The sequence below is a fragment of the Periplaneta americana genome, chromosome 2 (genome assembly GCF_040183065.1).
Source record: "Periplaneta americana isolate PAMFEO1 chromosome 2, P.americana_PAMFEO1_priV1, whole genome shotgun sequence".
NCBI lineage: Eukaryota > Metazoa > Arthropoda > Insecta > Blattodea > Blattidae > Periplaneta > Periplaneta americana.
In genome coordinates this window covers 108,531,832-108,793,861 of record NC_091118.1, presented here as the reverse complement: position 1 = coordinate 108,793,861, position 262,030 = coordinate 108,531,832, and the positions used below count along the sequence as shown (strand labels likewise).

Sequence of the window (262,030 nt, the reverse complement as noted above, 5' to 3'; positions counted from 1 at the left end):
TGTAATTTGTGTTTGAGTCTAATGTTTTCATTTTTTGTTATTTGGCATATTTTCAAAAACAGTGTATGTACAGAGTTGTTCAGAAGTTTGGTATCATATAGGGACCTTTGTTTTCTACTGGCTTTGGAACAGGAACCAATAGTGCATTCACCAGTGCCAATCTTCGGCTTTAGGTTATTAGAATTAATTATGTACATATATCCAGACTTGGTAGCAAGATACTGAACTCGATTGCAGTTGACCAACATGAACTATCCATGAACATAGTTACCAGTGGTGAAAGCACTTTCCCCCCCCCCCCCGCCAAGTTTGAATGAATAAAACTTTGTATTAATATAATGCTGCATATTAGCATTGGTGGACGTGGGTTACTACTCAAAAGTTGTGTTCTACTTGGTGTCCTGTTTTTGCTGCCGAAGTTTTGGCCAAACCCCTTTTTAGTCATCCTCTCTTCTTGAGACTTATCTCTCCTCCTCTCCTCTTCTCCATTTGCCAGAAACTCCTAAGTGCTAATATAAAAGGCAGCATCGGCAAGTTAATAATGAAAAATATTAAAAGGCCAAGGCCAAAGGGAGTGAGATATCGAGGCAAATTCTGTTACTGATATATTATTTATAACTTTATTTACAGAAAAACAATACCAGTATATCAATACCGAAATAAAGCTGCTGGCTTGTGTATGGAGTGGGAAAGAAATATTTTACCCTATCACAGAGCAGTTTTTTGTGAGGCTGTCTGCTATGTACATTTGCGATAAAATTGAATTAAATGACTGGGTTCAATCATAGCAGTGCCTTACAATTAAAGCTAAACATCCCCGAAAATGCTAGTATGTCTTTTTGTTATGTTTCTCTTATTTTGTATTGAAACTATGATAATTTATTTAGAATCTAAACAACATAGTAACAATGAATTAATATTAAAAAATGTAATAAACAAAGTTAAAAGAAAGGACTTGAAAATTAAAGTAAAAAAAAGGGGTGTTAGTAAATATTTTTCAAAAACTAAGTTCTATAACTTAAGTAGCCAATTGCGTTGTAAAAAAGAGATACTAGTATTGAAAAAGAACCTTAATTTCTGAACCAAAACGTTTACTACTAATTAAAAAATATTGTAGATCAGAAAATGAAATGAAAATTTAAACTGTAAGTACTAAAATTAAACTTATCTTTATGTTATTTCAAAGTATTTTATTAATACTATAAATATTGTAATATTAAACCAAATAAACATTTGCAGTATTATATATTAAAGACTAAAACTATTACATTTTATTTAGTATCTCCTCATCTCTGAAACCTTGTAGAAGGACTTACATAATTTAATTACTTCCTCTACCGCTTGTATGAGCACTTTTTTCTTCAACTGTTTTGATTATATCATCAAGATTCGTGAATAGTTTGTGAATTACATCCATTGCTTAATAAATTCTTGAAATAAATAATTTATTATCACATTATACTATAGTAATTAATACCATTTTTTTTTTTTTCCAGACATGAGAGGATACATCAAATCTATCTATACTTCGTATTGTAATGTCTGACAGGAGAAGTAAACATTACCGACAGTGGAGGAGAGAATTGCTACTCAACCAATGGCAGAGGTCTCATTCCATTTTAACTTGAAATTGGGTAGGGGTAAAATGCTTCAGACTGCCCTATTTCAAGTCGAGTGTGGAATGAGACCTCTGCCATTGGTTGAAGAGCAATTATACTTCTCTCCTCCTCTGCCGACAATGTTTACATTTCCTTTCAGACATTATGGGACGATGTATAGGTTAATAGGCTCTTTCTTGAAACATTTATTTGTGAATATTCGAAAAAAAAATGCCTGGATGCATTCTAGAAATTATTTTGTTATGAAAATAGTCCTTTGCATAAACAACATGAAGATATATGGAGATTATAAAATATCACATATCTCAGAAAGGGCTTATAAAATTTGTAACATCTCTCACATGGTATATTATTATTATTATTATTATTATTATTATTATTATTATTATTATTATTATTATTATTATTATTATTATTATTATTATTATTATTAGCTCTATACATAGGTGGGAATGCACAGGGACATTACAGAAAGATACAGTATTTTAAAATGAAAATGCCTTTCTATTCATAGCACCTACATGAATGATTTTGGTGTCGTACAACATCATAGGAGTCCACACCTGTGGAGTAACGGTTAGCACGTCTAGCCGCGAAACCAGGTGGCCCGGGTTCGATTCCCGGTCGGGACAAGTTAGCTGGTTGAGGTTTTTTTCCGGGGTTTTCCCTCAACCCAATATGAGCAAATGCTGGGTAACTCTCGGTGTTGGATCCCGGACTCATTTCACCGGCATTATCACCTTATCTCATTCAGACGCTAAATAACCTAGATGTTGATAAAGCGTCGTAAAATAACCTATAAAAAAAGAAACATCATAGGCGTAGGAGTTTTGACTCATATCAGTATGTGATCCTTCTGCATCCAACACCCTTCACAAACATGTATACTTCGTGACAAAACATTATGGCTTTCTTTCCTGGAAGGAAGGTTATAAATACTCACCCTGACCCCTGCATTATTTTTGTAAGCATTTCCACTGTGGACGACATCCCCTTCTTATAGCACTCATATACTGTACATTGAAGTAAATTGCAAGTGAAATCTTCAGTGAGGATGTAATGGAGTGGTATGAGGGAAGGCTGTCATGTTCTGTCACCAACTATATCAAATTTGTTTATTACCAGAACTAGTGTTTCTTCACAGATGCTGTTCACAGCAGCCATAATAGCATTTTTCAGTTCTTCATTTATTGTGAGTTATTCCTGTATATGTTGTCCTTTAGGAGACCCGAGAGACAACCACAGGAATTTAGATTCAGTGGTTACAATGACTAGAATCATCCACGTCCATAAAATTGTTCATAATAATGACAGAAGAGTATTCTGTAATGAAAGTGTTCATTTAGATAATTAAGGACATTAAATTTTTGGGCTGGCCCCATCTTGTTGGAAAAATATAATTCCAGCAGATGAAATAGTGCACCATACTCTGTATTCCTTTTAGAATATGTGAAAACACCTCAATGATTGAATGTGGATTCCCAGACTCCAGGTACACATGTTCTGTTTATTAATGTAAATGTTTAGATGGAAATTAGTCTCATCAGAGAACTAAATGTGATTGGTTGCTGCAGGATTCTCCTCCAGATATTAAATTGAAATTAGCCTCATCAGGTAACCAAATGTGGTTGATTGTTGCAGGATTCTTCTACAGAAATTGACTGAATGATTTCCAAAAGGCAACACGTCTTTGTTTATTACCTCCAGTTAGTGCTTGCCTAAATTGAACATTTGTAAGTCTTTTCAGGATTATTTTAAGCTGGATGATTGATGATTGTTTTAAATAACTATTACAGCAGACCTTTTACAGATTTTGCAGTACAACAATTAAGTGCTTGCTGTAAGTGTGCGTTGTTTCCAGGAATTCTAATGAACTTTGGTCTGCTAACACCATCTTTTCTGTTGTTTAAGACAAAACCTGTTTCTTCAAATTTCTTCAGCAATCTTCTCATTTAATTAATTGTTGATCATTGTGGAACTTCCCTGCACTGAATCTCACTCTAAACTGATGTTGTACCACAATACTGTCAGATTGGTAAAAACGTTTCATAGTTTACGCCATTTTGTTTAATAGCAATTGTTGAATGTGCTGCTAAGTTTGCATGTTACACACAAAAAACTTCCAAGTTTATGGCGTTGCATAATACAACCACCATTCATTTATGTGTAATGTATAGAAAGATATTTTTGTTTTAAAAATTAGAGCAAATGGATTATGTAATCTTGTAAGGAAAATTTATATACCATAGATATTTTATGAATTTGTGGAATTTCATGAAAGGCACAATTCATGAGATGATAGCAGTAATGATTTTATAGTACTGGTATATAAGAGGTTTATCATGATACCAGTAATAAGTAGAGCCTGGTTGTTTAGGCATTTATAATATTTAAAATAACCAGACAAAAATGGCAATTAAAACATGAAAAAAGGCTCTTTAAATCTAGAAAAGGCACAATAGGTACACATAAAAGATAAAAAAAAATACACGAAAAAAATGCTAAGAAAAGAGATAATATATTTTGTCACTTAATTTGTACGATATTCATGCAATTTAATGGTTTTCTTTGCACATTACCGCGAGGTACATATTTAGAATTTCTGATGTTAAATTCTGTCTTCTATCAGATAGAACAGTTTTCATCACAGAAAAAAAAATCATTCTACTTCAACTAACTGGGGCTTATTATAGTGTGTCACAACTGTAGTACTATTACCTTTCATTTTGACAGATTTTAGTTCCTGTAATCCAATATTTAGAGACAATACAGTTTGCACTTTTCACTAATAGCATTTGGCTGGGTGGGAGGAGTTTTTAAGCACACTAGTAATTTCATTAATATAATGAAATTAAGTTCTGTAAAGGATACCTGTGGGATAGTTAACATTAAACTTGTGTATGAGGAGGATAAGTTGAAGGCAAATAAAATGTTGGTTGTTAAAATAACTTAAAATTGCAGATAAATACTCTTTCAATTTCTTTTTAAATGATGAAAGGGGCAAAAATAGACAGCAATAGCCGCCAATAGCTTAAATAAACAAAATAATGATTGGCCCTATCACTCCTAAATACCTATAAATGCATTTACATCTATATAACTTTGAGATATGTCAACCCAGTAGTATTGTTGATTCTATCAGTAGATGTTTTCTTAGAACGGTGACTGATGAGGAGGAGAATACTTGTCGTATGAGTTGTATGAAAATGAAAACTTATAGTATCATACTACTATACCACGTGGAGTGAAAACTTTAGATACTTATCACATGGCTTATAACATCTCTTGCAGTCCAGTCACAGCACGTTGGAATACTGGCACTGCCAGCTCCTCTTATTGGCTACCACCCATATTCAAGTCAGTTTTGAAGTGAATGAGATATACAGTAACACCAGTAGTGGCAACAGGTCGACTATATTACCAACTACAAAGTTCACATCCATTAAAAACATTACTATGAATATAGAAAACTCTAACAGGGATAAATCATAACTTCTTGACAAAATTAGGACAAATTGGCATCCTGAAATGCCTCCAGAAAAATCTGGGATAGGAGGACTAAATTTGGGGCTCCTGGAAAAATTGGGATGGATGGTCAGTCACCCTGTGTTATGCAAGGAGATGCTGGAAATGTTTACCTTCATTTTTCACACATTTCTTGCATATTAACATGAGCATGTAAGAGAACCAAGCTTCATCTGGGGAAAAAAAAATGAGATTGGGACCAATTTTTCCATCATGTACTTTATTTAAAATCCATTCACAAAATCTACTCCTGAGTCTGGATCACCCAGTTTAAATTCAATGCTTTACATGTAAGGAACAGGAATTTACATTACTTTCTTTAAAGAGAGTTTCAGTATTATACTTACCAAATACAGTTTATCTCAGGTGACATAGAATTTATACCTGTAATCTATAGACTTTTTTTAACTTATGAAATAGAAATAGCTGCATTGAAAAGATTTTATAACTATCTTTTGCATTTTATCAGAATTTATACCTGTAATCTATGGACTTTTTTTTAAAACTTACCTGAAATAGAAATAACTGCATTGAAATGATTTTATAACTATCTTCTGCATTTTGTCAGAAATTTTAAGTGCACTTTCTTTGACACAGTTAACACAACACTATTCAGTGGCTAATTTTCTATGAAAACTTCACAGAAAAATTAATTTCTTAATTATTACTTATATATAGATGGGAGGGGGTTGAAATTTGGCATGTTACCTATGTGATAGGGAAAAGAATGAAAGAGAGTTTGTTTCATGATTAATATTATACAAATCTACTGACACAGAAGTTCTTCTCAGACTAAAACCTATATTCCTCATCTATACTCATTCCTCTATATAGTCATGGCACAGGACAGGTCTTGCCTCCTGTACTATACCCACTTATACAAGAATTACGATTAAGAAACTTTTTTTTTTCTAGAAGTGATGATATCTCATTCTTGATTAGTGTATAGACTCTTTTAGTTGGTGATCTGGAGCTCAATCTTTCTCAGGAGAGAATGTACTGGCACACCCAAAATTTCTGGGTTTGGTGTTGGGTAAAACAATGAAGGAGCAGGTCCCTTTGGCTGTAGAACACTAAGTTTGAACTTTCTAGATTTAAGGTCCTTTGCAAGAATGCAGGCGACCTGCCTTAAAGTTTGAGACGTGTTGCTATTGATTATGGCAATTGTAACAAAAACCAGATTCAATGAGACGCCACTCTTCTATGGAAGCATCCTGTTTGAAAACTGTTTTTATTCTTGTTTTAATGCTGAAAGAGTAGGGCTTATTCACAGCTTGAAATTGTGACATAGGTATAAGAGAATGCAGTTTATGAGTTCCTAAGATAGTTTTAGAGACACCGAACCATGATAATAATCTATTGTACTTTCTCTTTCCTTATATTCTCCATTACACAAAATTTAAAATGGATAGCAGGAATATTTTTACTTTTTGTAAAATCGTAATGTTGTCTGGGTGATATGACTTGGTTTTCATATGGCTTTTGTAAGCTTGGTTGTCATTGACAGTATCTCCAAGCCAGTGGCGGTGCATTCTATGCGTTCAATGGTTCAGAGAATCTCCAGAAAAAATAATTTAATTATTTAAATAAATTTATTTATAATTTACACTATCATTCTTTGTTTTTTGCTCAACTTTAATAAGTTTACTTGTGACTTGATTTATTTTTGTCATATGAAAACTTATGAATTGCAGAGATCGAATGAATACATGCTTACGAGGTTCAATTTTTCCTCTGAACCTCGCCGAGGCAGCTTCTGGACTTGCGTGCAGGGTGAAAGGTAAGGGGGGAATGCTGCAGGGGAAACATGTGCATGCACTGGCACTGAGCACAGCTGTCCAGTGACGTAATAGTAAGAAAGCCAACACACTATGGCAGAAATGTAAGAATAGTCGTTCTTGGTGTTTTGTCTTAATATATATTCATCTGTGAGTGTGACCAGTGTTCGTTTCTAAAGATAATGAATAGTGTTCAATATCTTTTACAAACAAATTTTTCAGTTTTAATCTTGGAAGATAAGTGTAAAATAAAGAAGCTTGGAAGGCTGTTATCTCAACTCGATTTAAAGCAAGCACAAACAACCCAAAGTAAGACATTTTGCAGGGCTTGTAATGTAAAAATATATGAAAAAAACAGCTGGATTTGCGGTTGTGAACCTACAAATAACTTATTTTGTTTCCTGTGCCTACTATTTGCTAAGGGTAAAGATACGAGCTGGACATGCACTGGTGTGTCAGGTTCAAGCCATTTGACACAAAATTAAGAAGCAAGAGAATTGTTCGTAAGAATGCTTGCCTAGATTTATCAGTCCTTGGAAGAACAGAAATTAGGTAATAGGTTAGCTCAGCTTTCAGACAGAATATTGAAATTAGGCAATAGGTTAGCTCAGTTTTCAGGCTGAATATTGAAAGACAGAATGATAACATAAAGAAAAATCGCTATATTCTTTAAAGAATTGTAGTATTTTTTTTTAATTTTTCATAAATTAGATATTGTCATTTTAGGCACGAACCATCACTGCCCCAAGCCTATCACAAGCACATCACCATAAATTGTGTTGTGAAAACTTTTCCGGTTTTTATATGGCGCAGCACTGCCTGCCATTGGAAAAGTATAAAATAATTTTCATATCTGGGAAGAGAAGTGTTCGGGGCAGAAAAAGATATCAAATGATAGACGACATTGAGATATATGGCTCATATGAGGAGACAAAGAGGAAGGCAGAAAATAGGAAAGACTGGATAATGCTGGGTTTGTAATGAAAGACCTGCCTTTGGGCAGAATACTATGAATGAATGAATTTGGAAATTTTTCTTTTAATATTGAGATCCATTTTAACTGAAAGATGGCTAAGGACACTATATTGTGCTCTAAACAATCTGAAATGAAGACATAGTTGAGCTGTTTGGTTTCATTGCACTCATTGTAGTACACAACAAAAGAATGCACTGTGGCTTGGCTGCTAGTCCAGTGATAGGACTGTACTTCATCCTGAAGCACAAATTAATAATTTTCAGCAAAATCGCTAGTTATGAGTAGGCCCTGTGTTTTTATGTAATATCGAAGTTCGAAATATGTACATAAAAATGTAGTAAATACCGGGAAAATATGTAATTTAAAATCACTGTTTATTAATGCATTAAATTCACAAAAATATGTACTCATTCATTTTATTGTGACATGACTCGAAACCATAAAATTATTTTAAATACCTCCATATTTTACGAGAAATTGATCGTAGATAATTTACATAAATATAAGATATTTTCTAATTTTGACTGTATAGTTTCTTATTAAACTATCAAATTAACTGCATAATCAAAATACTTCAAATATTAAAATGTTGTATACTGTAATTCGCGGATTGTATTATAAAATTCATTGTTGTACCTAATTTCTTGTTGCCTTCATGCCCTGAAAGAAAAAAAAAAAGAAAAATTACTAAATATACTGGTAGTTAATATGGAATACGTCTTTAAATCCCATATTAAGTAAAAGTCCCTCAGTACTGTAAAATGGAGGGAATAGGGACAAATTTTTACTAATTTTTATTTCTTTGTGTCAAGGATTAAATACCTATAATAATGAGTGTTTATTTATTCACTCAATATGAATGAAAACATAAACACTCTTACCGGTATTATTATGTTTACTCTTTGTCACAAAGAAATAAAAAATAGTAAAAATTCGTTCCTATTCACCACATTTTTTAGCGTGATGTGCAGTGTGTCATCAAATATTTCTCCAAATTTTTCATTGTGATGGTTTGGCACTGACCCAATAAAATTTTCGTGTAGGCTGAGAAGAATCGCTCAACATTGCAGGAAGTCACCAGTGCATAATTAAAAAAATAATACTTGCTCAAAATATCTTCCGGAAGTTCTTGTTTTCCACTGATGATCTTGCAAACAGATAGTAAACTTGAATAACCTGGATTTCGTTCCAAGATTGCATGAAGTTTATTAGAAACTCTGATGCCGATTTGTCCTGCCATGGCACTACTAAGTTTCAGTTTAGCATTCTCCACAATTTCATAATTTCCATGGATTCTTGAAGTGGAAGGTCAATGATCTCTAGTTTTGTAATACTCTCTGCAATCCAAGTAAAATTGTTCTGAATGGGTATCGGTTCACTGAGGCACTCTGAGAATCTCCTCATAAGTACTGATGCTGCCAACTCTGGTGAAAATGAATCTACATTTGACTTAACAGCTTCAAAATGTTCATTGTAGAAACTAACAGCTTGAAGCCAAATGCCCCATTATGTTAAGATAGGCTCAGGTGACAAGGCTACATGCGACAGATGTTCTTTAACCCTCATTGGAGCTTTCACAAATACTTTTTTTTTGTTAACGCTATTAAATTGTTTATGTTCGTAAAATTGCATCTCACTTCTTCAGCAACATGTTGTAGTGCATGCACTAAACACGTGAAATGAACAGTGCAAGGGTAAAAAACTTTCAATGTTTTAGTGGCTTTCAGCATATAGGCCGCAGTATCTGAATACACAACAAGTACTTTATCTGCTTGTATGCCTTCAGACCACAAAACTTTTAGCCATCATTAACAAATCGTGCAATTGTTACATGGTTAATTTGTTAAAGGATTCTCGAACTAATTAAGGTGTGGCTTAGAAGGGGTTTCTGGATACAGTTTCCCAACAATAAGGTTTTCTATGTAGCATCCTAAGGCATCTTGTCATTTCATCAACTGCAATCCAGATGTAGGAGTTCTGAATATCACTTCAAATACATGTTAATGTATCCTGTGTATCAAGATAATTCTTTCAAAGCATAGACTCGTCTGGAATTGATCTATTGAAATACTTTTCAAGAAATGAACGATATTCCGGCACCTGAAGTTTGCTTCATGGAATGTTTGCAGCTATCATTGCCTGCGTATATCTTTAAAAAAAACTCACCTTTTGAACCTGACTGTCCCATTTGAGTTAAGAGTACCTGTTTGGAAGACACACAATATTTACTGTTTATATGCAATGCACTGCGTAAATGTTGATCAAGTTGTGACTTCATGGAACACCCTATAGTTTTGTTACACCCTTGTCACTTTACCACTTGTAAAATATTCGTCAATACTCGACCACTATCTAGTTTTGACGCAAGACTAGATGCAGTTCGAGCCATTTTTCAACAAGTTTACTTCACATATCAGACTGAACACCACTAATGTACGGTACACTAGTCAGTCATTACAATTTAAATGGTCAGTTGAAATGGGAGAATGCAGACTGTAAAGTCTTTGCCATTTCCAGCCCATTGTATAGCTTGCAAATACAACTTGCCTGTGCCACAATCTATGCTTCTTCTTGAGCCTTAAGATTTCTTAGAAAAATATTTTTGTATTGCACACATAATGGTATTTTGACTTATCTGACACCCGACCCAAACCCAACCCATCGCTAATAGCCTACTTTCAATTTGTAACAAAGTTAAATGACCGGCGCACCTGACCATCCCAGATTCTGAGAAAGCATTAGTGCAAATGTATAGAGTTGAGATACTCTGGACTACTGTGTTTTACAGACAAAGGGTTGGTATCCCCAGTTTTATGTTTATTTTTATTTTTAAAAGAACTATTCTTTTAAGCCAGCTTAGCAATTTAAGTATTTTATATAGTTGTGGACAGAACATAACGACATCAGTCTATGCCCTCTCTCTTTACGTTAAGATTTATCTCGGAAGTATATATGAAAGAAAATTCAATATTCAATTCAATAAAACGAATTTAATAAAAAAAAATAAAAAATGAAAACTTCATTATTGCCTAGATATGTACAAAAATGTTACATTCTTTACATAATATGTAAAGTATGTAATATTACTAAGAATATGTAAAATGAAACTCAACTATAACCATATCAGAACCACAAATTGTCGACATTTTAAATTTTCAGTAGTCTACAAATAAAGGAATGCAATACCGGTATGTAATTACATAAGAATCCAGGCTCTAGTTATGAGAACTTCTCCATTAAGTAAGTTATTTCTTATATATGTATAAAACTGTTTCTGTTGATTTGCTATGAAAGCATGAGTCTTCAGTTTCAGTAGTACTTCATAGAATTCGTCAATAAACTCATCACTGTTCTTAATGACAGTTTTTAGTATACATATGTCTATTTCAGTCCACTTTGTGTACGTTATCTGGTCAGTCACTTCATCATCAAATTTGTTTATTGGTCCATGTTTAAGTTCACTTACTCCAGGGCAATATTAGCACTCATTCATGTAGCATTCAACTGTTGAGGGATTGCACATGATGTTAGCTAGACATGGTTCATAACCTTTAAGTGGTTCACTGTTGTTTAGGTGGTTTTAAACCTAGTGGCTGGTACTGTTTGCTTCCTAAGACACTGCATCTATAAAGTCTGTCCACTCTTAGTTTGAGTCCTGATGTAAACATTAACCACGTGTCAGTGACCACAAAACATTCTACTCACAGACAAGTAGTACACAGTCTAAATCCACGTATAAATGGAAAACTAACTTATTGGTCTAGTGTGTACATGTCTGGTAAAAAATATGGAACACTCAGCACTAATTTTAAAAATTATGCTTTGATGTATATTTTCCATCGCGCATATCCATGTTGTCTTTCGACAGATAAAAACAAAATTAAATACTGTTATTGAAAAAAAAAGTAGGCTACTTAATAAATTGAACAAACTGAATTGAAAATGTACCCTCGCAAAACAGGTTCACCTAAGAATACATTGTTATAAATCAGTACACTTAACATTACTTTTCTGAAGAATAGATTTCTTGTGATAATATTGTTTGTTTTTAAGTATTGAGTAATTATAACACAATCCTCAATAAGCATTGATTTTTACTATATTTATATGCAACTTGTTTCTTCTCTCATGAGTACATGCAGGAGAATAATCTTTCAACATTTGAATTTGTGCCAGGAATGCGGCCTGGATGACACAGTCGGTAGGCTATAGTCCTGACCTTCTGTGTTCGAGGTTGCAGGTTCGATCCCAGCCCAGGTTGATGGCATTTAAGCATACTTAAATGTCAGTAGATTTACTAGCTTGTAAAAGAACTCTTGCGGGACAAAAGTCCGGCACACTGGTGATGCTGATATGACCTCGGCAGTTGCAAGCATTGGAAGGCAAACATCTCGCGGATCTTCTCTAAATTTATTTCCCCCATCGCTGTCAACTGTTGGTTTTATCACATGTATTTATATGATAAAGAACAGTATCACTTGAAGGAGCAGTTAAACGCAAACTAGCAAGGCTACAATAGGCTTGAAGTGAATTGAAAATTGTGTAAAATACTAATCAAAACCAAAAATTGGATTGACTTACTCTTTTTTTTATATAAACAGTAATAATACTGTATTCTGTTTAATGTAAGCAGTCATAGTAGAAACATTCTTTCCATTGTAATATTAAAGAATTTTGATATACAATAGAGCTTCGATTACATCAATTATTCGTTCCACAAAGTTGTGATAATTATGGAAATGATAATCGTCCATGTTATACCGACATTTTTTTCTCAGAGTAAAACGCAGTCATATTTGGTATAAAAATCTTCCTGTTAGATTGTAACTTTGATCAAATCAATGTATTACAATATAATGGGCCATAAGAATAAAACTGAAGGATTTCCTTCGAAGCAAGAGTTTGAAGTATAAGGATGTGCTCCGAAGCAAGAGGTTGAAGTATAAGCATATGCTTCGAATTGTAAGAATAACCTCTACCTTATCCTTCGACCTTATGCTTCTAAGACAGGAGCATGTGCTCACGAATGTTGTTGTGTCGTTTCATGTTGCAGTACTGTGTATTTGTCGGCGCTCTTTGTCAGCTGAGTGCGGGTGTTCGGTTTCATAAAGAAATGCGATAAGCAGCAATGGTAGGCATCCCAATGACAAAGCAAGTTTCCTTCTGATGCTAATAAACCACACTCATTTCAATCACAGTCCCGCACCGTGGCGACGTGGTCTAAGGTATCTTGCCTAGGACTCGCGTTACGGAATGCACGCTGGTTCGAGTCCTCGTGAGGGAAGAAATTTTCTCATAAAATTTCGGCCAGTGTATGGGTCCGGTACCCACCCAGCATCGTGATGCACTTGGGGAGCTACGATAGGTAGCGAAAATCCGGTTTCGCAAACCAGTTATGACGGCTGGGGGGATCATCGTGCTAACCACACGATACCTCCATTCTGGTTGGATGATCGTCCACCTCTACTTCGGCATGTGAACGTGAGGCCAGCAGCCGGCTGGTCGGTCTTGGCCCTTCAGGGCTGTTAAGCCATGGATTTACTTTTACTTTACATTTCAATCACAACTGAATAAGGATACCACGTGATTAAAACTGCATCTTCCGATTCAGACAGCGGTAGTTTTGTGCCCCTTGAAAGTACAATTATATTTTTAGCTACACATCCTGGAATATTAGAAAAAAGTGACTAGTTCCAGAAGTGGAAAGGAAAAAAAAAGAGGTAGCATTTCAGAAAATGATAAAAATTATTGTAAGAAAATTCGGCATACTAATAAATTCCTCTTAACATGCGTCTTTGAAGTACCCATAACAGCATTATTAAATATTATAATTAAGCCTACTATAAGAAATACTGATAGTTAATTAAAGTTTCTACGTTAATCTGTGTGCATCAATAAAATACGAGTAGTAAAATTAAACCAATGCAGTGACGTGAATGTATTTGAAGTCCTTCAAGTGGCAGGTTCCTCTTGCCCTTCAGTATTTTTATCTTCATTTAAATCCTATATATTGTCTGTAAAGTCATAATTATGATCATATAGGTACTTCGCTAGCTTACATTGTGCAACACAAAGCAACAAACAATATGACTGTTGGGATGTTTGAGGCAGCATTGTACAGGCGTATTGTAGAATGGGAAACCTGCTTCATAGTTGGCCAAAGGAACGTTCTGTTATAAATAACTGTCTCTTTATTTAAAAATCCGATTTCGATATGATACCATGAGCCATGGTTCGAAGCCGTCACTCAATAGGACAAGTATTTTTAAATCCACTGAACACATCACGAACTGATGAATTTTTCCTTATTCTACAGTCAAGAACGGACCCTGGCCAACTGCAACACTAGTAAAGCATTCTTTTGCTTTGCATGTAGCTTGCAACATACTCCTAATTTTATCACTCGGAAAATTTAATTTCTATAACCATTCAGGTTTGTATCTTGTAATGATGGTGACAACTTGAGCCATTTGTTCGCTTTTTCCGTTATATTTAAATACATTAATAATAGTTTTACTCATAGTTGTCCAATGTATACCCATCTCTTCTGCAATACCGGAGCTCCAAGCCCTTCCTATATCAGCATCGGAAACCCGTACTACTCCCAAGAATTCACTCTAACCTATTTTTACTATTGCAGATAATAGATGAAATGGAATATTGCAGGGAAACGGGAGTATCCCGAGAAAACTCTTTGCAACGTCTGATTTGTCTACCACAAATTCCAACACGACATGGCCGAGGATCGAATCCGGGCCTCCGGGATTGTAGACAGCACGCTAGCACTTGGGCCCCTCCTCTTATCTCCTGTGTTTCCTCGAGAAAATGTGATGTAATCCATTGGATATTTTCTTCATTAAGTGTATATAAACTATTATACTGCTACCTAACAGTACACCAACGTAATTTGTAGTATTTTTCACGACGTAATGCGACCGGTAATTCAACCAGATCAGTAAACTACAGAGATGAGTCTGCTCCTGACCAGACTTCACTTTTTAGAAGGATATGCTTCGGAATCGAAGAATATGCTTCACTTTATTCATACATTTTTTCTAATTCTGAAGCAAAAGGTTGTGCTCCAAGCAAATGCTTCTTCCTGTGAAGCAAGTGCTCTTTTCCTATTGCGTCATCAAGAGCAGAAGGTTTTGCTCTGCATTTTATTATTAAAATCTGAAGCACATCCTTCAAAATAGTAGAGTAAAAGGATATGCTCAACTTTATTCTTACGGCCCGATATCTCTTAATGTCGCAATGATTTAGTTTATTTAAAAAATTATTAAATCTATTACATAAGAAACAGAAAGGCTTAAAGAATTCTGTAAAACTCAGTAACCACTGAATGATGGGATGCCATGTTTGTTTACCGATTTTCATATTGAAATTAATAGCAGACATGCTCTTAGTTCTCTATGTTACAAGAATAGAATGTTGTGACCAACATATAGGGAATTATAAGTGTGAACACCGCATTGATACCTTTGATGTAGTAGTGCCTTATTTCAGTGACCTTCAAACTGGTTCTAGCTGCATCAGCGGGAGGTTCTGCCTTTTTTCCCTAGAGTTGGCGCTGATATCGCACCAGCATTCGACAGCAGAAATGCTTTTCAGCAGACTTGCCAGCAAATCAGGATTGCTGTTCCTCCGTTCGCAAGTGCTCAATTACATTGACCTCTGGCATTTGAAAGTGGAATTACAGTATATGCTAATGGAGCACATGCGCGCAGAGAAACAGATAAGGGAAATTCACTCAGTGCCCATTCTTTATAATTCCTTTTCGCTGTTGTGACCATTTATAGAAACAAAAAGCTCATAACCAAACAAAATATTTACATTGCAATGACTGCATGCAACAAAAATAAAATGCAGTAAACATGATTGAAAACTGTATTTATATCAATAAATGTACCAAAAGCCATTCCACTTATAATAATTCTTTAGAGATGCATATGTTAAAATAATAATCTATGTACACTACATGAGAGAAAGTTAACTGGAAGACGAAGAGGGTTCCTCATGGTCTCGACAAATTTCCAGCTGAAATTCATTTAGTAAATGATGATTGTAGTTTTGAAATGGATGGATGGGGTTCTGAACTGGCTAGATTATCTTATTCTTTTTTAATAACTATCAAGATTTCATTGTTTCATAACCTGCTTTCTTTGATTGGGCACAAGACAGGATGAGATTGTACGATTGTTAGTCATCCAGTAGGAATATAGATTGTAACTAAACAGTACACCTTGTTATAGGGCAGCTATCCCTTTCCGGATTCTCTCTCTCATGATCCGACAAAAATAACAGTTATTAGAATTTCGACTATAATCGAATTTTATGGTCTTCAAATACCGAATGATGATTAGTAGAAATAATAGTAGTCGAAGCTAACAATAATTATTATTGAAGCTCCACTGCAAATTGTTGAAGTTTTGAGAAATGGATTACAGTTTATGTTGTCTACTTTGCAATGTGAAGGTTTAATGTACAATTTGTTTTGAACGAGAGAGAAAAATCCAATAAAAGGAGAGCTGCCCATCACTGGGTAACTATAAAGATTCAGCCAACTGATATAATCTTGGAATATACCGTACGTATTTTGTTTGAGATTCAGTTAAAACTTATTTGTAGTAGAAATTATGATTTATTTAACAAACATTTTCACTCCTTTGAACACCTTCAGTCTTGAATATATATATGAGAATACATTCTACAATAGTATGTACATACAATTAAAATACAATAAAACACTTACATACCGGTAGTGGTCAAGTGTTAAAATATTTGTACAGAAAATTACATAATTATGTTACATATCTTTAAAAATCAAATAATCTTGGAAGATAATTTGCAATAAAAAATAAGAACGGAATTAACTATCCAGAAAAAAAGGAGAAAGGGCTGTTACTTATATAATAGGATAATAAACAACTTTAACAAAATCTTTACAGCTCTGTTACAAAAAAAAAAAAAAACATTAAGTGATGATTATGTAAAATGTGTAGTGAGTCATGCAAAAGTTGCAACCCTTTTTCTTTTAGACCATTAACATTTAATCCAAACATTTTACAAACTGACACACTAAAGTTAATAATTGTACCACGAGCACCAAATAGAAAACTTGTGACTTCCCAGCTGTTAATATCCTTTGTGTAATTACAGCAAGGTTAGTAGTGCTGTTTCTTCTCCATATCTACTTCGTTCACTTGGTTTGCAGGTCTTTAGAAATGTACAGTTGGATCAATGGTGTAACCAGTAAGTGTTACAGGTGATAAAATATATAGCTTTTGTTTTTTAGATTTAATATTTTAATTAAAAAAGGTCATTAGGAAACAGTGGATCCCTTCACATTATAATATACATGGAAATGAAATAGCAGATGCCCTGGCAAAAAAGAGATATAACAATAATACAGGAACAAAGTCAACCATTTTCTTTTCATTTTATAAAACAAATAATCCACAATAAATTTCATCTAATCCAGAAGAAAGAAATAGGGACAAAATTAAAGACAAATCATGGGAAATTATATTAAGAAATTCCATAAGAACCACGAAAATCTTCTGTCAGTTTGTGACAGGCCATGACTGTTTGTCAAGCCATTTACACAGAATAGGAATATTCAATACACTTTTCTGTTTCCTATGCTTTGTTGTTTAGTCAACTGTCGGAAGACAGGTCTGAACCTCACAAGTGATACCAAGGAGGCACCACTTATGAACCAATTAGGCCAGGAGATAATGGGGTAGGATGACCAATGGAACATCTTAAAATATGTGCAACTGTAGAGAAAGAAGATACCTTGGTGCAAAAGTATTGGAGTGTAAGAAGACACACAAACACACACACATACATATACAAACACATGAAATGCCAATAGAATTAGTCAGGAGATTCCAGGAGCCACAAAAATCTTATACCATACACTCTTTGAATGAGTTTCTGAATATGAAGAAAATCAAAATCATTTAGGTGCTAGAAGAGTGAGCATTATCTAAACATCACTTTCTTTAGCTTGGGTACAAAAAAAATTAATAAATAAAAAATCTTACACAATCAAATGTTTTGCAGTGTTGTAATATATTTTTGTATTACTCTGTATGGAAAAGTAAAATTACTGTATTTATAAGGGTGGTAAAATACCTCCGGACCTACTTGTGTTTAAAGGATTAAAATTATGCAGATTTTTCAGATACTGTCAACTTATTGAGAGAAATTGCTGCCAGTCTGCATCAAGCTAAGCAGCCCAGTTGGTCATGTAACATTCTCCTGTTCAGAAGATGGTTTTCATAATTTAAATTCCTTAACACGTTATTTTCATAAAATTTACTCTGTCACACGTTAAAAGTGTTAAAATTGTTAAAAAGGTATTTACCTTCGACAGACGGCCCGTTTCGACGCTATTTGTCGTCGTCTTCAGTGTCTCTTGAACCACTGCTGATTTTGGCTCTGCGATGTGCAGTTGTCGATGGTAGGGGTGGGGGTGTGTTGCTCCTATGGTGGGGGTTGGTTGTCTGTATGCTATGACGTACTATGACGTCAAACAATGTGTGCGTATTGAACTGTAGTTGCGTATTAAGTATATATTGTGGGTGTGCTATTGTATTCTTATATATTTCGTATTGTTCTAGGATGTTTAACTGTGAACTTTTTGGTGTGATGTGTAAAATTTCCATATCTGTTTCTATATTATTGTAGTCATGATTATTGTCGATAATGTGATCTGCATAATTTGATGTAATGTAAGGTTTGGTTATAGCTTTAATATGTTCGTTGTATCTTATATGAAAGGATCTTCCTGTCTGTCCTATGTAAAAATGTGGGCAACTATTGCATTTTAATTTGTAAACTCCAGTTGAATTATATATATTTGAATGTTAGGTATGATGTGAGTGTTTTGATTTATTGTATTTTTGACTATTGTTTGATATTTTGTTGTTGGATCTGCACTGTAATAATGAATGTTCAAGACATGAATGATAAAATTAACACATTTTTTCACGAAAATAACATCACAGAAATAAAAACAGATCCAACAACAAAATATCAAACAATAGTCAAAAATACAATAAATCAAAACACTCACATCATACCTAACAACAAAAAACAACAATTGAAACAAATTAAACCTCACGCACCTAAACTAAATGCAGTACCAAAAATTCACAAACAAAATATACCAATCAGGCCTCTTATTAACTACAAGAATGCACCAGCATACAAATTAGCGAAATATATAGACAACATTATAAGAAATAGTATACAATTTGAAAACCCAACAACAATAATCAACACCATAGACTTAATTAACAAAATAAAACACAAACACATTCCACACAATACAACATTAGCATCATTTGACATCATAAATCTATATACAAACATACCAGTAACAGAAACACTAGAAATACTAAGGAAAATGCTTATCAAAAATAACATACCACAGACTCACATTAACGAAATTATACACATCACAGGAATTATTACTAAACAAAATTATTTCACACATAACAATAAATACTATACACAAACTGAAGGATTACCAATGGGTTCACCTATATCAAGTATATTAGCTGAAATCGTTATTCACAACATAGAACAAACACACATACTAAATACCGACAACAACAAACACGCAGAGAAAATAATGTACTGGCATCGATATCTAGATGACATAATAGTCTTATATAATGGAAACAAAAGACAAATAGAAAACCTACATCAACAACTCAACAAAATACACCCCAAATTAAAGTATACAGTAGAAATGGAACATAAGCAAGCTATAAACTTCTTAGACATCACCATAACCAAAACAAATAACAGACACGAATTCAAAATATACAGGAAACCCACTACAACCACAACACATATACACAATTCATCAAATCATCCCATACAACATAAACATGCAGCTTTCCGTACAATGACACACACAGATTAATTAATATACCAATGAACAATGACAACTACACTGAAGAATTAAACACAATAAAATATATAGCACAAGACAATGGATACAACCCTAACATAATAGACACACTAATAAAAAAGGCAAAACAAAAACAGACCAAACCAACACAAACAGCACACGAGAATAAATACATAACATTAACATATCACAATACCAATACCCACAAAATTGCAACTTCATTCAGAAAACTAAAGTACAAAATTGCATACAAAACAAATAATACAACACAAAAATACTTAAATAACCACACTAAACATTCAAATATATATAATTCAACTGGAGTTTACAAATTAAAATGCAATAGTTGCCCACATTTTTACATAGGACAGACAGGAAGATCCTTTCATATAAGATACAACGAACATATTAAAGCTATAACCAAACCTTACATTACATCAAATTATGCAGATCACATTATCGACAATAATCATGACTACAATAATATAGAAACAGATATGGAAATTTTACACATCACACCAAAAAGTTCACAGTTAAACATCCTAGAACAATACGAAATATATAAGAATACAATAGCACACCCACAATATATACTTAATACGCAACTACAGTTCAATATGCACACATTGTTTGACGTCATAGTACGTCATAGCATACAGACAACCAACCCCCACCATAGGAGCAACACACCCCCACCCCTACCATCGACAACTGCACATCGCAGAGCCAAAATCAGCAGTGGTTCAAGAGACACTGAAGACGACGACAAATAGCGTCGAAACGGGCTGTCTGTCGAAGGTAAATACCTTTTTAACAATTTTAACACTTTTAACGTGTGACAGAGTAAATTTTATGTTTTTAACAAAGTGTTAACGAGAACTTTAATCAGTGACGTTATTTTCATTGATATATTTTTTTAAATACAAAATCGTATAATATTAACAAGATAAACATTTGTATGTAAGTGTATATGCGTTCATGTGAGAATGTAGATCATGTTCATTTTCAATTATAACTAAATCATTTATCGGAAAAACATTTTAATGTCTATGCCAAAAATTAATTCAACAAACATTTTAAAATATATTGCATGGTAGTAATTTTACATGGGTAGATATAGTAATATTCCAGTGTACATAATTAGAAAATTAAGAAAGGAAGTTATTTTGAAATATATATTATTTAATACCACAACATGTGTTATTTTATCATTCATAATGTCTATCATCATCATTAAATATAATTGTTTCTACAAAGAGACAGATTTTAAACAGTTAAATAGGAAAAAGAAGAGCCATTGTAAATAAACAAGGAAAGTACAGTATATATAAACATAGAAAGAATATAAATGAAAATCAAAGAAATGTCCTCCATCAAGTTTTGTGTTTGTCTTAGATTTAATTCTCTGGCAATATATCAAATTTACAATTGAAAATGAATGTTTATCAGACCATCAAGCCTTAATGGATCTGTCTTTAAGCAGAATTATTTCAAAAGACAGTAACGAGAATATTGGCAAATTGATATTCTGTAAGCATACTTAAGAACTAGTACTTTCACGAAGATAAATTACTTCATAATTGTACAATTACATTTTCGTCCTTAATATGTCATCTTCAGCAGTCAAATGATTATCATCCTTGTTATAGAGCCAAGTTGATGACTGCAGATTTAAATAGGAGTGATGGATTTCTGAGAACGATAAAAATTTCTTGGTATAATTTCTTTGATTGACAAATAACTCTTGAAAGTCCGTGTTGTAGATTTATGGCATCACATAAAAGAGACCTGTCTCTGAATAAGAGCATTTGTGACATTAGTTACCACAATTTCTCATCAGAATTCAACTGTGCTAGACATTATCCTCGCTTATTATCTTAACATCCAGGGTAATAAATGTTGCGTTACAAGTATCTTCAATTAGAAAATTAGAATTCTCTGCATTGCCAGACTAGGCCTTTATAGGTCTCGTTGACTACATTTGAGATAGCAACTAATCACCCCACATAATACCCATATTTAAGTAAAAATCCATGGCTCATTACGTTGTGCTAGTTTCTAAGTGTTGAATACATCGGATGTGTACAAAGTTATGCTCTATTTCTATTCGTTAAAACATACCCTGTGTACAATGATTAGTGTTGTTGTTATTTTGTGAAGCTTTTGTTGAGTGCGAGTAGAATAATTGTGTTATGGTTATGATTATGGTTCGTTTCAGATAACCATGGTGTTTATTTATTTTAGTAGGTTATTTTACGACGCTTTATCAACATCTTAGGTTATTTAGCGTCTGAATGAGATGAAGATGATAATGCCAGTGAAATGAGTCCGGGGTCCAACACCGAAAGTTACCCAGCATTTGCTCATATTGGGTTGAGGGAAAACCCCGGAAAAAACCTCAACCAGGTAACTTGCCCCAATCGGGAATCGAACCCGGGCCACCTGGTTTCGCGGCTAGACGCGCTAACCGTTACTCCACAGGTGTGGACACCATGGTGTTGAAACAAATAAATAGTAAATAAATAAATACTACTTCTTGCATTCAAAATTGGGCATAACGTTTTACACATTCGGTATATGGAATAGAGGTTCAACAAGCAGTGGTAAATTATACATTGAATCACACCTTAGTTACTGTACTAATAGTCGAGATTTTTTAAATCTTTTACTCTTGAATAACAATTATTATAATTAAAATGTGGTCAAATGTTATTGTTCAGAGAGAATAAAGTTATGAAAACAATTTATAGCAGATAGTTACCCTTGTTTTTGGAGAGAGATATGTGTATTTTTAATCTCTCTATGAATCAGAGTGAAAATTATAGTTTTTATGACGTGATAGTAATTTCTTTTCTCTTTCACCAACGGTATTCTTGAAATGCTTCTGGCTTTGACAGTTAGAAGCATTTAGTTTCAGCATATTGGAGTAGTGTCATTCAGCCGATTCGCATCTGTTACGTGAACAGCTTGTTAAATTTATCGCAGTTTGTAAAACCAGTTATTAAATGTTTTAAGTTAAAAAATTAGCTTATTCATAGAAAGAAAGAACGTTAGTTTAAACTAAATTCTCTAGCTTTTTAATAATGCAAAATTAAATGACAATACAGCTCGAAGCAATCATATTTATTATCATATTGTTTCCCGTTCACATATGGAGACAGTTAAGAGCAATGTAGGAATATGATATGCCTGCAACCTTGAAACCCATCTCCGATTACTTCGGCAATTGTCTTCTCTTTTCCCAATCAATGCTAATATTGTATACTCAACAATGAAACGTAGTATTCAGAAACATAATTTAAAAAAATAAATAGACTTTCAACTATAAAATAAACTATTAATCACTTCACGTTAATATGATACTTCTTTTTTTCTCTTTTTAATATTTCTATAATTTTTATTCCACTTAAATTAAATAAATTATTTTTTCCATAAGAGCATTGACAATAGTAAATGCGTTATTGGTCATTGGGCAGTAGAATGTTTTTTAGTGGATTATTTTACGATGCTTTATCAACTGTTGTGCTTATCTAGCATCTGAATAATATGAAGGTAATAATGCCAGCGAAATGAGTCCAGAGTCCAGTGCCGAAAGTTACCCAGCATTTGCTCATAATGGGTTGAGGGAAAAACCTCAACCAGGTAACTTGTCCCAACCTGAATTTGAACCTAGGCCTGCTTGTTTCACGTTCAGGCATTCTAACCGTTACTCTACAGCAGTGAACACCAGATAGCATTTGGAAAATAGATGATACAATGGTTGATGTTTCCGAAAGTGAAAAGTTAAACTGGTAAATGTTAGTACATCACCGCTACTTCGTAACAATGCCATATTGTATTTTTGGCCCAGAGAAAAATACTCATCTTTTACGAATACACTCACCTCTGCCACTTCATAGCAATGCTGTAGGCCTATTGTAATTTTGGTCTAGTTTGTAGCCATAATGAGTATTTTTGTAGAAGAGTATTTTCCCTGGACCAAAAGTACAAGGCGATGTTGCTACAAAGTGGTGGTGATGTGCTCTACATTTAATATTAAATAAACTTCATGTAACAGTAGAGGGTATAAGTGCATGTGCAGATGTATCTTCGGACGTTTCAAATAATATATCGTTGTAGGCAGATATTCAAAGCTAGTTAGTTGGGTTTGTGAATATTTTGTACTCTCCTTCTTTGTGGTGTGAGTCAGCATTTGCGAGTTTTTAAATTACTCTACACATAATTCTGCATTAACATGTTGAACTGCAGTTTTTCTTTATTTGTAGCAGGTTATTATTACTCTACGTTATTTAATAATTTTTTTTATATTAAAATTATGAAATTTGCGGTAATTAGCAGAGAGAACTGGTTGTTAAAAATTATAATGACACTACTCGCATATTGCAGCAAAATGAGTTCAAACATTACTTGCAATTCATAATGAAAAGCAGAAAAATTGATTCTTAAAGGTCACATCACTGACTAACCCAATAAAACATGTGCCAGAAATAAGAGAGTTAAAGTTTTATTAGAAACTGAGCAATTTTCAAAAGTTGGGAGAAATTAAATTTATTTCATTAGATGCTGCAGTGTTTCAAAGTATCCATTATAATAATTCCTCCCGTCTCATAAAATTACATGATTTTTACTCCGTATTTCACAGCCCACCTGTCGTATTTTGTTGTTCATAAGCGTTGTATCATAGTAAACGATATGACATGCTGCTGTTAAAATATTGATGTAGCTGTTGGAATAAGATTGGTAGATTTTAGTTATTGAAGTACAAATTGAATAAATAAATTATGTCAGTAAATCTGAATCCTACTTGAACCAGTTACACAATATGAGATTTAAAATTGCTTATATTTATATTTCTGTAAGTGTAATCACTCTGCATTAGAAAATTTAATGTTTTAAAGTAATTTTTCAGTTTTATTCATTATTGTGTTGTGTGCACTGAGGAGTGGGTGTTGTAATAAACGATTTGGATTGGACCTCAAAGACAATATTTTAATACTGTAATAAATTAGTACCTAGTAAATAATATTACATATGATACCATTTTGTGACGTTATGAGCTTCAGTGCCCTTATTATATAGTTTAAAAAGAGAAATAGTACAGTAATTAGGTTTCCACATCTTTATGCAGACATCAAAGAAGACTTCAATGCTGTAGGAATATCACATAAACTTAACGTATTAACTCTTAGGCTTCCAGCTACAACAGTTTCATCCAGTGTGAATGTAGTGATTAACTCATGGTTTCTACTCTACACTGAGAAATAAATTCCTATACAGATGGTTACTAGCCGAATAATTAAAAGAAACCACCTGTCAAACATGTTAACAGAGTTTTCTGGATAAACTATTAAGTTATCTAAGAATATTTTATTGTGTAAAATTAATTAATGAAACTTCATTCCAAACTTCCCTCATACTTTTGTTAATATACATTAAGTTACATGTTCAGGGCAAAAATAATAATAAACCAGTGAGTTAACCAAACCAATCAGTTTTAAGAGAAATGGTTAGCAGAAATAGTACAGTAAATGACACACAGGACTTATGTTGTATTATTTGACTTATATGGTTATCCTATGAGAACATCAATGTGGCATTTCATTACATAGACAAAATGAATATCACTTATCACCAGATGTCACTGATATTAATTGTAGCTACATAGCAAATACACCCATTTCATTCATACTCGAAAATACAGACAGTTCCTATGCAGGCTGGTCCCAGCCAGTAATGCTCCGTTGGTTTAATGACAGTAGTGCAGAGCACCCGTCCTGGGGAATCTAAGTGGTAAAGAGTGCAATAGGACAGGTCTGCTTAGTACAGCATGTACGGACTGCTGTATGCCATGTATGACCAGGTGCCACTCGCCAACAGATTTTGTTACGTAGAGGTTGGAGTGGGACCGATCTGCATAGGAACTCTGTGTGTGTCACTTGAGGAGCAATCTATCCTGGATTCTCTTCCAGTTGAAGATAAGCGTTTAGGGCACAAAATTCACAAGTATTGGCATGAAAGTGGCCTGGTGAGATTATATGCCTTTCGATTGAATTGACTAAATAAAGTCACCAGCAGATATTTCTGCCCAGTGCACCTGTCATAATCCAGTTTTTTGACCAGCGTTGCCCACATGAATTTGTAAGAGTCAGTTCATGTGGTGGCAGCACTCTGCACCAGAACAGCAGTGCAGAATTTATATTTCGTAATTTTAATATATGCTTGCATTTCACTTTGAAGCATTCTAAACATGTCTCACTCACTATGTACAAAGTAAACAGACGACTTGTACAAGTACATATTATTTATAATAGTTGTAAGATAGTAAACTGAATTGATCATTTGTAATTAGTGGAATTATTTGTGTATTTCATATTTTCATAACCAAAAAAATGTATAATGAGAAAGAAAATGTGTTTTCATACAAACCAAAACTGTATACTGTTTGAGCCAATTTTGAAGGCTACAGTTATGTGTAAACACTTCACTGTACGATACAATAATTTAAAAAATAAAAACTCATGAATAAAACATGGTCCTACATATTAAATTTGTTTAATTTCTTTTCACGCAGAATACGTCTTGAGTATGGGCTTCCATTCCGGGAGCTGTGATAAAACAAAAATTGGCAGAATGTCAAGTGTTTACTGTAAGACAACTATAAGCCACAGCCAAATGTAAATGTTATTAGTAGTTAGGCCATGAACCATTGCAACTTATGAGATCACGCACAAAGACGCTCCCTCCCCTTACTATGGGCGTGAGAGTGCCAAAGTTGCATATAAAATTAGCCATCCTGCACAGCCTTTCAGTAATACATCTTGGCATCGTGAGCAGCTACAGATCTGTGCGACCCACTTGATTTATAACTGCTAGTTCATCTACAACGTTATCAGGTTGAAATTTCAAATAGGTTTGCTGCTTTAGCAACTTCCGACGAAGATGAGAAAGAGTTAGATGTTAATAGCGTGTGGGACAATATCCGAGATAATATCAAAATTGCAGCAGAGCAGAGCATAGGTTGTCATGAAACTAAGAAAAAGAAACCATGGTTTGATGAAGATTGTTCCATTGCAGTAGATAGAAGGAAACAGGCAAAATTGAAATTCTTACAGGATCCAATTGAGGAGAATAGAGATAATTATTTCAATGAAAGACGGTAAGCAAGTCGTACACTTAGGAATAAAAAGAGAGATTACTTGAAGGAAAAACTGAATGAGGTAGAAACAAATAGTAAGAATAAAAACATTCGAGATTTATATAAGGGTATAAAGGAATTTAAAAATGGATATCAGGCAAGGGTAAACGTAATCAAGGATGAGAATGATGACTTGCTTGCAGACTCTCATTCAATCCTTAACCGATGGAAAAACTATTTTGGGCAGCTATTAAATATACATAGGCCAAGTAGAAATGATCAGGACGAAATTGAAATACAAACTGCTGAGCCATTTATACCGGAACCCACACTTTCTGAAGTCGAAATTGCGATAGAAAATCTGAAAAAGTACAAGTCTCCAGGTATTGATCAAATTCCAGCAGAATTAATACAAGAGGGTGGAAGCGTATTATCTAACGAAACTTATAAACTTGTACTTGCAATTTGGGAAAAGGAAATTGTACCAGAACAATGGAAGGAGTCCATAATCGTACCTATTTTTAAGAAGGGGGACAAGACTAACTGTAGTAACTTTCGAGGAATATCACATTTGTTGACGTTGTACAAAATTTTGTCGAATATCTTTTTGAGAAGATTAACTCCATATGTAGATGAAGTTATTGGGGATCATCAGTGTGGTTTTAGGCGTAATAGATCGACTATTCATCAGATTTTTTATCTTCGACAGATATTGGAGAAAAAATGGGAGTGTAAGAGTACAGTACATCAGTTATTCATAGATTTCAAAAAGGCGTATGACTCGGTTAAGAGAGAAGTTTTATATAATATTCTTATTGAATTTGGTATTCCCAAGAAACTAGTTCGATTAATTAAAATGTGTCTTAGTGAAACTTACAGAAGAGTCCGTATAGGCCAGTTTCTATCTGATGCTTTTCCAATTCACTGCGGGCTAAAGCAGGGAGATGCACTATCACCTTTACTTTTTAACTTCGCTCTAGAATATGCATTAGGAAAGTTCAGGATAATACAGAGGGTTTGGAATTGAGGGTCGTTATCACAAAAGTCATTATCTACAAAATCTTGTTTTTTTCAAGAGAGCTCTTTTCTAAAATACACAACTGTAGATACCGAGTTTTGAAAAATCTCTTTTATTTGAAGATCAATTTACTGATATACTTACCAACTTTAGCTTAATTCTGATAGCAACATTGGATTCTCCTGACCCAAAAACATAAGGATACGCTAAAACCTCAAAATCTAAAAAAATGTAGATAACGAGTTTTGTGAAAATGCCCCTCGATTGAACGGGATACATCAGCTTCTTGTCTATGTGGATGACGTGAATATGTTAGGAGAAAATCCACAAACGATAAGGGAAAACGCGGAAATTCTACTTGAAGCAAGTAAAGAGATAGGGTTGGAAGTAATCTCGAAAAGACTAAGTATATGATTGTGTCGCGTGATCAGAATATTGTACGAAATGGAAATATAAAAGTTGGAGATTTATCCTTCGAAAAGGTGGAAAAATTCAAATATCTTGGAGCAACAGTAACAAATATAAATGACACTCGGGAGGAAATTAAACGCAGAATAAATATGGGAAATGCCTATTATTATTCGGTTGAGAAGCTTCTGTCATCTAGTCTGCTGTCAAAAAATCTGAAAGTTAGAATTTATAAAACAGTTATATTACCGGTTGTTCTATATGGCTGTGAAACTTGGACTCTCACTTTGAGAGAGGAACAGAGATTGAGAGTTTTTGAGAATAAGGTTCTTAGGAAAATATTTGGGGCTAAGAGGGATGAAGTTACAGGAGAATGGAGAAAATTACACAATGCAGAGCTGCACGCATTGCATCCTTCACCTGACATAATTAGGAACATTAAATCCAGACGTTTGAGATGGGCAGGGCATGTAGCACATATGGGCGAATCCAGAAATGCATATAGAGTGTTCGTTCGGAGGCCAGAGGGGAAAAGACCTTTGGGGAGGCCGAAACGTAGATGGGAGGATAATATTAAACTGGATTTGAGGGAGGTGGGATATGATGGTGGAGACTGGACTAATCTTGCTCAGGATAGGGACCAATGGCGGGCTTATGTGAGGGCGGCAATGAACCTCCAGGTTCCTTAATAGCCAGTAAGTAAGTTCTTCTGCAATGTTAAAGTGATAATAGACACGTACAATCTAATTTGAGTGAACCATAATGAAAAATTTGTTGTGAGCTGGGACCAATTTTGGAATATCATTTCATATAAAGAGAAAATATATTTCATGACCTTAATTAATTACTTCCCTTTATCATAGATCCATACTCTCCATTTGTAAACCAAAACAAAAATAAAACATTCAAATCAGTACAATTATAGTTTCATTTCCAAAATTAGGTGACGTATTCTACGTACTGGTATATTCCTGATACAGCACAGAATTTTTTAACATGACATAATGCAAACCAACTGAATCCTAAGCTAATGTAGGAGGCCTTAAAGTAATATTGACGTCTGTTCTTATCCATTAATTAATTTGGTGTTTTTATTTGATGGTTTTCTTGAATAATTCTTGCCATTAGTAACGTGAAGTGTTTTAATATTTGAGCCGTTCAGAGCAGAAGTGGTGTAAGTCAAAAATGGGTGATCGGGGTTAAAGTAAACATTCTGTAAAATACAGCGCAAAGTAGCATTTAATATTCAATTTATTTAAACTGTTAATAGTCAGTGGATAGCACGAAGGACATATTAATTGCTACTTTGCACTGTATTTTTCAGAATTTTTACTTTAAATTTCATTACCCAATTTTGACTTACACCACTTCTGCTCTGAACAGCTCATTTGTGTGACATATGGATCGTTGTTTTACTGTTTCACTATTTTTAAATTTAACTGTTCCATTTCTTTCTAGTGTTCAGTGGTTATTGTTGTTTGTGAAGGTTATTCATTAACAGGTGAAGATCTGATGTGACATATTGACGGAAAGATTGTTGGTGAAAAATTGAGAATTTTGCGTTGCTTCTTGCACGTTAAAAAGTTTAATATTCTTATGATTAATTGATTCGAAAGAGTGCTAATTCAGACATTGATATTAAGATATGTTTCAAATGAATGAGGACTCATTTTGCCACATGATAAACGATGCAACTGTTTTGAAATATTCTTGCAGATCCAAAGTGAGTTTTGTTTTAATTGTTTGAAATTTTTACTTTACTTAATTTTATATTTGCTCATATAGGGTACCGTACTATATGAGATTTACAGTTCATACTTATCAGTATTTTTAATCTTTAATCCTCTTCGTGTAGATTCTTCAGAAATATGTCTGCTAAGCGAATATTCTCAAGTGAAACTATTTGTGGTTTTGTATAAAATTAATTAACGAAACATGATTCCAACTTTTCCATATGAACGGTAGAGGGAAAGAACGAGCTTTGTCCACTTTTTCAAAATAGAGTTATGCATGTTATGTGGAGCAGGATTCCATGTATTTCAATTCTACGAATGAAAACAGTATAATAATGTGAACAGTCCAAGTGCTATGACAGAGTTGAGATTGGGCATACAAGTAAAAGAGTAGGCCTATGCTAAAGACAGACTTAAGTTGCTCTCCTGAACAATTTGCTAAAATAGATATAGCTCGTCCTTTCCCTTTACCTTCATATATTTGTGCTAATATAAATAAGTAGATCACATTCTTAAATACAATAGTCCATATTCGATTCTTAGATCTTCACATGATGTCATTTCGGTAAATAGTTACAAAAACTGTGGATCATTGCCACGAGACTATGAGAAATTACTCGGCCAATGGACCATATGTTGGTACTTAATTGTTACCGGTATTATAGGCCTATATAATTATGATAATGAAATTAAAACTAACATTTTAAGTAAATCACAGTCTTTATAAATAATTACTACCATTTCATTGTCACCTTTAAAAACTTTCTTGCTTTGGAAAAAAAATTCATAGAAGAAATAGGAAACGATTACTTCACAGTTAAGAAAATCATTATAGTTCATAGTAGAATATGGCACTCTATACAATTCATGGAGTTAGTAAAATACATAATCTAGGCTGTAATCTGTAAGTTATAAGGTACTGGTAACAATCTCATTTATACACTATATATACCAGTAACAATTGTAATAGTGCGACTCTTATCTGCAGCACCCTAGGAAATAGGAAATATGAGTAAAGATACTGTACTTATTAAAATACAGTTTGCAGAGACAAAAATGCTAAACAGTGTCATGAAGCATTACAGGAAGCTTCCCATGGGGAAGTACTACCACATCATACTGTTGCTAAGTGGACGAGTTCATTTCTGATTCCGAATGAAATATTTCACCGATATTTTAACTGTACCCTTACAATTGAAAGAGTCCACACTTGTGAAATAACGGTCAGCGCATCTGGCCGCGAAACCAGGTGGCCCGGGTTCGAATCCCGGTCGGGGCAAGTTACCTGGTTGAGGTTTTTTCCGGGGTTTTTCCCTCAACCCAATACGATCAAATACTGGGTAACTTTCGGTGCTGGACCCCGGACTCATTTCACCGGCATTATCACCTTCATTTCATTCAGACGCTAAATAACCTAGATGTTGATACAGCGTCGTAAAATAACCTAATAAAATAAAAATAAATAAATACAATTGAAAGACATCTAAAAATTCCGAAAACTGGTTATCTGCTAGTGACAATTTGCATGTGAACTAGCTGTAATTTGCATTACTGGAGGAGGTCCATTGCTGGACGTGTGTACAACTATCGAAAGAAGTTCGAATTGCTACTTTTACAATCCTTTACATCCTTAAAAAAAAAATAAACATGAGAAGAATCTGTGTTCATTGGTTTTCATTCAACCTGTTGCTATCAACCTAAGGTGAAGAGACAGTCGAGCGAGTGGCAGCACTCAGGATCCCAAAGGCAAAAAAAAAAAAAAAAAATGTAAACAAAAACAGAACTTATTTGAAGTTATGTTAATTGTTGTTTACGATTATGAAGATCTATTAATTACTCATTCTGTTTAAATTGGAATACCAGTAGGCCTACCATCCCATTGTGCTTTATGATGGTGCATCATGTGTCTGCCCAAGTTGTTAATTTACTTAACACGTGGAAGTTGGAAATTCTAGAACATCCTTCATATATGAGTCCCTACGACTGCGACCTTATCCCTAAGATGAAAGAACCACGGAGAGGGGTAGGCTTTAGAAATAGACAGGCCATTATAAGAGCTGTAGACCAGTCAATTGGAATCTTAGAGCAAAGTGACTCTGTAGATGGCATCTGTTACCTTCCAGAAGTATGGCGACAGGTAGTACGTGATATTGAAGGTTACTTTCAACAACTGTATATATGTCAATTATTGTGAATAAATAAGTTTTCGCCACTAAGTTTCGAAGACGTGTGTGTGTGTGTGTGTGTGTGTGTGTGCGTGTGTGTGTGTGTGTGTGTGTGTGTGTTGCAATCGTGGATAAAAATCGAGGTAGCCCATGGCAAAAATGCACGCCAATGTCACTTGAAGCTTGTGCCAATGATGCACTACCATATCGGATGGTTGCAAGATGGGTTTCTGCATTTCGTATGGGTTGGAATGATATGACACATGTAGCTCGCACAGGTCGCCCATTCATTTGTGATGAACAAGTGGAGTTAGTGCGAGGTCTCCTTGCTGTTGACCATCGCTGGGCTGTACGAGAATTATCCATCGAGGTTGAGCTCAGTCATCAAACTGTGTGGCACATCATGAAGAAAAACGTCCACATGAGAAAAATTGGAGCACACTGGATTCCTCATAACCTGACATCAGCACAGAAGTGTCACCAATATGCAATGGCTCAACTCCACTTACAGAGATACCACAACGAAGAGGATGTATTCCTGCAATGTATTAACACATTGGTGATTATATTGTAACTTTTTAAACTAGACAACAATGTAACTTTATTGTCACAACAATAAAACTCTTCACTCTCTACAATTTAACTTCACTCCCGTCAACAATGGGATCTGCTCTCCGCACAGCAACACAGTGTTCGTTATTGCACTCCACAAACGACAAATACAATATACTTGGACTATTACGAACAACAATGAACTGTTAATCTTAACTAATATTTACAAAGCACTATTTACAAATCAGAACTGTCAGTTCTCAGTTCACAGTTCTTCTAGCTCAGTCACTCGAGTTCACAGTATCTCGAACCACAGACCTTCAGAGACAGTCCACTGTACTCGAACTCAGGTCCCTCCAACTGCGGTCCACTGCTCTCGAACTCAGGTCCCTCCAACTGCGGTCCACTGCACTCGAACTCAGGCCTTCGGATGCTGACACAGTTGCGGACGCTCACTCAAGTCGAACTCCGGTACACAAGACTGGCTGGCTTGCTCTGTTCACTGCCTTACTGACTGAACTAATCATGAATCACACACACTGTCCGAGTTCCCTCGCGTTTCTTCTTTTATAACCACAGCGACGTAGCCTGGAAAGTTCGAATTCGCGATTTTTCCACTTCGACGGACTTCTCGGCCTCTCTAGGCAAGCAGAAGATGCGCGCGCAAACTCCCTCGCCGCGTAGGCCCTTTCCCCTCTCTTCTCTCTGCCGCGCGCCGTCCCTCAGTGCTCCGTGGAGCCCGCGCGATCTGCTCTCTTGCGGGACGCTGGTCGTGAGTTCGAATCTCATGTCACTGTCACAATATTGAAGGGATGTAAATGTATTTTCCATGCAATTCAATAATATTTTCGTACTGTCTATATTGCCTCTACTTTATTTACAACCCTAATATAATAAATATATAGGATATGCTATATATTTGGATTGAGCTATAACTATCCACTGTAATTAATGTAAGTGCGTATGACACTGGTATATCATACACTTCTACATATGGAGAATGGAGACTGCACACGGGTTGTGCCTCTCCTAAGGAAGTGCAGATGATATCTGAGCAGCATCAGAGTGGTAGGGAATAAGCGCTTGTGAAAGCTTCCAGCTTCTATTCTGACCAAGGACCAGTTATTCGCAAGTTTCATGGTGTGTTCTTCCTATTGTGTCAAACACAATAATTGTCATAATTTTTTTGTCTATTTACAATTAGAGTCCAGAATTTTACATTATATCTGTTTCAATGTTAATTGTTCCAGTTTTAAGAAGAATATGATAAGAAGTGTTAAATATTTTCAAGATATCGGTGTTTGATTGTTAACACTTGCAGAGAAGATTGAAATTTAAATTTTATGCCGCAAAAACTCCCGATTTAGTTATTTCTGAGACAACATCGCAGAAATTACACATTCTGGGTAATTTTATCCTGCTGTAAATTTTATTCTAAGCATAAGTGATTAAAGTAAACTTTAACATGTTTAACAGTGTGGACAAAATATGTTAAATGAAATTACCATTAACATGTTCAATCAACATGTTAGGATGTTAACTCTACACAGTTTAACATTTAACATGCTTTAAATATTTATATCAGTGGAGAGTGGCTTTACGGTGCATGCATATCTGTGTTTTTTTTTAAGCGCGAGAAAGCGCGATCTTTTTATCCTCTCAGCGCGATCTCTTGTTTGGACGTTTAGAGTTCAGCGTTTATCGAGGAAATCATTGATCCAACTCTTTCGTTTTCTTTTATGAGCACAAGAAATTATGTTAGCAGCATCAACAACAGGTGCAGAATAATACATAGTTTTAAAAAATATATATTTTAGATTGTTGAGCCTTGTGGCATTCAACATTGCATAAATAATAATTGCATTCGCCGGTGCACGAAAATAGGCATCGTTTAAACATTTATTTGCCTATGATCTAAACAAGCTTTAAATCATGCAATATTCAGTATTCACATTAATTCTTTATTTTAGTTGGGATTGGGAAATGCTAAAAAATAACAACAAATGGAATATTCCTAAAGGAAACTGAAAAAGTTAGACATCAGTTTTTCTTCCCGGAATGTGCGAAATTTCCCTCCATCTGACATCACTTAATGTCTTCCTTTCCGTTCAACACAAAGACGGTGAAACAAGAATCACATAATGATAATTGCTTGAAAGAATCCCTGAATATATGTCTAAATTTTGTTAAATCATGCACTTCCAATCGTTTCTCTGAGAAGTTTCTGTGACAATTCTGTTTGACAGAAGTAATAGTTAATACGTAATTTATTACTACAAACTTCCCTTATTAAAGGGTTGCCACAATGACAGTTAAGCTAATTGCTCCAATGTTCATGAATTTAAACGCATTAGTTTAGTCGGTTTCCATAATGTAAGTATACATATCCGTGTGGTATAAATTGTTATTGTATTTGATAAATTTAAATGGCTCAATTTCTTTAACAAATAGACAATTCTTCCTCAAATGTTGGTCAATAGGTATTTTTGTACCATTGGCAAAATTGATCCAGATTGGCAACCATGTCAAGAGCGTGAAGCGGTATAAATTTGCAGGAATCTTGTCTTAGTTGGTTTTGAGTGTTTCAGGGCTTGTTTGTATATTGTTTCTGTTTCAGTAAGGTAAGTTTAATTTACAACATATTTCTCTCGTTGTATGAAATATAGATGTTTAAAAATATTACCAATCATATGAAAATCAGTTTATAAGTTCGTACTAAGATTGCGTTTGTACCATTTTCTTTGTGTTACAACCTAACACAGCTGGCAGGACCTTTTGTAACGTGCAAGGTATAGCCACGATCATACTTTATTCTGAGTATGGTTTTTCATTTTAGATGCTATGTGAAAGATTAGTGAAATTTTAATTGCAGAAACAGCATAGCTAATGACATCGTTTCTCGGTTAACTTTAATTTGAGCACGTGAGATTTTGTTGCATACCGACATGTAGGCGAATGGAAAAATTAATTACTATATGAATTATTGTGTGAAATATAAAATAATATAAATTAACATAAATTAACGTTCTAATGAATTGTTTTTCTTTGCCTAAATATTTTTAAAAAGTTACTGAAATCTAACGAATGAAACCTTTTGCAGATGATTGGATTACTGTATAGTGCGATGCGGAACTTCTTTGTATTGATATTCTTTTGTCTCATGTTTGAGTTTTACGACGTTTATGATAAAGAACAACGTTTGCTTTACTTTTTTGTGATGTGTTTTATATGAATCTTCTGGCGTTGGCAATAGCGTTACGATATTGTGTTGTTGGTAATAACCTAGATCATATTGATCTAGGGTGGTAATTAGGCCTACGTTATTTTTGTAATTGTGTGGTTTGTGATTCTTGAGAGGTGTTTGTAGGGTTGCCAATTCTCCCTATTTCCCGGGATCTCCCGTAATTGGGCCAATATTTTAACATTCTCCCCGGCTCCCGTATTTGACTGCTCTTAGAACGATTTACTCATTTTTATGTCACGGAAAGAGCTTTGTTTCAAACTTTTAATTTTACCGCTCTATTATACTAATTTGAAATACAATGTAAAGAATGCAGAAGGAATGGTTTCTGAAGATATCTGTTATGTTTGGTTGTTCTAGGGATGCATTAAAATGTGCAGTGTCTATAGAAGGTAATGCTAACCAGAAATGGATGTCCGTGTTTACCACTTTAAAATCAAATGTCAATCCAAATTAATAGGTTTTGTTCTAAGCATACCTGGTAGTAATGCGCATACAGAGAGAGTGTTTTCTCTCATGAACAATAAATGGACAGATATTCGAAATAGAAGCAGTACAAATCTCATAAAAGGAGAAATACAAATTGCAGTCAACTTAAAATATTCCTGCAGAGAATTTTTACAATGTATAAAATATGATGAAGCCAAACCTGTAACAAAATACAATTCGGTTTAACTTATTTGGAATAAGGGTTTTCTGTAATAAATCTAGCGTCATTACTTATTGATTTCATGTATAACATTCTGTCACTTCATCTCCGGTTTTTCTTGAAAATAGTTGGCCGACCCTAGGTGTTTGTAACAACGTTTTGGTATTCATTGGTGAATTGCTATACCTTATAATCAGGCAACATTAAAAACATAGCGCTTCTGTTCTCGAGTCGCGCATGTCGTCATTGTTCTACACAACATAATCCCCACTCCAGTCTAACCGGTAGGAGCATTTGTTTTCTGCGCACTTCGAAACTTATGTTGCCTGGCTATGATTTTATGTAATTTCACAGGAGAACTAGACTAAAGGAGACACCGTTTGGGACATCCCTAATACTTCCCACAGAATAACATAGAACTATTCACCTGTTGTACGTAGTAATGGATATATTGCCGTCATAATGGCATATAGTTTAAGTACTGTGTACCTACGTACTGTTAGTGACTGGTAAATCCGACCCTAGAACTTGGAGAAGTTAGGGGTGAAAATTGCTCCCCACCCACCACACTCTTCAGTAGAGAGAGTTTGTCAGTCAGTTTATGGTTGTCAGGTGGTCGGGTCCTCAGTCTTGCCTGCCTGTGTGTTGTATGTATTGAAAACATTTGGTCTGGTGATCTTTCGCTTTCGCGTTCTGTAATATATTACTAGCTCTTTAGTTTAGTTTTTTTTATAACAATTTAGTTTAGTTAGTGTGTTCTTCTTTATAATTGTTTCAAGTTTTTAGTTATAATAAATGTCGTCTTGGACTTACTCATTCAGTGGTAACATCCGACTCCCTCTGCCTAGTTTGAAAGCGGGAACCTGATATCAATGCCAAGCCTGATTTGACAATTACTGATGATGACGCGTAATGAACTTCTTCGTTACTTTAGCCCTTTGTCCATTTCTTAATGATTCGAGGGAGTCTCGCTATCCTTCGGCAGGTCTTTGTACACAACTTCTTTCTTTGTCTTGTTTTATCTCCGCCTTAACCGACTCAACAAGCCAGCGAGATGTAGGAGATGACATATCTCTCACAATACAGGACCATCGTGGAGACGTTACAGGACAAGTGCAAGACCTACCGAGTCCTGTGGCATAGAGATAAATTTCACCCCATGTCAGGAATGGAATCACGGACTGCTTAGCTGGGAAGCATACGCTGTCGTAACTGTGGATCCTACACTTCTTTCTTGTGAAAATTTATTGCTAGCTATTTTCACAATGCTGCTTCTTAAAAGTTTTATTTTATTTTAATTTTACAGCAAAGTGCTGGCTGCCACTTTATCTTAGTTTGCAGTTAGCTTATCGAAACAATTTTGAAATTACTGATGAGCAGGGAACGGATTTATATGGACTAAAAATATATGAAATATGTAAATATATATGTAGTTATTTTTACCAAAATATGGAATTAAATATGGATTTTTACCAAAATATGGAATTAAATATGGACTTAAAATTATAAAAAAATGACTATGTACGTTAAATATTGGTACATTTTAATCAAACTAAACAAAAAATATAATGGACGTACCTTATCTTCCAATGTAGTTTCAACAAAACACAATTTTTATTGTCTGTTACCATAACAATAGGTTACAAACATTTCTTTCAAGTGCTGAAAAGTGAATCTTCTTCTATTGTCTCTGAGGATAGATTTATACTGACTAAAAGAGCGTTCGACGTCACAAGAAGTAACTGGTACATAATTCAATTTCACAATGTCTGCTGGGGATAACTCCAAGTTAATCTTCACTGTTGATTCACCACTCATCACAGCAACAACCTTTTGTAGTTCTTCATATCCAGGGTTTTTTGAAAGTACAGTGTCCACCTTAGCTCTTACTGCATCTGCAACTTTACCTCTACCACGATTCAGTTGTTCCACAGTACTATTTATAATTTCAAAACTTTCAGATAGTGAAAGGTGCATATTTTGGAGACTTTTGAGCGTTTTTATGATGCATGAAAATGTATGCTGAATGTGAGCTAAGTCATTCTTCACACTTATGTCACAGGTAACTGTTTTCGCAGTATCAATTGAGACTGCATCTTCAGAGTCCAATGCAAGGAGAACATTGTTAATAGAGTCTATATGTTCGGCATAATATTCAACTGCTTCTAGCCATGTACCCCATCTAGTTAAAATTGGCTTTGGTGGCAATGGAATTTCAGGGTACATTTCTTTCAACCACGTTAACTCTACTGGGAGCTTTGAGAAATACTTTTTTCACTGATGAAATCAACAAATCTACTTTAGGGAAATTGTCTCTGACCACTTCTGCCACACGATGAAATGCATGCGCCACACAAGTAAAATGAGTCAATTTAGGATATACAACAGATAATGCTTGTCCAGCTTTGACCATATAAGGGGCAGCATCGCTAATAAAGAATAACACATTATCGTACATAATACCCTTTGGCCACAGGATACCCATAGCTTCGTTGAACAGTTTAACTATAGTTTTGTTATTGCACTTTTCTAGAACATCACAATGTAAAAGAATTCGTTCAGAATATTGTTCACTTAACAAACCGATAACTACATTACCAACAAGTCTACCTTCTTTGTCGGGAGTCTCATCAATGGAAACCCAAATTGAACTATCTTTAATTTCATCTCTTATCTTCTGTATTGTCTCATCGTAGATGGATGGAGCATACGTCTTCCTAAGTGTTGACTCATCCGGGATTGTATGTTGAGTATATTTTTCAAGGAATTCCCTGAAGACCTTATTCTTTAGTTTGTAGAGAGGAATATCAGCAGAGATGAGAGAACGGCACAGGTCGATGTTAAACTCAGATCTTACATTCGATGTTGTTGGTTGTGTTAAAAACAATTGTCTCTGCTTGGAATTTAGTTGTTTGTTGGCCTGATGTTTACTAGTTGTAATGTGTTGTTGCACCAGGAACTTTTGTGTAGATGATACTGCACACTGACACAAATTACAAAATAATATTTTATTGTCAGTTGATAAACCATCTTCTTTAAATTCTGAAATGTAACTTGTTAGTTTTGATTTTAAATTGACTGAATGACGTACTTTTGGCATATTTACCGTCTTTATAGTATGATTTACAAAACTGAACCTATGTGTACTCTGACTGGCATTTAACTGTTGAGCTGCACAACTGAAGTCTGTTAAAAATTTTAAATTAAATTAATACAGTTTTGTAACTTACTTTCCCATTGTTGATAGGACTGCTAATTTTCAAATAACTCTGATGTTAAAGGGATTACTGAACATGTGTTTAAATCTCTATTGTTGAAATGTATTTTTAAAAGTTAATGGAATTTTGTTTTGTTTTATTGTTAAACCTAATATAATATGGACTGTTTTATATGAAATATGGAAAATATATGGAAATTAACGAAAATATGTACTAAACTCTAAAATATGGAAAAATATGGAAAATAAAAGTAGGATTTTTCAACCCTACACATTGTGAAACATAAAGATAATGCAAAATATAAATTATATTAGCTTTATAAGTAAATATGTATTTACATATAAATCCTTTCCCTGCTGATGAGTGTGATTAAATCGTAATTTATTATAGAAGTATGTTAATTCATTTACAGCTGTTGAAAGGATTGCGACTGGATTGGCATAACATTTTCCCGTTAATAATTAAACTACATCATAGCGAACTAGTATTTACTATTTAGCTGTAGTTATAATCATTTTCAGAATACCCTCAGATCGCTTTAATGTGTATTTGCTATTTGATATATTACATTTAGGACACTGCAGTCCAAGTTTCCAATAATGTTTTAATTACCATCCGTCACAAATATTTGATGAAGAGTTAATTTCGGCGAACTAATGTATGTAGTAATTTACCAAGGGTCTTAGAAATCATTTCAAACTTATTTCCCTTCTGATTTTGTTGTCAGAAATAAGCAATGTGAATTCGTCCATTCTTGCAATAAGTCATTTCGGTTAATGTTTGAATTTCGGCATTTCTCGTGTGATTTAACTAAGTGTGTCCAACCGTTCGTATAGGGCTGTATTTTTAAAGAGCGCACTTTTTTTGTAACAGAAAATAACCAAGTAAAATGAAATAGTAAATAAAATATTTGAAAGATTAATGTGTTCAGTTAACGGGATGGCTGTTATCAAATACAGCTAAAACGATTTCTGAGGCTAATATAATTGAGGCAACACCATAATGATTCACCGGTGAGTAAAATGTTTTCTTTATCAATAGTAGCAGTAGCAGGGCAGTCCCTTCTCTACCCTCTTTGTCACGTGTTTGTTGACAGCGTGCAGACTGTTAGAAGTGGGGTGGGTGAAATTCGTTACAGGGCTGGATTTACCAGTCACCAACAATAAGTTTGGTCGAGAGGTCCAAGTGCAATGGATGGTGGGTGTTTAGGGGCAGGGGCCGTATGAGCAAGAAAGCAGTTTTCAGTGCCATTGGAGGTACAAATTTGTGGACAATGATGTTTGGGGGCCTGGACCGCACTAATAAAGCATTTTTAGTGGAAATAGAGATCATTGTTGAAGCAGGGTTGTCAGATGTCCCGATTTTCACATAAACATCCTGTGTCCCACTTCGAATTGAGGCAGAACCCAAAAAGTCCCACCTTTAGAAAGTTAACAACACTTGTATAATTTTGTCATTACCTAGTCACTATTTTCGTCTTAATAATTACATTAAACTTAAATTAATATATGAAACAATGCAGAAAGGTACTTTATTTTAAAGAGTAGTGTAAGTAAAGAAGCAGATAATGTAATTAAGGCGGAACTTACTTTATATATCGCTGTGTCAAGCATCCTGACAATTGCCAGCTGATTGTGTAGGATAATAATTTCAAGATTCTAAGATAGTCAATAAATAATTTACAGCTGTGAGAGAAGAAAGCTGACAAAAATAGTTAAAAATGTGTTACGCCTATGGCTATCTTCAGTAGTAATGATACTGTACTTCAGGATGTCAAAAGTGAAAAAAAAAAAATGTTTGGCTTTCAAAGAGGAGTATTGTGAACGAAATTCCTCCATGGAAATGGGTGATTCCAGAACATAGCATACAAATTCCAGGAAATCATTCCAAAAATGATCCTCCAAATATTCTTAAGTTAGGTGCCATGGAACTACTCTGCAGCACATATAAGGATCATCTTCAAATTTATACAGATGGATCTGTAAACCCTAATAATGGGACATCAGGAGCAGGATATTATATTCCAAAATATCAAGAAAGTTATTTCATACCATGTTCATCCTCCTCCAGTCTTGACACTGAATTACTAGCTATTGATACTGCTCTTCAGTGTGTTACTTAAATTTCTGAAAAATCTATTTGCATACTTACCAACTCCAAGGGGGCTATATTTAATATAATTAAATATGTACCAAACCTATATGCACATAGAATTATTCCAATTCAGAAACAACTAAGTAAACTAAAAGAACTCCAAAAGGAAATAACATTTCAGTGGATACCTAGTCATTGTGGTATACCTGGAAACGAGAAAATCGATAATATTGCAAAACAAGCAACATATTTGCAACCAAGACCTCTTCAAGTGATATCTCTATCCAGTCCTTTGCTTCAGTCAAGTTTCATTTTACAAACCTATGGATCAACAAGCAATCGGTTTGGAAGTAAATCCCGAAAAGACGAAGTATATGATTATGTCTCGTGACCAGAATATTGTACGAAATGGAAATATAAAAATTGGAGATTTATCCTTCGAAGAGGTGGAAAAATTCAAATACCTTGGAGCAACAGTAACAAATATAAATGATACTCGGGAGGAAATTAAACGCAGAATAAATATGGGAAATGCGTGTTATTATTCGGTTGAGAAGCTCTTATCATCCAGTCTGCTGTCCAAAAATCTGTAAGTTAGAATTTATAAAACAGTTATATTACCTGTTCTTCTGTATGGTTGTGAAACTTGGACTCTCACTCTGAGAGAGGAACATAGGTTAAGGGTGTTTGAGAATAAGGTGCTTAGGAAAATATTTGGGCCTAAGCGGGATGAAGCTACAGGAGAATGGAGAAAGTTACACAACACAGAACTGCACGCATTGTATTCTTCACCTAACATAATTAGGAACTTAAAATCCAGATGTTTGAGATGGGCAGGGCATGTAGCACGTATGGGCGAATCCAGAAATGCATATAGAGTGTTAGTTGGGAGACCGGAGGGAAAAAGACCTTTAGGGAGGCCGAGACGTAGATGGGAGGATAATATTAAAATGGATTTGAGGGAGGTGGGGTGTGATGATAGAGACTGGATTAATCTTGCACAGGATAGGAACCGATGGCGGGCTTATGTGAGGGCGGCAATGAACCTTCGGGTTCCTTAAAAGCCATTTGTAAGTAAGTAAGTATGGATCAACAATTGGCTCTCTTCTGACAAAAGGAAAAATTTTACAATCTGTACAAAAGAAACCAAATGACCTGGAAATGTACAAAAACTTTCCCAGACATGTTCAAACACTTTTAACAAGAGCCAGATCAGGTCACATTGTCACACAATTGAAGGGCTCAGAGCCAAAGGCGACCAACTCACAATTTTGTATTGTTCATTAGTAAGCATTTTTTCAAAACTATACATTGTTGTTATAGATTCATGCTATAGTTTTGTATTTATTCAATGTAGACCAATTAAATTGTGAAACCAATCATTTTTTGTCAGGATCTTCTTAATTTCATCCCTTATTTACTCATTTTGTAATTGTTGGTTAGGCACCTTTGGCTCTGAGCCCTTCAATTGTACCTACACCAGTTTCACATTTCTGATAATCCTACTTGTCTGTGGTGTAATAATCATGAAGAAGATCTGGAACACATTCTTCTATACTGTCCATCCATAAACCACAAAAGAAGTAAATTAAAATCATCAGTACCAGTTGCGGAAGACACAGCCCTGCAGTATATATTGACTACATCCCAACTCTGGCTACTAACAACAGGCATCTATAATGAACACTGATCAAAATACCCCTCATTTCTCGTGAAGAACAACTGAATAGACTATAGTGGACTTTATGTTGTCAGCAAACAGCTGATACATTAATGAGATTGATTGAAAGAGGAGTATTAAAATGTTCCCTTTACTGTTAGAATACTTTACCACTAAGCAAGAAGTAGAAACAAAATTATTGTGTTTTTATAATTTAGGCTATACTGTGAAGATACTGAAGCTATAGATATCTGTCCATTATAAATAAAAAATATAGTAACTTATGTTTTACAAACAGTTGATGTTATTATGCTGATAAGACTTCATTGAGTTTTGGGAAGAACAAAAATGCTTACATTGGTTTGAAGGAACATTATAAAAACATAGTTGCTGTTGGTTGCCCATAACATTTGATCGATAATTGTGTCAGACATTGTTGTAATGCTTTTAAATGCAAAATAAAGTACATTGTAATTAAACCACATAATGAGTTTAGTAGATCAAGAGTCATTCTACAGTAAGTGATCACTTTGCAGTGAAAAAAAAAAAAATTCATATTATAATTGCTTGTTATATGTTACTTGAAAGTTTATTTCATGTAGTTTGAAGATATGTGAATCATAACAGCTGTTTTCTTTTGGTTCACCACATTTTTCATGATTAATTGTTTTTCAAAGTCACAAGTAATAGAATTTCGCATAATGGTTGTAGGGTATAGAATAATATAAAATGTATTGAAACCAGTAAACACTATTAGAAATTATCTTTTATATTTGGCAATAGGGTGTCCTGTAACTAACATTAAAAAAAAAAAATTAATGGCAGACGAAACAGACAGTATAGATTGGGTGAATCACAGAGTGACCGCAGATTGCAACCGGTATTAGCGCCGCGGGGGAGTGCAGCGATATCAAGAAAGTTATTTGTATACTGGTGTGTATTAGTGGACTCAGTGTCATCATATAACACTCTATACAAGGTAAAATATAGCGGGCAGACAATAGGAAAACTCCATATTTTGCAAATGACGCGCTTCGCCAAGGAGATCGTAAAATGGAAGCCGCAGTAGATATGCCAAGTAAAGACAAACCGATGGACACTACTACTCCATGCGGAGACTGTAGGAAACCCGTGACCGAAGCCAATGCAGCAGTCGAGCGCGACGGATCCTGCAAAAGATGGTACCACAAAGATTGTGCAGGGGTCAGTGCAGGAGACTACGCTACTCTCAACAAGCCTAGCAGTTCACTATTATGGTTATGCCGAGACTGTAAGGGCGACTTCATCATGCTGAAAAACGGGAAAGAAGAGCTAAAGGCAATATGGGAGGAAATTAAAAGCCTGAAAGCCACAAGCAAACTGACAGTAGCGGAAGAAATAAGAAAAGCTCTACCACGACCTGAGCAGAGACCCACAAGGAAAGATACAAGGACAACAGTTACCGTTGAAAACGCTGATGCAGATCAAGAGAAGAAACGGAATAAGGGATCAGCCCCTGAACCACCCAGCGACGAGACAAACATCCAGATGCCCATTGAACAAACGACGTTGTTAGAGCCCAGAAGCCAGGAGAATAATATCCAAGATAACGAAAATATTCTCAGGAACGCCCCACCCAGAATGAATGGCGGGGAAGCCGCCGAGGAAGAAAATGCAGACAGAGAAGGAACCTGGTCTGAGGTAGTCAGGTGTGGCTGCCCTCAGAGACTGAATATCAGAGGATCAAAACAAGTACAAGACACAAATCTTAAAGTGGCAGACAAGCTAGCATGTTATATGTAGGCAGCCTACATCCAATGATAGGAAAGGAATGCCTCATAAGATATCTGCAAGACAACTGGATCACCAGCGACATTTCGTGCGACCAGTTAAACACCAGAGGAACGAACAAGGCTTTCAGAGTGGGAATTAATTTCAGCCACCTGACCAGACTAAACCATCCTGAATTCTAGCCAGAAGGATTCCTAGTAAGACGGTATTTTTTTCAATGCTCAGGAAATGCAGTTCTCATCCCCACAAATGGAGTTCACCAGAGCGAAACACGTTGATAAAGGAAAGGATAGCGCACAGCAACAAAAAGGAGCTCTGAGAACACTACTATGGAATGCAGAGGGAATTAGAAACGCAATACAAATGACGCCAGACATATGTTCCAGCCATATGATGCAGTGGTCCTAACGGAAACCTTTTTAACAAAGGAATGGCATATTGAGAACTTCTACTCTGTTCACTCTTTTGCTGCACAAGGCGTGCGTGGAAGACCGGAAATTCTTTTCACGGTTGAGGAAAACCTTTAAGAAATACAATTGTGTAATCAACCCAAGCGGGAATCGAACCCATGCTTGAGCGCAGTTCCGCGGATCAGCAGGCAAACGCGCTACCACCTGAACCACGCCGATGGTTTCTGGTAGGTTAAAGATCACTGTTGAATAATGTGAAGTCAAATCATTTTGTACTTTCCTTTCATCAAAAATAATAGCATATCGTGCGACTACTAGGAAAGGGATTCAGCAAGCTATTTATGACATTCAAGTGAAAGCAAAACGAAACTTCTTTGAAATGCCAACTTACTATGGACAACAACGTTTTCATTCATCTGCACCTTCATTTGATGTCTTTTTTCCCAAATGGGTTATCCTAGACAACTTACTCAATTATTCCCTCAACTTTTCTATGCTTCAGCTTCCGAACCACCACAACGTTCTCCGACTCAAGAGTCTTCTCAAGCTGATCTTTCAATGACAAAACCTCCAATCCCACTCTTACTACACTACATCCTGTCACTTTCGGATTTGAATCAAACTTTCTTGGCTCTCCTCAACATCATCCAGTTAAAACTACGTCCCCAGAATGTTCATCACATTAGCTACTCCGACAGTCAAAACCAGCACGATTAATGTCTTCTGTTTTTTTTTTCTTATTATTTTTAATGAATTGAATAACAATTTTTGTAGTATTTGTTGTATATATTTTACATTCCCATGTTTTATTTTAAAATAATTTTCTTTGGCTAATTTAAAATACTCGTTTCGACTGTAGGCTACACTTCAATTAAAAATATAATTTGGCAATCAAACTTTGATTCTCGAAAAAGAAAATGTTTGTAGTTTTATTGTACGTGTTTCTTTATTAGAATGTGACTTCAAAATATTATTGATTTTTCTTGATGTGATATTTCGAATTTTTAACTGTAATTCTCTCATTGTTTCATTATTTGTATTGCAATTAAAATATCCACATTAAAGAAGCACATTATGTTGGTACTATGATTTAACTCATCTTGATATTTTCCTTTAATGCACTGACAATTGCTGGGCAAACTTCTGGGACTATTTCTCCGATAATCTGTTTTGAAATTCGCAAAAAGTATTGATGGCTTGTAAACGAAACCCCTGTCACCAAGAATTGTAAAGTCAGTGCGAACCTGGAATATTGACATATACAATCAACCAAAATTAGTGTTTTACATGCATTGTTAATTATACAATAACATTATTTAAAGGAAGAATTGAGTTTAGTACAATAAATACCGTCCTATCTTGACTTCAGCTTGGTTGTCACACATTGGTGGCTGATTTTTTAGTTTGGCCGAATTTTTATCAATAATTCGTCAAAATTGGTGGAAATCAGCCAAGTAGTTGTCATAGTTTTTATACCGGCCGCTGATTTCTTGAAAGCACTTAACAAATTATTCCCTAGCCGCTTCTTGTAATACAGCTCCGTAGATCTAGGTTTCTTTCTGTTGGAAATGTATCCTATTACTATCAACACGCAAATAGAAGTTAGCAAAGCTTCCTCGTTTTCCATGGTCGTGCATCGTGCTAGGTAGAATGGATCTAGGAAGGTGTTCGAGGCTTGCGCGCTGCTCAGAATGGTTCATATCGTGTGCACCGCTTGGTCGAGAGTGCACAATTTCCTCTGCTCATAACATGTAATGCTGCATTACTGCCGCAGCGCATCCGTGTATTCCCAGCCTTATATCAACATTTATTGGTCCTGTGACTAATGCTGCATTTTATTATTGTTTATTCAGTAAATAATAATATTCCATTAAATTGATATGGAATTAGTAGCAGGTTTTTTGAGATGTATAAAAAAAAACAGGACATGAATATTTTTATTAGTTTTGGATACATAACATTCTGAATGTCCTGTGACTGACATAACCCTTACTGAAAAAGTTTTTTAGAATGGCTTGATATGGAATGGATTGAAATTATCCGTCATGTGCTCACATGGTGACTACCTTTGGTTCCAGAAAATGAAAGTTGCTAAGGAATTTTGGAGCTGTAAAGTCTTATTTGCTGTTACAGGAGAATCCACTTAAAATGTTATAGACAGTTTTTGAAATGAACTTGCTCCTTGTTAGCTAGGGTTTCTTGTAAATGTTGAGAGTAATGCTTCAGCAAGCAAATTTAAAACTGCAGTCAGAAAACTGCCTAATTGTAAAGCCATTTTCTGTATTACATGATTTGAGAAATAGCTTTATGAATTGTACTATTGCAGGCTCAGTTATTCCCAAATCTTGTAATGATCTGCTGTTAACAGTTCATGGAGAAAGCAAATTCTATAATGTTTTCATTACAATGACAATTTTGATAGCTGTATTGGTTTTTTAACTTCATATAAGGAATACTATTTGTTCTCACTTTTTTTTTGTTCAATCATGACATATCAACTCTGCCCACACTCATATTACTCACAAAGAATGAATGTAAGTATTTATGCTGGAAAAATAATGTCCCTCCTTGGTAAATCTAAAATCTGGCAACCCTGATTGAAGAAGGTCGTATTTTGACACAGTTAAGAGTTGTGTTTTACATTTTTAAAATGAGGATGCATTTGCTCGTGTTGTCTTATGTGGACAATATGGCGGCGATACATCCATTCATTACTATGTACAACAGGTTAATAGTTATAGGTTATTCTGTGGAAAATATTGGGCGAAACTAGCACTTACTGATTTTTTAAGTGAAAATGGTTGAATTTGTAAGGAATTTTTTATGGAGATGCAGTTGGTATTATATGCAAGGTATAACAAAAGCCTAAACTAAACAAACCTAACCTGTCACAGATTCGTATATGCAACATGTATAAGCAGAATGAAGGGAACTACGTCAGCACTAGTTTAGCCAAGTAATTGAGTGCCGGAAAGTAAAACAACATGTTTGATATTCTGTAGGCCTACTATTTGTAGTATGGAATTGTCAAAGAAGAAATGGTGCCTCCTTTGATCTAATTCTTCTGTAGAATTACTTCTGATGCTTCTGTGTTATTTTACAGGGTGTCGAATGCTCATTACTAGTGAAGACTCCAGCAACAGTTATTGAATTTTATCGAATAAAATGCTACTGGTACTAACTGTTTCTGTTGCTACCACTAATAATAATAGTAATAATAATAATAATAATAATAATAATAATAATAATAATAATAATAATGAAGAAAATATTGAATAAGAAAATCGCCTAAAATTGCAAATTCTTCGCTGCATAATAATTCTCAATTTTTGCAATGGAAAATTGTAAATAGCTGAATTATACACTGTATATGTATACTATGTGTGTGTGTGTGTGTGTGTGTGTCTATATATATATATATATATATATATATATATATAGACACACACACACACACACTACAGCTTATGTTGTATTAGAAGCTTTTTTTAATCAGATGTTCTGTAAGTAATAATAATCTTCTGTTGAGATAGTGGTGTTTGTTTTTCAGGATTTGCTCATCATGTCTCGTAGGTCGTCACTTTTACAGCAGGAGTGTTCAAATTGGGACCCTATGATGGAAGATTTTTATGATCCTAATTTCAATTGCTACAGTCATGGTCCAGGCTCGAGATTGGACCGTCAGTTACAACCATGCTATTCCAGGTAGGTGCTAATGTGGTTCAATATTGAAAGAATGTGGGGTGTGCTTCCATACACGGACAATGGCGAAATGGCGCAAAAAATGCATAGATATTACATGATATTTATTATTTCTACTATCAATTTTATATCTACATTACGTACATTTTCATTAACACACAACTTTGAGACTGAACCACTGTCCTTCACTTCTGTAGTCCATAGCCTTAGCTGTTATGCTACACAAACACGAACCAGATGCTTTAAAGTTATACAAAAGGTGAACTCAATTGCAAAACTCACATACTATGTAAGCAAGTCTTAACAGCAATGTTTCATGCATCACAATGCAAACAGCAGGCAAAACAATTCTCATTCATCAAAGAAATACATCTCCGAGGAACGTAACCTACTCTCATATGTATCTAAAATATGCACAAACCTAACCTTTCACTAATACACATCCTTAATAAACCTCTAACCTTTAACTCACACACACCCCTAATAAACCTCTCACCTTTCATTCACTCACTCTTAGACTAGATGGCATTTTGGAAGGCGGTCAGCTACTGTATGCACCATAGCATTTCTGGTATGTGACGCCACAAGCTTGTACAGTAGAACCAATCGGAATCAGTCTATATCAAGTACTTCCTGAGTTTGTTTGTTCACGTGTGAGTGTATCAACACATTGAATAAGTGAAACTAACATTTACTGCATGTGCTCATGAAGTATGATGTGGCAATGTTGTACACTGCCTTGCTCTCTCTCTCTGTCTCTCTCGGCACAAACACTAGCAGACTACCGCCTTCCACTAATACACACCTTTAACACTAGAATGTCTGATGGGACATTTTTGTCCCATTCCAAAATTTAAGCACTACTCCCTCTTCTAATTATTTTCGAAGGAAGTTGAGGGTTTTTGACTTTTAATATTTCTTGATGTAGTCCATTTTGAAAAAAAAAAAATTGTTGCTCTGAATAGTTTCTGAAAAAAAAAAAAAGAAATATCTCAAAAGGCCAATGGGATATTTTTGTTCCACATAGAAATTTGGTGCTATTGGTTATTATACATTATAGTGGTCGTCATTTTTGTTTGTTACTCGTAGAAAGAACATGATTAGTAAGTTGTATGTGAAGAATAAGACTGTAGCAGAGCAAAGCATGGCGTGACATGGCACTGTGTTGAGAGATGGTGGTGGGGCAAAGGGATCATTTTGGATCATTTTGGCATATCGGAGTTGTCTTGCAACAACTGGATTCGAGTAAAACCAAGCTTTTACGGTGAGCTTCAGCAGAAGTCGAACAAAAGGCTGAACTATTGCATTTGCAAGCTGGCAAAGGACTTTGCAGCTCGTCCTTTCCCAGATCATTCAGTGCTTCTAAAGTAGGTTACTGCAGCCTGGTTTGTCATCACAGCCTTACAACAAAGAAGCAAATTCAGTGTCGGCACAGAAGTTCAGGCTCTTGACGGGATGAATTGGGAAGTAGGTAGTCTCTACTAATGTTGTAACAGCAGAATGCTTTCCGGGACAGTACTGGTCCTTCTCCATAAGCAAAAAGGCATGTTATCATTGAACTTGTCTTCACTGCTTGGTGTTTCTTTCTTGATGAATATATTCTCAAGCATATTCAGAAATGCATAGAAAGAGATGCGCATAAGGTATCGAAAGATGACGATTGGTTCTTGCCTTTAGAAGACCTCAATGCATTTCTGGATATTTTGTATGTAAGGAGTGTCACTGAATCCAAAGAAATAGAAGTGAATCTTTTATAGTCAGAAAATGAGGTGTCCCATTCTGCAATTGGTTCAAAGAAATAATGAGATCCTTGAGGTTTGTTTTGAAGTCAACTTGCTCGGAGCAATTGAAACATGACAAGTTTGCTCTCATGACAGAAGTATGGGACAGATTCATAGCAAACTGTCAAAGCCTATACATTTCTGTAGATGAACAGTTGTTCCCGTCAAAATGTAAGTGTCCATTCATTCAGTTCATGGCTTCCAACCATGACAAATATGGACAGAAATATTGGATGACCATCGATAAAAATCCAAAATAAATGCCGAATGCCTTCCCTTACCTTGGCAAAAATGAAACTCGTCCTAGTGCTGGAAATCTTAGTGACTTTGTAGTGAAGAATCTTGCGTGATCATTCCTAGAGAGGAAGAAATATTACTTGCGACAACTTCTTTATCTCACTTGCAGTAGCACAACATTTGAAAGGAAACTGAACGAGCTTGGTTGGGACAATCAACAAAGTGCAAAGGGAAGTAGCAGAGTGCAGGAAGAAAAGTCTAGAGCAACTCGAGAAGACTGGGACTTTAAAAAAGAATAATGATACACCTCTCACATTGCATCAGAGAAAGCCAAATAAGAATGTCATAATTTTGAGCTCCACATCCAGGTGTACAAAGTTAAAGCCTGATACTGTGAAGTGTTACTATGGAACATAATAAGGGGAATGCACCTGCCACTACACGGAAACATTAGAAGTAGGTAGTCCCCATCGCCATCAGGTACAAAAATTCCGTAATAAAGTTGAAAGTTCTTATAAATGTGCATTGTGACAAAGCAGTCTGCAAAAAATGTGTTGCTGTTGTTTCTTATGTTTGTGCATCCTGTAATTCTCAATCTACTGATGAAGATATATAGGTACCTGCAAGGACTGTACTTCTGTGTGAAAAATAATGTAAATTAGGCTAAAGTATGTCATTTGTATCATTCATTTACTTTTCAGCATGTGTTTACTTACCTAGTAAGTTTCAACATGTCATGTAAACTTTTAACCTGATTATACTTGATTGATGTCATCAAGAAGTCATAGTTCTTCAAGATGTATATCAAAATATACACCAAACATCTACATAAGATATTTCGTATTATGTACGAGATTTACGTGAAAAATTTCTTTTATGTTATTTTACATGAAAATATATCGTAACAGTAACTTTCTGATACAACTGTACTTGATGTTCAACATTTAGAAAAATGTTATTTGATGATCATAGAGTCTTTTTCATGCAAAAGATCCATTTCTTACATAAAAAAGATCAGTTTCTGGCCCAAGACACATCTGATTACCAATGGGACATTTTTGTTCTGGTGGCCTTATTAGGGTGTTCGCAAAGTCCGGGCATTCTATTGTTAATAAACCCTAACCTTGCACTAATATAAAATGACAATAAACCCCTAAATTTCGAGTAATATATAACAACAATAATTAAACATCTAAAATTCTAGTAAACTGCTAAACTTCTAATAACATATAACCTCAATAAACCCATTAAATTCCTATAATATAATGTCAGTAAGCCTAAACCTCTAAATTTCCAACAATATTCAACTTCACTCAACCCCCTCACACCTCTGATTGAGGGTCTGGCTGATATGTTAGGCATTACATTTCACGTGATAGTGTGGTAGGAAGAACAATATTGTCTGATTAGTGTAATATGTAACTAGTCAGCAATGTATGCAATGGAGGGGGGAAGGAACTGGCCACCCTACTCCATTATCTCCTGGCTTAATTGCCTCATGAATGATTACTTATTTTGGTGTCACTTGTGAGATTCAAATCTGTCTTTAGACATTTGACTAAACAACAAACAACTCGACCCCTAAATTTTCACTACAAATGCTCATTCAGTTCCTAATCTTAGGGCCTGCAGCAATATACATGTTCACTAATATCCGTCTAGAAAATAACTTAGCGTCATAAGTCTATGTTACCAGAACTGCAAAGATGATGACAAAGTGATGTCATCAGACACACTATTCACTTTGTTTACACAGTTCTACATGACCAACAGACAACACCAAGCAATGTAATTACAAAAGATGTCAACAAAAGCTTGAAAGATATGTAAACTAATATCACGCAATAAGATACAAAATCATTGGATGACTACACGACATATGCACATGGCATGAAACACTGAAAATGCCTAATAATATTCGCGACACAAAAATGGTGTCCCACTTAGCCATCATATTTGATAACTTCAGTAACATAACGTAACCTAGTGCAATATTACAATATAGCACATGAAAACCACTTTATCCACGTAAAGAAAATATGTTTATCAATATTAACTATTAAATGAATACAAAATGTGAATTTGCCATTCATATATGGAAGTTAGTAACAGACATTCAAATTGCAAAGATATAATAATTGACCCTAATAATATATTTATTTTATTACATTGAATAGAACACTGTCATTTACATAATTTAAATTTAATTTACTCCTGGCATTTCTCTTGCAACTCAGCTGCTTTTAACAATTTTTCATCCTCTTTTGCAAGGGCACAAATAGCCATAGTAGCTGATGCATCCTTTTTAAACCCCACTAACTCATCTTCTTTTGCAAATTGGTGAAAATGTTCACAAGCGAAAGATAAATTCAGTACAATTTGTAGTTTTGCTTTGATAAACTCAGGATGACTCCTGTTAACAATTATCCATTTATTCTTCATTAGTGTAAAACCCTTCCTATAAAGGTATTACAAGTTGGAAGGCTACTACAGACCTTAATAATGACTTTATTTATGATTGAAACACTTCCATGATAAACTTTAGAAAAAAATAAGGCCCCTTACCAAACATCACTTTCTTGATAATGATTAATTTCTAATAAAACAACCATAATCTTATAAAACTCCTTACATAGTTCATCAAGGTTTGCAAATTCTTACAGTCTCAATATATCAACTTGATTTTCAGACATAGAATAATCTAATTCTTGGTTCTGTGAAAAGCTGTGTAACTTTCAGTATTGATTATTTTCTGTAGAATTGTAGCATTTTTTAAGATAATGCATCATATAGGCATAAAACTCACAAACAACTATTAAAAAGGAACATTGTCATCTATGTAATGTCATTGTAATTGCAATATTCCAGGACTTTCAAAACAAGATTGTTTTGATGTGTGTGGATTAAATAAAGAAGAAATAGTCTTACAGGCAAAAGAAAAACGTAAACCATAAACTATATGGAAAAAAAAACGTAAAGCTTATGGAGAAAAAGTAAGACCTGTAAGACCTGGCAACCCTACCTGGGACTGAACACAGAACATTTTATTAGCAGGCTAACATGCTATTCATTAAGCTATGAAGGAGATACAGAATACATCAGTATAACATTGAAGTTGGCATAATTATACTGATATTATCTCTTAATACCTATTTTTCGATCAGCAAGCATTTACACATGTAAATACAGCATCTCAGCATTCTAAATTTTGCTTATGATGCATGTTCTTATATACCACAACATTAGGATTAGTTTAAATTATATTATTGCGATTTATATGCATGTTGAATTTATGCTGATAACTGTACCATTTGATGGTCAATTAAAAAAAAAAACACAGCGAGCTGCTTCCCCCCCCCCCCCCCCCCATGAGTATACAGATACAGAAACAAAATTTGGGCCACCTGAATTTTACAAGTTCCAATTAAACATACTGCCCATGCTCAGTAAATGTACATAACTGTAAAAAAGAAAAATGTTATACTCTCCTACCCCCCCCCCCCCCCACACAAAAAAAAAAAGTAACTGATTTTAATCCTAGTTGGGACAAGTTACCTGGTTGAGGTTTTTTCCGCGGTTTTCCCTCAACCCAATAAGAGCAAATGCTGAATAACTTCCGGCATTGGACCCCGGACTCATTTTTTTGACATCACTTTCATCTCATTCAGACATAGTATAACCATTGCAGTTGAAAAAGCATCGTGAAATAAACAATTAAAGAAAAAAGAAAACTATATCATTGTTTACTCTGTCATTATTGTTACTGAAAAAAAACAATACTATACAGTTTAAATGATTATAATAATTGTCACTCTTACACACTTTTAATCATATTGGTATTCATTCCTGGTATGATCTTGTAACGTAAATGCATAATTTAGAGGTCTGTAATTTTCCTTGCTGAGATTATGAAGGGATGCACAGTGACAGCAGAGTTAATAGCTTCATCTTATTCAAAACATTAGCTAATTAGCTACAAAGTAGTTTTTGAACAGCGACAATCAATCAATAGTTGCAAGAAATGAGATCCAGAGTCTGAGGGTATGCCAAAACCTCCCAGTTTCAGGACAATCAGATGTTGCATGTCATGATGTAATGTGATATTTCATTGTTATTATAGCATTGGCAAAGGGAGCTTTTGATAGAAAAAGGAGCATCTTCTGCAGACCTCTGGAAAAAGAACTAAGGAAGAGACTAGTGAAGTGTGACTTGTATGGGACAGAAACACGACAAAGTGAAGAGAAGCAAATGGAAACATTTGAAATGTGGGGAAAATCTTAAAGACCAGATCATAGAAGCTCCGCCCACCATCCCCTCCACTTTTCCCCTACTAGTTCACCAGACACTAGCGGGAAAGAGTGGAAGTATGAGTTTGGGTGGGGTGATAGCTAGTGGACAAAAGTGGAACAAAGTGCTATCTACTAAGCAAAATTAGAACTCTGTCTTATCTCCCTGCCAATCTCGCCCCACTCTCTCTCTCTCTCTCTCTCTCTCTCTCTCTCTCTCCCAGGCACCACCTCTCTCTTTTTTTCTTATTTCTTTCGCTCAGGCTAGGATTTGATCTTCCAAACTTACCAACGAAATGCACGCAAGCTGTTGGTAACGTGCTTTACACCACTCAGCTACCAGGCGACTTGCTGAAAGAGGGGAAAATGGATCTACTTATGTTCAATGGGGACTAACATAATGTATTGTAGAAAATACTGTAATGTCTTCCCAAATCACATGGCGAGTCCTGATTAAAGCAGACAAGGCTCTGGTGACTTGTGTGTGGAATACAATCGAAATGTGGGTCTCTGACAGTGTTGCGTTCACAAGTGAGTGTTGTGTTATGCCAAATACGTGAGTGTGAAATGCACATTTGGCTTCACACACATTTTATTTTGGTTTGTTGTGTTTTGTGTTATGCTAAATACGTGAATGTCGAATGCACATTTTATTTGGTTTGTTGTGTGTTGTGTCGAATGCATTTTTCATTATGGTTGGCTAGGGAATGAGCCACCGGGGTGGGGATAGATAGAGAGAGCAGCTGCCATGTGGTGAGTGTGCAGAAAGAGCGTGGATAACTTCTCCTACTGCCGATCTGTTCTCTAAGATTTATCCAAAATGTGAATATGTGGAAGAATGGAATGTGTGAAATGAGAAGACAGAATAAAAAATGAAGCTGTGTTGGAAAGAGTTGGTGAAGAAAGAATGATGCTGAAACTGATCAGGAAGAGAAAAAGGAATTGATTGGGTCACTGGCTGAGAAGAAACTGCCTATTGAAGGATGCACTGGGAGGTGAAAGACCTGCCATTTGGCAAAACACCGTGTATGTATAATGCAGATTGACACTGTGATGCAAAATTCTGGTTGTTTGCAGTGAAGGGCAGATCATACTTCTAAAAGAAAATGATAGAGCACAAGCCCATTTCGATTGGAAAACCATGATGTGTATGATTTTAAATGCACTCTGGCTGTGCCATACAATTTTCATTCTTAGCAAATTTGGTGCATGTTATTCTGCATTTTATCTTCTCAATTTAAGAATGAAGTGAATAAACGCACATTTCATCAGCAGTTAAAATGTGATTTAGGAAAACATTTCCTTCTTTTTGCAATACTGCAGTTCAGTTTTGGCAAGAACACATGCTATATGTTGATTATTCGAATTCTTTTATTAAGATGTTCCATCATGTAATTGAACCGAAGCTCCCACACCTTCCATAACCTGTTAATGAAAATCTGTGTGCGTTTTCAAAGTAAAACTAGACATTTTGTTCCATTTCTCACGTTTGTATGCATGGAAGTGGCTTGCAATCTTTTTCTGCCCCTAACTACAGTAAAATAAAAGCTATTGATATGTGATTTGCTGCAAATATTAAAATAAATACAGTGATAACATTATAGTATAATGCAGTTCATTAAAAATACTAAAGTATATAGATTCTAAAATGTGTTCATATTCTTAGTTTAATTGCAGACACGTTTGATTTTTTTTGTGGAGGGGGGGGGGAGTGAAAGGATAGTTTTAAGCACATTTCCTTTATACAATGTAGTGGTATCATAAGAGACAATATTGAAGATCATTGATCATTGTTTCTAGAATGCCATATTTGTCATCACAATTACCGTATTTCATCGAATAAGCTTAATTGTCACATTTTTTAGTTTTTTTTTTTTTTTTTTTTTTTTAATAGGCTATATGGTGCGAACAATATACTGTATGTCAAGATGTGAAGAATAAAATTGTAATGATTGGTTGCATCAACTTTCAGTGCTCAGTTTCCATGTAACAGGGGATTGTGCTAGCAAACAGGACCAAGTTTGCACTATTCAAAGTGAAAGGGGAAGGAGGGACACTGGAACCGTAACATGAATAATACCTTTAAAAATTACTGTGGTGTTGTTGAATTAAAAACACTTAATTTTTAATTGAAAACATTTATGATATTGTTGAATCACATGTACTGATACTACATCTGGTACACTGAAGTCTATGTTATCAGACTACTGGACCAGTCCGCAGAAAGATGATTGGTCTAGGCCTAAAAAAAGTATTTGAACACTTGTAAACAACTACTACTCACAACCAACAATTGTACTGAACTGAAGGCATTTATGGCTAATTATTGGCTTGGTGTTAATATTTCGAACACCCTGTCCATTCACTTTCGTCAGTGGCCACTACTGTTTCTCGCACATTCGACCTTGGGCATAACGGTGCTTTATGTTGCAGTGGAGGTTGAGTGAGATATGGTCCACTTTGTAATATGTCCTCTCTACGAAAATGTGCAGCCTTTAGAAATGTCCACATAGAAAATTCGTCCATGCCATAAAAATGTCCTTACCTGAAAAAGTCCACTGTCAGCAAGTCCTCTTCTTAAAAATGTCCACAAATAAATTCGTCCATTTCCCTAAAATGTCCGACAAGGAAAACTGCAAGGAAAGTGCCGAGAAATTGATTGTAATTTCAGTTATGCTATACATAATACATATGTAATACAAAAGATACATCTTTTGTTTATCTTGAGGGTCACTATATAATTTTAGATGGTATGATGTCACTCTAGAATATCGAAAAATTTCATTCCTATCTTTGTAATCTTGCTAATTACAGACATTGTTGAAAATTCTCGTTTGATTATTGATATAGACCTACCGTTAATTTACTGGCCGCTTAATATTTGTATGCCCACCAAGAACCTGGGTTACTAAATGTTGTATTTCCCATTGCTGTTGTTGCAAATGGCTAATGAATTGCCAAATGTTCACGTGATGTGCCACGACAAGTCTTTGGAATTGAGAGTGGAATCCTTCAACAACATTATTCGTACGCTGTCTGCCATTAATTACTAATTCATAGATGTTCCATTTCTCAGGAGAAAATATATGGGGAACTGCTCACTTTCGTCTTCTTGCCAGATGACCAGTAATATATTATGTAAATTCAATGTAAGATGCTAAGTCCAAGATATCGTCCATAAATCATTCATTCAATCCCAAACAAATTGCAAGTCATTTAGCGGAATAAATGGCAGTCCCATAATTTCCTGTATTTGGTTTCTTACTTCAGGATTCTCAATATCCAAATATTATGCCCTCAGATCCCTGTTGACTACATTTCTCCATATTGCTTGATTGAAGTGGAAAAGACACTCACTCACTACTGCCTGAGGGAATGCCAGTCAACAAGCATTCAGTGCTGTAGCAACGAAACACCACAGTCTAGTATATACAGTCGCGAAGCTTGGGGTGATTTTTTGCATTTCTCGCGATAGTTGCTAGCCGCTTGGAGCGCTGTGTGTACTAGGAACAATAGACTGTGTCACTGCCATCATGATCTAATACAGGCCGTAAGGCAGACCATGTGACTCTCTTAACCCGATCACGAAGGGCGGCATTTCAACCATATAAATTAATTGGAATGCATAAAAAGTAACATATATTTCTCTAAAATGTAGTGTAATTGCATTAATAAAATTTAAAACAATGATTAGGAGACACTTCAGACATAATTCCTTGTGAGTTAAGGTGTAATATTATTTTTGGTGTGAAAATTACGTTGTTTGTATGTGTAATAGACCTACCTGCCTTTATTTCGTTTAATTATTGCGAAATTATTGTACATTCATTTATGCACGATTCAATAATTTTCAGTTGCACCGCACGGATATTTAGATATGTTGAAATTATAGGTTATGTTTACTGTCCCAGTTGCCCCTTTCTGTCTAATTTTAGTGGTCTCCAATGCCCTGCCATTAGAGCGCCTGACCGGAGAACAGGAAGTCGCAGGTTCGATTCCTGCTCGAGGTTGTGAAATTTTTCTTTCATACCATGGCATGATTGTGACTATAATAGTATTTAATTTATTATAGGTTATGTTTACTATTACTTATATTCCTAAATTCACAATTATACATTATAATTAAGCATAATGTCATGTATGATACTCCACACATTCAATTTGTCTGTATTTTAATACTACAATTGAGTATTGAATTATTGCATTTATCTACTAGCTAAGAGACGAAGTAACAATCGTACGTACACTAATTTCATAAGAGTGGTATGATAAATTTTCTGTCTTTATCAAGGAAGGTAGATGTGCTATATTAAAATCACAATATAAATTCTTTTTTATTAAACCTCAAAATAGCTTCCATTCTAAACTTAAAATGTTGATGCGAAAAGATTATGTTAACATGTAAAATTCTCTTCACATTAAAATAATACAGTTTTGTAATTATTTCTGCAACAGAAAACCCGAACATATATTACGGCCTGGTCTAGATCGAAAAGGCATTGACTGTGCTGTATATCGCATTGTTGTGAAAAGTTGTGTAAACTGTGAAATGTTCGTTATCGGTTGTAATAACTGTAAATGGCTAAAATACAATAATTTGAGTAATAATATGGGACAAGGAGACGTTTGTAGCACTATAAATTCTAAGAAAAAGAGGTCAGAGTTATCCTTCCGAAAGATCCAGGAAGGTGAGTTTATAAAATATAATATATACTTTATGAAAATAATATATAAACCTTATGTATTTCGTATTTAAATAGTGGAAGGAAGGTGTTAATTTTTCAAAAGAACACGATATAAAAGTACAATACATTTTATGGTCTGCTAGGGAAAGAGTCTGTGATGAGGCGATAGTAGCGATCCTGGTGGCTAGCAACTATCTATGGATGCATATTTCAGCTGTCTATGTTTGCATAGTTAGTAAGTATTGAGCTTCGCAACTGTATATACTAAACTGTGGAAACACTATTGTTATTCCCAACAGATCATTACAGTTAGTAACTCATCTCTGTTGAACAACTTTGTATCTTGGACTTTTTTGTATTGACCTTTCGTATGATGGGCTTTATAAAATGGTGGGCCACATAGATGTTGGGCTTTTTCACTCCATGGACAAATTGTATGTAGGACTTTAAATGTTGGACTATTTAGTTTGTGGACATTTTTTTTGTGGACCTTTTGTACTTATGGACCTTATAATCTGGAAGGGCAGTGGCGACACATTTTAAAATAATATTTTTAAGGATTCGACCATTATGCTAGCCACTGGCATAGCTCAGTTGGCTAAGATGCTTGCCTGTCAATCCAGAGTTGCTTTTGGATGCGGGTTCGATCCCCATTTGAGCTGATTACCTAGTTGGGTTTTTTCCGAGGTTTTCGCCAACCGTAAGGTGAATGTCAGGTAATTTATGGTGAATCCTCTGCCTCGTCTTGCTATCACCAATCCCATCAATGCTAAATAACCTAGTAATTGATATAATGTCGTTAATAACATAGTAAAAAAACAATATGCGATGAAATACAGTATTATGAGATGTGTGAAAATGCAATCTTGTTGATTTTATATATCATATGAAATTTTTTTTATGGATTGTATGTGACGTATAACATAAGTTTTTAAAAATTGTAAGGTAATGTTAATTTTTCTCTTAATTTTCAGAGTGGATCATGAGAACCCTTACAAATTACATATAAGGAATATCCCTGGACAGTTGTCAGAGGTAAGGGAATGTTTTAATATAAATAAAGTTAGATTTGGTTGAAATTATGATTTTGCACATTTCGTATTGGAATGTTTTCTATAGGACAAACCTTAGGGGATCTTTGAGAATAGGTGTGTATGTATATGCTTATATGCATGTTTGTGTGTACACATGTCCAGTCCATTCACAGAGAATAAAAACTGTCTTAAAAATGAAGAGTAATTTTTTCAGATTATAAAATCTGTGGCGAATCCTTTGTCAGACAGAACAGTCAATTTTATTTAGAAATCCGTGAAATTGGTTTCATATTTTTTGGAGAAAATTAGCTTTTAAATATATAACTTGCCATTGCAAATTTCGTAGTGATATGGGTAAAGTTGGACATTTTTACTAGTACGTATGAGTCAAATCAGTTGAAGCAAGTTTTCATATCTTAACATAATGTTATTGTCTAAAGTTTATATGCAATTCTGGGGAGAGGGGAGGTTGGCTTATACATTTTGTGTAGTATGGTTTGTGAATTAAGAAATTAAAATTGTTGATGATTCTGCAACGTTGAAAGGTTTTACTACACTATCGTATGTATAGTAGGTTATTTAGTCAGATGCATTTTTTGCCTCTTTTATAACTTTTGTTAAAATTTTGCAGTTCATAGAGTACAGGGCTATATTTATGAATCTAGTCCACTCATGCTGTGTTTTACAGCTCAGACATGTACTTATCGCTTCCTAAAACTTGTATGAAGTCTTATGTTATCTTAACTTATAGAAGAAGGTGGAAATGTCATCCTCCTCAGCTAAATAGACGAACACAAAAACACACACACATACACGCGCGTGCACGACAACACGCACACGTGCTCGCGCGCGCGCGCGCGCGCACACACACACACACACACACACATACATAGAGGCAGTTTCGAAAATATGTTTCGCAGGTCAGTTATGTCCAAGATCTTTATTGAGGAAATCAATAGACAATAGAATAGAAAGAGACATCTCTCATCTGCTTCTCCTCGCAGTTTATGTGAACATTGAGACACTTATACCTCTTTATGAGTTTTAAAAACCTGTTCTCATATATATCCACATCCTGAGCCCGGACAAATGCAGTAATAGCACGTTCCATTTCGTCCTTGCTGCTGTAATGGTGTCCAGACAGCTCCCTCTTCAAGACTGGGAACAAGCAGAAGTCTCCGAGCACAACATTGGGACTGTCAGGGGGATATCCATGCTTTCCAACCAGACCTCTCCATAACAGCTGCTGTTGCTGCCGCCGAGTGGGGTCTTTCATGGTCATGAAGAAGCACAACACTCAGCAACGGAAGTCCTGGTCTTTTTCGTTGAATGGCAGTTACAACTGCTCAGTGTATTGCAGTATCATTGGGCACTCGCTGTCCCTTCACGAAGAAAGTTGAGCAAAAGAACTCCCTTTGCATCCCAAAAGACAGTCATGTGACTTTGTCAGCAGACATGGTTATTTTGAACTTCTCCTTGATTGGGGTCTTGGAATTCTTGCATTTCATGGAGGGATGCTTTGTCTTCAGAGTGTGGTGGTGCTCCCAACTCTCGTCCCCTGTCATAATGAGGAACAAAAATTGTCTTCCTGTTCATAACTAAGGAGATGTGGAAGACTGACGCCCATTCTTTGAGACATGTGATAGGGAGTCGAGACACCCATCGTACTCCCACTTTGCGTAGTCAAGGATTTCCCTCATGATGTGGTGCACTCGGGCATATCTGATATTCAGTGCTAAGGCAACATCACACATGGTGACCTGCCAGTTCGACAAAGTGTGAACCATGGAATGGAAGCATTCAAGATCTCCAGTCAAGAAGATGTTCAAAATGTCCCCGTCTGCTGGCAAGGTCATGTTGACTAACTTTTGGGACACAAAGGGAGTTCTTTTGCTCGACTTCCTTCATGAAGGGACAGTGAATGCCCAACGATACTCCATGACAATGCAAGACCCTACACGGTGGCAGCAACAGCAGCTCTTCTGGCGAGGTTCAGTTGGAAAACCATGGATCATCCCTCCTACAGTTCCAACTTGTACCCAGTGACTTCCACATGTTCCAAGCCTTGAAGGGGGAGCTGTTTGGACACCATTACAGCAATGACGACAAAGTGAAATATGCTGTTACCACATTTCTGTCCGACATTCATCTCTGTAATCGATATCCCTGGGTGTCCAGGCTGCTGTTCATCTGCCACACTCACGCCCATCACGGAACTGCTGACACCATCACCAAACCATTTGCTCCGATGTCATGTCCGAACCATACACCTCAACAAGTCACATATCGATTTCCATACCACTTGTGTCACGTGCCCATTCATAGTGACCAACTGCCCTAATTCGACCAGTTCTGTAACACATCTCTCAGCTATTGTGATGCAAGCTCTAATGGTGTGGACACACACTCCGCACAAGTCCCTTGCTTCAGTCTACTCCTGCGCATGTGCGGTATGGTACGGATGCTTATGATCACATGACTTGCAGCGACACAAACGAATGTCCCTGAACTGTAGACAGTACAATTTCCTCCTGTGTACCTTAATTCCGAAGGAACTTATTACGCAAAAACTTATTTTCGAAACTGAGTTGTTTTGCGCTGTGTGTGTGTGTGTGTGTGTGTGTGTGTGTGTGTGTGTGTGTGTGCGCGTGCGTGCGTGCGTGCGTGCGTGCGTGCGTGCGTGCGTGCGTGCGTGCGTGCGTGTCGTTAGAGTGAGAAATAACAATTTGAAATAGATTGAAACACCTAATATACGAAGTAATGTCAAGAAGATGCGAGGAGGCTTATATGAGGTGTTCGTGTTAAACTTTGTTTTAATAACCACGTGTCTTTGATTCTGCACAGAATAATATTAATGTAATATTACAAATTATTTTAATTTTCATATTATACAGTGAAGTCTCAGTGGATCGGTGGCTAATAAAAGACACTAAAAATGAGTTCTACAAATACAGAAACCAGTCGATCACCTTGTCATGTATCACACCCCAGCAGTGGTAATTTAAAAACAGGTGAATCATCCAAAAAACGAAAATATGATAAATCATATTTTACTCTTGGATGTACTTAATACAGACACTAAAATTGCTCCAGACACTCTTTGTGTGCTATGTAACAAAGTGTTAAGTAACAGTTCTTTATTGCCTGCAAAACTGCGTAGACATTTGGAAATAAATCATTCCAAATGTAAGAACAAGAATGTACATTTTTTTCAGTGTAAACTGGAAGAGTTAAAAACAGTGTCAGAATAAGTTTGTGAAAAGTCGAAAACTGACAATGAAAATGCTACATAGGCTTCATACTGGATAAGTTACCGCATAGCACTAGCAGGGGAAGCTCATAATAATGCAAGAACTTTAATTTGAGAGTTTGCTTGATGTGACACAGACACTACTTTAAAACAGAGATTTAGCGGACTTCAATTTTCGTCCATCTCCAACTTGAAAGAAATATGTGAGACAAGGAAACCACCATTCTTCACATTAGCAATTTGAATGTATTTTTTTTATAATTATACATGTAATTACTGAAAAAATTACACACAGTTCATAAATACTACTGCAGTTTATGAACTCATGGCTATGCATGGTAATTTAATGTAGTTGTAGACATATTGTGGATGTTAAATACGCACAGAATATAAATATGGAGGCATATTATATTTATATCTATATTAATCTAGTGATTAAATTAAATTAGTTTAATCTAATTTTTTATTTGAGGATCTGTGAATCTTTTTTTTTTTTAAGTTGAAAGGAATCTGCGTTCAGAAAAGTTTGGGAACCACTGCTCTAGAGTAAACTGTAACCATGTTCGCAAATGAATGTAATTGTTGTGAAACTGTCAGGAAGCAGGTATAAACATGAATTGTTGGGCAACTGGATCGAAAGCAGAGTTGAACTATGGGAGTGACATGAGCAGTACCTAGGTGAGGCATAAACAGTGCATGAGCATACAATGTTTATAAATAAAGCTCTGTAGTTAAGAGTATGAGGATCATTACTGTTTTCACTTATTAAATATAGATTCCTTTCAGTAATACATGAAATTTTAATTCCCCGAATTGCTTTTGGATTTTTCAGAACCTGAATTGGAAAACATGATACTGAATGCTTTTTCCCCACAATTTCATTTTGTAGACGAATGTAAATGAGTAATAGATTCAGCATTTACAATCCCTTTATAATATACACTGATTATTGTGGAAATTGCATCACCAAGAAGGATACATGTGACTGAAATGAAATTGATACCACAGATCAGGTACATGACAATACACAAATGATTAGAATTAGAATTACAGAACTGTACCTGATCTGTTACCATGAGATTTCAGTATAGTGTGAAGCCTCCATGCGCTGCAGTCAGAGCCTCTAAGCATCATGGCATGGAATCAAAGAGTGCCTGGATATGTTCCTGGGGAATCTCCATGCAGTTTGTATGTGAATCCACAAAGCTTCAAGAGTGGGTGTTGGATGACTATGACGAACAAGTTGCTGACCTACCATATCCCTGACATGTTCGATGGGCAACATGTCTGGTGAACTTGCAGTCCAGTGAAGCAGTGATATCCGTTGTTCTTCAAAGAAGGCGTACATAATCCTCGCCACATGTGGCCTGCTGAAATATGACATGTGGAGTTGCCTGAAGGAGGGGCAGTACCTCGGGCTCTAAAACCTCCCTATTGTAGCAGTTGCTGTTCAGATTGCCCTGAATACATAGGAGACGAGATCGCATATTGTATCTAATGGTGCTCCAAACCATCACACTAGGCGTTTGTCCGCTTTGCTGCTCAATAATGCAGGCTCTCAGATTGTGTTCACTACGGTAGCATCTAACACGTATGCGGCCATCATTGTAGAACAAGTTGAAGCAGGACTCATCCTAAAACACTACATTTTGCCACTGCACGCCAGTGATGGTGTTCACGTGCCCATTGCAGTCTGAGATGGTGGTTTCTGGACAATGGAAGCCAACACAACAGCATGCGAGCCATTAGTCCTGCCGTCAAATGACGGCGGTGAACCGTTGACGCAGACAGATCAACACCTGTTGCAGTACCTCAGACATTGACTCAACAATGTGGGTGAAACTACAGTCCGTCATGGCCATGTGGACAAGATGGCAGTCATCCCGTGCTGTGGTCACATTACGTGGTTCAGTACCTGCTTGTCTCTGTGTACGACCCTCTTCTATCCACTGGTTCCACACACGCATCACTGTTGTAGCAGCATACTCTGTATGAGCCGAAATGTCATGGTATCACAAACCTGCTTCCCGGAGACCAACCATTCTGCCCCGTTCTCACTCACGTGCTGATATTGTGCCCTTCCACATCGACGAGGCATATCTACATTAGCTTTCACGTTTCCACTTCGTTTGGAAGCTCTGCACTCACTGAGCAGGGCATAACACTGACTTTTCTGTGACACAAGAGACGTTACTGTTGGGCCTATGTGTACGCCATCTCTCTGGAAATGTAATCAATTATTGGTGCTACACTGTTCTACACATCTCCCAAGTTTGGAGTTGTTCGGTGCCATTCTTTCTGGGTGTTGCACTTTGCACAAACAGTAGTGTATACAGAATCTTGGAATTTTTCAGTGACATTTCACACACGCAGGTTTTGTGTATCATAATCGGAAAGGCTATTGATTAAAAATTCTGTTGTATAGTAATTTTATGTCTATAAAAATATCTGTGGCTATACTACTTACAGAGTAGCTTGTACTCTGGTTGGGAAACTTATTGTGTAATAACTGAAGTTCAAGTTTCAAGAAGTGAATTTAATTTACTCACAGAGACTTTCTGCTGCTAAACACATAGGGCAAGGGGATCTGTCTTCTTTTCAGTAATTAGCAGTATCAAAAATTACTGCAAAAGAAAAGGTTTTAACGATAAAAAATTTGGAGTTATTTACTTGTTTAACAAATTTACATCACAATGCTAGCATATGGAACTTCTCATATAGGAGATTGCTGCTTTAATATATCATATACAGCAAGAAATTTTAAAGAAAAAAAATCACTGATTGGTGTGATAATTTTTATTTTTCAAGTATTCTAATATTCTCCCTACTACAGTTCTTACGATTTTAGAAGGCATATTGGCCAGAATAGGTGGAGCTTGTCCGTGATGACTGACATGACAGGAGTGTGACATGCATATGCATTAATTGTATATTCGACATGTAACAAATTCTCTTTGTCTTTCTCTTTATCCCACTAGCAGTTTGGCAATTGTGCAGTAATATTACATGATTATTGGCTGAATTCATGTGCCTTCTAAAAGCATATGCTGTACAATACAGTAGTAACAGCATCAGTATGGAATTTCAGCTTCCAATTTAGACTTATGTATGTTCAGTTATTTCATTGCTGTTGAAAGTTTTGGAGTTGAGTGTGTGAAGTTATTTGTGGTTCTCTTTTCAGACTGGCATTAGGAATATATTTCTGACTTTTGGGAAACCTCTTGAAATTTACAGACATCCTCCTGGTAGTGGCCCAGGTTGGGCGTTTGTGTCTTATGCAACTCACAGGTAATAAAAAAATAATTCTTACCACCGTTCTCATTCTGTCATTTTGTAGACAGGGATAATAGACTATTTAGCATGTAATCTATGATCTGTTTATATGCCCGAAGGTATCAATTCTTTATTTTTGTAATGTTCGTCCTACACAATGATACTGAAAACATACTGGCTGTAAGTTGAAATCACTAAACTGTATATTGCGAGTCACTACACTTACATTTCTATGCAACTTCATATACAAGTGAACCATTTACTAGGGGTGTGATTTTTTGGTAGTAAGGATTATGGGAGTATAAGGGTACAGTACATCAGTTATTCATAGATTTCAAAAAGGCATATGACTCGGTTAAGAGGGAAGTATTATATGATAGTCTTATTGAATTTGGTATTCCCAAGAAACTAGTTCGATTAATTAAAATGTGTCTCAGTGAAACATACAGCAGAGTCCGTATAGGTCAGTTTCTATCTGATGCTTTTCCAATTCACTGCGGGCTAAAGCAGGAAGATGCACTATCACCTTTACTTTTTAACTTCGCTTTAGAATATGCTATTAGGAAAGTTCAGGATAACAGGCAGGGTTTGGAGTTGAACGGGTTACATCAGCTTCTTGTCTATGTGGATGACGTGAATATGTTAGGAGAAAATCCACAAACAATTAGGGAAAACACGGAAATTTTACTTGAAGCAGGTAAAGCGATCGGTTTGGAAGTAAATCCCGAAAAGACAAAGTATATGATTATGTCTTGTGACCAGAATATTGTACGAAATGGAAATATAAAAATTTGAGATTTATCCTTCGAAGGAGTGGAAAAATTCAAATATCTTGGAGCAACAGTAACAAATATAAATGACACTCGGGAGGAAATTAAACACAGAATAAATATGGGAAATGCGTGTTATTATTCGGTTGAGAAGCTTTTATCATCTAGTCTGCTGTCAGAAAATCGGAAAGTTAGAATTTATAAAACAGTTATATTACCGGTTATTCTGTATGGTTGTGAAACTTGGACTCTCACTCTGAGAGAGGAACATAGGTTAAGGGTGTTTGAGAATAAGGTGCTTAGGAAAATATTTGGGGCTAAGCGGGATGGAGTTACAGGAGAATGGAGAAAGTTACACAACGCAGAACTGCACGCATTGTATTCTTCACCTGACATAATTAGGAACATGAAATCCAGATGTTTGAGATGGGTAGGGCATGTAGCACGTATGGGCGAATCAAGAAATGCATATAGAGCGTTAGTTGGGAGACCGGAGGGAAAAAGACCTTTGGGGAGGCCGAGACATAGATGGGAGGATAATATTAAACTGGATTTGAGGGAGGTGGGATATCATGATAGAGACTGGATTAATCTTGCACAGGATAGGGATCGATGGCGGGCTTATGTGAGGGCGGCAATGAACCTTCGGGTTCCTTAAAAGCCATTTGTAAGTAAGTAAGTAATTATTATGTGATATGTGTTAAAAACTTAATTTTATGCATGGGAAATTCAAATCTCTTAATGAAAGTCCAAAATTAAGTGAAATATATCCACGAATTTTTGCGAAATTGATAGAAATCATGAAATTACATCATAATGACGATATGTTCAACAAAAAACAAATTTTTATGGAGAATTCCCAAATAGAACATGAAAATTTTCTTGGTAATAAAATATACCTGAAGATTTCTACGTATTTTTTCATTCAGTATTGCATGCTTTTTACATCTGGCAATGACGTACACATTATTTAGGAACTACTTCCCGAGAGCAGTGCAAGCAGACAATGGTCATTTGGCTTTGCCGCAACAACTGCCTTCATGAGATCACATCCTCACAGTCGAATGAAATTGAATTATGGATTTAATTAATGATGCAAACAATTTTCTGATACGTAAAGATTATTATTTTTGATCTTACAGAATACATCTATTATGGCAACAATTAATATTATTATTATATTATTATTATTATTATTATTATTATTATTATTATTATTATTATTATTATATTAATTGTTCTGTATGGTTGTGAATCTTGGATTTTCACTTTGAGAGAGGAACAGAGTTAAGGGTGTTTGAGAATAAGATACTTAGAAAAATATTTGGGGCTAAGAGGGATGAAGTTACAGGAGAATGGAGAAAGTTACACAACGCAGAACTGCACGCATTGTATTCTTCACCTGACATAATTAGGAACATTAAAGCCAGACGTTTGAGATAGGCAGAGCATGTAGCATGTATGGGGGAATCCAGAAATGCATATAGAGTGTTAGTTGGGAGGCCGGAGGGAATAAGACCTTTGAGGAGGCAGAGTTGTAGATGGGAGGATAATATTAAAATGGATTTGATGGTAGGGACTGGATTAATCTTGCTTAGGATAGGGACCGATGACGGGCTTATGTGAGAGCAGCAACGAACCTCCGGATTTCTTAAAAGCCATAAGTAAGTAAGTATTATATTATTAATAATATTAATTTTCTGTTAGTTTCAAATGGATTATTTCAATAATAATTTAAAAAATGTTGCTTTATTAAGTTTATTTAGGGTGCGAAATATGCGCAAAATTGTATGTGTTTTTTACGAAATATTCACGAAATTAAACCATTTTAATTATCTAAATCAGGGTAAAATAATCCCCATAAAATCACACTCCTATATGGCCAGCTATGTTAATAGCTTTTGAGACTCATTGCAAAGTGATCTTTGATTGAAACATTATGAATGAACAAAACTTTAATGGAAATGGAGAAACACCCGTGTTTGTATAATTACGAGCTACCTCAGCATTCTAGGATATATATATACACACATACACAGTTTCTACAGAAATTATACAGGGTGGAAATGAAATAACCCCGTAAATTGAAGGGAACGTATAGAGTACATAGAAACAAATAAAAGTAAAATATGTTTTGTGATTAAATGCACAGTTAAGTAGGAAATTAAACTCAAAGGTTCAGATGTCTGACAACACCACCGCTAACTCTGGAGCCCATGATTACAACAGCCTGCTATTACACTGTATCATGGACATGCTGACAATGCAATAAATGTGACTGGATTGACGCATTTCTCTGCATAAAGCCTTTGAGCTGTATGGAAACTACATCTTGTGATGCCATAAATTAATAGCATATTGAGATATTACGTGTTCGTAAATTTTGGCATTACATACCTATTACACATCCACACTAAATATCAACAATTGATATGAAGTCTACCAAGACACTAGCACACTCTGTACCGTTTCTTCTCCTCATACTTGTGCAAGGTAAACTTCTTCCCCATTCCCTCCCTCTCTGATTGCAATCTCTTCACACTTTATACTAAATTCATATGTGTGGTTTTTTAAATCGAGTTCTCTTCATCCTTGAAATATTCTGTTGACAGTATCACATTTACATCAGGCACCCAACCAACATAGCACATATGTCATCAGTATTTTACCAAAGATATTGATCTTGCAGCTTCTTCTAGATTTAAAAGCATGTTTCGTGATAAAATGCTGTTTTATACTGACTGAGAAATCTAAACAATTGTAATTTCACCAAATAATAACATGGATTATTATCAGAGTTAAAATGAAATCATTAGCAAGATAACTTAATGCACTGAGTACAACATTGCACAGAACAGTCTGGTATACATATTGGTAATAGGGGAGTTATGGTGAACTATCCTTTGACAAGGGAGATACCTCAAAAGAGAAAAGAAAATACTGTTCTGAATAGAATTAATATCAGGGATTACAAATGGATAATAAAGTTCTTAGAAACATATTTTTGGAAAGTACGAGGAAAACGAATGAGGGGAAGTAAGTTAAAAGAAATGCAAAATAAATTTTTTAAATTTGTCTTAAAAAAAAGTAAGTAGCCCTACCTATGTGTTAGGGTGGGACGAAAAAGCAACATTTTTAAAATTCATATCGTAATAGTATGCAGAAGTTGCCTTTTTATACAAATATGTTACCCATAAAATTTGGAAGGTGTATGATAATTCTTTCTGGTGTCCCAATGCATGTGAAATTTTGCCTTTTCTCTTAAAAAACTCCAAAAAAAGGAAATAACATTTCAATGGATACGTAGTCATTGTGGTATACCTGGAAACGAGGAAGTGTATAATATTGCAAAACAGGCAACATATTATTGCGACGAAGACCTGTTCAAGTGATATCTCTATCCAGTGCTTTTGCTTCAGTAAAGTCTCATTTTATAAACCTATGGATCAACAATTGGCTCTCTTCTGACAAAGGAAAAATTTTACAATCTGTACAAAAGAAACCAAATGACCTGGAAATGTACAAAAACTTGCCCAGACATGTTCAACATTTTTAACACGAGCCAGAACAGGTCACATTGTCACACAATTATACCTACACTGATTTCACATTTCTGATAATCCCACTTGTCTGTGGTGCAATAAATCTGGAACACATTCTTCTATACTGTCCATCCATAAACCACAAAAGAAGTAAATTAAAATCATCAGTATGAGTTGCAGAAGACATAGACCTGCAGTATATATTGACTACACCCCAACTCTGGCTACTAGCAACAGGCATCTATAATGAACACCGATCAAAATATCCTTCATTTCTCGCGAAAAACAACTGAATAGACTACAGTGGACTATAGTGGATTTCATGTTGTCAGCAAACAGCTGAATATATTAAGATTGATTGATTCAAAATACGAAAATATGAAGATACATTCCTGCGCTTGTGATCATGTATAAGTGTTCTTGTTCTTTTTTCATTTGTATGTCGAGCACCTGTTTCAATATCACGTGTTTTAAAGTGGCTTGAAGTGATTTATATAATAAATTAGATTGGACTTCATTAGCTTAAAATATGATTGTACATCACCACCATTTGGAATAAAGGTAAAGACTAGATACTATGCAAAATGTATTCTTTTTGATGCTACTGAAGAAATAAGTAACAGAGTTCTACCCACTTGTGAAGATTTGATGGAATAATTTTATTTGAAATGTCATTCGAAAATGAAAACAATAGGCGAAATAGGTGAAATAATTCCTTCAAAGTTGATTGGGTAATGGAATAAAGCTTCAGTTCCTAGAATATCTTATAAGACAATTGTGAAATTATCCTGATACTGTTATGTTAAGTTCAGAAATCTCCTAAAACCTTCCAAAGTTCGGATTAACGAGAACAGATATAAACTAAAATTTAAATATTCCAAGAAGATGCCAGAAAATGCTATTTGATTGTCTTCTTTTGCAAGATGGGGTAACATTCAATTCAAAAGTTCGTCAAAGGCCTCTTCATTCATTCTTAAGTAATTCTTAAAATCCTCCGGGTTATTCTCTCTTGTTTCTCTCAGTAGAGGAATGTGACAATACTGATCTCTTTCAGCTAGCAATTCTTCCGTCATAAACGTCATTTTTTTTTTTTGTATTACTATGACCAGAATTAATTAAATCTAGCATCTGTAGCTCAATGGGTGCAAAAATTTAGATAGGTTAAATGCAAACAAATCGCAAGCTAAAATAAGTGGATGCCAACAAGCATTAAATAAAATAGACCTGACCTGAATCGAACACGAATAGAAATAATACCTCAGTTACATACAGCCAAAGAATAACAAATTTAGGGATATACATTTATATGCAAATTTAGCTTTTAGAAGTCAAGTGAACTACAGTACATATTATGTAAGGAAGTTTTTTCTATAATTCATTCCCTCAAACACTTGTCTAATGTGCTGCCTCTTAGCCTCTCATTGGAAACCTTAGTCATGCCCGATTTCGATTACTGTATTTTTCTATTCACGAACCTACACTTAAAGAAAGAAGACTTCAATTCCCTCTTATTACTATTTAAAATCATCCACATCTCCATACCTACTTACCTACATCTCGTTTTGTTTATCTTTCACTACCTCGAACCCAGAACATGTACTGTTAGTGACTGGTAAATCCGACCCTAGAACTTGGAGAAGTTAGGGGTGAAAATTGCTCCCCATCCACCACACGCTTCAGTAGTGAGAGTCTGTCAGACTGTTTATGGCTGTCAGGTGGTCGGGTCCTCAGTCTTGCCTGCCTGCCTGCCTGTGTGTTGTACGTATTGAAAACATTTGGTCTGGTGATCTTTCGCTTTCGCTTTCGCGTTCTGTAATATATTACTAGCTCTTTAGTTTATTTTTTGTTAAAACAATTTACAATTTAGTTTAGTTAGTGTGTTCTTCTTTATAAAAAAAAAAGGTAAAGGTATCCCCGTAACATGCCATGAAGGCACTTGGGGGGCATGGAGGTAGAGCCCGATGCTTTCCATGACCTCGACACTAGAATGAGGTGGTGTGGTCGGCACCACGCTCTGACCGCCTTTTACCCCCGGGAAAGACCCGGTACTAAATTTTATAGGAGGCTGAGTGAGCCTCGGGGCCGTTCTGAAAGTTTGGCAACGAGAAAAAATCCTGTCACCACCTGGGATCGAACCCCGGACCTTCCAGTCCGTAGCCAGCTGCTCTACCAACTGAGCTACCCGGCCGCCGTTCTTCTTTATAATTGTTTCAATTTTAGTTATAATAAATGTCGTCTTGAACTTACTCATTCGGTGTTAACATCCGACTCCCTCTGCCTAGTTTGAAAGCGGGAACCTGATTTCAATGCCAAGTCTGATTTGATAATTACTGATGGTGACGCGTAATGAACTTCTTCGTTACTTCAGCCCTTTGTCCATTTCTTAATGATTCGAGGGAGTCTCGCTATCCTTCGGCAGGTCTTCGTACACAACTTCTTTCCTTGTCTTGTTTTATCTCCGCCTTAACCGACTCAACAAGCCAACGAGATGAAGGGGAAGACATATCTCAGGACCAACATAGCATCTCTCACAAAACAGGACCATCGTGGAGAAGTTACAGGACACGTGCAAGACCTACCGAGTCCTGTGGCATAGAGATAAACTTCACCCCACGTCAGGAATGGTACCACGGACTGCCTAGCTGGGAAGCACACGCTGTCGTAACTACGGATCGTACACTTCTTTCTTGTGAACATTTATTGCTAGCTATTTTCACAACGCGACTTCTTAAAAGTATTATTTTATTCTAATTTTACAGCAAAGTGCTGGCTGGCACTTTCTCTTAATTTGCAGTTAGTTTATCCAAACAATTTTGAAATTACTGATGAGTGTGATTAACTCGCAATTTATTATAGAAGTATGTTAATTCATTTACAGCTGTTGAAAGGATTGCGACTGGATTGGCATAACGTTTTCCCGTTACTAATTAAACTACATCATAGCGAACTAGTATTTACTATTTAGCTGTAGTTATAGTCATTTTCAGAATACCCTCGGATCGCTTTAATGTGTATTTGCTATTCGAAATATTATATTTAGGACACTGCAGTCCAAGTTTCCAATAATGTTTTAATTACCATCCGTCACAAATGTTTGATGAAGTAGTTAATTTCGGCGAACTAATGTACGCACTAATTTACCAAGGGTCTTAGAAATCTTTTCAAACTTATTTCCCTTCTGATTTTGTTTGTTTGTTTGTTTGTTGTCAGAAATATACAATGTGAATTCGTCCGTTCTTGCAATATGTCATTTCGGTTAATGTTTGAATTTCGGTATTTCTCGTGTGATTTAACTAAGTGTATCCAACCGTTCGTATAGGACTGTATTTTTAAACAGCGCCCTTTTTTTGTAACAGAAAATAACCAAGTAATATGTAATAGTAAGTTAAATATTTGAACAGGTTAATGTGTTCAGTTAATGGGATGGCTGTTATCAAATACAGCTAAAACGGTTTCTGAGGATAATATAATTGAGGCAACAGCATTATGATTCACCGGTGAGTTAAATGTTTTCTTTATCAATAGTAGCGGTAGCAGGGCAGTCCCTTCTCTACCCCCTACCACTATTTGTCACGTGTTTGTTGACAGCGTGCGGACTGTTAGAAGTGGAGTGGGTGAAATTCGTTACAGGGCCGGATTTACCAGTCACCAACTATACCTTCTCTCTATTCCTCTGCACAGAACATCCTTCTACTTGATATCTTTCAGTATATCACTTCCATCGATCTGGAATTCTCACCTTGACCATGTCAGAGATTATCGAATAATATCAAAATTGGAGTGTAAATTAAAGAATCACATTCTTCTCAAAGGAATTGCTTGCTAGACACCTGTGGGCTTGTGCAACTTCATGTTAAGACATAATCCATAATCTTATAACTATCCTATTAAGACAGTGTCAGTTTTACTCTTAACATGTAATCTATTTATTATTATTATTATTATTATTATTATTATTATTATTATTATTATTATCATCATTATTATTATAATCATCATCATTGCTATTTCCCCTTTCTCTCTTCTCTTTTTCTTCTATCAATTTCCTTTTGAGGCTGTTGATCCTCTATTGGGCCTTCATGTAATTTACATTATTTACTATCACTATTTGTATTTGTTTTTATTCATGTGTTTTACCTGGCAGAATGAAAAAAAAAGGCCCTATCACCTTAATCCTGTCAGATTAAATAAAAAGAGTTCCCATAACAGCACTAGTAATTACACATTTTCTCCTTTTCTCTAAGCCATATAATTATATTTCAGTGTTATGGCTTCACCTATACTCATTCAAAATATTGAAGTCTCCAAAGGAAAGGCAAAATCACGTTGAAAATTTGTACTTGACAATGTGCCATTCCAGATGACGTGCCAAATGTCAGTTTTTTTTACCACACACTTGGAAACGGAATGCATTGCACTATCAAGTGTTACATCCCCTAGTGACTGATTTATTTTGTATGGGCAAAGACAGTTTTTTTTCTATGCGCTGTTTTTTTCGTATGTGCCAACCATGCCATTTCAACATGTCATTATTTTACAGAGGAAAGAATGGGTACAATGCAATTCAGAAGATGGTTGAAAACTTGTGACATTAGAAAATGTTTATTTCCTGGGTTTTATGTTTGCTAATGCTGAAATTTATCAAGTTCATTGTATAAATATTCCATCACAACTGCTTGAGGAATGTCGAAGTGAAGATGATTTTTATTTTTTTCAGTACTGTGACAGGTGAAAGACTAAAACAGCACTATTAGCTGCAAAGCTACAGCCATAGTCTTTTAAATTGCAAAGTAATGTGTTCTGATTAAATTTCTGTAGCCTCATTGCATGATGGATGTTCCGGAAAGGAGCTTTCCTGCAACATGACACTGCTCGTCTCACTTTGGAAAAATGAAGAGACTGGGAGGGAAGATTTTTCTCTACCTTCCTACAGTTCTGATTCTGCACTCTCCAATTACCATCTCTTTTTGTAAAGTGCCATATGTGAGGCATATACTAAAAGGACAAAGAGGCAATCCAGAAAGTAGTGTCTTTATTAATTTATTTATTTCAAGATTTGAACATACAGGATAACTTAATTACAATGTTCACTTATAACTACAATATGAATTATTTAATACAAAAATTACAAATATGTATTTGTAAAGTTATGGGTAAAAAGACAATCTAATGATACAAATATAAGAAACAAAAATATAGAAGACATACAGGAACAGAAGTTGAAACAACAAGGTAAAAATGAAGTGAATATAAATCTTTGGGTGTATAGGATGAAGTTCTTCTGAAATAATGTATTGAGACTTACAGAAAAAAGGAAAATATGTAAAAAGTTACTGTTGAGATGTATGTCCAAAAGTCCATGCTCCATATCTTAAAAGATGCATGTATTCATGCACTATCATATGACAAAACATGCACAAATGAAGCGAAAAAAAATTAAAAATATGTACTATCGAAATTGAGTTTTGGGACAAAATGAGGTGGAATTCAAAGTCTTTTGCATTTTTACATGACCATAACCCCATCGGGAATCGAACCCACGATCTTGCGACTTTGCAGCATAATGCCTTAACCACGACACTACTGCACACCCTAAAATACACAAGTACTTACGTCTTTATTACAAACTACATCACTGCTAGTCTTCAGAAATTCCTTTCTCTCAATCCATTTAGAAACGAGATCTCTTCCTGCAGTTCTAACAAGAGCCATAACAACACTTCACAATTCGACAGAAATGCCTGCTATATTGCAGTTTTCAATATTTTTACCTCAGGCCTGTGATGAGTGAGATTGTTGAAAATGTCAATATAACGGAAGAGGACTATTTTTTTTCTCTAGTGGTGGGCCCATAGGCAAGCATTGCAGCCTTAGGCTTATTGAGCAACCTCCTTATGCTGGAATGTTTGTTGAAGTCCATTTAGGATCACCTTCAAACGCATGATTCACTGCATGGTGTCATTGTATTGATTCAGCCACAGCATCCAGTTTTGACTGTAGACCACACCTCTCTTGCCTCTGATGTTCTGCAGTCTCCTCAGATTGATGGAATCTGTTCGCAATTCATGTGCCTGAATCTGATGCATCATTGATCAGAAGGCCATGTTGCTGTCGATTCCACTCATTAAGAATCCATCTATCCGAGGGAGCTACACTGCCCCGATCTAACCGCAGTTTCATTATTGAAGCCCTGTCAACCTGTAACTATTAAAGATGATCAATGAAATGATAGTAACGGAGGCGAAATGAGTTCGAGGTCCAATGCCGAAAGTTACCCAGCAATTATTCTTCTAGTGGTTGAGGGAAAACCTCAGAAAAACCCCAACCAATTAACTTGCCTCAACCAGGGTTTGAACCCGGGCCTACTCGTTTCACAGTCAGGCAGGCTGTTACTCCACAGCAGTGGACTATGGAAGAAGGCTTAACGGAAAGCTCAGTGATGCTACTGTAGTTGTCAGGTAGGATGCCACGAAATAAGAGCTTTCTTTATTTAGTTTTTTCTTAATACATATATAATGAAGTAGCATTCATAAAAGGCACTATTAGGCTAGTTAACATAATATAGGCACTAGACCCAGAAAAAAAGACATAATATGCAATATAAAATTCTAAATATATGCTGTAATTCTAAAATCTTCAAAATATGCATTATGCTTGAATTTACTCCCAGAAAATCCCAAAACATGCAAACCTGTGCAGAAAAAATGCAGTCATTTGGACTCGATAAGTCATAAAGCGAATATTTACAAAGTTTGAGAAGTGTAAGCAATTGCATGGAAATCTAGACTCTACACATTACTTTCAGTATAGTTGGCATAAATAGTAAACCACTGAAACATATTTTTATTATTATTATTATTTTTACTACAACTACTGCTGTTGCTTTTTTTATTGTTATTAATATAGTCGTCTTTACAAGCTGAAAAGACTTTTTGCTGCAGAAGAAATAGTATTATGTCAGGTTCTCTATCCAACACATTTTTACAATTAGTTTTGTTTTATTTTTACATTCTACTGTTTATATTAGTGGCAAACTGTTGGCTGGATGGCTAGAGATTCAACTGAAATTGTTTCTATTCCCAGCAGAATTGCAAGTGGAATTTGCTGTTGGCAAAGTGTTGGACAGATTTTTGTGCAGTACTGATATTTTCATTTCTCCTGTCAACATTTCACATTTCTGTATTATCATATTGTAAAATAGGTCGTATCCATGGTTCATTACAGATACAAATGATCCACAGTTTCAACATATTATTCCTAAAGATAATTTGAGGTTAAATCAAGAAAGAAACGTAGCTGTTCATGGAGAAGAAAAATGTTTATTTTTGGGTTTACAGGGAAGCAGAGCTTGCTATCCGAAATCTGAACAATACACCACCATTTTACTTCAAAGTCCAGTTTGCACGCAGTCCAGCAGAGAAGGAACGCTTGCGTCTAGAAAAGGAGAATGATGAACTCCTAATGAGAGTTCTGGAATCAGAACCGTATCCTGTACATTCTGACAGGGTTCCTATTCTTCCTTTCAACAGGTAATAAATATTGATTGTGAATCGAAGCGTTGAGTTCAAAAAGGGGAGTAGTCTGTCAGTAATCATTTTGAGACGACAAAAAAATTTATAAATTGTATAATTTTGCAGTAGACTGTTTTTATTGCACATTCGAGTTTTTATGTTATGTACATATTCAGAAAACATTTTTGAATTTGAGAAAATTTAACATTTATGAAAAAAAGTTTAAAAAGTGCAAACAAGTCCCCTTTTTGCACTGAATAGGAAGGTCCTATTTGTAATAAGTATACAATATTAAAATTATATATTTAATCTCTTAATGCACTAATACACTGAAGCAAACATTACTGAACAAAATTACAATCATTACACTAGTTTTCAAATGGGTATTACAAGCAGATTTGAAATCAGTGTTCCATACTTCACTTTCTGAATCTTGCTGTGTTTGTTGTTTCCCTTTATCAGAAAATCTCTCGGTAATTATTTTGAAATAATCCTGGTGTTCTAAGAGAATTATTTCAAGCATTTTAGCAACATACTGGCCTTCTCAGTTTTTATTGGTACTAAATCAAAGTAGGCTGAGGCACATTTGACATAATAGGATGCCTACTATGTTTTTACAAGTGAGAAATCGTATGTAAATAGGCCACTGCAATGAGGAGGTAATGTTACACATTGTAATGCTGCTCAGAAATCAAATGTTGTATATGATGTCACTGTCCATTTATTCCCTTTCATTGTAACTGATTTCTTTGAAAAAGGAATCAAAATGATTAAAAAAAAAAACTTTGAGGGATACCTTAGGAGTGCTCGGCAACGTTTCCACCAAGCAACAAACAGTTTCATGTAAGAAAAAGGTCGACAAGTCCCCTTTTCAAATGTAACGTGGCAATTTTTCCATATGTCAACAAGTGTCATTTATCCATTAAATAATGCAGAGTGCACTTGTAAATACCGCACTCTCAGAAGTCCCATTCTTGAACTTGGTGCTTCAGTTCATACAGTGGAACGTTTGATTGTCGCATTTGTGTCCTTCCTAAGTTGATTAGTAAGAATGCTGTCTTGTTTCTGTATGTCTTGAGTTTTTCAGGAAAACTTTTAAGGTGTATGCAGAATTGGAACAAATGAGGCCTTTACCGTATGTACTTGTGAAGAATGTATTAACAGAAATGCGCTAATACGCGATGTTGTCTCCTCGTGTCTGCTCGCGACTGTTGCACTGCATCTGATTCTGTGTGTGCATCACATCATAAGAAATCAATGAGAGACAAATACCATCAGACGAAATGTCGCATCGCGCCGTGTCTGATTCTGTGTGCACCGGGCCTTAGGCATGTTGTACTGGTGTTATACTGCACTTTATGTAAAGTTACCTTTCAAGGTTCGAAGTTTTGACAAGAATTAATGTACAGATTTTGAAGTATGAGTATATTATACTATATGGTATAATTTTTTTTTTCGTCAGGGGAATTGGACGAGGTCGTGGGGTTCCTTTGTCACGTCCATTGATGGTAAATGCTTACCACCCAGGCCAATTTCAGCATCTTGGTGAAATAGACGTTGATGAAGATGATGATGAAGACATGGGTTATTACTCACACCATGTTCCTGGAATATATGAAGACACCAATAGGTAAACAAACATTAAGTAAAATATATTAAAACCTCTGTTAAAGACCACTTCTTTTAAGTGACTGTCCCTTACTGACCAGTTTTTCTAGGAGCCAACATTAAAATCCATATCAATGCAATTCGTATTTCTTAAGATTATGTTCTCTCCAGCTACCAACTACCAGCTACTTTTAACTCCTTTTAGTGACTAAAATTGTATTACCATTTATGGAAAGAATAGATAATATTTTTGATATGCTGAAGGATAGTTTGGAAAGCAGAATAGACAAAAAAAGCAAGTGTAACTAAACAATAAATCATTGACAGTTATATCATAAGAATTTAGAGCACAGTTTTTATAAAATGGGACACACATATTGAGGTGTTTAACCTTCATTGGTATAAGTGTATGAACAATGCAGGTTACACAGTAGCTGGTTGCGAGTGGTACTGATACAAATCTCAACTTCTCGCTTTCCCTCTCTTCCTTTCCCCTCTCCTTGAACCGAACACACTAACAGAACATTTGTATAAGAAATGATGTTTGTCTCCATGTTCTTGTTGCATCAATCACTTTCACCATTTTTTTTTTTTACCCAAGTACAGTACTTAATAATTGTCTCTGCATCATTTTGATTCTGTGGCAACAGTGAACATAGCTAACATTACCTGTTTAGAAACTAGGCTAAAAGCAATATAGGTTAATAGTAATTTTGTGTTTAATAGAATAAGTAAGAAGATATGTTCACAGGACTATGTTGACACAAATATGTTGCAGTAATACCTTCACAGTATTTGTGTGAAATGTGTGCATTAGTAACTATTGAAACTTAAATAAAAATTCTTTATGTTGAACTGTTGAGTTTTAGAATTGCCTCTTTATTATTATTATTATTATTATTATTATTATTATTATTATTATTAATTTTTTTCCACTAACATGGTTGATTCTTTGCTAATGCTGACGTTATTTCTTCCACTTGCTATCTTGCATCTCGTAGTTTAACTTAATGATCTTTATGTCTGTATATGAAGAAGTATACGGCATATCCAGTGAGGGCAGTAATCGAAGAATCGACATACTTGCATTTAAACCTCCTCTCTTGAAGGTTACATCATAGACCTTACTGTGAGATTCGAATCACTTGAACATCAGTCAGAAGAAGTACATAAGGAAAAAAGGAATATATATGAACCTTCCATCAGTTTTTATAAGGACAAATACCATTTGGAATCCATTGTCATTATGGGATTAATGATAGGAACCCTTGGGACCATACCCCTGTTCCTAGTCAACTTCTGTAAATCTTTTTTTTTTTTTTTATAAATTATTTGATTAACAATATTTTCACCGTTACAATTACACATATAAAAATTAAATATAAACATTTACATAGAGATAAAAAAATTTTACAGGAGAAAAAGTTCGTCCAAAGGGCTGGACTCTGGAAGAGTACCCAAAACGCTCATTGCATTTCCGCGTTGAATAGCAATACTTAAGCGTTGACGCAAATAAGTAGTGCAGTGGTGATCACCAGTAATGGAGATCAAAATTTGACTGATTTGAGATACCAAAACTTCAGCGTCATGACTTCAAGGACCGAAGGTCTCCACAGCAAATGGGACAAAGATATAATTGTCTAAAAGATGAGCATATTTATTGATTTTCTTCTTAACGGCTAATTCAGCAGCAGATGCTGCACGTCTGGAGGTATTTGGTAAGTGAGATGGAGCTAGAGTGTCAACGCAAGTGGAGTCCCAAATTAAAGATTTTCCTCTAGACCATGGAATTAAGGTCAGACCATCGGGTCATTTACCATCTGCGCGACTAATACCTGGTGGTTCCAAAAGAGACGGGATGCCACAAGAAGTCAGAGATCTTTTAATGATATCATTGAGTGATGTATGTCTGGGAATGCGACCCTTGCTCCTCGCAGAGCTGAGTGCATGATGACCGTAAATATCAGCAATTCCCCCGCAAATACATTGGTGTGGCTGGCAGAGTTTACAACCAAGGCGTAAAGCTATTGCGATTTTAAAGAATGTACTATCTATTAGGGTGCCGATGTGAGGAGAAGGTAATGCATGTAACCAAGCTCCAGACTCACTCTCTTGAAGAGCTAGGAGACGTGCAATGTCTTGTTCGGATATGAAAGAAGAAAGGAGTGTATCTAAAATTTTTTGGGAAAAGATAACGTCCCACTGTTTTTGAAATTCAGGATGGGCAGGAGGATGAGTGGTTTGTGAGGAAGTATACCAACTTGTCAGAGCATCACACACATGGCAGATTTCAGCTGCATCACTATGAAGGAAAGAGCGATTTGATGCAACGGAAAACTCCAAAGGCAGAAAAAGAAAAGCAGGTATACAAATGTCAGAAAGTTTCCGAATGCCCACACCACCAAATTGAATTGGGAGAGAGGCTTGAGTCCAACTAGTATCGGTAAAACTTATATTGAGGATCATTTCCAAACTGGATCGAAAAAGAGCATCAGCTTTATGTAGGAAAGTTGGAAGAAGCCATGAAGGAGTAGTACGCATAAAGTAAGTCATCTTAGGGATTAGAAAACAATTTTTAAGGAGGTAATAAGAAATATGAGGATGTATTAGTTTTAAACGATCGATGAAATATTGCAAAGAAATTAGTTTTTCTTCAGTGATGTGATTGGCAGCTTCCAAAAAGACGGGAGATCCAAGAATCGTTAAAGTGGATTTTGACATTAGTAAAATACCCGGAGCAAGTTTTTGAAAAGAAGAGAAAACAGTTTGATTAAACTTAGAACAAAAATAAATTTCACATTTATCAGGATTAAGTTCTAACTCTATAGTTGAACCGAATTGAATGATTTTATTAAGATCTTGCAAAACATCTGAAGGGGCTCCACTTAAGCAACCATCATCTAAGTAAAAAAGGTTGAGTTCACTAATAAGTTCTTTAATAAGGGGATGAATTGTTAGACTAAAAAGTAAAGGGCCGGCTGGATCCCCTTGTTGGCAACCTGATTGAGACATAATTGTATCAGAACCAAAAAATAAAGTAGAAGGGTGTCTGTATGATTGCCAGAAATAGGGGAAAAGTTGTGAAATTTTAAGTTTGACAGCTTGCAACATGGTATCTCTTTCAATACAATTGAAGGCATTTCTGAAATCTAACTTAAGAACGATTTTATCAGAGTGAGAATTGGCAGAAATGAATGAGCGCAATGAGTGAATAATACTTTCACAGCCCTGAGGTGAACCGAAGCCAAATTGATTCGGTCTAAAATATGCACTAATTTCTTCTTTGACACTAACACAAGCTATTTTGGATACCAATCTTCGGAAAGTGTTTCCAATGGCAATAGGTCTGATGCCACCATCCTTCTTATTGATCGCAATAAGGAAAGCTCCGTAAAATACAGGACAAATCCCAGGATCTAAGTCGCCATGTAACAGAAAATTGCAAAGGTGGGTTAATGTAGAAAGAAGCCGTTTACCGGAATCACCTGCAGATACAGAAACCAGATCCTTAAGGTGTTGAGGTCGTAAACCATCGATACCAGCCGCGGAACCTTGTGGAAAGCTATGTAGAGATTTCAAGACGTCTTCGCTGGTGACTGATAGGCTGGGTGCTGTAGGATCAGGAAGGTCAGGGAAGGAGGAAGGTCTAGAAGGAGATGGGTGTTTAGATTTTAAAACATCATATGTAGCAGTTGTTGGATCTGCAACTCCCATATCCGAAGATAAGCGAATAGCGCCACGGATATCTCCTTCCGAAACTTTCTGTTCTACACGACGGATGTGATTAGAAGGAGAATCACCTTTATATGAACGATTCCTGACATGAGGAGGATTGGATGGGAAGTTTGTCACATTGGCTTTGATTTTAGATATTAGAGATTTATTACCAGAACGATCAGGAACTTGAAGAGCTAAATATGCGAAAAGAAATAAATCATGCCAGGAGGTAGTAGTATTGTGCAATAAACAAAAATCAATTTGTTGACTTAAGCGACTGGCAGCTGAAGATCTAGCACCTTTAGGTATTCGGCGTAATACATTAACATTTTTCTTGTAGGTACTTAGTTTAGAGAAAAAATCATCTATAGAATTAGGTGTAGAAGGTGGAATAAAAGATTGAGAATGAACTCGAGAACAATGAATCTTCAATCCTCTAGCAAGATTTGAAAATCTTGGAATCTGTAGAAGGACAAATAGGGCATGAAAAGAATCCTTCCGTAATATTATTGGAAGAATGACTTGAATCGATCAAAACATGACAATTATTGACAGAAATGTCAGACGATATTGTTGGATTATGATTCATGACATCGGGCAATGTGAAGATTGATACCCCGTTGAGAAAAAGATTTGCCACATGCCTTACATAGAGCTGTTGAAACCAGGCAAGGAGTTGAAGTGGTAGAGGAAGAGCAATCTTTTGGCCTGCATAAAGATATTTTAAGAGATCTAACAATAGCAACACTCAAAGGATCAGTAGCTATTTTCAGGCATCATACATATTGACCATGACTTTAATTCGCTTCTTCTTGTCGTTACTTTGTTTATTATCATGTGTTTCAATCTAATTCAAATTGTTATTTTTCACTCAAACAACAATATATCACTAAGCATTTACTCTATTTATTGTATTATGGTACTCTTTGTCAATGGCAACCTGTAGTGGTTACAGTAAGAAATAAATACATATACATACTTACCTACTTACAAATGGCTTTTAAGGAACCCGAAGGTTCATTGCCGCCCTCACATAAGCCCGCCATCGGTCCCTATCCTGTGCAAGATTAAGCCAGTCTCTATCATCATATCCCACCTCCCTCAAATCCATTTTAATATTATCCTCCCATCTACGTCTCGGCCTCCCTAAAGGTCTTTTTCCCTCCGGTCTCCCAACTAACACTCTATATGCATTTCTGGATTCGCCCATACGTGCTACATGCCCTGCCCATCTCAAACGTCTGGATTTCAAGTTCCTAATTATGTCAGGTGAAGAATACAATGCGTGCAGTTCTGTGTTGTGTAACTTTCTCCATTCTCCTGTAACTTCATCCCGCTTAGCCCCAAATATTTTCCTAAGCACCTTATTCTCAAACACCCTTAACCTATGTTCCTCTCTCAGAGTGAGAGTCCAAGTTTAACAGCCATATAGAAGAACCGGTAATATAACTGTTTTATAAATTCTAACTTTCAGATTTTTGGACAGCAGACTGGATGATAAGAGCTTCTCAACCAAATAATAACACGCATTTCCCATATTTATTCTGCGTTTAATTTCCTCCCGAGTGTCATTTATATTTGTTACTGTTGCTCCAAGATATTTGAATTTTTCCACCTCTTCGAAGGATAAATCTCCAATATTTATATTTCCATTTCGTACAATATTCCCGTCACGAGACATAATCATATACTTTGTCTTTTCGGGATTTACTTCCAAACCGATCGCTTTACTTGCTTCAAGTAAAATTTCCGTGTTTTCCCTAACCGTTTGTGTATTTTCTCCTAACATATTCACGTCATCTGCATAGACAAGAAGCTGATGTAGCCCGTCCAATTCCAAACCCTGCCTGTTATCCTGAACTTTCCTAATAGCATATTCTAAAGCGAAGTTAAAAAGTAAAGGTGATAGTGCATCTCCCTGCTTTAGCCCGCAGTGAATTGGAAAAGCATCAGATAGAAACTGACCTATACGGACTCTGCTGTATGTTTCACTGAGACACATTTTAATTAATCGAACTAGTTTCTTGGGAATACCAAATTCAATAAGAATATCATATAATACTTCCCTCTTAACCGAGTCATAAGCCTTTTTGAAATCTATGAATAACTGATGTACTGTACCCTTATACTCCCATTTTTTCTCCATTATCTGCCGAATACAAAAAATCTGATCAATAGTCGATCTATTACGCCGAAAACCGCACTGATGATCCCCAATAATTTCATCTACGTACGGAGTTAATCTCCTCAAAAGAATATTGGACAAAATTTTGTACGACGTCAACAAAAGTGATATTCCTCGAAAGTTACCACAGTTGGTTTTGTCCCCCTTTTTAAAAATAGGTACAATTATGGACTCCTTCCATTGTTCTGGTACAATTTCCTTTTCCCAAATAGCAAGTACAAGTTTATAAATTTCGCTATATAATGCACTTCCACCCTCTTGTATTAATTCTGCTGGAATTTGATCGATACCTGGAGACTTGTACTTTTTCAGATTTTCTATCGCAATTTCGACTTCTGAAAGCGTGGGTTCGGGTATAAATGGCTCAGCAGTTTGTATTTCAATTTCGTCCCGATCATTTCTATTTGGCCTATGTACATTTAGTAGTTGCGCAAAATAGTTTTTCCATCTGTTTAGGATTGATGGAGAGTCTGCAAGCAAGTCACCATTCTCATCCTTGATCACGTTTACCCTTGGCTGATATCCGTTCTTAAATTCCTTTATACCCTTATATAAATCTCGAATATTTTTATTCTTACTATTTGTTTCTACCTCATTCAGTTTTTCCTTCAAGTAACCTCTCTTTTTATTCCTAAGTGTACGACTTGCTTCCCGTCTTTCATTGAAATAATTATCTCTCTTCTCCTCAACTGGATCCTGTAAGAATTTCAATTTTGCCTGTTTCCTTCTTTCTACTACCATGCAACAATCTTCATCAAACCACGGTTTCTTTTTCTTAGTTTCATAATAACCTATGCTCTGCTCAGCTGCAATTTTGATACTATCTCTGATATTTTCCCACACGCTATTAACATCTAATTCTTTCTCAACTTCGTCGGAACTTTCTAAAGTGGCAAACCTATTCGAAATTTCGACCTGATAATTTTGCTTAGCTTCCTCGTCCTTTAATTTCAAAATATTGAATTTAGTAATATTAACTTGTTGCTCTACTCGCTTGGCTACTGATAATCTTTCTCTTAATTCTCCAATCACCAAATAATGGTCAGAATTACAGTCTGCACCCCTGAAAGTTCGAATATCTACTATACTAGTATGTCTCCGTTTATCTATCAAGATGTGATCTATTTGGTTGTGTGTCAATCCATCTGGAGAAGTCCAAGTATATTTATGTATATCCTTATGGGGGAATGTTGTACTTTTGACAATTAAATTTTTCGATGTGGCAAAGTTGACTAATCTAACTCCATTGTCACTACTAATTGCGTGTAGGCTCTCTTTTCCAATAGTTGGTCTAAAAATATCCTCCCGTCCTACTTTAGCGTTGAAATCCCCCAATAAAATTTTCATATGATATCTAGGGAACTGATCAAAAGTATGTTCCAATTCCTCATAGAAGCTATCCTTTATATAGTCGTCTTTCTCTTCTGTAGGTTTATTGTCATTAAGCAAAAACATCCCAAGTGGTTGATGGCCCTTCACATTCCTGTATTTAGGGACTCACCATCACTATTTAAACTATCCGGTTTTGAAAATTACATTTCTACCCTAACTTAACACATTTCCAACCCTATCTATTCTAACAACCACCCTCCAAATTCCTCTAATATCTGACTATTCCCCTACATCCTAAAGTAGCTTTCTATTCTCCACTGTACGTATAACAATCACTACAAGATTCACTCACTATTATTGTTCTTGGTCCATTTTCAGTTCCATTCAATCATTTACTCTTGTTTCAAGACATCATACCACACTCACACCACACTCACACCACACTTGTTCACGTAACACTAAACTAACTGGTTCTCAAAATTACATTCCTACATCTAACTTCATACATTTCCAACCCTACCTATTCCATCGACCACCCTTCAAATTCCTGTAATATCTGACTAACTGATACTATTCTCCTTTATACATAATAATAACAGTCACCACAATAAGATTCACTCACTGTTTTGTTCTTTGTTCATTTCAATTCTATTAAATTTTTACTATTGTTTCAATACACACCACACTTGTCTATGTAGCAAACCTTCATTGTACACTCCTAATAGTCCGTTAACCTTGACCCTTCCCTTTTTCTCTTGAACCCTTCACACCAATTTCTTAAATCGTAATGTTTCTTCTTTTTCAGCTCCTTCACTCGTTAATGTAATATATGATTTTTCTCCTATCAAAGTCCGGGTTTTTTTTTTTAGTCAACTCATTCTGGAAAAGTGTACTTGTTCAGTGATTAAATTTCTGTCCAGGATGTCAGTTTTATGCCTGTCTTCATGTATTCCATCACATATTTTTCTTCAATTAGTTTCATTAATTTTAATTTGGCTGAATAGAATGATGATATATCAGAAAGTAATTTTCTTTTATAAATTGTTTGATAAAATTTCATATATTTAAAAAACTGTTCGCTTGATGGAATGTTTGCAAATATTGCTTGTATGACTGGCTAGAATTACAGAGTGTGACTACTTTGTTGGAAATAAAATTGTAGAGGAATTGTTTCAAGGTAAAATTACTAGAAATTACTTCCAGTTCACCATAAAAATGAATTGAGTTTGATCCAAGAGATATGACGTAAAATAGTCAAATATTTCTATATGAACAATTCCAGAGCATTTTTCTTAGATCCACAGACAAAAACATAACACGCATAATTTAACATTGATAGATTGAGAGTTCTGCATTTATTCAGAATAATTAGTTCCATTTAATGAATACACATTTTACTTAAATTTCTCTGCGATATTTTGAAAGGTACTTTGTATCATTCTTTTTGCAACTTAGATTCTTTGCAAGTGATGAACATGCATGTCATTTCAACATTTTGTGTGCATTTCGTCTATTATAATTTTCTTGTGCTGTTTTAAACATGGTTTTAAGAATCAGAAATAAATTGTTTAATGTTTTATAATATTAGTTCTATAAATAAAAATAAATTCACAAATGTATCTTTTTATGTTCATTTTTTTCATGCAGGATGGTAATGCAAGGATTAAATCTGACAGTGAACTCAGCTGCTGGCAAACGTCGGGTCTCCATGGGTCGTGGCTACTATCCAGTAAAGTAATGTCTTTTCTTAATTTATTTATTTTTCGTAATATATTTAGTGTTCCATGAATTATCAGTCTCATTTATTAAATACTACTTAAGTCGGATGTTTGTAAGTGGTTTCTTCATATTCCATTGTGTTTCAGAATGTAATTTTTGCATTTGGTAATGGGGTAATTCCATGTGATTAATGTTACGTGTTGAGAGCAATTAGATTTAAATAAAATAATAATCTGTTGTACTTTATTTGATTTATACAACGATTTTTTGAGGAAGTAATGCCTACCTATGGTGCATATTACGAAAGGAATTACGAACTTTTGCCAAGTCATACACTATATGTTTTTAGAAAAATAGTTAGTTTGACTAACATTACTTCACAAACGAAGTCATGGACTTTGTAAGCATCTGAAATTAGCTCATATTCTCCTCTGATGGAAAGTATAACTAGAAACTTATTTTACAGCATAATAGCTTCTACAAGCATGATATATGTCCAAAAAACAGATTTTTACAAAAAATTCAAATTATTATTGACAAACTATGTGACTAACATTACACATCGAACTGAACTATGAACTATCATATTGATGTAGGTACATTCGTATTTTTCTCTAATCTACTTTTTTTTTTTATATTTCTCTCTTAAAATATTATTTAACACACAAGACTTACAGAATTAAATATCTTCAAAGTCGAAATTTCCAAGGACATTCTCAACAGCTGTTACTCTGATTTTTCTTTTTATCTGTGACAAAGAGTAAAATATTCTGTCCTCAATATTGGGCTTTTTTCAATATTTTCCTGGAGGTACTAAGTTTTTCACTTCAATTTCTTCAAAATCTTTATCTGTCACTTCTCCTGGGTATAATGTGCCATCAAATTAGACCTGTACCCTGCCATCATATAAAATGTTAATTGAACTTGGTAATATATTTGCACCATTTGGATGTGAAGTTTTACGTTTAATATCAAAACTAACAAAATGGCCATCGTCAGTTTTGAGGCAATGGAACCTTCTTCATGCTTGGAAGTGGCTGGGCAGAATTCCTGACATCTTTCACATTGAGCAAATCATTTCGTGATGAAGGATGGATAAAACAGAGTATTTCTGCACAGAAATATCATATGTACTTCGGTACATCATAATAATATAAATCATTTCGTCTTTCAGGGTCCAATTTAGACAACACATTTGCTGAAACTTTAGTACTTGCCAGATTGCATGCCTGGTAGAATATTTTTACATTATGCAAAATGCATTTTCTCTTTTGTACCTGTCTTCATACAGTGAAATGCCGTTATGAATGCTGCAGTTACGAATTTTTTAGTCCTAGCCATTTTGTCTTAATTTACATGTTAAAAATGTTGAGTTTAAAGAATGCATAAGTAATGAACTATTCAGTTTAACGTAACAATAATTCATCCCACTACAAACAAAATGTTGTTTTGACGAAATTAGGTCTAATAAGCAGTTAAAAGGTTGCTTAAAATAAACGAGTTATCGCTAGGCATTGGTCATTCTTGGTTTCAGTGAGTTTTCTGAATGCACTTCCTTAGACGCGATTATGGTTTGAATTTATATTTAAATGAAACTGTTTAATAAAATCGAACTTTCGAAGACAGTTTGTTCCTAAACATTGTTGAGAGAAGTAGTAAAGAAGCAGATATGGCAGAAAAAAAGACAAGAAAGCAGTTTTTGCAGATGAGAAGAGAAAAATCATTGAAGAAGTAGACAGAGGAGAGAAGAAAAGCAAAGTTGCAAGAAAATATGACATGTGCATCGACACTTTCGACATTTCTCAAGGACAGAGTAAAAATTGAGAAAAGTATTGAATCTGACTTCATTGGACCTCAGAGAAAGAAGATAAGAAGTGCCGCCAATGAAAAAGTGGACAGTGCTGTGGCGCTGTTTATAAGTGGTTTATTCTTTATTACATAGAATAAATCAAACTGTTAAAATAATACGTATTACTGTATCTATCTCAGATCTAATATTTCAAGTGATCGATTCAGAACCCAAATTTTTGGACCTAACAAGGCTATGATGAATAAGTATTCTGTTGTCGAATATGCATAATTATCGTTAGGCCTATTGTACTGATTCTTATTGAAGTTGCAATATAATTATGGATGTACAGTATAACCTAACCCAGGTACAGTATATGTTATTCCATAATATGGGACACAATTTGTAGGCAAATTTGATCAATTTTCGGTTTAACGAAATTTCACTATAACAAAAGTAATTACAGTACCCCCTCGAGTTTGTTGTACTGGCATTTCACTGTACTAGACATTTTAATGCTCTGCCTATACTTCGGCAGGGCACTTACCATGTGATGTGAAATAGTTCCATGTAATTTTAACTCCATGCTTATCTTGCAGAATGGGTAAAGGTGCTCCCATATACTTACTCTTAAACTCTGCAGAGGGTCTGTCAGACCATATCTAAACCTGTGTGAAGCGGCTGGAAGATCCTAATAAAAATGTAGGCATAACCTAAATATTATATAATAGTTTCCTCAGTGTGCTCTGAGTAGTCTAAAGCAGTGGTCCCCAGCTCAGAGCACTGTGTTGTCATCAAGCTTTGCCCGCTTGCCCTCTCGGCAAGGGAAAGTTGTAACAGGGCACACGTTCAGTGGCGGGAGCACAATATGAATTTACTGCATAGGTTTATGTCTGTTTTCTGATGCAGAAAGTTACAGGCTAAATAGAAATAACTAAATAAACCATCTTAAGCAATTTGAAAAAACATTGTATCTTATTTTGAACCAAGTTAGAAGTTAATAAGTTTATAATTACTTTCAGATATGTAATATACATTTCATGTTAATTATTCGGGCAACACATGGCAATTACTGTAAATGTCTAAACTGCTTCTGTTAGGAAAAATGTTGAACAAAACACATAAAAACACTAGGAATAGTCTAGTAATGCAGAAATCAACTCCATTCAGTTAGCACTGATTTTTCGGGATTTGTTTAATTCTCTTTTCCCTCAGCAATTTCTCAACATTTGGAACTATACTTTTTATAGTGCATAATCTGAGAGCACATTTTAAGTTGGCTTCCATAGCATACTTGTTTATCTTCATCATAGGAAAAAATTACTGTTCGCACAGATATGTGGAACCGAACATGCATGTGTACAATCGGGGAAATCTAACACATGGAAAGTTCATATAAAAGTCAGGTAAACTTCTTATGATACAGGCTTTTTTTTTTCTTCGTGAACGATGTTTCTTCCCTCAGTTCAAAGAACCTACCCAATAATTTGCCACGACATAGTCACCGCACTTTACTATATAATATGACAGATCGCGATACTCACTATTGCATTTGTCAAGAAAGACTTAAATTGATGATGAGTGAGAACTTTCGATCTAATTGTGTTGGTGATTTTCCAACTGGGTTACTTCCATAACACCAACCCTGGAAGGAGTACCATTGGTTGCAAAGGATACAAGTTTATTCCAAGGAAGTTCAAAATAATTTCTATGGTCTCTATATGAAAATATCTGAACCAGTAGTAGTAGTATTCTTTATGAGAATAATATATAACAGCTCTCCTTAATCTTAAGGTTTTCAATAATGCCTCTTACAAAAATCACCAGTTTGGGAGTATCACTAACATAAGTATTTTTATCTATTGCCAAAGAATAACAAATGAAAGATTGACAAATAATTACTAGTTGCACCTGAACATCCTCGGCTAGACCTCGGATGGGACGCATCATGGTGGAAGGATGCAAACTGATAGATTCAAACTCCTACACTTGTTGTGAGAAAAGTTCTTCAGTTGTAACTAAACATTCTTCGAAAAAATTTCGATCTTTAGAAGGTTTCCAATATCTTACTATTACAAGTGAAATTTTATAACCGAGTTGCACAGCTGACACTAACATTGTGATCTTAAACAGCTTCTATCTCATTTCCCTTCAATTGTTGAATTAATGCTGCATGTTCTTCACTTCGTAACTGCCATAGTCGTTACTGTGAGTTGTATAATGTATCTGTAAGTTGTATTTCTTCAGTGTAGCCTATGTTTTGAAGTGTTTTCTTCGTCTTACATCTCTTTATATACATAATCATAGTTTACTCTCTGAGATTTTGTGATATCACTGCACAGGAACAATGAAGGGCATGATGAAATAGTGAATGATAGTGTAAAGTACAAAATTTAGAATTTTTAATATAATTATTATCTCCTGGGGCCCGTTTCACAATCCTTACAAATTACAAATTAACAATTTACAAATAACAAGTAAAAGATTACAAATGCTTGTAATTGTATTTCACAATGCTATCTTATTAGTTTGTAAAGTTTGACGAACTTGACAAAATCAGCTAAAGAAATTTACAAATACGCGTTATTGGTTACACAATATCGCCAACGACAGTTTACAGAAATCGCTAAGGAGAGAGCTAAAGTCGCTGTATTTTTACTACTATCAATACATATGTTTATATTTTGTATTAAAAATAGATTATTCTAAGCTTGCTGATTCATATTTCACCAACAGAAAATATCAAGTATTGTTAAAGAAAATTAAAAGTATTTAGATTTTTATATATTGGCGACCATGGAATTTCATGTGATGTGATTGGTCGAGTATACCAATACGTCTGTTACTTAAATGACCAAAGTTAGCACCAAATTCAGTCAAATAATTAAATAACAGATTTATTCCACGTACAAATATGCAATTGATAAAATAATTAAGATGTCTAACTACAAACTCAGGTTCATTTTTGGTGTTGATCCATGAGTATTTATTAATGTTGCATCCATAACCTCACAAACATTAGTGGTCCCCGCAGCACCATAAAATTCTGTGCTATAGTAAATAACATTTTGGTGATCAAAAATCTGCCCCGAATTTAACTCTTAACATCATCTACCCTGTGGGCATCTTTGCACACTGACATTTTAGAAATTCCGTGCTTATCTGCTAACGCACAGAACTGACAGCTACTATACAACCAATGCAAATCAATACAATTCTTGCTTTGAGGTTAGGGCATCACTTTTCCCTTTTGGATGTTGGATACGATGTCCCATATCTTGTAGGAGATATTCCAGCGAAACGGAACTCGAAACGACTTCAGAATACCGCATAAGTAGTGTCGTTATTGCATTATTGAATTATTTATTTTTGGTGCAGGGAACTTCTTTTTAAGTGCGAGTATTTATTAAATACAGTCTTCGTATATAAATACTTCCGTGGTATTCTGAAGTATAGTGCGGGACTCATTCGAAACCTTTCATTAAATTCATACAATGATACGAACGTGTTATTAATTCTTGGCTGGAGAATTTTACATATACATCTTCGTTTGATTAGGCCTAAATTTAATATCTTCGTCTGAATCATTAGAACTCCTTAATAACATCAAAACTGCATTAGTTTAATTCTTAATATTATCCATTTACTCAAAAATCAATTTCTTTATTGTATTTATTCATAATTTGTTGCAATATCAAACTTTACACATCTCAGAGGTATTGTAGAAAATGTGCTAATTTTACAAGTAAAGTTTACACGTTTGTAAAATTACCCTTCATTGTGAAACAGAATACTTGTAAAGTGAGCAAAATTTAATTTGTAAAGATTTGATTTCCTTTCTAAAGTTCAACATTACAAACAAAGATTGTGAAACAGAAGTTTACAATTTACAAGCAAAGTGTACAATTTACAAAGCTTGTAAACATTGTGAAACAGGCCCCTGGTCTATTATGTGTGCATTTCGAACTGGCGGCTCAGGGTGAAGTAATGGACTGCATTTGCCACGTGTGCTTACCCCCTTCCTTGACCATTCTTCTCAATTAAATTAGTAACTGGGATAGCTGGAATTACCGTCCTTCAGTTCACAGTTTTCAGTTCAGTGACTCGTGCATGGTTTGTACTTTTGTATGTTTGTACGCAACTTGAGCTGCCAGTTTGAAATGCACAGATAATAGTTGCCTCATAGGTGGTGCCTTGTTAGTATCACTTGTGAGGTTCAAACCTGTCTCCGGACAGTTGATTAAACAACCCCACAAATGCTCAGCAGTATGGCTGCTCCTTATGATATTCCATCATCCACAACAAGGTGGACCAGAGGTCCGTTCCAGTCACACAAGGTTATATCCCTTCATCTTCTTCTAGAATGCCCCACATTACACTTCCCAAATGATCTGTAAAACATCACTTGTTTTGTCAATCGTTCTGAATACATTCATAAAATGTGATCTTTCCATTTTTTCTTTCTGTCACTAAATTAAAAAATATTTAATTCTTCCCTTATTGTGAAGTTAACTTCATCTCATTGTGTGTATCCAGCTACCGCTCTTAGACATCTCATTTCTGTCGAATTGTCTAAGGGAAGGTCACCCTAAAATCAAACCCGTCCTGCAGTGAGGAGGTTATGTGAAGGACTGGTAATTCCTCCACTTAGAAAAATTTAAAATACTCAAAGTACACACAAGATTAATTGGTATTTCTGTCCTGTAATCTAATTCAGTTCATGTTGCAGCATTGCCGTTTTCACCTTTGTGGTAGTTGTGGTATTGCTGTCTCAGGGTAAGGATGGCACATACATATTGTCTTAAACAAATTCCTACAGGACAAGAAATCCAAGAGAGTTAAGTCCGTTGATAGAGCAAGTCAGATGAGATGATATTGAAAAGAAGGAGAAAAGAAAGAGGAGATAAAGATGATATTGAAAAGAAGGAGAAAAGAAAGAGATAAAAAAAAGGTAAAAGGAAAAAAAAATGAGAAGGAAGAAAAGGAGAAAGGAATAGAAGAAGTTGGTCACTTCTTGCTTCGCCTTCTTGATCACCTGTCTTAACTTTCTTGAATTTTTTCGTATGGGGATTTGTTGAAGACACTGTGTATTGCCTCAAGACTTGCAGAAATTGCGAGACCACATTACCACAGCTATCTCAGAGGTGGACATGACAATGTTGCAATGTGTGTGGACTGAATTAGATTACGGGGTAGACATTTGTCATATCCTGAAGGGTGCCATATTGAGTATTTGTGAGGTATGTTACAAAATTCTGAACTCTTTTCTTTACATTGCCATTCACTATTTTACTCTGCTTAATCATTGCTGTGCAGTGTTATCACAAAATCCCAGAGTAAACTATGACTCATTCTGTAGTATTTACATGGTGTTCAGAGAAAAAATAACATAATGAAGTAATAATATAATTATTGTGTTCTTTAGGATATCTGCAATTGTCCTTAGATATCTTCAATGTAGATTTTGGAATTCTTCCACACTTTCATTCACATAGACTGATAGTTGTATTGGTAATACTTTGAATAACATAACATCTGACTTTCATATTCATCATCATCACTTTCCCTACAGCCTGAGGTGGGCCTTGGGATCTTAACAATTCTTCTCCATGTTTCTCGCGCTTGTACTTTCCTTCTCCAATTCAGATTTCCGATCCTTACCAAACCTTCCGTCACTTCGTCAAACCATCTAAGTCTCTGTCTTCCTCGTTTTCTGAACCACCCTGCTTCATTCAATAAAAGTTTTTTTTGAGTGTTTCTCTTTCATCCATCCTCATAACATGTCCCAGCTATCTTATTCTTGAGCATTTTATGGTGATAATTTTATCATGGTCTAAAAGCATTTCATATATTTCGTAATTATATCTCCTTCTCCAGTTACCTCTATCATTAACTGGGGCATAAATTCGTGTAAGTAGCTTTCTTTCAAAAGATGAAAGAAAATTTTCATCAGATTTTAAGACCTTTCAGGTGCAGTAAAATCTGTTTTAAATGGAAATTTGTCTTTAACAGAAATACTTTACAGCCCCATGATTTTATAGCTGAAATACATGTAAAATTCTCTGGATTAAATGGAAACTGTCTAATCCGGAAACAGAAATCAAAATACAGTACAATAATGAATAAATTGACCTCTCCACTCAGAATTGAGAGAACAGTTAAAAAATGTACAACTAAGTATATGCTGTCATTTAAGAAAAATGTGTTTCTGACACACTCTGTATATACGAGGTTATACATTTTTTAAATGAGAAGTGTTGAATCAAAGGAGCACAGTCCATCCACAGAATAAATGCTATTTGAAATGAATTTCCCCTATTTCTGTAGCAATAAATCGACCTGTGAAATCCGTTTCTTTCAGAAAATGTTCCTTCACAATCTGAAGAAGCTCTTTCTCAAAGAAACAGATTTTACAGGTCGATTTACTGTTACAGAAATAGAGGGAAACCGTTTCAAATAGTGTTTATTCTGTGGATGGACTGAGCTCCTTTTGATTTAATGCTCCTCAAATTATGTGCAAAATATTAAGTGATACGCATCTGATAAATATAGCATTTAACACTTTTCAGAAACATTCACATTATAAAATTATTAGCAATATTCCATACTTATTGTTCACTCTGTATAAGTAAACTTCAACATGAAAACATAGGTCAGGAGTTGCAGAAATTTTGGCCCTAGAAATTGTTCATCAGTCTGTAATGCAAGACATGCTATTAATGCACTAAAAATGTAATGTGAAGCATTTAAGAAAATATAATTATAGTATTTTGATGGGAAATTTTCATTGGATATTTATTCCTTGCATGTCTTAGGATGATGGAGAGAGATCCTGAATCTGTGATCTACAATCCTCTTGTGACCCGTATGTGGTGGGGGAGGTGTGTAAGTGTAGATGTACAGCCTTAAGACACAAAAAATGACCGCTCTCCTGTAGTGTGAATTTGTCTTAAGTCCACTTCGAACAGCACCTGGTTCATATGACTAGGGAAAGGATGTTTATTTTGCACCTAATTTACTCCTTGATTATATCTTAGTCGTAACACTTGACCTATAAACAGACAGAAAGAGCAACACACAAACAAACAAAACAAAGGAAAACAGAGCAGTGTTGTGCATAAGAAATTCACGTGTAAACCTAAGCTCTCACAGAATCAACGGAAGTCTTTCGAAGGGGACTTAGCATATAGCAAGCCAAGTCATTTTTTTTCGTCTAAGACTTTACAGTTGTGTAATTGCATGTTTAGTTATTGTTTTTGGTGTGTTTATGCTTCTCTTGATTTGATATTCTGAATTTCTGAGATGCATTAGTGATGATTTATGTATTTAAAAGGGAAGGAAGGAATGGTGAATTTACCTCATTGTTGATGAAATTTTAAAACCAGACCTTTCAAAGATTGGATCTGACTTCACCTTCATGAGGAAGAGTAATTGTACTTATCGGGACTGTAAAAATTGTTCTGTCAGTCAGGGTCAGTAAAATGAATTTGTCATTTGTAATATCACTGAGTATAATTTTTCTTTCCTTTCTGTTTTATCATCATATAAAGATAACCATTTAAAAGTTGTTCCATAACTTTTATTATCGATAGAGGAGTCTTACTTTAAACTTCTTTTCCTTAGTGTTTTCTTGAATCTAAGAGGGGGAGTCAAATGAAAACCGTAAATAATTTTATTTTTAATTTAATTTATTAAACAAAAGTGAAACACAAGGTGTAATTTTTCGACATAGTCTCTTTAATGTTCAACAAGGGTCGTCCAGTGCATTGGAAGTGTACGGATTTTTCTGAAAAAACAAAAAAAAAAAAAAAAAAAAAAAAAAAAACACACAAAAAATATTGTGGTGATATGCACAGCCACTCATGCACCGCCTAGTGCATCTCTTATCAGAACTAAAAGTCTTTCCTCCTATAGTCTCTTGCAACATGATAATGCTCGGCCTCATACTGCCCTTGCAACAGTTGCAACCATCAATGACCTTCACTTTGATACTCTTCCACATCCGCCATACTCACCAGACCTCACCCTGAGTGATTACCACATATTTGAACCACTCAAAGAGACGATAGGAGGAAAGACTTTTCGTTCTGATGAAGAGATGCACTAGGTAGTGCATGAATGGCTGTGCATATGACCACAAGATTTTTTTTTTTTCAGGCCACAATATCCAATGCAGAGAGTTTCCTTGATTGTACCAGAGAAGTGATAAAATGTTAGTCTTCTTTTGGTCAGCAGAAGATGCGAATTCTTCATTTGCAGTGTTGGATGTAAGATGGGAAAATGCCTAATCTACTCCTAAATTGCATAGTCTTATTCTTTTGCCACCATCAGAGAAGGTGTGCTTAAAGTTATGACATCTAGTAAAGGAGAAAATTCAGTGGTTATATTGGACCTTCATCCCTGAAAATGTCCTGATGAAATGTTATGTAACTCAATTGCATCTCACAATCTTTCATCAGTAGAGCACGGATTTGCATGCAAATGCATGTTTTTTATGTAAGCTTATTACACTTCTCAAAGTTTACAAATATTCGTTTTATGATTTTTCTGTTCCAATTAACCGTACTTACCCCATGCATGTTTGTATGTTTTGGCCTTTTTTGGGATTAAATTCATGTATAATGCGTATTTTGAAGATTTTAGATTTATTAGCACATATTTGGCCTTCTATGTTGCACATTATGTTCTTTTTTCTGGATTTAGTGTGTATTGCAAAATAATGTCTTATATGAATGTTGCTTTGTAGAATCTGGTATTTCCACCGTACTCATCTATTGAGAACAAAAGAAATCAACAGGCAGTATGGTTTCGTGGCATTACATCTGACAACCTAGTCTTTGGATTTTCCACTAATTCTTCCCTTTGTTACACTGGAATTTCCTACTCCCAAGTCTCACTCGTTATAAGCCCTAGGTCAAATTATTGAAAGAAAGGAAAGTAGAAGCAGCATGCTTGCAAACTGCAATTTTGTATACTTTTATGTCGAATTGTGAAGTGTTGCTATAGCTCCCGTTAGAACTGCAAGAAGAGATCTTGTGTCAAAATGGATTCGTAGTTTCATATAGTGTTCTGCCCAAGGGCAGGTCTTTCACTGAAAACCCAGCTTCTCCAATCTTCTCTATTTTCTGCCTTCCTCTTTGTCTCCTCATATGATCCATATATCTTAATGTCTTCTATCATCTGATATCTTCTTCTGCCCCAAACTCTTCTCCCATTCACTATTCCATCCAGTACATCTTTCAGTAGGCAGTTTCTTCTCAGCCAGTGACCCAACCAATTCCTTTTCCTCTTCCTGATGAGTTTCAGGATCATTCTTTCTTCACCCACTCTTTCCAATAGCTTCATTTCTTATTCTGTCAGTCCATTTCATATGTTTCATTCTTCTCCATATCCACATTTCAAATGCTTCTATTCGCTTCTCTTCACTTCATCGTAATGTTCAAGTTTCTGCTCCATACAATGCCACACTCCATACAAAGCACTGAGGGAAAGAAATTTCTGAAGACAGACAGTGATGTAGTTTATTGTGATTTTGTAATAAAGACGTAAGTACTTATGTATTTTGGGATGCACGGTAGCATTGTAACGCTGTAAAGTTGAAAGGTCACACGTTCGATTCTCGATGGGATCATGGTCATGCGGAAATGTAAAAGACTTACAATTCGACCTCACTTTGTTCCCAATTTGCTCACTTAAGTATGCAGCTGTCACTTCTTGTGACGTAGAAAGATCATTTTCTGTGTCCAGGAATGTGCTTGAGATAAACACATGAGCTTAATTGAAGAAAATTTTGAGAAATCAGTTGTAATATGTTGTTTCAAAATAAAATATAAATGTAACATCATGTAGAACTCAATTTTGATAGTGCATATTTTTACTGTTTTCACTTCATTGTGCGTATTTTGTCACATGATAGTGTATGAATTGTATGCATGTTTTAAGATTTGATAGTGCATCGAAATCTGGGCTCTATTCATCAGCTATGCAATCAGTAAGTGCAGGTCAATTTGTGTTAGTAAGTTTGATGTTGATGGAAAGACTCAGAATATTAAGAGCGGGTACTGTGCTGGAAGTACTGAAAATTGATATGAAAGGTGAATATATGATGGTTAAATATATAGGCTACGTCCAAATGGCAAGTGTTGGGTCTGGTCAGAAAAAAAAAAATTGTTCTAGAGTAGATTTATCAGTGATCAGTCGAAAAGTGAGAGCTTCAAATTCCTAAAACAACAGGGCGCAATTTCTGTTTTCATTATAAATAATTTATAATACTGTGATTATGTATCCCATCTCCTTTGGAATATGGCCTAATGTATTTGGTTTTAATCTGGCAATAGAATTTTAAAAATTCTAGTTACTGTGATTAGATAAACCTAAAATGCCGAATCTGTTAAATAATGAGAGTTCATTAGTATATATTGTTAAAGTTATAAAGTAATTGTGTTTGGGATATGTATCTTGTAATTATAGAATGTTTGTATATATATCCTGTATGATACTCTGATACTCTAATTCAGAGTAATTCAGGTTTACAACACTTTACAATTATGATGTTGCTGTATACTTGTCTCATTTTGTCATAGCTGTAACACTTCCAACATTTTGAAAAAAAAAAATATCACTATGCCAGAAGGTGTGAAAACAAAACACTAATTACAGAGCCCTTTTTGGAATAGATGGTTTAATGATATAAAAATTAATTAAGGATTTCAGTTACTAAGATGAACAGAAATATGTCCTTAAAGACAAACAACTCAATTAGTGCAGGTGATTTTTATCACATTCGTAACAAAATGAAAAATCTTTTTTGTCATCTTTGATAAATGTACTGAAGCTGAAACTTTCCAACATGAAAGAGTTTAAAAACCCACATGAAAGAGTATAAAGACCATTACTGCTTTAAAATTATACAATATCCTGTGACAATCTGGTAAAGTTCCAAACTAATTTATATGTATTAAAAAACCTGTATTTTATCACACCCGTAACAATGGAATGTCTCATGTAAGACCTCAATTTTATCAATTTCCTCACATTTAGTAGGTTACTTCCATTTGTTTTTGTATCTAGCACTGATAAAGAATATCAGTATTTTAATTTAGTCTATATCTGTTTCACTTTTTTTATACTGTTCAGCTACACAAATAGTATATAGTTGCACTACTTCTGCAGATATATCATCCACAATAGTCTCATGTTCATGGCTTAGTGCTTAGTTCATCTTCATTGTGGATACGAAAGTTTAATATGATTGACTTCTTGGATATACATTATTACACATTTAACGTACAAAGTAATGTACAATAAGTTCTTTTATAAACCAGTGACAGCCATGTAAGTTATATAATATACATCTGCATACATACTTTTTACAATCGAGAATTCATAGACTGTGTTCACTTGTCGTAGTCACCATTCAAACATTTTTCTTTCCTTCTCTTTCTCCTTGACGTATTTGATGAAGTTTTACACTTTTTCTGTTGTGTCCATATATATACCGTTACGGCATTTTGTTGCCTTGAAGCTATCAGGAAACAGTGTTTTAGTGGTGGTTCTGTATTACTGCTCTTGGGCGTTAGGTCATAAATGCACTTGGAGTCACATGAACCAATGAGTGTGCCACATTGTTGGCGGGAGAACACTTGTATTACTCTGTTTGTATAAAGCGTTAGACTGCTATGAAAAAGTTGTTGTTTTCTAATGCCAGACGTTTGACAATAAATTCATTTGACCTCTTGCACTCCAATATTTTTCAAAGATATTATCATGACCAGCCACTGAAGCACAGATTTTGAGATGTTCCGAATCCATTTCTTGGTTTGAGTTGCACAATGGGCAGTTAGAGGACTGATATATTCCAATTCTATGCAAGTGTTTGGCCAAACAATCATGGCCTGTTGCCAATCTAAATGCAGCTACAGACGATTTTCGTGGTAAATCGGGAATTAACTGTGGATTTTCATGCAGAAAGTTCCATTTTTCCCCCTGAGATTGTGTTATCAAATTTTGTTTGTTGAAGTCTAAGTATGTAGATTTAATAAATCTTTTCACAGAGTAATACGTAGATTTAGTAACAGGTCTGTAAGTAGCAGTGCTGCCCTTCTTTGCTAAAGCATCCACATTCTTGTTTCCCAGGATTCCACAATGGGAGCTATGAAAAAGTGCAACAGTAGGAATTAGGAGCAAAGGTTAACTATTCGTGATTTGATTATGTTTTACAACTTGTGCCCAGCAGCATCAGGAGAATCACTGCTGATTTTAGTAGTTTCTGAAGATTTTAAAATCTTTTCCACCACATTTATTTTCTTAGCTTTGCATCTCACAGTACTAGTCTGGTATCTTTTTCAGCTCGTAATATTGGCTTTACAGGAATGCTGGTTGTGCATAGGGATAACATTTTGCTTTGAAGGTTCTAATTCTGCATATAATTTTTTTCTCCCATTTTAGTGAAAGACCCGTAAATGGACAAGTTGATGTTGTGATTAAGAAGTACAACGAAGAAGAGAACACTAAATTGATGACGAACTTGGAGAAGTATTATGAGAGAGAGAAAAATGTAAGTTCATTATATATAGAGAATAGTTTAGTGTCTTGATATGCAAAGTGATTTAATAAGGTTTAAAAATACAAATAAGTATATATTGATTGTGATTGCAATAAATATACATCCCACAGGGTGCATAATGTTAGTGAAGTGAAATTAAAATCATTTAAGAATGTCGAGTGTCAGTTCTTGTGTCACTACCTTGAAATCATTTGGCTTTTAATGGTTTTTTTTGTAATGTTGAGGGTTATCTTTCTTGTAATAGTCTTAAAGCTTGTTCCATGAAATCTCTTTTTTTTCTCTCTTCTCTTTGGATCCCTTCTTCTCAAAGAATGATTTTTTTTGTGTCAATATAATCTTACTACTGTAGATACCGTACTGTACAAGGAATATTTTAAAGAAAGCTTAATTTTGAAGTCTTCGTTTAAAAATGCAGGAATAAAAATATGCTGAAAACTGAATACTTTATTGCTCTCTGAAGCATTTTAGAGAGTCCACCTAAACCAATATAATTAGTAAAAATGAGAATATTTGTTATTCAGGCTTATTCAGAGAAATGAAATGTCTAGCAGTACAGTGAAATAGCAACAGCACTTAAGCAATTCTTTTGAAGAAAGAAAAGGAAAGAAAAAGCTTCACAATTACTCAGTATAGAACTGCTAAATGTTACCTTGGCTATGATTTTTGTGTGGTTACTTCTTTTATTAGGTGAAAAGCCGTGGTGAGCCTTAAATATAGTACGTAGTGAAGTATTGAGATAAGGGGATGTGAAACATTACTCCATTGGAATGAGAGTTTTTTATATAAAAATATTATATGGTTCTGATATACATTGAAGAAGAATAATAAGAATAGTATAATTTAATGCGTAGTGTTATATAATAGAGTGAACAGTTTTGAACAAAATTCTGCTAATGTTATTTATCTTGTCTGCAAGTGCCTGCACAGGTGGGGATTTTATCAGTCACTGGGTTAGAGTACTGTCACTTATTTTTTCTTATGTATTGTGTTACTGTGTAATTTTGAAGGATAATTACAGGTCACAATTATCTGGCCAAATATCTGAAGAGACTCGTCCTGTGCAACAGTCAGGATGAATGGACGAAGAATACTCGATATCCTGCCCTGCTGTTGCTTTAGAAATTTGCTTAGTTTCAAAGTAAAGTCGAACTTCTGTAGCTTGAATTTTCGATATCTCAAGACAATTTTAATTTACTGACAGCATCGTATAATTTTTGTTATGTTATTCGAATTTTTCCATATCTCAAAGGATATTTCATGCCCAGCCATCAAACATTTATCTTTAATGCAAATTTTGGGTGAAAATGTTCAATAATAATAATAATAATAATAATAATAATAATAATAATAATGTATAATACAACGAAAGGTATGAAGTACTGTTACTTTAACGAGCATTGTAATTAGGCTCTACTTCTTTTTTTAATGCAAACATCCTCAAGAAGTAAACATTATCATTGTTTCTGTATTGTAAACTGAGGATAGATCTTAGTCTTTTTCTCCCCTCCCCCACAGGGATCACAACCAAAGACGTTTTATAGTTTATACACAACTAATTCTACTTCTCTTTTGATGCAGTTAGACAAGACTACAGTAACTGCAATATACACAATGGGGTCAACCATTGTAGTGCGACGGGAAAGGATGTTAAGATATCCTCAGTATTATTACTTTCTAGAGTAATTTACTTTGAAATTTAGCGTTGGAGTTTGTCTGTGCTAATAAAAATATAAAGTCGTCAATCAGAAAAGCAGAAATACATTCTATAGACATCTTTGAAATTCCCCTGTTCGAAAAAATACAGCAGATCATATGCTTATTGCTTTCACTTATGTTCAGATAAGCTTTACTGAACAATACTCGAACCTTAAGGAAAAATTTGGCTACTTTAGGTCTAGTACCTGCAACTGTAGGATTGTAGGTATGGTAGGTAATAAATAAGAAATTATAATATTTAGGATTAGTCCAGTCCATTTGAAGTGAAAAAAAAAAATTGTGATGCAAACATTAAATTTATTAGTTGCACAGTACTAGTAATGATGGTATTGGGACATATCTGCAGTTAATTACAGCATGCTATTATATCATTGTGCAGTAATGATAATTGAGGCTTTTATGGCGTATTTTCTATATCTTGAATTTTCGAGAACTCGAAGCATTATGCATTTCCCAAAGCATTTCTAGATATCGAAGTTCGACTTACTGGAAAGCTCATCTGCTAATGGCTTTATCGCTAAATGAAGTGCATTAGAAACCAACCATAGTGCTACCATAATCAACTCATTAAGTTTAAAGGTGATGTAAAGAGAGAATTCTAGGTGACATAGTTCCAAGTTGTGCTTCTTTTTCTTCATTAATTCCTTATGCTGCTAAGAATTAAGGTGCAAAATTAACTGAGTCTGGGGTTAAACTGCAGACAGGCATCTTAAAGTAAATACTGTGATTTTATGATTACCAATGTTCGTTTACATACACACAGTGAAATTAATGTAGCCAATTTTTCTTTCTTCCAAACTTAGCATTACACCTGTCTGCTTCATTTCTGAGTGCAGTGCCACAGGTAGAGCCATAACTGTCAAGTCAGTAGCTAAATTAAGCAGCTGTATTGAATTACTGCATACGGAATATAAAATGTTATAAACTCACAAAATCTTTTTATTTGAATTCATGCTACAAGAGTATTTGAAGCATATTTAGAATATAAATTTCTTAACCCTATTTGTTTTGGAATTAGGAATCCCATAGGATTTCTCTTAAATATAGAATTGTTCCTTTAACTGAGGCATGTGTGGCAACCCTGCTGTGTGTAAACAGAAATAGGAATATATTTCTGAGGCCATTCAGACTATTGCAATTGGGAGGATGTCAGCAACTATCTGAATAGTACAGTGTGATCGAGAAGTCTCTCCGCAGTACTTGTATAGTCGAGAATCCACTAGGCAGAGAATTCAAGTGTATTTGGTAGAGAATTCAAGTGGCAGCACTAGCTGCTAAGCATATGATGGACTGGGAGTGTGAAATTGTCAAACCGGAATGAATGGGGGAGTGCCAACTTCAGACAGGGTTGTATTCTAGGGTTACTAGAACTAATAGAGCTGTGGAGGGACTTTTCAATTGCACTGTATTATGAATGATGATAGCCTGCTTTTAATTTTGAGAAGACATTATTCACACCTTTTCTCGATACACCCTCAAAAGCACAATTTGTGTTATCAGCACACAAGGCAACTACTTTTTCTTTTATGTATAGATTTTTCAAACATTCTGTTAGGAATATACAGATTATGAGTGCTGTTTCACCAGACAATGATTTGAAGTTTAATAATTTAACAGTAATTCCCTCAGCAGGAATAAAACATGTCACCAGTATAGGAAGTATTATAATGTCTAAGATTTGAAAGTGTCTGTCATTATCGAGACGGAATTAGCCTTTTGTAAATCACATTCTAATTGAAAAACCGCAAATGGACTTATGTTTAGCAAGATCGCCTTTTTTCTTTGGTATAACCTCATGTAAATTTAGGTTCAAGAACACATTGCGTAAGTTTCGGAGTACAATATAAAGATCTAGAGGACTGATTATGTTGCAGTGTGTGGTAAACAAATGAGCTCAGTGACTGCTAATTTAATTCCTTTGTCACTAAAAGAATTGACTTTGAAAAAAATGTAACTGCGGGACAGGATGCTCTCACATGTACAGCACTTTTAATGTTTCTCACTACCTAAATGATGCATAATAACAGAATGACCACCATGATAATGTTAAATGAGGAGGAGTAAATATTGCAATGAACATCCAAAACAACATCAAATCCGAGATTTTTTTAAATAAAAGGTTCTCTCTCTCTAGCTTAGAGTTAAAAACACATTTTCATTTCAGTGGTGGCATGGCTTTTATGTCACGATATTATTTCTAACTTCACACAAAACTATGGAAATCTACACTGTCCACTGTCCATTGTCTGGAGTTTTTATTTTAAACAAGTGCTTAACACCACCAAATAGAAAGTTCAGTTCACACCTGTGGAGTAACAGTTAGTGTGTCTGACCGTGAAACCAGGTGGCCAGGGTTCGAATCCCAGTCTGTGCAAGTTACTTGGTGGAGGTTTTTTCCAGGGTTTTCCCTCAACCCAGTATGAACAAATGCTGGATAACTATCGATGATGAAAAGCTATGTAACTTTCTATGTTGATTATTTTCTTTAAAATTGAGTATTTTTTTAAGATAATGCAGCAAACTGGCATAAAACTCACAAAAAAAATTAAGCCTAACTATTAAAGAGAACATTGTCATTTGTGTAGTGTCATTGTAATTGCAATATTGCATGGCTTTCAGAATAAGATCCTTTGATGCGTGTGGATGGAATAAAAAAAGGAAGAAACAGTCTTATGGGCAAAAGAAAAATGTAAGCCATAAAATATAAGGAAAAAACGTAAAGCTTAAGGGAAAAACATAAATACATATCTGCTAGTCAAGCTAATCTCTGCGCTACTCATGACAAACTCTAAAATAGCTTTATGTAGAGTGAAGGATACTCATATCCATAATCACACTTCATACACATGCTCTTGTCTCACTGTATTTTGACTCTGAATAGGTTTTTCCAATTTCCTTTCATTGCTGCTGTTTAGAGGATCACTGAACTTTTTATGTGCTATTTTATTGTTGATGTGCAATCATTTTTTCTCTGTCTAGACAATTCTCAAGTCATTAGTCACTGCAGTTATAGAAGTAAATTACACAATATATGGAGACATTGTGATATAGTCACATTTGTTATCTTTTGCCTCTCAGAATATAGTAATTATAAGATATGTATATTTTTTTAGGAGTAAGTAGTTACAGTGATCAAACTGTGTACCCTTGTACCTTTCCACCCTAACCAAGGGTCTTAGAATCATTAAAAAAAAAAAAAAAAAAAAAAAAATGTAATACATGTTCCCCATTGCTGTGTGGAAATGTCCACAGTGAGAAGATGGAAACTTAATACTTTCGCATTATACATTTTATGCAGTAACAAAAAAAAAAAAAAAAACTTCTATTGCGACCATATCTTTTACCCACTGTGCTCTCTTCTTATAAAATGACTGTTCTAGTATTAAAATTTAATTTAATTTGGAGAAAAATAGAATATTGTAAATTTTGTCATTAGACTTAACACAATACAAAGAAATGATAACGACATTGGACTTTGTCACAATTTGAAATAATATAATTGTTGTTACAGTTGCCATTTAGTTTTATTAGTATATTCCTTAGAACTGTATCATCTCTTGTGCTAACAACGCCATATCAGAAAATCTTATGCAATTTAATCTTCTTCCTTCTACTATCAGCCCTCCCATGTTCACTAAATCTTTCATGTAGATGTTCAACAGGGTAGGTGACAAAGGGCGTCCTTATCATACTCCTGTCCCTATTACACTTCCCTCTGACATTTCTTCTCTTAGGGTGTAAAATAGTTATATTTCCGTGAAAAAATATCGCCAATGCTCAGTGTAGTACTATATTTTAACATTCGAAAGAAATTTTGTCTCAAAAAGTAGTACTTGCCAGTCATGTTGAAATGGATAGATTATAATACTTTCCTGATATGATTTGGATAAATATTTATTTTATTTTGTGGTCATATTGTTCTAGGGTTTCTATGAGTATGGTGAGAAAGTGGATACTTCAGATGTATCAGGAAACTGTCTGTGCTGTGGGAAGATGACAACCCATTGTTGTCAGCGTTGTTTTGGATGGTACTGTACCCGAGAATGCCAAGTGAAAGATTGGCCTCTTCACAAATCAAATTGCATTCCATTGCCGTAAGTAGGAATTGACAAGATGGTTCTAGCATGTGTTTTTTTTTTATGTGTTAGAGAATGGTACACTATATGAGTGTTATTTGCCATCCTGCACGTGTCAGCATCACAAACCTTTCACAGTGTCGACATTTGTATAGAGCTGCCAGTCAGTTCTGAGCTTCTGAGCATGTGAGACAATATTTCTCAGCAATATTTAGAAACCATGTTGATTGTTAATTATGCTGATTGTAAAGGTGCAATCTGTTGTTCGGTTTTTGAATGTTAAAAATAAAAAGCACTTTGCTGAAATTCGTCAGATTATTGAAGTGTACAGGGAAAATGTAATGAACAAGATGTTATTTATTCAAAGGAAGAAGAACAAATTTCCTTGATAAAATGTCCAAATTGTCTTTGTTTTCACCTGTCGTCACTGAGCATTTGAACACATTGAGGTGCACCCATTCTGGAAAATAAGCACAATCTTTCGACTATTAATGAGTTTCATGAGGCTTTCCCTTATGTCTCTGTTGCTTATGACATGGCCAGTGTTCACCTTCACTGTGTAAAGGTCTTTCGAGTTGGGTCCCTAGAATGCTCCCACCAGAAAACATACAAAAGGAATGGCTGCATCTCTGGTATTTCTGGAGTGCTACTGTAGAAGGAGACAAATTCTTGGACTGCATAGTAACAGCAAATGAGACATGAGTGTCTCACTATACATCTTAAAGTGAGCAGTGGCGAAGCATAACAAAAATGTATGGGTAGATGCAAAATATCTAAATCATTCTGAAAACAATATCTCTTCCCGTAAAGCATAAGTGTCTGACTGGATTAAATAGTTCTGGATATGTGCTTTTAAAAACAGAAATGCTTCCAAGTTGGTCTTTCATGGAAGGCTTCTTCTATTGCCATTAAGTGTAGGGTTTATAAATAACTTGCTGTATTTACTTATTGATTTTTGGGCTTTTTTGATTTGCTGTAAAGGCTAATTTATTCTTGCAGTCTAAGGTGTCTTGCTACATCAACAGTGTGACCTGTTATTTATCCATTGTGTCACATTTTCATTATGTCTAACAGCTTCTAAGCAAGGTGTTTCTGCCAGTGTTCAATTGTTTCTTTTCGACATTTGGAACGTTCCTGCATTTTTAATGTTTTTCTCCCTGCATGCTTTATAGCTTTTACTTCAACATTTTTTATTGCAGAAATACCAGTACGAATCCAAGGTTCTTCACCTGCTCAGAACCATATAGCCACATATATTTAGAGTACCAAGTACATTAACATTTTGTAGTCATATTTCCGCCTTTCTGAAACAAATTTGACGACTGTCTCTTTATTTTAGATGTAAGTTCAGCTTCTTCTCAATGTTAAAGACAACAAAGAATTGCTTTTAAGGAAACTAACAAAATGAAAAGTCACATTTTTCACGATAATCACCTGATAATTTCCGTATGTGATAGAGATTGTTAAAAATTGCAACACGAAAAACAACACACTGAAAGGAAACACTTGTATCGCTGCAGTGTACAATCCGGGATAAACATTTCTAGCCATCTGTGAGTGGCTGTGTTATGTTCTGTGTGAGGGAAGAAGGGGTTTTGCATGTGCAAGTTTTTAAAGTGCAGCAAGAATGGGTACGCTGGTGCAGCTACGAGAGACTGAAGCAGACGAGAGAGACAAATTGTGTTCTGTCTACCCCACATGCAATATCCACCGTGGCTGCAGAAAACACATTTCTGAGGTGCCTAAAATAGATTACGCAGAACTTCATTAACTTTATCAGAAGTTAGAAGAAATTGTTTTAGAAATTCAAAAAGATCATATAAGAAAATTATTCAATGCAGTGGCACTTGACTGGAGTCATTGGCCGTATATAAGAAAATTATAATAGATACATGTAGTAACTTATGGGTAGACTATGTCTATCCTGTCTCCCCTGATGCTCCACCACTGACCACCTGCAAAACCAAAATAGTTGAGATCATCTTTACTGAATTTCATGCCAACACACTTTTGGGACTGGATAGTTGCTCTCTTGGTTAATTTCTTGCTTCAAGAAGAAACTGTCATGCTGATAGATATTGTAAACTCTTGACAAACCTACAGTGCAGTATCAGGAACCAATTGCAGGGCCTGCTCCATGACAACATGCATCCTCATTTTACTCGAAAAGCTGAGTTTTCAGCAGAAGTTTGTGTGGAATAACCTCAATCATCTTTCCTATAGGCCAGACTCTCTGACTTTCATGGTTTTACAAAATTGGAGCTACTGTTGGTTCAAGGGACTGGAAGTAGACTACTTCAAACTCATCTTCCGATCATCAAAATGCTTGGAATGAAACAGACGTAACAAGACAATTCTTACTTAAAAATGTTTCTTGTATTTCTGACTTTCTGTTATGTCTCCACTTTTAGGTTTGTTTCTGGAAAGGAAATAAGTCTTATAAGATAACAGTGCTAAGATAAAAAGTGAAAGTGAAACTAAAGAAATGGTAGATGAATATAGATTGTATTATGCCGTTTAGTGTCAGACTCAAATATTCTGGTATTTGGGGTGTGTTTCTTATACAGCACTAGTGAGCAGGAACAGTGCAGTGTTGCTACATATGGACAATTGTCTCGTCACTTGTAAAACTCAATCATATAGCATGTTCGCTTGGGAAAGTTTTTTGTAATAGGGATTCTGCTTGTGATTAGGGTGAAGGGAAATATTTTTCTGAATATTAAGGAACAAAAATCACATTTATATATAAAGTGGTTCACATTTTATGGTTTGTTACTATCATATACTTGGATCTTCATAGGATGTGTTTTATGTCTCACCAGTGTATATTTTATATTACAAAATGACTGACATGTCAGTTCATGCAGAGGTGTCAAGCGCAGACATATTTATTGTACCTTCTGAGAAGGAGTCTGGAGATCTTCTGCATACAGAACCACATGCAGACATATGCTTAAAGGAGATAACCTTGTTACTGTTGCACCTTATTTAAAGACTAGAAATGCCCTTTCTTGACAAGCCTGGTCTAGTCTCAGACTTTGTTGACTGGTTTCGATTCCAGACTCTGCCCTCTGGTTTTAGTGTCTGGAAAGGAGTGCCACCAGTCTCAAGTGTTGCTTTATATACTCCTTGAATGTCTTAATCTCTGACAGCACACACACACACACACACACGCACGCACGTGCGGATTATTAATTCTTTGTGTCTTATAGGTAGCTTGAAATAGATTTCTTGCATGACATTTGATTCATTGCATTTATGGTGACTTAATCCCATGTAGATTGAGTGATATAAACACAACAGGGTATCGACTAGGAGACCTTTTTAGGAACTATGATTATCAACTCTAAACATAGTGCCTATTCGATAACATAACATAGAGAAGTTAGAAACCTGTGAAGTAAGAATAACAGTCAAATTGCTATCTGTGTTGTGCATATCTGCTCTTAAAAAGTGGACGTGTTTTGTATCAGTGAGCCACTACAATCAATTAATTTGCAATATTAATGTTTTTCTTTGACTTTGTGCCCTTGTTAGTCCAGCTAAGTCACTCAGCAAATTTAGCACTGTGGAAGTGATAGATCTAGACATAATAGGATAGCTTGAAAAATGATGTATAATGTTTATATTTCTTAAGAAAATAAGAGTATGAAGAAAATTTAAAAAAAATGTTACTCTTATGAGTACCAAAAACTAACCTCTGAGTTGTGTTCAGTAAGTAGTGTATCAGGTTTGCAGGCAGAGAAATTGCAAAGACGTTCATCTTGCATAAAAGAGATACACTATAAATGTAACTAAAAGAGTGACAAATCAGACAACTTTCATAAAAATTTTCTGCAATACACCAATTTAATTTGTAAAATTTGACAAGCTTCACAAAATCAGCAAAAGAAATTTACAAACTCGATAATAAATTACGCAATGTCACCATTGATTAAAGTTCACAAAAAATTGCTAAGGATTAGAGCTTAAGTTAGTTTCTTGTTTTTTTTTTTTTTACCATTATTGTTGGATATGTTTATACCTTAAAATATATTATATAAGCTTTCTAAACAAATTTCAACATTAGAAAATATAAAATATTCTCAAGAAACTTTTAAAAATCTTCATAGGCTTACTTCGCTATATTGGTGACCAGGGGCGGCTTTCGAAGAGGGGCGATAATTTTAAGTTGTAAATTTTCACTTGTCTCACTTTTGTTTCACTGTATGTTACTTTCACGTAAATCTTTGTCTTCTATATCTATCATTTGCTATTCATATTTTCACATGCTAAAGTTAAAGTCACATAAAATGAAGTTCACTGATGTACGGTTTTTACGTTAATAAACTCAAGTCGTCTGACATGTTTGATTACAATTGTGGTATGATGTCGATCCCCGTGTCCCAGTAAAGCCATGCATATCTGTAAACAGTATTAATATTATTATTGATTAAGTGTATGAAGTTTTTAATCTATTGCATAAGCGTTGTAATGGTTTGTTAAACTTACGGTCGAACTGGTTGATGTATTGTGTTCTCGATGGCTGCGTGGTGTGTACTGGAATACGGTTCTTGCAACAAAAGTGAGACTAGTGAAAATTTACAATTTAAAATTATCGCCCCATTTAACATCGTAACACACCAGATCACGAAAGTGAACCAAAGTGAAATAATAACAACCAATGTGTATTTTAAACAAGTGTTTTAAATAATCGTATTTTAGACATTGATTTTAGATTTAAAAGAGTATTAGTGTTATTAGTTAATAGTATATCAGATATTACAATAGAAACCATGAACAATTATATTATGCACACATACATACTACGGAAGTTCACAATACACACGCCAATTGGCTAGGTTTTTTAATCACTATTATGTACATACATCTGATGATGATACAAATAAGTATCGAAAACGTTAATGTGATAGACTAATTCATGTAAAAAATTCATAACTGTATAAAAGATAAGCATAGGTGGTTAATTAAAAACTTATGATACATTATATCATAGTAGCTTATCGGAAAATAAAAACAAAAATTGAATTATGTGTATAATGATACACCAGCTATAGTCATGATGTCACAACTCCAGGTAGTTCATTGAGTTTCTTCCTTAGAGCTTCACTCAGTAGCGTTTCGTACGGTGAAGCAACTAGTGTCTTATTATTTTATATATAAGTTTGTGTGCTATTCTATCGGAAATGCCTCACTGTCGTGTTTTTGGGTGTTGAAATATTACAAACACAGATATTCATATATTTTCTAATCATTAAAGATCACTGATTAAATTGAAAGTGTGGGTGAATTGAATAAATCGACGTAATTTCGAACCCACCTGGAATTCCGTCGTTTGTTCTGAATACTTCACTCCAGAAGATTTTGAAATTACGTCCCGGCTTAGAAATGAACTTCTGCGTACAAAACAAGTAGACTGGTTTTAAAAAATGTGCAATCCCTTCTTTGAAATTGAAACCGGATGAAATTAATGGACATTTTCAGAGTCAGAGATAAACTGGTGCAAATGTAAGGAAGAAGATTATAAAACAAGCAATAGACGTGTCATTTACAACTTCATGCTGCGAATTTTGTGAGACAGTGAATGAAGAAGCAGGGACCAGTGATATCCAAGAACAAACAAGTGATGATGCCAATTTAAACACACATACAAATTGCAAGGAATTAGGTGTGCAGTATGGGCTGGGGAGTGAAATTTTCAGGGGTCTTTCAAACTGAAAGAGAGGAAGTAAATGATATGGATGTGTCCTTTTGTGAAACAACTAGTAGCAGTTAGGATGAGTGCACTGAGAGAAGCAGTTTTACCAAAATATAACAATTTAAAAATAGACAGGAGTGCTATATTTTTTTATAATGTGGGAATGATTACTCTCTCTGTTCGCCTTTTGTCCAATAACAATTTCTATGTGTATATTGATACAAATTTGTCAGTTAAAACTTTGAATTTGCTTTTAAAAAATGCAGTTTGTAATAGATTTTTGAAATTGATTACTTTTTTCTGATCGAGTTGTCACTAACATTGAAACAATTATAAATGGCCAATAATATGTTTATTGGAGATAAAGTTATTAAAACCTAATAAAAGGAATGAACAATTGGTAAAAAAAAAAAAAAAAAGTAAAAATTAAGATAATTTTTTTATGTTCTGAGTTTTGGTTGCAAAATATAATAAATAGTGGTGAATTTTTTAAAAATTAAAAACAATTTCTAATTAATCAAAATACTAACTTCCCTTCTATCAGCAGTTTGAAAGTTTCTGTACTTGTCAGGGTTGAGGTATTCGCGACGAATTTCTTTTATTACATTATGAAGGTATGAATTTTCTGTTTTCTCTTCCGAGGGGATTCCAAGAATTAATCCAGTAAACAAACTGTAAGCTACATAGCGTATGTTCCTGTTATTTACCTCCCGTAACTCTTCCCTTTCAAAATTAGACTCCATCCTCACCATCATAACAGTAGAAGTATTCAACATGTCTCTGTTTAATACAACAGCGTGAAATGCATTATGAAATGTACTCATAATACACTCAGCACTTTCCTGTATGTATCTTACCATTGCACTTTCACAGCAACAGAAACACTCTTGATGAGTTGCTGAAGAAACACATTCACCACAGAAACACCAGTCCGTGGTTCCTAGCCGGTTTGTATTCTCACTGCTTTCTTCCCGTATTCTTACAATTTCACCTTTCCTGGGCTCAAATTGATATGGCCTGATTCCAGCCATGATTCGCGGAAATAGCTATTTCATATAAGACACGACACCAGACCTCAGAAACTTACACTAATAATAGGAACAGACTGACGAGGGAAGAAGCTTACAATTACCATATAAAGCCCAGTTGCTGCTACTCACGGCTGGCACACTCGTCAAGTGGAATTGTGACGTCACTTCTATAACTCCGGGAATTTTAACTGTGAATTGTCGCCGTTCTATTAATCATACGATGCTCCGGTTTTCACAGAAACTAATCTCCACACCTACTCTGTCAGAATCATTTTCTACCTAAAAGTGCATTTTTTAAGTTGACAGGGCCTTTAAGGACCAATTCAGCTTGTTACTTGATGTAAAGATATATTCTTCCTTCCCCTGCATACTATGCAAAGACTTACTGTATGTAAGTATGGCTAGAAAAACTGTCTTGGTAGCTTAATTGACAGAGTACTGGTGTATAAGACTGCAGGTCCAGTTTCAGATCCTAGTGTTGGCAAAGTCATATTTATTGTGGACAAAGCAAAGGCTCCTGACAGTTTTTCTTGGGATGTCCAGTTTCCTTTCGTTCCATTGCACTCTGTTTCAATATTCATCATCATTTCAATATTATCTATCAATAATTGTGCAGCTGGATGTAATATTGGCGTATACTGTAGCTGGCATCAGTCTAAGAAGGCATAATGCTCTTAGTGGGGTGGGGAGGATGAGGCAAAGAGCATTCTAGCAGGACTTCACTGGACCTTCGGCTACATGACTGAATCGACAGGCACCACATAGTAGAGTTATGATGTACAGAGTGTTTATTTCAAAACTTCCCAGTCTAAATAACTGTATAGTTTAAATTGGTTTTAATTAAACAGAAAACACGTCAATTTAGATATTGAGGGGGAAGTTTAAAACTAGTCTTAATTGCATATTAGTTTTCACTCCCTTACTCTCAGCCTCCCCACTTTGAAATTTCAAATGGCACCCCTATCTTGTGATACTTAAATTTGAAAGAATATTCAATAGTTTATACATATCATTCATTTGTTTTTGCATCTTTTGTTTTCTGTTGTCGCCTGACAACTTGAATTATTGTTATTGTTGATTAGAGCTGAAGAGAATAAAGCTACAAAGACTATTGAGCATTTCATGTAATTGTTGTGATTGTGTATTAAATTATTTGAAAATGGTATACTGTATACTCTTTGAGAGAGAACAGAAATCATCCTTATTGATTAAATTTAGGAACTAACACAAAATAAACTGTTTTTTCAGCCTACAATCAACTGACAAACAACAATACAAGTTGTCAGGTGACAATAGAAGACAAAAGATGCGAAAACGAGTGAGATGTATAAACAATTGAATACTCTTTCAAATTTAAGTATCACAAGATAGGGGTGTCATTTGAAATTTTAAAGTGGGGGTGGCTGGGAGTGAGGGAGTGAAACTTAATTATCACTTAAGATTGGTTTTAAACTTCTGCTTCGGTATCTAAATTGACGTGTTTTTTTATTTAATTAAATCCTGTTTAAATTATATATGATATGATATATATTTGTCATTAAACACTTCAGTGAGATGGTACTTCACAATTTTGTATACAATGCCATCCCATCTTATTACATTTCAAAATTTATGCAAGTCGTTACTTACTTCATTCTCTCTTCCATTCATGTTCTCTTTAAATGTATCTTGTCACCTCTCATTCACCAGCCTACCTATTATTTCCCCACTTCTCCACTACTGTCCCTCACACTTATATCTTCCCCTCCTCTCAGTTCACTTCACTTGCTATTGATATCCTTGTCCCCTCTACTATTTACTTTTTTCTTATATTTTCTTCCACTATTTTCCCACTACACCAACTCCTTAAATCATGTTTCTTTTTACTATTCACCTTTCTTCCTTCATCACTGCTCCCTGAATCCGTTCCATTTTTCTTCGCTTGCCTTGTCATTGTTTATACCTGACTCCGCAACTCATGTTCTCGTTTTGGAATTGCCCCGAGATGCTGACTACTCGAATTCTGATGTGTTTGTAGAAATCTGCTATGTGCTGATATTTCCTCCTTGTCCGATGATGTCACAGGCTTCTCTCGATCACTTGAGGTTACTTCTTTCCACATTCCATGTCTAACTAATGAACTCCATGTCATGCTTACATTTAAATTATATACTGTAGTTATTTAGATTGGGAAGTTTTGAAATGAATGCTCTGTATACAAGAAAGCAGCCATTCTGACTCAAATAGCCATTCCCACATAAAGAAGTGGTAAAGACACAATAGGCCCTTTGGAGGCTGTGATACTCACTGTTTAGCCCCACTTCAATACAGAAAGCTAGGAAAATAAGTCCAGACCCTAATCATTCCTCCTTTTTTCTGGGCTTGAAATTTTAGTACCACTTCTTTTTGCATTCTTATCAGCATTTTTTCATAATTTAAATTCCCTCAGTTGTGTTTGTATCGAAACTTAATCCCTTTTTCTCCCTTAAATTTGTATGTACTATGATTGATCAGTCAGATATACAGTATTGAGACTGTTTTTTAAAAATTGCTTCTATTGAAGGTACGTGACCACCTCAAATACCATACATCAAGAGCATCATACCAGAAGTGCATATTGACGAATCTGCAAGTTTACAATATAGCCATACAAAGATGAATGATTTTTCCTTTCCTTGTCTATATAACAAAGTACCTACTTTCTTATTCATGTCCATTGTAATTCTTAAACGATTTTTTTTTTTCAATCATAAATAGGTTCCAGTGCAAATATCTCTTTATTGCAAAATTTATTTATACTTCCTCCTGGCATGATGCCCTTGAATATATGTGTTTCTTAAACATTGTATATACGATGATGATGATGATGATATGATGATGATGATGATGATGATGATGATGATGATGATGAAGAAACAGTTGTGTTTTTAACGAAACATCTGAAACAATTTGGTGAAACTGCTGTAAAACATTAGGATGAATTTAATAGAATCTATTGTTAGTGTATTCTGTATGTTACAACATAGCTATTGTATTTCAGAGCATTTGGTGAAGCAGTGAAGTTGCCTGGAGGACAACGGAATGACATTAATGACCAGAATTCCAGAAATGGTAAAGAAAATTCGAAGACAAATGAACAGAATTTTAAGACAGATGCCTGTGAAGATGAGTCTTCTATTTCTGAAGTTAGCAACATTCAGGATCAAAACAGAAAAAGATCGTATTACAAAGATAATCAGGGTACTGTCAATTCGAAAGACAACCATTATTACAGATCTCATGACAGCAGTAGTACGAGTCACAACTATGATTCAAACAAGAGAAGATCTGATTCACAGTTTGGTGATGGTAGAAAAGGACAGTTTAGATCCAGTGACGGCCATGCAGCTAAGCCTCAAGGCAGTGTAAATAATCGTAACATTTGGAAAAATGAGACTGATACAAGGAAGAGTAATGTGAATGAGAGACTTCACATTGCAAAACAGCCAGAAAGAAATTCAACCAACCACAACAGGATTCCCTCTCAGGTATGTGATGTTAGGAAATAACTACAAAGAAATGCATTTCTTACATGAGAATTTCTCTTTAGATACATGGTGGTAGTATCTTCTTTTTCTTCTTCAAGTCCCATATTCATTTTATGCATCTGGGTAGCCTTGTTCTATCCATTTCTCTCATTTCAATCTATCTGCGCATAATCTCTTCATATCCACCATTGTCTTTCCATGCTAATGTCCAATTCTTTATCATATCCTTCCATTTAACAAGAGGTCTTCCTCATTCATATTACTACCCGTTCTTCACCACTTCCTCATCCAGTTTTCTTTTACTCACATCTTCATAACCTGCTTCGGTTTTCTCTCCTCTCCCATTCTGTTAACATGACCTTACCACTTCAATTGATGTTCCTTAACAACTACACTCATCGCTTTCCTCTGTCCAGCCTCTTCTCGGATTCTTTCATTTTGAGTTCTATCTCCTCTGGTTTTTCCTACTGTTCACCTCACATACTTTATCTCCATGACAGTGATCTTACTAATATACTTGTCCTCTAATGAGAGACTTTCCATACCATACAGCATGATTGGGAGCCTGATTGCATTGTATTTTTTATTTTTATTTTGGTACGTTATTTTACGATGCTTTATCAATATCTTAGGTTATTTAGCGTCTGAATGAGGTGATGGTGATAATGCCGGTGAAATGAGTCCGGGTCCAGCACCGAAAGTTACTCAGCATTTGCTCATATTATTGGGTTGAGGGGAAACCCTGGAAAAAAACCTCAACCAGGTAACTTGCTCCGACCGGGAATCGAACCGAGACCACTTGGTTTCGCAGCCAGATGCGCTAAGTGTTACTCCACAGGTGTGGACGATTGCATTGTAGATCTGTATTTTTTTTAATGTTGATCGTGGTTTTTCCTACAGTTGTATTGTTCATTTGATAGTAAGCTGAGACTGCTCTTTTTGTCCTATTTAACACTTCTTGTTCAATTCTTCCATCACTACTTAGTATGGTATTGAGATACTCAAAATTTTCTACTTTCTCAAGAGGCCTTCCAACACATACTATGTGAAGCTCTTCTTCTTGTCTTTCTTGTTTTGAAACCCACATCACTTTGTTTTTATCTGTATTCATTGTCATTCCTCTTCTTCAGTTCATGCCATTCCATTACTGCCTGCTGGAGTCTCTCAGATGAGTCAGCTATCAAAATGATATCATCTGTATAAAACAGTACTTGGTTATAGACAGGTCGAAGCCTCCTCATACCCAACTTTGTTCCCTTACATACTGTCGTTATTTCATCAAGGAAGATATTGAATAGTAAAGAACAGGCTATCGCCTTGCTTGATATCTTTCTGCATTGAGAATTCTGTAGACAATTAACCATTCGTGTGAGCTGTTACCACAAGTTGCTCATAAACAAGTATTCATCAGTCTCGTGCTCTTTTTGCCACCAATGCTTCCAATACATATTGCCCTGGAACAGAGTCAAATGTAGCATTTCAGGTCAAGAAATGCAAAGTAGAGGTCCCAATTGCTAACATTGTTCTTCTCTATAGTTCTTACAGTGTAGGTATGGTCCTGTATCTGCTGTCATGGCTGATAAGCTGCCTGCTTCTCCAAGTCCTCCTCCATCACTCCTGAGTCACCCCTCGAGTACACAAGTATAAACCTTGTACACTCTAGCTGAGAGGCAGATAGTCTTGTAGTTATTATAGTCATAGGTGCTTCCTTCCTTATGCAGCGGAATATCCATTCTCTTGGTATTCTGTTCTCCCACACTCTTTGGAATAGCTTAGTAAAGTGCTGCACTATGTCTGTAGATTATTCTTTCTTCCCTTATCTCACTTTTCTTGAATTTTTCTTCAAAATGTCTTCTCCACACTTCAAGTACTGCTGCCTTCTCTGATATGAAGTTAAGTGATTGTATCAAAATGAGGATATATCTTATTGTTATTGAATCCTGATGACATCAAAAGTTCTTCCTAACTCCACTTTTGTCTCTGTGCCATAGTATTAGATAATTGCCTGATAACTTTCCAGCTGGTTTTCTGACAGGGGGAAAAAAATACAAAGTGTATCGTAATCTATCTGATCTTACAGTATAACACAGTATATTAATACAGTAAGGAAACTGTGTGTTAATGGTGCTATGACAACCAATTAGCTGAGCATCACTAGTGCCTCTGATGGGAAATAACAATAACCACAGTAAGTATAACATGGTACATGCCATGAACTGGATGCGCAGTAGCAAACTCTCCCTGTGACGTCAGCTGTTGTACACTCCATGTGACGGGTTGCCAGTCGTACAGTAATTTGAGTAGGAATTGTTTTTTTGCGTGTGTAAATAGTGATTATACATAATTTTGTGTTTGGTTGTAATAGGTCTCTTTCATTCTGTATGTATAAATAAGTTTAATCATAAGCTCATTTGTTTTAGTAATAATTTCTGGAAAATGTTAATAGAAATACTGTTTATGTTATATGTTTCAGTAAAATGTCCGATCCTATATTGCTTAATTGAAATATAAATTTAATTTGTTCTAGGGACTAACATTATGACGTACTATTGAAAGTAGCTGTTGCGAAAGTAAATAAAGGACTAAATGGCTTTTCTATTTACCACTGCTACCTGCTCAAATACAACAAGGAATTCTGCTCATGCCAGTATCACTTTCCACAGATTCCCTAAACAAGATGAGCGTAGAAAAAGATGGGCATATTTGTGTAAAAGACAAGATTCTTTCAATGAAGAAAACTAAAAAATCTGTTCTGATCATTTTGGTGAAAATGATTATGAAAGGAATGTTGAAGTGGAGCTTTCAAATTTGAAACCTAAAAGAATACTATGTGAATGCACCGAACCAAATTTTAATCCCGAATCAAATAATGATTCTGCAGAACGCCAGGTCCAACACATGGAGAGGAGAAAGAAAATGATCCTATAAAATGTGTTGGATTCCAGCTTCTCGAACAAGGGAGAAAATTGTCCTAAAATTAATAATAAAAGTGAACAAGTGTCCACTAATTCTAGTATACCTATCTCTGACACGGAAAAATTTATATTTGAAAATAAATTGTTGAAATTCGAAAATGAGACACTTTCGAAGCGAATTACAGTCCCTAGCATCACACCCCACCTCTCTCAAATCCATGTGTATATTACCCTCCCATCTACGTCTCGGCCTCCCTAAAGGTCTTTTCCCCTCAGGTCTTCCAACTCATGCATTTCTAGATTCATATGTGCTACATGCCCTGCCCATCTCAAACATGTGAATTTAATGTTCCTAATTATGTTAGGTGAAGAATGCAACAGTTTAAATTAACGAGTTCTTACTGGAATTTATAAACAGGCTGTTCTCGAAATGTTCTGTGCAAAGACTGCAATTTGCATTCAAATATTTTGGATCTTTTTTTTTTTTTTTTTTTTTTAGTAGGTCCTCTCCCTGACTATTTATAACCCATATTTTATATCTGAAATCATTACAGCAGAGTTTACATAAAAATTAAACGAAATGAAAAGATAAAATCCCGAAACTTAACCATGTTAAGAACACATACCAAACACTAAATGTATGAATTTTGGAGGGGGATGCAATTCTGGGTTTCGTCCTTTATTGTTGTCGCAATTTACAGCTGAACAATGTTCCTTTCGAAACCCTCAGTCTTCTAATATATTTCAGTTGGCCCTGATATATCTGTCCCTTTCTAGTTCATAAACTGCTGAAGCAGCCTCAGTCACTAAATGAACACACCATTCTACTGATTGTGTATGACATAAAAACTTTGGAAATGTCAGTGGCTCTTTGTCATTGATATCTCTCTTGATATCTTCTCTGCAGATCGTCTGAGTTAAGGGTGGTTCAGTACCGATGTACCTCTCATGACTTATCATTTCATAGTAGTCCGAAGCATTGAAGTTCAGCTTGGGTATCTTAAATTTTCTTACATTCTTGCTGGGTTGTTTGTCTCTGGTCCTAAGTATACGAGAAAAGGCTAGTTTCCTGTATCAGTTAGCATAGCAAACAATATATTTTCGGGGTGTGTGAAATACGAATTTCTTTCCATCACAGGATCAACAACGATCTTAAGATTTTCTGGTGGTATCTGTTGAACAGAATCATTTTCCATAAGTGCTTTGGTCCATTGCAACATTCTGATTGCATTTTGATTTCAAACCACACTGGTGCATATACTTTCACTACATAGGTGGCCAACACGACCAGATTTTCCAATGGGTCATTGGTACTAACATACAAACCAATTTTAATGAAAAATAATGAAAACACTATGGTCTTGTGGCACCTCAAAATATTCAATTTGAGATGTAGGCCCTAATTTCTTTTTAGGGAACGACAATATCAGTATAAACAACTTAAATGCCCAAGTTTATTAAAATACAACAAAGTAAAATAATGAAAGAAGGTAATTTTTTGTAATATTTTAAAATTTTATGGCCATTGTGGCACCTCAAGATAGCATATGATTTTCATAAAAATTTTCAGATTATGTTAGGTATAAAATGCAACAATTTTTGCACACCCAAGCATTTTTGATTTCTAAAAAAAAAGTGAAAAATCGTACATTTTCACTCCACCCTACTGTTTATCCTAAAAGCGTTGGTTTGTCAGTATAGTAATGGAATCAATAAACAGGTGATTTACACTTTGCCAACAGGTACAGGAGCTGAGTGATGTTCAAACTTCTCCAAACACATGGATGAAAGAACGGAACCCAACAGAAACTGCAAGTAGCACACCTAATAAACCACTGAAGGAGGAGAGAGCTCCAATTTCTGCTGTATCTCTAGGAGTTAGTGAAAAGGCATTTTCAAAGCCTTCTAGAAAGTCTTTCGATTTACCTAAGGACACATTTTCTAAGGTATGTTTAGGGTTGATGAGATTGTATGAAATATTAATTACAATTTGATCGTGTTTATTTAGTAGGTTTCTTTGTCAATTTGATGAAGTAGAAGAGGTTATTGACCTAAACTTGATTATTTTTTGTCAAATAGATTAACTTTAAGGGCCTCTTCCTTGAAAGGTTTCCAACTACAGGCACTCCTGCTGTCTCTCAGCATTACAGTCTGGCAAGTGATTCTTCATATAACAGGTGAATTATTTATTTATGGAAATGTAGAGAATTTCACCTGATTTTCAGAGCAGTTGCTCAGAATGTCCTTCATTGTGTTCTATACACACACTGCAGAGATAGATGAAGTTCTGGGACACTATACATGAAGTCAGGAAAAAACAATGCACTGATTGGCACACAGCAGTCTTGCAACTTGGTGAGAATGCTGGCAACTAAAGTTTGTTTTAAGATTGACTCCGGACACAATGCATAGTTTTTCCTTTTCAGTTGTTTTACTACATTTACTCTTTTCATTGTCAGTCTCACTCAGATGTTTGAACATTTATTTTTAAACATGGTTAGATACACAGCACAGCAATGTACTTCTTCAAACCTATCTAGTGAAGAGAAAGTCGTATGAGTTGGGTCTACACAAGTTTCGTTAATGCTTTCTATACCCTGGCCATTGTGACCTTGCATCTGATTGCTCTGTGTAGTGTTGGTAACGAGAGATGAAATGCTGTGACAATAATCACTACACAACTGTCTTAACTTACACGGAGTTTGCAATTCTGCACCATTAATTCAAATAGTATTATGTAACTCTGTTCTTTATTACTCTCCTTTTAGGAAGGCCTAGTGTTCGATGTCCACTATATTACATTACCTGCAGGAATGGCGAGACACTCATATAAACGGACAAATGCCTTCTTTTGCTCGTAAAATTTACGAGTCCTTTGCACCAGGTCTAATGTCTGACTATTTATGCAAAAGATTGTCACTACATGAGTTATCACTGTTACCAGTTTATTTTGCGACATTTCACAGCAGCACTACAAATTTATTTATAACTTTACAACTCTAACACACAAATTAAGTACGTGATAGTAACACCATGTAACACAGCATACAGCAAAGTGGCAACACAATAGCGCTCCGCATAGCAGCATTAGCAACTGATAGAAAATACTAAGTTCTGATTAGTTCAGAAGGCTGCCGCAGAGTGTTCACTTTTCATAGGAAGAGTTGACTCAAATAACAATACTGTCAAGTGCAAGATTAAAATGGTTTGTGTATAAAAACAACACTACCATCAAAACATTGTGTTAATATTTAATAAGTGGCGAGAAATAGTCCCCGTTCTTAATAAGAAGAAATATATTATATTTTGTTAAGTTTATTTACACACTTTAACATATAGGTTGTATCGCGTGTGTAGGATTTTTGGATATATCAGTATGTGATTCTGTTTATGTTGTGTATGGCGTGTATTTATTAAACTGGTTTCAATTTTTAATGATTATGATAATGGTAATTAAGGTAGTGTTTAATCATGATTTGTAAATTTCCAATCTGATATTTGCCTTTTTGACTGAGGTAAACCATGAAAAACATCAGATTGGTCAATCACGAGGTTTGAACTTAGAGTCTAGTACATTACAACTGAACTTGCTTGGTTAAGAAACGTTGTCCACTACTAATATACTATATTGGTGAGAATATAGTTTCAGCAAGTGTCCATGCAACACGTATATAGAAGGTAATGGAAAACATGTTGAGCAACTACTCTGAAATTCAGGTAAGATACTCTTTCTCTCTATTCACTTAATTCTGCAAAAAATCACTTGCAGATTATAGTGCTGTTAGATGGTAAGAACGTTATCTGCGAAAGCTGGTGATCTACTTATCAGACTGTAGTGTAGAGAGAGGGAAGGGGTGCCAGTCGCTTAGGTTTGTCTTGTCCTGTACTTCAGTAGAGTACCTAAAGTTTGTATCATGAAGTTAGTAGCTTCAGAAGTGTAAAAAATAGTATATATTTATCATGTTACTGATTTACACATGAAATATCTTAATTGATGGGAAAATATTAAACGTTCTAATAAACACGAAATCTATCCAAACATGCCAGATTTGTAAAGCAAAACTCTGCAATTTAAATACATAAAAACTTTAGAGTCATCTGTATTTGTGCCTGAACATGAAACACTACAACATGGAATCAATGCACTTAATCTCACTTCGAATGTTTACAGTAAATACATTATGCATTTTCCATATCGAATTGTAATAAAAATCTGCCAAATTAAAGGTAATTAGAGAAATTTATGAGCTTACATATTGACAAAACCAAGCCAAATGGGATGAAGTATACAAGAGAGAGAGAGTATATCATGTGAGGAAGAAATTCTCTTATTCTCAAACTGATGTATTCAACAGATCCTTGGAAACTTCAGAAAAGTGGGAAAATTATAGACTTAAAAATAAAATCCTGTTGACTCTCCACAAGCTGACCTGAAATGCATATGCTGTAATCTAAGTGGGTATGGGTACAAAATGGACCTCGCCAGTTTACTGAGAGTTAATGAAGCCTGCCTATGACATAATGGGTCTCCTGTCTAATGCTGCTCAAACATTGCCCACCATGTTCTCTGTCTGCCACTGTGTTTCTTTGAAACAGTTCCTAAACATGTGTCTTGGCCATTTCTTATGCATTTAGGAGTTGGTACATATTGGTTAAACTTTTGCTGCATTTAGGAGTTGGTGCATGCTGGTTAAACCCTTGCATAAGCTTTTGTTGTACCTTTCCATCAGTTTTAATTTGGAAAACCACAGCACCAACTGCTCCTCTTCCTTTGGTGACATCGTGATTGACTGAAAGGCTCACAATGTGACTGCTACTCCATCCTTGCTTAGAAAATGAAAACATACAAAATGTGATAGAGTTTTCCCTTTGTATTGCACTGTTTTGTTTCGTTACATCTTGAACTGTTACAACTTTTTACAGGAAATTGAACTGAGGTACATTGTGCAGAACAAAGTGTATTTTAGCTTTCTTTGGGGGAAGGCTTGTTTCAAAAAAGGCTTGAAGTTTTATTTCTGCTGTGTTTAGTTTATATTATGCAATCCATTGAATTCTTAGTTTCTTCTGTAGTAACACTCAATGTGTCTTTCCTCTATGTTTTCTGAGTGACCAGCCTTCACATCTGTACAGTACAGCTGGGAGTACATTTCTTCATACTAATGTATCATAACGTAACTCACTAGCATTATCATTTAAACTTGTTTTTTTTTTTTTTAAGTAAACGTAAGTTAAGATTTATGGATTACTTAATGCCGAACCTAAGAAGTCATGGTCATGGGTGCAGTAATTATTCATATGGAAATATTTTTATACTGGCTACATTGTCTCCCCCTTCTTTTCCAGGTCAAGATATCTGTGCCTCTAGAGAATCTTGAATATTGGGTGCAGGCTGTGGATATGGAAGAAAAATTGCTGGAAGTAATGGGTGCTCTCCTCGAGATTACGGACTCATCCCCTGCTGGGGAACTGCGTATTGGAGCAATTTGTGCTGCACTTTATGACAATCTTTGGTATGCATTATCTCTAACATTTTAGTTAGTAATGTGTTGTCAGTAAAAACTTTAAATCTTTTAATTGACATAAAGAAATGTAAAGCTTCATTGGCATATCTCATTTAGGTGAAACACTTCTTGAAGCAGTTATTACAGTCCAACACATTAGAAAGACAATATTTGTAATACATCCTATGAATGGTTATAGTGACGATTTTCGGACTTCTATAATATTAACTGAGATATAATTAATGTTTGCTTGCTTGTATAATGTTCAAGCATTAGCAATAATTTAGGGGATTCTCATGGTACTTTGTAGAATGTTTACTTTGGGGATGTCTTGAAGTTGGTTCCTGGAGAAAATAGTGCATTTCATAGGTTTCATGTTGCTGCTGCACCAGTGATGGAAAGGATTACGATGGCAAGGAAAATGAAAGTAATTGGAGAAACCTGCTTTTGCACACTGTATCTCTCCACAACTGGCACTTGAACCCATTTCTACTGCGTGTAAAACTGATACTTTAACTACAGAGCAGTCTGTGATATTCTCTATGGCACTTGGCGGCAAGTGGACTTGGCATCAGCACTTGTCATTCTCGGTGAACAGGGTCCACTAGAGTCAGCTATTAAAATTACAGTATTCATATTGTTTACTAACCTTGACTACAGAAGGTGTTGAAAATGATGTCCTTCTACTGCAACACATTCCTGACATATCCGAAAGAAATCGGCATTTACACATGCAAGTTTGTCTTTTGTAATTCTCCCAATTTCTCGTACAATACTGTCTTAACTCAAGAATTGTGTGTGGATTTTCTTTGTATACTTTATTTCTTAGATTTCCCCATAAATAAAAATCACAGGCTGACAAATCTGTGGACCTAGAGGACCATAATCCTCTGCTAATAACCTTGTCCTCGAATATTTCACTTACCAAATTATTTTTCGACTGCTGTATGGGCAGTTGCTGAACCCTACTGGAAATGAGCACTCTGACACTTGATATCGTTAAATGTTCAAAAAATGGGTTGAGTACTTGTGTTTTGTATCTGTCACCATTGATTGTTTTGTCAAAAAATATAGGACCTATAATGCTATGTGCAGTTATAGCACACCATACACCAACCTTCTCATCATGTAAAGGAGTTTCATGAATGAGATGAGGATTTTCTGTACCTCAGTCTGTATTGTTTTGCATTTTAACATGGCCATGTAAGTGAAACCATGCTTCATCTGTTAAAATAATAATTGTAAGATCCACAATGCCATCGACAACATTTTGTAAAACCCTGTTACAAAAATTCACAAGACTCGCATTATCTCTAGGCTGTAATTCATGAATTATTGTCAGTCTGTAGAGCTTAAATTTAAGAATTTTAGTGGCTCTAAATGCTGTGCTTTTGAAATACCCGTTTCTTGTGAGAGACGCCAGAGAGATTTTCCAGGAGAATGTTCTAACCTTTCTCCTATCCCATCAAGTTTTTTCTCAGTAAGTATACTTGGATTTCTCTTTCTCTTTCTTTATTCAGAAGTGACCCCGTTTCTCTTAATTTTTTTTTTACGAGGTTTAATATAGTCTTTCTATGTGGAACGGGAACACCAGGAAATTGCGTTGCAAAATGTCGTCACACTGTTCCACAATTCTTTGGTATCAAGTAACACTCGACAAGATAAATCCTTTGTTGTAATGCAAACTTTTGTGGTGCTGCCATATTAAGTTATAATCTTCAGTCTTCAACTATGTTGTACGTTCATCAATACAAACGTCAACAGAGCTCATAGGCAACTGAATAGCAACTATCAGTTGCAATGTGACCATGTACTTTGTCCTTAAAGACAAGGAAAAAGAGAGAAGGCAGGGACAGAAAGAGAAAGACTGTAGTGTGCGACTAGTGGACCCCGTTCACCGGGAATGACAAGTGCCAACACCTGTTTGCCTTTGAGTGCCGTAGAGAATGTCATAGACCACTCTGTATTATTAAGTATATTTCAATTTGACACTTGTAACAAATTACATTCAAAACAGTAAAGTGTCATTTTACCAATAATCAGGATAAAAGAAATAACAAATAAATTGCATGAAAGTTTGAAGGAGAAATTTAAATTTAGATGGTACAGTAAAACATCATTTTAACATTTCCCATTTTTAAAGGATCCAAACACAAAAATAGATTTTTCATTTTTAGTTGATAAATTCAAGAAGAGAAAATGAACAGCAATGAGCCTTACCACTCACTCCTGATGCAGTTGATTTCGAGTTAAAACGAACTTAAACTTTGTAGCATGATGCCATTGGATTAGACTCCACATTGTTTGTGCACATACTAGCCCACACAGCAGCAGTTTCTCAATGAACTGTTTTTACTGATGGATGATTTTAAATGACTGTATCTTCAAATAAATAAATGCGCCCCTATCATTATGAGTCAGAACAAACCAGTTATTGATATTGGTAAATTCTCACAGTGATTCTGATCGTAAGTATAAATGTGGGAAAGTTTGGAGGAACAGTATTTTGTATGCAGCAAGTATGTAGCAGTGGATAGTGATGATGAAAGTGTATGCTGTTGGGAGTTTGAAAATGTCATATTAGTTGAGAAGGATTCACTGAATTAATTTTAGACCTTGTTTTAAGTATTACAAAACATAACTTAGAAGAAAAAACAAAGGAAACTGAAAAAGAAAAGGTAGGCAAGTAGGAAAACATACGACTGTGCAGTTTGCAACTTGTACAGGAAAGTAATTTTTTACACAAAACGAAGGTTTTTTTGCTCTAAAAGCAATTTTTGTAGATTTCATCAAGACATAAAATTGTTGTCAGATTTGTATTGCAGGCATAATTTTATCAGAGTCATATTAATACTGTATTTACCGAATATAATTTGCACCCCAATCTTTTGATCCTGAATTCCAGAATAAAATTACTGGCGAATATAATTCTACTAAAAACCACTCAAGATTAGAATTGTATTATCAAGACATGTTATAAAGGCTATACAATATACCTCTAGCTATACAATACATCACATTCATCCTCACTTGCAGTATCAGAACTGGAACTTCTGGTCAACAGGTCTGGGGATGTTAGAACATTGATTGACAGTCATGCCACTCTTTCATCAGTGAATTCTTTTGGTTTATTTAAAGACGCGTGACTGTTAAAAGTTGTATATATAAAATCTCGGAATAAAAGAAAAAGTGTCGGTAAGTCATTACTATATATTAAAAGTAACATTCATATTAATGATCGTTGTCAAAGATTGACGTGAAATTATAAATGAAAACTGCACAAAAGACGAGAAAAAACACAGACCCACAATGGCTGTTTGTGTCAGCAGTTAGTTACCAGTGAGTGTCTTTTAGCATAAATAGAGCATTAAATAAATTTGAGTCTAGGTGTTTGCGTGCAAATATAATACTTCATCGAATATAATGTGTACCTCAGATTTCAAGATGACACTGTCAAAAAAAGATATGTAATATAATCATGTAAATATGGTATGCAATGAATGCTTCAAATCGAAATTTCTAGAGTGCAGAAGATTCCGTATAGATTATTGGAGACAGATTAATGCCAAGTTCAACATTAAAGGGATAAAGTGACATCACCTATCCAGATAGTAGAGATACTTCATAATGGCATTAGTTTATCAAATATCCCTCAAACAACCTCTTACACAGTTGTATGCAATTTACTGTAAAAGAATATTCAAATAGTTGCTTTTAAATATATAACCAAAGAAGGGGTGTATGTACTATTTAGATTAAATTTTCACAGTCCCAATTATTACTACTTCTGATTGTTTTTTTATACGAGATTTAATGTTATTCCCCTTGTTGTTAAACCCATTTTTTACATTAAAAAGTACTCTTAAATGATTGTTTTAAAATCTCGACTAACACAAAAGACATTTCGATTCAACATAAAATAAAAGATTTTTGAAGAGACAACTACTTCATAACATTGATGCCTCGTCACTATGCGCAATCCCCTTTCATCCCTGTGCCTGCATGAAACTATGCCTTGTAACCATCACAACTTACAGCGACAGTTGGTTCTTGAATAATACACTAATGAGCTCACATCTTTTAGCTACTTTTCTACATAGGCGCCAAGTTTCTCAACACATTTCTCCCATCATGGTACCAGTTTCAGTATATCCTGTTCATAGAAGTCTGTTCGGTTGAAGTATAGACATCTGCAGACAGTTGATTGCACTGATGCATTGGTTGCAAAGTGATGGCCGGCCAGAAATTTCTTCATGGGACCAAAGAGATAAAAGTCTGTTGGTGCAAGGTCTGGAATTATGGTGGATGGAGCACCTCACAACAAAATGTGTTGATTTTTTCACGAACAGAAGCCACAACATGGGGATGAGCACTGTCATGAAGTTTGACATCGTCAGCATTAATGTTACGGCACTTGTCACGAAGGGCATGACGCAACTTTACCGTTTGAATCTAGACTGCAGCATTCACAGTGGTCCTGTGTTTAGCAAAGTCCAAAACACCATGCATATCCCAGAACACTGTCACATGCACTTTCTTAGCAGATTGCGTCACTTTGAATGTTTCCACTCCATAGAGGCCTGCTTTGTTTCGGGTGTGCAGTGGTACACCCAGGACTCATCACCAATGACGATTCCTTCTGTAGCGTAATGCCTTAAGTGATCCAAGCATGTCATCATTCGCTGGTCCTTGTGGGCATCTGTCAAGTTCTTAGGCACCCAACGGGCACTAATTTTGTGAAATATCAATGTGTCATGCACGATATCGTACACTGCACCAAATTAAATGTTGAACTGCTGAGATAAGGTTTGCAGTTGAATCCGCCAGTCGTTCAAAATTGCAGCCTCAATGCATGTGTTATTCTGCTGGATTGCAGCTGATACTGGCCACCCGGAACATGGCGAATCGGAAAGGTTCTTACAGCCATCTGCGAAGAATGCACACCACCTGGAGATATTGCTATGGTCCATACAATCTTCCTCGTACACGCTACATGTGTCCCTGTGAATTTCACTTGGGATATGTCCTTCAGCCCACAAAAATCGTACAATGCTTTGCTGCTCTTCACAAGTTGACGACAGTAACATGTGCGCCATCTTTGTTGCGTAGTTTATGCTTCTCTCGCTAGAGCTGCACATGCAAAACAAATTGTGTCTATACTGAAAACTTCAAACTATATCTCGGTGAAATGTCAACATCCCAGTTGCAATACCAACACAGAAAAAAATTGTTTGCATTACTTTCCTATCCACCCTCGTAAATAAACTTTGCAACCTGTTTACTAGTTGTGTCAACCCTCATTTGAGGTTAATTATTCTGTGTTTCCTTGAAAAGTCGGGGATTTTACTGTATCTGATTTCTTCTAGGTATCGAGTTGAAGTGCTGGCAACAGAACCGAAGGTGAAAGTTCACTATGTTGACTTTGGAAATGAGGAGATATGCACTTCTGATCAATTAAAAGCTTTGCCATCATCAATAAAAGATATCCCATATTTGGTAAGTTTCTCTTAGATTGTATAATGAACTAATTTTGAATTATTTTAAATTAGGGAATTTGATTTTATAACTTCTTTAATTTAGAAGTAGGATTGTGGTGCAGAGAAGAGATTAGAATTTTGTTCTGCTGTCTGGAAACTAAGATATTGAAAATGTTATGCAAATTTTGTTACTTTCTTGTATATTTGAGTAATTTATTAGGGAAGTACACAACTGTTATTTTACAGATTTTACATTAATTTAAATTAGACTAAAGGAACATAATAAGAGAAATTCTGAATACTTTAAACATTCTCTGTTACAGTGCCAAAAGATCCAGCTCCATGGTGGAACATCAAAGAAATATCATTCCCTTTCAGCAGATGAAATAATCTCTGTGAAACCTGTGGGAGAGGTATGTTGCATGTATAAGCTTATTGTGTATGCTTGTAGTTGCACCTTGGACACAATTCTCTACTCAGATTTTATTTAATTTCATATTAGTTGGATTTGTAGATACATCTATTATATTCTCTTTCAGAATATAAATATGGGTAAAATTCCAGAACCGTTCAATACAACAACCCTGCTATAATGATACACGATACAGTTTTCCTATAATCTTTTCGCTGTTTGAATAAACTTAATGTAAACATAAGCATGTGGCTGTCATACCCTTGATTGGCTCCTGGTCGAAACACTCGCATGATGCAGAAAAATAGTTTCATATTTTGAGGACCATAACCTTGTATTTATTTAAAAAAGAAATATGAACTTTAGTTGATAACTATGATAAAAGGCATATCTTGACTCATATGTGCAACATAATGTGAAATAAAAGGTACTTTAATATTTATTTGCTATGGAAGTGGATGAATACAGAGTAATACCAAGGTAGTCTGTTCTTGTAACAGGTTGGCATCAATTGACCTTGAACTTGTCCTCGTAAGCAAAGTGGCAGTATGACTTCTGCATTCTCATTGTATGTGGTTAAACATAGTGATTGACCTTACACATAAATTCAAAGTAATTTAATTAATTGGAAACTGTTTCATAAGCAAACGATTGCATAGTGGTGATGTTAGACCCACTTTAACGAGTAAGAGGAAATGTTTAACATGAAACAGAATGTACATTAGTGGGTGGGATTGCATACTGAAGTTTGGTGATGCCATGCTGCAGCTGATCAAGCCTCATTTCGATTACATGCTATTGTTTACTGTAGAATTATTCTAACTGCGAAAATATTGTAGTAGTATCGAGATTCGACTGTATTAGTATTGTAAATTTATTTAACTCACAACAATGAAATTTTATTCTTCCAACAATAATTCCTTTCTACAATTCACCTTAAACGCTCTCGTCAACAATTGGATTTTCACTCAACACAGTATTCGTTATAAAACTCCACCGACGACAATGACAATTTACTTGGACTAGTACGAACAACAATGAACTGTTAATCTTAACTAATATTTACAAAGCACTATTTACAAATCAGAACTATCAGTTCTCAGTTCACAGTTCTTCTATCTCAGTCACTCGAGTTCACAGTATCTCGAACCACAGATCTTCAGAGACAGTTCACTGTACTCGAACTCGGGTCCATCCAACTGCGGTCCACTGCACTCGAACTCAGGTCCCTCCAACTGCGGTCCACTGCACTCGAACTCAGGCCTTCGGATGCTGACGCAGATGCGGACGCACACTCGAGTCCAACTCCGGTTTGCTCTGGCTTACTCACTGACTGAATAACTGAAAAACTGCTGTCGTTCCTTTGCGTCCGTAATTTATAACCACAGGGACATAGCCTCGAAAGTTCCACGCGTCTCTAGAGATGGCACTCCAGAAAAATCCAGAGCCCTCTCCTCTCTACCAGCACCAGATGCGCGCGCACTCTCTCTCCACTCTCTCGCCGCGTTGGCCCTTTCCCCTCCCCGCCGCGCGCCATCCCAAAGTGCTCCGCGCAATCTTCTCTCTTGCTGGTCGTGAGTTCGAATCTCACGTCGCTGTCACATTGCTCCCTCCTTAGGGCTGCTTGTCCCGGGCAGTCCCTTGGTAGGCTGCTAGTCGGTCCAACGTTTGGGGTCCTCCGGCTGCTCCCTCCTTATGGTGGCGCCACCCCATCCTTGGCTTGGCTGGGCAGCGATACTCGTACTGCGTGGGCGCCGTCTTGCTTTTCCAATTGGCCCTCCAAGGAGAGCTCGCCGGCCACGGGTTGGTCTTCGGCATCCATCAGGAACACTTCATCCCGACCAAGACGGAGTATACGGCGCCGGACGTCCACCGTCGCATCGAGTAACTGCATGGCGTCGAGTCCCAGGACGACGTCCTCGGTGATGTTGGCGACGAACACCCACATCTCCAGTTTCCTCTTCCCCAAGGTCAGGTCCAGGAAGACCTCTCTCTGGATGGGCAAGCTCTCGCCTGAAGCAGTCCGTAGCTCGTATTGGCGCAGCGGCGCCCTCCCAGGTAGGCCACGCACGACGTCTGGTCTGGCGATAGTGAGCATCGCCCCGGTGTCCACCAGTACTCTGCATGGACGGCCTCTTATCCGTCCTTCAGCAATCAGCCCATCGTCGCACCTTCTGTCGACCGGTTTCAGGACGAGCCGAGGGGACGGTGATGATGGCGCCGACGTGCTCCTCCTAGCATCGGCCCCCTCTCTCTCCTGACTGTTGCCAGGTCGGTCGCAACTCCTCCGCTGGTGCCCAGGTTCACCGCAGGACCAGCAGGTGGGCACCCGTCATCTCCTTCGCTCAGGCGACTGTTGGTTTCTCTCGGTGTCAGCCACCTCTCTCTCCTGCCGGTGGCCGGAGCGGTCGCAGTCCCTCCTTAGGTGTCCCGGTCTCCCGCAGGACCAGCAGTTGGGCGTCCGTCGTCTCCGCCGCTCCGTTGACTGTTGGCGCTCCTCGACGTCGGCCACCTCTCTCTCCTGCCTGTGACCGGATCGGTCACAGTCCCTTCTCAGGTGTCCTGGTCTGCCGCAGGACCAGCAGGTGGGCGCCCGTCGTCTCCGCCACTCCGTTGACTGCTGACGCTCCTCGACGTCGGCCACCTCTCTCTTCTGCCTGTGACCGGATCGGTTATAGTCCCTTCTCAGGTGTCCCGGTTTCCCACAGGACCAGCAGGTGGGCGTCCGTCGTCTCCGCCGCTCGGGTGGCTTCGGTTGGCGCCCCCCCAGCATCCGTCGCCGTGACGCTCCTGATCCAGTGCGGTGCTGAGACTCCCGCCGCCGACTTGGCCGCCTCCATCCTGAGGGCCGCCACCAGAGCTGCATTGATGGTACGATGCTCTGCCAGGAGTAGCTGTTGTTTGATTTCGGGGTCTCGAACTCCGCTGCCGAAGGTGTAGGCTGCCTCTCCAGCGATGAAGTTAGGTGGTAGGCCCCTGAGGGCCTTATGGGCCAGTTGTTCCACCGCCATCGCGAATTCTTGTAGGGACTCGCCTGACTGTTGGACCCTCGTTTTTAGTTGGGTCCTAAATGCTGCAGCAAGTTGATGGTCACCATAACGTCCCTCCAGGGCCGCCATTATCTCAGCGGCTGTCCCATCTTCTGGAACGCTGTGAAGAATCTCCGACGCCTGTCCCTGAAGCGCGGCCAGCAGCTGAGTAGTTTTCTCTGCCAGCGTCCACCCATTGTGCTCTGCGATGGCCTCAAACTGGCGACGGAATATCGCCCAAGACGTACCGTCGAACTTCGGCGTCTTGACGGTGTAATGTCTGGCTGAAGGCGATGGTTCCGCAGGGCCACTATATGGAGCCCTCAACTCTGTGGCTGCTTCTTGCATGGCACGTCGAACCTCCTCGGCAACTATCTGTTTATGCTCTCTAGCCTGGCGATCCATCAACGCGAGGATGTGCTTGTTTTCTACAGCATGTTGGTCCATCAGCACACTCGTTTCCTCTTGACGACGTTCGAGAGCGCGAATTTTGCCGTCAAAATGGTCTACATCCTGTCTCAACTCGGCTACTGTCTCGTTTATGGTTGTAAAATTCTGGTTTAGTTTATCCAAATCGGCCTTAAGTTCGTCTCTCACAATGGCGAAAATTCCATCTACGTGGGCCGAAACGCTTTCGATTTGCGTAGTGACGTCATCTTTCACTCTGCTTATGTCGCCTTTCACTTCACTTATATCGTTCTTAACCTCACTGATGTGCTTGTTCATGTCGTCTTTCATTTCTGCTTTCACGTCACTTATATCACTTTTCACCTCACTGATGTGTTTGTTCATTTCTGCTTTCATTTCCGTGATGGCTTGCAGGATCTGCTGTAGGTTCTCCATTGTCGATAATATTCCACTTCTGACACCAATGTAAATTTATTTAACTCACAACAATGAAATTTTATTCTTCCAACAATAATTCCTTTCTACAATTCACCTTAAACGCTCTCGTCAACAATTGGATTTTCACTCAACACAGTATTCGTTATAAAACTCCACCGACGACAATGACAATTTACTTGGACTAGTACGAACAACAATGAACTGTTAATCTTAACTAATATTTACAAAGCACTATTTACAAATTAGAACTATCAGTTCTCAGTTCACAGTTCTTCTATCTCAGTCACTCGAGTTCACAGTATCTCGAACCACAGACCTTCAGAGACAGTTCACTGTACTCGAACTCGGGTCCCTCCAACTGCGGTCCACTGCACTCGAACTCAGGTCCCTCCAACTGCGGTCCACTGCACTCGAACTCAGGCCTTCGGATGCTGACGCAGATGCGGACGCACACTCGAGTCCAACTCCGGTTTGCTCTGGCTTACTCACTGACTGAATAACTGAAAAACTGCTGTCGTTCCTTTGCGTCCGTAATTTATAACCACAGGGACATAGCCTCGAAAGTTCCACGCGTCTCTAGAGATGGCACTCCAGAAAAATCCAGAGCCCTCTCCTCTCTACCAGCACCAGATGCGCACGCACTCTCTCTCCACTCTCTCGCCGCGTTGGCCCTTTCCCCTGTCCGCCGCGCGCCATCCCAAAGTGCTCCGGGCGATCTTCTCTCTTGCGGGACGCTGGTCGTGAGTTCGAATCTCACGTCGCTGTCACAGTATTTTATTTAATGACACTTTCAACTACAGAGGTTTTTCAGTTTTTCAGCATTGAAATTCAATTTGGACAGGAAATTGCTGCCTAGCCCTCCATCACAGGCTAGATTATGACGTGGGATCTATAGCTTTACTTTCCTCCTGCAAGAAGCCATACTATGGATTTTCTTTTTTCATAGCACTGCAGCCCTGGGTGGGCTTCGGCTTCTCTCACAATCCTCGACCAATCACTTCTCTGCTGTGCCAATTCTTTCTGTCCTCTAACTCCCATACTCTTCAAATTCATTTCCATGTCTTGCAAACCATCTTTTCTTGGCCTTCCTTTCTTCCTTTGTTTAACAGGTATTTTGGTGTCCTATCATTTTGCATCCTTTCGTGTCCCAGCCATGTCTCAAGGATTTAATATACCTCACCAGTCCTCTCTTTTTAATATCTGGTCAGTCTCCAAATTAAACCTAATCCTCCATATTTGTCTCACATATTGGTCCATATATACATCTAATGATTTTTCTTTCAAATCTTAGTAAAGCATTTATATCATCTTTGTTCATTGTCCAGGATTCAGCTGAGTACGCTACCACAGGTCGAATCAGGGTTTTATACAGTTTAAGTTTGGTTGCTTGTGTTAATAAACCTGATTTTAACAATCTTAAATTTGCAAATATGTTCTGTTTCCCAATTATTCTATTATTTTTGCTGTTATTGCTCCATTATTATAAATTCTAACTCCTAAATAAGTATAATTTCCCAATGTAATATTTGTATTAGGATTAGTACTATGACTCACTGAAATATTCATATATTTGATGAAGTATGGGTGGAGTGGAGAAAGAGGTGGAACTTAAACCGAGAGGATTCAATCCGGCATCAGAACTGGAATCCTGTATGGCTTACTGGATAAAGCGTCAGCACGTAGAGCTGAAAACCCGGGTTCGAGTTCCAGTGAATTTTTCTCCTGTCCACCCATCCTTCATCATATGGTAATGTAGAATTCCTGCACAGATGTATCATATGTACAGTACTTTGGTACATCACAATAATAAAAATTCATATATTTGGTTTTATCTAAGCTGTCAAAACAATGTCGTCTGCATAGACACAGACTTGCTATGTATAATATTGTTCCAGACAAATTAAGTTCTTTCAACACTTTACCCATAGTTAAATACTGTAATATTGCAGACAGACCCTCTCCTGTCTTACTCCGGTTGTCACTTCGAAATTTTGACTCATTAATCCTCTTGGAGTCACTCGAGCTTAACTATTTTGTAACATCATTTCAGCAAATCTTACAAGTATACTAGGAATCCCACTTTCTATATTCTACTAATACTATCAAAGGCCTGCTTGAAGTCTACAAATAAAATATGTAGAGGATGTTAGTCATAACATTTTTCCATTATTTGCCTCATAACAAAGATTTGTTCCGTAGTATCTCTGTTTTGTCTGAATCCACCTTAATACTCAAGTATATTTTCTACAAATTTATTTATTTTTTGTAAGATAGGATCTTATAGGTGATATTTAATAATGTAATACCTCTATAATTCATACGTACAATCCATTCTATCACCCGTCTTGTATATTGGGCAGATAAGGCCAGTTTTCCACTCTGTTGGTATTTTCTCATTTTCCCATATGTTAACAATCAATTTATGCATTGTTTTTATTACTTTGATGCACCGTATTTAAACAATTCTGCTGTTAAGGAATCTTCCCCAGGAGATCTATTATTCTTTTGCTTCTCTATTGCCATTGTTACATCTAGTTCATCTGGGTACTTATTTCTTGATTCACTGTCATATATTCTCTTTTTTCTGTATTCTCCATATTTAGTTCATTTTTTCTATTAAAGCATATTTGGGGCTAAGAGGGATGAAGTTACAGGAGAATGGAGAAAGTTACACAACACAGAACTGCACGCATTGTATTCTTCACCTGACATAATTAGGAACATGAAATCCAGACGTTTGAGATGGGCAGGGCATGTAGCACGTATGAGCGAATCCAGAAATGCATATAGAGTGTTAGTTGGGAGGCCGGAGGGAAAAAGACCTTTAGGGAGGCCGAGAAGTAGATGGGAAGATATTAAAATGGATTTGAGGGAGGTGGGATATGATGATAGAGAATGGATTAATCTTGCTCAGGATAGGGACCAATGGTGGGCTTATGTGAGGGCAGCAATGAACCTCCGGGTTCCTTAAAAGCCAGCCAGTAAATAAGTAAGTAAAGCAAAGCATTTCTTCAAAATGTTCCACCCATCTTTTAAGTATATCCTCATTATTTCCAATTACATTATCATTTTTATCCTTGCATATGACCATTTTAGGTTGAAAAAACTTGTTTATTTTTTTTACAGCCTGATACAATTTCCTAGTTTCATTTTGATTATTTAATATTTCAATTGTCTCTATTTCTTTTGTAAGGCATGCTTTCTTATTGTTCCTTACTATTTTTGTTCCTGTTTTCCTAGTTTCCTTTATACATGGGATGTAACTTCAATAGTGGCAACACTGCTGTAAAAGCAAAATGAGACGGAGTTAATTGTTGTCACTTCTACCACATGTTAGTCTATATCTGCCCTCCTTTTCCCTAAAAGGACTCTTCCGTCTGACTCACAGCGCAAGCTCTAAGTTAGTCTCCTGTTAGTTACAGTTCTAAGCGGTTGTGTTTCACCATGTTTACAAAGCAGGAACAGTGATCTTGGCTGAAAATTCATTGTCTGTGGTCGTACAGCATGACAATGTTATGACATGACGGTCTTGTTGAGGCATGTGGCGAGATGGCCTTATCATACAGGACTGTGGCGAGGTGGGTTCGAGCCTTCAATGAGGGGCATGACCACGTGAAAAACATGGCTCGGCCGGGTCGTTCGAGTGTTAGTGAAGAGGAATTGCAAGCTGTTTCTGCGCTATTAGACAACGATCGACGACAGACGGTATGTGAGTGAGCGCAGGAGATAGGAATATTGTAAAGAATTGCCTAAAAATGAGAAAAATTGCATCTCGGTGGGTTCCCTGGGATTTGATGGAGGCACAGCGATGGATACGATACAACACCACTCAAACTCACTTGGAGCGTTATGATTGTGAAGGAAAGCCTTCTTACGGCATGGGACAGGTCATACGAACCTCTACTTAAGCGTCAATCAAATGAGTGGTGTCATTACGGGTCACTATGCAAAACAGTGGTGCGTCGTACCCCTACGAAGGTGAAAGTTATGCTGATTGTTGTGTAGAATTGTGATGGCGTCATCTTAACACATACCGTCCCTCAAGACATACTGTTAATGCACAGTATTTCGTCATTTTTTGGAGCATAATCTGATACCAGCGTTGTGAAGAAAGTGCTCACACGTTTTGCAGAACTCTCCCATTATTTTGCAGGATAACACAACAGCACACCCTGTAGCTGATTTGTATCGTTGCTGGGGAGTGGGAAATGCTTTTCCATCTACCACATTTACCGGACTTAAGCCCTTGTGATTATGACTTAATCCCAAAGATGAAGGGACCACTTCGTGACATTCGATTCCGGACTGTTCCCAATATTCTGCAGGTAGTAGGGCAGTTCATCAGAAATATCAACAGAACAGGAGCTGCTACAGGGATATTACGACTTTCACATCGTTGGCAACGAGTTGTAGACAATGCTGGTTACTACATTGAAGAACTGTAGAAGTTTCACAGATCTATCACTCATATATTCATAATAAATATTTGCCATTATTAAAGTTACAACCTGTGTATTTGTCACTTGCTAAACATGTGTTTCTCTGAAACATCTGCAGTCTATCAGTGTTTTTCTGTTTTATAGCTTCCTGGCATTCTTCATCAAACCAATCCTCATTTCGTTTTCCCACCTTCTCCCCCACAGTTTCCTTTGAAGCTTCCGAAACAGCTTCTTTAATAATTTTCCATTGTTCGTCTACTGCTGCATTTTCATTATATATAGCTGCAGTCAATTTGGATTCTAGAACTTGTTGATATTGTGTTCTGTGGTTTACATCTTGGAGTTTATCTAAATCCTATTTTTTATACTTGTCTGATCTTTTTTCATAGCAGAGTAACAGCTTGGCCCTGTTGATGATCTTACATCTAGTACCGATGAGCTGTATCTTCTGGATACCAAAATGTGGTCTATATGATTTATGTTGTTGGTCCCTGGACTTTTCCACGTACCTTTGTGAATCATTTTATGGTTAAAACATGTACTTTTGATGATCAAATTGTGTACTGTTGTCAGTTGATTCAAATGTTTTCTATTATCATTTGTCTCCAAATGTAATGTAAACTTCCCAGTAATGTCCTTTAAATAGTCTTCAGTACCAATTTTTGCATTAAAATCGCCTAAGACCAACATGTCATAGCTTGGAACTTTTTCGCACTTTTTGTATAATTGATCATAAAAGGCTGCTTTTTCAGTTTCACTATTCTCTTGCATTGAGTGCATATGCTGAAATTAATGTAATATTTCTAAAATTGCTTCTTAATCTAACTGTACATGTTCTTTCATTTACTGCTTCAAAACAAAACTCATCCTCGTCTGTGCATTCATAATAAAACCTGTCCCACACTTACTTGTTCGTATCTTAGGTCCATTATAAAACATACAACAATCTTTTTTGTCCACTCTTCCATGACCTACCCATCTAACTTCCTGTACGGCTAAAATATTTATTCCAAACTTTTTCATTTCATTTGCAATTTCGATTATTTTCCCAGGTTGTAACATTGTTTGCACATTTGAGGTTGCTGCAATCAAATTTCGTTTTTGGTTTACTTGTGATTTGTAATATGTTAACGTTGTGAAATGGACCCTAGATATTATGTTTCTGTATTTATTGGATTGGTGATGTATTCTGGTTAACTTAATAATTTTATTTGCAGACAGTGAATGGTGTTACCATAGTCCATGTGGAAGGTGAAAAATATGAGCCTGTGGCAGTTCCACAACCATGCAGCCCAGATAACCAAACAAAGCTAGTATCGACTTCACCTAATAGGACATCAGATAAATACACACCTTTGCCACGACCCAAGCAGAGGAGTGATGTTCAAGTTAAAGAACAAGTACCAATGTAAGTGTTAGTTTTGGAGTGAGGATTGTATTGTGTACACATGTATAGAAATAAGGATTTGAAAACTGTTTAAAGTAATCATTAGTTTGGGAGTGAGGATTGTATTGTGTACACATGTGTAGAAATAAGAATTTGGAAACTCTTTAAAGTAATCGCTTCTGTATTTGTTGATCAGTGTATAGGTTGTCTCAAAACTTCTGTCTTGTATGTAACGTAGTTATTGTAATGTAAAGTCCGGTTTCAACTCGTTCCAAGGGAAAGCATTACAGCAACATACTAAAATCAATGCCCTTCTTGCACACTTGGATATGAGCATGCAAACATTGTGTAACATATTGTGTTGAGAATGTTTTGAGATCTGCATTTAAACGTGGTTGTGTGTTTGTACATAATGGATTTAAGATGTCCCACAGAAAAAAAAAATCGGGGGGGGGGGGTGTTTGGAAACTATGGAGGCCATTCCATCATGAAGGAAGGTTCTTGTCAAATTATTCTTGTATACCTAAATGCAGGCGAGCACCATCTTGTTGATAGTAAAACTTCCTACACATGCTAATGGCAGATATCATCATACAGTTTCAACTTGTCTGTTAGGAGTTGCACATTTCATTCACTGTTGATACATCTTTCAAAAAACACCGGCTCCAACAAACTGTTGTCCATTATATTCTGCACCATACTGTTAATCTAGAATCTGTTTTGGTATGAGTGTCTTGTGCTATGTGGGGATAATCTTGTGCCCAATACACAATATTGTGCTGGTTCCTATGACCATGTAGAAGCATGCTTCGTTACTGAACATATCTGCACTGTTAATTTCATTGTTAATTACCCAATCACAAAATTCCTCTTTACAGTTTGTATCGTCACTGTGCAGTTTCCACACAAACTGGGTTTCATAAAGATGAAAATTATGATGTTGCAAAACACAGTGCACAGAGCTTTTGAGAATTCCAATTTCCTCTTTAGTTTTTCGCACAGATTATATGGGACTTGTTATCTGAACAAGCACCAAAATACTACTGCCCGATGTATCAAATATGCATGAGATCTCGCCCACCTCATTATATTTTGCTCGACTAGTATGACTAGTCAGTTTGTTTTTATACCATTAAGTACGAGAAAAATTCGTACCGGCACCGGGAATCGAACCCAGGACCTCTCAGCTGTGCGTGCTGAGTGCTCTCTAACCAACTGAGCTATGCCGGGACCCGATTCACGACGCCGGCCGAACTCCTCTTGTAGTATCGTGTTACGGCCTTACTGCCTGCACTTGAGACGATACACGTCATATATGTACAGGAGCGCATATTACATTAAGTAATGGCCATATTCAACAACAGTTTCTTTAAACTGTTAACATCATATATGTATCAAATATGCATGAGGTCTCGCCCACCTCATTATATTTTGCTCGACTAGTATGACTAGTCAGTTTGTTTTTATACCATTAAGTACGAGAAAAATTCGTACCGGCACCGGGAATCGAATCCAGGACCTCTCAGCTGTGCGCGCTGAGTGCTCTCTAACCAACTGAGCTATGCCGGGACCCGATTCACGACGCCGGCCGAACTCCTCTCGTATCGTGTTACGGCCTTACTGCCTGCACTTGAGACGATACACGTCATATATGTACAGGAGCGCATATTACATGACTTTATGGCCATATTCAACAACAGTTTCTTTAAACTGTTAACATCATATATGTATCAAATATGCATGAGGTCTCGCCCACCTCATATTTTGCTCGACTCGTCTCAAGTGCAGGCAGTAAGGCCGTAACACGATACTACGAGAGGAGTTCGGCCGGCGTCGTGAATCGGGTCCCGCCACAGCTCAGTTGGTTAGAGAGCACTCAGCGCGCACAGCTGAGAGGTCTTGGGTTCGATTCCCGGTGCCGGTACGAATTTTTCTCGTACTTAATGGTATAAAAACAAACTGACTAGTCATACTAGTCGAGCAAAATATAATGAGGTGGGCAAGACCTCATGCATATTTGATACATATATGATGTTAACAGTTTAAAGGAACTGTTGTTGAATATGGCCATAAAGTCATGTAATATGCGCTCCTGTACATATATGACGTGTATCATCTCAAGTGCAGGCAGTAAGGCCGTAACACGATACTACGAGAGGAGTTCGGCCGGTGTCGTGAATCGGGTCCCGGCATAGCTCAGTTGGTTAGAGAGCACTCAGCGCGCACAGCTGAGAGGTCCTGGGTTCTATTCCCGGTGCCGGTACGAATTTTTCTCGTACTTAATGGTATAATAACTACTGCCCGAGCTGTACCAGGTAGACGTTGGGATGGTACCCCCTGTACTTGCTGCCTCAGCGAGATGGAAACTCTTCCCCATATCCTTGGCTTCTGCCCCTATAGTGAGACCCTCGCAACATCCGTCACCATGCTGTCCATTCTATGCTGGCCGAGGCACTGAAGGAGGTAGGGTTTACAGTCCATCAAGAGGTGCAGAGACTAGCCACCCAAGGAAGTGTTCGGTGAATTGATATCATTGCCATTAAGAACAACTCGGCATACATTCTCGATCCCATCATCAGATTTGAGACACATGCAGATCAACTATATGAGGTGGACAGTGAAAAGAAACTCGTGGACCAACAAACCTGTTCTGTAAAGATAAATATAGCCTGTCCCGCATTGATGTAATAGATCTCATGGTGGGAGTGCCAACAAATGTAAAAACCTAGGCCTAACACACAGCACTGTGAAGGAAATAGCCATTAATGCCCTCAAAAGATCAGTTCAGTTATTGAGAAATCAATTATATGGAGTGATAATGAAAATTTCAAGTTATCTTAACCAATTGTTATTGATTGGTTTAGATATCAATGTCAATAAATCCGTAGCTATTATTTTTCTCGCAGTATATAGCATTCAAATCATTCTAACATATCTGATGATACTACTACCCCTTTCTTAACTGCAAATGAGCATATACGCTACTTAGGTGTAAATTTTTCTGACATTTTGTATATTCGACTCACAAACCATTTCAAATGTAAATCATTTTACCTTTTAGGTGTATTTTCAAATTATATATAATATGTTTTGTCAAATCTGACAACCTTCTCATAAAGGAAGCTTAATTTATTATTAGACCTATTACATTATGCAATAGTTATTTTGTGTGTTGCGTTGTGGTTACGATTCAAGATTATAATTGGGTAAGTGTAAATAAATATAGCAAACAGAGTGATACATGCACTGGGGTAATCGATATGAATATCATGTCACATTTTAATATTAATTTCTCTCGTGTTTAGATTTGTATTACAATAATGTCAAAGAGAGGAAATAGCTCGGCAGTGATTCCTCCAACATAGAAAGCATGTGCCATTCAGAGTAGGTTACGCTTCAGGAATCTATAGTTCATATGTATAATGAAGTGAAGGAAGAAGATAATGAAGGCATTATGTGTAAGGAGACAGAAATTACAACTAGAATAGCAAAATTATTAGGAATAAGTATTCTTAAGCATATATTTCAAGGTGGCATTCAATTTGTGGAGTTTTACTATTCATTCCACATGATCAAAATACATTTTTAGGTTAGGTCTCGTGAATTGTAAACTGTTTAATCAAAGCAATGAATTTCATGTTGCCAAACAAAATACATTTTAATATTAATCTACTAATTGCAAACATAATGTGTGAGAGGTTCAGGAGGAAAATATATCTTTCACAAATTATTGAACCATTTAGAAAATAACTCTCAACATAAAGATGAGATGTGGTAAATAAGCAAGACGTCGTTATTGTTAATACTATATTATTATTATTATTATTATTATTATTATTATTATTATTATTATTGTTGTTGTTGTTGTTGTTGTTGTTGTTGTTGTACATGGCATTGTGATTTTACCTTCTTTGATGATATTTGGTATTAGTTGGCAACACTGAAGACGGTCAAATTAGCCTTTTAGGAACTGTTCTTATGTGATCGTCACTATATTTCTTGAAACAATGTCTGGCTAAAAATAGCAAAAAAATAACTAAAGTCATGATCATCATCACTCCAGAGCATTCAACCATCATCGTCGTCGTCACTATTACCACTATAGTTTCGTCATTGTTGTCACTCACAGTACCATCTTCATTATCAACAGTGTCATCACCATACTTACACCACCACTTCCACCTGTATCATCATTACCAGAATCATCACTACTATCACGAAACCTAGGCTCATAATGTTTTGTTAGGTTCGGTTATGTTAATATGTGTCGATTAACACGTCCTTGCTAGTAGATGCCATTGCACTAAACCTACACACCGATAACTCCACTAAATTTACGACTATTATACAATGAAGAAATCGTTGTTTAAACACCACTGAATAACACTACTGCACAGAGGAAGGTTCCACTCTACACTAACACAATTATCGTCCCACGCTACACTACAGTTCGTTTATAAACTTCTCAAGAAGTGTGTCAGATGCTATTTGACATCGGACCACAATGCAGAAATTCCATTATTGGATGTCACCCGACATGGAACTGGAAAGGGTTAAGCACTACTTTGTAATTTAGTGATCCAATAACTTGAAAGATTCATTACCTAATGACAGAATAACTTACTTATTGGTTTGTTTTCTTGTAATCCAGCATGAATCTAGAAAATAATTTGCTATAATCCTGTGTCCTACTTTACAAATACTGAAAAACCTCTTGGAATTATGCAAACAACTGGCATTTTTGTTCCAATGTCAGAATATGAATATTGAAAAAAAAAAAATGCTATTTGGAAGCTCAGTATCTAGATATTGTAGCTCTAGTTGGAAAAGAGAGTGGAGAAATGGATTCTTGTTACAGTGCAGTGGAGGGCTTGAAGATTGGAATGAGCGGTGGTGGAGAATTCAAGAAACAGCTTGCAGATGACGACTGCACAATCACCATTGTATATCCTGAAATCAAAGAAAAGTTCACGAAGCTTTGCATAGAATTTTGCAAAGCCTGTGAGAATGCTCCAGTTGATCCATACTACAAGTAAGTTTAGGAAGTAGTTCATTGTTTCTGTTACTACTGTATGTGGAATACTAAACCATTCTTGTTAATAGACTTCTGCTGCTGATTCAAATCCATTCAGTGACAGCGAGAATAATAAATTTTGTTTTTTCCTTCAGAAAAGAGGCTAAGCTGGGAGTTCTTTATTAAATAAGTATATAATAAATTTTCAATCTTAAGACATATCAACTTGCAAATGTTTATTTGCTATTTAATAAAATATATGAATGTTTCCGCCGTTTGGGGCATCTTCAGATATAACAAAAAACATATAATCTGGACCTATAATAATAAATTATGCAAATAACAAAGAATAAAGAACAATGTATGTATGCAATACATGAGATTCATGAGCTTTATGTAAAATATGACATACAGGATAATTATTGATATAATCTTTGGATTTTGAAATTGAATTGGACGGATATTTTATACATATAGCTCATGTTACAAATAAAATATACAATTATGATTAAAATTTGTCATTAATGTTAAAATTTTAAAATTTATAATGATGATTGATAAAATAGATATTTTAAGAGTAATCATTAGTTGAGGATTGTCATAGAATATACGATAGTTTGCGTAGCTGATGTTCGTGTGTTATGTATGTGTTTCATCTGAAAATTGAGATGGAGAAATGATAAGTGCAAAAATATATATGAGTTATTATATGGAGACACAGATAATTATTATTATAAGACTACTTACTGAAAAAAACGTTCGTGAATGAACTAATGTTGTTTTATATTGGAGATTGCTGTTACGTGTAATCAGATTTGTTGAGATATTTGAATGAATGCTCGTTGGTTATGGATGTCGTAGAGTATACGATGATTTCGTAATAAATAAATCATAAGTTAGGTATGAATTTCAATCATTCACTGAAAGTTAAGTAGAGAAAGTCAACATTATAATTCGTAGTAATTAGTAATAACTAGATGAGCTATAATACCAAATATACCGTATGTAAGTGATTTAAGGCAGCGATAATAATTATTATAAGATTACTTACAGAGATCGTTCGCTTATGAAATGGATATTGTTTGACGTTGATTACTCTAATTTGATGGCATCCTATTGATTATGGCTATTGCATGTCATCAGATTTATTGAAGTATATAAATGAAGATATTCTATAAATAAATAAGAATATTAATTATTAATATGTTTTTCAATTTGATATGAGGGAAGGATGTAATTGTTTTAATGAATTCGAATACTTACATTTGTATGTGCTGGTGTTGGTGTGTTGGTGGTTTTAAGAGAACTGAGGCCTAGATAATCGTGTGTATTGAGGTATGTAGTGGCGTAGGGATTTGAAAGGAACTATTTGAATGGCGTATCAAGATCAATATGGGAGTTCTTTGTCTGACAGCACTTTTGGAATTAATATGTTTAGAGGAACATTGGGGGTAATGAATTTCACTTTATACATGTTCCTGCCAGTCTTGCAGAATTCTAATAAGATGTTAGTTTATCATATCTAAATACATAATCTCCTAGAAAAATGGAACATTAATGATGTGTAAATTCCTACAATAACATCCAAAAGAGTATGAATGTGTACACTCCAAGAATTATTGCAGTCACTACAATGTATACTCCTAGAATTACTCGAAACATAAAATTTTCCTATCCAGCTTGATCAGACTTTGGACAGTAACTACTGTGAATTGATATGGAAGCAAATACATCTAGATATTTGATTAAAGCAGTAGTCTCTTAATAGTAATAAAACCCTTTTGTAAGTCACTGGTGTGGACAAAAATATTGTGCTTCTTTCTGTCATTAAAATATGCGTCAATACTAAAATGTGTTTAATAAAATAAGTTTCTTTTTAACAGTGAAATTGTTATAAGTTAGTGATGTGGTAAAAGTTTTTTTGTTTATTTCTGTTCTAAAAACATCCATACACGAATACCACACACAGAATTAGAGTTCCAATTTTTTTTTTGTTTTGAACTCTTTTTGCAATCGCATCATATTTCTTTTTCAGAAGTGGTAGGACATTAGGAAATGCACAATTTCTGGAATTTTGTATTTTGATATTGGTGTCAACTTGCAGTTTTACTAATAAGTCTACTCCTACAAACATATACATATTTGGGTAATTTCTGGAAAATTTGTTATCTAGTTTTGCATGAAATGATTAACACGCATTTTTCTCTTCTTTAATTCGTTGTTACTGGGGACAGAGACCCACAAACTTGGTGGAAGTTACTATCACATACATGATCTAACATCCAATCAGACAGTTGAAGTTAAAAGAGTGTGTGACATCAATGTAATGCAAAGACTGGAAGAATATGATTTTAATTATTTGTTTATTATTTGTTTGTTACCAACTGCTACAAGTTAACAGAACAATAAATATAGGTCTACCCCATTTAACTTTATAAATGTGTGTGTTTAGAAGTTACATAGTAATATTCTAGGAGCATTACTTTTACTTCCCTCATTATCAAGATCACAGAATTTCTAGAAGTTAACATCCATCTGTTAGAGTCGACTGCAATTGGAAAGACGGTAGTCTGCTAGCGTTTGCGTCGAGAGAGACATAGAGAGAGCAATGCAGCGTACAACATTGCCACATCATACTTCACGCGCACGTGTAATACAAATAGCGCAGGAGATAATTTAAATTATCAAAAGACAATAATGACTTTAGCCGTTGATTACTCTAAGCATGACATCAAACATAAACTCTCTCCTTCACTAATAATATTCTTTGCACGGTTCTCAGTCCCACACCACATGCTTCTGCAGTCTTTCTTGTACGTTGGCAATGTTGTAGTCAGCATCAAGATGGCTGGCAGTTTCCTGCAGGTCAACGTTTTTAAAATAATTATACACCTTAAACACTATTTTCCGGGCCTGCCTGTGCAATACTTGTCTTTTCACAGTCTCTTCTTCCATTTATTTATCTTACACACACACACACACACACGCACGCACGCACACACACGAGTAAATGTTAGTTTTACTTATTCAATGTATTGAAACACCCACACAGGAATAAACGAACTCTGGAAGTACTTGTTATAGACTGATTCTGATTGGTTCTACTGTGCAAGCTTGTGACGTCACAAATCAGAAATGCTACGGTGCATGTAGGAGCCGACCGCCCTTCGAACTGCCGTCTAGTCTAGTGACTTCGAATTTACTATTTAAATGTGCCATCTTCAAGCTGACTTGATATGTGAGCACTGTCACAAAATGAAGTATTTTGAACATTGTTTTTAAATGTACAGTCTACTCTTCATTATCCACAATTGCTACTTATCTGCCAGTTTTCAAAACTTTTCACTACAGATGGGAAAATAGTAATGTGTCAAGTGTGCAGTAAAAAAGAGGGTGCTCTATGAAATCACAACTGGAGAATCTTACGTATCCTATACCTGCCAGATATTGATATTAAATATTTTCATGATTTTACATATTTTGGTACATATTCAGCGTATTTTTCTTTCATAAATATGTACATATTTCACACCTTGATATTACATAAAAATCCAGTCCCTACTCATCACTCATTCTGTTTATATGATCAGCCCACTGTTATCTATATTCTACTACCTTATCGTATAGAGGTTCTACATTTAGATTGCTTCTTATCTGTTCATTTCTTATTTTATTCAGTCAAACCTTTTACTTCTCATTTCTGCCATCTGAATCCTATTTATTTATTTCTTTGTTGAGACCCAAGTTTCACAACCATAAAGCAGTGTAGGTATGACTATTATTCTGTAGAACTTTATTTTCATATCTTTTCTTATTTTGTCTCTAAAAGTTCTCTGAATTGTTCCACAAATTTCCTGATATTTAATAATTTTTTCATCTATATCTTTCAGTGTTAAAACTCATGTCACAACCTAAATATTTAAAATTAGAAACTACATTTGCATAATATAGTGAATTAAACTTTCTTAATAAATTGACAGCAATATTAAATGTCAGTTTTACTTAATAATTGATCCTACAATCAGATTTGAAATTTCAGCCACTCGACCATCTGAAGTGAATGAAGAGAAAAAAAATCTACGAGTCCACAATTCAGTACTTATCATCGAAATAAAACATTGAAAAAAATCGCAGTTACTGGTCTCTTCTTCGGAGTGAGAGGCACCATTCCGAAAACTTTTGTAAAGTGGAGGAAAAATACAAGCTGAAGAGAGATCTTCAAGATGCCATCGTTACCACCATAATAAAATTTTCTGTAGTGATATTTTGCCAGCATCTTTATGGTGTACACTCAGTTTAAATTGTACTAGGTTCTATTTTTTTCTATATGTCTTAATCTCTCTTGTTTGAAACCTGCTGATATACTTTTTCATTTTAAATTTTATTGTGAGCGATCTTCGCAACTTATAGAAGTCGAGAGTTTTGTATCACGACACAAGGTTTAATTCTGTTAATTCTAGTTATAGTTACATAGTACTTAAGCCTATCTACTTTATTTATTTATTTTTTTTTCTTGCTTTGCTTTCTTATTTAATATTAACTTACTAGCTGTTAGTTTATATTGACAGGAAAAGTGTTGTGAAAGTAGTGATAGTCTTGATTGAAACTTTTAACAAAAAGGTAGAAGTAGTGTAGTTTAGACTAGTAGTGTAATATTCTTAGAGTTGGTAGAAGTGGACCCTAGTCAAACGGAAATTCTGACAGTCTCTGACAATGACACTGACCTTCATAATTCCCCTCCCCTTACCAGTAACAACCTGCCCCAGCAGACGGCAGATATCTTACAGACCGCTTTCTCTTTCCACCCCAATGCCCTTCGAGTCGCACACATAAACGCTCAAAGTATTTTAGCACACATTGACGACTTTTACGCTATATTTTCCCCACTAAACTTGCACGCCATCTTAATTTCTGAGACCTGGCTTCAACCATCTTTATCCTCTTCCCTAATTCACCTCGACGGATACAATCTACTTCGCAACGATCGCTTAAATAAGCGGGGAGGTGGTGTTGCAGCCTTCATCAGATCGGATCTCGAGCCCAAAGTTATTCACCAATCCCCCGGCGAATATTCCTCTTGCCCTGAATTTCTCTTCGTAGAAATACGAGTTAGTTTTCAGAAATGTTTGCTGTGTATTGTTTATAAGCCTCCGAAGGTTAATTTTTTAGCTGACCTGGAGACATCCCTACAGAACCTATTGCCATATTATGAACACGTAATCGTTATGGGTGATTTTAATACAAATCTACTTGCCGCTGACTCAATACAGACGACACAACTAAAGACAATGTTCCATGCTTGTGATATGACTATCCTTCCACTTGAACCCACTCATCATACCGCCTACTCAGAAACGCTCCTTGACTTAATCATCACCAATAATCCTGCCAAAGTTCTCTCACATGGACAGCTACCTGCGTCTGGAATATCTTCCCACGATATAATATATGTAATATACGCATTGCAGTGTCCCAAATTGACAACCAAAATAGCTACTTATAGAGACCTGAAACGTATTGACAATTCTGCTTTAATAGAAGACGCATTACGTATACCCTGGGACGCAATATGGAAGTTGCGAACTGTGGACGAGAAGATAGAACAGCTAAATAACTTTATTATAGACTTGTATGACCGACATGCTCCTCTAAAAACTAGACGTGTGAGAAGACTGCCTGCGCCGTGGATGACTGCTGACATACGCAACATGATGGCTGAACGAGATTCGGCATATCGAAAATATAGACGAGACAAAAACGAAACTAATTTTAACAGGTACAAGCAACTGAGAAACAGAACCAGCCAGACTGTTAGGAATGCTAAAATCCGACATGCATACAGCCTTACTGAACCAGGAACTAGCCCCTCCACGCTTTGGAAACATGTGCAGACAATGGGATTAAGACAGACAAAGATCCAGGTAGACGGCAACTCAATCTCACTGGAACGGCTCAATGACCACTTTACGAAAACTCACACTATAACCCTTAGCCCCATTGACAAACAACAGTCAATCGATGAACTCTTAAACCTACGGACCAACCCCTCAAGGGAAAAATTTCACTTTTGGTATATTACGCAATCTGGCGTAAAGAAAGCCCTGAAACGAATCACAACTAAAGCAGAAGGACCAGACCACGTCAATATTTCGTTATTAAACAAAATCATAGACGTAATACTACCGACTGTGACCCACATTTTCAATGCCTCAATTATGACTTCGACTTACCCACAGCAATGGAAACTCGCTTTTGTCCACCCAATTCCCAAGACCAAAACACCGACATCTTATAACGACTACAGACCTATCAGCATCCTACCTGCCCTATCTAAAGCATTGGAGCGCATTGTACACAAGCAACTGACAGAATACTTAAACAAATACAAACTTCTCGACTATTATCAATCAGGTTTCAGAGCCGGACATAACACAAGTACAGCATTACTTAAAATCACGGAAGACCTACGCGAGGCCCGGGACGAACGTAAATTGACAATAATGACTTTACTTGACTTCAGCAAAGCCTTCGATTCTGTAGACATTGACTTATTAATATGTAAACTCAGAAGACTACACCTAGAAGAGCACGTTGTCCTGTGGTTTGACTCTTACCTTAATGGCCGCCAACAAAGTGTGATAGCTGGAAATCGTTCTTCCCCTTGGCAGGCCGTAAGGTCAGGGATCCCACAGGGATCAGTTCTTGGCCCTTTACTATTTACAATTTATATCAACGACATATCAGAATCTCTAAAGTACTGCCAACACCATCTCTATGCAGACGACCTTCAAATATACATAAAATTCCACACTGACGAAATAAATGATGCAATAACTAAAATTAATGACGACCTGAACTCAATCTGCACATGGATACGGAAATTCCGACTTAAACTAAATCCAGAAAAATCACAGTCAATCATTGTGGGCCATTCACGTTTGTTAAGCACTATTACCATACCAAATTTGTCCCCGATTAAAATACACGGCACCGAAATTCCGTTCAGTGAATCAGTAAAGAATCTAGGTATTTATATGGATAAAAGTTTAAATTGGAACATTCAAGTTGCAGAAACCTGCAAAAAGGTATTTTCATTAATCCACTCGTTTAGACGATTGAAGAATTTTCTACCCCTTTCCATGAAAAAAATGTTAGTGCAAACACTCGTGATGCCCCACTTCGATTACTGTGATATTCTGCTTACTGACCTAAGCGTTACTTCGGCGCAGAGACTACAACGTGTTCATAATATGTGCGTCCGTTTCGTCTGCAATATTCGCCGGGCTGATCACGTAACACCATCCCTCGAAATGTTGTCCTGGCTCCGTCTAGAAGATCGTAGGAAAATCCACTGTCTTTCCCTTCTCTTTCACATATTACATTTCTCCACTCCTGTCTATCTTGGGTCTCGTTTTCAAAATTTATCCACCCATCATAACCTAGACACACGATCACAACACTCCTCAATATTATCCATTCCCTCCCACCGAACATCCTCATATTCATCTTCTTTCACTGTGGCTGTTCCTCGACTTTGGAATTCCCTACCGAGTAATGTCAGGGACTGTCAGACATCAAATCAATTTAAGAATAGGTTAACGAGATATTTTTCTAACAATTATTGTCAACAATAATAGCTGTTTCAGGTTTCTCAGTGTTTAATGGTTATATATATCACAGATAAATATATAATTTATCTCATTATTATTATTATTATTATTATTACTATTATAATTACCATTATTATTATTATTATTATTATTATTATTATTGTTATTATTATTATCATTATTATAACTATTTCTTACCAGTGTTTATTATTGTCACACTAACATTAGTTATCCAATTTTCATCATTTACTTTCATGTTGTTTTATGATCTAGATATTAATGTAATAACTATGTAAGCAAATGTATTTAATTAGAATTAGAGTCTGGCTGGGCGGAAGAGAAGGCCTACTGGCCTTAGCTCTGCCAGATTAAATAAATAAATTATTGTTATTATTATTATTATTCTGTCTCGCAAGGCAAACCCAAAATAATTGGGTCACACTAATAAATTAAATTAAATACAAAGTTATTTTATGTCGCATCATATTTTTGTTTTTATATTTACCAAGGTTGAGTGGGATGGTTGATGTCTTTGCTGTGAAAAATTGAAACAGTTCTTTTTAGGCTAAACATGACGTTATCAATGGGTTAATTGATGTTGCTTTGCGAAGTCTGGCTCACTTGCAAATATTCTTTAGTAATTAGCCTACGTCAACATTTAGTTTATTTCTGTATTAATTCTTTGTATTGAATAAGCAGTCGTGGACAGCCAATAAGGGGTGGTCCTCCAGCTTGGGGGTCGGACGAAGGGCTAACAAGCCATCACCGTAAAAAACAGCTTGTTACGAAACCTAACAGTAAGCCTTGGAATGGGACTGATTCTCCGGCACGACCACAGCAAAGGAAAAAGGTTATAAGATTTGGTACATGGAACGTAACTAGTATTTATAGAACAGGAGGGGTAACATTAGTAGCAAAAGAACTCGCTAGATATAGAATAAACTTAGTGGGAGTACAAGAGGTTAGGTTAGATGGGAATGGCATATCACAAATAGGCGATTATTTATTGTATTATGGGGAAGGAAACATTAATCACCAATTAGGAACAGATTCTTTGTACATAAAAGAATAAAATCAGCAGTAAAAAAAGGTCGAATTTATCAGTGACAGGTTATCGTATTTAGTACTTAAGGGTAGATGGTGCGATATTGTAGTTATAAATGCTCACGCCCCTACAGACGAGAAAGACGACCATATAAAGGATAGCTTCTATGAGGAATTGGAACACACTTTTGATCAGTTACCTGGATATCACATGAAAGTTTTATTGGGGGATATCAATGCTAAAGTAGGACAGGAGGATATTTTTAAACCAACACTTGGAAAAGAGAGCTTACATGTAAGTAGTAATGACAATGGAGTTAGTCAACTTTGCCACATCAAAAAATTTAATTGTCATAAGGATATACATAAATATATGTGGACTTCTCCAGATGGAATGACACATAACCAGATAGATCACATATAGATAAAAGAAGGCACACTAGTATAGTAGACATTCGAACTTTGAGGGGGGCAGACTGTAATTCTGACCATTATTTGGTAATTGGAGAATTAAGAGAAAGACTATCAGTAGCCAAGCGAGTAGAGCAACAAGCTAATATTAGTAGATTCAATATTCTGAAATTAAAGGACGAGGAAACTAAGCAACGTTATCAGGTTGAAATTTCAAATAGATTTGCTGCTTTAGCAACTGCTGACGAAGCTGAGGAAGAGTTAGATGTTAATAGTGTGTGGGACAATATCCGAGATAATATCAAAATTGCAGCTGAGCAGAGCATAGGTTATCATGAAACTAAGAAAAAGAAACCATGGTTTGATGAAGATTGTTCCATTGTAGTAGATAGAAGGAAACAGGCAAAATTGAAATTCTTACAGGATCCAATTGAGGAGAATAGAGATAATTATTTCAATGAAAGACGGTAAGCAAGTCGTACACTTAGGAATAAAAAGAGAGATTACTTGAAGGAAAAACTGAATGAGATAGAAACAAATAGTAAGAATAAAAACATTCGAGATTTATATAAGGGTATAAAGGAATTTAAAAATGGATATCAGGCAAGGGTAAACGTGATCAAGGATGAGAATGGTGACTTGCTTGCAGACTCATTCAATCCTGAACAGATGGAAAAACTATTTTGGGCAACTACTAAATATACATAGGCCAAATAGAAATGATCGGGACGAAATTGAAATACAAACTGCTGAGCCATTTATACCGGAACCCACATTTTCTGAAGTCGAAATTGCGATAGAAAATCTGAAAAAGTACAAGTCTCCAGGTATTGATCAAATTCCAGGAGAATTAATACAAGAGGATGGAAGGGCATTATCTAGCGAAATTTATGAACTTGTACTTGCAATTTGGGAAAAGGAAATTGTACCAGAACAATGGAAGGAGTCCATAATCGTACCTATTTTTAAGAAGGGGGACAAGACTTAACTGTAGTAACTTTCGAGGAATATCACTTTTGTTGACGTCATACAAAATTTTGTCGAATATCCTTTTGAGAAGATTAACTCCATATGTAGATGAAATTATTGGGGATCATCAGCGTGGTTTTAGGCGTAATGGATCGACTATTGATCAGATTGTTTGTATTCGACAGATATTGGAGAAAAAATGGGAGTATAAGGGTACAGTACATCAGTTATTCATAGATTTCAAAAAGGCGTATGACTCGGTTAAGAGAGAAGTTTTATATAATATTCTTATTGAATTTGGTATTCCCAAGAAACTAGTTCGATTAATTAAAATGTGTCTTAGTGAAACTTACAGCAGAGTCCGTATAGGCCAGTTTCTGATGCTTTTCCAATTCACTGCGGGCTAAAGCAGGGAGATGCACTATCACCTTTACTTTTTAACTTCGCTCTGGAATATATCATTAGGAAAGTTCAGGATAATACAGAGGGTTTGGAATTGAACGGGTTACATCAGCTTCTTGTCTATGCAGATGACGTGAATATGTTAGGAGAAAATTCACAAACGATTAGGGGAAATGAGGAAATTCTAGTTGAAGCAAGTAAAGCGATTGGGTTGGAAGTAAATCCCGAAAAGACTAAGTATATGATTATGTCTCGTGACCAGAATATAGTACGAAATGGAACTATAAAAATTGGAGATTTATCCTTCGAAGGGGTGGAAAAATTCAAATATCTTGGAGCAACAGTAACAAATATAAATGACACTCGGGAGGAAATTAAATGCAGAATAAATATGGGAAATGCCTGTTATTATTCGGTTGAGAAGCTTTTGTCATCTAGTCTTCTGTCAAAAAATCTGAAAGTAGTTGTTGTTGTTGTCTAATGCCGGGCTTTGGCAACGAAGCCATTAGCGTTCTTGCTCTCCAATATTTCTCTGTGGTGGATCCATCAGGTAGAACTTCACAGGTTATGAGATGATCTTCAGTCATTTCTTCTTCTTTGTTGCATAGAGGGCAATTTGGATTTGTGCAAAAAAAATCTGAAAGTTAGAATTTATAAAACAGTTATATTACCGGTTGTTCTGTATGGTTGTGAAACTTGGACTCTCACTTTGAGGAACAGAGATTAAGGGTGTTTGAGAATAAGGTTCTTAGGAAAATATTTGGGGCTAAGAGGGATGAAGTTACAGGAGAATGGAGAAAGTTACACAACACAGAGCTGCACGCATTGTATACTTCACCTGACATAATTAGGACCATAAAATCCAGACGTTTGAGATGGGCAGGACATGTAGCACGTATGGGCGAATCCAGAAATGCATATAGTGTTAGTTGGGAGGCCGGAGGGCAAAAGACCTTTGGGGAGGCTGAGACGTAGATGGGAAGATAATATTAAAATGGATTTGAGGGAGGTGGGATATGATGGTAGGGACTGGATTAATCTTGCTCAGGATAGGGACCAATGGCGGGCTTATGTGAGGGCGGCAATGAACCTCCAGGTTCCTTAAAAGCCAGTAAGTAAGTATCAGTTCTTTAAGGAGACCAAAGCAGAAAATGCACTCTCACACAAGTATGCTGATGTAAATGGGATTAAATATTATATTGCAGTTTGGGATACTTGGGATGTATGGGTGGTGTGTTCAACTGAGATTACAATAGGAATGTTTTAGGAAACATGATTTTTAAGCTCAAATCAGAAGATAATACTAATAATTCTAACAGCCCCTTTTCTTTTTTGACGAGCAAATGGTTGTCATCAAGAAGAAATTTTTGATACAATTTTTTTTTTCCCCCATTACAGAAAGAATAATACTCCCTTAATTTTAATATCAATCTATGAAGATGTTTTTTTTTTTTTTTTATAGTTCCAAAGATATCAGACGAGAGTTCATCATCATGTGTTAGTTGAAAGTCAGAGTTGAAAATTAATTATTGAATTCTCGATTGATAACTCAGCGAGACCACAAGTTTAATTTCTTTATTGTTGCTTCAGTTTTATTCTGAATGGTGAACATGGCTAAAATTGGATCCTGAAGAAAGATTAAAAAAAAAAAAAAAACTGAAAAGTGCGCAAGACTTGCAAGTCAATTGAAGTTCCTTAGGCAAACTCATTCCAATTAAACTCTGCATCTCAAAAGTCTAAGATAAACAAAAAATATTCTAGCAAGCTGATAAAAATCAGAGAACATTATGAAGTTGAGCTTAGTTAGAATATTCTTTGAGAACACACCTTAGTTCCGTGGACTGCTTTAAAATCACTCGCTCACTGATCACAGGTTGGGAACCAATAGATTAGTGTATCTAATCTGAAACATCATGTTTTTTTTAAGTAATTTGTAGCAACAAAAATATTTCAAATAAAACTTTTAATGATAATCTGTAGTTGCTAAATACTTGTCTTGTTTCAGGCCAAGTGTTGGTGAACTGGTTGCAGCATATGCTCAAGTAGGAAGTGCTCAAGATGGTATCACATGGAACAGAGCACATATTCTGGCTGTTGGTAACTCTGGCTACCGTGTCAAACTCTGTGATGTGGGACTTATTGCAAATGTGAAAACAGTGAAGAAATTGCCCCAAGATTTCATATCAGTTCCAGAAGTTGCAGCTAAATGCAGCATTATAAATTTTACTAAACCCAAAGAATCTCTCTGGTCTGAAGTAAGTACACAAAGTAATAATTTTATGGTCTACTTTTTTTTTACATTGTTTAACGATGCAGTATCAATTACTAGCTTATTTAGCATCGATGAAATTGGTGATACTGAGATGGTATTTGATGAGATGAAACCTAGAATTTGCAATGGGGTTACCTGACGTTCAGGATCCCCACATGTGATGAGATTCATTGGAAAGCTATTTGTGTATCTATTGTCAATAATCGTATGGACCTTCTTATTTCCTGTATTTCTAACCTTTCTGGTGTGTTACTGGATGGTATAGTTTACATGACTGAGTATACTAAGAAAACTATTTGTATTATCTTTGGGCCTGTTTATAACATGATGACTACGTTTATTGCTTTAACTTCTGCTTTCAAGACTGATTTAATTTTACCAAGACAAATGTAGTGTGAGTAATTTTTAGGAAATACTTCAACTCCTGCCATCTTCTATGCACATTAGGATCCATCTGTGTAAATGTTGCAGTGAAACCTTGTTAATTTGAAGTGCTTGAGACCAAAGGACACACTTCGAATTATGCAGTTTTGAATGTCTTCAGCAGGAGATGGGGCAGATGGAAGCCTGATTGAAAGTCTATAAGATCAATGATAGGAAAGTTTTTCAGAAAGAGAGTGAGGAGCAAGGAAAAAAGTGGGGAAAAAATCGTGAATATGTAACTTGTCACTTCAAATCATTGAGGTTTAAAATATTAGTCAATTGACCTCCATTTCAAACAGCTGCTATAGTGCTTAGAAAAGACGACCTGGGTTACATCAAAGGCTTTCACGACATCTTCATTAATAAAGATGAATAAAGAAAAGCCACTGGTGTGGCTCAGTCGATTAAGGTGCTTGTGTTTCAGTCTGAAGTTGCGTATGGGTGCAGGTTCGATCCCTTCTTGGGTTGATTACCAGTTTGGGTTTTTTTCCGAGGTTTTCCCCAACTGTAAGGTGAATGCCAGGTAATCTACGATGAATCCTTGGCCTCAACTTGCCAAATACCATCTTGCTATCACCAATCTCATCAACGCTAAATAACCTCGCAGTTGATACAGCGTTGTTAAATAACCAACTAAAAAAAAAAAAAAAAGACGAAATTCTATGTCCATACTTTTTAATCTGTTCCCAACTCTTGAGCCACATGCTGCTGTAATTATGGAAGTCTCGAATAGAAAATGTAGGAAACGTGTTAAGTGATAGTCTCAGTGGGCTGCAGTCTTTTATGTGTTATATACTGATGTACGTGTACAAAATCTACAGATTAAAAATTTGTATCAATCAATTCATTTCGAAGATTTAGCTTTAAGACTAACCAACCTAAATTTGCAGTATCACTATATAAAATGTATTGTGATAACACTCACCAATAGAGCCTTAAATACACCCATTGTATTCAATTTTCTAATAAATTTTGAAGACAGAATAGTTATTTAAATTTATCTCGAAAGAATTCTTGCTATTTCCAGTATATGCATTTGAAGCAAGCTCTTATCCCTTCATTCAAAGGCTATGTGACAATTCGTTCGTCATTTTTTTTCTTTTGTTGCTGAACTACCAGGTGAGGAATCTATTTGCCACACATTAAACATTATTATGTCGTAGCTCCTATGATAATAAATCAAACACACTGTAATTCAGCAAATAATTAAGCGGCAAATAACGTCCTTGTGTGCTTTCTGCAAACGCCAATGAAAGAGCCAAAATGGCGAGCAATAATATTAAGTATTTATCGAGTCTTAGGAAATGCATAACGTCATCATCAGCGAATCACAAGATGCACACGTTTAAATGTAGCCGACTTGCAACATTGACTGCCGGAAATAAGAGCGACAGGACTAGAGGGAGTGCATTTGGAATTTGTAAACTGCAGGGTTAAGTGCAACATAACTATAGGTATGACTATGAGAAGCATGTAAGAGAGTGCAGTGTACTGTCCTCATACAGTCAGAACCACAACAAAGATTGGTGGTACAATCGATTAAGCTACATATTTCTAGTGTTTCGCAAATGCACTTTAAAATATTAAACCACCTATTGTTTACATTACTACGTTTACAATTTAATGTGTTACAGCATTTTGATGCACATATTTACAATGAATTTATACACTTAACCACATTTAGAAAAAGTTCATTATTTTACTTTGCACTAGTTTCCCCTCCTTCATGGTTGCACTAGTTGCAATGGACAACAATATATTTCATCAGGGCTTGAGAGGTGAACCTCTTACGATATTCAGTAAGGCAGTGTCTATACTGCAAAAAAACTTCTTCCTACAATGCATGAGGTGGTAGGGTCGAACTTAAAATATAATACACTGCTTCATCTTTTTTGAAAACACACAGTGGATTTTGGAGGTGCAACAACGATATATAATATCAATTTAAATGTATTTTAACCTATATAAAGATAAAATATTCTCTCCCTCAAAACCTGTGGGTGATATGAGAATTTTATCATCATATCCGTACTTAGCATTGCTGAATTTACTCGTATAAAAATTACCAAAAATATCTGGAGGGAGAAAATTGATGCCGACCAGTATTATCTTAAAGCTTTGAAGGAATGTAACAAAGGGTTTAGAACAGAATTTATCAATTTTCTACATACTCTTATCTTCTACACAATAAATGAATTATTTATGCTTGTAAATTGAATTAATCTACTTGCTATGTATTGTACAATTTTGTATAACTCACTTGATGAATTGTATATGCTTGTAAATAGAATATTAATCTACTTGCTATGTATTCCATATTTTTGTATAGCTCAACTGATGAATTGTTTATGCTCGTAAATTGAAGTAATCTGCTTACTATGTATTGTATATTTTTGTATAGTTCAGTTGATGAATTATATATGCTTGTAAATTGAATATTAATCTGCTTGCTTTGTATTATATTTTTTATAACTCAAATGATGAATAATTGTTCAGTTTATAAATTGAATTATCTGCTTGCTGTGTACTATATATTTTTTTTTTTGTATAGCCGCCAGTGTAGCTCAGTCGGCAGCCTCACTTGCCTGCTAATCTGGAACTGCACTCAAGCTGGGTTAGATTCCCACTTGGGCTGATTAACTGTTTGGGTTTTTTCCGAGGTTTTCTCCAACTATAAGACAAATGCCAGGTAATTTATAGCGAATCCTCGGCTTCAATGCAAATGTAAGATCTATGGAATGTAATAAATGAAATGAAAATTTCGCCTACATAACATTTAATAATGAAATACAAGCTGGGAAGCAATTAGTGTCACTTCTGTGTATCCAAGTAAGCTTTTATTTAAAAAAATTGTTTCAGTATATACTACATCATTATTTTTTTATTCCAGCAAAACAAACGATTTTTATTCACTGTGACACAAGTGGATGAGGTTGAGAAGACTGCAACATGTATTCTGCAGTCTGTACAGAAGGAAGAGTTATGCAAGGCAGTGTTCAGGCACTGGGTGCCATCTGTTCAAGATGAAGGGCTGAAGATGATTGAACTGAAGAACAATGATATGGTCAGTCTGTCTGTAGTCTTCGATCAGAAGTCACTGTTTGTGCGTTCTGCATCAAAAGAATCAAAAGATATGCTGAACCAAACTGTGCAAGATGTGGGAATGCACTGCATGAAAGGTATGGAATATTTATATTGTTAGGCCCATCTGTATATAACTAACACCTATGAGAAGGTGAAGGACCGAGAATCTATAGTGAGGTCTGATTGTTTCTTACAAAGTAGTATCACTCATTATTTATTTATTAATAACAATAACATAAGAAAGAAGCAATAAATATATACATAAAGTAATGGTAACAAATCTCTGAATTAACTATAACAATATATGTATATAAATAAATGAATGCCCAACATTAATTCTTACTCATAAAAATAGCTAACCCAGAAGCCCCAAGTAATAGGTAACAAACATTGTAATCCTTATGTACTACTGTTTGTGAAAAGTGCAACATCCAGAAAGAATGGTCCAAACGACTCGAAACTTGAGAGATGTGTAGAACAGTGTAGCACCAATAATTGATTACGTTTCCAGAGTAATGGCATACACATAAGCCCAACAGTGACGTCTCTTGTGTCACCAGCAAAGTCAGTGTTATGCCTTGCTTAGTCAGTGCAGAGCTTCCAAACAAAGTGGAAATATGAAAGCAGATATGCCTCGTCAATGCGGAAGGGCGCAATATCAGCACGTGAGTGACTTCGAACAGGGCAGAATGGTTGGTCTCCAGGAAGCAGGTTTGTCATACCGTGACATTTCGGCTCATTTAGGGCATGCTGTTACGACAGTGATGCGTGTGTGGAACCAGTGGATAGAAGAGGGTCGTACACAGAGACAAGCAGGTACTGAACCACGTAATGTGACCACAGCACGGGATGACCGCCATCTTGTCCGCATGGCCATGACGGACCGTACAGCTTCATCCACAGTGTTGATGTTGGAGTACGTCAATGGTTCGTCGCTATCTTTTGAGGGCTTAGTGGCTCGCATGCAATTGCATTGGCTTTCATTGTCCAGAAACCACCAATGCCTCAAACTGCAATGGGCACATGGACGCTGTCACTGATGGCAAAATGTAGTGTTTTTGAATGGGTCTCACTTCAACTTCTCTTACAATGATGGCCGCATACATGTTAGTTTCTATCGTGGTGACTGCAGTCTGAGAGCCTTCATTGTTTAGCGGCATAGCAGACAAACGCCTAGTGTGATGGCTTGGGGCGCCATTGGATACAATATGCGATCTCGTCTCCTCTGTATTCAGGGCAATCTGAACAGCAACCACTGCGTTGGGGAGGTTTTAGAGCCCGAGGTACTGCCCCTCCTTCAGGCAACTCCACATGCTATATTTCAGCAGGACAGTGCCCGACCACATATGGTGGCGAGGATTGTGCAAACTTTCTTCAAAGAACGATGGGTATAATTGCTTCTCTGGCCTGCATGTTTGCCAGACATGTCGCCCATCGAACATGTCTGGGATAAGGTTGGTCGGCAACTTGTTTGTCGTGGTCCTCAGCACCCACTCTTGACACTTTGTGAACTCGCATAAAAACTGTGTGGAGGGAGATTCCCCAGGAACTTATCCAGGCCTTCTTTGATTTCATGCCACGACACTTAGAGGCTCTGATTGCAGCACATGGAGTCTTCACACTATACTGAAATCCCAGTCACAGATCAGGTACAGTTCTGTAATTCTAATCATTTGTGTATTGTCATGTACCTAATCTGTGGCATAAATTTCATTTGTCGCATGTATCCTTGGTGTTGCAATTTCCACAAACATTAGTGTAGTAATTAATAATAGAGATCTGCACTAAAAATGATCCACCCGATGACATCACAGGCTAGAAAAACCCAGAAGAAAACCCAACATTAAGACAATACACACTCCAGAAAATGGAACTGAAATAGACAAACATAATTTAATCTGAAAAGGGCGGAGAATAGAAAGACATACATTTTAAGAACCTTAAAAAACTAATAGCATAAATGCAACAAGGGCAGAAGGACTGGTCTTCTCTGGAAAAACCAGGGACAGTCAAAATCCAAAAGCTGAGCTGAGATAACCAGCGTAATAGCTGGCGAAACCTTTAATACAACTTGACTTGGGAATATAACTCGTGCTATCCATGATGTCGTAATAATGTGGCCCCATCAATTGTGTTACGTAAGTAAATGAAACCAGCCAATTGACTCCCAATGTTCCATGCCACAAAAACCAATTGGGCTGGACACACAGCTGGAAGACGTGAGGTTACACTACGCTACCAATGTGCAGAAACAATTGGGGGTAAAGATGTAATTAGCTCTCGAAAAGCCGAGGCGTGGACATTGACGATTTGCAGAATAAACTCTGTTGCTAGCTGTAAACCATATTGAATCCTTCTGGCTCCAAACTGCAGTATGTAATACCAGGTTTCCTGCTGCCAGCTGTATACCTTATCCAATGCTTACGACTCCAAGCTACTGTATGTAGTACCAGGTTTCCTAGCCAACTCTTGGCTCTATGCTGTGAGGCAGCCACCCTTTGAACAGGTCACTCCATCATCCAAGACCGCTCGTAATCAACTCCACGCTCATGAAGTTCTGACCAAGGACTGTGGTCGATGGCAGGGGAAAATACGTTACAATTTGAAACGTCTGATCAGGAAGAACCTCTCAACAGAAGGAAAGAAAACACATTTTAATTTGACAAGCCAAAATTATAATAATGCTGCCCTTTCTCTATACAAGTCATAAGGAAAAGATTAACATGTTACCCAAGAAAATGCCCTCTGTGGTGAAAATGAACAAACCTTTATGCACTCCATCTAAACTATGTCGAGTAGGATGTTGGAAGAAACAAAAGAGAATAGGCAGTGGTGTATAACATCACAATATTGATCAATATTTTTGAGATGATACTTAATGATGAGTTCTACATCACGATCTAAACTTGTTTGAAGTTAATATTTTTTAAGTTGTTTAATAGTTCCTAAATTGCTTTAGATTTGTAGCTCTTAAAAAAAAAAAAGAGTAGTCGGTTTATGCAATTTTGTTCTAAAATTAACAGTTTGTGAAAACATTAAGTGAAGTACATTTCACTTTTCACAACACATCTAGACTGCTCAATGTCAAACTGTAGACATAGTCCAAGGAACAGTGTGTTGAGTTGGTACTGTATTTACGCGTGTAATGACCACACCTTTTTTTTCTTCGGAAAAAAAGTGTTTAAAGGCTGCACATAAATTTTTATTCCTGGGGATCTTATGCGATAAAATAAAACCATCTATATCTACATTGTGCATCAGATTGAAAACCTTACTGCTAAGCAGGAGTTCAACTGCCTGCAACTCCACCATTAGCTTCCGTCAAGCAGATCAGAAGATATTTGCAAAAAATGTCTCGTATGATAAAATATTATGTGCTACATTACGATTTCATGAGATGGGACATGTGGACATAAATGAACTTTTTAGTAAAACTGATAGTTACCGAAAACAAATATGCAGTTGGTATCTTTATGTTTTCGAATTACATGCCACTGGATACAGATTGTGAAAATCTTCTATGCCCATCTTAACGAAAATCAGTCGAATGTACGATTGTCTTATTATGAGATGAATGACATAACACATTCCCAATACAGCAGCATCCAAATCCTCAGCAGTCTCTCATAGAATATAAACTGCATACAAACTCAGTTTACTGACAATGGCGCAAGATATATTCTATTATCAGATTATCACAAATGAACAATTCTATACACAACTTCCACTCTTCCATTTCTTTCGTGAACTCAAAGAAGAGAACATCAGTTTCGTTTTTAGGTCGAGTAGTAGTACCCATAAAAGGACATAACATAAAAACATTCTGAATTTTCATTGCAACATTTGTTCTGCATGAATTCTTCAAATCATCTGTTACGAAGCTTTTAAAAATTCTATCATTTGTATTTTAGTTGGTGTTGTATTAACGATTCAATATTGGAACAAGTAAACTCATTTAAATATTTAGATTATACTTTAATGTATATTGAAGAATGTGATTTAATATTCAAAATTATAAAAAAAAAAAGGGGGGGGGGAGTCCAGAAGCACATAAGATTGAACGCTTATAAAGTTTTGGCAAGATCCACTCTCTGTTGTGGCAGTGAAGCATGGACCATACAAATCAAAGATCAGAGACTCATGATATCTGCTGAAATCAGATTTTGAGAACTGCTGGATACATCCTTTTAGATCACAGAAGAAATGAAGCAATAATTCATGAACTCAAAGTAATCCCTATAACCAAATATCTTCGTGACTAAAGACGAAATTGGTTACAATACGTGAATAGAATGCATCATTTCAGGATACCAGAGGAAAAAAAAATCTGTGAATTGACCATTCCGAAAATGGCAGGAGACTGTAACAGGCCACTGGGTCTATTACTTGATAGATAGAAGATGAGGATGAATAGCTTTTCTGAATAAGGATGTGTCCTATTGTTTTTTTTTTTTTCTCAGTAGTATTTCATCCAAAACAAATAAGTAGATAATTTGGTAATTGCATAAATAAAAGTTGTAAATGAGTATAGTAAGAGCCACTTTGGAATGATGTCTTTGGTTTTAGATTATGCTTGACATAGCCTAGTAAACCTTTTTAACTTTTTAACCCATGTTCCCTGTTTTGTAAACTAGATCAGAACTGAGTAAAATATTAGTTTTGTTTGTCTTTAGCACCGTCTTTGGACCGCATGCCAAACAAGAATGAATTGCTTGCCTGCAGATTTTCATTAGACGGAAACTACTACAGAGTAAAAGTTCTTGGTATTGAGAAAGATAGAATCCTAGTAACTTACATTGACTTCGGTAACAATGATTGTGTTACACAGGACAAGCTAAAGGCACTCCCTGAAAACTTGAAGAAGGTAAGAATGATACTAATTCATAATAGCTAATGTAAAATAATTATTATTTTATCTTATTATTCATCACAGTTGGCATTCCTGAACGTTAGCTGTGGTTGTGGGTTCGAATTTCACCTAATGCATGCATATCTACCATTGATATCTTAGCTGATGCCTACTGGTTTCAATATTTTAGAAATCATTGTCATCCTCAGTATAGATGGACTACAAAGTACATTTCTCATTGTATGAGGCAGTATTGATATTGATAACATGGAAAAAGTTACTTTACCTCTTACAATATTTTTATTTATTCAACTTAAGTCTAAACTAGGGTGACCACCAAAATAAAAAATGGTTGAAAATTACGTTATATGCGAGGTAGACGCATATACGTTTGTTATATTAAGCAAGGTAGAAAAGCTTATGTCTTATGGGGAATTAGTTGGGACCACAGAATATTTGATGTTATAGGCGAGGTGTCACACAAAACGAGATCACTATAACCAAGTTCTACTGTATTTCAAACTGCATACTGGGACAGATATGGCAGACTGTCAATAACTGGATTTGACCATATGTGACATCAGTTGAGAAAGATAGAACTACTTAAGTTATTTGAATATAAAACCGGTGTGTGCAAAACTGTCCTATGTGGTAAGGGGTGAACAAACTGCTGTAAACAGCTCCACTTTTTCAATAAAAAAATTCGGTTCAATAACATCACATAGGCTAAGTCTTGGTAACTAAGTGGATTGTGATTAAAATAAGCAGAGACTTTCAGATTTTGATCTACATTCATATAGAATTCTACTGACGTAGATTAAAACTTAACGGTATAGAGAACAAGTTTATCACTGAAGATCTTAAATTAATTACCTTATTTTCTAACAGGCAGTTTCTTCCATTTCCCGTTATTAACTCATTAAAGTTCGTAATTTTTTCCTCTTCAGCATTTACTCATATACCCGTCTCATGTTCAGAAATTAATTTTTCTATTTTTTGCATTGGCAACCCTTTCTTCAGGATTCTTTTCCTTTTTACTGGCGGTTTTTTCGAAATATATGCTGGTAAGTGTTTAAAAATTGTAGGAGTGGAGCCAATTTTCACTTTTGGCCTATCATACACAAACGTACTTTCCATACCTTTTGAATCCAGGTACGAAATTTCGCGTTTAATGCAGTCTGCTTCAAAATGTTTAATATGTACGAGATTTATATCTGAAGGACTCCTGTCTTTTTCTTTTTTTTAATATTTCTCACTCATTTATTACATAATGTTTTGTCTTTGGGAATAGTAACACATCACATAATCACTAACAACAACTTTTAATGTATAATTACTTTTGCAATGAGGTACATAGCGCTTTCGCAGCATTTTGACAATGGAAAGTCATGCTGTGCTCTTGACCCTTGATGTCACACTCCCCTCCATCAGTATTCCTGCCTGTAGTAGAGTATGCCATGACCATACCCACATAAATTTCCTTACCTTATACCCTTTCAAAAATAGGTACTTTATCACCAACTGGCACTCAATTCTATCAAAGTAGAATTTTTTATTCAATGCAATTAATGTAGAGATTATCATAATTACTATTTGAATTCTTTGTCAGATTTTCAGTTTTAATAGCAGAGATAGGGTGTGTTAATTTTTTTTAATTTTTAGTATTGAACTTTGGATAGTGTAACATTCTATTACAGAAGTTTAAAGTACAATGAATTGTGAATTTCAGGAATTCTGGTGCATTAATTTTCTAATTAAAAGGCATAGAAACTTTTGAAATTCTTCAGGAAGCATAGTATCCTACATATGAAGGGTTCACAACCAGAGTGGACCAAGTCCATCTGGAATAGTTCTGAGATATTGAATGTTAAAGTTCCTGGCTCACGCTTAGCAACATTCACCTTCCATAGGAAATGCTGCCCTCTGTGGAGTAACAAATGAGTTATGGACTTTGTTTGTTATGACAATGAATAAATCTAAGTTTTCTTCATCCGAAATTGTATTAATCTACAAACTGATCACTGGTGGACTTCGTCCACTCTGGTTGTGAGCACCTCATATATGACATCTCTCTCACCACAAGCTCAGTGGCATTTTCTGTTATAACCCTCGCACATTTACTGCAAAATTAGACACCATTTCTATGGTAGTAGCTTTAGTTTCTAAAACCTGTTTAGAGGAGAAAATGTTCATAAACTATAGTTTGACACCTTCAAGTGAAACCCCGTAAAACACGCCAACTTCTGGAATCTCTCTCTTTCTTTTTCTCTCTCCCTTGCCTCCCGTCATTCAGTCACCAATCCCCCATAAGTATCTGAGAGGGTGTGTGTGGGCATTGTGACCAATAGAAGAACCACTCTCCAATATTACCACAATAACGGATTCTTCATTTTTGCCTTGACTGTCGGCTAGGAAAGTTCCATTATGCTAGCATTGCAGGCAACTAGTCAACCTTTTAATACTTATGTTACCAGGTTTGACAAACTGTGAGTGGACCTGCAAGTACAATACAGCTGCGATCGCAACGTTGCCGATTTCAGTCTAGCTGATTGTGAGTTGTGTTGTGTCCGTGCGTGCATGTATAAAGGTTCCAAAGCTACAGTATTATCAGATATTTAATTCACACCGATGGAGATAGGCAAGAATAAAGTTGTACATAGTGAAGGAAGAAGTATTGTTGCCAAGGTAATTGAGATTTTGGATGCTGAGAAGAACAGGAATTCATTTAATTTGCCACTGTGTCAAGCAACAAAACGAGCTGCAACAGCAACTGGAAAATCAGAATCATTCATTAAAAAAATCAGAAGAGAAACGAAAGTAGCCAACAGTAACCAAACCAAATTATCCACACCAGGTAAAAACAGAAAAGTGAGCAAAAAATCATATTGGATGTCATGGATAGATGCAAGGAGAAAAATACAAGAATACTACACACTAAAATGAAGTACCTACATTAAAGAAACTCCGCGCTACACTGCAAGATGAAATAGGTTATAAGGGTAGTCAAGAGCATCTCAGATGAGTGTTGCATTCTATACTAATAATAATAATAATAATAATAATAATAATAATAATAATCTTATGTATCCCTGTTACTAAATGTGGCAATACTGAATTCATAGTGCCCTCTCCAATTCCTCCTGTGCTTTCTCACTTTCTTACCCCAAGACATCCAGCACTCACGTAGTAACTTGGTCAGGGTTTCAGTTCGATTTGTCAACCTATACTTAAAAACCATTACAAATGCATCTTACATCAGTAGCGGCTCGTATTTTTCGTTTTGCGTGTGCAGTTGTGATTTTTATAAAATATTACTAAACATTTTTGGAGGTGGGATATGATGGTAGAGACTGGATTAATCTTGCTCAGGATAGGGACCAATGGCGGGCTTATGTGAAGGCGGCAATGAACCTCCGGGTTCCTTAAAAGTAAGTAAGTATTACTAAACATTTAAATAAGCATACCGGTACCTAAAAATTACTATAATATTGGCTATTAAATATTTTACAAAGAAAAAAATTGATAGTGTAGATAGATGCTTGTATGAAAGGCTCATCATTCTCCCCTTTTTCGACCTTTAATTTCAGAATATGTCTCAATAGTTTTTCAACAGACAGCATGGTCAGTGCACTAAGGCTGGTATTCGTAGTCGACACTTTGAGCTGAAAGTGTCACTTTGTAGAAAAATGGCGGACGTCTTGGAGGTTGTCGAATTATTTATTAGAATGTGCGGAAGAGGTGGTACAATTAGTGAACAATGTACGAAACAATATATGACCCACTCAATTAGGGATAGGCCTAAAAACAATCCTGTGGAATTTTATAATGATATAGAATTAAAAAAAATGGTTCTGATTTGATAAAGAAACTTATTGAGATTGCTCATCTTTTCGATGACTGGTTGACAAAAACGAATAATAGAGGTTTGCCAGTGCCTCCAATAATACAGTTATTGACTGCATTAAAATTCTATGCTACAGATATGTACCATACATTAATATCTATAATATCATAGTTCAGATATTTCTGTAGTAACATTCGTATATTTATAACCTCAATTCGATGAAGTGATATGTAGATAGATATGCCTATATAACCTATTTCTTATTACTGAAACGAATTTTTTTAACTTAAATAATATTAAACTAACTTCAATCTAATGTAGGCATAACTATCTTAAATTAGCATTGAGAGACCTCACGTGCCTGCCTTCTAAGCAGATTCCATAATTATATTGGGTTTAAAATGATTTTGATTTTTGTTGACTACCTGTATTTTGAGATAAGATTTATCTTGATGTTGATATAATCATTACTGTTTTGATAATAGGCCTATATATTTCCACGCCAGTAAGCAATACATCAGATATGGCTGCTTCTGCTGAGATACTGTCTCTAGTTCATGTGCAGTCATAACCTCACCATGAAAAGAGATCTCATACTATTAGGCCTATTTTGTTTTGCATTGTAGAAAAACTTGGCAATCAAAATATTCCTGAAGAGCAGGTAATAATGGAAACGAGAGAGAGATAATAATAATAATAATAATAATAATAATAATAATAGCAGTAGTAATGTGTTTATTTCATTCTTTTTTTACTTCGATTCACGAAAAAGACAAAAATGAAAATAAAAGAAATAAAACGATATATCAATGAAGCAGATACGTATAAAACCTAACATAACGATATAAATTTAATGATGTGTGTGTATATATATATATATATATATATATATATATATATATATATACACACACACAAAACTTAACCTACTCAGTCCAACTTAACCTAACTATATAAACTAATAGAAGATATGTACAAAATCTAACTGAATTATATAAATCAGTGGAATGGATACATACAAAACCTAACTCAGCGACTTAAATCAATGAAAAAGATATGTACAAAACCTAATCTGACTATATAAATTCATGGATCAGCTATGTACTGTACAAAACATAAACCTAATTTCACCAGCAGTATCACTACCTATTTAATAAAATATTATATAATTGAACTGACTGAAATAATCTAAACCATCGGCAACAAAAACTAGAAACTGAAATAAAACAACTATAAATATTTATTTTCTTTCTTGCGCGATCAATTAGGCTCCCAATTCAAATCACAAGCATTGTAATTTGTATGTTACACATTAATTTGTTATTGTTTGTTCACTTGTTTTGAAAGGCATTGTGGGACTTCTGTTACCAACCAAATTGTAACTCTACACTTTGCTGGCGTAAAGTGCACTTCTTCAATCGTCTGTGAATACCACTAATATGAAAGAGTCACTTTCGTCAAAAGTGTCACTTTGCAAAGTGGTGATATAAAGTGTCGACTATGAATACCAGCCTAAATCTACCCTCAGACATCGCACAAAATAGTCTACCTGTACTTTCACTTCCACAACTCCAAGAGTTTTTTCTCATAAACATCCATATTAAATTTTCGATTCACCTCGTTTTCTTTGCAATTGCTACCCTTACTTTTTTATGACTTAGATCTTTCATTTTTTTTTTAATAATCAGCTATTCTTCTAAAATTAACCAAGAGAAGTTTGTATTTTTCATTTTCACAATAGTGTTCACTTTAGGAACTTATAAAACACTTTACCACTACCACACAATTGTTTACACATTCCTCGCTCTTCCACAGACAACAGAAAACTAATTCACGCTTTAATTTGCACAATCCAGTGTAGTGTGAGGATAATAAAATTGACACACCTCTATCAAGACAGCTGACAGGATTGACGACTTTCATTTTATTTTAAAAATAACATGCGAAGGTTTCATAAATAAAATCACACAATGTATAATATCTCAAATTTAAAATAAATAAATAAATGGACATAATTTGTACAAATATTAAATATTCATTTCTGGATTGTGTTTTTAAGTGATGGCATAAGTTTCGTTTTGAATTGTTCGTTAGTCAATAGATGGAAGCACCGTGTTCATGTGAGTGTGTTGACTAGTGAGCTCGCTATGTTTCGACCGCATGTTGACAAGCAAACAAGAAATTATTCATGTGCACAGTAAAAGCTCGGAGATGAAGCTCCTGGAAGACAGTATTTCGTGTACACCTCCGTTCACACCACCAACCCCCTCACTCGCCTACACCCATATGCACATGCTCATTGTGCGAAGGTGTATAGTAGGAAAAACCAAAGTAGAGAGCTGATGTACAGCGAGCAGAAACTTAAGTGAGCACGTGAAAGAACACAGGTTGAAAGAAAATGTTGACAAATTAAGCAATAAGAAACAAATACAAAGTGAAACGAAAACAGTTTATTACAGGGTGTACGCATGTGCCAGTGTGTATAACCAGCTGCGGCCACTTCTTACATATGTCAAAAGAAATGTTCAAAGTGTCCTCCTCCTGCTTGAATACATTTTTGATGCCTCCAAAGATTGAAGATTATTCTGAAATAACTCGACTAATCTCTTCTTGCAAAATGTTTGAAATGACTTTTATGATATTTTATTACACTTTTTTGCGTAACTTAGAACTACTAAAACTCGCTTGATGTGCTGTATATAGAGGCATGAAAATATCGCAGTCGTGATAAACATAATAATTATAAGAAATGTGCTTTTTGCTTCTTTTTCAGTTTTCTTTCATTTTATAAAAATAGCAACCCTTTGAAGCCAGTTTCATTGTTGCGAATTTATTCTCTGAATGGATATTACCTTGATTAATTCTGTTTTCAGTGAAATATGAGCAGTTTTGAAGAATGTAATCTTTTTTAATTCCAATTGATAATTTTTTTAGATTTTGTTTCAGTCTTAAGAACAAGGCCGGGAACTTTGTTTCTGTGGAAGTCTGGCATACTGTGAACCGCACATGTGCAATATTAATCTTTGCTTTTGTCTGCTACAGAACACGTGGACCATAGACTATGCAAAAAGGGACAATTGGTATACACCTAATGTCAAAAATCCCTTTTTATTATGACACTGTCTCATCTCCCTCATCCATGACCCCATTTCTCTTCTTTACACATTAATCAAAAGGACGCAACAGCAGGCTCACAACAGACTGTATCACCTATTGACTTCATCAAGCCACTGTTTTGTAAACTTGCTGCCTCAATGCTAGAAATACAACAAAGTGATCAGTTTCAACTCCCATTCACTATGATGCTAGTTTCAATTAATTTTTTACTGTATTATACATTAGGTTTCAGTTCCTGGAAGTTACATTATACCAGATTGTCAACAATTAATGACATTTTCTTAATTACAACTAAAATTAAGTGCACACCAACATGCTATGTAGGTTTTTTAATGCACTAAAACACATGCTTTTTTTTTTATTCTTCCTCATGAAGAGAAATTTGGAGCATGTGAAGGTATTAACCTTATTTGTTTCTGTGTGTGTTTCAGATTCCTTGTATGGCAGTAAAAATTTGTCTTAAGGATGTTCTTGATAAGCCACTGACAAAAGATGCAAGCACACTTTTGTCGAAATTCATTGCTGGAGAAGTGGAAATGAAACTGGTAATGAACTATGTTACATACTGCTGTACTCATTTTCTAATTATTTGTAAGCCTAGTAAATTCCTTTCAGCATAGAAATGTTCTCCTCTTTCCCCTTTTTAATTTAAAACTATCAGTCACCAAACTGTTGTTATAATGATTTGTGCTCTTCTTTTAGGTACTCAAAGGATCTTATAGAGATGGTGTAGAACTGATCTTGCCTGATGGTTCTCTTTTGAGTAATGTCGTAAATGAGATGTTGGAGCCAGGGTGGAAGAAAGATTTGAAGTCTGGCAAGAATCCTGCAGGTAATTGCGCACATTAAACTTACTCTGTCTTCACTTCTATGTGAAAACTATTTCTAGGAAATACATTTATCTAAATCATTGGTCTTCAAACTTCTTCGTTATTGGGCCACATTTCCTGTTCTATATAGAATTGAATGGCCAGATTGGCAACTGGTGGTATTGGGAGTTGGAACCCATGATATTTAGTGTTTTTATATAACATTCTAATAATCTTAGTAAAAAATAATTGTTACCAGTGCCACTTGACGTCTATTGATGTCATGTTAGTTTTCTTGGTTTCCCACACTTTATTCAGTCAGTATTTCGGTTATGTGGTATTGTTATGCAATTTCTGTTATTAGAAGGGTGCTGTTACTTAAAATCATTATTTAATTTTACATTCCACCTCTTTAAGTGAATATCGTAAATCATTGGTGATGAATTAGATTATTTTCTTTTAGATGCCTTCCGGACCTTCAAATACAAATTAAGTTAGACTTAATTAGTTACCTTAACAGTTTCAGTGTACGATGCCCCCCCCCCCCCCCCACACACACACACACACACACACAAACATAATGAATCTAAGCATCAAATGGCACTGAACTTATATTAGCGTCATTGAGATTTCATACATTATCAAGAATGGAGCACAAATGAGCCATAAGGTATTATTAAAACAAATCCTTACATATAGAAAACTTGATATACTGTCGAAATATTGTACTCCAGTATTACTTAATTATTACTGAGATTACGTAGACTATTTGAGTGAGCCACGGTAATGTATAGGCCTATTTAAACTTTATTTGGTCCACATAAGATACTAATTTTATACATTTCAATTTATTTTTGTCCACAGAACATAATCGTATTTTTACGAGTTTTGTCATAAAGGACTAGTATTTTCCTTGGACAAAAAATACATTATACATAGAGTAAAAATAGTATTTTATTGCATATAAGCTCACTGGAGCTGAGTCATTTTATAAAATGTCGGAAAATGATGTCCCGGTGCTCATTATTTACTTACATTTGTTTCCTGTGTTTCTTAAAATCTTTATGTACCATGTTCATTTTCATTTGTTTTTATTTACGTAAACAATAATGCACTGTGAGGCCAACACAAAAAATTATCTTCGTACATCATTTAAAACTGATGTAGAAAAATGTTAAATTATTCTTGCATCAAAAACGGATGTTCCCTGAACCAAATGATCCTATTTTAATTACGTACACATAATAACAATTAAGAATCAAGGATTTATCCTTGCATCAAATGTGTACCCTCTGGACCAGAATGATTGTATTTTAATTATTTAAATACAATTTCAGTTAAGTGTTAAACAATATTTATCCTTGTACCAAAAACAGATGCTTCCTGGACCAAATGTCGTATTTTAATTATGTAATTACTTTATAGTTTCATCTGGTATTGTATGATTGTTATGACTGAGATATGTATCGTTAATAGTAGTCCATAAGTGATCGAGCTTATAAGGATTTGCACACAATGAAGTGGAGGTCAGGGTTTGAGATGGCCCTCAAGTCATGCCAAATATGTTACTTTACTAATTATCCAGAATGGAGTGTTATGCACTGTAGAGAACTCTTACCCATTAAGTAGGCTATATAACTTCGTTAGACACGCCTATTGCTTTTATATAGTACATACTGTCCGACCGAGTGGTTATGTCATATCTCGGTTTCCCCCACCTGTTTCTGCTGACCTTTCTGTAAGGGCTAGTGGCTGAGATGTTAGGTTCTTTCCTGAAAATATTTGCTGTTCCGAATTGGAAGTCTACGTAATATTATATAACTGTTTAAAATAATTTAAAGAAAAGGGCCTTGTATAGTAAGGAACTGTCACATGATTTCCCCCATTTCGCTGACTCTGCGACATAACCACCTGGCCAGACAATACTTCAAAATGCCAAAACAAAAGTCTAAGTTATCCTGGAACACTTCTGATCCAAGGCAAAACAAAATTAGGAGATTTAATAAGAGTGAGGAAGAATGGAAAATTCGTTTACAAACTAACAATGCAATCATTTCAGCAGCTTGACCAAGTGAAACTAGCATTGAGCGTTCTCCGAGAACGAACGAGAATGTATTGATTTAGTATGCAGTAATAGTATATTAGCGTAGCATTACATTATGATCCAGATATTTGAATATGCTGATTTGAATTGTGTTCGAATAGGTAAACTGAATAAACATGCAATAAATGCAATGCAAAAAAAAGATAGGGTAATGAGCCAAACAGATTGTTGCGCTGTTGGAAAAGTTGTTGTTCCTGAGATTCAAGAGCCCCCCTACAACCAATTAACAACTTATTAATAGGTGTATATCCGTTATCAACACACTTTCTAAATAATATAAAACAGTACAACACCTTACTCCAAGTGGCATTGTTTGGTGCAAAAGAAATACATGGAGTCAATTTTATCCCAACATTTAAAAGTTCAAGCATATGCTTATCATTTAATTAGAAATCGTCTTCCAGCTGAGAGTAACAGCCCAGTTCTTACAAGTATATTTTGTTTCAGACGCTGACCAGTTATCTGTTAGGTCTAATATAGTACCAAACTTAAAAGTAGAATTGATTGAACAACTCCAGAAAGCATTGCTTGCTAACAGTTACATTAATGATTTTAAATATAACTTTGAAAATAATTGAGGAGCAAACGACCTACAAGTAATAAGCTATTGTTCTCTAAGTAATTACAAAGCTATATTTTAAAATATAATAGATTTAAGTCATTATTATATTTATTTGTAAAAAAGTGCAGAGAAGCACATGGGTATGGCTAGTTTATAATATTAAATTAATTAATTTTCATGTAGCTAATCGGCAATATATGCAATGGAGGAGGAAAGGAACTGACCACCCTACCCATTATCTCTTGGCCTAGTTGCCTCATAAGTGGTGCTTTTTGGTATCACTTGTAAGGTCTTTGGACAGTTGACTAAAGAACAGTTGTGTTTTACATTTTTTTTTTTTTTTTTTTACACTTAGTAAATGTCGTACATAAATACAACTGACTGTCTATTTATGAACGATTCCGTGTGTTTGTAATTGCAGAATGTAAGGTCTTCAAAGAAGAAGACATTAAGTATGTGGAACTGCCTACAGGAGAGACTGTAGACTTTCTTGTTCTTCACAAGTTGGACAGTGTGAATATTACAGGATGCGAAGCAAATGGAAAAGTTATGACGTACGTTCATACTACTATGTCGGAGGAATTGAATCAGTATTGTGCATCTACAACTGAGAAGTCCTATGTTCCTAGACTGTCTGAAGTCTGTCTTGCCAAATATGAAGGTAAGCTGATTGATTTGTGAACATGTTTCAAGACTGTATAGAATAATATAAAACTTGTATCATTCCAACTCTGTAAAACCGCAATTCAACATTATTGAGGAAATTACTGTGTGTGTGGTGTGGTGTTATGTTGTGTTGTGTTGTGTGTGCGCGCTTTTTTCTCTGAATTTTTTTGTTAGGATAAACATGTATTATAAAATTAGAACTATGTGCATTTATTTATCTTTTTCAAAGGGTAAAGAAAATAACATAACCTGCAACAAAAGTCAAATGTGCCAAGAATAGAGATCTGTGAAATTTGCAAGATGCGTTAATACTAATTCTCATTTTGCCAGTTTGTTTGCATCATTTCTGTATACTTCTTCCCATAACACCAAAAAAAGAAATGCTTTTAAATCGCGAAATAGCTCAAATTTGTATAACATATAAAAAAAAAAGTTTTTAGATGAAATTTAGCGGTAGGCTTACTTGTTTTAAATCTTAACAATGCTTTTTTTTTTTCTTTTTCTTTCTTTTTCAATAAATTCTTATCGTAATGATAGCTACTACATCTTGTTGCAGATTATAATTTTTTTTACATTTTATTATGCATATTTCTAACATTAATTTACAATTTGTCATCCCAATACTAAAAAAACCGACAAATTTATTAAAAGAGAATTACATAAAAATAATAAAAACAATATTACTAGTACAAAACCTGAAATATTTCATCAAAATTTTACTTCCAAAGAATTAACTCTAGCTATACAAAATTTAAAAACCAAGAAATCTCCTGGCCCCAACAATATTCATTCCGAATTTTTTAAACATCTGGGGGAAAAAGCCAAGTCTGTACTTTTATCCATTTTCAATTTATCATGGAACACCTCAATTCCTGCAGCTTGGAAAAAAGCAATCATTGTACCAATTCACAAAAAAGGGAAACCTGCTCATGATGTTAATAGTTATCGACCAATAGCACTATTAAGCATGATAGCAAAAACCATGAAGTCCATGATCTCCAACAGATTAACTTGGTATTTAGAATCCCAAAATCTTTTATCACCAAGACAAGCCGACTTTCGACAACTACACTCTACCAATGAACAAGTCATACACCTCGGCCAAGAAATAAAAGAGAGTTTTAACAAGAAAGAAGATACCTTGGCAATATTTATTGACTTTCGGTTAGCATATGACTCTGTTTGGAGAAATAAATTATTACTAAAACTCCAGAAATTAGGTTACCTCAGGGCGCTGTCCTCAGCACAACTTTATTCAATATTTATATAAATGACTTACCCTCCCTATTAGAGGAATCAAACATGAAAACAGCACTATTTGGAGATGATATAGTTTTGTGGACTTCCGGATCTTACAGACATAGAGACAAAATTCAAAATTCTGCTCTTAAAGCTCTAAATTAACTACATGAATGGAATACATCAAATTTGATGACACTCAATTTAAGCAAAAGTAACTACCAAATATTTTCACTCGGTAAAAAAGAAAGAGAATTCAATATCCAATACAATGGCCAACACTTTCATAGGACTTATGAATCCAAATATCTTGGAGTTATTTTCGATAGTAAGTTAACATGGAGCAACCATTTGAAATACATTTCTGAAAAAGCTCGTAAAAGATTCTCCCTTCTAAAAAGACTAGCAGGAAAGAAATGGGGATGCTCTAGGAATACTTTGAACACTACATACAAAATGTTTATACAGCTAGTGCTGACATACTGCGGAGAAATTTTAATTACTTCACCTTTCATAAACGACATGGAATATGTTCAAAACAAGCTCTCAGACTCATTACTGGTGAAATCAAAACAATTCCAATAGATTCTATGAGATTCCTCACTAATATTAACAGCATCAAAATGACAATAAAAGAAAAAGCACTGATTCAATATGAAAAACTTATCAGATTACCAGGAAACAATTGGCATTCATACAGTCCTCTCTGTAGATTGAAAACTCAAAAAAGTTTCATATCCATTGTTCAAGAATTAAAACAGAAAATCAATATCCCGAATTTAAAAGAAAACTTACACATTAAACCAAACCCTTTAACTCTATTAAATATAGAATATAATCTAAATTTAACAGAAGAAATACTGAAATCAGAAGTAAACACTGAAATACTGAAACAATTGTCTTTAGAGACAATTAATATTAGGTACCCTCCACAAAACTGGCTTCATTTATATACCAACGGATCCTTGATCTCCAGAGAACAAGGTGCCGGTGCAGGTGTTACGTGCTGTCTCTTCTCACTTTATAGATCTCTTGGATATGGAACAACAAGTTTTGATGGTGAAATCATTGCAATAAGTGAAAGTCTCAGGAATCTTCTATGCCACACCAATAAATTTAAGAATGCAGTTATATTGTCAGACTCCAAAGCAGCTATTCTATCAATAGTCTCTAAACACACACCTTCATCTCAAACAGCAGAAATAACTAAAATGCTCTCTCAATTAATATCACTCAATAAAAGAATTGTATTCCAATGGATACCATCCCATTGTGGAATCCTGGGAAACGAGAATGCGGATGCTTTAGCAAAGAAGGGCAGCACTGCTACTTACAGACCTGTTACTAAATCTACGTATTACTCTGTGAAAAGATTTATTAGATCTACATACTTAGACTTCAACAAACAAAATTTGATAACACAATCTCAAGGGAAAAAAATGGAATTCTCTGCATCATAATCCACAGTTAATTCCTGATTTACCACGAAAATCGTCTGTAGCTGCATTTAGATTGGCAACAGGCCATGATTGACCTGCATAGAATTGGAATATATCAGTCCCCTAACTGTCCATTGTGCAACTCAAACCAAGAAATGGATTCGGAACACCTCAAAATCTGTGCTTCAGTGCCTGGTCATGATAATATCTTTGAAAAATATTGGAGTGCAAGAGGTCAAATGACTTTATTGTCAAACGCCTGGCATTAGAAAACAACAACAACAATTTATTTGTTCATTTGAACGGATTAGGATGCCAGTATTTTAAATCCAAGATTTGGACAGCTATCAATATGATGATACTACTACATATTTCCCTCCCCCTTCCCCCAATGGCACATTTCATTCCATCTTTTTATCAGCAAATGAATGCAGCTTTGCATTAAAATTTGTGTAAATTGTAAAAACTGAAAATTGATGCCAAAAATGCGGCATATACTACTTGTATTATGTTGAATATGTTAAGGAGAGTTTGCACACCGAATTTTGACAAAAAAAAATGACATTTTGGTTTTTGTCGTTTGTCAGTAATTTAATATGTGTAAAATGATAAAATGATTTTATTTCTTCTAATTGTCGGCTTTTAGCCCTATCTTCAGCAAACATATTGTAGTAATTCTTAATAAAAAAAGTTATCAATGAAAATTTTTTTCTTGGCAACCGCTCAGTGAAATTTTAAATTTATTTAGCCGGTTGTATACATAAAAGTATGTTACATATGCCCAATTTTTTATACATTTGTATCTTTTATCACTTTGAGAAAAGTGCTCCCAAAATTGAGGAATTTAACATTGGAAAATATGGAAACTTTCGACATCATTTTCCTGCACTTTCTTATTTTTTTGTGACATTGGTACACTTTTTGCAGAAAGTATTGTAGGTACCCAGAAGGCTGAAATTAATAGACAGTATCAATGTTATGGCATTTTACACAGTAGGTTAAAAAAATTAAGTTTATTTCTATCTTCAGCAAAAATAAAAAATAATTTGCAGTCATTCTTGATGCAAAAAATGTTATCAATGAATTTTATTTTTTTTGCCAACCCCTCAGTGGAATTTTAAATTTATTTAAGTGGTTGTATACATAATGGTATGTTACATTTGTCCTGTTTTTTCTGCATTTGTATCTTTTATAACTTATGAGAAAAGTGTACCCAAAATTGAGGAATTTAACATTGTAAGATATGGAAGTACAGACTCCCCTTAAGCCAGATTATAAAACTTGTATATATTGTATGATTTTAAAATAACATCGCAAAATTGACAATAACATCAAAATCTTGAAATTTTAAAACAAATTTTCTTTAAAAAATAAAACCACTTTTCTAGGACTTTAATTAAAAGTATTTAAAATCATCTTATCCACTCTCATACATTCTTTTACAGTCTTAACATTCTGATGTAGTTCTTTATTGAATTCTTTAATCAAATTGAGCTATCACTTTCAAATATATTTTCATAATCATAATAATATGGCTGCTAATGACAATGAAAGACGAAAGTATAGTATATGTTTTATTACTATTATAATTTACGTATGTTCTGGTACAGGAGAGCAGTTCAGTGTTCATTCATCAGTGTGAACAGTAATCAAATAATCATCTTTCAAGTAATAGACCTAGTGGTCTGTTATGGTCTTCAATATGTAAAAAAGGATTTGTGTAGGTATTTTGGAAGAAATGCCAGTCCTTTGCCTCCAGGAGTTCAGAAGCCTGCTCAGAGGCTAAAGTTGGCAATCTCAACACTGAATTTACTACTCTTCGACCACCAATCAACTTGTAGGATAAAAATATGTTTTCAGATCTTCAAATAAGATAACGCTAGGATAATATAAAAGTAGTTATACGACTACAATAACAACAACAATAAGAATAATAAAAAATTATAATCAATATAATAACACTAATGATATGTGAGAATGTGCTTAGAATTTGGCGTAATGTTGGGATGTAATTTAATCTCTTTCTTATCACATTTTATTTTTATAATATGTATTTTAATTTAAGGTGAAAGTTAGTCTTTTGGTTTTAAAGTCACTTTACTAAACATGTACTGGCTTTATAAACATGTTAACAAAGCAAAGTAGACCTGTTTCTTTAATTTTGCTGTCTTTTGTAAATCCAGATCTAATCTATTTTCATGTACCCTTTTCATTATACAGAGAATCTAATATATAAATTTAATGTTCTAAAGTGTGTTTCTTTACATGTTATTTGTCCAAAAGATGTTTCATGATATTTCAAGAAAAGTGACTTCTGCGAGTCATTTAGTTATCTTTAAACACACTTTTTTACAGCTGATCTTCAGAGTCTTGAGTATCGTATATTTATGTTAGAGTTTGATATTATGGACACTGTTACAGATGGCCTATGGTATCGAGCAATGTGCATTGCAGATGATTCTTCAAAACAGAACAATGTAATTTTCTTAGATTTTGGAAATATGGCTTACGTTGAGAAGACCAACATTCGTAAAATGGTACCTGATTACATGGAAATCCCAGCTGTGGCGGTATTGTGTACTCTTAAAGGTAACCTTTTATTTTCTTCATTGACATGTTTTTTTAAATGTTCAGTTTATTTGTTCATAATAAATACTGATGTTAATACTAGAATGTTGTAAATTATTATTTTTCATTATATTGTTTTGTATGGTGAGAGCTAATTTTCATGATTACGATCTACGCTTATAGTCGTTAGTTATCTGTAAGATATTAACATTATTTTACTATTTGTATATTATAAATACCCTGAAGTGAAAGTGTGTAGGTATATCTTAATAATGAAAATATAGGAATCTTGGCAGAATTTATGTCATTTCTATTGACAAGGACATTCAACCTTGGTTTCACCTTATAAACAGTGAATTCTGCCGAATTGATTTTTCTCACTGCAGAAATGGAATTCAGTGCTGCTGCCAGGCAAGCATAATGTGAAAGATTCTAGATGATGACCTTATCCTCAAAGCAGAAACTAACCAATTGTAATTAAATTTTATCAATTATGAGAGGATAACAGAAGGTAACACAAGTGAACCACTCTTCACATTTTTCAGGATACTGTGAGAAAATTGTGTAAATTGAAAAATGGCACATACACATACCATTACTTAGAACAACTGAAAGGTAAACATAAACATGGAAATGTAAAAGCAGGGCTCTTGTGTTCCTCTCCTTCATTGGTTAACCTGTTTCTAAAGACAGAGAAGGGAATATGAAGAGGAAAATATTGGGCTCTACTGCAGTATTTGTCCCGCTATGCTGTAACATTTGAAGGAGTGCCAACATATTTCTAGCGCTTTTTGCGCTACCAACCTTAACTCATCTGCCTCCACTGTAACGAAAATTGTTACTTATGCCAATCTTCCTCTCGATAAAAACCTAATGCAGGTCGAGCAGAGAGTACAAGACGCGCAAAGAGTGTAAAATACTGTTGTCTTATTACAAAGATTATGTTTGTAGTAGGTAGGAATGGTTCATCTATGGAACCGCCAACATAGGAACCAATTAAGGCCGAATTCGAGCCCCGAAAATATATAATTCATCATTATAGGTATTAAAAATTACAGGAAAAGTCCAAAAACATGTACACGCAATGCTCCACTTCCGCGAAATTACAGCCTGTAGTCTGGATTCAATGACGGCATTATATCCTGGGTTTGAGCTCTGAAAATTTATAATTCTGTATTAGAGACACAAAAAATTGCAAGAAAAATCTAAAAACTTGTATAGACAATGCACATCTTGCGCCAAATTACAGTCTCTTGTTTGGACAAAGTGACGGCAATATTTTCTGAGTTCGAATACCGAAAGTGTAGGCTATAATTATTTATTAGGGGCATAAAAATTTCCAGGAAAAATCTACAAACTTGTATACACACTGCTCGACTTCCGCCAAATTACAGTCTGTAGTTTGGACCCAGTGACTGCATTATTTCCTGGGTTTGAGCCCGAGAAAATTTCGAATTATAATTCTTCATTAAAGACATAAAAATTGCAGGAAAAATTTAAAACTTGTATACACAATGCACATCTTCCGCCAAATTACAGCCTGTAGTTTCAACCCAATGACGGTATTATTCTCTGAGTTCAAGCCTCGAAAATTTATAATTTTTTATTAAAGGAATAAAACATTTCAGGAAAAACTAAAAACTTGTATACACAATGCAAATCTTCCGCCACATTACAGTCTGTAGTTTTAACCCAGTGATGGGTCCTGAGTTCGAGCCCTGAAAATGTATAATTGCTTATTGTAGGAATAAAGAATTGCAGGAAAAACCTAAACTTGTATACATAATGAACCCCCTCCGTTAAATATCGGACTGTAGTTTGAACCTAGTGAGCGTGTTATCTCCTTAGTTCGAGCCCCTTAAAATTAAAATTCATTAATGTGGGTATGAAGGATTTGCTGGAAAATCTAAATCTAAAAAAAACCTTACATATTGAACCCCTTCCACTAAATTTCAGTCATCACTGTCTTCTCAGTCATTGTTTTATTCTCAGTCTCCTCTTTCCTTCATGAACTGAACTTTGAGACGAGAGAGAGTGGACAGAGGGAAGGCAAAGGGCAGAGAAGGCACAAAAGTGACAGAGTGAACTGAGTGTACAGAGAGTGGACTGTGAGTAGGCCTACAGAGAGTGGAATGAAAGGACAGGCAGTGGACTGAAAGGACAGAGAGGAGACTGAGAGAATAGATGGAGCACTGTGGGGATAGCGAGTGAACTAAAAGAATAGAGAGGGACCAGAGAGTGAATTGAGAGAAGAGAGAGTGGACAGAGAGGATAGAGTTGAGTGAGAGAACAGAGAGTGTACTGAGAGCACAGAGTGTGGACTCAGAGGACAGAGTGAAGACAGAGAGTGGACTGAGAGGACTGAGAAGGCAAAGAGTGGACTGATATGACAGAGAGTGACTGAGACAACAGGGAAGGGACAGAGAGTAGACTGAGGTGACAGAGAGTGGACTGAGAGAACAAAGAGGAGACACAGTGTGGATCGAGAGGACAGAGTACAGAATATGGACTCAGGTGACAGAGAGGACAGAGTGGGGTGAAAAACTGAGAGTGGATTGAGTGTGCAGAGAGTGAACTGAGAGGATAGAGAGTGGACTGAGAGTGAACTGGGGAAACTGCGATTCAGAAATCTTTCCTCTCAGTCCTCTTTGTGCTCACTCACTGTAATTTCAGTACTCTCTCTTTGATATCGGTCCACTCTGTTTCCTTTCCCTGTTCTACTACCTCAGTCTCCTCTCTCTCTCTCTCTCTCTCTCTCTCTCTCCTCTCAGTCCAATCTGCGTCTTCTCAGTTCACTCTTTTTCTCCTCAGCCCACTCCATCCTCTCAGTTTTCTTTGTATCACTTTCCGTCCTTTCAATCCACACAATGTACTCTCAATTCACTCTCTGTAATCTCTGCCCCTTCTCTGTTCTCTCAGTCCACTCTCTGTTCTCTCAATATACTCAACATTCTCTGTGTCCACGCTCTTTTCTCTCAGTTCACTTGCTGTTCTCTTAGCTCATTCCCACTCCTCTTGCTCATTCCCTATCCTCTCAGTCCACTCCCTATCCTCTCAGGCTACATACTGTTGTCTGAGTTCTCTCCCTGTCGTCTCCGTCCACTCTGTCCCTTCATTCCATTCTCTGCCCCTCAGTTTACTCTCTGTACTCTCAATTCACTCTCTGTAATCTCTGTCCACTTTCTGTCCTCTCAGTCCATTTCCTTTCCTCTCAGTCTACTCTCTGTCCCCTCCGTCCACTCTCTGGTCTCTCAGTCTACTCACCATCCTCGCTCTCCACCTTCTTGCCACTCAGTTCAGTCTCTGTTCTCTTAGCTTACTCCATATCCCTCAGTGCTCTATCTATCCTCCCAGGCTCCTCTCTGTCCTCTCAGTCCACTCTCTGTACTCTCAGTTCACTCTCTGTACTTTCAGTTCACTCTCTCTACTCTCAGTCCACTCTCTGTACTCTAATTCCAGTCTCTGTTCTCTCAGTCCTTGTGAAAATACAATCACCAGTGGAGGAGATGCAGAAATCTTCAGAAATTGCAAGGAATTTTTTTCAATTAATGTGCAAATTGTCTGATTCTTCCTTGTTGATTCGAGACATTGTGGCTAGGTGGCCAGGCTCATCTGATGACTCACATATTTTTAATTCTTCAAGAATTAAGAGGCGATTTGAAGATGGAGAATTTGGTGCAGCCATTCTAGTTGGAGATAGTGGATATGCTGTACAAAATTATCTCATTACATCACTGACAATTACACACACGCCAGAGGAACAACTTTTTCAAGAGGCCATCATAAGGACTAGAAGTCGAGTAGAGAGGAGCTATGGGGTATAGAAAAGATTTCCTGTTTTAGCTACTGGAATCAGACTAAAATTGGACAGAATTCAAAGTGTAATTGTGGCAACAGCTATTTTACACAATATAGCTTGCAATGAGAATGAAAATATACCTCCTGTTACTGATGACCAGCTGGATGACATTAACGCTGTGCATAACTTCCCTCAAGCAGCTAACAACCACCCAAATGTAGCAGAAAATAATGTCAGGCGAAACCATCTTATCCATCAGTACTTATGATTTGTTGGTGAATCAGTGAAACAAAGGGACGAAATTAACATAAAGTAAGTTTCATTCACTGTAGTACATGTAACATTGTTTATTATTCATGTTAAACTTGGATATTTTCAAAAGTATTATAACTTTACTTCACTGAAAATTAAGCAGTACCCTGTACCAGTAACTTACACCATAAATTATTAAGCCTAAAATTGCTATTTTTTTAAATGTGACATATTATCTTGTGTGGTGTAGCTTTAGATGCAACACAACTGCCATAATATAGAATCTAACGATGACATGACTTAACTGTAACTGTGTTGTATAAAATATTACTACTGATACACAAATATTTTAACACATTATAGTGTAGTCACAATTTATGTAAAAATCCCACTTTATTTTAATTACGCAGTGATGTTACAAGTTGAAATAAATCTGCATTTGTATCAAAATTATATTAATGTCGGATTTCAATGAAAGAAAGTAACTAATTACTTGAAATATGCAGTGTGTTTATTTTATAACATATAAGAAATTAGCTGGAGGGAATATACTGTCACATTATGTTCATGTCTATTAAAATAATTGGAAATGAAACTAACAATTGATTTATGAACATTTTGATGTCATGTTATAATTAGGCCTAGCCTACTGTTTTTTTCTCATGTATTATTACTGTATTATAAATAAGCCATATATAAATTATGTGATAGGTGATAACATGCAATAAATTTCGTTTTTCAATTGGAATTAAGTTAAACTACCTACTGATTAACTTGTTATGCAATTATTTAAGAAGCTACATAAGTTTAAATATCTTCTGTTTTAAGTAGCATGATAACCTGATGTGATAATATTCAACATAATGGTATTATTAATACAGTGAATGATATAAACCGAATGACATTATGAAAATATCAAAATGACATCATAACATATTACAACCACTACAAAACTGAAGTTATCAGTATATAAGTTACCTAATGTGATTTAATATGTTAGATTAAATTTTTTAATTTAAATAAAAAAGAACATATAGACTTGAACAAAATAAACACCATAACTACTTCAAAATCTTGTGATTTCAGTTAGCTGTTTGTTTTAAGGTCCAATTCCCTATTCCTAACATCAAGTTCAAGAATTCTTCTTTTCATCTCATGATCAAACTCCTTATTTTTTTATATGAAGTTCTGTGAGTTTCATCTTCACTCTATGTTCTTCTTTCATATTTATGTTACCGGTACTTTAAATTCATGCTCCATCCTTTGGAACTGAATTTGATCCTCTGTTGCTTGTTTTTGTAACTGCAGAACTTGTTTTTCTTGCCATAATGCCATAAGTTTCTTTCCTGTCAATGAACTGTCTAGTGATGGTCTTTTCTTCTTTACTAGGAGTGGAGTGGAAGTAGGTTTCCTCAGGTCCCGAATACTGAATTGACTGCTACATGGAATGGCTTCTACGTCATTAATTTGTATATTATCCTGAGATACTATTGGTACATATCTTCAATTACCTGATCAGTGGGATTTGAATCGTCACCTGCGACAAATGCTTGGGATTCAGAAGCTACAGACTTGTACAGATTCACAGATGAAAAGGGAATTACATTGGAATTTTGAATTGATTGGATTTGAGGAGGAAATTGTGCTTTTCCAATGTTTGCAGATGGATGCTCCACAGATGCGAGTAGTGATGACTGGCCAGGATAATCTGATTCACATACAGATGGTAGCCCCTCAAGTTGTATTGTGCCAATAATCTCTTTTATTTTAATATAAGTTATTATTAAGTTCGGTTGATTCGGACCTCCACCTGCACCTGATGTGTATTTTTTTATCTTCGGAAAATCTCCTTTTACAGGTCTTTTTGAGGTTTTCATACTTCCCCCTTTAATCTCTTACCAGTACTACAGTTCCATTAATTTCATTGAAACTTTCTGCTAGCTCTTGCCAAGCTTTTTCTTTGTCTTTTAAAGATACACTATCAGTTTTCTTACATTCTAATATATCTTTCTTTGTACTAAGTAAAGAGAGAGGTAAATCAGTTTCTACTGGACTAAAATTCTTACTTTCTTCCCTGAATTCTCCATGTCTAAACACAGGACCTTACAGTGTACGTTAATCAGCTTATGATAATCTGATCAAAATTCATAATGGACGATTAAGCAATCATACAGTGCAACCAACCGTTTACTGAAATAAAAATAATACAAGAGGATGACACCTATTATGAATATTTAGGCCCTGGGTTTAGGTCACTGGAAAACAGGACAGAGCAAATGTTGGCACCCTAACCTCTTTCTTTAACTTAATCCCTTCCATTACCAAACAAAAATTTGAAACAATAATTGTGCCAACAAAAAGCTGTTTTTATTACATTATTTATAAATATTCATTTTTATTGAGCATGTATTTAACAATTATTTCAACATCCTACTTTAAAATACTTTCTCTTGCTCCTTTGCTCTGGGTATTTGCCCATTCTAGCCAACTATACATTAGGGCCTGTGAATATTACATAAATAGATAAGGTCACATACTACAATGTTAAAAATAAAAGCTATTTCCCTTAGAATTATCAAGATCCTGGGTACATCAGTTAGGCCTAATTTAGTGGGTTACTGAACACGTTAAAAAGCTGGAAGTTGTCTTCTTGAAATTAATTAAGATCGTGATTTTCGGAGGGAAAGGAATAAACTAAAGGAAATTAATTTTTATATTAAAATGGATCCACACATGCCACCAGATAATGCACATTAACACAAGACACAAATTATTGTACGATCTTGCCTATCAGAGAAAAGTGGAATCGAGAACGCTTTCCAATAAATTCAAGAAAACAGCTGATTAAATGATACACAACACTTCACATGGGTATAAATGATTTATTTATTTGTGAAACTAGTAGATGCATTCCTTCTTTATTCGCGTTTATTTGATTATAGCATTAATTCTCTGTAAACAACTGACATCGTGATCTGTGGCTGACATATTGAAAATCTGACGTGCCATCAGTAATCTTGGCTCCGATTGGCTATTTATTCAGTGTAGCCAACACATGAGAAGCCATGGGCATCTAGTGCCAACATTAATTTAAACGGGTGGGCTGTCAGATATTTATGGAGAAAATGGAAGCATGTTTAAACTGAATAGTAAAGTTGAACGGGTTTAATTTATCCCAAGTTTAACTATCTTTGGAGAAAACGGCCCTAAACGATGCAGTATAACTGCCACCATTTGTTATGTTGAGTCTCAGCTATTGTGAAACGTACCTGCTAAAATGGTTTAAGTACATGTTACTGTTGGAGCACCAGCTTTATCTATGGTGTGGTAGCTCCTTTACTTGTTTGTGTCTTGCGCATGCGCAGTGTCCCATCTTTGGACTTTGAAAAATTTTTTGCGGGACACTAACTGCAGTTTCTCCAAATATTGTCTACTGTTCAGAAACCCTGAGTGTTGGAGAGGTGGAGGGTGATTTTCAAATTAATATCAGGAACTGCCCTTGATTAGTGGTTGGGAATGATGTTACGAACTTACTTTTCCCATGCATGCAGTAGTCTGTGTATTTCAGTGAAGGTCCCCCTCCCCGCATGTGGGGTTTTAGTTGAAGATAGAGTCCATGTTCTTTCCTTGTAGCACTCGAAGGTGAACCTCTACGTTCCATGCAGAGTTGGAGATTTGTTGTGCAGACAGTAAGGAAAAAAAAAGGGGGGGAAATTGAGAGAGGGAGTAGGAAGAACACGTTATTTCAAGGTACCACAAAAAAAAATACAATTTTTTGACAATTTTTTTTTCTCAGACCTGGAAACTGCTAATGATGCACAGAAGAAGTGTGTGGAAGAGTTGTTGCAAGTAAATAAAGTGTACACAGCTAACATCATATCTTCGGCTTGTCCTGGTACATATGTGATCGAGTTTCCTCATGTAACAAATGCACTCAAGAAAGAAAATTTGCTGACAATTAGTAAGTAATTTAATAAATTTGTCGTATCACTTTGTCCCATTTTTAAATTTCCTTACCCTTCTTTCTCTTCACAAGGTGTTTATTTTTGTCACTTCCAATGATTTCTTATAGTCACTTATGCATGGTAGAGGTTTTAAGGTTTGTAGCATGGCTACAAAGTTATTTGTGACTACAAGCATTGTAAATATTGATAGGGGAATGGCGCAATTTTATTGGAGGCAAGATAATTACGAGGGTGATCCCAGAAGTAATGCACAGACTTACTTAATTGACACGCATTTTATTTTTTCAATCCACTTGCATCAAGAACATTCAAATAGTCTGCTTGGAGTGTTATGACTGCTTCCCGATGTTGTGATAGCTTTTGGATGCCGCTTAATTCTCCTTTGAAGTTTAAGTCTCAGATGCTTTGGGGCACAGCTGTATCCAGGTAATTTAATATTGCAAAAAATTGACCCCGAAGTGGGTTTTTAATTTTCGGGGAAATATCATAGTCAGGTGGATTCATGTCTGGACTGTAGGCTGACTGAGGGAGTGTTTCCCACTTGTAATTGATCATACAGCATTTACTGGCTCAGCAATTTGCAGTCTTGCATTATCATAGAGAAGCAGCACACTAGACTCTAATAGCTGTAGACAGTTCTAGCAAATTTTTGGGCGCAGTTTCCTATGGGTTATGTCTGCACATGTCTTCTTCCAAAACATTGGTAACAATGTACTGAAGTCAGTGCGATTTACTGTAGAGTCACAACACATTTCTCTCTATGTAATTCATAAATTTGCAATGGTATACATCGCCACTAAGTTTCTATTTCAATGAGTGATCTTTGATCTCAGACAGTGACGTGACCTGACAGATTTCAGTCATCCATTTCAATTAGTCATACACAAAGTTTTTAAGCAATTTAATTCAACTTGCACAGAATCATTCGGAATAACTCTCACTATTAATGCAATAAATAACAACCATGCATATCCATGGAGGTGGGAGTGCATGTGCAGTGTGCATTACTTCTGGGATTGCCCTCGTATGTATATCTATTAAGATTTTGAAATTAACTTGGATAGCACACTATTTACTCACCTATTTTATGAAATAGAGGAAAGGAGAATATAAAACATTAGTTAAAAATGGTTTACAGTTTGCCTACTTAACATTTAATAAATAATTATTTTAAATTACAAATTTTTTGTTGTACAACTTCTTTTTCTTTTGTAGCATTATGTGTAAGGCATGAATAAATTAATATAATTGGTAGCGCTAATTCTGAGTAAATCGTCAATTTTTGCCTAAAATCGTAGTTAATGTTCCCTCTCCTCCCCTACAGATTAAAGTTAAAATTCGATTTCATATGTGTACTTACCAGATATATTGACTTGAATATAAAAAATCTATTCCATGTACGTTTTCAGTAGCAGGAAAGCTCTGCATGTGTATTTTCATCATAATTTCGAAATCGATTATCTGTAACAGTACACTTCATATTATACAATAATGAAATTGGTAATTTATTAATGTTTATTTGCATTAACCTGATTGTCTCCCTCCCCTTCCCTTTAAAACAGTTCTTTCACTATAATGTAGCAGTACACAATTAAAACTCAAAGCTCAATGAAAACCTAACCTTGTTAAATTTATTTTACAGGTTAAAGAATGGAAGCTAAAGAAATGATGACCAAAGAAGTGAAATGGTCATGCCTACCAATCAGCTTTGTCATCAATCTGTATGTTATTTCATAAATGGTGACAAAATATTACATTTATTCTTGTTTGTTACTGGCTCAAATGTTCTCTATATTATTCAGACCTCTGCTAGACTGACATACCATGTACTGTAGTTGAGAATAAGATTGCGGAAAATAAAGCATTAATATGGCACAAGACATATCAAGGTCACTCCCTTGCATACATTCCATTTATTAATTTACTGTTTTAAAATTATCATTACATTGGGTGGTCAGTTAAGCCAGTAGTTGTAGCTGTTTTAAATATATGTTAACTAGTATATCTGTACTTACTGATACAAGTGCAGAAGTTACTGTTTTCTGCAATATCCCTCCTATTATGAGAGATTTTAGCAGGCAAACTTGTAACCAACTTTGCTTTGCAGTAGTGGGGTTTGCAATATTGGTCATAAGTCTTAATACTGGATAATGGTATTAATACTGACATTTAAAACATTTTTTCAATACATTTTTATGGTATACGTCAGGGGTCGTCAGCACAGAGCTGAGGCTAGCCTCTCTTACCAGCAGAAAACTCTGTGCACTATAGTGCTCTCGTAGCTGCTAGTGGGTATGCTATCTCTCCCTGTTACACAACAGTGCACACAGGACGGCACCGCGACCCATTGCACATTTCAGCGAGTGCTGACGACCATTGGTTTACATTAAATAAAGCAAGGTAATTACTTGAATTCATATTTTAAATCATTTCATTAAAATAATAAACTTCCTGATAATGTTAAAAATGCAGCAATAGACTCCCCCTCTTTCTCTCTCTTTTTTTTTTTTTTTTTTTTTTTTTTTCCTTTTCTCTTTTCCTCTCCAAATTTTAGTTACGTCAACACAGTTCAGTAGGTTGCATTTTCTATTGGTGATAAATATCATGATCTTCCATTAAGAGATTTTCATAAAATTTTCTCACTAACAAAAGTATCAGATTTTTATAGCATACAGTACCTAATATCTGAAATCATTCTTTGACATATAAGGTTTACATTGCCTATGTGCAATCTGTTCAGTAAACAAATTCGAGTTTTGTTTCCATTTTTTTTACATGCATTAGGACTATGTATAATAATGTCAGTTGAAAATTCAGTAATGTTAATTATTTATGCAAGTTGGTTTTCGACCTTTGTGATTAAATTACAGTTATTATTCAATTAACACTGAAGATCATCAAATTTTTGTATCAATACCATTATTATTATTATTATTATTATTATTATTATTATTATTATTATTAATAATTCAAATATAGATATAACAGGTCTAATTAGAATTGTAATCAAGAAGACTTCGTAGAAGCTATCCATTCATAATCTGGCAGTTACATAGGAGTGTGGAGGTCCTAGTCTCTTTTTTTGGATGTTCTGTCTTCTAGACCACTTGAAGTCATTCTTCTGCAGGCTGTATGAAGTAGATGCATTTCATTCAGACAAGCATTACAGCGCTTTGATAGAAAAATGGATACCTCAACACAGATAAAAGGAGAGCCAAAATAAAGATTTCCTATTGCTGGATACACTCCACAAAATTACAAGTTATAAAGTTAATGTATTATAAAATTTAGTTTTACATATTTTTAAAGAACATTAACATAATGTATTACTACAAGAAACTTAGTTTTATGGACAATTAACGCAACTTGTTTCACACTTAACTTGTACTCTCCTGAACATGTAATGTACTCTCGTGAAGTAGACCTATGAAGTAACATTTACAAAGAGAGAAGAGAAAAAGTCTTCCCAGCATTAGGTCTGAATGTAGGTATGTAATAGTACTAAATTATCTAATAATGCAATTTGTAATTGTAATTCTTGGGGATATAAATTTTCTCTGTGTGTTCTTGACTTATTGGTAGGTGAAATAGGTGCATTCTGTGAATGTTCTGTAAAAATGTTAATATTGTTGGATTTACAGTACCATACATCTGAATCATGTTTTGGAGTTTGAATTTCGGATAATGTTGGTTTACTGAAACAGATTAACTGTATTAGAGTGACATACAGTTGAAAGTGGATAGAGAAACATTGCACTATTAGAGTAATTCTGTATTGTTTCAGAATTACCACTAGTAAAATATTGAGCCAGTATAAAGACAAGTACAAATACAGAAACAAGTTTTATAAGATGGGCTTTGGAAGATTCGATTGTCTTCTTGACATTTGATAACTTCAGCTATTAAAATAAGTGAAATCATATTAAAAATATCTATTTGTAAGCAAATTATATTACCACTGTTGATAAAAAAAAGTGTAATCAATGGTGCATTACACTTTTTTTTTGTGCATTTCTCTGTAATGTATGTTCGTATTAATTTCACTCATCATTTAAACTTCTTGTTGACAGATTAAAAAAAATTGTTTTTGAGAGTGAAACATTGAACATAGTTTTCAGTTTAATATTTGTTTCAGTACTTGATTAGAAATTATTTACCACAGAAAGTGAGCCTGTTTGAATAGACACTGTCAATAATGAAGCACTATTCTGTGGATTGTACGAAAAAGTATTTTATCATTAGAGAATTTATCAATCTGACGATTTCTTGGATGCTTTGAGTCTTATCATTGTTTTATATTTAAGTAGACTGAATTTTGTAGAGAATATGAATCCATTTTTTAGTTCTAATTCTGTAATTGAAAGTTACTGTCATTGTTATGTTTATTGCCATTGACTTCAAGGTTTTCTGTTTAAGTAGTCAGCTTCCAGTTGCTAACAATTTATATTTGTTTGTGTAATATGTTTAATGATTATTACCACTGTCACTTGGTAAGATTTTCTTTGGGTTCGAAAGTTATGTAATAGAGAATATCCTAGAAAGAAATTCAACATAGGGCATTGTGGTTACCAGCATCTCAGTGTGAATGTGTAAGAAGAATAGACTTCCATTTCAGTTGAGTGAATATTTAATATGGTCCAAACATTAAACACATATTTTCAAGGTAGGTATGACAGGCAGCACCTGTGATTGTATGTACAATTTAGTTAATAATTTTGCTTCGTTGTATATTTTTGTAATTTTAATTATTACGGAAATTTGTATGTCAAATTTATGTGAAATTAAAGTATAAGAAAAATTAATTAATTTTTTTTTAATTTATTTTTAAATGATGGATGAAAGTTTTTCTTCAGAGAAAATTACATTTTAGAACACACCTTAACACCTGTCTTAATTGTGGATAACTCTTGTGGGATAAATTAATGAAATGCCAAACCAATCAGTAAGTTGCAATCTGTAACATAATTAAGTGAAAAAAAATGACGTTCAGATGTGGAACATTTGTAATATGTTTCAGTGCCCAATTGTTTGGTAGTGAATCCACCACAGTTTTTTGCAATATAATTCCAACAATTTTTAAACCATTTTGTAAGAGAAAAATTTAACTTACCACTGTGATTGTAAAGTTCCGAAAATATTGTTACAAATACACCGAAAATGTTGTTACAAATACAAGACAGTAGTACTAGTATGATGCTATTGAATGTCCTCTTCAAAATAGTTCCCTTGAGCGCTTGCACACCCCCTCCCCTTTCACACACACCAATTCCAACAAAATTTCTCTGATTTCCCACTCCTCATGGAAATAAACATTTTCATCTTGGTGGCTGTATAAATTTGGGAAACTTTACAATCTGTTGGAGTAAGATCAGGACAGCTGGATGATTGGAGAGCATAGAAATGTGGAATTTCAGTAGAAATTGCTTAAAATAATAACACTGTGATGAACATGTGCTTTCCCATTCCATACAATATTAGTTTTGTTCATCTGCATTGTCATGATGTAGAATCTAGGACTTTCGACATAGTGTCCTTCAATCTCTCCAAAGCCTATAAAATGTTCAGAGTTTAAGAAATACCATTGGCATATAGCAGATATCTCCCCTCTTTGTAATATATCTTAAATAAGTTATTTACGTGTTTTCTAATGTATATAAAATAACAGAAATCTGTCCCATTTATTTGGTTATTGGTATTACAAATGATCTAATATGTGAGTTTGTTTATAAGTAAAATAATTTATATTTGAAGCAATGCTTAGTTAAAATATGTAGATTTACTTCTGTATACCAAATGTTATTTTCTAAACTCCGAGTACTCTATAGTGCTGGTTTATTGTTCATTGAAATATATTCGTCATGAATAATCTCTAACAAATCTGAGAAAACCAACAAGATTGTCTCCACATGGATTGACACTCTCCTCCCACTGTGATGAACATGTGCTTTCCCATTCCATACAATATTAGTTTTGTTCATCTGTCAGCAATCTTGGGACAAATTTTGGAGAATTTCAAGTGATATTTTCTGTATACTTCATAAAAGGCAAATTTAATTCTCTTACAGTCAATTGATGGTCTTCATTACACAAGTTCAACTCTGGTTGCATTATTTTCGGTCTTTGCAATAGAAAAGTGCCCGGGATGATGGTTATGTCTGTGGATTCTCTGTTCCCTTTACAGATCTTAAATTTTATCTCTGCTTCTGTGCAATGCCACATTTGTGGTGGAGAGGGAAGGAGATTGCAGGAAAGTTGTAATGCTTTTCAATATGCTGACGCCAATGTTGTAAGATAAGTCACTTGAAATTTAACAGCCATTGACTGGCAAAGAGAAAATGTAAGATCTGACATCTCATATATCAAGTGAAAACTTATTTTTCCCATACATATCCCCAAAAGTTTTTTAATATATATGTTACTGTTAAAAACCGAAATCCATCAACCAATTTCAACTAGTAAAAACTACTTTAAGCAAATGTAGATAGATAGAAAGCGAGTTTTTGTAAGATCTAAATTCAGTGACAGGTTAGGTTGGTTTGTTTAGGCTTTTGTTTGGTCATTGATTCTAGATCTTACGAAAACATGCATTCTATATATCTATCTAGCTATCTACATTTCTAAAACTAGTTTTTACTATGTAAACTGGGTTTGGATTTCGGGTTTTAATGGTAACAAGTTTAAGACAAATATGTTGCTTTGCTTTTGCGTACATTTTTCACTTGATATTCAAAAACTCTCATTGATGCATCTTCTCAAAACATTTTGCGATTTTGCACTGAGGAGTTGTTTATAAGGTTCTTTGGGGGATGATGTTTGTATATAATTTATCTAGATTTTCTTCACAATCCTCATCCAGTCAGCAGTGGAGCATCCAGATCTGGAACATTTAAATCACAGTAGTATGTTCCATACGATTGTCCTAACATTTAGTAACTCATTCTTTCTGGGAGCTGACCACTTGCTTGCTGGGATTTGATTCATATATAGTGAAATCGAAACCTGTTGTCAATGGATCATAGTTTTTGGCACTGGATGGAGCACATCAGTCTTACAGAAATAAGATAGCAAAATTAAATTACGCAAATATTTTAACATCTTAGAGTTGTACTTAAATAATAAGTGAAAAGTTTCTTTGTAATTACTTGTAATAATAACTTGGGTGTTAAGAAAGATGAAACAGTATGAAATCTTGAAAGTGATTTGTCACATCACTTTTTATTGCAGCATAATAACTAAATGCATCAATTTTATCATCAATTTATACAAAGTAGCGCATGAAAAACTGTCTGCCATGAGCATATACAAACAACAAATGAAAGATATAAAAAATAAGCTAATGCAAAGGTCTGTAGTTACTGAAACGATCTTGTCTTTTACATTTAGGTGCTGAAAATGACCTCCTTGTGCTTCAATACATTTTTGGGCGCACCCTAACACGTTATTATACACTTCGCGCAACTGTGCTGCATCAATTCTCAAAATTTCATTTTCTAATGTCCTTGGATTATTTGCATACACTTTTCCCTTTAGACTGCCCCACAGATAAAAGTCACAAGTGGTAAGGTCCGGCGAACGCGGCAGCCATAATCCTTTGCTGACAGTGCTTTCTTCTGTGAATCTTTCATGAATTCGTGAGATTGACTAGTGTGAAGTGTGACAGATCGCCCCATCCTGTTGAAAGACAGCATACAAACATTCGTGGGGAGTCAACTGTGTGTAAAATTCCTAAAAGATTCGCATATACACATCAGTGTTTACTGTTGTTTAAAAAAATATGGGTCCCACAATCCGACTTGCTGACACAGCACACCACACTCTGATTTTTCTATCGTGAAGAGGTTTCTCATGAATCGTATAGGGATTGTTTGTTGACCAGTATCTGGTATTCTGGGAGATTACATGTCCTGTCAGATGGAACCAGGCTTCATCACTCATGAAATACAGCAGCAGATCCAACATTCCACTCTCAATTGTTTGACATAGCCATGTGCAGTAATTCACACATTTTGTCTTGTCTTCCTCCTTCAGTTCTTGGACACATGTCTTTTTTGTAGGGCTTCATCCCTATATGGTGTAAAACACGTTGGCAAGACCTATGTGAAACCTTCACATTTACGTGCTGACTTCTTAGGACTCTGGATCATTCATGCTCGAATATCCGCGATCACAGCAGGTATACGAATGGACTGGGCTTGATTCTGTTTTGCGTTTATAACTGACCCTGTAGTACGCCACTTTTTCACCAAATCCTGTATACTGCTCTTTGTTGGTATGGAAACATCAGGAAACTCGTTTGCAAAAATGTCCCGAGTTTCCATAAATAAACTGGTAGACACGTATGCCTTCACTATTGCAATTCTTACTTGAAGAGAATACATCTTGCTGAGATATTTACTTCACAAGTCTGAACCAAGTCTTCACGGATTTCGTACTGACAATGCAGTACAAAACATAGTCGCAACAGCTTCGCAACAATAGGTGACAAATTCACGGGCGAGAATGAGCAGTCTGTAATCAGGCCAGTTTTTTTGTTCGTTTCTCTGTACTTGGTGCACAAAACTCAGCATTTGTGACACCATGAGAGACCTCTGTTCAACCTAATAATATTTCTTCCTTAAAATATGTCCATAAACATTTATGAAAGTTCAATACTTTGTATACTGTTAATCACATACTGTATATACTTTTCGGTTTTATCATAAGCACTTTTACACATTATTTAAAAGAAGAATTGTATCAAGAAATAGAATAGAACTAGAAGTGGATTCGAATAATCACCTACTCTTCTGTATTATCGAGCACAGTGTGCTTACATATTTTTACATCAAATCATGGAGTCAATGAAGCAGCTCTGAAACTTTTCAAAATCTTCATTACAGCCCTTTGTATTCTCTGCCCTGGATTTAAGATACTGTACTAAACAGTTATCAGTTATCATTTCCTCAGGTGTAATGGATACAATCATAGATTACTTTTCATGCTGATTTTTCTAGCTCACAAGCCTACACCTGGGGTTTCTATCATAGAGCAGACATTCAAAATCTGTCATATTCAAAATATGTTCTGAAGAAAAAGTGTTTTCTCTTCAATTCTCATCCCTCTCAGATGGCTTCCCAATCCAATTGCTTGAGCATGTGAAGTCTGTCCAAAAAGAAACCGAACATTTCCGAAATGTTATTTACCTTTTGTACAGCTTAATCAGATTTATCACCTGCAGAGTAATTACTTCCACAGTTAGTACATAGTTCTCAATGCTTTTTGCACTGTTAGAATGCGTTCTGGAACTCTGTGGAATGGCATAAAGGTCCTGCATTGAATTTTCCTTTATCTCTTCTATGAACTGGAAACTGCGTCCTTTCAAGATGCTTTTCAACCTAGAAAATAAAAAGAAGTCTGCTGGTACCAAATCAGGCGAATAGGGTGGTTGCTGTAGAACAGTTGGTTCTGTTTGGCTAAAAATACTCTTGTAAGGAGTGCTGAATGAGCAGGAGCATTATTGTGGTGAATCTGGTGAATCATCCATGTTCCATTTTCTAAGTTTCAGGTCTCTTCTTTCTCACAGCCTCTCTTAAATGCTGCATTACTTGCACATAAAATTCTTTGTTGACTGACCACTTGGAACAAACATACTCATAATGAACAACACCATAGAAATCAAAGATCATCATCACTTTGACATTTGAGTGTCTTTGTCGAGCTTTTTTCGGTCACAGCACTGATTTTTCCACCCACTGCAATGACTGTTTTTGTTTCAACGTCATAATGTACTCCCAAGTCTCATCACCTGTTATGACATTTCTCAGGAAACTAACATCCTCACTTGATTTAGATGATCTTAGCGGACTTCAACACGTCCTTTTTGTTCATCTGGAAGCAACCATGGATTGAATTTAGCAACCACTCAATGCATGTTCAATTTTTCAGTCAAAATCGTAAGACACGAACTTTTGCTAATTTCTACTCCTTTTGCAACTTTACAAATGGTCAGTCGACGATTTCCTCGTATCACAGCACGCACTTTCTCAACATGAACGTCATCACTCAATGTTGATGGTTGCGGTTCTGTTTCATCTTCAATAGATGTTTTACCTGCTTTGAATTGCTGATACCAATCAACATTGTATATGGCTCATACATTCTTCTCTATAAACTTCTTGCAACATTTTCATAGTTTCTGTAAATGGCTTGCCCAATTAAAAATAAAATTTGATGCATGTGCTTTGTTCTTCTAGAATCTTCATTTTCTTTCACAACGAAATCGCCACAACATGAAACAGTACTTCACTTAAGTGCTTGCCAACTGAAAACTAAACATTCTTAGAATGACACAATAAACAATATCTTTTTTCTGAAGAATCCCTCTACATGCCACTAGAAGCAGATAAGCAAGTATCGATTCACTGGCGAGCTATTTCGGAAATTCGGTTTCTTTTTTGATAGACCTTCTACATGGAATTTATAATAGGCTACTGCAAAGTGTGGTAGAGCATGAGTTCATAACTCCGAGATATTGAAATGGAACAAGATCCTTACCTTTCAACTGGTGGTGTGTATTCATTTGGTTAATCCTTCATAGCAGTCTTAACTTTGTTACTGGAACCAAATCACCTTCCTTTGATGTCGCGTTATTTTTAAAATAAGTGTAAATTGGATGGTGCCAAATCTTGGCTGAAGGGATGTAGGAATAAATCATACTCGTTCTGCTTCAGAGTTTTCTCAGGAAATCTTGAAGTGTCTGATCCTACATTTTCACTAAGTACAGTTTGGTTACAATGGCCCTGATCACAACACAAATATCTTCTTCAAAGTTTCCATGTACCGGTACTAGTTATGAATTTGATCACATGACAGGTTTTCTGAACAAAGTGTGTCCATCAAGTTTATCTTGTCAAGATAGTTCTTTCTTCTTTCTTTCCCCCAGAGACTTAATAATATTACTATATAGTTATCAATTCGTATACTTTGTCACTAGTGAATGTCTGTAAGTGACATTTCCATTTAACAAATTCTAAGAGCACTTTCATATTCACTCTCACTGTATAGTGTCTGCTGCATTAAAACTGATACATGATGCACATGCTTAGAGCTTATATATCCACACTGTGGACTACTGTAGTTTGTCACAATTGTTCTAAAAGGGTTTTAAATTGAAAATATTGCCCTTGTAATTTTTGTGAAATTTCTGAAGTGAAGTAGAGGCTTCTTAATGAGGGATATCTAAAGAGTCCGCAATTTGAGATGCGTTTTCTCATGTCTCAATAACTGTTAATTTAACAGTTTATTCTTGAACTTGATATTCATCGTCTGAGCAGTTTGTTTGCTCATCTGTCACAGGTGCATTCAGCATAAGATGAGTGTTCCCGCTTTCATCTCCTTCAGGTCTTCAGAATTGAATATCTCACAACATTTTCAGCATAAAATTGTGAGCTATGAAATTCAGATAGAATTGCTACTTTCAGCACACGACAATAAATGTGTGGTTGCAAGGAAAAAGTCATGCAATTTGTTGTTGCGCATGAGGAATTCCCTCATACTGCTTTTCATCTCAATACAATGCTAAGCTGTGAGCGGTAATGATTGGTTTATACTTTGAATGCTCTATTTATTTATATTTCGCTACATATGAGCATGTTAGGATAATATAGTGATGCGAAATAATAATAGAAAAATTGTCATGATTTTCACATTTACAAAACTGACGTTGAAACCATCAATGTCGTCTTCATCAACAACTTCATTACAAATATGAGTAAAGTATTTATGAAATCCTTTTAAATTTGATGGGATTAAATACATCAATGCATTTGCTGTGCTGATATAGATTTTCCTGTAGGCCACAGAAGAGGGAAATCTGAACGAAAAGGTTTTTAAAGCTTCTACCCACACATTTCTTTTATGTTAATTTCTTGGATGTTGTGGTCAAAACCTTTCCTAATAAAAGTTGAGGGATTTACTTCTTACTAATTCTATTTCACGAATGTACATCCAGTTTATTTTGTTATTGTTAACATCTTTTCTGTTAACAATGGCTTTTTCTAAATTAGAAGTAGAAAAAATATTCAGTAGTAATTTTGGTCACCATAAAAGCATTTTTTTTCCCCTGCATTTTTATGACATTTATGTGGTAAAGATTTGGCGTGATTTTGGAAATTTTTGTGATAGATTTAATGGGAAATGTTAAGCTAAACCATTTGGTGAATTTTTCTAAATTTTTCACACTGTTGTCTCAGAATGTTTACAGTAAAGTTGAGATTACGCCAAAATTTTTTTTTGGTCTGATCAGAGTAGTTTTAGAGAAAAATGGAATTTTTCTTCTAAAAGTAGGCTGTTTTATGCATTATTTAAAAATTAAGAATTTCCAATCAAATCCGAACCAAAAAAGATAGAGCTGGGGATTTTTTCTGAAAGACACTCATTTCAGAGCTTTTTTATATTGTGATGAAATTTTAAACTTATGAAAGGTAGTGTACATTACAAATTAATACTTTCATTGAGTTGTAGGTTATGTGGTTTTATAGATGCTTTGTATTGCAGTTTGTCTTATATCCTGTTTCATTTCAGTTTTGAATAAGTTCTCTGTTTTAATCCTTGAAAAGTATAAAATATGTTTTGAAAAAGAATGTGTTAACAGCCTCATAGTCGCTTATAAGTTATGTATTACAAAGGAATTTAATTGGAAACTGAAAATGAATATTTAGCTTGAATATTGTATAAATTAATTTAATCATGGATGTTAATATTTTCGAGTGCTATAGATACATGCAGTTTTTCTTCTTCCCCTCCTTTTACTTCTCTTTTCTTTCTCAAGATACGAACCAGTTACTTGTAAGGAATCTGAAAACTGATGCAACTGCTGAACTTTGTTTCAGTTAAAATTATAAAGCCTATAATTTTTTTTAACCTTATTGTAACAGACTAGAAAGTCTTTTGCTCTTACAGTTCGTCTAGTAGACTGGCTGATATCTTGAAGTTGTCACAATAATTATTTCACATTATTTCTTTTGGTTTTCCATGTTCACAATGCGAAGTACTCTGCATTATCGTTGTTTTTTTTTTTTATAATTGCAACATGCATTGTAGAGACTCAGAAGTATGATCATGTGAAAGTGTTTCAGTTTTGGTAGTTATGGCAAAAAAAGTGAAATTTCTTTATTAAACTTCATCTTGATACATTCATTTCTTGAGATTACATTATTAGTATCAGTTTGGTATGATATGAAAAGCCATAAATAAATACATTGTTACAAAATGACTAGAAAAAAATAATTGTAATTGTAGGAAGTTTCTGCATTTGTTTATTCTCTTTCCTTTCTTCCTCTACACTCTCTATCAATTCAGGGAAGTGTGGCTGTCATTGTCTTCCTTTCTCTAGATTACTCGCTAAAAACTTTTTTATTTTCATTCTTTCCTCTTCCATCCCCCCCATCATAAACTAATGCTTTGTACTTTCTATCCAAGAAAGGAATGTTGATCTTTCTCTTTTTAAACTAATGAAAACATAACATTGGGCACATATTTAATAAATGCCATATGCCCAAAACAAAAAAATTCACGCTACAGTTTTTCTTTGCATATGATATTCCATTATTAATCCTGTATATTGCTGTCACATCAAACTACAAATTCTGTGATTCAAGTGAATAAGACAGGAGGCAGAATTAGACAGTGAGAACAAACATTCCAATTCCCAGACTCATTGGTTTGTAGCACAATCCATTCTTTGGTTATCTATAATATTTTTTCCCATTTTTCTTTGTACTGGTATCTGAAAGAAAATCTACTTTTTGTTCTTTATTATTAATATTTATAAATGGCTTTAAATTTCATAGCTGGAATTAATTAGACATAGCATCGTTCAGTAGTACAGTTTTTCCTTGCATGGTCAACTGTTTTGTTTTCAAAATTGAATTTCATGTAATTTAGTTACATTCTATGAATATCTCTAGGTGCTTCATTCTTTCTTCAGTTTTAAAGTTGTTATAAGATCCCAGTGGAAATGATAAGGAAGAAGACAAACAATAATCAAAAGATGTGATTTTATTTAAATAATTTAAAACAGTCATTATTATCCAGTCATGAGTCTAGGCCAGAAGGTATCAAAAAGCCTTTGAAGAGCTCTTCATGGTCACCCTTTCAGTTGATAATTTAACATCTGATATGAAATTCTTGCATTGTCCATCCTAGTCATATTGATAAAATATGAGTAAAGTTTTATATCGTGTTAAGTTGTTGATATTATATTAAGTGTGTAGTTATCCTCAGTGTTCCTTAAAAGTAAACTATAAATAAAAAGGAACATCAATTGGCCGTTAAAAACAATGGAATATTGAGACATATAAGAGAATTTTATGGTTGGAGACTAGAATATTTAGTGATAGGACCAGACAACTAGGAATATCTTTAACGATAAGAGATATAAAGAAAGTTTACAATTTGTTGCTATAGTTTCGTGATTATTGCCAGTTTCACCTCTTTGTACTGTTGTTCATAGTGTTAGTATACATATTGTTGTAATTACATTCGTAAAAGATAACTACACTTCTAGTTACATTTTGTACTGTATTTGCGTCTATGGACATTACAGTAAGTTTTATTTTACATTTGTTTTTCTCGTGATATATTTCTGTAGTAGGAGGGAAGTTGGGAAGGAAACTCTATGAAAAAACTTAAGGCTTCGTGTTTGCCATGTAGCAAACAACTTCAGTTAGACTTGGCTTTATACTATAAAGTGTGTAATTTATTTCTTTCCTGAAGACTATGAATGCTATATCACAATACTTCTACTATACATCAGCTTTTCATTGTGAGTTCATCCCTACTTTCATTGAACTCGTCATATTTTGAGTCTGAAATGAGAGATAGGATAAGAAAATACACAGCCAGTAGAGCCCTAGAACTGAGATCTTGTTAATTTTGATCCGCATACATTTGGAGAAAAATTAGTTTAATTTTGACTTCACCATTCTTGTTGCAATATGAATTAAATCATAACATTTAGCTTTGAAGGCAAGACACACAATGTCTTCCTAACACTTCAAACAGAAGTGTGACACTGATCTGTAAAAGTAATTTTCTTCACCTTCCTTTCAAAATGTCTGATTTTTTATTGTGCTGAATCTGAATTGTACACCAGTTTTGTTCTATCACCCACAGTTTTCTAGATCTGTGGGTTTAATTAAAAAGTGCTGTTTTTGTATTTCACCAAATGTTCATTTACATTACAGAAAGTTAAATCTGACATTAATTAATCCATTCTAATATATATTTAAAATTTACACAAACTTACTGTGCTGTCTTCTTTCTCTTTGGAACAGTTCACTGGAGGACCCAGCATCAGACTGCCAACATATTCTGGTCCCATTTTTCCTATATCTTTTTCCTCATCAGGGATATCTCTTGGTGGAGACTTTCTCTATGTTCATCCAATAGTGGTCCCATCGGTTGTGGGGGGAAAAAGTTCAACTGTGAGTGTAAGAAATGCAATTTTGGCAACATATTACATCCTGATGATCTGTATCAGGGAAAGATGACAATATGCTCTGTCTTGTTACAGTACCGTGCACTCCTTCTCACTGTATGCTGCATGAACGAGTTAAGAGCATTGTATGGATGGTGGTTGAGGGGATTTGACAAGGTCATGATAAATTATAATAATGCTGTTTTTAGAAATAAGCCGAGATACAATTTTGTTACAGTAAATCTAAGCATGTATATACTGTATAAGTATACAGTACATAATATTGTTCACAGCAATATTGAAACAATATTTACTTTGCAAAAACAAAAAAATTAAAATTAAATCTTTAATCTCTAGAAGTTAAAATAAACTTTTCTTTTCTATTTCAAGAAAATGTGGCCATTAATACATCAGATGAACTTTATTATTATTTTCTGAATTTTTTAATTCTCATTATTGTTTGAAGACAAGCTTATACTCTCAAAATCTTCTAGAAGATTTGGACATTTTTCCTCTGCAGCAATCACAATAACAGCTTTAGTAAAAATCCCCATCATATGGCTTTAGCTTTTTTCTGTATAAAGAGCAATTTTGAAGCTCCAGTGAGCAGAAGATTCACTAATTTGATGATCAGCAGTCTCCTTAACAGTTTTCTCATTTCCCTGATATTTGTCATATTTATGTGCAATAGCACAAAGAAGAGTATAATTGCAAATTAAACTTTTTAACACATGGCATTTCCTTGCCACAAACTGAACATTTTGCACCTTCACCACACAACACAAAAAGGAAAAGTTTCTCCCTTATTGACAAGAAACTAGGCATGCACTGGTTAGAAGTCATCACAAAGATGTGTTTACTTTTGAAGCTTACAACAGAACACTCACAGTTTGTACATTGAATTCCTCATACTGTACTGCAACCTGTTACACCTGCACTCAGAAGACATCACAAGTAGGTTGAGTTGTCTAGGATTACTCTATATGAACCAGAAAGTTTCTAGATTTCTTCTAGTTATATGCGCCTTACATTGCCTAAAAGTTGTAGGAAACATTTCTGAAAGCTTTCCAGGGTCTTGAAAGAACTATCTGATTTGAGAGCCAACGAATCAATTTATTATGAAATTCTATACATACCTATATGTTAACATGTTCGCTGCCGACTGTATTGTTGCAAAATCTATCCCCAGGAGCCGATTAGTTTTTTGTGTTTATTTATCATGTAATAGTGTTTATGAATAATTTTTAGCCTCATATACAATTTTCGAGTACAGACAATGTTTGAAATCTTGATGACGCGTTTACGTGTCATCAGCACTGCGTTAATAATTCCATTACCAGTGCCTTTTGACGTGTCACATTTATTTTTGTTTTTTTACATGACCGTATATTGAAATATTGTTAGGGAAAAACAAATTAGGCCAGCCTTACTTCATTTGTGGTAGATTCCGAAGCAGGGATCATATAGAATCCAGGTTGACCAAGGCAATCAGGACAGTAGAATGCTGATTCTTTTCTTGTGCCATTCTCGTAACACACATTGCAGCGTTTCCTCGTAATTTTGTCTTTCTCATTAGCGCGTTGTTTTGTAGGCAGGTGTTCCATAGCTGGTGATACCCATTTGATTGTTGAACTGCTGAGTGTTGCATACATACGAGAGCAAATATAGTGTTTCTGAAAGTCTAAAATAATATAACGAAATCCTACTCTTTGTGGTGTACCGAGAATGCAAATTATGTGCGTTCAGTAACATTATTTGGAAGAGGTGGACGCCAATTTTTTTATATCACAGAACTGTTTTTCTTTCACATGGATAATATGAAAGCATTTGATCTTGCCAATCAACGCCTGACATGTTGTTATTATACTTTCCAATTGCATGTGGCTTTTGTACATTTTGCCCTCTTTTATTTACTGTTTCAACAATACTGTCTTCAGATTCAGTCGAGATAAATAAGATGTCCCTCTTGCCTTTCCACTTCGTTACAGCTACACTATTAGCATACTGACACCTACGTTCTCTCTTCTGCAAGTTAGATTTTGTCACTTCATTTGGGTTGTTCTTGCGATTGGAATGTAATGTTCCTGTACAGCACGTGTCAGCTTGGAGAAGCTGTAAAGCTAGGTCAAACTATTGTAAAAGTTGTCCATGTATAGAGCATGATCCACATTCAGCTTGCCATCCTTCAGTTTTAGTACAACTTTCGAGGCATGTCCTTTGCCACTCAAATTATCAATTTGCCCTGTGTATACTAAAATTCGTAATACCATACCATTGTCTTCTGTAAGCATGTACAATTTTATTCCGTATTTGTGTCTTTTCCCCTTTATGTACTGTCTAAAAATTAGACGACCTCTCCATAGTACCATAGATTCATCTAGTGAGAGATTTGTTCCTGGATAATATACATTATCAATTGTATTGTTGAAGAGATCGAGCATAGATTTTATCTTCACTAGTCGCCCATGAGGATTAGGCTCACCAGGTTTTGGATTTGTTGCAAAATGGACGCACCGTAATATTAGAAGGAAACGATTCCTACTCATCTTAGACGAAAAGCAGTCCATTTTGAACAAGGGATCTTTCTTCCAATAGTCCTGGATACATGGCATCTGGATCATACCCATGTGAAACAAAAGACCTAGAAAAACTTTCATCTCTTCTACTGTGACATGCACCCATGAAGTCATTCTAGATTGCTCAGTACACCCAGAAATAAAAACTTTTTCTGCATAATTATTGGTTTCTGTTACTAGCAACTTGTAGAACTCGACACACGCAAATACATTCCAAAAATTCACTGGGTCATCATCAGCAAGTTCGAACACCACTAAAGTTTATATTTTTCAAATTAGGTGGCCCACCTGACCAAAATGAGTTCGAAATATCCACATTTTGAACTGGAGTGACAACTGGGGTAGTACTTGAATTATTAGATTATCAAAATCAGTTTCACTTTCACTATCACTCTCACTCCTGCTTTCACTTTCATTGGATTGAAATCACTGTCACTGTCCGAATCAGGCATTGAAGTATTCAATAGACGTACAATTTCGTCATCCTTGCAAGTTTTAACTGGCGCCCTTTTACGATTTTTTGCATTTGAAGGACCTGGAGGCATCTCAAAATTATCATCTAATTTATCATCCATGATTCCTCTACTTAAATGAGCGGAAGGTAATAAATCAGCTGGATCATTTACCTTAATTTCGTAAATCTGGATATGAATCTCCATGTAGAAAAGTCATGGAAATCCAATGGACAGGGAGTCCACAACATTGGCAACTCCCAACTTCATGCTGGAAAGATGGTACTCAGTTATTCATAAACAAGTACAGAATGTGAGAAAACCTTTTCTTGTTGGAACACAACACTGTTAAATACTTCATCATCTTGAAGCTGTAGTTCCAGGAAAAACTGTAAAATGTTCAAGGATGTATTACAATATTTACTCATATATAACTAGCACTTTTTTTTTAACCGAAAATATGGGGAGACAAATTCGATTGCATGTTATATGCAGGGATTTTTGTGTGGGAAAGGTTTTGTTTAAAAGCATTTAAGACACGTTATGCTTATTTATTACATCTACATACAGCTAACAGATCTAATGTGATGACTGCCATTCTCATCTTATTCATTGTCACTGCTGTCAACCTTCGAGCCACTCTCACCCTTGCATGTATCATGTTCATTGTCGTCAGTCCCATACTGTGTCATCTTGACTCCCATCAAGCACATTTGTGATGCCTGTTTTCAAAAACTCTTCACGACGACGTCCATCGACACCATAACCCAAACCCGTATAATCCAATCACCCATGAGTTCAACTGATGGTCTCTCTATTTTTCCTGCTAGTGTCAGCTCATGTCCATCTGCCGCCATCCAATCAGTGTACAATTTTCGTATGTTGTTCTTAAAGGGCTTGTTCACAGAAACATCCAGGGATTGTAGACAGTGTATGAGTCTGCCAGGAATCGCGACAAGATCCGTTTTCATTTCTTCAAGACACTTCTTCGTGTCTTTACCAAGTGCCTAGGGAAACTGTCCCAAATTAACATTGCTGAGTGTCGAAGTCGAAGCAATGCTCGGATCATGCTTCCCACACTGTACGAACCCAGTCTTGGACAAGAGATGCAGCCATTCACCCCTTCTCTTGGACCTCTACATGTATTCTTTGGGAAAATTAACTGTAATAATTTTTTTCTTTTAAAGATTAAATAGAATGCTAATTTTTTTTTGTCTACTGTTATGGCGAACATGACAGTGCAACATTGTTTTTGACATCCAATTGTATGTCCAATCATGCTCGATTCCCCTTTTTTGTTTGTGGTGATGTGCAGCATGTCGAAGTTTATCGAGGTCTGATCTGTGTTGCCAATCTGCGATAGCAAATACTGGTTTCTCTTCCACATTGTTATCATGTGATGATGCAAATCTGTTATCTTATCATTGAAGTCTCTTGGCATCCTCTGACAGAGAGATGTTTGCTGTTGCAGAGACAATCCCTTTTCATGAATCTGCAGATCCAACCCCGGCTCACTTTGAGATTCGAATTGTTGATGCCCTGCTTCCTCGCCAGTTTATGAGCTTTAAAATGCAGCATCTCGTATGAGACACTGAGGCTATCATTTCGTAATTTGATTATATAGCGAAGAAATTAATTTTCCAGTTCAGGAAACTTACCACTTTTTGGACCCTGTATGCTTTTCGAGACTTGTTTGTCCTTTCTAGCACATCTTTCTGTTCACACTAGTATTGAACATTAAATTCACGACCGGCAGCTGGATTACCATGTACTTCTGCATATTTTATCACTTTAAGTTTAAAACCAGCTATGTAACTTGCTCGTTTCTCCATAGCTTAGTTGCACAAAGAAAAAACAAAAACAGGTAAGGTACAAGAAAATTACTTTAGAGCAGACTAAGTAAGCACTATCACTAGAATGACGAGATATGGTAACAAAACCAATGCTAACAATCAGCACCAAAATAAACAGACTGCCGTTCTGCTTGAAGTTGTTTTTCACAAGCAGATATGTTATTTTTAATATTCGATGTGGTGTTCTTTTCACCAGGCTAGTTTCAATTTGATCAGGGCATCTTTGCACCATATAGTGGTGATCTTTTGCATTTCTGTTACAGCAACACACACACACACAAAAACACACTTGCATAAGAACAGTATTTCGTACATCCTTGTTGACAGTCAATAAAGAAATTCTTTTAAGTCTGCACATACACTTTTTCACACTCATATTCCTAATAGTATTGTATTTTTTTTTAAGCAGAATCATAATGATTTGGTATGTTTCATCTGGACTGCATACTTGCTTTCAAGCTCACCTTGGAAAGATCAATGAAAAGTCTCCATTCTTATGAGAGAGTTCGGAAGCTTGTTACAGTTGTATATCAAATCACCATCTTTTGAGAAAAAGTTTGCAATTTCGGACTCCTTTGTCAGAAAAGTGAAACTTCCACAACTTTTTCTAGTATGTTCCATTGCTTGAGACACGAAGAAAATAGATGAACTTTAGTCTTTTGGAAGGCCTAATCCCTAACCAGATCACTCAATTCTGGCTCTATTCTACAGGTGCCTCAAAAGTCTCCATACACAGGAAAAAGTACAACTTTACAGAACGTTTTCAATATGTTGGCCATTAAATTGCAAACACATATCAAAGCATTCGCGCCAGTTTTGCTGAACATCTCGAAAGATGTCTGGCATCTTGGCTGCAGACTTCAGTGATGTGAACTTTCAGGTGAGGTATATTGTTGGTTTTCACCAGGTAGATAATGGACTTCAAATATGTCCACAGGTAAAAATCAAGGGGTATGAGATCTGGAAACAGAGCATTTAGCCAGCGATGCACATGGAGCGCATAATGGGGCAAGCGCCCCATCCAGTTGAAAGTACTCGGGCAATTCTCCATCTTAATTGAGTACCAGAGGCATTACTTGGTTCTTCAATATTCCCAGGTACATGTTCCCATCTATATTACCTTCAAAGAATACAGGGCCAATCAGTATGTCTCACCACAAGCCACACCACACCATCACCTTTCCAGCTTCTTGCATTTTGATGTCATCTATCCAGAGAGGGTTTGTCAGACTCCAATATCACATATTCTGTTTGTTTACCTTACCGTTGATGTAAAAATTGACCTCATCCAAGAACAATATTGCACTCAAAGTCAACCTACTCTTCATGTTGTACCCATTCACAGAACTCAACATGATGGTCGAAATCATCCTCATTCAATTTCTGCTGCATCTGGAGTTTGAATGAGTGACATTTGTTTGCTAGTGAGTATATGGTGGATACTGCTTTTACTGATGCCAGACTCCGTAGACAGGTACCATATGCTTTTCTGTGGACTCTTCACAAATGATGCAAGTATTGCTGTCGAGGTTCCCTCGTCTGAAGCACTCCTTGGGCATCCTAATCTAGGGAGGTCGTCAACACAACCACTGATCTTAAATTTGTTTATTAGTATAGCAACAGTATCCTGAGTTATCCTCTTCTCTGGGTCATGTCTCCTGTTTAACTCCTCTGCCACGTGTCTGCTGCTACCTTATCCACTCAGGAGGATTATCTCAATGCGGTCTTGATGTGACAATGCCATTTTACCTGTGTATGGAGACTTTTGGGACATCTTGTAGGTACAAGTAAAGTGTCATCATAAGGAACGGATCTCAGCGCAAATGCTATGTTAAGATAATATTTTTTTTTATTTCACAGTAAAGCCTTTGATGCTAGTACACAGATACAGCATAAGACAAGTCTTCTTCAACCAGCACTCAGTATTCTCGAACATATGTTACAGCAAATTTTTAGGACCCAATCTTTCTCTTGATCACTGACCTTACAGCCCTTCTGTACAAGTGGTGTGAGAACCTGGCTCTGTAGTTTAAAGGTGACTTCCCCACATACATCACAGAAGCTGTTGGATTGATTTTTGCAAGAGCAAGACACATTGTAAACATTACGTAGCAAAACTTATCAAAATATAACATCAGCTTTCATGCAGCATCTCATGTATATCTGTATTTGAAAAGAAACTGTGGAAGTGAAAGTGAGTCCTCATGTCTGTTGGTTATCTCTCATAATAAAACTGGGGATTCAAGTAATCAGAAAGTGAATAAAATTGTACAAATTCATTAAAAAAAAAAAAATCCCCAATTTTCTATTTATAAAAGGCTCTTCTCTGAAAATAGTGCATGACAGAAACATGGGTGTCAGATTTGAATTTAGGCCCCCAGATCTATGAAGTACTCCCTTATTTAGATCAATATTATAAAATACTTTTTTTTTCTGGGAAGATTTTGACGCAGGCCAGTACAATCTGTCAATTGAGACATATTACTTTTTGTTTTTGTTAATTCTTGAACCTGTATTTTGTCATTCATCACATCTCTCTATGAAAATGTTGAAAGTCATGACAATTTTCTGAGGCACATGTGAAATTAGTCGCATTCTTTGATAAAGTGATTGTGCACTAGAAGTGGAGTTTGAAATATGATTGTTGAGATAGTTTATGCATGTGCTATAGCATAGCAGAATAATCCTGATGTAAAGACTCTGGTTTTTATATCTCTACAGCTGTTTTTGCGCAGTTTAAATAAGAGAGTGTTCACACTCCATGGATCGTATACAGAGTAACAGTTCTAAAGGATGTAGATATCTTTACAAGTGGTTGGTTGATTTTCATTGTGCTGTTTTAGCATTTAGGTCATTAACAGTCTAGCTCTTCAATATTTGGCGGTAATGCAGGTTTCAATCGCTACTGCTATATCTTTTCAAGTACCTTACATAAGAAGTTAATATTTACACAGACTTAATTAGTATTATATCATAAAATTAATTTGTTGAATATATGCGAGAAAAAGTTTTCTTAATTCGGTATGGAAGCTTATGCTACAGATCCAGATGTACTGTCCGTTACTCAGGAGAAGACGAGCGGAAAGAATGTGACCTTCTTGACTATCGCTGTTGATTATTATAAACATCGCTCACATAAGCATCCCAGTAGCCAGGTTATTACTCGTGCAGGAAACATGAGTAACAATGCGTATGGAAATTAAAGCTACGTTGAACAGAAGGAGACCTAATGTTTCCGCTTACTGCAGTACAAATATTGCACATGTTGTATACGTTATCTGTTCACATCCCTTCCTCCTCAGTCCGCTCTCGTCTTCTCCTGAGTCACCGACAGTACACCAGTTGCCAGTAGAAGTTTTAAAATATTTCTAATGTAGGGGGGGGGGGGAAATTTTAGAAAGATTTTGTATCTGAATGGTATTATTCCTTGGTTTGTCACTTGAAGATTTGTAACTCTCATGATTAATGTGGCATATTCTGTTCTGTAAATTTTACATTTGACTTGTTTGATAAATTATTGAATCCATATAAATGAATCGAAAGTTATGGTCTCTTATTCTAAAACTTGCTGTTGATACTGCTGCTTTTTAATAAGAGTGTTGATCGATTTTTTCCGACTTGCAGTTTGATTTTTTTTTTTTTTAACCAATGTGAATTGATCTGTTAGGTGGTACAATGGTTCCATTCACTCATGCTTGATTTACATGTCTGCCACTTCACTGATCAATAGACATGATGTGTGAAGATTGTAACATAATGCTTTTTGTTCTTGATACTGGTTTGAATAAAGGCCTTGGTATAAATAAAAACATTCAAATGAAAAATGAATGAACGAAATAGTTGTTGAAGATATTAACAAGATTAGAATAGCAGAATGTTACATAGACTTGTCGAGCAAATATGCCTTTGAAAATACCCATGTCTTGAGTGATTATTTTGAAAAGATGGAAAAAAGAGTAAATTACACCACAGAAATATCTTTCTATAACCTGAGTGGGTTATTTTGTCTATGAACTTCCCTCCAACATTGTGTTGTTATTGCATCTGTGGGTTTTTTATTGCTCCTAGAAGCTAGTTTGGGTATTTTCGTCCAAAAGAACACATGTTTGTCATGACTGGAGATTGCAATAGGGAATAAGTATGTAGATAGTTCCTGACCAGAATTACTGTTCGTTTTCTTGATGAAGATACTTCATTATTATAAATTTTGTCTGTACATTATTCTGGATCTCCTGTTACATTGTATAATGTCTGAAGTAGACATTAAGAAGGATTTCAACATTTTTGAAGAGCTTTGTGTAGTATACATAAAACCTCATTTTCTTTTTATAAAGCAATGAAAACGGAATTTTATGGAATATAACAAGTTTTAAAATTACACTAAAGTTAAATCTGTATTATTTGAGTTGTGAAAGGATAGTACAAATGCCTTTTCTAAGAAATAGTTGACGAATATAAGTAAAATGAGGTATAATAGTAATAGTAATAATAATAATAATAATAATGATGTCTTAGAAATGTGCCTGTTTATCAGTTTATAAATGCATATAACATGTACGTAAAGATTTTATAAACTGATTCATATTTGTTAAATTTTTTAGGGTTGAGATCATCCAAGATACTGAACATTAGACGTCTACTACCACACTTTTTGCCTCATATCAGATCTGTCTACAAGGCATTACTTTCGTCCATGCTAATTGTTAGGCCCACTATCTAACCTATGTGCATATGTTTGGAAGAGCTTAAGAATGTAGTTCTTGTCTGAAGTACTTCAGAACAGAAAGCATAGCTTTCACTTGTGCCAGTTTCTTTAATTGTATGTCATATGTAATTCTGTATGAAAGAGAAATAATTTTGTACTTACATATTATAATATTGCAAGTCTAGACTTGTTACATAACTAAAACTACTCTCTCCAGTCATTTGTTTGGTTTGAAAGTTTTCTGCTCTTTTGAATCACAAATGGCATACATGAAATTAAAAATTATATTGTAATTAGCCACATGGAATTAAAAGTAATATTGTGATTATCTGCGTGGAATTAATGGTTTCTATCTTTGGAATGTTGACCCTTTATAGAAAACCTTTTCTTATTAAACTAAACAAACTGTGGCAGTAATTTCCAAACGAAGATCTGAAAAACTGAAACTTTTAACAGTTTCTGTGAATGTTTCGTATATCACAAATTAATCTTGGATTAACACAGTGGGCAATATAATAGATTACATAAATCAAGTGTTGCGATAGGGAATACAGTTATAAAACATTGCTATTTATGGTTGAATTATAGATTATTATTATTAGAAAAAGTTGACAAGAAATTGGAATATGACCAATTTTTCTTAATTGGATGATTAATTAACTCCTGTAGAATATGTTAAATTTACTTGTAACAATAGATCAAACGTTACTTTGTAAGTTATACTTCTTACTTTTCTTATGAAAGATTAACCATATTTGTGAAATTAAATATATACAGCATGCACACAGACAGAGTATAAATGTTTCGTGTTTTGATTTCTAAGCTTCGATTATTCTACTAAATTAATGAAGAGCATATTCATAAAATTAAGTATATTTTGAAAGCATTTATAATTTAATTGTGAAATATTTCAAATAGTAAACACATTAAGAACAAACTGCTATGCATGTTGTATGTATATAATTTTTAGATAAATGCTGTTATTATTAATATATAATCTTTCAAGAATATTTGACTTCAAGAAGACGCTGGATGTGTCGTCAAAAATGTTTATTTGTATGTTATTAGTGATTTTTTAATTTGAAGAGATTATGTAGATGTATTGCAAGCTGTTTGACCCGTTCAGGACTATAATACAATTTGAATGTTGGTTTGTGTTCATAATTGAGTTTAGATCTGTTGCAATGCCAGGTAAATATTAAGCATTATATTACAGTTAATATGTCACAGTTCATAATATCTGTATAATCATATGTAATACATTTATCATTTTGTTAACATTAAGTTTACTAAATTCAGCATTATATTTATATTAATCTTGTGACAAAACAGAATAAAGATAAAATAACATTTCTGTTTCCATTGAAGAGTTTGGTAACCCCAATTCATTTAGTGTTGTTCTAAAATTTAATTTCGTGCTTCGAGTTAGTAGGAACACTATTAGGGCTTGCTTTGAGAGATTTAATAGGCTTAATTGGTTGGAATAATTGACTTAATAGTCTAGGAAAATTTCTTGATTTTTAGCAAGTTAAAAAGGAGTATTTACTCTTTATTTTTACGTGTTAATTAAGCAAGGGGGAATACGTCAGCATAGATAGTCTGCAAATGTTCTCCTTGAACATGCTCTTGAAGTCATTAACGATATTGATTGCTATGATAAAGTTATTGCTCAAACCTATGCTGGAGCAGATGTGATGGCTGGAGAACATATGATTTACATGCAAAATTTCGCAACCACTGTAAGTTAGGGATTCTTGTGTACCCTAAGTGTACAAATTTATTAAACCTCGTCTTAACTCAGTTTATCAATTTTATGAAACAAGTAAAAGTAAAGTTAACTAATTTTGCTGGATTTTCGAGTTTTTTCTCTAAATCATCAAAGTTGGAATGCGTATTTGAATCAATAATGGATAATGAAGATTGTGAATGGGACCATGGAACTGTCATTCGTGCACGAGGGCTGTTAAGTTTACTCCGCTCCACCTATTCTTCATATTTATGAAGGATTTTTATTTTATTTTCTGCTAATATTATTCGCTGCAATATTCCCACTCTCTGATATTCTGTTTCAAAAAGCAACAGATGTTGCTTTTTATAAAAACAAAAATTCATAATTTCGAGGAGTACACAAGCAAGGACTGAGAAATTACTTTCAGGAATTTTGGGAATGCATGGATGATTTTGCTGCTGAAAATCATTCTCAATCTGAAAGATCACGGCTGGATGCAATCCCTGGAGAGGATAAGAAAATTGTGTATAGTCGATTGTTCAATGAAATCCTGCACGTTATCAGAATTGATATTATTCAAAAGTTTTCTGAAAATTCCAAATTGGAACTTTTGAGTGTGCTTGACCATACACAATTTACCACCTTTGCAAATTCGCTCCCTGAATAAATAATGTTAAATCTAAAAGAAAACTATGAAGCTTATTTTGATTTACTGTATTATCAACAGTGTATTCAGTCTCGTTCTATGCACTTTTGTGTTTTATGTAAACACGGCCTGGCTTTGGCTCGGTATATATTCTTGTAACTTATGCTACAAGGAAATTATAAAGAAAATTTGAAAATTCAACTCAGACATTCATCAATAAGCGGCTTTTCCAGGAACGCAACTCCCACATATAACGAAAGCAGACTACTGTATTTTAATCATTTAAAAAATCGCATCCCTATGTCAAAATGTCACGCGATGCCACTGCTCAGTACCTGTATGTCGTGTTATGATTCTCCTTTATCCCTCCCCCTTATTAACAGCTTCTTATAATTACCAAATTTGAAGTTACAAGCCACAGCTAAAAAGAAATAGATGTGTAATAATGATTGTAAGCATGTACTTTGCATATATTTGCTAGCTATAATATGTACATACATATACAGTTGGGAGTACACATAATATGTTCATTAAGAATAATAATGAAAAGTTACTTGGAATGTAATTACATAGTAGGCATAAATAAAGATGTTTAATTATTCAGTGATCGAAACATTTCTCAACTGAGAATGGTCTAAATTTGACATGCAACAAATATATAATTAATCTTTAATGTATTCTATTGATATAAAAAAAAAACAGTAACAATTTCTCAGAATTCTACAATTATACAAATATTACAAAATTAAAGTCAATCTTCCATCCTTGTTCTACACGTAACAAATTCCCAAACAATGTGGGCATCACACATAAAAATAAATTTACCATATTTACTCGGCTATAGAACCCCATCACCTATAGTACCCCTCTTTTCGTTTTGGAAGTCAAAATACAAAATTTTATAATAACTCTGTTATAACTATAAATATCTATATTATGTGGCATACAAATAAAATAGTATATTTTCTAATCCCCTCCCAAACCAAGTGATTTTATGAAGTTCGCGCCTGTAAGAGCCTCCCCCAATTTTGGAGTAAAAAGACAGAAAAAAAAAAAAAGGGGGGTCTTATAGCAGAGTAAATACGGTAATTCAGAAAATTAAAAGTAAAGTAATTTCTTTAAATTCTATCATTTCTACCTGTAAAATTAACCAAAATGTAATGTGTAAAATTTGATGGAAATGGATGCAACAAAAATTGTGACACATGGCAAAGAAATGATTTGTCACAAATGAATGAGCTTGCACCTGGAAAGAATCGAACTAAAATATCAAAATACATTATTTGAACACTTTCTTTGCTTTAATTGCGTGTTGAAAATGCTGTAATACGAATAAGCTTGTACTTTCGCGTCTGTTTTATTGTAAGATTAGCATTTATGACAAATTTTAGTGGTACATATTGCCTTCAAAGACCCTATAAATATTATGATCGTTAAATAATGGTCCTGATCTTAACTCTGTGTTATAGCAAAAAAGAACAAAAATAGTATGGTATTGGTTTTTAGCCAGTACATGCATGTCTTGTAACGTCAGTGTCTGTAATTTTATTGTCATTAGAATAATTAATGTGCACAATTGCATTTTGTGCTGCAAGTTTTACTTTAAATCTGGAATAACTATCACGGAGGTGTATGTGTACCTGAAAAGATGCATGCGGATTATGTAGCTCATATTCAGATGACTCTTACATTTTCAGGAAGGTAGGGAATTACCTCATTTAGATTGGTTAGATTCCAGTTAGCCCATCAAAATGTGGAGAAAACTCGCGCACTGCAGTATAGATGTGAATAATCACTAGGCTACTCGCAGAACATTTTGGAGAGAATAAGGATGCAATCTCAAATTTTTTAAATCAGAGTTATTGCCGTATGCTCATTGGATGTTGAATGTAAAGCAGTTGTTCCTCCCCCCCCCCCCCATATCAGTCTATGTGATCTAGTATCCTCTCCAAATTACACACTTTTCCCTTTCTCAAAAGTGCTAAGAAGTTTCTGTGGAATATTGTCAGAGCTTGTGGTCAGTCATTGCGTTAGTGTCTCCAGATGGGCCTTTGGTCCTTCTTTGCTACAGGATTGCTATCAACAAGTGGGATTCCATGGAGAATGCAACTTTTTGGAGCATGGGTAGTAAAAAACTATCAACTACCCATGATTGGTCATGGTTACACATAAAGGAACTGAAAGCAAGGAAGCATTTCCTGGATAGAGGATTACTTAAAAAGCAAAAGACAAAATAACTTCAGATAGAACAAGTTGTCACCTAATCCACTGTAGGACAAGAAAAAAAAGTGAAGATAAATATGTGAAGAAGACGAAGAAGAAACGAAATTATTAACCTGCTTCCAAATAATAATGAACATATTTTATTATGTTCAATAATTGTTAAAAAAAAAAAAACAATGGAAGCAATGAATGACACTCAGTTTCTCTTCGCAGCTAAACAATAGAAAGAATTCTGTAGTGCCTGTCACAAGTTTCCAGCTTTGTCAGGTTTAAATGTAGTTCCGATTAGTCTGTGTTCGATAATTTGAGCAACTGTAAGGGTGAAAGCTGCGCCACTGTCTCTGCCTATTCCTCACCAGACCGTTGTTAACAGTATACATGGGTCTCTTCATCATCATACGACCTGAAGCTCTTTCCCACAACTCGAAGATATTGTATGTAGTTGTGTATTGCTGGTACTCATACTGAAGTAGATGTTGTGATAAAGGAATCGTCATTCCAGAACACTGATGTACCAAAGGCAACTGTGTGGGAGCAGGGTCTGCAACATAACACAAATCAAACTTACTGCAAACTAGTTCCTTATTTCAAAACCATTTTAAATTACAAAGGCTATTAAAAAAAAAAAAAACCTGCCACACAAACAACTTTCCACACCAGACATTTCATAGAACCTGGCAGAAATCAAACCATAATGTTAATACATAAATGTGGACCTTTGAAATTTGTTCTCATGGAATAACTTACAGTAGTGATGGTTTGTAGCTTGGTTGCAAGTTTGTGCAACCACCACTTTTATTATATTCTTATAACTGGATCGAGATTGAATTGTAACTTCTTTCAATAACATTTCAATGAGTTCTTTCTAACCAATCAGTTGTGACAAATTATTGTTCTTTCACTGAGCTAATGATCGAAATCGTAGTTGCAGTGCCTTGCAACCTTTGTGGTGATAAGTGACTAGTGTTGTTGTCAGTGCTTCTATTTAAATTTGATAACGCCTCAATATATTTTCAACATGAATTCAGTATTCAATTTGTTGTTAAAGCTTTTCAGTTTCCATTCAATGGAGAAGAAGTTAGAAATTAAAACTTTAGAATGACTGATTCCTGGTGTAAACATAGAACAGAATATAAAATATACCCTGGGATAAGAGAGGCTTTCGACATTAGCAATGCTTTCAGCAGAAAATATTATCATGAACATTTCCAATTTCAACCATGAAATTACAATGAGTTCGCTCATAGCAGAAAATGTAGAATGGATTTTCTTTTCAAGCAGAACAATATTTACAAGGAAAATGTTTAATATACTCTATGTACAGTACTACAGTAACTTCTCTGTGATCCGTTATCATTAATTCACATATCATCATCCATACCATAGCCTGAGTTAAGTTCACGGTGTGGTGTGCTGTACTTGTACAAGAGCAAAGCCATTTGGCTACCCAATCATTCACAGAATAAAAGTGGTAAGCACAGTAAGCCTAAAGCTGCAGTGCATCACTTCTCAGACTTCATCCAATAGCAAGCAGGCAGCAGTGTCACAAAAATGTCGAGACAGTTACACAAACAGCTGCTGCTGCTACTATTATGTGGCTCACATTGAGACATGTGCAACATGTTCAACTGCACAGGGTGGAAAAATTCTGGTGCAGCAAAATACAGCTAGTAGTAAAAAATGTTAATATTTTTATTGCTTTTATCATTATGAAACCCCATTTAGAGCATTCTGGCATTAAAATAGTATCGTACTATTAACGCACCACTTCATCTTGAGATGGCAGCTCCTTACCATATATTTTTGTCTTCATAATAATTTATAAATGTTTATATTGCACATTTGTTTTATATGTTGTGTATTCAGTTAAGTTTAAATCCTGTACTTCCATACAAATTAAAATTTAAGTAAATAATTTCATAACTTATTGTTGGTAGTCTGTAAACAAATAGTGAATCTGAAGTATAGCTGAGGGAATTACTGCACAGGAACGTCATACATCCTAAATAGGGGTGCTACTGCTACTGTTATTATTATTGCATCATAGTCATGTGAACGAACTGTATATTGTGTCATGAAACCCCGTTTTCATTGATGGTTTAACTGGCATGTATGCCAAACCTCAATAGTGTCAAGTTTATAACTTAGTTGTGGTTTAACTTTAATGAATTAGTGTAATTTCGTTCTAGTTAGTTTTAATTTATAGGCTACATAGCCACATTGCTTACTGACACTGCTACAAAACGTACTTAACCTACTATTAAATATGTCAGCTAATTCAAAGGACATTGTTGTATGTAAAATGTATACATCCAATTAGATAACAAATGGAGAAAGAAAGTATGAAACACTGCATTGAAGAATTTTTTACAAATTAAATGTATTAAAAGTGTTACATACCGGCACTGTTTATGGTTTTGTCTTAAAATGAAATAGGAAGTTAACTTGTGAATGTACTAATACACACACATACAGTAATACAATGCAATGCAGTAAGATCATCATCTACAATTCAAAATTTCTTTATCTTAATTTAGCAACCAATTGGTGTTTACATCTTTCAGAAGGTTTCGTGGCTGCTAAGATGAGCTTTCACTGTATATTTATGGAAGAACGGCTTCATAAATGTACTGTATCATATGATACAATTTAAGTTCTGACAAAAATGTAAAATCTAGTTTTCTGAAATAGTGCCATACCTGAATTAACTTCAGGAATTTCAATAGTTACTTACTTTGTAGAATGTTACTGTATGAACTTTGTTTCCTAGCTAAGAATGTACAGCTGTCAAAAAAAAAAAAGTGGCCGCACTCGTGAACAGCGAATATTTTCAAAGTCCACTTCGGGTCGCGTGATGTTACACGATGCATGTGCTTGTACTAGCAGTTCCGGAACTATGAAAGTGTTCCATATCTGCGCCTCGTAGACCAGTGGTAGAATGCTTGTTTAATGATTCTAAGGTCGTGGGTTCGGGCCTTTTTCAAGTTTTCATTTTATTTTTTAATCGTTCTTTAGCGATGTAAATGATATTCAAATTATCATTTATATCCAGTTATCGTTCTTTATGGATATCACGTTATTTATATTTTGTTATCGTTCTTTAGAGATATGAATAAAATTCAGGTCATCATTTGTATTCTGTTATCGTATTATAACAATATGAATAATAATTATTATTATTGTATCTCCAATGGGGGTTAGCCCTATTTTACATTTAGGGCTATAGTTTTATACACAGAAAAGATAAGCATAAAGAGAAATGGAAAAGAAAATTAAATTAGCTTACGCAATGTAAACAAAACATAAACAATCCGTAAATTAGGCATTGCGATTGCAAAATAAATATCAGGTATCAATTTGAAACATACAAAAACATTAACAACACACATACGTAACACTTCTATAACACAAATATGCAGATTTCTGTACCATACATCATAAATTAATACACAATAGTCACACAAACACAATCAAACTATAATTACGACATTGCGACGACATCAAGCATCCCATAACTGACTCACATACATAACAAATCAAGCATCCGTTACAACACATACACTTCAGCAAAGTAACCACACTTTTAAAAGTTACAAATTTGGCTCCAAGAAGAATAAATAGGACACTGTTACTAATTACTATTCTTCTACAATTTCTTAAATACATCTGTAATAAATCTGTGAAATTCCGATATGAATACTATTCACGTTTTTTATATTGTTATCGTTCTTTAGCGATATAAATAATATTCAAGTTATCATTTATATTCTGTTTTCCTTCATTAGCATTATAAAACAATATTAAAGTTATTTATATTGTTATTGTTCTTTCGCAATATATTAATTAAACAAACCGATATTTATCATTTATATTCTGTTATCGTTCTTTAGTGATACTGTATAAATAATATTCAAGTTATTTATATTGTAATCGTTCTTTAGCGATATAAATAACATAAATTTAATATTGGGTTTGGAAAAATCCAGTTGCATAATACTGGTATTAGTTTTTCTTTTTGTATTATTACATTATACTATCTTGAACCACAATAAAATGAAAAGGAGCAACGAGGAATTGAACCTGAGACGTTGACATCTAAATTCCGACGTTCGTCCGCTGAACTACGAGAGCAAAAGTGTGGAAACATTTTCGGAAAAATTGGCCCAATCACACTCTAGGATTTTCTGATGATTCGTAGAAGCTAGTCCAGGATGCGGGAGGCAAAGGCTAATTGAGATTTCCCGGTCTCTGACCGGGTCAAACATCCTGATAGAATTAATATTTAACCCATGCCGTGACTTTCGGTGAAGTCCGGAGGGCCCAATTAGTCAAATCCACTCTCCTCATCTCCACGCTTGGGCCCCCTGGAATTTAATAAGATGCGAAAGAGATAGTGGTGAGCGGAAAGCAACGGGATGTTACCACATTTAGGCCTATCCTTCCCAAGAAAACTGCAAACATGAACAAAGGAAGCTTTTAATAGAAGAAGAAGGATCTTCTGTGGACCTCTGGAAAAAGAACTAAGGAAGAGACTAGTGAAGTGCTTTGTGTGGAGTGTGGCATTGTATGGGGAAAGAACATGGACATTACGACGAAATGAAGAGAAACGAATTGAATCATTTGAAATGTGGATGTGGAGAAGAACGGTGCGTGTGAAGTGGACGGACAGAATAAGAAATAAAATTGTGTTTGAAAAAGTGAGTGAAGAAAGAATGATGCTGAAACTGATTAGAAAGAGAAAAAGGAATTGGTTGGGTCTCTGGTTGAAAAGAATAATAGACGACATTAGGATATGTGGATCATATGTGGAGACTAAGAGGAAGGCAGAAAATAGGAAAGATTGGAGATTGCTGTGTTTGCAATGAAAGACCTGCCCATGGACAGAACATTTATGTGTGTATGTTCAGAATGCCTGGAATATCGTGTCTAAGAACAGTCGCTATTTGCAAAGACTAGTCAATTCCATGCCCACTCGACTGCGAGATGATCGAGATAAGCAGAAGATAGACTAAATATTGAATTGTGGCTTTTTTGTTTTGTTTTTTTGAACGCTTAATTGTTTGAATGTTTTAAGGCCGACGCCAGTAAATTTGTTATGTTTATGCCACGAAAGATATTTTATTGAGAATAAAATCTTTTTTCTTTCCATTTGCAGCCACAATATCATAATGATAATGATAAAGTCATGGCTTAATATATTAATGAACCTGATGTTAATTACTAAAATAATCATACAAGAGAAAGGAGCCATTATGTCTAGTTTGTCTCTCTCAAAAACAGAACAAAAAAGGATATAAAAAGCACGAGGTGGTAGTCGAACGCAGGACCTCATGAATAAGAGGCCTGAACGCTACCATTATGCTATCGAATAACACACAGTATACTTCAATTATAACTGTAGATATCAGGCAACGTGGTCCAACAACATGTAACATCGCCTGTCTCCGAATTATAGCGAAGATACCCGAAGGGAACTTTGTTTTAGGAGAGCGGCCACTTTTTCTTTTGACAGCTGTACATTGCAGTAGTTTAATATAGCACACGTGACAGCAGGACTTAGGGAAAAATTTTGTTATGGAGACAGAAATACATACGACAGCACCATTTTTATCCATTACAAACTTCAATTGAACATGTCAAGATTTGAAATCAGATTGTGGGGTGGAAAGGTGATACAACTCACACAACTAACCATTTCGCTAATGACTTGTTAAAATCAATGTGTGTACGTACAGAGTCCTTAATATACCCCATATGGTTGCTGTAGCACAGGATCTGGCTCCCAGGCAGCAGGTCGAGCGTCAGCCAGTAAAATGCTGTCTACAACTGCTAAAACAGGAATGGATTATGAAACCTGTCTTAGTATTCTGGAATTTTTTTTGTCCAACTCTGAACCTGTGGTTTCAAATTTCATGACTAGTCTTTGTGTAGTACTTCTTGAAGGGAGCACTGCATTGGGATCAGTTTCAATAAACTCTCTTCGAACAGAACTGTTTTTAAAATAGCTTTTACAAAGAAAAACACTAACAGTTTTAAAGGAGGAAAGACAAAGTGTTTATGAATCCACAAACATTAGAGGAACTCCAGGCTAATACTGAGCATGAAATTAGAAGAATTTCAACTGATGAGCTTAGACGAGTGAGTGAGAACATATTCTCGTGACATCAAGCTTGTATACGAGCAGAAGGACAACACTTTCAACATCTACTGTAAGATAGAGTATCATAATCCATTCCTGCTTCTGCTGTTGTAGGCAGCATTTTACAGGCTGATGCTCGGCCTGTTGGCCGTGAGACATTCTGTGCTATGAAAGACATAGGCTATATATTAAGGACTCATGTATGTACTGTATGTATGTACGTATAGTCAGCAGTTCAAAGATTGATTAGAACCTCATCAGTGACATCAATAAGACATCACTCATGAGGCAACTAAGTCAGGAGATACTTGGGTATGGTGGACAGTTTCTTTTCCTCTCCATTGCATACGGTACATCATTGACTAGTAATATGGAATTTGGTATTCCCAAGAAACTAGTTTGATTAACTAAAATTTGTCTCAATGAAACTTACAGCAGAGTCCGTATAGGCCAGCATCTGTCTGATGCTTTTCCAATTCACTGCGGGCTAAAGCAAGGAGATGCACTATTACCTTTACTTTTTAACTTTGCTCTAGAATATACCATTAGAAAAGTTCAGGATAACAGACAGGGTTTGGAATTGAATGGGTTACATCAGCTTCTTGTCTATGTGGATGACGTGAATATATTAGGAGAAAATCCACAAATGATTAGGGAAAACACGGAATTTTTACTTGAAGCAAGTAAGGTGATAGGTTTGGAAGTAAACTCCGAAAAGACGAAGTATATGATTGTCTCGTGACCAGAATATTCTACGAAATGGAAATATAAAAATTGGAAATTTATCCTTCAAAGAGGTGGAAAAATTCAGATATCTTGGAGCAACAGTAACAAATATAAATGACACTCGAGAGGAAATTAAACGCAAAATAAATATGGGAAATGCGTGTTATTATTCGGTTGAGAAGCTTTTGTCTGCTGTCAAAAAATCTGAAAGTTAGAATTTATAAAACAGTTATATTACCATTGTTCTGCATGGTTGTGAAACTTGGACTCTAACTTTGTGCGAGGAACAGATATTAAGGGTGTTTGAGAATAAGGTTCTTAGGAAAATATTTGGGGCTAAAAAGGATGAAGTTACAGGAGAATGGAGAAAGTTACACAATGCAGAGCTGCACGCATTGTATTCTTCACCTGACATAATTAGGAACATTAAAATCAGACATTTGAGATGGGCAGAGCATGTACACGTATGGGCGAATCCAGAAATGCATATAGTGTGTTAGTTGGGAGACTGGAGGGAAAAAGACCTTTGGGGAGGCCCAGACGTAGATGGGAGGATATTAAAATGGATTTGAGGGAGGTGGGATACGATGATGGAGACTGGATTAATCTTGCACAGGATAGGGACCGATGGCAGGCTTATGTGAGGGCAGCAATGAACCTGTGGGTTCCTTAAAAGCCATTTGTAAGTAAGTACGTAAGTATGAAATTCAGAACATTTACTTACAAGTAAGAGGAATGTGATTTCGATTCTTCTTTCGTCGTGATTTTTTTACCTTCTTTTTAGTTTTAACACTTGTCTGTCGTGGTAGTATTTTTTCTTCCAGAATTTCAATAGACAAAGAAGGCGATGGGGCTCTGCTGTTTATATGTTCTTCTTCTTCTTCTCTTGAAACCTTCATCAGTTTCTCTAGTGTTTTACTTTCAAAATTTCCAGGCAGTGGTGCATTCCACGAGAGAGCTGAGGGGTGAAAAATAAAATACAAATACTAAACATACAACTTCTGTCATGGAAAAATAAGATAGATAATTACAGTATATGCATTCGTGTTTTAATATTGCTTCGATTTAATATTCACTTAACATTAGTACTAAATATATACTTGTTCCTTTGAGTGACTCTATTTCATTGTTTCCCAAGTGTCACAAAATATAATCTTAATTGAAGTTTCATACTTGCATAGAATTGTCGTCCTATTTATTGTATAAAGTCTTAGGTATGGCTTAGTTTTATTCAACCTCGAGATCCTCTTTAACTGATTGTTATGGAAATTTTCGTTACGTTTCGGTATTCTGATTTTGTAATTTATGTTTCACATGACAACAAACTCTAGAAAACGAAACTTTTTTTTTCTATCCGCCATTTTATTATGTGCAGATAGTCAGAAAGACCTGCTGAACAAAGTCGTTCATTTTCCATTGCCATATTTTACAAAGTTGCATCAGTCTCCTTTTACAAAGTTATATAATTCTATACACTGTATCAAATTACAAGTAGATGCGTGGTTTGCATGATTCGTGTGTGCTACCTTATCCTAATCCACAGTGCAGTTGGAAAGGAATTCAGGACTTCAGGACCCATTCTCGAGAACTATTATTTACCGAAACAAAATCCAGTATTTCAACTGTAATAATACACAATTAAAAGACGAAAACAATACTTTAGTTGTTTGAAGTTGTATAACGTGCTAGGAGGTAGGTCTGTAAATTAAGGAAGAAAAATTTTCTCAGCATTCTATTGTATGATTTGTTAGTGGACGGCTAATGTTCTCAGATCCCAAAGCATAAAAAAATGTATGCTATACATGGTGCATCAGTGCAAAAGAATAACATGTGGATCATGGCGTGCGAGCAAATTTGAATTTTCCGACTAGAATGCTTTTGGTTAATCAATGTTTCAGTTGATTGATATCTGGATTACTAATGCTCTACTGTATATACTTCTTAATTTCAATTCAGGAATCCGCCCCTAAGCACTAGTTCTACTCTTTCAGGGGCGAGCTACAGTTTTTCTGTTTATATTATATTTTATATTACAATTATTAGCAAAATAAATTAATTAATTCGGGAGTGATTATAAGTTACTATTAACTATTGTTATAGAATACACAGAGCATTTGGACCTTACTTGTTAGGTCCTGCGCATTCTCCCCTCCCCCCTACCCCCAATATTTGGAGGTAAAATCTATGTAAGTTTTGAGAGATTCACAGCTTGTGAAATGTTCCATATATCCATATATTCTTCTTTTGACGTAGAATAGGTCTTTTCCTGCACTGAGTAAGAGCACCTGTTCCAGAATCTGTAGTGAAACAAAAAATAGCAGAATTTCAATGCTAAACTGTAACAAGCCTATGAGCCCCAGCCGAATGCTAATGTCATTAGTAGTTAGTCCATGAACTGTAACTTGTGTGACTATGCCTAATGAGCCACCTCCCCTCACTCTGGGCATGGGGGCGCTGAAGTTGCCATGCTGCTCGACCACTTGTTCGATTTGTATTTACGAGTTCTGCAATATTAAAGTGATAATACACATGTAACCAGTGAGTGAAGCTTGGTGAAAAATTTGTTGTGACCTGGGACTAATTTTGGAATATCACTTCATATGAAGAAAAGATATATTTCATGCCCTTCATTAATTACTTCTCTTATCACAAATCCATACTCTCCATTTTTAACCGAAACAAAAATAAAACATTCGAACCAACACAACTATAATTTCATTCCCGAAACTGGGTGGCGTATTCTACACGCTGGTGTATTCCTTATAAAGTGCAGATTGTTTTTTTTTTTGCATGAATATCAAATTGTAATGTTACTAGCAACTGAGTAGACTTCCTTCATCTGACGAATAAACAGACCCAATAGCATACTTACAGCAATGAGAGAAACTCAACTAGGCAAATGACTACTAAAGACAAGCAGTGAAACTTACCGATATGTGTGAGAATGAGGTTCGTCATGTGTCTCACAGGCAATGGTGACCAATGTATACCATCCTTTGCTCGCCTATAAAAAGAACACAATCTCAGGGAGGCAGTTCTAATTTCACTATTCTTTGAAACTACTGATACAGATGATGGTAGTGAATGTGTCAGGGAAAACGAATATTCAAAGAAGCCTGTCTTGCAAATGTTCACTGAAGAGGCTATTCATAATTCGTGAGAGATGGTGGTGATAATGGACTAATAGTGGGATAAGTGGCTTGGGAAATAAGAGGCTGCTCGGAGTTTGTAAGATGATATGACGATACTGGAGCAATGAGTGGTAGAGGAAACACATATGAAAGGAATCTGCGATGATGTATACTTTAGAGGCTATTTGATTTCTTAGAATAATGGGTGATATGGTAATAATCAGTTTGGCTTCAGAAAATGAAAAGGTACAAGGACTGTGATTGGACTACTACGAACAATCTGCGAAAGATACCTAGAGAAGAATAAAGAAGTGTCTATAGTATTTGTGGATTTAGAAAAGGCGTTTGACAGAGTAGATTGGAACAAACTAATGGATATCCTGAAGAAAATAAGTGTGGATTGGAAAGACAAGAGACTGTTCAGTAACCTATATATGAAACAACGAGTCAAAGTCAGGCTAGCAGAAGAAATGTCTGAAGGAAGTGAAATAGGGAGAGGAGTACGACAAGGATGCCCTTTATCATTTATCCTTTTCAACATCTACTTGGAGGATTTGGTGAAGAACTATTTTCAGAACATGGAAGGGGTAAAAGTAGGACGAAGAAGAATAAAGTGCATAAGATTTGCTGATATGGCGTTGTTAGCAGAAGAGGAGATGATACTCAGACATATGGAGCTAAATGACAGCTGTGAGTAGTGTGCCGTTTTAGTTTCGGCACTCTGTGTTTCTTTCTTTCTTTTTTCTTCCTTATTCATGCCATTTTTCTGTTGTTAGTTACCCTTACTTCTCATAGATGGCATCCTATCCGCCATTTTAGGTCTCATTCCTCCTTTTCATAGATGGCTTTGTTCTTCTTTCCGCCATTCATGGTCTGATACTTCTCATGTATAAGGAGCGAATTTAAGTTATCACGTGATATGGGCTTTCGAATTTCATTGGCTCTGTTCTCATTATTATTAATTAGCGTCAGTTTGCCGGTGAAGCATGGTGGATGGTGGATGCGGAGTGTCTTGGGTCGACGCTCGAAGAGAATGGTTGTGGGACAGCCATTGAGAGCTGGGGCTTTTGTTTGGCGGTGATCTGTGATGAAGGCTCTGGTGTAGTCGGGACTTGATCTGGGATAATCTCTAACTACGTGTGGAAGCGTGACCGGGCTATGGAGTGTTTGAGTTGTGTGAGGATGGTGACATGAGAGTTGGAGAAAGACCATTGTTGGTTGGTTTCGAGGCTGGTCTGCCTACTATCGTAACAGGTTTTTCTACATCAGTAATTGTATGTTTCTTTTAAGTAATATAAGTATATTTGCTCTCATACTGGGGATTATGTAATTCACTTTGGTTTAAAGTATCCGCTGGCATTTCATCAATTGTATATTTTATAGTAGTTGTGTTTACCTTTATTTTGGTACTTCCTGCAGCATTCAAGAAGTATAGTATTGTCGACCAATTAACTTATACTTATAATCTGTTATTACAGATTGTGTCACTATTGTGTGTAATGGGGAATGCCAGTTGAGTGACGAGTAATTGGCAAGCCAGTCCCGAACGATTAGTAGAGTTATAGTTGACTTTATTCCCCCTGCATCCATTTTGTTTATTTTCTTATTGCCGGAAGTGTTAACTAATAAATGTAAACAGTTAGTTTATCATTTATGCTGAGCGTTTCATTTGTACCACACCTTACCCATGAGACTATCGACCCTATCGTACGTTTGACGGCAGGGTAAAAGTAAATTATTTAATAATTATTTAGTTATTATTTGGTATTAGTTATTTATACTTATTAGTTATTTCCAAACATAAAAAGAGGCAAGCCGTGTCAGTAGTATGGAATGAAGATAAATGCAAACAAGAAGGCCATGGTTGTCGCAAGAAAAATAAAGAAGGTAAACTTACGAATTCTAAATGAGTGAACAGCTTCAAATACTTGGGATGCACTATAAGCAGTAAGATAAGCTGCAACCAGAAAGTCAAAAGGAGGATAGCAATGGCAAAGGAAGCTTTTAATAGAAAAAGGAGCATCTTCTGGGGACCTCTGGAAAAATAACTAAGGAAGAGACTAGTGAAGTGCTTTGTATGGAGTGTGGTATTGTATGAGGCAGAAATATGGACATTACGACGAAGTGAAGAGAAACGAATAGAAGCATTTGAAATGTGGTTATGGAGAAGAATGGAGTCTGTGAAGTGGACAGACAGAATAAGAAATGAAGTTGTGTTGAAAAGAGTGGGAGAAGAATGATGCTGAAACTGATCAGAAAGAGAAAAAAGAATTGGTTGGGTCACTGGCTGAGAAGAAACTACCTACTGAGGGATGCAGAAAATAGGAAAGATTGAAAAATGCTGGGTTTGCAGTGAAAGACCTGCCCATGGGCAGAACATATATGTATGTATGGTAATAATGATGCACTGGTGGAATGTCTGTAGCAGGGAAAACAAATATTCAAAGGAATGTATATTATATAGTTATAATGAAACAAGTGTCACAGGGAAAACCGAAATATTCTGAAGAAACCTGTCCTTCGGCTACTTCTATTCATTGCAAGAGAGAGTGTATGCTGAGAATCAATTCTGATCTTGTCATGATTGGGCCGTAGTTATTGGAATATATTAGTACATGTAAACTACATCTATTGGCCTCGACAATAATATGAATTTTTTTCTCCCTTTCCCTTTAAGCTCAAAATAATGAGGTTATTCATTTGGCACACTGTTAGCACACCAATGTTGATCTTCGAAGTTTGAGAACAACTTCAAGCGACTATGTAATGAGTGGTCCAAAAACAAGTTACTATCTGGTGTTGGTAATAACGTAACTATCTGGTAAAGGAATAACGTATTTGCCTGGTGTTGGTAATAACATAAGAGTCATTTATGTCGTCATCGTCATCATCATCATCATTAGTTCGAACACATTTCGATCAACCCTTGTAATGACTGCTCTTCCCTATTGTTAATATTTCCGTATTTGGACTGCTACAGTAGTGATGGTATCTTTACCTGTGAATCTGCATGCGGAGATGGTGGTGAATATCCAGGACATCAAACCCATGTGTTACCACAACCTGTCTAGCAAACATGTTTGCTTCCATCACTTCAAACCTCAAGGTATGATGCAGGAACTCTACCTGACAAAAGAAACAAGATATTGTAAAATATAGCCGCATCATTGTTACTTCCTGCATGGCTCCTCCTCTTTCTTTTCGTCTTATGCTGGCTGCGTTGTTGCACATTCTATTCCTGCTTGCTGCCAAGCAGGACAGTATGTTAATTAACAGCCGTTTACTAAATGTGGCAGCAGTGGAAGTGCATAATGTCATCAACAGCCAATGATAAGACGCGCACGTTTAAATGTAGTCAAGCTGTAATGTGATTGGTTGTCGGAAATAACAGTGACGCAGATATAGATTTAATAACAAGAAACGTAATGAGCTTCTTGGCATGTAGTTTTCGTCGCAAAATAACTTACATATATGATTGGAAGAAGTTCCAAGATAAGACATTTTCATCCAATATATTCTACAAAGGACATTTTCTGTAGTACAGTATACTTGAAATAAACTATTAAAATATATCTTTTAAAAGCAAAGTAACGTTATATAATCAAATACTGAGATATCCAAACATGCACATCTACCTTCCTGAAATGCATGAACTATTTCAATTGTGTATGGATGGAATTGTCTTTATGCAATATTTGGCAGACATAAGAACGCGATAATACAAAAGAAACAGAGTGACGTCGAGCTTTGCTTGAATGCAGTTCTTACAGCAGCGATGTTCTGGTGTTCGCACACTTCTAATTCTCTCTGTAGGCTTCTTCGGTAGAGTGGAATCTGTCTCTTCGAAATTTTTCATCCACGTTTTGATAGCATGCGCAGATGGCATTGGCTCATGAGACAGATACTGTAATGCTGCCAATATAAGCGCTGTGCAGCCACATTTTTATAATAAACATTGATGGCATATATATGTTGTGCATCACTCCAATTCTTCATCCCGACTAAATGCTATACACTACCAAACACAACGAAAATGTCCGAGGCCGAACCCAACTGAGCATAGTCAGAAAAAGTCGAAGTTTAAAATCATTTGCTTTTCTGATTCACATTTTACTTTATCATCCCATTCCACTATACAGAAAAAGCTATGGTAAAAAATAATTTAATTCATATCTTATGCTATGTTACAATAGTTTTCAAATTGGGCTCATCATACTGAAACTGACATCTTCACATTATCGTCACTTGTTCTTCATGTCTGTTGCCAGATGCCAGGTACCAGGAACAACATTACCATATATGGAAAAACATGTAGACGAGGACCAACCGGCTTGGTGAACTAAATTAATTTGGGAGAAGCCAATTTCACATTGGGCAGTAGAAATAGGGATACAATTTTATCTATAATGTTCATTAGCAGCAATAGTTGAGCAGGCATTTTTATCTCGGTCAGGAATTCACGATAATCTCTTAGAACCTATCTTTCTGTAATCCTAAACTTCTTACATAACATCCACATTTTCTCTCTGCAGTATCTGGCCAACATTGTAGATATAGAACTTTATTCATTCTGCTAGTTACGTTTCAAGCTGTCGTAAAACACATCTTAGGAAAATGTGGAGAATTCTGAGTTTCTCTTTCCATTGATACCAATATCATGTTTCTAAGTGTCTCCTAACGATAGTTATTCAAGTTTGTAATCGGAAAGATCATTTAGTAACACTGTATAAATGTAGCTGGTTTTGCATGTACCGTAGTAATTGTTACACAGAACCTACTGTTCCTCCATTCCCTCCACTCCTCCCTTGGCATAAATCCCACATTCTTGTACTCTGACCTGTTTGATGAGAAAGCCCCCCTTGCAAGTTGAAGACACAGGTGGGACAGTGGTCCAAATGACTAGGGTGTTGGCTGGCAGACTCATCTTCAGCAGTCTCATTAGCTTCACTAAGTTGTCTTTGTACTCCCCCACGCCATTTGGTCCCCACCTACAAGCATAACCTCACGTTTAGTTTCCCACATTACACTGTACATTAACTGAAGACTGTAATCTAAACAGTAAAAATTAAGTTAAATACATATTTCTGTCATCCTCGATGATCTATTCGTTATCATACGTAGATAATATAAAATTAATACCAAAATATACTTCGAATTTTACAAAATCTGCAATTTAGAAAAACAATTAATTATACAATAACAATCAACAAATAAATTAATCAATTAACGTATGTGCCTCTCATTTACAGTCTACACTTATCTCCACAAATTCTGATTTTAGCTGAAATGTTAAAGATGTTATAGCCTAATTAAGACCTATTAAGATATGATTCTTCTGTTACAAACCAGTCCACATTAGACTGATCACTCACTCATGTGGTGGTATAATATTGAGGGCTTTGCTGGAAGAAAGGCAGATAGACCTATACGCCCTTCTTCGGGAAAACGGTTTAAAATGTAGTGAATAATTAGGCTATAGTAGCGAAATTTTGTTTTGATTGCACTGTACATACCTGCAGGACAGGGCAGCGTGCGTGTATAATATTTTATTCAGGTGCGTTTTAAAATCTTAGATTGCATGTATCTCAATTTGCCATACTGACGTATACGCCCTTTTTCCGGCAAACCCCTCAATTGATCCAGAGAATTGAAAGTAGCCTCGGACTGGACAGATAGGAAGAGGTTACTCCGATGCTTGATGGCAAAAGGGAAAGATGAAGAAGAAAAGAAGTTACAAAGTTTAGAGTATATTACTAATATAATATATATAGAACTCTTCCCACAGAAGCAGATGTTGTTCATGTTATTAAAGATCCACTAGACTAGGTTGAACACATTGCAAGATTAGTTTATAATGCAACGATGCAGAAATTAATAAAGGCTGCACTTACCTACATATATCCCAGAGACAGGAGTTTAAAATGATCACATCAGGGCTCGGCTTTTTATTCTTCTGTATAGCTGACATTACATCTTCAATTACACTGTTGTAACATTTAGTAAGAAAACAAAATTCCACGTATACAGAATTATTCTGTAAAAAAAAAAATAATAAATGTTAAGGCAAAACATTAAAAGTTGTGCTAAATAAAACTAAAAGTGAAATTTATCGATAGATGTACCAAAGATTGTAGTTTGTATGAAGTAAAATTCACAACAATGAATCATAGGTTACTTTTTCAACTTGAAACGAGAAATTCTGAGTGGTAGGGGATACACCACACCTGGTTAACTTCAAAACAATTTATTAAAAAAATGGAAAACTCGATTTGAAGAAAGAAAATTAATTTCAAACAAATATTTCTACTTGCAACAGCCCAGTAATAATAGTCTTTATAATTTGGTTGCTTCATTAGTTGGTGTTCTTTCTATATAGACACTTGAGCTTGCATTTCATTACTTCTGTCTGATTACAATAATCACATTACAGAGTTTTGCTACTTATTATGCTTGTGATTAAGTTCTAATACACACTCATACATCTATAGATCAACATCAAATGAATGACCTGGATGTTCTTACATACGCTCATTCACTAACCTCATATTCTCGTATTTCTTCAAACTCTCTACCTCGATGAGCTTGACTGCCTTTTGTAAGCGAGTCCCCCTTAAACGAGTTCTCCAACTAAAAAAAACATATATATTATAACCTCTCACATGCCTTTGATTAATTTCAATTTTTATGAATCAGTGTGTTATTCCTTCATACTATGCCTTTGTATATTTCAGTAATTAACATGTGGAACTATACATTATTTCATGATAGCAGGTGAAAATCTGAAGCTTAAATTTCATATCATTGAATACTAGTCAAGGAGGTTTAAGAATTGTGATGCTAACACAACTGTGATGTGTAGACGATTGATTACATAATGCACAAATCTACAATTCCAGCCTAATATTCATATTGTCACTAACAACGCTCTAAAAATATAAAATTTGAGAACAACTTAATATAAAGATTGTTTTAAAAAAAACTTATTAAAAATGCAGTGCTTCATTGTAAGTGGCAATATAGCGAATTATTTTTTTATTACTAGTTACCTTAATTATGTTATAGGCCTATTAGTCGATCAATTTCTGTCTAAAACACAGAGAAGGGCTGACTAGTGGAAGAGGTATGACTAATTTTTTTGTTTTCAGAAATGAAATGTAACAAAACATTAAACATACAACAATAGGGGTAAAAATCTCTCGAAGTCGTTATACACATGGCAAGTTTGTAATGAAAATTGATCATTTATATTACTGTTATAACCACTGTTTTGTCATTCAAACTTAGAGTTAATGGCAGTAGCAGTGGTGGTGGAGGCAATGGTATGGTGGTGGCAGCAGAAGTGGTGGGCTAATGCGAATTAACAGACCACTGATGCAAGTAAAGTTTTTTTTTATTTTAGTAGGTTATTTTACGATGCTTTATCAACAGCTTAGGTTATTTAGCGTCTGAATGAGATGAAGGTGATAATGCTAGTGAAATTAGTCCGGGGTCCAACACCGAAAGTTACCCAGCATTTGCTCATATTGGGTTTATGGAAAACCCCAGAAAAAACTTCAACCAGGTAACTTGCCCCGACCGGGAATCGAACCCAGGCCACCTGGTTTTGCGGCTAGACGTGCTAACCATTACTCCACAAGTGTGGACTGCAAGTAAAGTGACAGTGAAATGAAGAAGTGGGCATAATCAGATAGAGTACAAAATTTAAGGAGAAAGGAAAAGAAATTCGATTTAAATTCAGTCCTCTGATGTGATAAACTTAAAAACACATTAATTGGATTTAGAGTTTTTATTGGGGAGGGGGCAGCAGTTTCTAGAATTTTGAAAAATGAGGAAGAAGAGTATTAGAATAAGAGGTTTGTAATGATCGTAATAGCTATTTTCACACACATTATCATGAAAGAATACTCAGTGTCTCTACAGCATATTAATGATACGTTGAATGACCACAACGACCATATATCTTAGAATAAAATACAAATCGTGTACCAGGTATAAAATCTTCCACTCACTTTTTCCTTTAATGCAGGAAAACTTATCAATGTGTTTTCATTTAAGAGCCACACCAAATCCTTATACATAGATCTCACATCTGCAACGAAAAACATACAGAATCAACAAAATGCGTAAAGCAGTCGTTATAAATTTTATTTTTGAGGTCATTGTCTTTCCTGGTACACTGCAAACATAAGGGAAGTGACTGATTAATGCCAGAAAATTATTAACACTGCTTTCAATACTTCAAACAGCTCTATCATACAGTAATCCTTATAACCCCAAAAGCTTTTTTAAAACACTTTTCTTTTCGTCAACAACACTTCCTTGTGAAACTTAGTATATTATGTAGACTAATAGAAGACCACTGAAAATTAATTATTCAAAAAGAAACCTCAACAAATTTGGAAATGTAAACCTTTCAAGGCATTTCAAATGTGCCCACATGCTTTGTGCGAGCGTAGTTTGTATGTGTGGGTTAGTAAATGGATAAAATGAGTATGTAATTGGTTTGATTTTGGGCAGCTAATTTAGAATATTTTTGTAACTGACAAAATTACTAAGAATTATAATGCAAAAATAATGTGTGAAGTGCATAAGTGTCATAGACAGAACAATACTGAATACTGTGAATGAAAAACTTTCTTTGTACAGCTGAAGACATGAACCATAATTTGAAAAATAATGATGTACAGTACCATATTCCACTGAAAGAAAGAACAACGAAGACATGGGAAGAGAAGAAGCTCAGACATGTACATGAATTGGCTGCTATACAGGTTTCTTGATAGTTGCGCTTGAGTGGCATATACGAGGGTCACCTCAAAAGTAATGCACAACATTTATTTAAAATTTACATTTTTATCCTACAGCTTTGTTATTTTCACATAATGTAGATACATCCTTTAGGAACAAAATGTCACTTTTCCACATAATCCCCATCCCTTTCAACTGGCTTGCGCCACCTTTGAATGAGAGTCTGTATACTTGCATGGTAAAAGTCTGGACCAACAAGTCTGAGCCACTCTTTAGCAGCGTGCACGAGGGAATCATCATCTTCAAACCTCGTTCCACGAAGGGATTCCTTCAGTTTACCAAAGAGATGGTAATCACATGATGCCGATCAGGACTATAAGGCGGTTGTTTCAATGTTGTCCATCCAGGTTTTCTGATCTGGTCTGTGGTCTTATGACTGACATGTGGCCATGTGTGTTGTCGTGCAATAGCAGAACATTCTGCTTCTCCCGATATGGTCGAACATGACTCAGTCGAGCTTGAAGTTTCTTGAGAGTTGCCACATATGCGTCAGAATTAATGGTGGTTCCATGTGGCTTGTTACCCACAAGCAAGAGTCCTTCTGAATCGAAAAACACAGTAGCTATAACTTTTCCTGCAGAAGGCGCAGTTTTGAATTTCTTTTTCTTTGGTGAATTTGCATGATGCCACACCAATGCGGCCTCTTTTTCTCTGGTTCAAAATGGTGGAGCCATGTTTCATCTCCTGTCACAATTCTTGCAGGAAAGTCATCTCCACCATTCTCATGCTGGTCCAAAAGTTCGCTGCACACTATTTTTCGGGTTCCTCTGTGGGCTTCTGTCAACATCCTTGGAACCCACCTGGCACAAACCTTTTTTTTAACCCCAACTGTTTCAATATTCTGCACACACTTGCTTCTCCTATTCCAACTTGGAGTGACAATTCTTTCACTATTACGAGTTTGTCAGTCACAACCATGTTGTTAACACACTGCACATTGTCAGGACTTTGTGTAGTGCAGGGTCTGCCACTGTGAGGAGTACCCCGAATATTGGCGTGCCCCTCTTTCACCAGATAATCTGCTTGCCCACTGACTAACCATACTACGATCAACAGCTGCATCTCCATACACTTTTTTCAATCTCTTGTGAAGGTTTCCCACTGTCTTGTTCTCACAGCACAGGAACTCGATAACAGCACGTTGCTCCTGACGAATGTCAAGTACAACAGCCACCTTGAAGGAGTGCTATCATGGCGCCACTCATGGGAACGACTTAAATTAAATTTTAATACAAGCAGGAAGAATGTAACTATGATCTCCATAAATTGCAAAGGTGTAGAATAAAAAAGAAATAATAAAAAAATGCTGTGCATTACTTTTGGAGTGACCCTCGTATCTTTGAGCAGCACAAGCCATGCTATTTCAGTTACCATCAAGTCGTGGACAGGTGAACATCGTGCAGTTTCTTGTTGAGCCTTTTTTAAAAAATGATGACTGTGATTGCAACACTGTGATTATTTCGTACCCATTTTCGAGTAGGTGGACACGAAAGAATTCCTTATAAGAAAACCCTACTGGTATGAGTGAGAAATGTCAGACAAAAGGTTCAACTTTCAAACAGAAGTTCGTTAGATGTCACAACATTTGGGCTCCCGAGAATATCGCAGCAGTGAGGTATGCTGTTACTATATCTCCACGACGTTCAGCCATTATCTGAATCTTACACCTAGACTTCAAGTTCCATTCTTACAAATTATGGTGGTTCAGAACTTCGGCAACATTACTGGCTCAACTGCCAAGATGATTGTGAAACCATATTGGAAAGTATTACAGGTGATGCTGTTATGCTCAGTAATGACTAAGCTCATTTTCATTTTTCGAGTGCGTCAACAAACAAAACATTCCATACTTGTTCCCAGAAAACCCTCGAGAAATGCATCAGCGACCTCTCCACAGCAAGTGTGTTACTGTTTGGTGTGCTGTTACACAATTTGGAATAACAGAGCCATACTTTTTTGAGGAACAAGGACGCACAGTCACTGTTTGAAGTGTGTGTATCTCGTGAGGGCAAGCATTTGGACAATATTATCTTTAAAACATTCTTCTGTAAGATGGTAAAATAAAATTTTGAGTAAACCTATGTTGTCTTGTTATTTATGTTTCTAATTGGGAAGATCATTCCGCCAGACCCTGTACAAAGTTTCCTCCATACTTCGTATTTTGCTTAATATACATACTTATCCAGTGATGTCAGAACTGGAAACCAAGACAATAACAACTAGGGTTGCCATTCATCTAGCTTTTGATGGATGTATGTGTGTGTATTTATTCACACTGCAAATGGGAATATACCCGGTGGCAGTGGATGGAAAGACAAATGTGAGTGAGCATGTAAAGACATTTTCTTAGTGTTCATAGCTTACATTAACTCGATAGGTTTCATTCATAGTTTTTTTGCCCAAGGCCAGGTCTTTCACGCAAACCCAGCATTCTCTAATCTTCCCTCTTTTCAGCCCTCCTCTTTGTATCCACATATGATCCATATATATTAATGTCGTCTATCATCTGATATCTTGAATAATTTCAAGGGAAAAATTGTTTCGGGGACCCAGGTATCGAACCTTTAGCTAAATTCACCAATGCTCTCCCGACTGAGCTTTTTTTTTTCAGTTGGTTATTTAACGATGCTGTATCAACTACTAGGTTATTTAGCGTCTATGAGATCGGTGATAGTGAGATGGTATTTGGCGAGATGAGGCTGAGGATTCGCCATAGATTACCTGGCCTTCACTTTACGGTTGGGAAAAACCTCGGAAAAAACCCAACCAGGTAATCAGCCCAAGTAGGGATCGAACCCGTGTCCGAGCACAACTTCAGACTGGCAGGCAAGCACCTTAACCGACTGAGCCACGCTGGTGGCTCTGACTGAGCTATCCAGGAACTCTTCACAGGAAGCCATAACTGAAAGCTAGATTTGAATCGGATATCTTCTTTTGCCTCAAACTTTTCTCCCATTACCATTCATTCTAGTGTATCCTTCAGTAGGCAGTTTCTTTTTAGCCAGTGATCTAGCCAATTTCTTTTTCTCTTCCTGATCACTTTTAGCATTATTCTATCTTCACTCAGTCTTTCTAACATAGCTTCATTTCTTAGTCTGTCTGTCCATTTCATACGCTCCATTCTTCTCCATATCCACATTTCAAATGCTTCCAGTCATTTCTTTTCACTTCGTCATAATGTCCATGTTTCTGCCCATACAATGTCACACTCCACACAAAGCACTTCACTAGTTTATTCCTTAGTTATTTTTTCAAAGGTCCGTAAAAAATTCTCTTTTACTGTTAAAAGCTTCTTTGCCATTGCTATCTTCCTTTTGACTTCTTGACTGCAGCTTATGTTACTTTCTTCCTTAGTTATTTTTTCAAAGGTCTGTAAAAAATTCTTCTTTTACTGTTAAAAGCTTCCTTTGCCATTGCTATCTTCCTTTTGACCTCTTGGCTGCAGCTTATGTTACTACTACTTATAGTACATCCCAAATATTTGAAGCTGCCCACTAGTTTCACTGCCTCCTTCATCATGTTTGCATTTATCTTCATCCCATACTGCTCACAACTGTCATTTTGTTCCAGTAGCATATCTCTTAGTAATCTCGTCTTCTGCTAACAACACTAATCATCAGCAAATCTTATGCACTTTATTCTTTCTTCCTCCTATCATCACCCCTCTCATGTTCCGAAAACAGTTATTTACTAAATCTTCCAAGTAAATGTTTAACACCATAGGTGATAAAGGGCATTCTTTAGACTTAAATTATTAATATTCAAACTTTATTTTTAAATTCCTTTCATGTTTAGATGGGAAATATTGAATTTCATATTGACCTAATTAACAAAAATCGGCTTGTCCATCTGTCCTTAAGGATGAGGGTTTTTCCAACCCAACATTCCTTGACACAGATTAGTCCCGGTATAGACTCACAATGCATCCAATAAACTTACAGCTCCTGTTAAGTCAAGTTATTGTGTTGTGTGGTTTAACATTGTGCATCATACAGATGTAACTACTTTAAAACTGAAATAATTATAATATTGTAAATGATAAATCTGCTTGGACAATGACACACACACATACATGTATTAGTTTTTATTGTTTGGTTTATGTTTTATCTTATTCAATTTTAATATGATCATTGGTCACAAGTGTTATCGTATGACTTGCAATATTAAGTCTACATGTTACCATGGCAGAAAATGAAAAGGACAGCATTATTCAGGACCTAACTAAGAAACCATTCAGCTTTCGATCAAGAAATAGTTGGAAAAGGTCGACCTTAACTTTTTTAACCAATGGTAACCATAACAGATAATAATTATGTAGAACCAAAAAATTAATCTTTACGTAGATCATTCGTCCAACAGTGCATATATTTGTGGAATCCCAGCCACCAAGTCACTCAAATGAGTGCGTTCCTTGTGTTATAACAGTTCACTTAATATATGTGTCAATATTATTATATGTCGAACATGGACTAAGGCCACTAAGGCAAAATACCAAAGGAGAAAGATTCTAGTGGTTAGAGCGCCCAGTACATAGAATTGGGGTCCTGGGTTCGATTCCCAGCGCCGGAACAAATTTTTCTCCATTAATAACCAATGGTAACCATAACAGATAATTCTTGTAGGACCAAAAAAATTAATCTTTACGTTCTTTAACTAATTTATGCAGTAAACATAAGGATAAAAAGCAAGAGTATGTAGGCCTAAGGCATTTTCAAGTTTCACTATATTATAGTAAAACGAATATTAGGACCGAATTACGCCAGCGAGAGTACAACGCATGGTGCAGCTTACCTCAAAAGGGAAAAGGCGTTATTCTGTATAGTGAATTCACTCCCTCTAACAAATGGATAACTAAGCCTGATGGAATGACTAAGGGTGAATGGAAGGAGGCTATCAAGATGACTGCCAAACTTAAGTGCCGTAAGAGCCATACCCGGTAGGTCTCAGCATAACCACTGCAGGCGATGCCTCAGTGAGATAGAAACCCTTGGACATGTCCTGGGAGCCTGCCCTTATGGCGAAACATTGCGTATACATAGGCACCATGCAATTAGAACTAAATTGGCCGATGCCCTTAGAAAACTAAAATACACCGTCTATGAAGAAGTCCATGGAACTGCCGACAATGGCAGTAACAGACAAATTGACATAATCGCCATTAGCGAATCCCTGTCTCAGGGTATGATAATCGACCCCACCATAGGTTTGAAACGTACAAAGGACAGCCCGAAGACGTACATGAGGAGAAACGAGCAATCTACATTCCAACCATCCCGTATTATAAAGATAAATACCAACTTCACGATATCAGTGTTACGGGATTGATGTTTGGAACAAGAGGAATGATACCCAACTTCTCTTCTCAATTCTGTAAGACCCTAGGACTGCACAAGTCTTTTCTGAATAAACTGGCCCTCCTCATAATTAGAGAGTCAGTCAAACTTTTACGGAACCCCGTATATGGACTCTAATTCAGTGTATGGAAAAAATTGACGCACCATTATCATTTTTCTTTTTCCTTCTTAGCTTTCATTGATTCTTTACTTGAAATTTTTTTTTCTTCTGTAAACTGCCATTGTTTGTGTATTTGTTTGCCTTTTTTCTTACTCTTTTAGCTCTCATCTTCTATTTGTTCTTGTACTGTTTTGTATGCTTTGTCTAATGGCAGCCTCTAATTTGAGGAAGCTCTGATAAATAAAAAAAAATTGGAATTAAGTAGCAAGCCCTTTACAAAAATCCAGGATATGCCCCTGGTTTTAAATAATCTAATGTTCACAGAAAAATAAACAGTCGTCATGGTAACATCTCGTGAGAGATTTTGTGTAGCAGTATAGTTATTTCAACAATATTCTGACAAATTAAAGTTGATAATTTTTAATGCAAGCGTAGAATGAAAGGAAATTTAGTTACTTGAGTCTCCAAGGAAGAGCACACGTTTTCCAGCCAACAACTTCGCTGCATCTGCCGTTGAAAATATATCCGACATTCTGGAAGCGTTTCTCAGTCTGCCATCTAAAACAATTACAATTACTAATATTATCAATAACATGATTGCAATATCGATTTTCAAATAAAAGTAACAGCTAACAAAAATAGTATCTGAGAAATTTTTTTCAACTTTTGAACCCTAGTTTTGCTCCACAGGTATCTATTAACATTAAAATTGTAATTTTTGAAAGGTTATAGTTCAATTGTTGGTTCTTCTTGAGCTTTTTCTGAAATTTAATTTCATCCATACCATCGTCAGAGATAAATGTCTGAAATCAACACAGAAAATGTGTCCTTACAGAGATTCAAACAAGCAACTAATTGCATGGACATCTTTAATCAGACCACGAGGTTTCTTTACCACATTAGTGTGACATTCAACAAAATAGGTCTAAGTCATGCAAACTGAATTAAAAAATGTTTATAGGAAGGTAATGTTTGAATATACAGCTCAGATATTTGTTAGTCATTTGTTTGCCTGCTTCTTAATTACTATTCTACCGCCAGGAGCGTAAGAGGACACCTTTTTTTGTTCATCGCCAGGGGCGCGAGCGTCCACGATAGTTAAATGACCTAATTGGTATATTTGGTCCAGGGTAATACTAGTTTTTTATGATAAAAAAAATATCTTATTTTTATAAATGTGTTTTCCCTGGTCCAAAAATACAATACAAATGGAGCAAAAATGAAATCGAATATCGTACTATAAGACAAAATAATCACATTTAGGCTAAAATATTTGTTCTTTTAACTTTTGTGGACGCTTCTTGCGCCCTAAGCAGAGGAAATGAGAAAGGAATCAAAACGTATCTTGCATCTCTCGTGGTAGGAAACAGAAACCTTGAAATGCACAATGAGGATACAGTGCAGTGTATTCAAATATTACACCTACATAAATATGAAAATATCAGGCATAGCCATAATTTCCTTTACGTTGATTTGTCATGAGTCTTTTTTTGCTCAAAACCATTTATGTGTACCATGTGTAGAATGAATATCCCGCCATATACAATAGTACAACATATAGATATATTTGTAAAACTATAAAACTATAAAACTTTGTAAAAATTGTAATTGTAATATTGTAAAATGTTGACATGTTCCACATCTTAAAGCTTCATTGCTCATGTAAGATCTATGGAATAAAATAAATGAATGAATGAATGAATTGTATTTAAAAATTCAACAGCTGAATGAAAATTCATAAATTAATAAAAATAATTAGGTTAGGTTTGAGGCCTACAAAAATAATAATTAGGTTAGGTTGAAGCCAAAGTCGGTACGTAGCGATTTACAATTTCATTTGCGGCACTCGTATATAGGCTATTATATTATTATAATACACCTACCATCAATGTTCGTGCGCATAAATGGTTCCGTGCATGAATGACTTAAGACACTTAGCAGAAAGGTGTTCAGTGCTGGTTACACCAAAAGATACCGGTAAGTTACATATACAACTTAGAATACATGTAAATATAATGTGAAGTCATAACTGTAGATATTATGTTCACTTATTATTGCAAGAATGGCGACCCTATTTTGCGTTGTTGACCTGTCACAGACGCCTTCTGGAAAATGACCTACTACTTACACAATAATACTTACAGCAACACAATATTTACACCCAAAAGATCACCAAGTTTCTTCGCATCAAAATGAAACGAAAGTGACGCTATGCACAAAATATTCTGCTGAACGAATGAGCCTTTTAGTTTTTATGGTTAGGCATATTTCATGATTAGTACAGTGACACTAATGACAACGCTTAATTCCCTTTCAAACTTCTGAAAATTGACGATTATAGTGTCTAATGTAGCAATGTTTAGTGTAGCACCACGTTCAATCATGCGTAGCCCTGCAGTATAAATAATGCTTACTAACATAGCACAGAGACATACAGTACGATAACTACGATAATACTATATATTATACCTGTAAAGCGACAATATTAGCACGTGACGATCCCTCCTGATTTCTAAGCAATCGACAGTAACCAGTCGGCTGATGTGATCTTTCTACATATTGCTGTCGATCAGTCGATGTCACGTTTCGTAGGAGTGCAGTGTGCACAGAGAGGCAGTCTGCTTCTTTGTAGTAAAGTAGTAGGGGTAAGGAAACTTCATTCTCTGTGGAAAAAAGAAAACTTAAATGAACCTGTTAAGTCTATCGCAAATCATACATATGAAGCCATAGACTGCATTATATACATAACTACGAAAATGGTAAAGGAATTATGGTAAATTTTTAGACTTACGTAAAAGTAGTCCAAAGTCCATTTTTCTTTAAGTGTTTGGTTTTCTGTATCCACTTATCTTCCATGCTTGAAATTAATTTCTGTTCCAAAGAATTTTGCCCGAAACATCTGCAACAATGTAAGTATGAGTAGACTGCGTATTAATAGGTTACAAACCTCGTACTACTCCCTGCTGGCTTATTTTCTTATTTCGTCTAGCAGCTAGCTATTAGCCTACCGGTAATGAAAACATTAACCGCTTTGAAATACTCTCATAACAATAGACTTTTTGTAACTACACATCTTTCGTAGAAAATAAAATAATATACAGATAGGAAAACATTTTATTATTAAATTGGAAAACACTTTTACTTTTTATGAAACAATTAACATTAATACTACTTTACAGTACCGGTACTATGAGTATTTTCAAACCTAACAAATGTTTTTCTGTGAAAACACAGCACCACTTCTACTTATGATTCATGGATCCAGTCGGCCTGGGTAGCGCAGTAGCGCCTAATATAAACTTAAATGAAATAGTGAATGACAATCACATGATCTAAATTTCAACATATTCAAATTCATTTTGAACTGTGTGTGTACAACTATATATACAATAATAGTAAGAGAGACCAACAATAAAAACACATTGTTGCTTGTTTCATGCATGACCGATTCTACTACGATGTTATGATTGATTCGAGCGCTGGGAAAACATACCTGTGTTACATTACGTACCGGTAATCTTTACACATTAACTTTCGATGATACTGTATTAGAACTGGCGTTACTGGTAATAACCATCATGAAGGATTTTTAATGATTTGCTTAATAAAAAGGACTGATACACAGCATATTTTTACTATTTTCGACTGTGGACGTATATAAGTCTATAATTCAAATAAGGACAATAAGATACAGTAGGCTTATATAGCAGGAGAGCTACAAAATTATCTATGGTGGCAAATAACCGACAGCAGGAGTTTTCTCATCCGTGGTTTAGTCTATGTACGTTTCCACTGCATGTTAAACTATGCTATGCTAGGCGATGCGATAGGGTGTCATTGCTGTCCACATTCGCGTATACAGTTAGCAGCTGTAGTGCTTTAATCATAGCCAAGAGATTGATACGTAATTTTTATGTCCATCGCTATGAAGTAGCGATTAGCACGTCTGACCGTGAAACGAGTGGGCCCAGGTTCAGATCCTGGTTGGGGCAAATTACCTGGGTGGGTTTTTTTTTTCCGGATTTTCTCTCAACCAGAATTGGTAGGTAATTTTCGGAGTTGGACCTCGGACTTATTCGCCATCATTAATTCATATAATATAATCATCCACACAATAGCCTTGGTTAAGTGCGTGTGGCGTGATGTACAAGAGCGCGGTCGTTCGGCTACAAGTATCATTCACAGAATAGGAGCAACCTGCTAAATTGTATCATTATTTTCTTATATCACGATATATTTTCCAATATTACTTAATGAATAATGACATACCGTATCACCACTTTTTAGAAAGATGTACAACAAACTGGGGGACTCCAATAGGTGTAAAGAAGAGATTTGGGTAATTTTAAAAAGTAAGCAGAATTAGAATATAATAGTGTATAGGCCATTCGGTATCTCGTGAAATCTACCTGCGCGTGAGGGGAAGGAAAAAGTGAACTGAGAAGCTTCCCTCTCTCGCTACGCTTCGATTTGCTTAATGCTTATCACCACCATTAGGTTCTTACTGTGAGCTACGACACACGAATGCATTTGGTTTCACGAGATAACGAATGACCTATACGACCATAGCCTACGTTCCGTTTTGATCTGGACAGTCCCGTTTACGTCTATGTCCCGTCCGTCCCGTTTTTAAAGTATTATTATAGGCCTAATATGGTGTTGTCGATATCTGTGGAGTAACAGCTAGCACGTCTGGCCGCGAAACTAGGGCAAGTTACCTGGTCCTGGTTTAGGTTTTTTCTGGGGTATGAGCAAATGGTGGGTAACTTTTTTTCTGTGCTGGACCCCGGACTCATTTCACCGGCATTATCTCATTCAGATGCTAAATAACCTAAGCTGTTAATAAAGCGTCGTAAAATAACCTAGTAAAATATAAAAATATGGTGTTGACGTTCTTGTTATAATAATTATTTCCTGTGGTCCACAATGAAATACAGTAACTGCGATTTTAGTTAATGCGGCACTACAAAATACTTTCATTATTGCCTATTGTCTGTTCCGTCGTCTGTAGTGAAATAAGAGCCAAGCAATCAGCATTGTGATGTTTTCTGTTTGTTCCCCCTCCCCTTTTGTTGCCTCCCTCATTGTGGCTAGGCTATAATGATTCGTTAATTCAAACGCGGTAAGAGAGAAAAAATACAGACACAACAGAGCAATTCAATTCAATAATCAAATCAATTTAATTTTCACTACTGTTCGTATGAACACGTTGCGTTGTTAGGAAAGGATTTCTTTTATAAGTGGGAGCAATATCGTGAAAAGTGAAGTACAGTATCCCGAAACCTACTCGTAGTTATTATGAAACCTTGTAAAAAGAATTTACATTTTACATTTATTGGACAAAACATCTCAAGATAAATCCAAAGTAGACTGTCTAACATACATGTGGCGTAAGCTTTTCAGTGGTGCATGGCAGGAAAAGTGATATCAGCATACGCGTTCGCAATAACATGAAGACGCTGAACTAGCAAATTGTGGCACTTCGAGCCTCGCTTCATTTTTTCTAAAACCCCACGATGACGCAAGTCCAGCTTCTGAGGGCGTGTTTGCATATCGTACTGTAAGATATGGACAGAGTTTTCGCTCAAATGATTGTACATCTAAACTAATAAAGAAACCGTATGATCCTAAACTTTCTTCTGCGCGCACCAAAAGTGAGGCCATATCACAGTTTAGTATATACAGTTGCGAAGCTTGGGATGATATTTTGCATTTCTCACGATAGTTGCTAGCCGCTTGGAGCGCTGTGAATACTAGGAACAATAGACTGCCATCGTGATGTAATACAGGCCGTAAGGCAGACTATGTAACTCGCTTAACCTGATCACGAAGGGCGGCGTTTCAACCATATAAATTAGTTGGAATGCATAAAGAGTAACATATATTTCTCTAAAATGTAGTGTAATTTCATTGCATTAATAAAATTTAAAACAATAATTATGAGACACTTCATAAATCACTTGCGAGTTAAGATGAAATATTATTTTTGGTGTGAAAATTACGTTGTTTGTATGTGTAATACTTGCCTTTATTTCGATTAAATATTGCGAAATTCTTGTACATTCATTTATGCACGAGTCAATAATTTTCAGTTGCACCGCACGGATATTTAGATATGTTGAAATTATAGGTTATGTTTACTGTCCCAGTTGCTGTTAAATGTTATGTTTTATTTAACGACGCTCGCAACTACAGAGGTTATATCAGCGTCGCCGGATGTGCCGGAATTTTGTCCCGCAGGAGTTCTTTTACATGCCAGTAAATCTACTGACATGAGCCTGTCGCATTTAAGCACACTTAAATGCCATCGACCTGGCCCGGGATCGAACCCGCAACCTTGGGCGTAGAAGGCCAACGCCATACCAACTTGCCAACCAGGGCGACTGTCCCAGTTGCCACTTTCTGTCTAATTTTAGTGGTCTCCAATGCCCTGTCATTCATATGGAAATATAGGTTATGTTTACTATATCTTATATTCCTAAATTCGCAATTATACATTATAATTAAGCATAATGTCATGTATGATACTCCGCACATTCAATTTGTCTGTATTTTAATACTACAATTGAGTATTGAATTATTGTATTTATCTACTACCTAAGAGACGAAGTACCGGTATCAATCGCACGTACACTAATTTCATAGGAGTGGTATGATAAATTTTCTGTCTTTATTAAGGAAGGTAGATGTGCTATATTAAAATCACAATATAAATTCTTTTTTTATTAAACCTCAAAATAGCTTCCATTCTAAACTTAAAATGTTGATGCGAAGTGCGAACAGATTATGTTAACATGTAAAATTCTCTTCACATTAAAATAACACAGTTTTGTAATTATTTCTGCAACATAGGCTATTATGCAACAAGAAGTAAAGGGAACTTATGGACACATTGCACTAAATAAAACTTAGCTATGATACGCAATAAAGTTATAATATAATAATTCACTGAGCTCCATACACTGAAATAGAAAACCGGAACATATATTTCTAGATCGAAAAGGCATTGACTGTGCCGTATTTCGCAATGTTGTGAAAAGTTGTGTAAACTGTGAAATGCTCGCTATCGGCTTTAATAACTGTAAATGGCTAAAATACAATAATTTGAATAATAATATGGGACAAGGAGACGTTTGTAGCACTATAAATTCTAAGAAAAAGAGGTCAGAGTTATCGTTCTTTCGAAAGACCCAGGAAGGTGAGTTTATAAAATATAATATATACTTTATGAAAATAATATATAAACCTTATGTATTTCATATTTCAATAGTGGAAGGAAGGAGTTAATTTTTCAAAAGAACACGATGTCAAAAGTACAATACATTTTATCGTCTGCTAGGGAAAGAGTCTGTGATGAGGCGATAGTAGCGATCCTGGTGGCTAGCAACTATCTATGGATTTACTGGCATGTAAAAGAACTCCTGCGGGACAAAATTCCGGCACATCCGGCGACGCTGATATAACCTCTGCAGTTGCGAGCGTCGTTGAATAAAACATAACATAACACTATCAATGGATGCATATTTCAACTGTCTATGTTTGCATATTTAGTGAATATTGAGCTTCTCAACTTTATATACTAAACTGTGGCCATATTGTGTAATGTGCAGTGAGGGAAGTGAGGAAAAACCAGAGGCGGTATGCTACTCCAAGATTTTCCTCTGGCATACCTCGATTTAAAAAAGACATACCCCCTCCCTTACAACATAGACATAAATATATACAATAAATTGTTTCGTGCAGTCAGTAACGCGAATCTTTGAAGCTTACGCAACATATGACATTTTTTAATAAAATAATTTCAAGTTACTTCGGTTATTTACTAAATCATTTTACAACGTCATTTGAGACTTATCATTTAAAATAATTTTAAAGCTTCAAAGTGCCTTACTTAATTATTAATAAAAAGTGCAACAAAAATGACACAGTCACTAAATTGGCAACAATGGCCACCACAAGCTACAGACCACAGCCTTCTATACTTGAAGTACTACCTAGAGATGGAGGAAATTAATAAATTTAAATACCGATATATTGATATTTATTGCAAACCTTATTTCGATAAACAATATATATTGCAGAAAATATATCGGTATATCGAAACGATTAACGATATATCGCTATTCTGTTAGCAAATTAATAGATACTAATGCAATTATTTTTGCAGATTTTTTATAATTAACTTATTAAAATTTAATAGCCTATTCTTTACTAGCATTGAAATTAACATCAAAACAGTCAAAGGATTAAAATGTAAAATTGTAACGATAAACAATACATTTTCAATACCATAATTATTATGTAGTTCCTAACCTAAATCAAAATTATGGTGGAGGTAAGATGAGCTAAAAGGATACAATGGGAAAGTGTTAAGTAAACCCTATATGGGTCAGTATTTGATAGGTATTGAAACATTCATTCATTCATTCATACATTCATAATGTTCTGCTCAAGGGCAGGTCTTTCACTGCAAGCCCAGCATTCTCCAGTCTTTCCTACTTTCTGCCTTCCTCTTTGTATCCGCATATGATCCATATATCTTAATGTCGTCTATCATCTGATACCTTCTTCTGCCCCGAACTCTTCTCCCGTTCACCATTCCTTCTAGTGCATCCTTCAGTAGGCAGTTTCTTCTCAGTCAGTGACCCAGCCAATTCCTTTTCCGCTTTCTGATCAGTTTCAGCATCATTCTTTCTTCATCTACTCTTTCCAACACAGCTTCATTTCTTATTCTGTCTGTCCATTTCACACGCTCCATCCTTCTTCATATCCACATTCCAAATGATGATCTTCACTTTGTAGTAATGTCCATGTTTCTGCCCATACAATGCTACACTCCACACAAAGTACTTCACTAGTCTCTTCCTTAGTTCTTTCTCCAGAGGTCCAGAGGTCCTTTTTCTATTAAAAGCTTCCTTGGCCATTGCTATCCTCCTTTTGACTTCCTGGCAGCAGCTCATGTTACTGCTTATTGTAATCCCAAGTATTGAAGCTGTCCACTTGCTCTACTGCCTCATTTAGAATTCGCAAGTTTACCTTCTTTACTTTTCTTCCTATGACCATGGTTTTCTTCTTGTTGGCATTTATCTTCATTCCATATTGCTCACAGCTATCATTTAGCTCCAGTAGCTTATCCCTTAGTATCATCTAACAACGCCATATCAGCAAATCTTAAGCACTTTATTCTTCTTCCTCCTACTATCATTCCCCTCATGTTCTGAAAACAGTTCTTCACTAAATCCTCCAAGTAGATATAGGTGATAAAGGGCATCCTTATACTCTTCTCCCTATTTCACTTGCTTCTGACATTAAATTTCTTCTCCTTTGACTCGTCGTAGGTTACGTTGCTTGGTGACTCAAGGCGTCTAGGCAACCAAACGCAGGACTCTACTCATAAGATTTATTTAATACTAGCTAAAACCACCCGGCGTTGCACGGGTTTTCCTTTCTGCTTCCTTTCCGAACACCGGGACATTTTACCAAAAAACAGTAGGCCTACTGTCTCGATCAAACGATACCAATGGAAACCATAAGCTATAGTCCTGTATAAAAAAGGGAACTACAGTGCAGAAACCATAGGCTATAGGTCTATATATAAAAAAAGGGAACTACAGTGGACTGTTGGACATTTACTGTTCCTCCAATGTGTGTTCAACTTATCGATATATCCAAGATATAGAGTGGATAAAAAATGATTAATGCAGTAGGTACTTTATCCCCTATGTGGTATTGAGAAAGAAAACTACAAATGTATTTTACTGTTGTAAATACTGTAATAGTTCAATATTTATTCTCTATTTCAGATTCCGATACCAGAATTTAAATTCTGTGAAGTTTTAGTTTACATAGCAACAGTGGCGGCTCGTGAACTTGTGGATTGGGAGAGCTGCAGTAGATTTCGGTACAAACAAATTTCACTTCTTGATACCATTACTAATAAGTATAGGACAAAAATAAATGCACTACATATCGAAAAACCAAAACTTCCTGACTTAGTTGGGAGATGTCTGTGGGACCATTTGCTAATCCCTAAGAAAAACTAATACCATCGATTTCAGTCTGAATTTCAGATCGGCAGACACTCAACTTACAATCTACCAGTTCATTCTGAATTGTCTTAGAATAACCTTAAACAGTGACATGTTCCAAATGATTTTTGAGAGGTTCGTTCAGATTACTCACGAACTGTAGCAACCCACGAAACACATCAGGGTTCTTCGAATCGTTTTTTCATCATGTCCCCTAAGGGGAAGTTCATATTGGCCACAAAATTTGATACAATCAATATTTTTTTAAAAATAATTTCACGATTTTTTCTCGCTTCTTGATTATGTTTGAGAATGTTTGTTCTGTACGTTTCACTTAATTGCATAGCAGTATGAGTTGCGTAACACAGCCAATGAAACAACATTTTTCAGGTGAGACTGCGAAGATTCGTGCATTTTGCTTTTTAGGGGCAAATGTCCTAAATCTGTCACACCACTCCTAGTCTATGCAGCATCACCACCGAAGAGGAGGCAAGGAAAACAAAATACAGACTTTTTTTGTTCACATCCACGTAACCACAAATGCTTAGCGTAAATTTCATTGTTATACTTCCTTACACATATGCACTATTTCGGCTGGATGAAGCTTAAGTAAGATTTAAGTCGGGTAACGGACGACCCTTTAATTTCACTTCATTACATCAATATTCTCCGCAAGGGAAAATTGAGAAAAATAAAATTAATATTCTGTAATTCACACACACTCATGCTTGCAAATTTGCACTGGTAAAGTTACGGTATTAAGACGTCACACCAAAGCATATACTGATGGTCAACAATTTTCTAAAACTGGAAAAGAAGTCTCTTTCGTCTTTTACGTGCTATATCAAAAGGATTCTACTCGTGCAATCATTTTGAGTTGAGGCAAATATTAGGTTCTGCTGGAGGCTGGATTTATACGTAATAATAAGGCAAAAGAGAATATTAATTTCGTTATATTAACTCGATAAGATTCTACAACAATAAGTATGTGAAAAGAAAATAAAAATTTTGTCATTAAGTTTCAAGGGAATAGAGAATCCATTTGACGCAGCATTACAATAGCGGTGTGGGAGGAGAGGAAATATCCCTTGTGGCCTGGCTCTGCAAGCCACTGCAGCGAGATATGGGTTTTAAACAGCGGCAGTTTCCCTCTGCTTCCCTTCACCTCTCTACCCCCTGACCATGCAAGACACACTCTCTATGAGCTGACCACCCTGCAGATCCCAGGACGACTTTGAATGCAGTGTCAATTCCAATAAAGGCGACGCGCAAAAAGATTATGCATAAGATAATAGTACATATTCCCGGCCTGATGAAATATAAAGCAATTTACCCATAAAAGCTGTAACAATTCTTCTAAAAATTAAAATAAATATTATTTTTATTTTCCTGTCAAAACAGGGAGTGCTGCAGCTCTGCAGCTCTTATGGACGAACCGCCCCTGCATAGCAACATTCCAGAACTTTATTGCTGAGTTCATCATGCGGTGTTTTACGAATTCTTATTCTATAACCACTGCAATTTTTCTCCTATACTTCTGTAGTAACATTTCTAGTTCTGCTGATGTTTGAAGCTGTTGATTTTGAAATTCCGAAATCTTCCGCCACGCTTCTGCATTTTTTCTCTCTTCCTGAGACTACCCAGAACTTCTTTTTTGTTATCCAATGCCAATTCCATCAATTTTTGCTTGCTCATGAACTCATGAGTCTATAGTTTCTGAGAATGTTACATTCTTACAACATAGCTAATACAGTAAGCCTACTGCATACTATGTAACAATGAAATTCCACACATGACTTTAGAATACATCTTTGTGCACTATAACCATGTAGAATATATGCAGAAAAATATATAATATATATGTACAATTAAAGTACTTTAGAAATAAGCCTATCTTCCATTGTACAAAAGTTGTTTATATAGTGTTAAAACTTATGCAGGTACAGTATGTATTATGCATCTGTATAATTTATATATTTATTTTCAGTATTATTGTTTAAATATGGTGGATATTAAGCAATTTAATCTTAGGTAATAAAAATATATTTTTGTTACGGGTCATATGGAGCAAATTAGGCTGGGTCTACACATTGCGATTTTGCAGGACCCGTTTTATTACCTCCTGCCTGACGGGATGCCCTTCATCGGTCTACACATTTCCCACAAAAACGCAATCCCTCGTTTGGGTGATCATAAATCTGAGGCCCAGCCGAAGGTCCGTTATTGTAGTCTCCAGCTAGTCATTCAAAACTGCAAGCTCTGTCTGTGAAGCTTGCGTAAAGGAATCAATAGAAAGAAGATCCTGGGTTCATTCTTTTTTGTGTCAATGAAGGGTTTGTTAAATTTTAAAATTACTCAGATAAAACAATATGAAAATAAGTTTTTTTTTTAAATTTTATCGAATATCCAATTTCTTCGACGAAGTCTTGATCATCATCTTTACAGCACTATGTTTCAGAATATCGTTAAGAGTTCTGGTCATCCTGTTATCAGAAAAACAATCTCGAAACACATTTTAATTAGGTTCATAGATTTTAACTTCTATAATGTTTGCAGATGAACAAGTGATATTTGCCAATTTAAGATGAGTTACAGATAGCTGTTCAGTATTTATGCAAGGTTACTGTAGAATATAGTTTAGGAAGCTCAGTTAAAAAGACAAAAGTTATGGCATTTTTAGGAAAGTATCACATACGATCAAAGATAATAATTATGAACACAATAGTCAACCATTTCAGTTACTTGGGCTGTAGTATAACATA

At 35.5% G+C, this 262,030-nt stretch overlaps 3 protein-coding genes across 7 annotated transcripts; 1 reads left to right on the top strand and 2 right to left on the bottom strand.

Moving 5' to 3' along the window:
* Positions 1-35,340: 35,340 nt before the first annotated feature.
* LOC138694482 (tudor domain-containing protein 1-like) lies at positions 35,341-221,751 on the top strand. 2 transcript variants are annotated; one of them, XM_069818244.1, is made up of 26 exons: positions 35,341-35,459; positions 49,431-49,585; positions 61,546-61,606; positions 68,037-68,143; positions 79,778-79,969; positions 81,414-81,581; positions 90,441-90,527; positions 99,117-99,182; positions 104,749-104,857; positions 110,507-110,676; positions 120,407-120,893; positions 125,551-125,754; positions 129,152-129,318; positions 134,676-134,805; positions 135,110-135,199; positions 144,730-144,920; positions 149,758-149,931; positions 162,355-162,604; positions 165,935-166,223; positions 170,802-170,992; positions 178,370-178,483; positions 178,641-178,770; positions 181,835-182,074; positions 187,179-187,346; positions 195,173-195,337; positions 196,984-221,751. In XM_069818244.1, the coding sequence occupies exons 2-26, from the start codon at positions 49,443-49,445 to the stop codon at positions 196,986-196,988; spliced, it is 4,098 nt and encodes a 1,365-aa protein (XP_069674345.1). In that variant the 5' UTR covers positions 35,341-35,459; positions 49,431-49,442; the 3' UTR covers positions 196,989-221,751. The 2 variants fall into 2 exon arrangements, with proteins under 2 accessions (XP_069674345.1, XP_069674346.1); XM_069818245.1 differs by lacking the exon at positions 99,117-99,182.
* LOC138694484 (membrane-associated guanylate kinase, WW and PDZ domain-containing protein 1-like) lies at positions 136,849-138,309 on the bottom strand. The gene is made up of 2 exons (XM_069818251.1): positions 137,579-138,309; positions 136,849-137,446 (listed from the first exon to the last, which is right to left on the bottom strand). Exons 1-2 carry the CDS (start codon positions 138,062-138,064, stop codon positions 136,892-136,894), a joined length of 1,041 nt encoding a protein of 346 aa, XP_069674352.1. The 5' UTR covers positions 138,065-138,309; the 3' UTR covers positions 136,849-136,891.
* Positions 221,752-223,202: 1,451 nt separating the features above from the next.
* LOC138694483 (PC-esterase domain-containing protein 1A-like) lies at positions 223,203-251,849 on the bottom strand. Of its 4 annotated transcripts, none has more exons than XM_069818246.1 (10): positions 251,710-251,849; positions 249,697-249,798; positions 242,988-243,067; positions 241,519-241,605; positions 240,870-241,012; positions 239,816-239,966; positions 237,977-238,104; positions 234,778-234,851; positions 232,572-232,805; positions 223,203-225,523 (listed from the first exon to the last, which is right to left on the bottom strand). In XM_069818246.1, exons 2-10 carry the CDS (start codon positions 249,770-249,772, stop codon positions 225,252-225,254), a joined length of 1,245 nt encoding a protein of 414 aa, XP_069674347.1. In that variant the 5' UTR covers positions 249,773-249,798; positions 251,710-251,849; the 3' UTR covers positions 223,203-225,251. The 4 variants fall into 4 exon arrangements, with proteins under 4 accessions (XP_069674347.1, XP_069674348.1, XP_069674350.1 ...); XM_069818247.1 differs by lacking the exon at positions 251,710-251,849 and adding an exon at positions 251,383-251,674; XM_069818249.1 differs by lacking the exon at positions 242,988-243,067.
* Between the last annotated feature and the right edge of the window lie 10,181 nt (positions 251,850-262,030).

Excerpts from the sequence above, each read along its gene's own strand:
- LOC138694484 (XM_069818251.1), bottom strand. The coding sequence starts at position 138,064 with ATGCAGCTCTGGTGGCGGCCCTCAGGATGGAGGCGGCCAAGTCGGCGG. Across the intron at positions 137,447-137,578 it reads GCCACCGGCAGGAGAGAGAG|GGGGCCGATGCTAGGAGGAG; the intron begins GTGGCTGACACC and ends CAGGAGAGAGAG.
- LOC138694483 (XM_069818246.1), bottom strand. The coding sequence starts at position 249,772 with ATGTCGGATATATTTTCAACGGCAGATGCAGCGAAGTTGTTGGCTGGA. Across the intron at positions 241,013-241,518 it reads AAGAAATACGAGAATATGAG|AATAATTCTGTATACGTGGA; the intron begins GTTAGTGAATGA and ends TTTTTTTTACAG. Across the intron at positions 234,852-237,976 it reads CTCCGCATGCAGATTCACAG|GCGAGCAAAGGATGGTATAC; the intron begins GTAAAGATACCA and ends TTCTTTTTATAG.
- LOC138694482 (XM_069818244.1), top strand. The coding sequence starts at position 49,443 with ATGTCTCGTAGGTCGTCACTTTTACAGCAGGAGTGTTCAAATTGGGAC. Across the intron at positions 79,970-81,413 it reads CCTATTCTTCCTTTCAACAG|GGGAATTGGACGAGGTCGTG; the intron begins GTAATAAATATT and ends TTTTTTCGTCAG. Across the intron at positions 129,319-134,675 it reads GCACTTTATGACAATCTTTG|GTATCGAGTTGAAGTGCTGG; the intron begins GTATGCATTATC and ends GATTTCTTCTAG.